Source organism: Rhinoderma darwinii, chromosome 1 (genome assembly GCF_050947455.1).
Source record: "Rhinoderma darwinii isolate aRhiDar2 chromosome 1, aRhiDar2.hap1, whole genome shotgun sequence".
NCBI classification, from domain to species: Eukaryota; Metazoa; Chordata; class Amphibia; order Anura; family Rhinodermatidae; genus Rhinoderma; species Rhinoderma darwinii.
In genome coordinates, this window is record NC_134687.1 from 386,763,776 (window position 1) to 387,052,133 (window position 288,358).

General features: G+C 44.5%; 3 protein-coding genes across 6 annotated transcripts in view; 1 reads left to right on the plus strand and 2 right to left on the minus strand.

Moving 5' to 3' along the window:
• Positions 1-1,146: 1,146 nt before the first annotated feature.
• Positions 1,147-161,132, minus strand: LOC142652779 (uncharacterized). Of its 3 annotated transcripts, none has more exons than XM_075828466.1 (14): positions 160,869-161,132; positions 156,446-158,750; positions 155,943-156,057; positions 122,472-122,551; positions 98,345-98,406; positions 86,220-86,367; positions 79,830-79,999; positions 56,007-56,161; positions 52,467-52,544; positions 34,748-34,937; positions 29,499-29,626; positions 20,388-20,504; positions 3,535-3,645; positions 1,147-2,550 (listed from the first exon to the last, which is right to left on the minus strand). In XM_075828466.1, exons 2-14 carry the CDS (start codon positions 158,748-158,750, stop codon positions 2,424-2,426), a joined length of 3,786 nt encoding a protein of 1,261 aa, XP_075684581.1. In that variant the 5' UTR covers positions 160,869-161,132; the 3' UTR covers positions 1,147-2,423. The 3 variants fall into 3 exon arrangements, 2 of the variants coding, with proteins under 2 accessions (XP_075684581.1, XP_075684574.1); XM_075828459.1 differs by lacking the exon at positions 160,869-161,132 and adding an exon at positions 160,501-160,688; XR_012847929.1 differs by lacking the exons at positions 1,147-2,550; positions 160,869-161,132 and adding exons at positions 19,278-19,376; positions 160,501-160,688 and having other exon boundaries at positions 3,561-3,645.
• Positions 161,133-223,993: 62,861 nt separating this feature from the next.
• Positions 223,994-288,358, minus strand: part of FRMD3 (FERM domain containing 3) — a 335,672-nt gene continuing 271,307 nt past the window's right edge. Inside the window, exon 14 of the mRNA XM_075828480.1 lies at positions 223,994-225,879. Within this exon, the coding sequence (XP_075684595.1) occupies positions 225,281-225,879 (599 nt within the window). The 3' untranslated portion in view covers positions 223,994-225,280. The remainder of the gene's footprint in view (positions 225,880-288,358) is intronic.
• Positions 278,772-288,358, plus strand: part of IDNK (IDNK gluconokinase) — a 358,457-nt gene continuing 348,870 nt past the window's right edge. Inside the window, exons 1-2 of one of the 2 annotated variants that reach the window (XM_075828489.1) lie at positions 278,772-279,169; positions 281,569-282,197. The gene's annotated coding sequence lies outside the window, so the exon portion shown is untranslated. Of the gene's footprint in view, positions 279,170-281,473; positions 282,198-288,358 lie in introns of those variants that run through there. The other variant, XM_075828496.1, reaches the window with a different exon arrangement.

Genomic DNA, 288,358 nt, shown 5'->3' on the forward strand with positions numbered 1-288,358 from the left:
AATCAGCACCAAAAAACTTCCAAAACCGCCTCCCATTGATTTAATCGGAAATCAATGGGAGCCAGTCGCGGGAAAAAGAAAAAGCAGCACGTCCTTTCTTGCCGCTGTTCCGCCTCTGACCTCCCATCAAAATCAATGGGAGGCAGAAAATGCATTTTTCGGTGCATTTTTTGTCTGCTGTCCTCAATCGCCGCGGGCAAAAAACGCAGCAAAAAAACGCGGCAAGATAGTGTGGGCAGGTCAAAATCTGCCTCAAAATTCGGTGCGCGGGCAGCCGCTGGTGCGCGCGGTCGCGGGTGCGCGCTCGCGGGAGTTTGCGGGTGCGCGCGATCGGTCGCGCGGGCGGTGTTTGACGGCCCCCATGTTGACCCCCATGCTACCCAGGGCCGCCATCAGGGGGGGTATTAGGGGTACTGATGTGAGAGGCCCGGCCAAACCTAATTGAAAGGGGGGCCCGCAACTCACGACATTCTTTTGGTGAAAAAAACGGGCCCCATTGCAGGGGCCTGTTTTTTTTTCTACCAAAGGCAAGTCGCGGCAGTTGCCGGTCCCCCCTTTCAATTAGGTTTGGCCGGGCCTCTCACATCAGTACCCCTAATACCCTCCTGATGGTGGTCCTGGGTACCATGATATAGTGCTGGACGGAGTACCGTTAACTGGCGGTGCCACGGTAGGGGGGCCCAGAAAATGTAGCTGTATGGGGCCCTGAAATTCCTGATGGCGGCCCTGGGCAGCGCCAAGCAATCACAAAGGGTGGGTACCTGAATTCCAGGCACTTTCTGCCAGGACCTTAACTTTTCTTTTACATCCTCTTTGACGTTTGAGTGCGTATTACAATTCCTGGGTTTTCTTACCCGTTATTTATAATTATAAATACTGCATTTTAATGTACACGATTATAGTGCCAATCTGGTGCCAATGATATATATAGTATTGCCACTATTCATCTGCCTACAGTATAATCCTCTTGTGTCCACAAATAGAAGGACATACATTGTACAATACAATTACTGTGGCCTCCTATGCTCTGAAATTCGTTTTGGAGGGATGAGAAGCAGAGATAAATAATTACAAAACAATGTATAGTATTTATGAACTTCTTTATTTTATAAATATGTAGATATATATATATATATATACCCTCAGTTGAATCGCATTATTATGACCACCTCCTACTTTTTACTTCGGCAGCGCGTAGCCCATGAAGGAAGTGATGTGTTGTGGGCTGGCTTGGTGGGTATATAAGGTGTGTGTTAGGCTGTCTGAATACATATCACTCGTTGTTGCCATGGGTAAAACGGGCAATTTATTAGAGATGCACAAAAGAATGATTATTGGCTTTCAGGCCAAGGGTGGCAGTATTTCTCAAACAGCTCAGTTTATGAACTGTTCGCATGCTGCTGTGGTGAAAGTGTATAGTAAGTGGACAAATGGCACCATTGGGAATAACCGACGTGGAGACTGCGGAGCACCACATGCCATTAATGTGAGAGGTGAACGTTGGCTACGAAGGTGCGCGAGGGCCGAACGACACGGTACAGTGGAGCAGCTCTCCATGAAAAATAAACAGGGGGCTACGAGACGTGTGTCTAAAACAGCAGTTCAACGAACCCTACTGCGTATGGGGCTCCGAAGCAGACGGATGGTCACTGCTCCTATGCTAGCAAAGGTGCATCGGAAAAAAATACTTTCATTTCCATGGCAGTATCGGAATGGGACCACCAATGATTGGCAAAGGATTGCCTTCCCCGATGAGTCACATTTTCTGCTTCATTGAACGGATGGACGTTAGCGTGTCAGGCGAGAAACATCAGAGAAGAAACACCCTTCAACCATTGCTAGAATAACACAAGCTTGTGGTGGCAGCGTTATGCTCTGGGTAATTTTTTCATGGCATTCTCTGGGTCCACTCATCCATGTTTAAGGCACTCTGAACTGATTTGGGTATGAATTCATTGTTGCAGATCACATCCACCCATACATGCTGTTTGTCTTCCCTGGGACAAATGGAATCATCCAGCAAGACAATGCGACATGTCAACCGGCTAGAAATGTCCGGCAGTGGTTGGAAGAGCACGACCAAGACTTCCAAGTACTTTCCTGGCTCCGTAATTTGCCAGACTTGAACCCAATTGAGCATCTGTGGGACCACCTCTATCGTCTTGTTCGCTCTATGGACCCTCCCCCACGCACCCTACAGCAAATGTGGGATGCACTGCAGTCAGCAAGGCTCCCGATACCTGAGACAACCTACCAGCACCTTATTGAGTCACTCCCAGCCTGTCTAGCTGCTGTCTGTGCTGCAAACGGCGGTTACTCTGGATATTAGCTGCTGGTCATAATAATGTGACTCAACTGTATCAGTATATAAATATATATACATATATATTATACAATACAATATTCAAAGTGTTAAGTGCCATTTATTCCCCTAGTATGTTCGCAGTTGGTATAGACAAATCATGAAGAATTTGAAACGATTTGCTGAATTTTTTAATGTACCCAATGTCAGGAGACACATGGCAGCCATAGAGGTGAAGTACTTTCAGCCTGAAAAACAAAACACAAAACTTTAACCAAAGAACAGGAGGTAATAGTCATTTCAATCAATTCAGATATTGCAGCTCATTGCCTCGGTATATGTGTGGAAGAAATATGATCATCTATTCTCAATGGTGGTTTACTTGCTTGTAGTTTATAATAATTCTGTTCTTGCTCTAATAGAAATCAGCTTTCTATGCACTGGCTTCATGGTGAGCTTGTGGTGGGTTTGTGTTTATGCACAGCAGTCAAGTAAACATAGATGCAGTATAAAACATGGGGGACAAAGCAGAATCCCAAGCCACTGAGTAGAGAGGAGATACATTTTAGACTGTACTGTACATTTAGAGCGTATCTCCACTTTCAGTGAAAAACTATTATAGTGCAAGAGTGTGCACTATAATTGTTTTTCTAAATACCTTGTATTACCGATTTTGCTTTGAGCAGCAGCCCAGACTGTGTAAAGTCTGCTTTGTCTGATGCTCATAAGTTTGCAGTTAGAGACAGAGCGTCCTGCTCGCCTCCATGACTCCCGTATGCAGAACAGCCGACGAGCGCTATAAAGTCCTAAAACGCTAACAGCCGTTCTGCATTTGGGCCATGGAGAAGAGCAGGACACTTTGTCTTCTCCTGCAGAATTATTTTCTTAATCTGATTAACGTTGCTGCCACTGTAAATGCTGCGGAATTTCCGCACAGAATTCCGTAGCGGAAATTCCGCACGATATGTGGGAACCCAGCCTTAAGGTGAGCATTGTTCCTATTTTGATATTATTATTGTAAGTAAGTCACGCTATATGCAATTCGTGTTTTTCATTACCTGATGGTCACATGCAGATTATTTTGGTAACTTAAAATCTTGGTTATATGGAAACAGAAATATCTGCTACTTAAAATATGTCCCATGTATCTGAAAGGGCCTATTTCTGCAGCGTGCATGGATTTTTGCAAACCAGAAATGTTCCCACTGAAGATATGTTTTATATGACATTACCTTGTACAATTTTTGCAAAGCTTTTCAATGGCATCAGCTGTAACTTCTTTGCAGAAACTGAGTTTTAAGCATTCCAGGGTGGCATAGCAGTAGCTGGCTAGCAAGCATACCCTGCAACAAAAAAAAAACAACATAGTAACTTGCGATGAACTGCTTTATAAGTTTCATACAATTCTTTCCAATATGTTTTTATTCGTTTTTTCTCTCCACAACAACGTACACAATAAAGGTACAATCATTAGTAGCAAAAACTGCAAAACAATAGCATATTTCAGTGAATATACATTTACAGAGGAAAAAAAACACATTTTCAACAATTACAGAATAAACTTTAGAGAAATATCTCTAATCAGCAAACCGCGATGCCAGTACATGCATACCTCTAAGGAATTTCAGTAATAAGTAAGTGATAAGTCTGAAGGCAAATATGTGTAAAAGGTGGGCTAAATTCCCCATCATGAAGAGAGTCTACCATATTGTTGAGGATCTTGAAGAAAGGAATGCCATGCAGACCATATTCGGTTATATTTCCCCACATTTCTATGAGCTACATGACATAACTCCTCCAGTCTAGAGTACTGGGTTATTTTATTTAACCATTGAGAGATTGGAGGTGTATCCTCCTTCCTCCAGTAAAGTGGGATCATGGCTTTAGCAGTTGATAGCATATGTAACCACAACACCTTATTAAAGGAATTTGGAAAAATCGGGTGTAAATTTAAAAACACACGTTTCGGAGACAACAGAGGAGCTTGTGGACAAATGGATAACAATATGTCCTCTACTTTAGGTTTAATAAGGTGACACTCCCACCAAAGATGAGTGTAGGTACCTGTATGTGTTAAACATCTCCAACAAGTCTGGGGGATATTGCTGTCGTATTTGTGAAGCAGAGCCAGGGTTTTCTACCACCTACTCACCAATTTGTAACTCATCTCTTGTATACCTAGATGGGCCAAAGCAATTTTTAAATATATGAGAAATTTCAGTACGGCTAAATGTAATATCTAACTCTTTTTTCCCAGGCCCGAATATAAGGCAACTGAGGAAGGTTGGCCTTCAAAATGAGATTTTTATATATTTTGGAGGTAAGTTTAGGAACAGGTTGTGTCACAGACATCAATTGTTCAAACCATGTGAGATCTCTTAAGAAAGAACCTTGTTTTGAAAGAGTCCTAAAATTTAATAGTAATTGAGAATAATGTAAGTGATTAATAGGAGTGGTAGGAAATGTAAGTCGAAACAGTTCGAACGGAGGAAAAGTTCCATCTAGCATTATGTCACCAATCACTTTCCCCTTTAAAGAGTTTTGTAACGAGTACCATAATTTCGGGGCTGAGTCTGCCAAACCTAATAAGTCGACTACTTTCATCAATGGAGAAGGAGAAGGACTTATTGCCATTGTGGCAGACAACATTTTCCATACACATATTGTAAGGAATCGGGGTAGGGAGACGGACAGGTGAGCCCTAATCTACCCGCAACTCAGTCCCTGCCTACTTGCACGGCCCGTCCTAAGTGACGGCGTACAACTGGGCGATAGTCCCTACGCTCAATAAGCGCAAGACAGACAACACAAGACAAGGGCACACAGAAGAAAAGGGGGAAGTAAGGGCAGTTGCCCACGGAAACACCATGAGCAACAGGCAGTGGTGAACGAGCCGAGTCAAATCAGGAGAGTACGTAGTAGCAAAATCAGAGCAGGAGAATGGTCAGACAAGCCAGGGTCAATAGGTAACAGCGGTCAATCAGGTAAATAGCAGGAAGCGCAGAGCCAGGAAGCCAGACAATCATAGGCAAGGAACATGCTGCAAGTGAGGGTATAAATAGACCAAGGGAAGGAGCTAGAACAGTCAGGCCAGGCTGTGATAGGTTCTCCCTCTCCTCAGCCTACCAGCCTGAGTGGTAACAGATCGCATCACTCTAGCCGACCTTGGAGCTGATGAAGGCTGATTAATCCCGGGCGTCGACACAGAACCTGTGTCTGGCAAACCCTTTACACATATGGTTGCTTTTGTCAATAAATTTACTCCGAGGACAGTGCCCCCTAAGTAATCAAAACGAAGTAGTGCTTGCGTCAATGAAGATTCATATATATCCTTCTACACCGGTACATACATCTTAGGTGTATAATGATTATGCTATTCAATAACTCTACCCAACTGGATTGCTTGATAATACACCTGGAAATCTGTGAAATTGATCCCTCCCAGATGCTTCGGTCGAGTCAAGGTATTTAAGGATAAGCGATGACCCTTCCCATTCCATATATAATTCATTAGAAGCCTATGGAGTTTGCGGAAAAAGCTCTGAGGTAAATAAATAGGCATAGATTACATTAAATATATGTCAGTTTAGGAATAACGAGCATCTTAAATAAATTACTCCGTCCAATCCAAGAAACATATGGGAGATTCCAAGATTTAATAATCATTGAGATTCTGTCTAACAATCGGGTATAGTTGAGTGCAAACCAGGAGTCCGGAAATGCAGAAATCTGCAGGCCTAGATATTTTATACAGGGGGAAGACCAGGGAAACTGAGATACGGTCTGGGCTGCAAGTATCATCTGAGGGGGACATGTGATATTAAGTGCATTAGATTTAACTGGGTTAATTTTACGGTTTGATAGGTCATGAAAATGGTCGAATATATTTGATAGGATAGGGAAAGATCTATCAGGATTTGATGTGATGATGAGGAGATCATCAGCAAAGGCAGCTGTGCAATGAGTATGATCCTTTATCTGTAGGCCCTTTATAAGTTTGTTCTGCCTAATATGTTGGATTAGTGTCTCAATAGTGAGTACAAATAATATGGGGGACAAAGGGCACCCCTGTCTGGTGAAATAGTAAAATAGGGCAATAGAGTGCCACTAACCCGTTTATGTGCGGACGGACGCGTGTATAAAGCCATAATTTGCGTGATAGCTGTTATTGGTAACCCACATTTTTGTAGAGCCAACTTCATAAATAACCAATCCACTCGGTCAAATGCCTTTTCAGCATCTCTGGATAGCAGGGCCATCAGTAGATGTTTTTTCTTAGCATAGTGTATCAAATTAAGAATTCTCTTTGCCTTTCCTACGGGAAACAAATCCTACTTGCTCTGGGTGGATTAAGTCCGGCAATAAAGGCTTATGTCTATTGGCTAATAATTTAGCATAAAACTTAATGTCGACATTCAATAGAGAGATCGGTCTATAGCTGTGAAGTGAAGAAGGGAATTAAATGTATTTAACATCTGAGGTAAAAGGATATCTGGGAAGGATTCGTAATATACAGAAGGCAAACCATCTGGTCCAGGACTTTTCCCCAAGGGAGTATCTTTCAGGGCTTTTTCTAATTCTAAGAGAGTAAAGGGTTTAGAGAGGAGTTCTTGTTGGGTAGGAGTAAGAGAAGGCAATTGTAAATCTCGTAAAAAGGCATACATTTTTTATTTCCTCCCATGCAGTTCTGTTTCGGACTCATTGTTTCTAAGGTTATAAAGTAGATCATAATAAGACTGAAATTTTTTCGCAATGTCAGCTGTTTCTGTAAGTAAATTCCCTCCCTCAGTATGTATACCTTTCATGTATGTTTGTTCTTGTCTCTTCTCAGCCATGGTAGCCATAATTTTAGACCCCCTGTTGCTGTGAACATACATTTTGTTGTGATTATAGAAGTATGCTTTGGCCGCCTTGAGGTTCAACAATTGTCTCAAATGTTCCCTCTGCACAGTAAGCTCTTCTTGAACCTCAGTCGCCAGTAATTTTTTTTATGTCGTCCCTCCAGATGTAATATCTTGTACATAACATCATCAATTTATTTTCTGTGTAATTTTTTGACATAGGAACCCAGAGATATGACCTCACCCCTTACCACGGCCTTATGAGATTCCCAAACTATGGACAACGGGGTTTGGTCTTGTCCATTTTCCTGAAAGTAGTTAGAGAGAACAGTTGCTACATGTTGATTATGTTTGTCATTATTAAGAAGGAGTTCATTGAATCTCCAAGTATATGGCTTTTGGGGTAGTGATAGAATGTTCATGTTCATGAAAACTGGTGTGTGATCAGAGATCGTGATAGGACCAATAGTAGAAGAATTTACTAAGGGAATGTGTAAAGGATCTGCCAGACACAACTTTTGTGTCGACGCCCATAGGTAATCAGTCTGCACCTGCTTCTATGTCTGTGAGACTGACTCCATCTTCCACCACCCAGGATGGCAGGCTTAGGAGTGGGAGAGCCTATCACAGCCTGGCCAGACGGAGCTAGCTCCCGCCCTCTGTCTATTTATACCTGCCTTTCCTGTTCCTCCTTTGCTTGTGATTCTTCTCTGCTGGTTTCCTGGCCCTGCTGCAGCTTCTTGAACTACTGATCCTCTGCTTGTGTTTGACCTTGGCTTTACTGACCACTCTTCTGCTCTGCGTTTTTGTACCTCGCTCATCTCCTGGTTTCACTTGGCTCGTTCACTTCGCTTGTTGCTCACGGTGTCCCCGTGGGCAACTTCCCCATTTCCCTGGCTTCTTTGTACCCTTGTCTGTTTATCTGTCGTGCACCTATTGAGTGTAGGGACCGTCGCCCAGTTGTACCCCGTCTTCTAGGGCGGCTCGTTGCAAGTAGGCAGGGACTGAGTGGCGGGTAGATTAGGGCTCACTTGTCTGTCTCCCTACCCCGACATTACATAATCACAAGCCCATATACCTAGTCTACCCTGGTCCCTGACACTACTATGGACCCCCTTGAGACCCTGGCTCAGCAAATGCAGGGCCTCTCCCTACAGGTCCAGGCCCTGGCTCAGAGGGACAACCAGCCTGATGCTACCCTGGTAGTGCCCCTCACCTCACCTCTTGAACCCCACCTCAAGTTGCCTGACCGGTTCTCAGGGGACCGGAAGACTTTTTTCTCCTTTTGGGAGAGTTGTAGGTTCTATTTTCGCTTAAAGCCCCACTCCTCTGGTTCTGAGAGCCAGCGGGTGGGTATAATTATGTCCCGGCTCCAGGACGGGCCCCAAGAATGGGCCTTCTCCTTGGCTCCTGACGCCCCTGAACTTTCCTCCGTTGATCTTTTCTTTTCTGCTCTCGGGCTCATTTATGACGATACTGACAAGACTGCCTTTGCCGAGAGTCAGCTGGTGACCTTACGTCAGGGTAAGAGACCCGTTGAGGAGTATTGTCCTGACTTTAGGAAGTGGTGCGTAGCTTCTCGGTGGAATGACCCTGCCTTAAGGTGCCAGTTTAGATTGGGTCTGTCGAACGCCCTGAAAGACCTGCTAGTTAGCTATCCCTCTTCTGACTCCCTAGATCAGGTTATGGCTTTAGCGGTACGTCTTGACAGACGTCTCAGGGAACGACGACTCGAACGTGTTTGTGTTTTCTCCTCTGACTCCCCCATGATGCCTCCCGAGGTTCCGTTGCTTCGTTCTTCCACGGAAGACTCGGAGGTACCTATGCAACTCGGGGCCTCCGTGTCCCCCCAACAACGTAGAGAATTCCGCAGGAAGAATGGTCTCTGCTTCTACTGTGGGGATGACAAGCATCAAGTGAACAACTGTCCTAGGCGTAAGAATAAGCAGCCGGAAGAACTTCCGCGCCTAAGTGACCATCGGGGAGGTCACTTGGGCACACAGGTATTTCCCGTAAATATGAAACGTAATAAAACCTTGCTTCCCTTTCAGGTCTCTTTTGGTGGTAGGTCTGCTACCGACAGTGCCTTCGTGGATTCAGGGTCTTCTGCTAATATTATGTCTGTGGAATTTGCTATGTCTCTAGCTATGCCATTGATTGATATGCCTAAACCTGTCCCGGTAGTGGGTATTGACTCCACTCCTCTTGCTAATGGTTATTTTACACAGCATATCCCTGTTTTTGAACTCCTTGTTGGCTCCATGCATTTGGAGCAGTGCTCTGTACTGGTGATGCAGGGATTATCGTCCAATTTGGTTTTAGGCCTTCCCTGGTTGCAGTTGCATAATCCCACGTTTGACTAGAATACTCGGGATCTTACCAAATGGGGCAATGAATGCATGACGTCATGTTTTTCTGTTAATTCTATTTCTCTCCCTGAGGAGGTGAACACTCTACCTGAGTTTGTTCAGGACTTCGCTGATGTTTTCTCTAAAGAGGCCTCCGAAGTGTTACCACCTCATAGAGAATACGATTGCGCAATTGATTTGGTACCAGGAGATAAGCTCCCTAATGGTAGGATATTTAATCTCTCTTGTCCCGAACGTGAAGCCATGAGAGAGTATATCCAGGAATGCCTGGCCAAGGGTTACATTCGCCCCTCTACTTCTCCGGTAGGTGCTGGCTTCTTCTTCGTAGGGAAGAAGGATGGTGGTCTTTGGCCGTGCATCGACTACCGGAACTTGAATAAGGTCACTGTAAGGAACCAGTATCCCCTTCCTTTGGTTCCTGATCTCTTCAATCAGGTTCAGGGGGCCCAATGGTTCTCTAAGTTTGATCTACGGGGGGCTTATAACCTTATCCGCATCAAAGAGGGGGATGAGTGGAAGACTGCGTTTAACATGCCCGAAGGTCATTTTTAATACTTCGTCATGCCCTTTGGGTTGTGTAATGCTCCCGCAGTCTTCCAGAATTTCATAAATGAGGTTATAAGAGACTACCTGGGGGTATTTCTTGTAGTGTACCTTGATGACATACTTGTGTTTTCCAAGGACTGGTCCTCCCACATTGAGCATGTCAGGAAGGTGCTCCAGGCCCTTCGGGAAAACAAACTGTTTGCTAAGACTGAAAAATGTGTGTTTGGGGTGCAGGAGATAACGTTTTTGGGTCAAATCCTCACTCCTCATGAATTCCGCATGGACCCCGCCAAAGTCCAGGCTGTGGCGGAATGGGTCCAACCTGCCTCCCTGAAGGTGTTACAGTGCTTCCTGGGGTTCGCTAATTATTACAGGAGATTTATTGCTAACTTCTCGGTCATCGCCAAGCCTCTTACGGATCTCACTCGCAAAGGTGCTGATCTCCTCCACTGGCCTTCTGAGGCTGTCCAGGCTTTTGAGGTCATTAAGAAGTGTTTTATCTCGGCCCCAGTGCTGGTTCAGCCCAACCAAATGGAGCCATTTATCGTGGAGGTTGACGCGTCCGAGGTGGGAGTGGGGGCTGTCTTGTCCCAGGGTTACAGTGCTTCCTGGGGTTCGCTAATTATTACAGGAGATTTATTGCTAACTTCTCGGTCATCGCCAAGCCTCTTACGGATCTCACTCGCAAAGATGCTGATCTTCTCCACTGGCCTTCTGAGGCTGTCCAGGCTTTTGAGGTCCTTAAGAAGTGTTTTATCTCGGCCCCAGTGCTGGTTCAGCCCAACCAAATGGAGCCATTTATCGTGGAGGTTGACGCGTCCGAGGTGGGAGTGGGGGCTGTCTTGTCCCAGGGTACCAGGTCCCTCACCCATCTCCGCCCCTGTGCCTACTTCTCCAGGAAGTTTTCGCCCACTGAGAGTAACTATGATATTGGCAACCGCGAACTCTTAGCCATTAAATGGGCATTTGAAAAGTGGCGCCACTTCCTGGAGGTGGCTAGGCACCAGGTAACGGTCCTTACCGACCACAAGAATCTGGTTTTCCTAGAATCTGCCCGGAGGCTAAACCCGAGACAAGCTCAATGGGCGTTATTTTTTACCAGATTCAACTTTTTGGTCACCTATAGGGCTGGGTCTAAAAATATTAAGGCTGATGCACTGTCGCGTAGCTTCATGGCCAGCCTTCCTTCGGAGGAAGATCCTGCTTGTGTTTTGCCTCCAGGTATAATCATTTCCTCTATTGATTCTGATTTAGTCTCTGAAATTGCGGCTGATCAAGGTTCAACTCCCGGGAACCTTCCTGAGAACAAGCTGTTTATTCCCCTGCAATTCCGGCTAAGGGTACTTAGGGAAAATCATGACTCTGCACTATCTGGCCATCCAGGCATCCTGGGTACCAAGCACCTCATTGCCAGAAACTATTGGTGGCCTGGGTTGCTCAAAGACGTTAAGGCCTACGTCGCTGCTTGTGAAGTTTGTGCTAGGTCCAAGACTCCCAGGTCCCGACCAGCAGGCTTACTATGTTCTTTGCCCGTTCCCCAGAGACCTTGGACCCATATCTCCATGGATTTCATCACCGATTTGCCTCCATCTCAAGGCAAGTCGGTGGTGTGGGTTGTAGTAGACCGCTTCAGTAAGATGTGCCACTTTGTGCCCCTCAACAAACTACCCAATGCTAAGACGTTAGCTACCTTGTTTGTCAAACACATCCTGCGTCTCCATGGGGTCCCTGTCAATATTGTTTCTGACAGAGGGGGTACAATTTGTTTCATTGTTTTGGAGAGCCTTCTGTAAAAAGTTGGAGATTGATCTGTCCTTCTCCTCGGCCTTCCATCCTGAAACTAATGGCCAAACTGAAAGGACTAATCAGTCTCTAGAACAATATTTAAGGTGTTTTATCTCTGACTGTCAATATGATTGGGTCTCATTCATTCCCCTCGCCGAATTTTCCCTTAATAACCGGGTCAGTAACTCATCGAGGGTCTCCCCCTTTTTCTGTAATTTTGGGTTTAATCCACGGTTCCCCTCCGTTTCACCTGGTAGTTCCAACAATCCCGAGGTAGATGTCGTTCATCGGGAACTGTGCACAGTCTGGGCCCAGGTTCAGAAGAACCTAGAGGCGTCCCAGAGCATACAAAAGACTCAGGCAGATAGAAGACGTTCTGCTAACCCCTTGTTTGTGGTCGGGGATCTGGTGTGGCTATCGTCAAAAAATTTGCGCCTTAAAGTCCCGTCCAAGAAGTTTGCTCCCCGGTTTATAGGGCCATACAAGGTCATTGAAGTCCTTAACCCTGTCTCCTTCCGACTGGAGTTGCCCCCGTCTTTTTGAGTACACGACGTGTTTCATGCCTCCCTCCTTAAACGCTGCTCCCAGTCCTTGGCTCCCTCGAGGAAACCTCCGGTCCCTGTTCTCACCCCTGAGGGGGTAGAATTCGAGGTGGCCAAGATTGTGGACAGCAGGATGGTCCAAGGCTCCATCCAGTACCTGGTCCATTGGAGGGGATATGGGCCTGAGGAGAGAACTTGGGTACCCGCCCGGGATGTTCACGCTGGGGTATTGCTCAGGAGGTTCCACCTTCGTTTCCCCAATAGACCAGGTCCACCTAGAAAGGGTCCAGTGGCCCCTCATAAAAGGGGGGGTACTGTAAAGGATCTGCCAGACACAACTTTTGTGTCGACGCCCATAGGTAATCAGTCTGCACCTGCTTTTATGTCTGTGAGACTGACTCCAACTTCCACCACCCAGGATGGCAGGCTTAGGAGTGGGAGAGCCTATCACAGCCTGGCCAGACGGAGCTAGCTCCCGCCCTCTGTCTATTTATACCTGCCTTTCCTGTTCCTCCTTTGCTTGTGATTCTTCTCTGCAGGTTTCCTGGCCCTGCTGCAGCTTCTTGAACTACTGATCCTCTGCTTGTGTTTGACCTTGGCTTTACTGACCACTCTTCTGCTCTGCATTTTTGTACCTCGCTCATCTCCTGGTTTGACTCGGCTCGTTCACTTCGCTTGTTGCTCACGGTGTCCCCTTGGGCAACTTCCCCATTTCCCTGGCTTCTTTGTACCTTTGTCTGTTTGTCTGTCATGCACCTATTGAGTGTAGGGACCGTCGCCCAGTTGTACCCCGTCGACTAGGGCGGGTCGTTGCAAGTAGGCAGGGACAGAGTGGCGGGTAGATTAGGGCTCACTTGTCTGTCTCCCTACCCCGACATTACAGAATGTGTTTGGACCTAACAAAGAAATAAACAATTCTTCGGTAGGAATGATGTGGAGCAGAATAATATGTGTAATCTTTGGTTGATGGAAAAAAGGGTCTCCAAACATCTCTCAAATGTAAGTCAGACAGTTTTCTATTGAGCAGCTTCAAACTCCTAAATGACTGTTGTAAATGTCCATTATAGGAATTTACTAGAGGTTCTAGAGTGAGATGAAGATCACCTCCTATAATACATATGCCTGATTGAAAGGTTTGCAATTGTGTCAGAGTGTCAACTATCCATGGAATCTGTTGTGTATTAGGAGCATATAGGCCAGCTATGGTAACCAGTATGTTCGCAATCATCCCTTTCAAGAATAGGAACCTGCCTTCCGGGTCGCTTAATTGTGAGATTAAAGAAAAAGGGATAGATTTTTTAAATGCAATCGTAACCCCCCTTTTCTTAGAGGACTGATGATGAGAATGATACTATATAGAGAAATATGTACATGGTAAAGTCAGGATTTTACCCCGAGCAAAATGCGTTTCTTGCAAAATCGCTATGTCCGTGTGGTGAGATCTAAGAGTTTGGAAAATTCTAGACCGATTTGTGGGCGAGTTCAATCCCTTTACAGTACAGGAAGCAACATGTACTGCTGACATAATACGATAATAAAGTACTTATAAGGTTAACAGAGAGCGAGTTGACAAGTTGAAACAACTATTAAACAAAAAGAACACGAGTCAAGTATTAAAATGAATTGACTCCAAGTTGGTCATTGGCAAAATAACAAGTGCCCAGATATCGGGCGATATCAGGGGAAAGAAATAACTACATGCACAATATACACAAGTTAATAAGTAAACAGCAAAGATAGTATAGATTGTATGAGTCGATACAAGCACTTTTCTCCCAGGAATCAGCTCTACAGACCTATTTATATAACATAGCTTTGGTTGAAAGAATTAACACAAACAACGTTCAAGTGGTGTTCAAGGACTACTTGCCAATCACTTTTATGAAGAAGGAAGAAAAGCTCTGCAAGTGGTCACTCCATCTGGTTGGTAAGTCTTTGCGTGAGGAGCAATCTTTAGCAGGAATCCATTGCATCGCCTCCGGAAGATCCGGGAGTCTTGCAACATCTGTGATCATTAGCCAGGACAAGGGTTTATTCAGATCAAGTCCCAGATCTTCATATATGGGAATAAGATCCTCGATGAGCCTGAGTGTGCCATTGAGCACAAACAATAAGCCGAAAGGAAAGAGCCAACGATAGGAGATTGCTCTATCCCTAAGAATGTCTGTTACAGGTTTAAGTTGTCTCCGTTTGTTGAGAGTTAACTGGCGAGATATCTTGGAAGATAGAAATCTTATGGCCATTATGAGTCAGATCCTGGAGTTCTCTCGACTTTCTAAGGACAGCATCTCGATGTGTAGAGTTGAGAACTTTGCAAATTATATTGTGAGGCGGTCCTCCATCTTTAGGCTTTGGTTTCAACGCCCTATGGGATCTTTCAATCGCCAGAGATGAGGCTAATTCAGCATTTAATAGCGTTTTCAGAATGGCATATGTAGTATCCATTAGCTCTGTAACCGAGACAGTTTCCGGCACTCCTCTCAAGCAGAGATTATTCCTCCTACTCCTATTGTCCTGATCTTGGACATAAGTAAGAAGGCTATTCAGGTGAGTTTGGCAGGTTTGTAAAGCGTCGGACGTGGCTTTGCCATGATGGAGGAGCGAACTCTGCGTTTCGTCTAGATGCTCGACCATGCCATTGAGTTGTCTCATTTCGTATTTGTTGTCTTTCAATTCTTTCACAACTGATTTAAGAGTAGTTTCAATTATTTTCTGCATAGTTTGCTGTGATAGGTGAATAGACGAGGAGGCTCCCCGCGTGTCTTCCTCACCCGAGCTGTCCCTTGAGGATTCCATATTCTCCAACACCGGAGTCGGAATGGGTGCAGGTTTAGGTGGTACTCTCTTGGTAGATGGGGATCTCTGTTTCAGGAATTTATCCATATCGGATTGCGATTTCCTGTGTTGTTTTGGAGTACTACACCCCTCTTTTTTGCCAATTTTCACCATGTTGGACAATCTACGTATCTCTTGCTGTCATATGAGAGCTCAATCACTGTGACATTGTAAATAGTATTTGCTAGTAAAGCATAATTCCCCTGTATCTTTCCCAAGGGTAGATCAAACACTGGCCATCACAAATATTAACATGAAGTGCCAAGAGAAATTTGGGCCGCAAACCCTAATGGTAGTGCATCCAGCAGCAAATATTAAACTGTATCTTCCCAAGTCAATAGGATGTGCAGGTCAAGTCGTAAAATGCACCACAGATGCAAGTGAGAAAAATTGGAGCAGTGCCCCTTTTCAAAAATACTGATGCTTGTAACGCTGTCAGTCACTATCAGTGTCCGTTGCTCCTGTGACTGATATAGAAAGATGGGGTCGGACAGGCGTCAAAACAGAATGGAGCAGGACATATTCAGCAGATAGGGTATTGTCAGGGCACAACAGATATCCAGCAGGAGCAATGTGAGGACAGTGGGAGTGTGGTGAAGACTGCAAGATACAGTCCTTAGGCGAGTCTAAAATGGAGGCCGTGTCTCTGAATTGTTCTCCAAGGGGAGCCTGTACAGTTCCCAGTGATCCCACTAACCTTGGTGGATACAGTCATCAATCCAGTGCCCTGTGTTATTGCGTGCTCTGCGCTTTTCGGCTCGAGAACAGGACATCCGGTCCAGCGGGAGCGCGGCCTGCGCACTTCTGGTCCAAAATGAGGCCGAGGATCTCCACTAGGCCCAAACTTGAAAGTGGTCCAAACCGGTCAGAACCGGTGTTAAAATGTGCCCCAAAGCAACAGAGATCTGATGGAGGTGATGGCAGGACCACTCCAGTATCCAGGAGACCAGATGAAGGCAGACTGTGGATGATCTGGCAGAGCTCTGCAGGAACACGTCTGCTCTCCACAACGTTCAGGCCACGCCCAAGTTTCATACAATTTTAAAGGATATTGAAACATATATGGTTTAAGGGTTTTCCGGAGAGAGAATATGCTCAGGATAGGCCATCAATATCTGATGAGTGGGGGTACATCTCCCCAGTCGACCAGCTGCTTCCCCTTTATGGCTCATGCTGATCAATATTGTGAAACGCTGGCACAATTGTAGCGGTGGTTCACAGTATTACAGCCTTCTCCCATTCACTTGATAACATCATTCTGCCATTTAGTATTATTGCCTTGTCACATTCACTATCTCTGTCTAGGGTTACTATTAGGTTTGCTATTGTACATTTATCATAGTATACTATCACACTGTATCAGAGCCAGGGAGCAACTGCAACCTCTGCACCCCAAATAGCTATGCCACTGTTTATTGCAAAATATAATTGAAAGTGTCAAAGATATTTTTAAATTTGCTTCATTGTGTGTAAACATAAATTGCTGTCAGGAAGATGGCTTGCAGAGAAGAATGGATATTCTATTTAAAGGGAAACTAAACGTTCAACAAACTTCTGACATGTTATAGTGACAGACGTTTTGATTGGTGGGGGTCCGAGCACGGAGACCCCGACCAATCACTAAAATGAAGCGGCAGAAGCACTCGTGTGAGCGCTGAGCCGCTTAGTTTCTGTTCAATTTTTTCCGGAATGCCGATGTAGCGATGTAGGGGCTCATAGACTTTCTATTGAGTCCGTACACCGCTACATTGATTTCCGGAAAAAGCCAAACAGACACAAAGCAGTTGAGCGCTCACATGAGCACTTCAGCTGCTTCATTCTAGCGATTGGTGGGGGTCTCAGTGCTCGGACCCCCACCAATACAAACTTCTTACATGTCACTATGACATATCAGAAGTTTGTTGAACGTTTAGTTACCCTTTACGTTGTTTTTATTTTTCAAGACTTATGGTATTTGACCCAATGACCTTTGTATTCTGCTACTAGACTACAAAGTCTGACGATTAAAACCCTAATGACATTTGTATTCCGTAAAAATGTAAGGCTAAAGATACATGCTAAGACGAGATTGGACGATTCTGTATTATACCATATGTGGAATGTATATGTGTGAGTATGAGGGTAATGCCTAGTCTCGTATTGTCTTAAATAAAGATTCGTCTGTATGAACACCAACTCTGCGTGTCATGGTCTCTCCAGCCGGCCTCTCTCAAAACTTCCAGAGAGAGAATATTCGTTGATTTGGAACTCATAGACAATTGCAGATAAAAGTCCTATGTTTTTAAAGGGACAAAGTAAATTCTGCAGCAACAAAAGTATATTGTATCACATGCTCAGCGTCTGTCCTGCACGCTTGGCATAAACTATGAGAATCTTCACAGAGCTATGCACGCTGTAACCTGTACACAGTCCTGAAAATCTTGGTAGCAAAATGTCTAGCTCTGTAAAGATTCTCACAGTTTATGCTTAGCATGAAGTATGGACCCTTGACGTTCAGATGCATTTTCTTCAAAACTAAGAAGAATCGAATGACTTTTACTGTACTAAACACTGAACTTCGTTTGTAAAAAAGAACAACGAAAGCGATTTACTAAGCAATATCTGCGCCTTCCTTAAAAGGCTTTGAAAAGTGTCTAGAAAAATGGACGGAGGTTTTTTTGTGTAAAATATTGGTGTCAAGTACGCCAGTCATGAGGTAGGATAAGAAAAAGTGTCTAACATGTCTAGCGAGCTGCATTAAATTTATCATACAGCATGTGCCATTGTGATAAATTTTGCGCAGTTTCGGCCTGTCTGGTCTTCTTTTATCCGGTCTAGGATAGTATTAATAAATCTGCCCTATTGTATTTCATTTACAAATTGTGTTGTGTTAATGGTCTATTCTGGAACTTTCACCGTCTGAAGACCTGTTTGCTCTGGGTAATTATCAGTATGATCATATTTAATCCCAATTGATCGTAAAAAGGTCAAAACATTTTTATTTGCGGCTGCATGTGTAAATGGAAAAATCATTTTTCCAATCTCTGATCATTCGTTGGCGATTTGAAAAATATTTTGCATCAGATGCGTAAATTCAGCTAGTGTTTGACTAACATAAGACAACTTGTAATCTGATATATGCAAGCAATTTGCATAGTATTATTTAGAACAACGAAAGTATCGTAAGTGGTGGATTCCGTTGTACAATGGACACCACCGGCAGCTGAAAAAACGCATTTACGTTAATAGGTTCCGTCAGGTTTCGTTCGGGGTGTCCGTGCTTTTACCGGAAACAATAGCACAGCATGCTGTGCTGTTGTTTCCAGTATTTTCGGTTAGATATGCAACGGAGACCCCTAACCTAGCCTCTAACGCATATGTGAATGTGGCCTTAGCTGTGCAATGGGTTTCGAGAGCTGAACTGGTTGGATGTTAATACCAAAGTAACCGGTTTCCACAGTGTCACAGCCGACAGTAATCACAGAAGACATAATGTAAAACTGCCCTAATTTGAATGTATATAGTACAACATACATATACAATTTAAGAGAGAGACAATAGACATTTATTGCCATAGTAGCTCTTCTTTACAGCCCAGAATCTTAATATTCTGCAATTCAGGATTGAAAATTGAAAAGATTCTGAACAGCAGTCCTTTTCTTATTTCTGTATTTTAAAGGGGTTTTCCCATCAGAGACATTTATGACATAGCCACAAGATATGTCATAAATGTCAGATAGATGCAGGTCCCATAGTAGTTCCGTAAGTCCCATAGTAGTGAATGGCAGTAAGGGAAGCAGCGTAGCATGCGAGTTTACCTGTTTCCGTAACTACCATTCAGTTCTATGGGAATTACGGAAACAGTTTCCGTAATTCATGGTCGAAAATCACACGCTTCAACCACAACACAGAGCAGTAGAACGGGGTTTAAGGGGCCCCGTTCTAGAGATAGGTGCAGGTCCCAGAGGTGGTACCCGCATCTATCTGACATTTATGACATATCTTGTGGATATGTCATAAATGTCTCTGATAGGAAAACCCCTTTAATTAGTCCTCTCTAAGGATATAAAGAGCGCACCCTCATTATGCTGTCCTGTTATCCTAGAATCTAGTGATGTACACGGCGTCAAGTGCTCTTCCTGATTAAGTTCGGCGCTAATGAGAGGCAAACATATTCCTGCCGTTAAAAAAAAAAGAAAACATTTCATTGTCAATGATTTTACTATTCAATATTAGTATGAGTGGTCGCTGATGAGATTTCATACAAGCACATTGATGAACAGCCCAAGCCCTGTTTTTACAGTTTTATAGGTGGACATACGCAGCAGATAGCCCGTGGGCAAGATCAGTAAGAGATTCATATACTCAAAAGGAAGATAAGCTCTCTTGGTGCCCAAACCAGGTTTTTCAGAATGTACCCCACCCCGTCTCGGTCTGTAAACTACAGTGTTTAACTGTTGGATGGACAATCATTCATTAAATTGCCATTGGCACATTGAAGGGAAGTGCTCATCGTACCACAGCACCTACAGCATTATCAGCAGCTTGGTCACCATGTCAATTGGTTGTACAAAGAAATTTAAAGGCAGAGCTTTATCTTTTAATCAATAAATTGCGCCCCCTACTCCAGTGGCGCCCTAGACGGAAACCTACTCAGCCTACCCATCATCCTGGCCCTGGTTCATCACAGAACAACTCTCATGGTTCTCTTCAAAATCCCTCACTCGTGGGCCAATTTCCTTAGTGAACCATGGGGATATTTAGTGCAATCTCTTACAGACAGCTACATGCAGAAGGCAGTAGTAAGCACTGTTATTTTTCTTCTAAGGTGGCAGTGTCCCCTTGCTTACAGGGCAGAGGCTACACACGTGTTACTTCTGCACCTCTGCAGTTTATAAGCTGTCATGTTTTATACAGCTGGCTGCAATATTAATGATGGTACTTTCTTTTCCAAATTTTCTTGACAGCCAGGAATATGATTTTCTAATTCTGAAGATCCCCAGTGATTTAATACAGAAAATCAAAAATAATGATGACTTCAGGCAGAATAAAAAGAGCTATGTATTTGCGGTAGAACTTCTGGACAGAAATGCTACGATTACATTTGATGGATGTTTGAGTCCCTGTATTGCATATAAACCCATTCGCTGACAATGCTAATAAACAGTTAAACGTATAATGAACTCACCCTCTTTTTCCTGTACCCGTTGAGCTGAGATCCAGATATTGGAGCTGTTGGCAGCTTCTTGCTAATGCTTGAATTCCGATATCTGACACTTTTTTACATCCACTTAAATCAAGATACCTAAATACAAAAATGGAAAATGAACAAATGTTGATTCACATACATTTAGAGTGGAAAGTGGGAGCTAGATGAAATCCAGTATTTAGGATAAATGAATGCACCCAGTGTTGGACTGGCCCAACAGAGTACCAGAGGGTCCTCGGGTGGGCCCAAATTCTAAAACTTGAATGGGACCCTACACTAACAAGGTCTCTTTTGTCCAGCAGAAGACAAACCTATTTGAAGCTGTTTTGGACACAATAACTTGCTGCTAAGGACAATTTTTATGGGTTTATTCACAAATCATCTATTAAACGTTATTAATTATATGACCTCTGTGTACACAATGATTTTATATTTCTCTAAAAAGTGTACATGCACATGTTTTGTATACATTGATAGTGGGCCCTCAGAAAAATGTCCTCAAGAGAGCCCAAAGTACCTGAGTCCTATGCTGAGCGTCATTTATAACTGTGTGCTATTGTGCTGATATCACAATATTATGTGTTTAATTCTTGGATGATGTCACAACAGCCTGCGTCTCTTTAATTATAAACTGTGTTGAAATGTGATTATGTTATAATAGTGTTTGTCTTTATTTCTATGTTGTAGTTTATTGTGATAATATCACAATAGTATTGCCTTTATTTTAGTGTGTGTTCTATAATTGCATTTTGACAATAGTGAATGCCTTTATTCCTAGACTGTTGTCGATTGTGATGTCACAATAGTCTGTGTTCATTTATAAGGCTTCGTTCACATCTGCGTTGGGGTCCCGTTCTGACGTTCTGTCTCAGGTCTCCGTCAGAACGGGACCCTGAACAGAGACAAACTGACAGGAACGGAAACCAGAGGTTTCCGTTTCCATCACCATTGATTTCAATGGTGACGAATCCGGCGTCTGTGGTTTCCGTTTGTCTCTGTTGTGCACCGGGCCCGTTGTTTTGCTGGAAGCAATAGTGTGGTCGACTACGCTATTGCTTCCGGCAAAACGACGGGTCTGGGCACAAGAGACACAAACGGAAACCACGGGCACCGGATCCGTCACCATTGAAATCAATGGTGATGGAAAAGAAAGCCTCTGGCTTCCGTCTGTGTCAGTTTGTGTCTGTTCAGGGTCCCGTTCTTACGGTAAGCTCCGATGGAACGTCAGAACGGGACCCCAATGCAGATGTGAACGAGGCCTGTTAGTACGGTTGAAAAAAGACACGTGTCCATCAAGTTCAACCAAGAGATGGGAAAAAGGGAAGGTAGAAACAAAAATTCTACACATTAACATAGGAGCTGATATTTTTTAGTTCTAGGAAATTATCTAAGCCTTTTTTAAAGCCATCTACTGTCCCTGCTGTGACCAGCTCCTGCGGTAGACTTTTCCTAAGGGCATGGCCAGACGTGGCGTATTTCTTCCGCAACTGTCCGTATCAATGCCGCACAGAATCTGCGTTGCAGATTCTGTTGCGGATCTGCCCAAAATGTGCAGTAAATTGATGCGGACTGGCCGTTGCGTATTGAGGTGAAAGTACTTCCCTTCTCTCTATCAGTGCAGGATAGAGAGAAGGGACAGCACTTTCCCTAGTGAAAGTAAAAGAATTTCATACTTACCGGCCGTTGTCTTGGTGACGCGTCCCTCTTTCGGCATCCAGCCCGACCTCCCTAGATGACGCGGCAGTCCATGTGACCGCTGCAGCCTGTGATTGGCTGCAGCCGTCACTTAGACTGAAACGTCATCCTGGGAAGCCAGACTGGAGGAAGAAGCAGGGAGTTCTCGGTAAGTATGAACTTCTATTTTTTTACAGGTTGATGTATATTGTGATCGGTAGTCACTGTCCAGGGTGCTGAAACAGTTACTGCCGATCGCTTAACTCTTTCAGCACCCTGGACAGTGACTATTTACTGACGTCGCCTAGCAACGCTCCCGTAATTACGGGTGCACACACGTAGTCACCCGTAATTACAGGTGCACACACGTAGTCACCCGTAATTACGGGAGCCCCATTGACTTCCTCAGTCTGGCTGTAGACCTAGAAATACATAGGTCCAGCCAGAATGAAGAAATGTCATGTTAAAAAACCAATACGCTCCGCAGCACACATAACATGTACATGACATCTGCGGACTTCATTGCGGAATTTAGAATCTCCATTGAAGTCAATGGAGAACTTCCGCAATGAGTCCGCAACCAGTCCGCCACACGTCCGCAACATCCATTGTATGCTGCGGACACCAAATTCCGCACCGCAGCCTATGCTCCGCAGCTGAATTTTCTGCATCGTCTAAACGAACCCTACTAAAAAGCAGTGGAAGGCAATGGAGAAACGGGTCCGCTGCGGATTAACGCTGCGGAGTGTCCGCAGCGGAATTCCAGAGCAATTCCGCCACGTGGGGCTTTGCCCTTAGGGTATGTGCACACACACTAATTACGTCCGTAATTGACGGACGTATTTCAGCCGCAAGTACCGGACCGAACACAGTGCAGGGAGCCGGGCTCCTAGCATCATACTTATGTACGATGCTAGGAGTTCCTGCCTCTCCGTGGAACTGCTGTCCCGTACTGAAAACATGATTACAGTACGGGACAGTTGTCCTGCAGCGAGGCAGGGACTCCTAGCATCGTACATAAGTATGATGCTAGGAGCCCAGCTCCCTGCACTGTGTTTGGTCCGGGACTTGCGGCCGAAATACGTCCGTCAATTACGGATGTAATTAGTGTGTGTGCACATACCCTTAGATTCACAGCTCTCACAGTAAAGAAGGCTTGTCGCCTCTGCAGGTTGAACCTTTCTTTTTCCAGACGGAGGGAGTGTCCCCTTGTTTTTTGAGGGAGTTTTACATTGAACAGGTTTTCACTATATTTTTTGTATGTGTCATTAATATATTTATATAAGTTAATCATGTCCCCCCTTAGTCGTCTCTTTTCAAGGCTAAATAGGATTATTTTTTTTAATCTTTCCTCATAACTTAGATTCTCCATGCCCCTTATTAGCTTCGTTGCTCTTCTTTGTATTTTTTCCAACTTCAGGGCATCCTTTCTATGAACTGGAGCCCAGAACTGAACTGCATATTCTAGAAGAGTCAGCACTAATCCCAATTAAAAAAAAATGAAAAACCCACTTTTTCCTTATAAAATACGTTAATATTGAAAAAAATAAAATAAAATTACACATAGTTGGTATCGTTGCGTCCGTAACGACCCCACCTATAAAGCTATTACATTATTTAACCCGCACGGTGAACGCCATAAAAAAATTAAATAAAAAACAATGACAGAATTGCTTTTTTGTGAGTTCATCCTGCCTTCAAAAAATTTGATAAAAAGTGATCAAAAAGTCTAATGTACTTCAAAATGGTACCAATAAAAAACTAGAAGTCGTCCCGCAGGAAACAAGCCCTCATACAGCTGTATCTGCGCAAAAATAAAAAAAATATGGCTCTTAAAATATGGTGACACCAAAACAAATAATTTTGGGAAAAAAGTGTTTTTACTGTGTAAAAGTAGTAAAACATACAAAATCTATATAAATTTTGTATCGTGACAATCGTAATGATCCACTGAATAAGGTTATTATGTTATTTATACCACATAGTAAACGTCGTAAATCTATGATGCAAAAAAGCGTGGCGAAATGTATGGTTTTTTTTCCCATACCCCCGCAAAAAAGTTAATAAAAGTTATTGAATAAATAATATGTACCCCAAAATGGTGCTATTAAAAAATACAACTAGTCCCGCAAAAAAAATGGCCTTAAACAGCTATGTCGGCGCAAAAATAAAAAACGTATAGACGGCAACCCTTTTTAATCTTTGCTATGAACCCCCTATCATCTATATATGATCCTGAAAGTAAGCCAGAATCTATATTTAGAGGTAAATGGATCAGTTACAAATTACATATCCATTGCATATTGTCTGCCTGCTGTCAACCAACAAACCAGACATACAGTAACCTGGTATTGTGGGTATGCCAAGAGATGCACCCTAGGGCTTAGCTAATTGGTAATAAAATGAACCAGGAATAGGAAAGTTATTGAGCAGTAGTTACAACGAATATAGACTTTTCTGAATTAGGGCTCGTCCACACGCTGCGGATTTGCCGCGTTTTTTCCGGCCAGAATTTCGGACGGGTAAAACGCAGAAGAATACAGTAGCAGCATAGTGAATGAGATTTAACAAATCTCATCCACATGCTGCGTAAAAATTCAGAGCAGAAATTGACTGCAGCATTTTACGGACCGCAGCATTTCAATTACTGACTGCAGTTTGATTCTTCACTGTGTCATTTAAAAAAAATTCCCTCGAAGGGCATGGCCAGATGTGGCGGAATTGCTGTGGAATTCCGCTGCGGACAATCTGCAGTGGAATTCTCCTGCGGCCGTTTTTTACATTTGTTTCAATACATTTTTAGGTAAGCTAGTTCAGACGTTGCGGAAAACTACGCTGCGGACCATATGCTGCGGTGCAGAATTATCCCTTCGCAGCATGCACTGTCTGTTGCGGAGAAGAAGCGGAATTTCACTGCGGATTTCAGCCTTTGCAATGCAAAAACTGAAATCTGTGGCACGCCCGCTGTCTTTTCTGCAATGTCTGAATTACCTGTCAAATATGCAAATGTTGGTGGAGATTCGTGGTGTAATTGCAACAAATCTGCACCAACATTTGCAGCAGAAAAACGCAGCCACGTCTGGCCGTGCCCTAAGGGCTTGTTCACACACAACGGAATTGCTGCAGAAAATTTCTGCAGCAATTCTGTTGAAAAACGCAGACATTCCGCTGCGGCAAAAATGCACAATTTCCTGCAGTTTTTGCGGCAGAAAATGCTGCTTATTTTGCTGCGCTTTTCCCAATGTTAGGAGATGGAGACATGTCCTCTGAAAAACGCAACAATTCCGGCGACTTTCTGCAGCAGGAATTGACCTGCTGCGGTCCGAAAAATACACATCGCAGGTCAATTTCTGCTCGGAATTTTTACGCAGCATGTGGATGAGATTTGTTAAATCTCATCCCCTTTGCTGCTACTGTATTCTGCTCTGTTTTTTCTGTCCAAAACTCCGGCCGGAAAAAACGTGGCAATTCCGCAGCGTGTGGACAAGCCCAAGGGTCTAAGAGTACTTTATCTCCAAGACAAAGGTCAGCCATAAACACTTATCATTTGCGAGGGTGTTATGTATCTGTGCATGTTGACCCTAAGGGCCCTTTTACATCGGACAATTATCGGGCAAATGAGCATACACAAAACGCTCATTCCTGATAATTTGCCTGTGTAAACCGGGCAACGATCAGCCGATGAACGAGCAAACGTTCGTTCATCGGCTGATTGTATAGCTTACGCAGCCTAAAATATTATCGTTGTCGGCAGGGAATGCACTGCCGACATGATAGATATGTACAGTGAAGGAAATAAGTATTTGATCCCTTGCTGATTTTGTAAGTTTGCCCACTGTCAAAGTCATGAACAGTCTAGAATTTTTAGGCTAGGTTAATTTTACCAGTGAGAGATAGATTATATTTTTTTAAAAAAACAGAAAATCACATAGTCAAAATTATATATATTTATTTGCATTGTGCACAGAGAAATAAGTATTTGATCCCCTACCAACCATTAAGAGTTTAGCCTCCTCCAGACCAGTTACACGCTCCAAATCAACTTGGTGCCTGCATTAAAGACAGCTGTCTTAAATGGTCACCTGTATAAAAGACTCCTGTCCACAGACTCAATTAATCAGTCTGACTCTAACCTCTACAACATGGGCAAGACCAAAGAGCTTTCTAAGGATGTCAGGCACAAGATCATAGACCTGCACAAGTCTGGAATGGGCTACAAAACCATAAGTAAGACGCTGGGTGAGAAGGAGACAACTGTTGGTGCAATAGTAAGAAAATGGAAGACATACAAAATGACTGTCAATCGACATCGATCTGGGGCTTCATGCAAAATCTCACCTCGTGGGGTATCCTCGATCCTGAGGAAGGTGAGAGCTCAGCCGAAAACTACACGGGGGGAACTTGTTAATGATCTCAAGGCAGCTGGGACCACAGTCACCAAGAAAACCATTGGTAACACATTACGCCGTAATGGATTAAAATCCTGCAGTGCCCGCAAGGTCCCCCTGCTCAAGAAGGCACATGTACAGGCCAGTCTGAAGTTTGCAAATGAACATCTGGATGATTCTGAGAGTGATTGGGAGAAGGTGCTGTGGTCAGACGAGACTAAAATTTAGCTCTTTAGCATTAACTCAACTCGCCGTGTTTGGAGGAAGAGAAATGCTGCCTATGACCCAAAGAACACTGTCCCCACTGTCAAGCATGGAGGTGGAAACATTATGTTTTGGGGGTGTTTCTCTGCTAAGGGCACAGGACTACTTCACCGCATCAATGGGAGAATGGATGGAGCCATGTACCGTTAAATCCTGAGTGACAACCTCCTTCCCTCCACCAGGACATTAAAAATGGCTCGTGGCTGGGTCTTCCAGCACGACAATGACCCGAAACATACAGCCAAGGCAACAAAGGAGTGGCTCAAAAAGAAGCACATTAAGGTCATGGAGTGGCCTAGCCAGTCTCCATACCTTAATCCCATCGAGAACTTATGGAAGGAGCTGAAGATCTGAGTTGCCAAGCGACAGCCTCTAAATCTTAAGGATTTACAGATGATCTGCAAAGAGGAGTGGGCCAAAATTCCATGTAACATGTGTGCAAACCTCATCATCAACTACAAAAAAAGTCTGACTGCTGTGCTTGCCAACAAGGGTTTTGCCACCAAGTATTAAGTCTTGTTTGCCAAAGGGATCAAATACTTATTCCTCTGTGCACAATGCAAATAAATATATATAATTTTGACTATGTGATTTTCTGCTTTTTTTTTTTATATAATCTATCTCTCACTGGTAAAATTAACCTAGCCTAAAAATTCTAGACTGTTCATGTCTTTGACAGTGGGCAAACTTACAAAATCAGCAAGAGATCAAATACTTATTTACTTCACTGTATGGGGACGAGCGATCCTAGTAACGAGCGCTCGACCCCATACATTACTGATAATAGCTTGTGAAAGGAGCAAACGAGCGCCGATCAGCGAGCTGTCTGATTGATCAGCGCTCGTTTACACGGCCCTCATCAGAGGATTATTTTTACTTGCACTGTTATATAGTTTGCACCAATTTTCCTTGATGCATTTCACCTCACAGAAAAAAAAATGTCAGTGCACTTATTTAAACACAAATACTATACATTGTGCTTCCGTTGGAAAAAGGAATGACAATTAACGACTATTGTTAGATGAGGTTATGGCAATATGATCAAATGATTATCAGTTAAATACTTATTGTAAATCACAGATATTTGCAATTGTATTTGATCCTATAAGGTATAAATGTTTCACTGCTCCTAAATATTCCAGTGGTCCTATTTTATGTATTGTTTATTATACAAAATCTGAGAGTTATTCTATACCACCTACAATAACACCAATTATTTATATTATTAGACTAGCATTAACATTAAAGGGATTGTATAGTTTTAACACCCTTTTCATATTATGTCCTCTAAGGCTTTGTTTTCATCTGTGTCGGAGGCTCCATTAGGAGCCTCCATCACAGATCCGGAAGGGTTTACCGGAGACAATAGCGTGGCATGCTGCGCTATTGTGTCCAGTAAAATCACGGACACCCCGACGGAAAGCCGACAGAATCTATTAAAGTCAATGGGTTCTGTCGACAACTGGTGGGTTCTGTTGTGCAACAGGACCATTGGTTCCATTATTCCCTTGTTCTGCTCCTCTGATGGAGCAGAACAACGGAACAGCACGATGCAGGTGTGAACCCAGCCTAAGGCGGGATTCACACGAACGGGTCGTTCCCGAGCCCGAGTGCCGGCCGGTAAAATCGGCCATTCTGCCCGGCCGGTTTGCATAAAGTTTTGCATCCGTGCCGGGCCGGGCAGATCCGGACAGTGACATCAGCGGCAACTCCTGAAGTGGAATCCCCATGTGTTCGGGGATTCCGCTTCAGGAGTTTCCCCTGATGTCACTGCCCAGATATGGACAGAGACATCAAGCGCTCTGTCCAGGAGCGGAATCCCCGAAAACATGGGGATTCCGCTCCTTCAAGGAGCTAAAGTGCGGCTAGCACATAGCAGAGCGGGGAGATACCTCCCCGCTCTGCTATAGTGGAGTCGCTACAGTAGTAGCAGCCGCAGCAGCAGCAGCTGCAGCTGCTAGCGGCGCCATCGAAGGTGTCGCCGGGCCAGGGTGATTTTAACAAGCAGGGGAAGGGAGCCAGCGCAGCGCTCCCTCCACCTGCTGTACACCCCGGCCCTGCCACACAGTGTGCAGCGATGCCATTCGTCAGAATGGCATCAACTCCTCCTCCTCACATGCACTCTGCGCTGTGAGGAGGAGGAGATAGAGCGCAAGCGCCGGGAAAAGCGGCCATCACTCGGAACACATTCCGGTGATGGCCGTGTAATACCCGGCCCCATAGACTTCTATGGGAGCCGGGCGGCCGGGTACCCGGGCGAAGATAGAGCATGTCCTATTTTTTGACGGCCGGATTTCCCGGCCGTCAAAAAATCGGTCGTGTGAATAGCCCCATTAGGGGTCTATTATTCCTAATGCAGCCGGGTGCCGGCCGATTTATGAACGGCCGGCACCCGGCCGGGAAACCCTGCCGTGTGAATGAGGCCTAAGAAGAAGAAGCTTATCACAGTGATCACACTGAAACCAACCATAATGTAAATTATTATAATATAAAGTATTGTAGGTTGTTGTCTTCTAGTTCACCTCATTAAATTCCAAGCAGGAGTCTCCTTCCACACTACTAAAGTCTTCTAGCAAGGTTCTTAAACACTATACAAGCAATTCAAAAAAGCAGATATGTCATGTGCATATACTATGTCTTCCTAGTAGTAAACATTATCTGGAACAAACATTCTGTTGACATAGATCCAGTTATCTTCTCAGTAAAATAATAAGACCTAAACGAAATATTTATCATGCATAGTAAATAAATACATTGTTCTTACTTAATTGTAGTGCGGTAAGTGCTAATTTCCACTAGACTGACATCTGTCACTTGTAAGCAGGAACTAAGAGACAGATTCTTCAGATTCGAGCATTGTTTTACAATATGGTGTACGGCACGATCCCTTACCTACAAAGCAAATCAGAGTAAGGGGAAGGTGATCAATATTTTAAAGCAAATATTTTATTGACTTACATGGATCAGTAATTTAACTAAAGGGTCTGTGGATCAGAAATAACATTCCATTTAACAATAAATTCCTACAACCCCACACATGGCAATGTTATTTTTTTTCATTGGTAATATAATAAAATCAATCCCATGTTGGTAATCTGACATTTCCCAATGGAGCCGTGAGTAGTAATTGTATATTTGTCAGTCAGCCTACCACTACTAGCTTTAGTAATGCCTCGTGGCTTGGAGATTCAGTGGTGAAAGTATTCACAGTTCTGAGACTGATGTTGAGGAAACACAAGGGGGAATTTATTACATTTTCTACGTCAATTTAGTAGTGTGGAGCCGTTTAAGCTAGAGCCTATTAGAAGGGGCATGGCCACCCACGCTCCAACACATTTACTATCATTTAGACCAGAAACTAGCATAACTTATAGCATAAATATACGCAATATCCTAGCTGGCGTAGATTTCACTATGCGGCACACAGACAGCCAGAGATACTCTTCATTTATCTAAAAGGCGTGCGCCTCTTACTAAATTAGGCACATCTTTTCTCCATATTCAGACTGCCATATGAAGCGCAAGTCCTAATAAATTCCTCCTAGGGGAATTTACCACAATGGATAATAATTAAAATGAGCAAAAGCAAACTAGAAATACAAAATGACCTCTAATGACATTAAAACCATAAAATGCATGTTCCTCACGTAGTGTCCCAATAAGATGTAAATAAAAATACAGTGAATGTTCCAAGTACATAAATACATAATTGAATCCATTTCTCAAAATATGAGCCTACTTCATAATATTTGGCAGATGTGCTTTTACATAGAAACATTATAAATGTCCACTATTAAACCCAATCAGAACTAAACGTATCTTCAGACACCAAATGTCATTGAAGGGGCAACCTGTCATGTTGAACCTGCTGCTCTATGTGCATGTGGAGGAGGAGCAGTGCAGACTGATATATCGTTCTATATAGACTTTAATAATAAAAATCCATGCTCCTTCCTGGTTTGTGACTCCAATGGGGGGGGGGGGGTCTCACTCAATGATTGACAGCCTTCCCTGTATAAGCATACAGACATAGCTGTCCATCGCTAAGTAAGACCACCCACTGAACTCGAAATCCCATAAAGAGCAGATAATAAATCAATAAATTCCAAGATCTACTGAATCTTTTCCTACAAAACTATGTATCAGTCTGATCTGCTTTATGACATACTGACTGCAGATAGGATGGGGCAAAAAAGAAACAAGGTCTTCATACCCTGAATGGATCACTTTGTGAGTAAATGTTGATAATAAAGTAAATTCTTGCGTGCAATGCCAGTCTGCTGCATCTAAAGCTAACACGATATTGTCTTGTATTAGGAAAGGCATGGCTTCTAGAAAATAAAGTATTTTTTACCCCTTTATAAAGCACTGGTGCGGCTGGATCTTAAATATCTAAATTTTGGGGACCAGTCCATAAAAAAAGATATCAGAGAGCTGCAGAGAGTTCAAAGAAGGGCAACCAAATTACTGTAATACGAGGTATAAATGATCAGAGTTGTCAAAATTAAATTTATTTGCCCTAGAGAAGAGAATGCTGAAGGGAGATATATCTTTATACAAATATGTAAATGGACCCCATAAAAACCAATATAATAAGTTATTCTTTTTGCAGACCCCATAGAGAACAGGGGGTCACTACTCGCAGTTAAATCAAGTGTAATTTTATCACAAAGTTCTAAAAAAAAATGCTTTAGGGCATGGCCAGACGTGGCGTATTTCTGCCGACACTGTCCGTATCAATGCCGCACATAATCTGCGTTGCAGATTCTGTTGCGGCTTTGCCTAAAATGTGCAGGAAATTGATACGGATTAGCCGTTGCGTATTCAGGTGAAGAGTACTTCCCTTCTCTCTATCAGTGCAGGATAAAGAGAAGGGGCAGCCCTTTCCCTAGTAAAAGTAAAAGAAATTCTTACTTACCCGGCTGTTGTCTTGGTGACGCGTCCCTTTTTCGACATCCAGCCCGACCTCCCTGGATGACGCGGCAGTCCATGTGACCACTGCAGCCTGTGATTGGCCTGTGATTGGCTGCAGCCGTCACATAGACTGAAACGTCATCCCGGGAGGCCGGACTGGAGGAAGAAGCAGGGATTTCTGGGTAAGTATGAACTTCTATTTTTTTTACACGTTGATCTATATTGTGATCGGTAGTCACTGTCCAGGGTGCTGAAACAGTTACTGCCGATCGTTTAACTCTTTTAGCACCCTGGACAGTGACTATCTCCTGACGTCACCTAGCAACGCTCCCGTAATTACGGGTGCACACACGTAGTCACCCGTAATTACGGGAGCCCCATAGACTTCTATGGGCCTGCCCGTGCCATAATAACGGCCCGTGATTACGGGCGTTTTTATGTTCGTGTGCATGGGGCCTCAGTCTGGCTATAGACCTAGAAACACATAGGTCCAGCCAGAATGAAGAAATATGATGTTCGTAAAACCAATACGCAACGCAACACACATAACATCTGCGGATTTCATTGCAGAATTTAGAATCTCCATTGAAGTCAATGGAGAAATTCGGCAATGAGTCCGCAATAAGTCCGCTACACGTCCGCAACAGCCAGTGTATGCTGCGGACACTAAATTCCGCACCGCAGTCTATGGTCCGCAGCGGAGTATTAATGTAGAATGTTTATCCAGGGATATGTCCGAGGGAATTTTTTCCACTTTATGGCAAATTTGCTTGCCTCTAGATCAACTAGGGTTTAAGTATAAAAGGTTGAATTTGATGGACAGATCTTTTTTTCAACCCGCTAACTATGAAATGAATGTGATAAGATTGCTTTAAATTCATACTTCAGATGGTCGTTAAAAATGGCATAAGATTACAACCGGAGATGGCAGTAGAACCAACAGTGGCCTCTAGTCTCGTGACTACTTCTAAGCACTTCAATATCCAAGTTGACTGCTACCTAATAATGTGTGCAGTTCCTGACCAATATAAGGGCTTGTCCACACACAACGGAATTGTTGCAGAAAATTTCTGCAGCAATTCCGTTGCAAGTCAGAGACTTTCCGCTGCAGCAAAAACACACCATTTCCTGCAGTTTTTACAGCAGAAAATAGTGCGTAAATTGCTGCGTTTTTCACAATGTTAGGAGATGGAGACATCTCCTATGAAAATACAGCAGTTCTGCACACTTTCCGCAACTGGAATTGACATGCTGCGGTCCGAAAAATACGCACCGTAGGTCAATTTCTGCTTGTAATTTTTACGCAGTATGTGGATGAGATTTGTTAAATCTCATCCACTATGCTGCTACTGTATTCTGTTGCAATTTTTCTGTCCGAAAATCCGGCTGAAAAAAAAACGCGGCAATTCCGCAGCGTGTGGACGAGCCCTAACACCGGCCTCTTACATACTATGTTTTTTTCTAGGAATGTATCCATGAAGTAGCCCAATCTTTTCTATGTGTTTTGTGAAATGTGTTTTTATGCAATACATCAAGGATATACAGTATTTTATTTAGTGCATGCAATAGCTTAGGACTTTATACCACATATACGGGTTTTATAAAGGAAGTCAATAGTGTAATCTATGCAAGCCTATGCCATACTTACCATATTTTTGCCATTTATTTTTTTTTTTAAGATATCTAAAACCCAAATTGTGATCACTTATCCATTAATTATTGATGAAAACGAAAAATGGTATACTTTTTTTTTAGTATCAAACTATGCCAATTTAGCCCATATGTTTGCAACGTATAATTTTCTAGACACATTTCTGGCGTGCTTCTGAACACTTTGGCAACCTACAGTATATGTTTTTCACATAATAAAATGTATAGTTTGCCAAACATGTTGTTACAGAGGCCTCACTAAAGCATCACCTAGAATGCAGTAATCTGATCAATCTTACAACCGCTAGTAAGGCAGGCAGTCAGTATAGATTATTTACACTAGCAATAGATGTAGTTCTAGCTATAGAAATAGTCGCATGTTATCCATCAATCAATCCATCAAGAAGTTTGAAGCTAAAATGAACCATTGTACTGAGTAACATTTTACTATTTTATTAGTGAAAGGGGGAAGGGAGGAAGGATTGGGAAAAGCTGGTATAACATTAAAGTCTGATTTGATACTACCTGGCATTTTGATTACTTATTGAAATTCACTCTAATGTAATCCGCCAGTGTATATTATAGTGCCCTTACTGACAGCACTCAAATGAAAATTTGCTGTCTGAATACCTGAGTCCATAACTCAGACCTGTTTATTCTACTATCCCTCTTTATTTCCACTTGGCAAGCTTTTAATAAAAGTTTCCAAACATCGTTAAAATATAACATCCAATAATCAAGTGGGATTTGCCAATTTATATATGTAGGGTGTTCTAAAGGGACCGTTCACCCTATCCCTGCATGGTAAACTATACCCACCACCGCCGGTTTGCTATCAGATCTATCGATCCAATACACCTTGCCCTCATGTTCCCCTTTCCATTTAAAGATACTCAAACTGGTGTTTCTAATACAGGTTAGTCTATTAATTGGGGATATCCAACCTATTGATTCCGAAGGGTAAAAAATATTACCCAAACTCTGTCTATATTTTATTTTATGTACTCTGTAATATCTTAGATATACATAATAAAAGTAAATTTTTTGTGTTATACCAGCTTTTCCCAATCCTTCCTCCCTTCCCCCTTTCACTTCATATTATTCTATCGGTGGTGTACACCTGGTATAACAGCTTATACTCATAATAATTCAAGTATTACGATTACATTTACTATTTTATTAGCCAACGGACAGTATCACTTCAACTATGAACTTTGAAATTTACACAAATAACAAACCAACGTCTCACTAACGCATCCATAGTAAGGAACGAAATACAAAATTGGGACATTAGCAGTAAGAGCATGAGAGCTCCATGGCTATAACAGAGGCCCTCTGTAAATATGGCCTTCTAAATTGATTATCATCACCTAAGATGCAGCTCTCTGAATATTACCTGTGCAAATATGGAAATAAACAAACACTTCATGGAATGAAAGAAAATCTTACCGCGTTAAGGCCTGTCAAATTCAGTGTGGTAATTTTGTGTAAATTAGAAGCTATTTTTGTCAGGCACACATCAGTTGCTTTTGGAATTCTACCAATATTCAGGTTCTCTAGATGTACACATTCAGTAGCCACAGAAATCAAGCATTTTGCTGTGAGGGAATGGCAGCCAAATATTTCTAATTTAATAAGACTGCAAAATACAAAACATGTATTAATACTCAGCTACAAAATGTTTCAGGAATGTCAGAGTGCTCTGTAAAAAATTTCGTTTTTCACGTCTTTTTGATTTTGATTATAGCTGATCTGCACGTTATTCACATGGTCGCAGGCTGCAATTAAAATTTCACTGTTTATGAATACATTAGTTACATAGTTACATACAGTAGTTAATAAGGTTGAAAAAAACACAGGTCCATCAAGTCCAACCTATAATCCTACCGTGTTGATCCAGAGGAAGGCCCATTAGGTGGCAAGCAGAATAAATCCCTGGTTCAACATCCCATCTCCAGAATCTAGTACTCATACGTTGTCATATTATATTTTTCAAGAAATACATCAAGGTCCTTCTTGAACTTGCTACATGAATCAAACTTCACAACATCCTGTGGCGGGGTTCCACAGTCTCACCGCTCTTACAGTCAGTGGCGTAGCTATAGGGGTCACAAATGTCGCAGTTGCGACTGGGCCCCTAAGCCTCGGGGGCCCTCATGGGGGGCATTATACTGTATGTAGCAGCTATGGAGAGCATTATACTGTATGGGATAGCTATGGGGGGGGAGCTTTATACTGTATGGGGGCAATATACTGTGTGTAGCAGCTATGGAGGGCATTATACTGTATGGGGCAGTTAAGGTAGGCATTATACTGTATGGGACAGCTATGGGGGGGCACTATACTGTATGGGGTCATTATACTATGTGTAGCAGCTATGGAGGGCATTATACTGTATGGGGCAGTTAAGGTGGGCATTATACTGTATGGGGCTACACTCGGGATAACATACAGACCCGTGAACAGTAGTAAGTCACATATGCAGTTGAAGTAAGTATCAAGGTTTATTGTAGATGACAAGGCTACGCGTTTCAATGCCTCACCGGCCTTGTCATCTACAATAAAGCTTGATACTTACTTCAACTGCATATGTGACTTACTACTGTTCACGGGTCTGTATGTTATCCAGAGTGTAGCAGTGCCCCTTGAAGACTCCCTTTTCTCCTGTACCTATAGCATCAATATTTGCGGTCTCCTGAAGGATTACCGGCATCGAGTCTCGGCAGCAGCACACACACGATTCAGAGCTTGTTATCATCCTTTACCAGGTTAGTAGTATTTTTATCCATCTTTACTACAATTTACCTGGGTAACCTGCACTATGTGGCGCCGTGGTTTTTATTCCATTCCCTATGATGATGATGAAACATTCTTTCTTTTAGATGTAAAGGATACCCCCTTCTCATCGCTTCTATATTATTTTCTTTTTAGCGCTTGTATACTACTACTACATTTGAATCTATATTAAGCCTCAACCAGTATAGTGCAAGCAACTACTGTTACTTTGACCGCAGCGAATATAGACAGAGAGAAAAAGCTACTGTATTTAGGGACCAGTGACCACCCTAGTATATGTTCCATGGTTGAATTCTGCGCCTGATAGGTCATAGAACACAATGTGTTGTGTAAGGGTATGTTCACACGCTGAGCCAAAAACGTCTGAAAATACAGAGCTGTTTTCAAGGGAAAACAGCACCTGATTTTCAGACGTTTTTTGAGCAACTCACGTTTTTCGCGCCGTTTTTTCGGCCGTTTTTGGAGCTGTTTTCAATAGAGTCTATGAGAAAACAGCTCCAAAAACGTCCCAAGAAGTGTCCTGCACTTCTTTTGACTAGGCTGTAATTTTACGCGTCGTCTTTTGACAGCTGTAAAACGACGACGCGTAAATTACAGGTCGTCGGCACAGTACGTCGGCAAACCCATTCAAATGAATGGGCAGATGTTTGCCGACGTATTGGAGCCGTATTTTCAGACGTAAATCGAGGCATAATACGCCTCGTTTACGTCTGAAAATAGGTCGTGTGAACCCAGCCTGAGGGTATGTTCACACGAGGGCGTCCGTAACGGCTGAAATTACGGGGATGTTTCAGCCTGAAAACATCCCCGTAATTTCAGCCGTAACGGCATGTGCAGGCGCTTGAACGCCGCGTCCAATACGGGCGTATTTGGCGCTGCTATTCATTGGAGTCAATGAATAACGGCTCCAATTACGGCCAAAGAAGTGACAAGTCACTTCTTTGACGCGGGCGTCTATTTACGCGCCGTCTTTTGACAGGGGCGCGTAAATTACGTCTCGTGTGAACAGACAAACGTCTGCCCATTGCTTTCAATGAGCAGATGTTTCTCATCGCTATTGAGGCGCTATTTTCAGACGTAATTCGGGGCAAAAACGCCCGAATTACGTCCGTAAATAGGCCGTGTGAACATACCCTAACTCTTTGACTAGCTTACTCAGCCTTCTTTTATATGCCACCCAGTATAGTCCACCTATTACATTTGTAACTATGTTAATACAAGGCAACCAGATGTATTAGCACGGGAAGTTGGTGTCGGAGGGGGAAGATTATAAATGAGCTGCAACATGCTTGCTTAACTTTTCTGTTTGAAGTGATTAATATCAATGTACCAAAGCAGAGTCTCATATAGTAAGAGAGCCTTAAGACCCATTTACACTGGGCAATTATCGTTACAATTCGTATGTTTCTGACTAATTGTAAAGCAATAATTGCTCATAGTAAAAGCACAAAAAAGATCAATGCCAAACAATAAAACTAGCAGCGATACCTACATTTATAATGAGCGATTATGCCTTTAATGGAATATAACCATCAGACAAACCACAGATCATATGTTGGTATTTTGGAAAATTCTTCTGTGTAATTACTATATGATCTGATATTTGTTTAGTCAGTGGGTAACATAGCATGGATATAATTTCATTTGCCTACCAAATGCATTGTACAAGTTACTGAGAGAAGCTGACTGGGTCTGGCAGGGCCTGGAGAGATTATTAACTTACTTTCTCTGGTGAGAAAAGAATCTACTACTATTTAAAATCGATCAGACATTCCATCATGTAGCAATTAATAAAAGAAATCGCTAGCGACTGGAGCGATTTTGGAAAGATTTTTAAGCTACTCAATACATTTTAATGGACATCAATTTCATAGCGACTATTTTGTAGTGAACAAAAAAGGTGAAGTTGCAGCCCTAGCTTTAAAATGAACACCCAAGGCCACCAGGATGTTATAATTGAGGGTATGTTCAGACGCAGTGTTTTCAGGCGTATTTCGGAGCGTAAACGCCTCGAAATATGCCTTGAAAAATGCCAGTCAAACGCTGATAAACAGCTTCATATTGTAATCAATAGGAAAAACAGCATTTTGTTCAGACAGGGCGTTTTTCTACGCCGCTCTTTTAAAAAACGGCGCGTGAACAGACACCGCATAAAAAAGAAGGAGCATGTCACTTCTTGAGCCATTTTTTTAGCTATTTTTCATAGGGTCAATTAAAAAACGGCTCCAAAAATGTATAAAAAAAAAAAGCCTCAAAAAACTTTTTCTGCTTCGTTTTTACTCTTGCGTGTGAACATACCCTAACTCTTTCAGTATCCTAGACAACTAAAGATATTACTATTAACCCCTTTACTACCTTACAAGACCATATACCACCCTAGAGCACCATGGAAATTAAATGAACCCTTAAAAACCCTGGGCCAAAAGGCATAATGTATTTTCCACTTAAAAACCACAAACCACCAATGATAATTGATACATGTAAACGGCCTTGACAGTTTTAAAGGAAATAGAGTTGACCTAACTGCAATAGGAGGACAGATGAAACAGAAGATTTGAGGACCCTTTAAGTTTAACATTCTTATAATATGTAGTGTTCTTTAATTTCTTTAAACATTTTTTTTAGTCCTATTTATAATGTTACAACCATCTCTTTTATTCTTAGTGATTATACTTTTCCTCGCTACGATTTCACAAGCTATTCCCATCTATGTTTTTCATCTATACTATGACAAGTTCACCAGGACCATAGCAATGGAGTTGTTTCAAGAGACAACTCATGTCCATGTGTCCTATTAGGTCGTATAAAGGGGGTTTTACACTGGGCGATTATCGGACAGACAAGTGTTCATATAACGCTCGTTGACGATAATTACCCTGTTTAAACAGGTGAACGATCATTGATGAAGGAGCAAACGCTCGATCATGTGCTGGTCGTATTGTTTTAAAAAAGTAAAATATTATCGTTGTCGGCAGCTCAACTCCCTGTGTAAACAGGAAGACGTGCTGCCAACATAATAATAACGTATGGGGACGAGCGATTGGAGTAACGACCGCTCGTCCCTATCCATAGCGATGTGTGACAGGAGCAAACGAGCGCCGATCAACTATGTCTCGTTGATCGGTGCTCGCTACACTGGCCGATTATCGGCCGGTGTAAAAGGCCCTTAAGTGTTACAGCGGGGGTTACCTGCTCGGCCTCCATTCTATAAACCAAAGTGAAGAGCCACTAACAAGCAGCTTTCACTACTGCGGACTTAACCCATCCGTGTAATATAACATTTAATTTCTGGCAGGACATAACTTCCCCAGGAAAAGCCAGTGGCCCCCATATAAAAGTGGTTGTCTGTGGTGAGACAACTCCTTTAACAGACTTGTAGATTTGTAATCTAGTACTATGTACGTAGCAAAAACACAAAAGAACTGTGGAATTACATATATTTTACATTCCCACCTTATCGACAATTGGTGGACATTGCCTTTTCATTTCTCCATTCATATGAAATATACCATCAATAACATTTACAAAAAAGAAAAGGAACCGAGAAATTTTGAAAAACAGTTCAACCTACAATGTAATTAATTTAATTTGAGTCATTCAGTTAAGTATAAAACCATATATTTCTTTTATGGACGATATCTGTAATAAAGGTATTGTAAATGCACAATAAATTATTTTGCAAAGAAAAAAAATCTGTTGATTACCCATCATGTTAGCTACTGCATGCAGTAAAATCTTTATTATACTCTAAATACCTAATAGGATAAGGAAAATTATATGAATCTGGAGGAACAACATGTCTAAGGGTATGTGCACACGATAGCTGTCATTTACGTCTGAAAAGACAGACTGTTTTCAGGAGAAAACAGCTGCCTCGTTTCAGACGTAAATGCTCCTCCTCGCATTTTGCGAGGCTTCTCTGACAGCTGTAAATTTTGAGCTGTGCTTCATTGAGTTCAATGAAGAACGGCTCAAATTACGTCTGAAAGAAGTGTCCTGCACTTCTTTTGACGAGGCTGTATTTTTACGCGTCATCATTTGACAGCTGTCAAACGACGACGCGTAAATGACAGGTTATTTTACGCGTCGTCGTTTGACAGCTTGTCTGCACAGTACGTCGGCAAACCCATTCAAATGAATGGGCAGATGTTTGCCGACGTATTGTAGCCCTATTTTCAGACGTAAAACGAGGCATAATACGCCTCGTTTACGTCTGAAAATAGGTCGTGTGAACCCAGCCTAACTCGTAAGCTATCTACTAAAAGAACAGAAAGAATTGAGTAGAAAGACACCGAGTGAAGAGCAATGAGTCAGGCAGAGTGGTACAAGTATGTTGATGCAGAAATGGAAAAACACATCAAGTAATTATTGTGTCCTTTATGGGAAGAGGCCATCTGAATCATCTCTTATGTACTAGTGTACTAAAGCCAACCATTAATATAAATGCCCTACATTCCTATGTAAATTGGTATAATTAATAAATAAAGAATAAATAATTAAATTGTTAGTGCTTTCAGCTCATATAGTTGACATTTAGCTGCATAGAAATATGAAACAGGAATATATAGGGCCGACTGGGGATGAAATTCAGCCAGGGCATTTGAAAGCACACGCAGGCCCACTTGTCGCATTGTTCACTCAGAAATATTGGCTGGGTGAATAAGGAGTTTGGCTTTGGGGATGCGGCTTTGATTTGCCACTTATATCTGGTATATAATTGTTGTCAAGACGAGTGTCCTCTCAGTTAATTTACATATGATGTCAGGGATAAATGGTTATATTCAGTCCTGGCATTCTATCTTCAAAGAAGTATTCCCATCTTTGACTCTTATGGCCTATCCATAGGATAGGCCATAAATGTCTGATAGATGCAGGTACCACCTCTGGGACACGCAACTATCTCCTGAACGGGGGTCTCCCGACCCTGTCCCATCTGGTGAAGAGGTTGCTGACTGCTGCATCCCGGCAGAGAATCAGTGAAGAGGTGGCCAGTAATTCCGAGAACAGCCAAACTCGCTGAGCTATGCTGTTTCTATAACTTCCATAGAAGTAAATGGGAATTCTGTAAACAGTATTTATAAATAATGACATACTGGAATACTGAGGTACTATAAGTCCCAGCATAACCTACTAATGAATAAATACGCAGTGGAGAACTGAAGCACTATAATTCACAGAATAACCTAGTAATACAGTGGAGCAAAGAGTAACTACAAGTCCCAGCATAACCAATAAATAAATACACAGCAGGGCTCGCCTATCCTAGGGCTGACGTATGGTCACACGGGAAGGCTGTGCAGGAGGGCAGACTTCAGAATTCATCAGTAGCTTGGCAGCACTAGGGACAGATTACAGGCTGCAGAATATGACCATCTCTAGTAAGGGCCGGGCACAGGCTGCAGGCCATAGGGGTAGGCCCAGTGGCGTAGTTATAGGGGTCGCATCGGTCGCAGTTGCGACCGGGCCCCCAAGCTTGGGAGGCATGCAGGCCCCCCGTTGCCACGCAGCACGCTGATACAAACTTTGTATGTGCCATGATGCCAGCACTTCCTGATTACGGGCATGGTTTGTTTAGACGTGACATCACGTGAGGGGGCGTTCCAGCCACTGTGGAAGAGCCACTGCGGGAGAGCATGGAAGACTGCAGGTGAGCTGCAGAGCTGGTAATGTATGTGTGTTATATTGTACTGTCTGTTGTATTGTATCTGTCTGTGTTTGCGGTCGAGAGAGGAGAGGGGGGCTTTAAATTACAGGCCCCCCTCCTCTCTCCATCGCAAACACAAACTGCACGACACAATACATTACAAACTGTGGGTCGCACTCCCCCTGGGGGGTCGTGTGAAGACCTCCGGGGGGGTCGCGAACCGCTCACCGAGGTCCTGCTTCCAAATGTATTTGCGTCCTCAGGACGCAGATCCAGTTGAATTTAATCCTGTAGCAAGGAGCTGACGGCTCATTCCTCTAGCATTCACTGTGCCATGAGCTATTAGCGTCTCGGCGCATACAGGCGCGATTTAGTGACGTCATCGCGCCTGTCTGCGCCGTCACTCAACACAGGGCAAAGAAGGAGAAGGATCTCCTCCACCCGTCGTGGGAACGGGAATAGGTAAGTAACTTTATTATTTTTCTATTATGCACATATGGAGGAATTATACTGTATAAGGAGGGGGGCTAATATGGTGGTAGCTATGAGGGGCATTATACTGTATGGGGGGCTGATATGGTGGCAGCTATGAGGAGTATTATACTGTCTGGGGGGCTGATAAGTTGGCAGCTATGAGGGGCATTATACTGTATGAGGCTGCTATGGGGGCATTATACTGTGTTGGGCAGCTATGAGGGACATTATACCATATGGAGTCTGCTATGGGGGCATTATACTGTCTGGGGGGCTGATATGGTGGCAACTATGGGGGCATTACACTGTAGGGAGACAGCTATGGGGGCTTTATACTGTGTGGGGGCAGCTAAAGGGGGCATTATACTGTATGGGGCAGCTATGGGGGCATTATACTGTATGGGGGCATTATACTGTATGGGGCTGCTATGGAGGGCATTTTACTGTATGGAGGCATTTTACTGTATGTGGCAGCTATGGAGGCATTATACTGTATGGGGCTGCTATGGGGGCATTATACTTTATGGGGGGCATTATACTGTGTGGGGGCAGCTATGAGGGGCATTATACTGTATGGGGCTGCTATGGGGGCCTTATCCTGTATGGGGGAATTTATGAGGGGCATTATACTGTATGGGGTCTTCTATGGGGGGCATTATACTGTATGGGGGCATTATACTGTGGGGGGGTACCTATGGGAGCATTATACTGTGGGGGGGGGTTGCTATGGGAGCATTATACTGTATGGGGGCAGCTATGGGGAGCATTATACTGTATGGGCCAGCTACAGGGAGTATTATACTGTATGGGGGCAGCTAATGGGGGGCATTATACTGTGAGGGTGGCTGGCTATGGGGGGAATTATACTGGGGGGGCTGTTGGGCAAGGCAGCTGGCCATATGCGCGGCAGGGGTCTTGTGGTGTTGGGGAGGGGTAGGGGGGCCCAAGCTGAATTCTTGCACCAGGGCCCATGAGCCCATGAATTCTTGCACCAGGGCATGACCAGGGGGACAGGAAGATAAAGGGGTTAACATTTAAAATAGGAGGAGTTGTAGAGGAGTTAGAACAAAGAGTAGGGGTGGCTTCAAGAGGCGAAGTCAGGGGCTATATAAGGACGAGCAAGGGGTGCTGAGGGCCAGTAACGGGCAGTCAGCACAGGACTCGTTTTGACTTACCTTATGGAGGCGCTTATGGAGTAACTTCGTGCTGCGATAGCAGAGAGAGGAATGGCCTGGCTGGAGGAGGAACTGGGACGGACCGGTCCTGGGGTGCTGCCCCCCGAAGTGTCGCCAGCTGCAGAATCTGACACACTGCTGGGGCCTTCTGCTCCTGCGATGCCCACGTGCTCTGAGCTGCAGTCCTCCGGGGAACTGCCGGTGACGTCATCACCCATCTGGCGGCGCTCTCGTCGGGTTCGGCCACCGGAGTGTCTGAGTCCCGATGTACAGCCAAGGGCCAAGCGCAGGGTAAGGAGCCCCTCTCAGGACCCTCCAGGCCGGGCCCCCGGCACCAACGCTCAGGGTCGCAGGGTCCAATCTGAGGGGAATCAATGGAACCGGCCTGGCCAAGCGGAGCTGGGGGGGCAGGCTCCCTTGCCTCTGGGACCGCCCCTTGTCTCCCACCACACAAGTCGTGGAGCTCCGTCGGGCCGATCTGGCGATGCTCCAGATGGACGGCCCGTCTGCCACCTGGACGACGCCCATGGAGGTACGTGTGGCCCGCAGTTGGCAGTGACGCAGCGTCAAAGAGAGGGAAGGTGTGTTGCGGTGGATTTGGCGGTGAGAGGTCCGTGATGTCGCTGCGTTTGATCACGGTGGTCGTGCCGAGAACGCTTATCCAGGCCGGGCCGGATGAATCAGATGCATTGGTCGGTGATGATCGTCCTCAGGAGGGATCCTTCGCCCCGGCTGGTAGGAACACAGCACCTGCGCAGCCCGGTGAGTCTATATTATCTTCATATACTTTTCCTGCTATATTTAGGTCCCTAGGGGTAGGGGGTGGTTCACAGGGTGGGACTGCAGAGGATGTAAGTGTTAGTGGGGTGTCGCAGGGGCGTGGTGTGGCGGTGAGGTACAGGAATTGTTGGGATGTGTGAGAGAACTTATTGCGTCCTGTGCGGGCGGTTTGTTGCAGGCTTCTTTACCGGTTCTAGCATGGGTGCCGCCGGCGGTTCGGACGGTTGAAGGGGAGGTTAACTCTCGGGGAAGGGGTCATTGGCCAGGGACGCAGGGGTAACCGTCGTGATTCAGACGGACAAGGATAAAGATGTAGACAGGGTGCGGTTGGATGACAAAGCTAAGGGAGCGGTATATGCTTGTTTTGAGGGTCCTTTGGGCACTCATTTAAAGCAGGATGTTAGAGATAAGATTTGGAGGGATGAGTATGTGGAGATATTTTCCCTTCTCCCCCTTGACAAATTCTATTTAGATAAGAGTAAACGCTTAGAGAGAAAAAAAGAGGAGGAGGAAAACCGTCAATATCGGTTGATCCCACAAACTTTTGCCAATTGGTTGCAGGCGTTCGCCATTTTGGCGAGCGTCATAGGGGAAAAGGCGCCTGAAAATTGTTCCACCCTCTTCTTTTATATGGACGCTATAGGGGAAGCTCATAGGTTTTATGGAGGACAGAATTGGCTCAGATACGACAAGCAGTTCAGGCAAAGGAAGGCGATTCGTCCTCATATCAAGTGGGACAATAAAGACATTGGGCTATGGTTGCGGGTTATGGCCCCAGTTTGGTACGGTCAGTCCTTTCCAGGGGGGCCGGAGGGATCGGCACCTCTGGGCAATCCAGTCAGAGTAACGGAGCGTTGGGAGGGAAGTTGGGCTTTAGTTGGCAGTTCAACGATGGCCAGTGCAAGTTCGGGATAGGATGCAAATTCAAACATTCCTGTTGGTCATGTGAAGGAACGTCGCACGGCTCCTCAAAATGTTTTAGAAAAGGAAAAGAGCGGGGAGCAGGTGGTGCTAGCCAGGGGGCGGACGCCAGTGAGCTGGGAAAGGATGGAGCGTTATCTAAGAAGATACCCAGACAAAAAAGGGGCAGAGTTGTTATTGGAGGGTTTTCGTTTTGGTTTTAAGATCCCTTCCACATCACATGTAGTCCCTTCTTCTCGGCGCAATTTATGTTCAGTTATGCCGTATCCCGGGGTGGTGACTGAAAAATTTAATAAGGAAGTGTTGTTGGGTAGGATGGTGGGCCCGTTTTTGACCCTTTCCTTACCCGATCTGATTGTGTCACCTTTGGGGGTAGTGCCAAAAAAGGAGCCAAATAAATTTCGGCTCATTCACCCCCTATCTCATCCCAAGGGGTTGTTAGTAAACGACGGCAATGCCCCGGAGCTTTGCTCCGTGGTATATACCTCCTTCAATGCGGCGGTTAAGTTGGTGCTGCGGTGCGGGCGTTGATGGCAAAAACTGATATTGAGTCAGCCTTTCGCCTCCTCCCAGCGCACCCGGACAGCTTACGACTGTTGGGGTGTTATTGGGACGGGGCTTATTTCGTGGATCGGTGTCTGCCGATGGGCTGTTCAATTTCCTGTGCTTACTTTGAGGCCTACAGCTCCTTCCTAGAATGGGTGGTTTGTGATGTGGCGGGGGTACGGACGGTTATACATTACTTAGACGACTTCCTGTGTGTCATCGGTGTGTTCGCCGCTACTAGGCACTGTAGAGTGGTTAAGAGCTCATTTTGGGGTTCCACTGGCCCCTGATAACACCGAGGGCCCTCGGAATAGTTTAATTTTTCTGGGAATTACCATACATTCTGTTAAGATGGAGAGTCGTCTTCCTGTTCATAAGTTGGAGTCCCTGCAGGTGGATATTGGGAGAGCGAGACATTTACGTAAAATGGTACTTAAGGACTTACAATTCCTGCTAGGCAAACTTAATTTTGCGTGCCGAATTAGGCCTATGGGTAGGGTGTTCTGTAGGAGGTTGGCGGGGGCAACGGCAGGCGTTAGGGCCCACCATCATTATGTTAGGTTGACCAGGGAGCATAGGGAGGATTTGGCAGTTTGGTTGGAGTTCTTGCAATCTTGTAATGGTAGGTCACTTCTTATGTCTCCGGTGGTGGATAATTTTGATTGGGAGCTGTTTACTGATGCTTCTGGGGGGGGGGGGGTTGGTTTTGGAGCCTAATGTAGAGGACAATAGTGCGCGTCGCGCTGGCCTGCGGACTGGTTCGAACTGGGATCGGTGAAGAACCTTGCTCTCCTGGAACTTTTCCCGATCTTGGTGACCATAGAGATTTGGGGCGAGCGGTTCCGGGATAGCAAGGTTCGTTTCCACTGTGATAATATGGGGGTGGTGATGGCCATTAATAATGTCACGGCATCTTCTCCTCCGGTGGTGCGATTGTTGCGTCAGTTAGTGTTGCGCTGCTTATCTTTGAACGCTTGGATCATTGCAGTGCATGTGCCCGGGGTACAGAATAACATAGCGGATGCTCTTTCTCGCCTACAGTGGGAGCAGTTCCGTCGGGAGGCACCAGAAGCGGAAGGGATGGCATGCCCGGAGCATCTTTGGTGGCTGGTTTACGAGCAGCGGGAGGATTAGTATGGTCTTCTCTAGCGCCTGGAACATGGGCAGCATACGACGTGGCGTGGAGGGATTTGGAGGCATGGTTAGTGGGACAGACAGGGGTGGAAGGGGATAGCGATCGTATGGTAGCGTTGCTGGGGTTCGTAGGCCGGGTCTCAGTGGTGGGCTGGTCAGTGTCCAAGGTAAATTGTTTTGTGTCAGCTCTGGCTTTCGGGTTTAAGATCCGAGGTTTGCGGGATGTAACAAAAGATTTCTTGGTGGTCCAGGCCCTGAGGGGGTACCGTAGGGGCAGGGTTTGTCCTGATGGGCGCTGCCCAGTTTCTTTCTTATTGTTGGAACGGATAGGGGAGGTACTGACGGAGGTGTAAAGGATCTGCCAGGCACAGCTTCTTTATCAACGCCCATAGGTAATCAGTCTGCACCTGCTTCTAGGTCTGTGAGACTGACTCCATCTTCCACCACTCAGGATGGCAGGCTTAGGAGTGGAAGAGCCTATCGCAGCCTGGCCAGACGGAGCTAGCTCCCGCCCTCTGTCTATTTATACCTGCCTTTCCTGTTCCTCCTTGCTTGTGAATCTTCTCTGTTGGTTTCCTGGCCCTTCTGCAGCTTCTTGTACTATTTGTCCCTGCTTCGTATTGACCCTGTCTTGCTTTCTACTCTCCTGCTCTGCGTTTCGTACCTCGTGCTCTCCTGGTTTGACTCGGCTTGTTCACTACTCTCCTACTCTGCGTTTGGCACCTCGTACTCTCCTGGTTTGACTCGGCTCGTTTACTACTCTTGTTACTCACGGTGTTGCCGTGGGCAACTGCCCCGTTTCCCTTAGGTTCTGTGTTCCCTTGTCTGTTTGTCTGTCGTGCACTTATTGAGTGTAGGGACCATCGCCCAGTTGTACCCCGTCGCCTAGGGCGGGTCGTTGCAAGTAGGCAGGGACTGAGTGGCGGGTAGATTAGGGCTCACTTGTCTGTTTCCCTACCCCCTTCATTACAGGAGGTTTGTTTTTCTGAGTTCGAGGTCAGTTTGCATAAATTGGCATTTTTGTGGGCGTTTTTTGGGGCTCTGCAGGTGGGGGAACTGGTGGCGCCAAGTGCCAAGAGGACTGGAGGGTTGCAGGTGTGGGATGTGATGTTATTTGAAGACAGAGTGGAGTTTTGGATTAGACGATCAAAAACAGATCAAGAGGGTTGGGGAAAGCGTGTGGAGCTGGGGGCGGTGCCTACGGCGCGTATGTGCCCAGTGACCTGTTGTTCTCACTATAGGGCGGTTAGGAGGGGGGCAGGGGGCAGTTTTTCTGTCACGCTGATGGGACCATTTTGTCTCGGTATCTATTCACGTGGGTTTTCCGTAGATGTATAGTGGCTATGGGGTTGGATGGATCGATTTTTTCTCCCCATTCGTTTCGTATTGGGGCCGCTACCGAGGCGGTGGCTTGGGGTTTAGGACCGGAGATAGTTAAACGGATAGGTCATTGGGAGTCTAATCGTTTTAAGTCTTATGTTCATCCTCAGTTGGCATGACTACATTTGTTCTTGTTGAATTTATGTTGTCGGTATGTTGTGTTACAGTGATTAGAGTTGGGCTTCCTCTCCCCCCCCCCCCCTTTTTCTGCTTCTCTCGATCCTTCTAATTGATTTTGCTTACTTTTATTGTAGATCGGAGTCCTCGGTTGGTGTGGATATTAGGACACTCATACGTGCACTTGGGGGCTGTGCGGGCGGATTTTCCCCCTAATGGGTGACAATTGGGTTTTTCAAGGTCCGAGGCCATAATTCATTGGCTCGGCTCGAGAGGTATGGTGTGGAATAGTGCCCTCCCGGATGTCCATCTGTATGCCCAGTTAGGCAGAGCACCGGACATGTTGGTGCTACATGTAGGGGGTAATGACCTTGGGGAACGCCCCTTTCGGGAATTGATTAGGGACATCAAATACGATCTACTCCGTCTCTGGTCATGCTTTCCTGGGATGGTAGTGGTTTGGTCCAAGATAGTCCCTCATAAGGTTTGGAGACATGCTCGGTCCATGGCGCGCCTTAACAAAGCACGGGGTAAGGTTAATCGGGCGGTTTACAGTTTTGTGGTTAGAAAGGGTGGCGTTTTTGTCCGCCATTACGGTTTCGAAGATGGCTTGGGAAATTTCTGGTTGGATGGGATGGGGTTCATCTGAACGCTGTTGATATTGACCTTTGGGCCTTGCGGATACAGGAGGGGATAGAGTGGGCCTTGTTGATTGGTGGGGGCTCACATATTTGAAGGTGTTCTAAGTATGCTCGTGTGGCGGATTGGGGGGTCCTTGAAGTGGTGGTAAATTGGTGTAGGGGGATTCATCGTGGGTATGGTCCCTCCCAAATTATACAATTGGTCAGTAGTCTGGCTTATTTTGGGCTCCTGCTGGGTGTTATCCCGGGGAGTGGTTTACACTCATGGCAAGCCAACTGCGGTTATAACGGTGCTCCTGAGCCTGTGGGGAAATGGCTGGGGGTAAACATATATATGGTGGGCCGTTTGGCACCAGAGTTTTGTAGCTCCAAGGACTGCCCTTTTTTCATTGTGTTTTTATTGATGAAAATAATGGTTGTTTTATGTATGTTTGTTAATAAACTGGCTGCTGTGGCCAATTTTATCCAACCCAATGTCTCAGAGTGTTTACTGGAAGGGGTGCGTTGAGTTGGGATAATAAAGGGGTTGGGCCATAGTAACAGGGATAGGATATCAACATACAGACTGGACGAGCTATGGAATCCCATGGTCATGTCTATGGAGGCACAGCACACTCCTCCCGTGTGCGGACGATGCAGAATGCAGAGCAGGGGCAAACACAGACAGTACCGCCCTGTGCAAGAAATTGATCCCCCCCTTTAATGCCAACATAACCGCAATAAGATGTTATTATTCTTTATATATAAAATATATGCATATAATTAAAGTATGCACATGTGCCACCCACAACCAGGACACATGCCGCATATGCACCACTAACACATAGAACGCACAAGCATCATTTACACATCAATTACGCAATGTACACAAGCCACACACAGGACTCATGCAGCACGTGTGCCACTCATACAGCACACATAATGCATAAGCGCCATGCACACACCACACACATACTGGACACACTGACCACTTGCATTACACATCAATCAATCAAACTTACCAGATCTCTGTTTTCCAATTGGTAAGCCCTGCTAGAAGCTGCAACAAAACCTTGCCATCGAGTCAGGTTAGCTATGTCCACTTTGTGATTAAGCCACGCCCCTTCGGACATCGCAACTTTCTAAAAAATCAAGACTTCAGACCCTTGCCAACTTAGCTTCTGCTCTTTAATCTAACTATGGCAGAGAGGCACCACCCACCCTTTCGGGCCCCTGTGCACCTGTTGCATTGGCGGTATGTCTGGCGCTGGTGTAGAGAGAAAGATCAGAGGATGAGGAGACTGCAGTGGCTGAGTGACTGACCCTGTAGCATGCAGAGACAGGTCAGAATGGAGAGGTAGAAGCTACAGAATCCTGTCGTGGAGGAAGAAGAGGCAGCACTCCAAATAAAAAGAAAAATGTGGGATCCTTGATCCACCCCAAATGAAACGTTTTAGCCCTACTCCATGGGGCTTTTCTAGGCTTGAAACGTTGCACTTGGGTAAAAAAAGCATCCTACATTTTTCACTTTATCTGGAGTGCTGCCTTATACTTGGATATTACTGGATACTGAAGGACACGTTTGGTACCCTGCAACTATTTTTTTTGTTGAAGCCTTCTTGATATCTATACTGCATGGGGCGTTGTTAGCACCAGGCACTCAGATTTTTTGCCTAGTGCCCCGGATCTCCAGCCAGGGCATTGGGGGGGGGGGGCTGAGCAATTTGCCAGGGCCGCTATCCTCTCAGGGCCGCCCAGCACACAACATTAATGGGCCCCAGTGCTAGCGACAGCCGCATTCAATTGTATCTGCATCCTCAGGACGCATATACAATTGAATACTATGGGACGTCTATTGAATACTTGAATAATTGAATACTATAGGACGCCTACAAGACGCAGGGACGGAGTCATGGCTGGAATAAGTCGTCACAGTGGTATGGGCCGGATGGAGAAAAAAAAGGAAAGGTAACAACTCTAATCAGAGAAGACATCACCTGTGAGTCACTGGATATAAATGTGCTGTAATCACTTATATGGTCTGCGAAGCCCCTGTGTATAACTGGCATCTACCACTATATGGTCACTACATGATGGTAATATTGGTCTTTATATAGTGGTTTTTATTCAGTAACAGTATGGGGTATTATTCAGTCACCATGTGCTTATGGTGTGGCAGTATTATTTGGACCTTATATAGTGTTATTCTTGGTAATATTGGTCTTATAATAGTGAGTTGTGTTCAGTAACAGTATGCAGGTAATATTTTATTTGGTATAGTGGTATGATTTAATAACTGTATATGTATACATATGGTTTCTGCATACCGTCTTCTGAATTTACTTAATTATTGATACAGTAATTCAGAATTTGGGGCTCCACCTTTAACTTTGCCCAGGGCCACACTTTTTCTAAAGCCAGTCCTGGCTGTACGTCATGTACAGAGGTCACTCTGCAGAGGTGAAGGAGGAGCTGTGCTATGACCATCACCTATTGTCAATTATGTGATCCTGTGTTATCTGCCTCCAGTTTTAAATAGAGGTTTTAGCTTTTCATTGTTATCCTGCTTGTGATGATAATGAGATGACTGCTGAGAAGATATTTCTAAAGGAACATGTAGTGTAAGGGCCTTCACAGGCTACCGAGACAGATTGTTGATTGGCGCTCGTTTCCTCCTTTCACAAGGAGCTATGATCGGTTATGTATGATTGCTTGTTACTACGATCAGTTGTCCCCATACATATCTATCGTGTCGGCAGCACGTCTCCCTGTTTACACAGGGAGATGCGCTGCCGACAATGATAATATTTTCTGCTGCAGAAACGATATGATTAGCCGATAAACGAGCGTTCATCGGCTGGTCGTTGCCCTGTTTACACAGGGAAATGATCGGGAACGAGTGCTCTGTGAACGCTCGTTTCCCTGATAAATGACCCATGTAAAAGGGCCCTTAGTCTATTGTGAGTGCTCAGTAGTGAGTACGAAAACTGCTAAATATTTTTTTTGTATAGATTGTGACATAGAATATTAAAAGGCAAAAACAGCATCCAAAATTTTTTCAATCTTGATTTAAAACATTACGTCATATTCTGACAAAAGTTTGCCTATGAATGTTAAAGTGGCTCTAAAATTGGAGCTTAAAGGGGTTGTCTCATCATAGACAACCTCTTTAATATGGGAGCCGACCTCCAGACAACCCTCAGCAAACAGCTGATTTTCTTGGGGGAATGTAGTATTACACGGCAGTTATTCAAATAAATTGCCATCCATGTCATACATGGAGATCTCGAGTCCGCCAGAGCGATAGCCGCTCTTACAGAGCAGTTCTCCGTTCTGACTAATAGAGTCAGGTCTTTGAGCTGACGTTCAAAGGCCCAAATAGGGCATATGGGCAGGGGTTGTCTTCATTAGACAACTTCTTTAACTTTAAATCTACCTTTCATTAGCTAAAGTTCATCCTGATTCACCTGTAGTCCAAAACACTTTATAGCAAGCTGAAACCCTTTTAGGACCAGAAACAGTTGTGTACTTTATATGCCCAAAAATGTAAAGAGAGAAGTTGAATTTTAGTTTATTCCTACCTTTTACGATGCTTTTCCAAAAGAGCAGTGATGGCATTATCTGTGATATTACAGCCATTCATTGATAGACTTTGTAAGCTAAGTGAACAAAATACAGTAAAACAAAATAAAAGTTTCTTTGTGCAGCAGTAAAAAAATATAATAATAATAAAATAGAAATAAAATAATAATGATTTACTTAATCCGTGTCTAAGTTTTGCACAGCAAAATTAAGGCTATGTTCACACGGGGTATTTTGCCGAGTTTTTTGACGCGGAAACCGCGTCGCAAAACTCGGCAGAAACGGCCCGAGAACGCCTCCCATTGATTTCAATGGGAGGCGTCGGCGTCTTTTTCCCGCGAGCAGTAAAACTGCCTCGCGGGAAAAAGAAGCGACATGCCCTATCTTCGGGCGCTTCCGCCTCCGACCTCCCATTGACTTCAATGGGAGGCAGAAGAAAGCGTATTTCTCGCTGTTTTATGCCCGCGGCGCTCAATGGCCGCGGGCGAAAAACGGCGCGATAATTGCCGCGAAAATCGGCGTGCAGGGAGAGGAATATCTGCCTCAAAGTTCCAAACAGAATTTTGGGGCAGATATTCCTCCCCCAAAATACTCCGTGTGAACATAGCCTAATACAGTTTAATAAGTAATCAAAACTGAAAAGAATACTAAATATGATGGTTCATTTACAAGATGTTTAGAGAAACTCTAGTAAATAGTGGAGGTTCCCAATTATGAATATTTTTTAGATGTACTGCATAGGTGCTTAAAATACATAATGATTTTAAATAAAGACTATTTTTAATGTTGCTTTTTAAAAAACATTTGAGGTATTGGAACTTTATAAGTTCCCTATCTTCTACATAATGTGATTGGCGCTGTAATGTAGATTACAGCAGTGGTTTTTATTTAGAAAAACGATCATTTTTGACAAAGTTATGAACGATTTTAGCTTTATGCTAATGACTTTCTTAATAGACAACTGGGCGTGTTTTACTTTTTGACCAAGTGGGCATTGTGGAGAGAAGTGTATGACGCTGACCAAATGGCCTTCCATGTCATACATGGAGATCTTGATCTTACTAGATCACTATGTGCAGCCACATACACCCACATTAACGTTACTGAAGTGTCCTGACAGTAAATATACATTACCTCCAGCCAGGACGTGATGTCTATTCAGAATCCTGACACCTCGGTAACGTTTGTGTGGGATTTACAGCACAGCAAGCGTAATCTCGCGAGATTACGCCGTAAATGACAGTTTGCAGCGAGATTACGCTTGCTGTGCTGTAAATCACTCACAAACATTTCCGAAGTGTCGGGGATTGTGAATAGACATCCCGTCCTGGCTGGAGGTGATGTCTATTAACTCTCAAGACACTTCAGTAACGTTAGTGTGTGTATATGTGGCTGCACATAGTGATCTAGTAAGATTACTATGTGCAGAGTCAATGAATGGAGAGAAGTGTATGATGCTGATTGGTCAGCGTCATACACTTCTCTCCACAACGCCCACTTGGTCAAAAAGTAAAACACGCCCAGTTGTCTATTAAGAAAGTCATTAGCATAAAGCTAAAATAGGTCATAACTTCGTCAATAATGATCGTTTTTCTAAATAAAAAACACTGCTGTCATCTACATTACAGCACCGATCACATTATGTAGAAGATAGGGCACTTATAATGTGGTGACAGAGCCTCTTTAAGTACCATATAACAAAATTGTACGTGCAAATACACACACAGTCATTCAAACAAAAGGAAAATCCTACAATTGTCATTAAGTTACAATGTGCAGATACTTTCGTAATTTGTTCCATTAAGTGCAACCAAATTCCCTGTGCTTAAAGGGTACAAAAATTATTAGAAATGTACTCACTGCAGTATGTGAGTACACTCGCTAATATACATTTCGGTCCCTCGTCTCACTGATTCTGAGATTTTCATAGATTTTATAGCTCTGCCGGGGGACCGGAAGTCTAGATGCACAGTATTTTTTAAAGACGATACGACTCTTCGTCACGTGATCGACCCCGCTGTACTCTATGTAATTTATGTACTACTGCTACTGCTACTGCTGGTACATAGAGTACAGTGGGGACTGTCACATGACGAAAAGTCGTATTGTCATCAAAGAAGGCTGTGCAACTAGACTGCAGCACTATAAGAATCTATGAAAATCTCAGAATCAGCGTGACGGTGGACCGAAATGTATATTAACGAGTGTACTCACATACTCCAGTGAGTACACTGCTAATAATTTTTGGTCCCCATATAACCCCTTTAAAGAGGCTCTGTCACCAGATTTTGCAGCCCCTATCTGCTATTGCAGCAGATCGGCGCTGCAATGTAGATTACAGTAACGTTTTTATTTTTAAAAAACGAGCATTTTTGGCCAAGTTATGACCATTTTCGTATTTATGCAAATGAGGCTTGCAAAAGTACAACTGGGCGTGTTGAAAAGTAAAAGTACAACTGGGAGTGTATTATGTGCGTACATCGGGGCGTGTTTACTACTTTTACTAGCTGGGCGTTGTGTATAGAAGTATCATCCACTTCTCTTCAGAACGCCCAGCTTCTGGCAGTGCACACACAGCCGTGTTCTCCAGAGATCACGCTGTGACGTCACTTCCCCAGGTCCTGCATCGTGTCAGACGAGCGAGGACACATCGGCACCAAAGGCTACAGATGATTCTGCAGCAGCATCGGCGTTTGCAGGTAAGTCGATGTAGCTACTTACCTGCAAATGCTGATGCTGCTGCAGAATCAACTGTAGCCTCTGGTGCCGACACGATGCAGGACCTGTGAGTGACGTCACAGATCTGCACTGCCAGAAGCTGGGCGTTCTGAAGAGAAGTGGATGATACTTCTCGTCAGAACGCCCAGCTAGTAAAAGTAGTAAACACGCCCCGATGTACGCACATAATACACGCCCACTTGTACTTTTACTTTTCAACACGCCCAGTTGTACTTTTGCAAGCCTCATTTGCATAAATACGAAAATGGTCATAACTTGGCCAAAAATGCTCGTTTTTTAAAAATAAAAACGTTACTGTAATCTACATTGCAGCGCCTATCTGCTGCAATAGCAGATAGGGGTTGCAAAATCTGGTGACAGAGCCTCTTTAAGGTATATTTTCTGTTCACTGGAGTCGTATAGATGTTAATTTATAGATGTATTATGCAAAATATGCTTTAAATCATAAAAAGTAGAAAAAAAAATTGTTTTCAATGAAAAACTGTAAAGAAGCATATTTATTTCTGTATTTTTTTTAGCTTGGGGATACTTTTGGATACACTGTTTACGTATTCTTGTCCAAATGTATAGAATGTAAAGACAAATTTTTATGGATGTGTTGTATGTTTGTTTTAGCATTTTGCAGTTATTTTGTAATATAGTAAAATAAAAAAAATAAAAAAGAACAGATAAATGTTATCTTATCAAATATGCTGGATTATCAAACTGTCCTAGAAAATTATATATCATTTAAAATATAGGAATTCTACTGCCCTTCATATCTCATTCTAAATATACTTTTATTCTATAGCTTTACTTACCATGCAGAGGCCTGTACAAGAGAAATGATGCCTCTATCAGTGGCCCCGGTCCAGCTTATATTCACCGATATTAGTCGGGTGAGGTAATGACTGACATAGAACAAAACTGTGTCTCCTTTAAATATCTCACCACTACAGTTTGTTATATTCAGTTCCTGGGTGAACAGAATTTAGAGAATGACCCACATGTACTTATTTTCATGACATGATGCAATGAGAACAAATGTAGGGTAATTAATAGCTACCAATAAGATATTAGGCTTTATTTGTGTATGGCAGTATAAAGAAGTAAATTTATAAGCTGGTATCTTATACACTATGAAATACTGTATTATATAGGTCTTATTCACACTTTGACGTTTTGGTGAAATTTTTCATGAGTTTTGTAACCAAAAGTAAGAGTAGATCCTAAAGGGAAGAAAAGTGTAACTGAAAGTTTAAAAAACATCTGCCACCACCTTTTTGTTGCCCTCACTGAGGGAAGCATAAGGTAGTGAGAGAGACGCTGATTTCAGCGTTATGAGTGTTATGTCTCTGTGTGCTGTAGCTTTTGTAAAACGTACAGTTTAATTGTTGCAGCACTCGCATCACGCTATGGAGGAAGAGTCTGATGTATTTATGAGGTGCCAATAACCCTGCCCACCTGCCGCTGATTGACAGTTTTGTCCTTATGCACAGTCAGGGGCGTAGCTAAAGGCTTATGGGCCCTGGTGCAAGAATTCAGCTTGGGCCTCCCCAACACCACCAGACCCCTGTGCACGCCGTTGCCTAGCCGCCTTGCCCAACAGCCCCAATGGATGCCCCCCATAGCTGCTTCCACATTATAATGCTCCCCATAGCTGCCCCACAGAGTATAACTCTCCCCATAGCTGCTCCCTCCACAGTATAATGCCCCCATAGTAGCCCCACACAGTATAATGCCCCCATAGCTGCCCCCACAGTATAATGCCCCCCATAGCTGCCCCCACACTATAATGCCCCCCATAGCTGCCCCCACCTTATAATGCCTCTCATCGCTGCCCCCACAGATAATGCCCCATAGCTGCCCCATACACAGTATAATGCCCCCCATACCTGCCCCCACACAGTATTATGCCACCATAGCTGTCCTCACCATATAATGCTCCTCGTAGCTTCCCCGACACAGCATAATGTCCCCCATAACTGCCCTCCACACTGCATAATGCCCACCATAACTGCCCTCCACACAGTACAATGCCAACCACAGTATAATGACCCCTATATCTGCACCCATAGTAAAATGACCCCTATATCTGCCCCCACAGTATAATGACACCCATAGCTGCTTCATACATTATAATGCACCCCATACAGTATAATGCCCCCATACAGTATAATGCTCCCAAACAGTATAATGCCACCATAGCTGCTTCATACATTATAATGCACCCCATACAGTATAATGCCCCCATACAGTATAATGCTCCCAAACAGTATAATACCACCATAGCTGCCCCATACAGTATAAAGTCCCCCATATAATATAATGATCCTATAGTTGCCACCATATCAGCCCCCCTCCCATAACCAGTATAATGCCCCCCATATGTGCCTAATAGAAAAATAATAATATAATTACTTACCTATCCCCGTTCCTACGATGAGTGGAGCATCCTTCTCCTCCTTTGGCCTGTGCTATGAGTGACTCGGCATAGACAGGCGCAATGACATCACTACATCATGCCTGATGCGCCGAGCCGCTCATGGCTCACGGCACAGTGCATGCTGGAGGAAGGAGCTATCAGCTCCTTGCTCCAGCATTGAATTCAACTGCATCTGCGTCCTGAGAACACAGATACAGTTGGGACCGGGATCAACGCTGTCAGCGCTGTGTGGCAACGGGGGCCCTGAGGGCCCCCCAGGCTTAGGGGCCCGGTCACAACTGCGACCGTTGCGACCCCTATAGCTACGCCACTGTGCACAGTAATAGGGAGAAAACTGTCAATCAATGGCGGGAGGAAGGGCTAGCCGCAGCTCTTGAATAGATCAGACTTGTTCTCACTGCAACGATTAAACTGTAAGATGTACAAAAACGACAGAACAGGAAGACATAACGCACATTAGGGGTTAGTTCACACGTTGCGAGAATACTGCGGATTTTCCGCAATGGAATTAGTTGCAGAAAATCCGCAGCAAATACAGTAGCAGAAGAGTGGATGAGATAAAACAAATCTCATCCACACGCTGTATAAATACTCAGAGGAAAAAACGCTCAAAAATTGACCTGCGGTGCGGAGCTTTATTCCGCAGCATGTCAATTTTATTTGCGTAAACACTGCTTATTTGTTGCAGGGTTTCCCCATTGAGCTCAATGGGAGGTAAAACTCGCAACAAATAGCAGTTGTTGCCTTATTTTGAGGCGGGTTCGCAGCGATTCCGCTGCAAAAAACGCAACTCAGGAAAAAAAAAAAAATCTTATACTTACCCAGAAGTCTGTGCTCCTCCCACCAGCGCGGCCTCCTAGGATAACGTTTCATCCCATGTGACCTTTGCAGCCAATCACAGACTGTAGCGGCGGTCACATGGGATAAAAGTCATCCTAGGAGGCCAGCCTGAATGACGCCAGAGGGCCAGCCTCCTGGGATGACGTTTCAACCCATGTGACCACCACTGCAGCTAATCGCAGGCTGAAGCGGTCTTTTTCGGATGAAATATCATCCTAGGTGGCCGCAGTGGACATTCTGCGTGAAAAACTGCACCAGAGTTTGAGGCGTTTTTTCTTCCTTGCGTGCTTTTATGCAGCGTATCCGCCCTGTGTGAACTCAGCCTAGATTCGATTTAGGGAATTTTAGATGTAGGGAATGATTTTTGCAGAATAGCAGTAAAATAAAATTAGTTTTCGTTAAAAATAAAAATTAAATTGCGGCAAAAAAAAATTGATTTGACAGCGACCTCTGAACACAGCCTAAGAGCTTGTATAGGGGGATGGCAAAGCCTCAATTTAATTTTCATGCAAAAATTGGTTGGTGAATTCCTGTGGTCTTGGTGTTTCTTTAACGCACGCACTTGTGAACGTAGACATTTGTGGTATGTATAAACTCCTCACATCTTACAGTTCCTTACAGAGTACAATTTTTTTGCATAAGAGGTCTGCTTGAGTACCCATTTAAGTCTCAAAGTAGAATTTTCATTCAACTTTTGCTTATAATCACTGATGCAAAATGGTGTGAAGGTGGTCGTGTGTATAAATTATTAGGGTAGGTAATAGGTAAAGATCACCTATCGCACAGAAATAATGTAACAAAGAGACCACAAAGGTGTACACCACCAAAATAGACAGAAATTTAAATAAGGGGAGGGAAAGGGGAAAAGTGTGTGGTCTAATGGTTAATAAATAACTTTTATTGATTAGTTTAAAATGAACAAGTAGGATTAAAATGCCTTTAGTGCAAGGGTGGGTATGTGTGAGTGACCCCCAAACTCACATACCCCTAAGCCAATTGGGAGTAACCAATTGTGTCAGACTGCCAAGTAGATTGAGCTCCTATAAAATTGTAAGGGCAGAAAAGCCGTCTGCCGTGTGCTGTATCAGATGAAACTATGATTTATTGAAGCAACGCCCAAGTGTGTGGCTGGGACGTTGTTATGATATATTCATGCGTTGTAGACTTTGCGTTGTGGACTTTGTAGCAGGCAGACCCCAAAGTATCAGCAGGGTATGGATGCTGTAACCCCCACCCAGTCTGGGTAGAGAGTAAAGCAGAGAGATCCCTGGTTGTAAACCGGGAGGGACAAAGAAAGTGTCCCGTTCGAGAAAAGACAGCGTCTAAATAGTTAGCGCTGTAGTGATCGAGTATCTCTCAGCTGATGGAGTCAAGCCCCGCACATACCCCGGTGAGGATAAATCGTCCCACCGGGAAGAGACAGCAGTGCGCCCGTGAAGCGCCAGGTCTCGCTCTGCTGTCAGAGCGAGACAGCGTGAGTTCCAGCGCAAGTATCGCGGGATCTCGCTAGTCTTCGGCAGAGCGGCTGGCAACTTCTATCAGAGGCAGAATCAACTGCAGGTACGTATGAACTACAATTGAAAGTTAGGACAGGGAGGCTATTAGCTTGCACTCAGGTGGATTAAAAACGAGAACTATAACCCGATGCGCGTTTCGCCAGCATTCTGGCTTATTCTAGGGGTGGGAGGCCACCATTGAAACTCCCTATATATAGGGTCCTAGCTGACTGACAGCCTCATCGTCCAATCAGGGACTTTAGTCCAAATTAATGTAAAAACAGATGCAGTTCTCATTGAGAATTTAGAGAACTGTATAAGAGATTGAACAATGACTTGTAGAGCACCATATATAGATCTGAAATAAAATTGTTGACAAATTAGACATGTCAAAGATCCTACAGGTATTGGAAATACCGATAAGGAGAGAAAGGAGAACAAGAAGTCAAAGGGAAATAATTCTGACTGATTGTACCCATTGAACTTAAAGGAAACAGCGAAGTCCAAAATTTTCATTAAGTCCAGAGGGATTGACTGTCTTCATGTTGAAGATCCACTCGCTCTCTTTTTTGAGAAGTGCCTGATCTAAATTGCCCCTTCTTATGCCCAAGCATATTTGGCATAAGCCCAGCCTTTCAAGGAAGTCCAATTTGAATTATGTACATCCTTGAAATGTCTAGCTATTGGGGTCGGGCTGAATGGTCTGTTTTTTATTCAGCAGTCATTCATGTTTTTCTCAAAATTGACAATGGAGTTGATGTGTTTTCGGATGCGAATACGTAATTCCCTCTTTGTTTTGCCGATATACCTGAGGCCACAGGGACATTCAAGGCAGTAGACAACACCAGGGGTGGAGCATTTGATGTGGTCTGTGATCCGATGATGGATACCAAAAGCATCCACAATTTCTCTTTTCTCCACTAGGACTCGACAAGCCTTGCACATTTTGCAGGGATAAAAGCCAGGGTTAAGTACTACGTTGCTTCTGCTCTTTCTTGAAAAACGACTTTGGAGCAAAATGTTCGAAATGGTTTTACCCCTTCTATATCCTAGGGAAACTTTCTCACCCAAAAAATTGTTGAGGACTGGATTACTAAGTAGGATATTCAGAATGTGTTTCATTTCGTCCCAGTTTTCATTAAAGTCCGTAATAAATCGTGGTTGGGATCGTCCTGTGTGAACCTTTGCTTTTGGAGTCAGCAGAGTTTCACGGTCGGTCCTTAATGCCCAATTATAGGCTTTTTTAATATTTATTTTGCTGTAGTTCCTGGCTGATAACCTACTTTTCAGTTCTGCTGCCCGAGTTTTAAATAATTGAAAAGCAGAGCAATTCCGTCTGAGACGCAGATGCTGCCACAGTGATGTCAGGGTCTTCCCCAGAGCGGAGTCCCGGGCAGAGCGCTAGTACAGGCTCTGCTCCGGGACTCTGTGGAATTCCCTGACATAGCTGTCCATATTGTCCCAGTGATGTCAGGACCACAGCTGGAGTCCCAGGAAGAGCCTACTAGCGCTCTGCCCGGGACTCCAGCTCTGGGGTTGCCCGACATCTCTGTCCATATATGGACAGTGATGTCAGGAGCAGAGCTGGAATCCCAGGCAGAGTGCTATTAGCGGCTCTGCTCCGGGACTCCAGCTCTGGGCAAGCCCCTGACATCACTGTGGCAGCATCTGCGGAGGGCACTGTGGCAGCATCTGTGGAGGGCACTGTGGCAGCATCTACGGAGGGCACTGCGGCAGCATCTATGGAGGGCACTGCGGCATCCACAGAGGGCACTGCGGCAGCATCCACAGAGGGCACTGTGGCAGCATCCACAGAGGGCACAGTGGCACTATCTAAAAAGGGGCTGCCCAATCTTGACATGTGTGTCTGCCAAACACTGTCAACTGATCCGCCGGACTGCATTTAGCGACACTTAAACTGGAAAACTGGATTGTTGAAATAAGCACGTGGAGAAATATCTCAAATTTTAAACCTAGCGGTATTATTATAGTAATGTAGTATTCATTTTATAGTAATGTAGTATTATTATTATTATTATAGTAATATAGTGTTATAGTAGTTCAAATAAGTAATTTATTAACAATAATTTTGTGTTGTATCAAATTTGAAAGTAATGCGGTCCGTCAACTTCCCATTTTTTCTATATGCGGCCCACTTACCCTGCCGAGTTTGAAACCACTGTATTAGAACATCAATCAAACAGTTGGACCTTCAAGTCCCCTAGTGGGACTAAAGAAATGTGTAAAAAAACGTTTAAAAAAAGTAAAAATAAAAGTTGTAAAAAATAAAAGTTTCAAGTAATAACATAAAACACGATCGCCCTTTTTCCCTTATCAAGTCATTTATTATTGAAAAAAATATATAAAACCATACATATTTGGTATCACCGCATCTGTAATGACCTGAACTATAAAAATATTATGTTATTTGTCCCTTGCAGTAAACGCCGTAAAAAACAACCTAAAAAAATAATGCCAGAATTGCTTTTTTTTTGGTCAATTTGTCTTCCAAAAATTGAAATAAAAAGTGATCAATAAGTCGCATGTATCCAAAAATTGGTACCTATAAAAACTATAGCTCATGTTGCAAAAAACAAGCCCTCATACAGCTCCGTCGACGAAAAAATGTAAAAGTTATGGCTCTTACAACTTGGTGACAGAGAAAATATATTATTTTTACAAAAGTAATTTTATTGTGGAAAAAGTAGTAAAACATAAAAAAGTTCTATAAATTAGGTATCCCCGGAATCGTACTGACCCGCAGAATGAAGGTAACATGTAGTTTAAGATGCGTGGTGAACACTGTTTAAAAAAAACTATGGGGGGCGTGGCTTGACGATGGCGGTGTGAGGACGCGTGTGCTCAGAGCTCCGGACCAGCATCACTCTCTGCACACTACCACGGGCACCACTTACCTGCTCCAGGATGACCAAGGGGAGACACCGCAAGTCTCAGTCGGTCACCCCAGGTCCCTCCTCAATGGATCGCTACCTCCGATCCGGCCGCGACGGGTCTTCACCGCGGCCCTCCTCCATCCCAGCAGTAGGCCGCAGCCGATCCCCGACGTCGCGTGGGGACTCCCCGCCAACCGGCACAGTCGTTCCGGCGGGATCTCCCAGAGGACTGCAGGACCGCTGCTCTGAAGCTCCGTCCCCGGAGGTAGGTCCAGATGCAGGGATCGTGGCAGGGTCTGTGTCTCCGGGGAGAGCAGCCGCTCCCCTCCCCCCGCAGCATCCACCAGAGACCGGGCGGGAACATGGCCACAAGGGGAAAAATGGCGCAGTAGATAAGGCACCACTCTCCTCCGCTGTCCCCCGGCATTACCACACAAAGGACATGTCATCATGGAGCCAGGGCACACCAGCCATACTAAGGGGCCCGCTCACCCACTCTGCTGACCGGGGGGACCCCACCTAACGACTTCTACTGGCCCCCCTCCTTCCATGGAACGGACCCTGGCAGAGTTATGGGAGATGGTGAGAGCACTGCCCACGAAATCAGATTTGGATGCTCGTCTAGCCCGACTGGAAGAGAAACATGACCGGGCCATAGGGGTGGTGACCCAGGACTTACGATCTTTAACTGCACGGGTAGACGCATTGGAGCGCCAGAACTCTGTTCACACTACGGACATTTCGGTCCTCTCTCAGTCTATGGACACCCAATGGACTCAAATGAGGGACTTTTCCCTGCACCTGGACGACGTGGAGAACAGGGGGAGACGGAACAACTTAAAGCTGAGGGGCATTTCAGAATCTGTACCGCCTGAGGAGCTAAACGAGGTCGTCACCCATATCTTCAACAAGCTCATGGACAGACCACGTGATTTGGCCATTGAAATGGATAGGGTACTTCGCTTGGCAGGCCCACGGAACAGGGAAAGTAATCGTCCCCGAGATGTCATCTGCAGGGTTCACTTTTATAAACAAAAAGAGGATATTGCACGGCGAGCTTGGGAGCGTGGGGCCATTCCTTTCCAGGGTGCGGAGGTGACCATTTTGCCGGATGTCTCAAGGCTGACCCTACATATGCACAGGGTGATACGCCCTCTGCTGGAGGCAACCAAAGAAGCAGGCGCTTCCTACAGATGGGGCCACCCTTTCCACGTCATCCTCCGCCGACAGGGGCAATCCTTTGTTGTCCGCTCTCCGGACGACCTGGTAGCAGCCTTCCGTTTCCTCAACATCTCCCCAGTGCGCCTGCCAGCCTGGATGGAGCCGCCACCGTCGCTCTTCCCCAGGGGTGGACTGTACCCGGACTCTGTGCGCCCTTCTCAGCTTCCTACTAGAGACGGTCCTCGTGAACAACGGGCGCCTGGACGGCGCTCGCCCCGAAAAAATTGATCGGCCAGTGGCCAGAAGGCTATTGCATCACTGTATCCATGAGGATATAATTGGGGGGCTGTTATGAGTGTCTAACCTTCCTTTTCTCTTCAGGTCTCCTCTTAGGTTTCTGCGGGAGGGAGTGTTGCCAGGCCAAAGGGGAATTTAAGTGGGCCAGGGGGTCTAGTCGGTGAGATCTGGGGGATTGTCTCAGGGAACCTTTTTCCCCATCATACTGCACTGCGGTGGGAGGTCAGAAATCTACATACACCCGTTACAGTAATCCGGCCGAGTCCGGGGTTCCGGCCTGTACTTATTTGGGCTTATACAACCTTAGTCCCACCTAGTGACGAGTCTCAGGGAGATCACCTCTTCACGCCGCTGTCCTTCTACGTTCCCCACTAGGTTTCCGCGCTGTCGTGTCGTGTTCAGGGGGTGTTTTCTCCCGGGCCCGACATAACACGCGTAGTATTGTTTAGGGGTTTTGTACTCTGCTGTCAGTGGGACGCTAGTGTCCCTTTTCTTGGTCCCTCCCCCTCTCTTCGGGGGTAACTGTCTCTTTCCCCGCTTATCTCCCCCTTTCTGTTTTCCTACGGTGGCTCCACATGTCTAACATTACGGTTGTTTCCCTGAATGCACAGGGCCTGAACGTTCCAGTGAAGAGATCCTCCATCCTCCGTCTCCTATGGAAAAAGAAAGCACATGTGGCATTCCTCCAGGAAACTCACTTCCGGGCGGACCGCGTTCTATGGTTGACTGACTCTCACTACACTGAGGGGTATCACAGCACCTCACCGGACTCCAAGACCAAGGGGGTTTCTATCTTGATCTCTCGTTTTCTTCCGTGGGAGCACGTGGAGACTTGCACAGATGGAGCGGGACGGTACATCTTCGTGAAGGGTAGGTTGGCTAACACACTGTTCACACTGGCCACATGCTATCTCGCCAGGTTGCCTTTTTTGAAGGGGTCTTGACGGAGTTGGATGTTTTTTTGGAAGGCACTCTCATACTAGGGGGGGACCTGAACCTTACATTAGACCCAACTATAGACTTCTGAGTAGATGAGTAGATACTCGAAACTGAAGTCCAAGGCACTCAACATATCACTGCCGCAGTCCCTGGTGGAAGATCTGTCTGGGTCCTTCTCCTTTAAGTGGGCCAGAGACTCGCTTCAATACTTGGGGGTCCAACTCTCCAGGGATCTCTCTCGCCTTTATGCAGTAAACTATCCTGCTCTCCTTCAGCGCGTAAAAGGCGATTTGGATTCCTGGACGAAGGGTACCTTCACGTGGTTCGGCAGATGTGCAATCTTCAAAATGAACATTCTCCCACGGATACTGTACTTCTTCCAAGCCTTACCGATTCACATTCCCCACACTTTCTTCCGAGCTCTGTTGTCCTTACTCCACCGCTTCATTTGGGTGGGGAAACCGGCCCGTATAGCCCGCTCCACGCTTTTTCGCTCTAAGAGTGAAGGGGGCGTGGGGCTCCCTGACTTCGTTACTTATCATCAGGCCTCGCACATGGCGCGCATCCTTGATTGGTTCCGCCACACAGAGGTCAAACAATGGGTGTCGATGGAACAGTCTTCCGTAGCTGTCCCTCTGCAAGCCCTACCTTGGCTGGGTAGGGATACCCCTCTATCAGCAAGGACACACCTGACGATAGGGCCCTCTCTGGCAGTTGCGTCGAAGGTCTTCCCCCGGACAGAGATCTCCCCTTCCCAATCCCCCATTTTTCCAGTCCTGGGCAATCCGGCGTTCCCTCCAGGGCGGGAGGGGGGTCCATTTCAAAGCTGGTTGCGGGCAGGTAGGGGCCCCGCCTCTCATTACCTGCAAGGGGAGTCATGGATGACTGGCTCGCAACTGATGTCTTTGACAGACCCTCTCCCTCTCACTTCCTGGCAGGTCGCTCAGCTGAGACACTTCCTGCCTAACCCTGCGGAACATGCTCGGGTTAAAACTCCATTTGAACTCCTCTGTGTGGGCACTGGCTCGATGCGTCACACACTATCCAGACTATACTCCCTACTGATCTCCCCATCCACCCTCTCCACACCCACATATTTGTTACGGTGGGAAAGGGACCTGGAAATCACGCTCTCGGCGGAACAAATAGATAGGATATACACAATGACACATAAATCGTCCATGGCCAGCAGGTATCAGGAAGCGGGTTTTAAAATCTTAACGCGCTGGTATAGGGTGCCTTCCAGACTACACGTTATGATTCCGGCGGTCTCACCGCTGTGCTGGAGATGTGGTGAGCAGGTGGGAACGATACTACATGTCTTTTGGGAGTGCCCGCGGCTGACTGCCTTCTGGTCAGGAGTGTGGCCTATCACCTCCAAATTCACGGACTTCCCGCTCCCATGTACACCGGTCTTCTTCTTGCTCCATCTGTGCGAGATCCCGCTGTTCACATATCGTCGCTCTGTGGTCCCCCATCTAGTGAATGCTGCCAGGGCCTGCATACCAGCGCTGTGGAGACAATCGGCTGCACCGTCACTCAGCATGTGGTTCGATAAGATACAGGAGATCATGAGGATGGAGGATCTCACGGTTTCAATGAGAGGTACTCACGCCAAGTTCATCAAGACTTGGTATCACTAGGTCAGGTTTCAATCATCTTTGGAATTTAGGAATATCGTAGCCTCTTAATTTGCACTTCATACATGACACTTAACAACGGAACTCGTCCCTTCCTTTCCCTCCCCTGTCGTTTCTCTTTTCTCATTTCCTTTTCACATTTCCTTCTAAGTTATGTTTCGCTGTGGGCCTTAATGCATGTCTGCAGGTTCAGGATGCAGGGGATTAGCCCCATTTATTGCTTGACTATACTTTGTTTGTACATCTACCATACAGGATGTCCACATATGCCGGCCTGCGTGCCGAAGTACTATATGGTTGGATATTCTTTTGGCATTTAACGTGATATGTTTGTTTGTAAAATGGATAAATAAAAGAATTTATATTTAAAAAAAAAACTATGGCAGAATTTCTATTTTTTGATTACCTTGCCTCCTAAAAAAAAGGATAACAAGTGATCAAAAAAGTCGCATGTACCCCAAAATGGTACCAATAATAACTACAGCTGGTCCCGCAAAACAACAGCCCTCATACCACTATGTCTATGAAAAAATTAAATTAGTTAAGTAAAATATGCAGTTATGCGGCTCGAGGGTAACATTTCTTCTGTTTCAAGTGGCGATTTATCAAGGCCCTAAAATTAGGGAACCAGGAAGGGGAGGACTCAAATATATCTGCTGGAGCGAGGGTGCCCGTATTATACCAGGGCAACACTTCCCAGCAAAATTCCTCAAACTGCAAAGATGCGGAGTGTGGAACAAAAGGGGGTTAAGAAAGGACGCCATTTATCAGTGCGACACCGGCCTGTACAGAAAGGATTGCTTCACAGCGTAACAAATATTTATGGATTATTTTATTGTTTACCCCATTATTATACCACCTGACTATGCCCCTAATATACTCTGCCCAGCTTACATATGCCCCACATTATAAACTGAAATACCAGCAAAACTCCAAACAAAACTACCACCAAGCAAAATCTACGCTTCAAAAGCCAAATGGCGCTCCCTCCCTTCTGAGCCCTACAGCGTGCCCAAACAGCAGTTTACTTCCACATATATGGCATCGCCATACCTGGGAGAACCCTTTTAACAATTTTTGGGGTGTGTCTCTCCAGTGGCACAAGCTGGGCACGACATATTTCCCACTGAAATGTCACATCTAGGGAAAAATTTTAACTTTGCACCATCCGCAGCGCAATCATTTATGGAAAAGACCTGTGGGGTGAAAATGCTCACTACACCCCTTAATAAATGCCTTGAGGGGTGTAGTTTCCAAAATGGGGTCACTTCTCAGCGTTTTCTTTTATTATTGCACATCTGCAATTCTGAACCAATACAGTGTAAGTTGCCAAATTAGGCCTCAATTTCGCATGGTACTCTCTCACTCCTGAGCCCTGTCGATAGCCCAAGCAAAAGCTTAGGGCCCCATGTAGGGTGTTTCTAAAACCGGGAAACACAGCATAATAATTAGAGATCTGTCTTGTTATGGTGGCACAAGCTGGGCACCACATATTGGCATATCTATGGAAAAAATAAAATTTTCACTCTGCAACATCGAGTGCACACTAATTTCTGCGAAACACCTGCGGGGTTAAAATGCTCGCTACACCCCTAGGTGAATACCTTGAGGGGTGTAGTTTCCAAACTTGAGTCATTTGTAGGGGGTTTCTACTGTTTTGGTCCCACAGGGGCTTTTGAAATGCAACATAGTGCCCAGAAACCAATCCAGCAAAATCTGCACTCCAAAAGCCAAATGGAGATTCTTCCTTTCTGTGCCCTGCCGTGTGCCCGAACAGCAGTTTATGACCAGAAATCAGGTATTGCTGTACTCAGGAGAAATTGCTTTACAAACATTGCTGTTCTTCTTTTACATTTATTTATTGTGAAAATGAAAAAAAATTCGCTAAAGCTACATCTTATTGAAGAAAAAGGATTTTTTTTATTTTCACTGCCCAATCCTAATAAAATCTATGAAACATCTGTGGGGTAAAAATGCTCACTGCACCCCTAGGTGAATACCTTGAGGGGTGTAGTTTCCAAAATGGGGTCACTTGTGGGGTGTTTCCACTGTTTTAGTCCCATAGGGGCTTTGCAAATGCGACATAGCAACCAGAAACCAATCCAGCATTCCATTCTGAGCTCTACTGTGTGACCAAACAGCAGTTTATGACCAGATATCTGGTATTACCGTACTCAGGAAAAATTGTTTTACAAACGTTGCTGTTCTTTTTTTCTTTTATTTGTTGAGAAAATGAAAAATTTTGAGCTAAAGCTACGTCTTATTGAAGAAAAATGATTTATTTAATTTTCACTGCACAATTCTAATAAAATCTATAAAACCCCTGTGGGGTCAAAATGCTCACTAGACCCGTAGATGAATTCCTCAAGGGGTGTAGTTTACAAAATTGGGTAACTTGTGGTAGGTTTCCACTGTTTTGTCCCTTCGGGGGCTTTGTATATGTGACATGGCCTCCGCAAACCATTCCTGCTAAATTTGAGCTCCAAAAGCCAAATGGCACTCTTTCCCTGCTAAGCCCAGTCGTGTGTCCAAACAGCCATTTAGGACCACATGTGGGGTGTTGTTTTAATCGGGAGAAATTGCTTTACAAATGTTGTGGTGCTTTTTCTCCTTTAGTCCTTGTGGAAATGAGAAAAAATTTGTTAAACCTACATTTTCTTTGAAAGAATGTAGATTTTAATTTTCACGGGCCTACTTCCAATAATTTCTGCAATAAACCTGTGAGGTCAAAATGCTCACTATACCTCTAGATAATTTCCTTGAGGGGGTCTAGTTTCCCAAATAGGGTAACTTTTGGGGGATTTCCACAGTTTTGGCACCGCAAGAGCCCTTCATACCTGACATGGTGCCTAACATATTTTCTTATAAAAAGGAGGCCCCAAAATCTACTAGGTACTCCTTTGCTTCTGAGGCCCTGGCATTAGTCTATTAGCACACTAGGGCCACATGTGTGATATTTATAAAAACTGCAGACTCGGGGCAATAAATATTAAGTTGCATTTCTTGGGTAAAACGTTCTGTGGTACAAAAAAAATGGATTAAAAATCTCTGCAAAAAAAAAAGGAAATTAGTAAATTTCACCTTTAGGGTATGTGCACACGATAGCTGCCTTTTACGTCTGAAATTACAGACTGTTTTTAGGAGAAAACAGCTCCGTCGTTTCAGACGTAATTGTTCCTCCTCGCATTATGCGAGGCGTCTTTGACGGCCGTAAATTTAAGCTGTTCTTCATTAAATTCAATGAAAAACGGCTCAAATTACGTCCAAACAAGTGTCCTGCACTTCTTTGACGAGGTAGTAATTTTACGCGTCGTCGTTTGACAGCTGTCAAACGACGATGCGTAAAATACAGGTCGTCGGCACAGTACGTCGGCAAACACATTCAAATGAATGGGCAGATGTTTGCCGACGTATTGTAGCCGTATTTTCAGGAGTAAATCGAGGCATAATACGCCTCGCATACGCCTGAAAATAGGTCGTGTGAACTCAGCCTAACATTGCTTTAATTCCTTTGAAACGTCTAAAGGGTTAAGGAACTTTCTAAATGCTGTTTTGAATACTTTGAGGTGTGAAGTTTTTAAAATGGGGTGACTTATTCGGGGTTTCTAATATATAAAGCCCACAATGCCACTTCACAACTGAACTGCCCCCTGTAAAAATAAAGTAGACATATGGGGGATGTTAATTAGTGACTATTTTGTGTGGTATAACTGCCTGTCTTACAAGCAGATACATTTAAATTTAGAAAAATGCAAATTTTTGCAATTTTTCACTAAATTTTGGTGTTTTTCCCAATTAAATACTGAATGCATCGAGCAAATTTTGCCAGTAACAAAAAGTCCAATGTCACGAGAAAACAGTCTCAGAATTGCTTGGATAGGTAAAACCATTCTGAAGTTATTACCACATAAAGTGAAACATGTCAGATTTGAAAAATGAGGCTCTGTCAGGAAGGTCAAAAGTGGCCAAAGCGAGAAGGGGTTAAAAAACTGGTGACAGAGCCTCTTTAAGGAGCCCTGCAAGTACCATGGCCTCCTGGAGCAGGAACAAAACTAATGGCTGGGATCCGAGTGCCCTCCCATGCTACAATTCCATCTGCATAAAACAAGCTTCATATAGCTACCTGAATTTAAAAAATCAAAAAGTTATAGCTGCTAATACGCGGAGATGTAAAAACAAAAACAAAAAATGTACTGTGTCATTGGACGTACAGTACGTCATAATCGGCAGAGGAAAGTATGGAGTGGGCTCAAGAGCTTAAAGAGGCTCTGTCACCAGATTTTGCAACCCCTATCTGCTATTGCAGCAGATCGGCGCTGCAATGTAGATAACAGTAACGTTTTTATTTTTAAAAAACGAGCATTTTTGGCCAAGTTATGACCATTTTTGTATTTATGCAAATGAGGCTTACAAAAGTACAGTGTTTACAGTAAAAGTACAACTGGGCGTGTATTATGTGTGTTACATCTGGGCGTGTTTACTTCTTTTACTAGCTGGGCGTTCTGACGAGAAGTATCATCCACTTCTCTTCAGAACGCCCAGTTTCTGGCAGTGCAGACACAGCGTGTTCTCGAGAGATCACGCTGTGACGTCACTCACTTCCTGCCCCAGGTCCTGCATCGTGTCGGACGAGCGAGGACACATCGGCACCAGAGGCTACAGTTGATTCTGCAGCAGCATCGGCGTTTGCAGGTAAGTAGCTACATCGACTTACCTGCAAACGCCGATGCTGCTGCAGAATCAACTGTAGCCTCTGGTGCCGATGTGACCTCGCTCGTCCGACACGATGCAGGACCTGGGGCAGGAAGTGAGTGACGACACAGCGTGATCTCTCGAGAACACGCTGTGTCCGTGCACTGCCAGAAGCTGGGCGTTGTGTAGAGAAGTGGATGATAGTTCTCGTCAGAACGCCCAGCTAGTAAAAGAAGTAAACACGCCCAGATGTACGCACATAATACACGCCCAGTTGGACTTTTGCAAGCCTCATTTACATAAATACAAAAATGGTCATAACTTGGCCAAAAATGCTCGTTTTTAAAAAATAAAAGTGTTACTGTAATCTACATTGCAGCGCCGATCTGCTGCAATAGCAGATAGGGGTTGCAAAATCTGGTGACAGAGCCTCTTTAAACCACTCCATACGCAGCGAATGTCAGCAGCAAATTACAGCTGACACCCTGCTCTAATGACAGGGATTGGAGATAAACTCCAATCCTGGCCATTTAACCACTTAGATGCCTCATGGTCAATAACCAGTACAGCATCCAAACTGTTAAGACAGATGGGGGCCCCCTCTGTCATCCCATAAGCCACACCATGTCGTAGTGCTGTTGAGTTGTCATGGCCTAATGAAAGCCCCCAGGTCTGCCATCTTCGTACTCCAATTAAGCCCTGCCAGAGGATTGACGGTATACTGATTGACAAAATTAGTGCAGTGTATTGTACAAGCAATCCAACGTGTTTAAGTCCCCTAGTGGGACTAAAAAAAGGCAAAATTATGTTTAATAAAGTTTACAAATAAATTTAAAAAAAACATTAAAGTAAAAAAAAAAAACATTTTCCCATTTTTTGAATAAAATAATGTAATCAGGAAAAAAATATAATATAATATAATATTGCTGCGTTCGGAAAGGTCAAACAATTTAAATATAACATTATCTATCCCGCATGGTGAATGCCGTAAAAACAGTATTGCTGTTTATTGTTCACCTCGACTCCCAAGAAAATGGAGAGGTGAGGGAAAAACTAAAACACTGCGACGGGAAGGGGTTAGGGCCAAAACAGGCTTGGTCAGTAAATCGTTAGTAGCCTTTGTATACTTTTCTTATTGAGTGATAAGAGCTGCACCGGGCCCCCAAATCTCTTCATTGCTTAACCCCTCCCCGACCCATGACGTGTCGGCACTTCATGGAGTGGGGGGATGATGTATGGAGCGGGCTGTGTTTTACAGCTGACACTTTGCTCCAACGGCCAGGAACAGCAATTTCGCAGTGCCTGGCCGTTTAAAGGGGTTGTGCCATAAAACATATGTATCCCCTATTCTCAGGTCGGACTCCCAGCGAAAAGGAGCACGGGGACTGAAAGTCACCAATAGCGCTACTTGAGAAGCTTTCACTTCCGTGTTCTGTGTCCGGCAGCTCCATAGAAATGAATGGGATTCTTCTGCGCATGCGCGAACGGCTCTCCATTGATTTCTATGGAGCTGCCGAACAAATAAGCCGGACACAGAACCCAGAAGTCCAAGCTTCTCATGTAGCGCTCTGGGTGACTTTCATTCCCCTGTTCTCCTTATCGCTGGGGGTCCCTGCGGTCGGACCCCCAGCGATCCCACATGTAGCCCCTATCCTGTGGATAGGGGCTACATGTGTTTTATGGCAAACCCTGTTAACTAGTTAAATGCCGCGGTCAATAGCGACCGTGGCATTTATAGGGGTTTTTCCATGGAGGACATTTATGACATATCCACAGGATATCTTCACAAAAAGCGTGGTGAACAGCAGCACACGTCTCCCAAGTTTCAATCAATATGTTCTTTTATTGGTCAAACATCCAGTAAAAAAATGGCACCGTTTCGACCCATGACCTTTCACGGGTCGAAACGTTGCCATTTTCTTACTGGATGTTTGACCAATAAAAGAACATATTGATTGAAACTTGGGAGACGCGTGCTGCTGTTCACCACGCTTTTTCTGAAGATTACATTACGTCAGACTGGGTTTGTCTGATTTTGCAGCGTGACACCGCTCCGGATAACGAGATTTTTGCTGCTTCAAATATTGTATTTTTTGGACTATATCCACAGGATATGTTATAAATTTCAGATAGATGCGGGTCTGGGACCTGCACCTATCTCTAGAACGGGGCCGCCTAAACCCTGTTCTAGATTTCTGTGCTCTCCCGGCCACTTGATTTCATGTGGAGTTACTGAAATAGCGTAACTCGCTGAGCTACGCTGTTTCCGTAACTCCCATAGAACTGAATAGTAGTTATGGAAACAGCGTAGCTCACATGCTAAGCTGTTTCCGTAACTGTCATTCACTACTATGGGAGTTACGAAAACAGCGTAGCTCAGCAATTTACTCTACGTGTAACGAAGTGGCCGCTTATTCCTAGGAAAACTAACAAAATGTGTAAAAAGAAAATAAAAAACGTTAGATAAATATTGTATAAAAAAAAATATTACAAGTTAAAAAAAACACATTTTCCCAAAGCACAGTGTAAAAAATAAAATAGTTTGGCATAGCTGCATCCGTAAAAGTCCAACAATATACCATTATTTAACTCGCACGGTGAACGGCGTAAAAAAAAATTTAAGACATCAGAATAGTTTTTTGGTCACAGCGCTTAAAAAAATAAAATTAAAAAAGTGATCAAATAAATCTTATGTACCAAAAAATGGTGCCAATGAAACTACAGCTCGTCCTGCAAAAAATAAGTCCTCACACCGCTCAATCAATGAAAAAAATATTAAAAAGTTATGGCTCTCAGAATGTGGTAAAACAGAACAAATTATTTTTTCCCAAATTATTTCTTTCTGTTGTCTAAAAGCTGTGTGCGTCTTATGCTCAGGTGCGTCTTATAGTCCGAAAAATACGGTAAATATTTAATGACTATCGATGCTTTAATTTTGAAATGTTCCCAGCAGAGGTGTAATAGCAAATGTATATTAGAGACTCATTCGTATCATTATCCGTGTTATCCGTGTGATATTAATAAGGTTTAGAGTAAATGGCCATTTCCGTTTTCTCAGCTAACAAAAGACGAGGTTGTATGACAGAAAACTTAAAGGAACAGTGTCACGACCAACTTTTTTTTTAATATGTTATGTGTTTTAGTGTGATAGATCAATAAATTTTATTAATGTATGTTGCTGTGTTGTACTTTTTACGTTTTTACTTCATTTACTTCTCTATGGGGGCTGCCATTTTTGTTTCCATTACTGTGTGTGTCGATTAACGACACATACAGTGATGGAATACGGCACACACATCCCCATAGAGAATGGGAACGGGAGCCGTCCCATCCACTATAGCGTACGCGGTCTATGTGTGAGCGGCGCATGCAAACCAAGTAACAAAAGCTCAGTGCAGTTATTTAAGATAAATCTCCCGCATTTCAGCAAGTGAATAGTGACGTCTTCTGTTCCTCAATGCTAGCTACATAATCTCACACTTTTGCCTGCCAGGTATGGTTCCAGGATGTGGTTTTCTTTTGTAAACAAACACGTGAAAGCTCTTCAAACTTCACTGGATATGTCATGGGCGAGGCCACAATTAATGTTCTGCGCCTGAAACATTCCCTGACAGTCGAGTTCTGCACAGTGGTGACGTCTGTTCGGCACCTAACATCCTGACTGCACGGTAATGACACTAGGAATAAACAAGCACAAGTGCCAAAGCCCCTTTCAGGTGACAGCAGGTGCCCTGTTCACCTGCACGCTTTGCCGGACTTCTATAGAGCACATATAAGATTTTGCCGTTTTGTAGTTCACATCTTTTCTAGGGAATGAGTGAGATTTTGAATGTATTTAATGTGAAGCTGAGAACTTTCATTCAAAAATACAATAACAGTACAAACAGTAAAAGCAGAATCCTGTATTCCTGCTTATGTTGCCCCTGTTAAAGGATTTGCTGTAGCCTTCAAAATGTGTTGAATTATAAATGAAATACATATTTATGCCTCCATCGGTTGCCCCACATGTTACTGAAGAGTGGTTGCCCACAAAAGGGGGCTAATTGTTGCATCTATCTACCTATATTGTGTGAGTATATCCGCATGTCTTAGGCTCTGTTTACATTGGCGTTATTAACCCCTTAGTGACCACTAATACGCCTTTTCACGTGAGTCACTAAGGGGCCTTAGGCTAGGCTGACGCCTTTTCACGTCAGCCTAGTCTAAGTCCTGCACGGGAGATGACAGCTGAGCTCCTGCTCCAACGCCCGCGATCGAAGTTTACTTCGATCGCGGCCGTTTAACCCGTTAAATGCCGCCGTCAATAGCGACCGCGGTATTTAACTTTGTTTACAAAGGGAGTGCGCTCCCTCTGTCACCCATCGGCGGCCCGCGAATGCAATCGCGGGTCTCCGATGGGGTGTCATGGCAGCCGCGGGGGCCTGATAAAAACCCCCAGGTCTGCCCTGGACATATGCCTGTTAGGACGCGCCGGAGGCACGTCCCAACAGATTGCCTGTCAGATTTACACTGACAGGCAATAATGCTCTGGTATACGAAGTATACCAGAGCATTATAGCAGCGATCGGAACATCGCACAGTAAAGTCCCCTAGTGGGACTAATGAAAGAAGTCATCAAAGTGAAATAAAGATTATTAATAAAAATTACAGTAAAAAAATAAATAAAACCATTTTTTTCCATACAAAGTGGTTTTATTTAGTAAAAGTGTAAAAAAAAAAAAGTACACATATGTGGTATCGCCGCGACCGTAATGACTCCATTAATAAAGTTAATATGTAATTTAAACCGCAAAGTGAAAACCGTAAAAAAAAACGCAAAAAACCATGGCGAAATTGCAATTTTTTTCCATTGCCCCCCAAAAAAGTCATAATAAAAATGAATCAATAAGTCCCACGCACCCCAAAACAGTACCATTCAAAACTACGTCTTGTCCCGCAGAAAACAAGCCCAAAAAATCACTACATTGATGGAAAAATAAAAAAATTACAGCTCTTGGAAAGCGACGATGCAAAAACAAATAATTTTAGTTCAAAAGGGTTTTTATTGTGCAAAAGTCGTAAAACATAAAAAACCTCTACATATGTGGTATCGCCGTAATCGTACCGACCCATAGAATAAAGGTACCATGTTATTTACGTCGCATAGTGAACGGCGTCAATTTAAAAACGCATAAAACAATGGCGGAATTTCAGGTTTTTTTTATAATCCCCCCCAAAAAGGTTAATAAAAGTTAATATAAAAATTATATGTACCCAAAAATGGTGTCATTAAAAAGCACAACTAATCCCGCAAAAAACAAGTCCTCATACAGCTATGTAGACGAAAAAATAAAAAAGCTATAGCTCTTTGAATGCGACTATAGAAAAACGAATAAAATAGCTTGGTCATTAGGGCCTAAAATGGGCTGGTCACTAAGGGGTTAACCTCTGTCACGGGTTCTGTCACTATTGTCGGCAAAAATAGCAAAGCATGCCACGCTAGTCTTGCAGTCTAAACAATGGGAACCTCGACGGAATCCCAACAGACCCCATTTTAAGACAATAAAAAAGCCATGATGTCAGTGTGAACATAGCCTAATGGCCCTGCATCTATTATTAGACTCTGCGCTCTACTTTTTATATTTCCACTAGCTCTCCACTTTTTCATATTTTTTTCTAGTACAAACATTTTGGATTTGTTCTTTTAGGCCACGAACACACACAGCGTGTTCAGGGCAGATAACTTGGCCTGCTAAAATTTTTGGGATTGAAAGAGCTTTTGATTTCTGTAAATATGACCTCCTGATGCTGCAAATTCAACAAATTATCATTTTAGTTCTCTTTACAACCTTTAAAATGTTTTGATCTCTGTTGTGCATAATTTGAAACAGTGCATTTTGAGTTTTTTACTTCTAAAAAAAATCTGTTATCATTAGGAGATTTGTTCAATAAAATTTGCATTATACTCCAATGGTTGATGGCTTGAAGATTATACTGACTGTCATTTGCATCGACTATTTAGGAAAATCAGCGAAAAATAACATTTGCATAATAATTTGGAACGCGGTGTATAAGACTTCAAAACGGCCAGAAATAAAGCATGTACAAAATTACACTACTGTAAATAAAAATGACACTACTGTAAATAAAAATGACACTAAAAATGCCACTCTACGTTAGTTTTGCTCACGTAAAAAACTCAGTGTTTTTCTTGCATTGCAATTCCATGTGTTATCCGTGTACACTGCACGTCTGCGTTTTTGCTTGTGTGAATCAGGCCTTAGGCCACACGGAGCGGCAATGACCACACGGAGCGGCATTTGACAACCGCATCGGCACCATGCGCGGCTGTCAAATGCTGCAAGTTGTTGCAGGTAAAACGGCTCTCTACCTGCAAAATCGTGCGGCCATTAATTAAAACACCCTTTATGGCCACACGATTTTGCAGGTAAAGCACCGGGTTCCCACGGGTTGGATACACTGCGTAAAAATTACACAGCGCGTCCGACCTTGAACCCGCAGTACTTTCAGTCCGAAAAATCGCACCACATTGCGGTTCTTCGGATGGAATTTCCATTGCGGAAAGCAGCCCTTGAAAAATTTTTTAAAAACTTACATACTTAACACCTCCCTCTACTCTGAGCATAGTCTGGCCTCCTACAATGACGTTGCAGGCCATGTGGGATGAAACGTCATCCCAGAAGGCCGGACTGCAGGAAGAAGGAGAGCGTTCCAGGTAAGTATGATTTTTTTTCCCAAAGTTGCGATTTTTATCGCAACACTTGGCTTTCTGTTGCGGGTTTTACATATCCATTGAATTCAATGGGGAAAACCACCAACAGAAAATCAACAAAAACGCAGCATAACTTGACATGTTGCGGAATCAAATTTCCGCACATAATTCCGCTGCGGAAATTCTGCAGCGTTTAGGCTACGTGGGAACCTGGTCAAAGACTAGAATCACATGCGGTTTTTATTGCAGTTTTATATGTATTTTTTGTGCCTAAGCCAGGAGTGGATCCTAAAAGAAAAAAAAATATCAAGAAAAGACATATCTCTTTTGGATCCACTCCACTGTGTTTGACTCAAAAAAACTGCATGTATAATATCAGCCCAAACGCCATAAAAAATAATGTAATATTTTAACAATCGCTGGCATTTTAACATGCAGTTTAAAATGCCAGATAAAAATCTATGTGAAGGAGACATAAATACCCTTTTAACATGGGCCGATGATCGGGCAAACGAGCGTTCATATGAACGCTCGTTCCCGATCTTTGCCATGTGTAACGTTCATCGGCTGATTGAATAGTTTCTGCAGCACAAAAAATTATCATATTATCGTTGTCGGTAGCACATCTCCCTGTGTAAACAGAGAGATGAGCTGCTGACATGATGGAAATGTATGGGGACGAGCGATCGTAGTAACAATCACTCTTCCCCATACATTACTGATCATAGCTCCTTGTGAAAGGAGCAAACGAGCCACGATCAACGAGCTGTCTTGTTGATCAGAGCTCGTTTTCACGGCCATATCGGGCCGTGTAATAGGATCTTAAAGGTTATAGAAACCTTTGAACACTTTTTTTTTTTTTTTAAATAAAACAATGTATTATTGTTTTTAGTGCAACTTTGTTATTGTTTTTTATTAAAAAATAAAATTTTTGAGATACAGCTTCTCGGTAGCCTGGATACATAAAAGCTCTATCTTGCGTTCAAACAGCCTCCTTGTAGATCGTGCCATACACAGCTCCCCCTTGTAGATCGTGCCATACACAGCTCCCCCTTGTAGATAGAGCCACGCAGCCCCCCTTGTAGGTAGTGCCACACAGCCCTCCTTGTAGATAGTGCCACACAGCCCCCCTTGTAGATAGTGCCATACAGCTCCTCTTGTAGATAGTGCCATACAGCCCCCCTTGTAGATAGTGCCACACAGCCCCCCTTGTAGATAGTGCCATACAGCTCCCCTTGTAGATAGTGTCACACAGACCCTCCTTGTAGATAGTGTCGCACTGCCCTCTCACTGTGATTGACTGCCATGGAAAGTTTCAGAGCAGTAGGAGGAGGGCTCTCTTACTGTGATTGACTGCCAGGGAAAGTTTCAGAGCAGTAGGAGGAGGGCTCTCTCACTGTAATTGACTGCCAGGGAAAGTGTCAGAGCAGTAGGAATAGGGCTCTCTCACGGTGATTGACTGCCAGGTAGAGTTTCAGAGCAACAGAATAAAGTTCAATGAATCGAAAGCTAAATGTACCATTTTACCTTGAGAGAATCTTTGCAGTGCTGAAAAAGCTGTCTGAAGCCTACGTCTGTGATGCTCTGAGTGTTATCATGACAGCGATATAGCGATATTGACTCTGGGTGATGAAGTCCTATGCTGACCAGACAGGAGTCCTTTATGGAATGGTAGTTTATTATCGTTATCACTTTCCCTAAATGAAGACCGATAAAAATGTTTTTAGATATACATTTTCTGTAGAAACATAACTTTTATTAACCTTCCTTTTATTCATCATAATAAAAGAACAAATATAAAATCAACAGCAGATTACATCCTTTTCATACACGATAGGATATAGGGATTCATATAAGTGTCTGAAACGTCAGATGGATGGCGCAGATACTAGACATCTCCTATGGAAGTGTCCTAAATTGGTAAGGTACAATTGGCAGGTGTTAGAGGATATAGAAAAAGGCTTGATCCCAAAAACCCAGTGGTATGCATACTTTGGGACACTTTTAGTATTAACGGGAGTAGTTCCCTGCCCAGCGGGTGGCTGGGTTGCTCCTCTGCAGTGAGGGGGTCGCATAGCTAAATCAGCACTGCTGCCCCTTCATACTCAGGATCGGTGGGGATCTGAGAGTGCCTTCACTTGTTAAGATGTGAATACCTCTTTAATGGTAAGCAATGTATGAAAGGTATGAAAAATACAGTTTATGTATACTTTGTGTACTGTATATATGAAGGGATAGAGCAATAGTATATGAAAAGATGTAGAAACCTAACTTACCGAGTGTAAAAAAATACACCTTTAAAGGATTTTTCTGCTGTTTTGTTATATTTATTTCTTGCCTTGCTACTTTCCAGGAATGACAACAGGAGGTGGCTGCCTTTGTAGCTCCCCACGGATTGTCACTGAGCTTTCCTAGGCTCTTGAATGGTAAGTCAGGCTACTGTCATTATTGGAAAGCATACAGAATAGAACATTTTTTAAACAACCCGAGAATAACTCAAGGGCTGACATACTAGAGTTTGTTTTATTTATTTTTATTTTTAGTGGAAGTGATTTTCAAAAATGAAAAGGAATATAAGGAGGTCAAATTTGCCCCTCCCTAATACCTACCTCTTAAGGCTTGGTTCACATCTGCGTCAGGACTCCATTCATGGGTTCCGTCAGGAGTTTATGAAGAAATAGAATTAGAATTTTTGCGTTAAAAAAACTGAAAGTAAATAAATCAGCCAGGAAAAGAACGCTTAAAAGACAATTTTAATATTAAATCCTTAAAAAAGGTTAAGCTAGCCAATGTGTTCCTAAAGATACCAGGCTAGCCAGGTAGGTAGACAGATGCTAGATAAGGGTACCAATAATGAGTAGTAATCCACCTAACGTTCAATTATTGTAGCATTCCTACAAGATCCTAGCTGAAAATATATAACACCTGTCCCTACCTGGACTAAATAGCAAAGTGTGCATTCACAGTGAATAAAGATCTGATACCTAGCAGAGTGTGCATTCACACTGAAAAAAGATCTGATACCTAGCAGAGTGTGTATTCACACTGAATACAGATTTGATACCTGCTAGGTATAAGATATTTATTCACTGTGAATGCACACTCTGCTAGGTATCAGATCTTTATTCAGTGTGAATGCACAATCTGTTAGGTATCAGATCTGTATTCAGTGTGAATGCACACTCTGCTAGGTATCAGATCTTTATTCAGTGTGAATGCACACTCTGCTAGGTATCAGATCTTTATTCACTGTGAATGCACACTCTGCTAGGTATCAGATCTTTATTCAGTGTGAATGCACACTCTGCTCGGTGTCAGATCTTTATTCACTGTGAATGCACACTCTGCTAGGTATCAGATCTGTATTCAGTGTGAATGCACACTCTGCTCGGTATCAGATCTTTATTCAGTGTGAATGCACACTCTGCTCGGTATCAGATCTTTATTCAGTGTGAATGCACACTCTGCTAGGTATCAGATCTGTATTCAGTGTGAATGCACACTCTGCTAGGTATCAGATCTGTATTCAGTCTGAATGCACACTCTGTTAGGTATCAGATCTTTATTCAGTGTGAATGCACACTCTGCTAGGTATCAGATCTTTATTCAGTGCGAATGCACACTCTGTTCGGTATCAGATCTGTATTCAGTGTAAATACACACTCTGCTAGGTATCAGATCTTTATTCAGTGTGAATGCACACTCTGCTAGGTATCAGATCTTTATTCAGTGTGAATGCACACTCTGCTAGGTATCAGATCTTTATTCAGTGTGAATGCACACTCTGCTAGGTATCAGATCTTTATTCACTGTGAATGGACACTCTGCTAGGTATCAGATCTGTATTCACTGTGAATGCACACTCTGCTAGGTATCAGATCTTTATTCAGTGTGAATACACACTCTGATAGGTATCAGATATTTATTCACTGTGAATGCACACTCTGCTAGGTATCAGATATTTATTCAGTGTGAATGCACACTCTGATAGGTATCAGATCTTTATTCACTGTGAATGCACACTCTGCTAGGTATCAGATCTTTATTCAGTGTGAATACACACTCTGATAGGTATCAGATCTTTATTCACTGTGAATGCACACTCTGATAGGTATCAGATCTTTATTCACTGTGAATGCACACTCTGCTAGGTATCAGATCTTTATTCACTGTGAATGCACACTCTGCTAGGTATCAGATCTTTATTCAGTGTGAATGCACACTCTGATAGGTATCAGATATTTATTCACTGTGAATGCACACTCTGCTAGGTATCAGATATTTATTCAGTGTGAATGCACACTCTGATAGGTATCAGATCTTTATTCACTGTGAATGCACACTCTGATAGGTATCAGATCTTTATTCACTGTGAATGCACACTCTGCTAGGTATCAGATCTTTATTCAGTGTGAATGCACACTTTGCTATTTAGTCCAGGTAGGGACAGGTGTTATATATTTTTAGCTAGATATCTAGGGGAATGCTACAATAATTGAACTTTAGGTGGATTACTACTCACTATTGGTACTCTTATCTAACTTCTACCTACCTGGTTAGTCTGGTATCTTTAGGAATACATTGGCTAGTCTAGCCTATTTTGAGGATTTAATATTAAAATTTTCTTTTAAGTGTTCTTTTTCCAGCCAGATTTATTCACTTTCTGTCAGGGGAACCCGTGAACAGAATCCAAACTGAAACAAATGGAAACCATAGGTTTCTGTTTGCATCATCATTGTTTTCAATGGTGACAGTACCGGTGCAAATGGTTTCCGTTTATCCCCGTTGTGTGAGGGTTCCGTCGTTTTGACGGAATGAATAGCGCAGTCGACTACAGTATTGATTCTGTCAAAATGACGAAACCCTTACACAACGATGACAAACCAAAACCATTTGCACCGGATCTGTCACTATTGTAATCAACGGTAATGCAAACGGAAACCTATGGTTTGGATTTCGTTCATGGGTTCCCATGACGGAAAGCTCCGACGGAGCCCTTGAACGTATCCCGACGCAGATGTGAACGAAGCTTAAGTAGTAACATTTTCACAGTAGCTTCCTAATTATGGTAAACCTAATATAAAATAATGATAAATGGTACATGGCATAGAAATGGAAGGGGTTACACCAAGGATGTCAAGTACTGAATCCGGGTATTATTTTATGAATTATTGTATATATGGGAAAGATTCTATTTATTAATTTCATTAAATATTAAACGTTTTCCATCTGATATTAGGTCTGCTTTCTAAGGAAGTGTTATACCAGAGCTTGCCCAGACATCTCCTGCACTGCAGATTTATTGCACACTACTTGTCTTGCGGCACTTTGTTCTTTTGTCTACCTCTCATTTTAGGGAGAAATATTACTAGTTTTTTACTGCTGGCTGCACTGTCACTATGCAACCAGCCTAGACATTGTCATCTTATCTACCTCAGTAACAGGCACCATGAATTCTAGAACTAAGACTGCAAGTGTCAAACATTTTGTTCAGAAAACAAGTGATCAGTGATAGTGACGTTGTGCTTTGATCCTCCAAACTTCTGTGCACGGCTTGTTTGTCTAAGGTGTCAATACAACATTTGTACTGGAATTTACAATTGAAATAACACAGTGTACAGATAATATCTAGAAGAACATGGATTGAGCCTAACATAAACCTAATCTGGAACTGTGTTATGAAAGAGGAGTACAAATTTTATTAAAAATCCCTTTGAACAGCTTCTGTTAGCTATACTGTAGAACTGGCACGAAATAATAGTTATATGGAGCTCTATTAGTGAAATTGAACACATTGTGGTAATGGTGCAGCACAAAACTGTACCACTGCTGCAACCCAAAAACCGTGGCAAATGTTAATACATAGGATTTGTCGTGGTTTTTGCCACCATTGTGTGCCACAAAACTGTTCTAGGAAAGCTTTTGTACTGTACATAAAAACACAATTTTACATGTGGTTTTGATGGTCTGCCGATTTCCCCATTGAAATCAATCGAAGAAAAAAGAGAATTGACTAAAACGTGACCTATAGTACATAGAGTTTCTATGGGTTCCATAGACATAGTTTATACATAAATGACCTACTCTATGCCTGATAAAGGGAAAATACATTGTAAACTTGGCAGTCCCTGCACTATGGAATGCTGGGATACACATGTGAAAACAATTATTAACTATTATATGAAATAAAATAATAATAATACCCCTAAACAATGCCGTTTAATTGGAAAGTATCACAGAAAACAGATTGCTTACTTCATAGCAGATTGTGATTATAAATCGGTGAAGATCACTGTTTATTAATCTATTAGGTAGATTACAGCTTGTTTTCCAAATGAGAATACTAAATATAGCCGCAATAATATCAGTCAGGCTGAGAATTAGTCAGCTGCACACAGATGCCGACTGTTTTCATTCTCTAACCAAACACTTAAAAAGAAATAACACTTGTCATGATTCTTCATAGAAGAAATCAATGTTTTGCCACTAATTTAGAAGGAAATGCACATAAATATTAATGTTGTACAATTCTAGCACAAGAAGAAGGTATGTTCAGTAGAAAAGAAGACTTTCTATTTCTTCTCCATAAAATAGATTGTAAGGCTCTGTTCACAATTGCGTTTGAAGCCTCCATCAGGAGTTTTGTCCCGTTTGATGGTAAAAATATTGCAGCAATATTCTCGCCATCCAAATGACAGAAACCTCGACAGAACCCTGACTGATCCCATAATAAGTTAATGCCTTCTGTCAGTCGCTGTTTAGATAGTATAAAAGATCTGGTACAGTGCCATGGCTCCTGTTAAATGTGAACATAGCCTTAAGTAGCCCATACACATTAGATGAATGTTGGCTTAACTTTGGCGGGATCGGTAAACGATCTAACATTTATGGGGGTGTCGGGAAAATATCCAGACACCCTCACACATGTTAAAAGAGGACAGGCATGGCGGATTTATAAGCAGTGGGTTATTCCCTTCTCCCCATTATGTACACATGAAAGCACGGCCAAACCAGGCATGAATGTGTATGGCGGCGTTGGGAGGAATAGCTGTCTGACAAAGGGGCATTTAGCTGACAGCTATCTAAGGTGTATGACAACCTTTAAGCTGCCAAAGAAATAAGATATTTATCTGCAGATCATTGGCAGATCCAGAATTAGCAGATCCACTGATTTCTAATGTGTATGGGGTGTCTCAACTCTCCCTTTTACAGGAAATAAGTAGATTCCAGAGATGTCTGGCAGCAGCTGACTCCCTTCTTCCTATTGCGAACACATGCACACTTGACCGAGTGTAGATGTGGGCGTCGGGAGACATAGCTATCGGTTGGCCGAAAGTTGTCTAAGGTGTGTGACCACCACAGACATCAGAATATCAGCAGATCTCACCAAATTTAGCTGTATCTGCCAATGGTCTGCACATAAATATCTTATAATGATGGACAGCTTTAGACAGTGATCTTGTCACTTATCAGATGCCCAACTTTATTAAGGCTGGCCATACACTTTAAATAGCTGTCGCCGGACTGTCGTTCGGCCAAGAGCTATTCCTCCTGACTCCCCCATACACATTCACGTTCGGGTTTACTTTCAATAGGGAGAACGGAGAAAGTCGCTGCCAGACTCCTCTGGCAGGGGCTTATCTCCAAACTAACAAAAGAATCGAGCATGTAGAAATTCAACAGCCCTATTCTTCTCTCCCACCATCTGCCATCGGGGGAAGGTCGGGAAACCGCCTTACAAATTAGATGGTCAGCTGGTCCTGCCGAAATCGGTGAGATCGGCTGACATACATCTAATGTGTACGGCCAGCTTAAGGACATTAACAATATTTTTGCTTCTAACATTCTAACAGGAAAGCCTGCAAAATTAGCTTGTTTAAAATAATTAAGAGAGAACTATTTTTAATATGAACTTACATAAACTGTCATCATTGGCAATGTATCTAAATCTTCGGCATACTTGAGCAACTTTTGAGAGATCTCCATGGGATAATAAAGAAAAAATATAAATCCACAGCTCATCTGGCAAAAGAAGCCACAAAGAAGCATTTTCTCCTTCAGACATCTGGACAGAAAAATACAGATAAATGTATGTGACATTCTAATAGCATACAAGGCTAAAAATAACATGTAAGACTGACAGGTACATGAAAAAAGATATGTCGATTTTTGTAAACATTAGAAACATAAACAACTATAAGGAGGTAAAAGAACATCAAAAATCCATTAAAGGATTTGTTATGTACTATGTTATATTATTTATACAGCGCTAACATATTCTGCAATGCTGTAAGGAGATTGTCACCATTCACATCAGTCCATGTCCCTAATCGGGCTTATAATCTAATTTCCCTATTTTAGACACACACTAGGACTTATTTCATAGGAAGCCAATTAAACTATCAGTATGTTTTTATCATTTGGGATGAAAGAGTAGCACTCAGAGGAAAACCACACTGACACAGGGAGAGAATACAAACTCCATATATATATATATATATATATATATATATATATATATATATATACACTACCGTTCAAAAGTTTGGGGTCACCCAGACAATTTTGTGTTTTCCATGAAAACTCACACTTATATTTATCAAATGAGTTGCAAAATGACTAGAAAATATAGTCAGGACATTGACAAGGTTAGAAATAATGATTTTTATTTCAAATAATAATTTTCTCCTTCAAACTTTGCTTTCGTCAAAGAATGCTCCATTTGCAGCAATTACAGCATTCTAGCTGTTAATTTGCTGAGGTAATCGGGAGAAATTTCACCCCATGCTTCCAGAAGCCCCTCCCACAAGTTGGATTGGCTTGATGGGCACTTCTTGCGTACCATACGGTCAAGCTGCTCCCACAACAGCTCTATGGGGTTGAGATCTGGTGACTGCGCTGGCCACTCCATTACAGATAGAATACCAGCTGCCTGCTTCTTCCCTAAATAGTTCTTGCATAATTTGGAGGTGTGCTTTGGGTCATTGTCCTGTTGTAGGATGAAATTGGCTCCAATCAAGCGCTGTCCACAGGGTATGGCATGGCGTTGCAAAATGGAGTGATAGCCTTCCTTATTCAAAATCCCTTTTACCTTGTACAAATCTCAGACTTTACCAGCACCAAAGCAACCCCAGACCATCACATTACCTCCACCATGCTTGACAGATGGCGTCAGGCACTCTTCCAGCATCTTTTCAGTTGTTCTGCGTCTCACAAATGTTCTTCTGTGTGATCCAAACAACTCAAACTTCGATTCGTCTGTCCATAACACTTTTTTCCAATCTTCCTCTGTCCAATGTCTGTGTGCTTTTGCCCATATTAATCTTTTCCTTTTATTAGCCAGTCTCAGATATGGCTTTTTCTTTGCCACTCTGCCCTGAAGGCCAGCATCCTGGAATCGCCTCTTCACTGTAGACGTTGACACTGGCGTTTTGCGAGTACTATTTAATGAAGCTGCCAGTTGAGGACCTGTGAGGCGTCTATTCCTCAAACTAGAGACTCTAATGTACTTGTCTTGTTGCTCAGTTGTGAGGCGGGGCCTCCCACTTCTCTTTCTACTCTGGTTTGAGCCTGTTTGTGCTGTCCTCTGAAGGGAGTAGTACACACCGTTGTAGGAAATCTTCAGTTTCTTGGCAATTTCTCGCATGGAATAGCCTTCATTTCTAAGAACAAGAATAGATTGTCGAGTTTCACATGAAAGCTCTCTTTTTCTAGCCATTTTGGGAGTTTAATCGAACCCACAAATGTAATGCTCCAGATTCTCAACTAGCTCAAAGGAAGGTCAGTTTTATAGCTCCTCTAAACAGCAAAACTGTTTACAGCGGTGCTAACATAATTGCACAAGGGTTTTCTAATCATCCATTAGCCTTCTAACACAGGTAGCAAACACAATGTACCATTAGAACACTGGAGTGATGGTTGCTGGAAATGGGCCTCTATACACCGATGTAGATATTGCATTAAAAACCAGACGTTTGCAGCTAGAATAGTCATTTAGCACATTAACAATGTATAGAGTGTATTTCTGATTAATTTAATGTTATCTTCATTGAAAAAAACTGTGCTTTTCTTAAAAAAATCAGGACATTTCTAAGTGACCCTAAACTTTTGAACGGTAGTGTATATATATATATATATATATATATATATATATATATTGTCTTTAGCTGGATTTAAACTTGGCAGATCTGTAGAGCAGCACATAATAAATCGATCATACCACTATATTCTGAACTGAGGTTTTACCTTAGGTGAAACGCATATGTTGCATATAAAAAAGTCCTATTATTGTATCGCTCCGTTGCACACATGCTGGACATAAAAATTGTTATTCATTAATTATACTGGAGGCTCGAATCATTAGAAAAAAATTATGTCTCTACATTATGTAACACCCATGGCCGCGGGCCATCAGGTTTACTCACCTCCTGACGGCCGCAGCCATGGATCAGTGAGCGCTGTCCCGCATCTCCTCCTCGCCAGCACTTACTTCCGCTTTACTCTGCTGTGTCCCGCAGGGTGCGCGCGCACGCTTGTGCCTGGTCTTAAAGGGCCAGCACGAGCACCTGAATTAGATACCCAAATTAGCCCATGAGCACACTGAACTATAAGAAAGGCCCTGCCCCTTACTGCATTGCCTGAGCGTTGTTGTCATTTACCTATGTTCGTCTCTGCAAATGGTCCCTTTTGTGTTTTCCAGTTCCCAGTGTTCCCGTTCCTGATACCTGTCCGTGCTATCCTGGTCCAAGTTCTGTTTAGAGTTGGAGTCGTGTTGTGCTGAGTACTACAGCTGCCTTGTTAAACCACGCCTGGTGTCTGCCTGCTGCCGAGGTCCCATCCGAGCCTATCAGTAGTCTGAAGTTACCACAGGTACACCTATTCAAACTATTGACTTTGACTTGTATCCTGTTGACCAGCTGCCATACCGTCAAGGCGTTACGGCCCAGTTGGTCCACGCACCCTATGTGACAGTACGCTCAGGCCATGGACCCCGCTGGTCCGCCTAAGACTATGTCATTGCCTCAAGCAATGTAGGCAGATCTGCGAGACCTACGTTCATGACAGGACCAACTCCTCCTGGCAGTGAATTCCATTGCATAGCGGCTAGATGCACAAGATGCAGCCTCCTCAGCTCCTGTTCTGACTGATCCTCCTGCAACACCTCCTGTCAGCACCAGTGCTGATCCCCGATTCTCGCTACCACTACCGCCTCGTTACAAAGGAGACGCGAGTACCTGCAGATGATTCCTCAATCAGTGCCAGATCCACTTCTCTCTTCAAGCCAGAGCATTTCTGTCTGATGGTGCCAGGATTGCCTTCATTGTTTCTCTGCTCACTTGCAGGGCCCTAGCGTGGTCGAACCCGATCTGGGAACGACAGGGACCAGAGACCCGTGACTTCTAGGGGTTCCTCCGGACATTTCGTACCGTGTTTGCGGAGACTGGACGAGTCTCGTCGGCAGCGGCCTCCTTGTTGAACCTGCGCCAGGGAGACACCTCCGTGGGCGAGTACACCATTCGATTCCGTACCCTGGCAGGAGAGCTGTCCTGGAACGACGAGGCCCTAGTGGCTACATTCTGGCACGGATTGTCGTCCGAGATCAAGGATGAACTGGCTGCTCGTGATCTGCCATCCACCATGGACACCCTCATTTTGCTTGCCACCCGGATTGATATGAGGTTTCGGGAACGATCCTAGAAGATTCGTCGGGAGAAAAGACTCCCTAGGCTGGCTCCTACTTTCCAGCAGTCTCTGTTACCCTCACCAGGTGGCCCACCTGAGGAGCCTATGCAGGTAAAATTATCCGTTCAGGAGAAACAGCAAAGACGCACTTCGGGACTTTGTCTTTATTGCGTCTATGTTTAACATGTCGTGCGTCTGTGTCCTCAGAAGCCAAAAAAAAACAACGCCTAGGATTGGTTGGGGAGTAGGAGTGGTAATGGTGGTCACCCAGCTTTCCCAGACCCCTGAATGGTAAATCTCTCTAGTTGTGCTGAGACTGTTTGGGGATGTGATTAATGAACCTCTCAGTATCAGCACAACTAGAGAGATTTATGGTTCAGGGGTCTGGGAAAGCTGGGTGACTACCATTACCCCTCCTACTGGAGTGTGTTTGGGGATGTGACTAATGAACCTCTCACACTCCAGTAGGAGTGGTAATGGTGGTCACCCAGCTTTCCAAGAACCCTGAACGGTAAATCTCTCTAGTTGTACTGAGACTGTTTGGGGATGTGACTAATGAACCTCTCAGTCTCAGCACAACTAGAGAGATTGATCGTTCAGGGGTCTTGGAAAGCTGGGTACCACACTAACAGCAGGCATATTGTTTATCACCCAGCTTTCCCAGGACAGTTACATCATGTGTCCTTTATACAGAGACCTGCACGACTATAGGGGGCTCCGTCGGGTGGGGGGGCCCTTGGGGGGCCCGCCAGGGGGGGCCGTCGGGGGTCACGAGAGCGGCGGTCTGTGAGAGAAGAGGGACAGACAGAGATACACACCTTACCTGCAGTGCAGCTGGTCTTCATGATGGCGCCTGCTATCTCCCTGCAAACAGCTGCTCTGCTGTGTGACTCTGACCTGCGTCTGCGCAGTACAGAGACAGAGAGCAGAAGCAATGGACGGGAGCCGTTCATTGACTCCTATGCACTGTAGCTGCCGTATTCCATCTCTGTATGTGTCGTTAATCGACACATACAGAGATGAAAAAAAAATGGCAGCCCCCATAGAGAAGTAAAAGAAAGAAAAAAATAAAAAGTACAACACAAAAACACAAATAAATACAATTTATTTAAATGACATACTAAAAGCAATATTATATAAAAAAAAAAATTCGCGACACCTTGCCTTTATGGTCCATACAGCATTTTCTGAGATTCCCCAATTTTTACCGGCGGTTGATTCCAAACTTCTCCTCACTGACATCTCCCATCTCTACCCTCACCAAGAAAGGCATGAACGCCAAGGTGTGGACTCCAGAGGCGGAATCCACATTTAATAGCCTGAAGAGTGCCTTCATGTCAGCCTCTACCCTCCTGATGTATCTCGACTGTTTTCGTTGGAGGTGGACGCCTCCTGTGTTGGCTCTGGTGCACTCCTGTTCCAGAGAGGTTCCAAGGGCAAGACAATGGTATGTGGCTATTACTTTAAACTCTTCTCTTCCGCAGAAGGCAACTACTCGATTGGGGATCGGGAGTTACAGGCCATCAAATTGGCCCTGGAGGATTGGAGACATCTACTAGAGGGAGCAGTTCATCCCATCTTGATATTCACTGATCACAAGAATCTCACCTATCTCCAGACGGCCCAATGGCTAAACCCTCGTCAGGCCAGGCGGTCGCTGTTCTTTGCCCGGTTCCAGTTTGAGCTCCACTACCGTCCGGCCGACAAGAATGTGAGGACCGATGCCTTATCCAGGTAGTTCGAGATAGTGGACACCATGGAGTCTCCACAAAATATTTTTGATCCGTCTTGCATTGTCTCCGTCAACCCTCTGCAAGTTAGAGACATCCCTCCGGGAAGGACTTTTGTGCGTCTGGCAGACAGAGGGAGAATTCTCCGCTGGGGACACAGCTCCAGACTGGCAGGCCATGCGGGTACCCGTAAGGCCCGAGACCTGATTGCCCATCATTGCCCAAAGCCATCATGGACTTTGTTTCATCTTGCTCGGTGTGCGCAGCTAACAAGGTTGCTCACTCCAAACCTGCTGGCCTGCTCCAGCCACTGCCTGTGCCTGATGCTCCCTGGCAGCATATAGCAATGGACTTTATTACGGAGCTGCCTCCCTCTGCGGGATGAATTACGGTGGTGGATCGATTTTCCAAGATGGCTCACTTCGTTCCGCTGACCGGTCTACCTTCTGCTACTCGACTGTCCGACCTCTTCATCCAACACATCTTCCGCCTGCATGGCTTACCTCGGCGTATAATGTCTGATCGGGGGGTTCAGTTCACCTCAAGTTTCTGGAGAGCCCTCTGTAAACTCCTCAATGTAAAGTTGAACTTTTCCTCAGCCTACCATCCTCAGTCCAATGGTCAAGTCGTGAGGATCAATAAAATCATGGACAACTACCTACGACACTTCATCTCCAAGCAGCATGATGACTGGGTGCAGCTTCTTCCTTGGGCCGAGTTCTCATACAATAAACATACAAGCGAGTCCACAAGAACTACACTGTTCTTCATAGTCTACAGCCAATACCGACTAATGCCTCTCCCGGTATCCATTATGTCCGAAGTACCTGCAGCTGATTCTGCTTTTAGGGACATCCTGCAGATCTGGCAGTAGACCCGATCCGCCATTCTGCTGGCGGCGGACCGCATGAAACGTAAGGCAGACACAAGGAGAAGAGAACCTTCCCAGTTTCTTCCAGGTACGAAGGTCTGGCTGTCCTCCAGAAATATCCAGCTGAGGGTGCGATCCTACAAGTTTGCTCCCAGGTTCCTAGGACCCTTCGAGATCTTGCAACAGATCAACCTTGTCTCCTACAAGCTTCAGCTGCCCCCTACCCTCAAGATTCCCAACTCCTTCCATGTCTCCCTTCTGAAGCCTGTGGTCCTGAACCGCTAAACCAAGATTCCTAGTCCTGCAGTTGATCCCAGTGGTTCATCGGATACATTTGAGGTTAAGGAGATCCTGGACACAAAGAGAGTAGGAGGAAGAACTTTTTATTTGGCGGATTGGAGGGGTTTGGTCCTGAAGAAAGGTCCTGGGAGCCAGAGGAGAACCTCAATGCCCCTGCTCTCCTGAAGAAGTTTCTCTCTCGCTCTGGTCCCAAGAGGAGGGGGCGTAAGAGGGGGGATACTGTAACACCCATGGCTGCGGGCCGTCAGGATTACTCCCCTCCTGATGGCCACAGCCATTGATCTGTGAGCGCTGGCCCGCATCTCCCCCTCAGGAGACGCCAGCGCTCACTTCCGCTTCACTCTGCTGTATCCCGCAGGGTGCACACCTGAATTAGATACTCAAATTAGCCCATGAGCACACTGGACTATAAGAAAGGCCCTACCCCTTTCTTAATTGCCTGAGCGTTGTTGTCATTTACCTATGTTCGTCTCTGCAAATGGTCCCTTAAGTGTTTTCCAGTTCCCAGTGTAGCCGTTACTGATACCTGTATCCTGTATCCCGTGCTATCCTGGTCCAAGTGCCGTTTAGAATTGGAGTTGTGTTGTACTGAGTACTACAACTACCTTGTTACACCACGCCTGATGTCTGTCTGCTGCCGAGGTCCCATCCGAGCCTATCTTGCTACTGTCTGAAATTACCACAGTTACACCTATTCAAACTATTGACTTTGACTTGTATCCTGTTGGCCAGCTGTCATACTGTCAAGGCGGTATGGCCCAGTGGGTCCGCACACCCTACGTGACACTTTAGATGGTACAATGTTTCTAATCTTGATGTTTTTTAAGAAATGGTAGTGAACAAATTAATTTTTTGAGCCACCAATGACACCAGGCACATTCTCCAATAAATTTGCCAGTCACAAAAATAACGTTACATTTGGCATTTCTATTTGGATCTATAACAGTATTAATAGTAAGGCCCCATGCACACAAACGTGCTTTTGCGGCCGCAATTCCCCCAAAAATCGACGGGAGAATTGCGGCCCCATTCATTTCTATGGGCCCATGCACACGACCATGGTTTCCACGGTCCGTGCATGGCCCAGCAACCTGGACCGCAGAAAGAATGGACGTCTTATTATGGCCGCGTTCTGCGGACCAGGCTCATAGAAAACAATGGACGCGGCCATGTGCAAGGCCTGCGATTTGCAGGCTGCTCGCTGGTGACACTCTCCGGCTGGCCGATCCGAAAATCACGGCCGTGCACATGGCTACGTTCGTGTGCATGGGGCCTTAGTAGTGTGAAGGATGGAGTGGACAGAAGTTAATGTTTATAATAATTTTCTTTCTTTAATAAAATATAGACTATAGAGTTGTGTACATAATTGTGATGAAGCAATAGTAGGATTAGATAAGTATACGTGGCAAGATGGCCCCTGAACAGGGACTACGCACTAATAAAATAACAAGTCACTTCCTGGTATGAACGAACTATGAACTATGAAGACATATCTAAAGGACCAGATAAGGGTGAACCTATCCAAGGATGACACAAGTAACAAGAGACTTACAGTGATACGTGCTTTTATAAAAGTGTGATAACATGTACCCACCCCCAGGAGAAAGGAGATATAGAACAAATGTGTGTAATAAAGCAGGGACGCCTCTCCTGATGCTGAGTGAGGAGCTTTATACCAGACTTTGTGTGGTGTGATTCCTTTCGTACGAACTCAGCGTATTATCCCTGCCGGTTGAGACTGATTAGTACCCGAACAGTAGTATAAGTAGCTTGGACCTTTTTAAAAAAAAATCTTTTTATCAGCCTTTCCATTCATTTTTAGTAAGGCACACTAGAACAGAAGGGCACAGTTTACCTAATATAACAGAAAATCATTTGTACAACTCACAACAATCAATATGGATGGGAAAAAGTAATACTATGTTGCTTCTAATTGTTCAACAACTTATAGAAAAATAAAATCGACTTAGGCCTCATGCACACGACCGTAAAAACACCCGTTATTGCGGGTCGTATTTACGACCCGCAATAACGGGCCCATAGACTTCTGTTAGTCACGGGTACCTTCCCGTTTTCTCACGGGAAGGTGCCCGTGCCGTTAAAAAAATAGAACATGTTCTATTTTTTCATTTTACGGGCCGTGCTGCTATACTTTATAATGGCAGCACGGCTCGCAAAAGCGGCCGGCTGCCCGTGGCCGCCCGTGCCCGGCCGTGCTCGTAATTACGAGTCGTAATTACGAGCACGGTCGTGTGCATGAGGCCTTAAAATAATTATACACTAACCCTAAATGGTTACATGCCGCATGCTCACACGTCGCAATACATATATATGTTATGTTAAAGGGGTTTTCCCAGATTAACATCATATCAAGTTAAAAAAAAAAATCCCAGGTTCTATAAGACCAGCTGAATGTGTCAGGTCTCATTGCTCGGAGCCCAAGTTATTGGGAACCAATGTCTGAGCTCATTTGCAGTGGGGTCCGTTGAAGCATTGCAGGGTACCTGCTGAAATCAATGGATGACTCTCAACTACAAGTGACTCTCAGGGTATGTTCACACGCACTATTTACGGACGTAATTCAGGCGTTTTACGCCTGGAATTACGGCCGAAAATACTGCTTGAAAGCGTCGGCAAACATCTGCCCATTCATTTGAATGGGTTTTACGATGTACTGTGCAGACGGTCATTTTTTTTACGCGCCGCTGTCAAAAGACGGCATGTAAAAAAGATGCCCGCATCAAAGAAGTGCATGTCACTTCTTGGGACGTAATTGGAGCCGTTTTCCATTGACTCCATAGAAAAACAGCTCCAATTACGTCCGTAGTGGACGCTGCGAAAAACGCCTGCACATGCCATTACGTCTGAAATTCAGGAGCTGTTTTCGCCTGAAAACAGCTCCGTAATTTCAGCCATAGCGGACGTGCACGTGTGAACATACCCTAAGGCTGGGTTCACACAACCTATTTTCAGGCATAAACGAGGCGTTTTACGCCTCGAATTACGCCTGAAAACACGGCTCAAATACGTCGGCAAACATCTGTCCATTCATTTCAATGGGTTTGCCGACGTACTGTGCCGACGACCTGTAATTTTACGCGTCGCTGTCAAAAGACGGCGCGTAAAATAACAGCGTCGTCAAAGAAGTGCAGGGACGTTCTTGGGACGCAATTTGAGCCATTTTTCATTGACTTCAATGAAGAACAGCTCTAAATTACGGCCCTAATTGACGCCTCGCAAAACGCGAGTACAAGCAATTACGTCTGAAATGCAGGAGCTGTTTTCTCCTGAAAACAGCTCCACAATTTCAGCCGTAATTGTCGATATCGTGTGCACATACCCTTAGGGTATGTTCACACGGCCTATTTACGGACGTAATTCGGGCGTTTTTGCCCAGAATTACGTCTGAAAATAGCGCCTCAATAGCGTTGACAAACATCTGCCCATTGAAAGCAGTGTCTGTTCACACGAGGTGTAATTTACGCGCCGCTGTCAAATGACGGCGCGTAAATAGACGCCCGCGTCAAAGAAGTGACCTGTCACTTCTTTGGCCGTAATTGGAGCCGTTATTCATTGACTCCAATGAATAGCAGCGCCAATTACGTCCATAATTGACGCGGCGTTCAAGCGCCTGCACATGCCGTTACGGCTGAAATTACGGGGATGTTTTCAGGCTGAAACATCCCCGTAATTTCAGCCGTTACGGACGCCCTCGTGTGAACATACCCTTAGGGTATGTGCACACGATAACTGCAAATACGTCTGAAAATACGGAGCTGTTTTCAAGGGAAAATAGCCCCTGATTTTCAGACGTTTTTTTAGCAACTTTTCGCTGCGTTTTCGTGGCGTTTTTTACGTCTGTTTTTGGAGCTGTTTTCATTGGAGTCTATGAGAAAACGGCTCCAAAAACGTCCAAAGAAGTGTCCTGCACTTCTTTGACGAGGAAGTCATTTTACACGTCGTCGTTTGACAGCTGTCAAACGACGACGCGTAAATTACAGGTGGTCGGCACAGTACGTCGGCAAACCCATTCAAATGAATGGGCAGATGTTTGCCGACGTATTGGAGCCGTATTTTCAGGCGTAAATCGAGGCATAATACGCCTCGTTTACGCCTGAAAATAGGTCGTGTGAACCCAGCCTAAGGGTATGTTCACACGTAGTCAACAAAAACGTCTGAAAATCCAGAGCTGTTTTCAAGGGAAAACAGACCCTGCTTTTCAGACGTTTTTTTACCAACTCGCATTTTTCGCGGCTTTTTTCGCGCCGTTTTCGCGGCGTTTTTTACGTCCGTTTTTGGAGCTGTTTTCATTGGAGTCTATGAGAAAACAGCTCCAAAAACGTCCAAAGAAGTGTCCTGCACTTCTTTTGACGAGGCTGTCAAACGACGACGCGTAAATAACAGGTCGTCTGCACAGTACGTCGGCAAACCCATTCAAATGAATGGGCAGATGTTTGCCGACGTATTGGAGCCGTATTTTCAGACGTAAAACGAGGCATAATACGCCTCGTATACGTCTGAAATTTGGCCGTGTGAACATACCCTTAGGGTATGTTCACATGCTTAACAAAAAACGTCTGAAAATACGGAGCTGATTTCAGAGAAAACAGCCTCTGATTTTCAGGCGTTTTTGAAGCTGAAAATGAAATTTGGAGCTTCTTTTGAGGCTTCTTTTCAGGCGTTTTTGAGGCGTTTTTCGCAGCGTTTTTCGCCCGTGGCCATTGGGCACTGCGGGCATAAAACACAGCGAAATACGCTTTCTCTGCCTCCCATTGAAGTCAATGGGAGGTCAGAGGCGGAAACGCCCAAAGATAGGGCATGTCGCTTCTTTCTCCCGAGAGCCGGTTTTACTGCTCGCGGGAGAAAACCGCCCCCGCCTCCCATTGAAATCGACGGGAGGCATTTTCGGGCCGTTTTTGACGTGCCTTTTGGCGCGGTTTCCACGTCAAAAAACTCGTCAAAAAACTCAGTGTGAACTTAGCCTTCAATGGAAAATCAGCTCCAAAAAACGCCTCAAGAAGTGACATGCTACTTCTTTTTACGGAGCGTCTTTTTACGCTCCATTTTTTTACAGCAACGCGTAAAATAAAGGCTCGTGGGAACAGAACTTCGTAATTCCCATTGAAAGCAATGGGCAGATGTTTGTAGGCGTATTAGTGGCGTTTTTTCAGGCGTAATTCGAGGCGTAAAACGCCTGAATTACGTCCGTAAATAGGGTGTGTGAACAAACCCTTATAAGAAAGCAAAAGTGGCAAAGGTTCTGAAAAGTGACATTTCTATACTACCAATCAGTAATGAGTGTTAGTAATTATTAATATTATGATTAATAAGAAATTATAAATAAATTAGAGTAAAAAGTATATCACTTCTATTTATACTTATATATTTCACTTTTGAACATGATGTATACTGTATTTACAATAGAGTGTTAGTTACATTAATGTTGTCAGTAAGCTTACCCATTGATGATTTTGTGTGGACCTTTCCCATTTATCTTTGCAAAGGTGTTCACTGACTGCCCCTGAAAAAGTCAAATATATTACAACAGAATTATATCTGGTATATAAGTATATAATACAACATGTAATATATGCGGAATATGCAGTGGATTCACTTTGGAATGGTTCAAATATGTTGCTGCATCTGAACGCATCCTTATTTGTGTTTTAGATTTGTTTTTACTTTTCAGTTGAATCCTAATTCAATCGTCTGTATCTTAGGCCCAATGCACACGAACGTGCTTTTGCGCCCGCAATTCCCCCGAAAATCCACGGGAGAATTGTGGCCCCATTCATTTCTATGGGGCCATGCACACGACCGTAGTTTTTACGGTCCATACATGGCCCAGGAGCCCACACCGCAGAAAGAACGGACATGCCTTATTACGGCCGTCTTCTGCGGTCCGGGCTCATTGAAAATAATGGCCGCAGCCATATGCATGGCCCACGATTTGCGGGCGGCTCGCGGCTGGCAGTCCGCAGCCGGCCGACCCGAAATTCACGGCCGTGAACATGGCTACGGTCGTGTGCAATTAACCCCTTAGCGCACCAGGACGCACCGGTACGTCCTGCATTGAAGTGCTTTAAGGCACAGGGACGTACCGGCGCGTCCTGGCTAATTTCTGTCACCCTGTCAAAGGACAAGGTGACAGAACTGTGCCGTCAACTGTTTATGACAGTTGACCGGCACAGTAAGATGGCAGGGAACCATTCACAGCGGTCTCCTGTCGGCGATCGCTGTGATTGGTCAGTCAAGCCATGACGCCGGGAATTAGCTCTCCGACGCCCCTCTGCAACGGCCAGGACCGGAGCTAGGCTCCGATCCGGCCGATTAACCTCTTTGGTGCATCGATTAACGTGATCGATGCATCAAAGTGTCTTGTAGCCTGTCGGCAACCACGATGGTTGCCACGGGCGCGGGTGTCAGCTGCTTGTCACAGCTGACATCGTGCCCTAACAGCCAGGACCGGAGCAAGGCTCCGATCCGGCCGATTAACCCCTTAGATGCAGCTGTCGCTGCATCTAAGTGATTAGATCGTACCCTATGGTTGCTAATGACAACCATCGGCACCCGCGGGTGTTCCGATGGTTGCTATGGCAACCATAGCCTAACAATCGCTTCCTAGTACGGAAGCCTATTAGGCCCCGCCGGGAGGCGAAGCCTAATAGGCTTGCTGTCAGTGAATAGATGACAGCTCTAATACACTGCACTATGTAGGTAGTGCAGTGTATTAGAATAGCGATCAGGGCTTCATGCCTTCAAGTTCCCTAGTGGGACAAAAAAAAAAAGTTAAAACAAGTTAATAAAAATGTTGTAAAAAAGTTACAAAAAATAAGTTTCATGTTAAAAAACACTATAACAGCCTTTTTTCCTATAATAAGTCTTTTATTATAGGAAAAAAACAAAAAACATAAAAAAAAGTAGACATATGTGGTATCCCCGCGTCCGTAACGACCCCAACTATAAAGATATCACGCTATTTTACCTGTACGGTGAACACCGTAAAAAAAAAAAAAACTGTTCCAGAATCGCTGTTTGTTAGTCGCTACCCCTCGCAAAACAGAATAAAAAAAGGGATCTAAAAGTTGCATGTACCCCAAAATTATACCAGCCCGTCCCGCAAAAAACAAGCTCTCCCACCGCTTTTTTGACGGAAAAATAATAAGTTATGGCTCTCAGAATATGGTGACACCAAAAATAAATTATTTGAAACAAAAGTGATTTTATCGTGCAGACGCTTCAAAGCATAAGAAAAACTATATACATCTGGTATCACCGTAATCGTGCCGACCCGCAGAATAACGTAAAATTGTCATTCATAGCGCATGGCGAACGCCGTAAAAAAGAAATAATAAAAAACATCAGAATTGCAGGTTTTTGGTCACCTTGCTTGCCAAAAAAATGAAATACAAAGTGATCAAAACATTGCATGTACCCCAAAATGGTACCAATGAAATCTACAGATTGTCCCGCAACAAATAAGCCCTCACACGGCTCCGGTGGAGAAAAAATAAAGACGTTTTGGCTCTCAGAATATGGCGATGCAAAATGTGCAAAGTGTCCAAAAGCGGATAAGATCGGGCGCCATTTATCAGTGCGACACCGGCCACATATGTGTGGATAATTATTTATTTACCCCATTATTATACTCTCTTATTATACCCCTGATGTTCTCCGCACAGCTTACATATGCCCCCACATCATAACTGAAATACCAGCAAAACCCCAAACAAAACAACTAGCGAGCAAAATCCACGCTCCAAAAGCCAAATGGCGCGTCCTGCAGCGTGTCCCAGAAGCAGTGTACGTCCACATATATGGCATCGCCATACCCGGGAGAACCCGCTTAACAGTTTGAGGTATTTGTCTTCAGTGGCACGAACTGGGCACAAAATATTGTGCACTAAAATGGCACATACCTGTGGAAATTTTCACTTTGCACCATCCACTGAGCATTCATTTCTAATAGGAAAAAAAAAAACCTGTGTGGTCAAAATGCCTTGAGGGGTTCAGTTTCCAAAATGGGGGTCACTACTTGGGGGTTTGTTTTACTATTTGACCTCAGAGCCCTGCCGTTGTGGGCTAATGCTGCGAAAATCACCAAAATAGGTCTCACATGCGCCTTTCACTCCTAAGCCCTGTCATATGTCCAGGCAAATGATAAATGCCTTGAGGGATGTAGTTTACAAAATGGGGTCACTTCTCAGGGTTTTACACTCTACTCTGGTACCTAAGAACGCTCTGCAAATGCGACATGGCGCCCCTACACCAGTCCAGCAAAATCTGTGCTCTAAAAGCCACATGGCACTCCTTCCATTTTGAGCTCTGCCATGTGCCTAAACAGCAGTTTAGGGCCACACATGGGGTATTGCCGTACTCGGGAGAAATTGGGTAACAAATTATGTGTTGTTTTTTCTCCTATTACCCCTTATGGGAAAAAAAATTGGGTGCAAAACTACATATTTTTGGGGAAAAAAAAAATTTTTCATTTTCACTGCCTCATCCTAAAACAATCTATGAAACACCTGTGGGATCAAAATGCTGAGTACACCCCTAGATGATTACCCTGAGGGGTAAAGTTTCCAAAATGGAGTCACTTCTAAGGGGTTTCTACTGTACGGGTACTTCAGGGGCTCTGCAAATGCGACATGGTGCCCAAAAAACAATCAACCAAAATCTACATGCCAAGTAGCACTCCTGCCATTCTGAGCCCTGCGGTGTATCCAAGCAGCAGTTTATAACCACATATGGGGTATTGCCGAACTCGGGAGAAATTGCTTTACAATTGTTGGGGCGCTTTTTCTCCTTTATTCCTTGTGAAAATGAAAACAATTCAACATTTTAGTGGAAAGAATGTAGATTTTCATTTTCACTGCATAATCCCAATAATTCAGCAAAAAAACTGTGGGGTCAAAATGCTCACTATACCGCTAGATAAATTCCACGAGGGGTATAGCTTCCCAAATGGGGTCACTTTTGCCGGGTTTGCACTATTTTGGCCCCTCAGTGGCTTTGCAAATGTGACATGGTGCCGCAAACCATTCCAGCAAAACTTGAGCTCCAAAAGTCAAATGGTGCTCCGTCCTTTCTAACTTCCGCCATGTGTCCAAACAGCAGTTTATTACCACATATGGGGTATTGCTGTGCTCAGAAGAGTTTGCTTTACAAATATTGGGGTGTTTTTCTCCTTTATCTGTTGTAAAAATGAAAAAATCTGAGCTAAAACGACATTTTATTAGAAAAAAATTTAGATTTTCAATTTCACGGCATAATTCCCATAAATTCAGCAAAAACTGTGTAGGGTCAAAATGCACACTACACTCCTAGAAAAATTCCTTGAGGGGTGTAGTTTTCAAAATGGGGTCACTTTTGGGGAGTTTCCACTGTTATGGTCCCTCCAGGGCTTTGCAAACACGACATGGCACCGAAAACCATTCCAGCAAAATCTGCGCTCCAAAATCCAAATGGCCCTCGTTCCCTTCTGAGCCCTGCCGTGGGTCCAAACAGCAGTTTATTACAACATATGGGGTATTGCCGTAATCGGGAGACATTGCTTTACAAATGTTGGGGTGCTTTTTCTCCTTTATTCCTTGTAAAAACTAAAACATCGTATGTTTTTTCAGAAAAAAAGTAGATTTTCATTTTCACAGACCAGTTCCAATAAATTTAGCAAAAAACCTGTGGGCTAAAAATGCTAACTATACCTCTTGAAAAATTCCTTGAGGGGTGTAGTTTCCAAAATGGGGTCACTTTTGGGGGGTTTCCACTGTTTTGGCACCACAAGACCTCTTCAAACCTGACATGGTGCCTAAAATATATTCTAATAAAATAGAGGCCCCAAAATCCACCAGGTGCTCCTTTGATCTGAGGCCGGTATTTCAGTCCATTACCACACTAGGACCACATGTGGGATATTTCTAAAAATTGCAGAATCTGGGCAATAAATATTGAGTTGCATTTCTTGGGTAAAACCTTCTGTGGTACAGAAAAAACTGTATTACAAATGAATTTAGTAAAAAAAAATTGAAATTTGTACATTTCACCTCTACTTTGCTTTACTTCCTGTGAAATGCCTAAAGGGTTAAAAAAAAATCTGAATGTGGTTTTGAATACTTTGAGGGGTGCAGTTTTTAAAATGGGGTGTTTAATAGGGGGTTTCTAATATATAAGGCCCTCAAAGCCACTTCAGAATTGAACTGGTCCCTGAAAAAAATAGCCTTTTGAAATTTTCTTGAAATGTGAGGTCATAGAAAAATAAAAGTGCGTTCAAAAAACGATGCAAACATAAAGTAGACATATGGGAAATGTTAACTAGTAAATATTTTGTGTGGTATTACGATCTGTTTTACAAGCAGATACATTACAATTTAGAAAAATGCAGATTTTTGCAAATTTTCTCTAAATTTTGGTGTTTTTTACAAATAAATATTGAATTTAACGACAAAATTTTTTCAATATCATAAAGTACAACATGTCACGAGAAAACAATCTCAGAATCGCTTGGATAGGCAAAAGCATTCCAGAGTTATTACCACATAAAGTGACACATGTCAGATTTGCAAAAATAGGCTGTGCCACAAGGCCAAAATAGGCTGCGTCCTTAAGGGGTTAAATGTTCTTGTACAAAAAAACAAGAACATACTTTGTTTGTTTTCTTTTCTTCTGTGTTACATTGCTCTATACTGTTTAATACGGATGTCTACCTTCGATACGCTATTATATTGATATCATTATGCACAGATGGATATATCCTCTGTTGGTCTCCCCTGAGAGTAAGAGGAGTCCTCTGTTTAGAGACAATGCATTGTACCTGTTACATGTTACATGCATTTTACTGCAATTTCTGTATCGTTAAGCACAGCCATTGAACCACAAAAAACAAGAACAAATGAAAGGGTTGAATAAGTTTTCTTTATAACAACTGTATAACACAGAGCAGCAATTCTTCTGATTACAGTAACCTGTATCCGTTAGGGTTCGTCCACACGTGTCGGATTTGCTGTGGTAAAATCTGCAGCAAATGCGAACCAGAATCCGCAGGGAAATCCGCCAGAAAATCCACACCAAATCGTGTACATTTTGGTGCAGATTTTGTAGAAGATTTTCCACTCTGGAGAACAGCCGAGTGTAAAAAAACAAAACGCTATACTCCCTTACCCTGGCGCTCCTTGAGAAACGCGCCCCTGTCCCCAGGCTGGTCTCTGTACACACGGCCTCCTGAGATGATAATTAGCACTTGTGACTGCTGCAGCCTGTAATTAGCTGCAGCGGTCACGTGTCGACACCACACGTCAACAATCGAGCCGGGTGTACAGAGACCAGCTGGGGAACAGGGACGTGTAGCTTTGGAGGCGCCAGGGAAGGTGAGTATAGTGTTTTTTTTACTTTAAACTTTGAAAATAGTGTTTTCTTTATGGACTTGTAGATTCTGCTGCACCACTACTCAATTTCGATGCAGAAAATGTCAGCATTAAACTGCAGAAGTGTGAATGCAGTTCTGGGCCTTAATACAGGCTACAACTTATGATCAGATCAGATAAATAATCAAAATATTACTCAACATTTTAAGCAGACAATATTTATATAAATGGTGTTATAAGGCAATTCTATGGTTTAAACAATGGTGAACACTTACAAGCATTTGATGTCTTCATATAGGCCACAGCCACATTTTTGTATATTAGCCTTATCAACACAACTGTTTTCTCCTTGGAAAAATCGTTCCATTTTATTAGGCGCATCAATTTCTGGAAGAAATGTTATTTACATTTATTACTTTACCCGATTATTACTTTATAGCATGTCACAATGCATGTTACAAAATAAACAATGTAAGGGTATGTTCACACGCATAGTCAAAAAATGACTGAAAATTACAGAACTGTTTTCAGAGAGAACAGCCTCTGATTTTCAGCTGTTTTTGAAGCTGAAAATGCATTTTGAGGCGTTTTTTCTAGACATTTTGGGGGCTGATTTTCCATTGACACGATGAAAAACAGCTCCAAAGACAGCTCAACAAGTGACATGCTCCTTCTTCTTACGGGCCGTTTTTTAATGTGCTGTTTTTTAAAACAGTGGCTTAAAAAAACGCCCCGTCTGAACGAAACACAGTTTTTCCCATTGAATTCAATAATCAGATGTTTGTAGGCGTTTATTTACCGTTTTGTTGTTTTTTTAAACTCGTTTTCTTGAAAATAAAATATCAAGAGTCAATTGTACAAAGACATCAGAATAATAATATGCAGCAAACATTCCATAAGACATTAAGAAACGACGGCTACTATGCAGACGAAATAACACAATGCAGAGCAATTGTACACAAACTGTGTTTCATATATGATTTTATTCTTGTTTGAATAATTCTGCTACATTTGCCTAATTTTCCTTTAATCTTTATTTGTATTTTTCTGTACTGATCTGTGGTGATCAGTACAGAAAAATACAAATAAAGATTAAAGGAAAATTAGGCAAATGTAGCAGAATTATTCAAACAAGAATAAAATCATATATGAAACACATACCCCATACATTGAGCTATAAGCATGTGTCCATGGGAATATATTCCATCCCACCAATACACTTTATCTACATCCACAGCATGTCCCAAATAATCAGTCAAACCTTGAACCATACAGTGAGTGAGATTCGAGGAGCACCAACCACCCCAGATTAACCTCTTAAGGACACAGCCTGTTTTGGCCTTAAAGAGGCTCTGTCACCACATTATAAGTGCCCTATCTCCTCTATAAGGAGATGGGCGCTGTAATTTAGGTGACAGTAATGCTTTTTATTTAAAAAAAACGATCTTTTTTCACAACGTTAGGAGTGATTTTGGTTTATGCTAATGAGCTTTCTTAATGCCCAAGTGGGCGTACTTTTACTTTCGACCAAGTGGGCGTTGTACAGAGGAGTGCATGACGCTGACCAATCGGCATCATGCACTCCTCTCCATTCATTTACACTGCACTAGCGATATAGTGATATCACTATGTGCAGCCTCATACACAAACCCTAACATTACTACAGTGTCCTGATAATGAATACACATGACCATCCAGCCTGGACGTCATGTGTACTTAGAATCCTGACACTTCTGAATCTTTTTTGTGAGATTCCAGCAACGGATACGAAATCTCGCGAGATCTCGGAGCTAAACGAGATTTGGTTTCACTTGCCGGAATCTCACAAAAAAGAGTCAGAAGTGTCAGGATTCTGAGTACACATGACGTCCAGGCTGGATGGTCATGTGTATTCATTATCAGGACACTGTAGTAATGTTAGGGCTTGTGTATGAGGCTGCACATAGCGATATATCTATATCGCTAGTGCAGTGTAAATGAATGGAGAGGAGTGCATGATGCTGATTGGTTAGGGTCATGCACTCCTCTGTACAACGCCCACTTGGTCGAAAGTAAAAGTACGCCCACTTGGGCATTAAGAAAGCTCATTAGCATAAACTTAAATCGCTCCTAACGTTGTGAAAAAAGATCGTTTTTTTAAATAAAAAGCATTACTGTCACCTACATTACAGCGTCCATCTCCTTATATAGGAGATAGGGCACTTATAATGTGGTGACAGAGTCTCTTTAAGGACACAGCCAATTTTTTCAAATCTGAGGTGTCACTTTATGTGGTAATAACTCTGGAATGCTTTTATGTATCCAAGCGATTCTAAAACTGTTTTCTCGTGACACAATGTACTTTAGGTTAGTGGTGAAATTTGGTCGATATATTCAGTGTTTATTTGTGAAAAACCACAAAATTCTGAGAAAATGTGCAAAAATTAGCATTTTTCAAAAATTTAAATGAATTTGCTTGTAAGACAGATAGTAATATCACACAAAATAGTTACTAATTAATATTTCCCATATGTATCCATCGTTTCTTAAAAGTATTTTTATTTTCCTAGGACGTTACAAGGCTTAGAACTTTAGCAGCAATTTCTCACATTTTCAAGAAAATTTCAAAAGGCCATTTTTTCAGAGACTAGTTCAATTCTGTAGTAGCTTTGAGGGCCTTATATATTAGAAAGTCCCCATAAATCACCCCATTTTAAAAACTAGACCCCTCAAAGCATTCAAAACAGCATTCAGAAAGTGTTTTAACTCTTTAGACGTTTCACAGGAATTAAAGCAAAGTAGAGGGGAAATTTACCATTTTCATTTTTTTTTACAAAATTCATTGGTAATAAAAAAAAATCTTTAACACAGAAGGTTTTACCAGAGAAACACAACTTAATATTTATTGCCCAGATTCTGCAGTTTTTAGAAATATCCCACATGTGGCCCTAGTATGCTAATGGACTGAAACACCTGGCCTTAGACGCAAAGGAGTACCTAGAGGGTTTTGGGGCCGCCTTTTTTAGAATATATTTTAGGCACCATGTCAGGTTTGAAGAGGTCTTGTGGTGTCAAAACAGTGGAAACCCCCCAAAAGTGACCCCATTTTGGAAACTACACCCCTCAAGAAATTTATAGTTTATATGTATAGTTAGCAGTTTCTTTACTAAATGTATTGGAATTAGTCTGTAAAAATGAAAATCTACTTTTTTCTAAAAAAAAAACATATAAATGTTTAATTTTTACAAGGAATAAATGAAAAAAAGCACCCCAACATTTGTAAAGCAAACTCTTCTGAGTACAGCAATGCCCCATATGTGGTAATAAACTGCTGTTTGGACACACGGCGGGGCTTAGAAAGGACGGAGCGCCATTTGACTTTTGTAGCTCAAGTTTTGCTGGAATTATTTGCGGCCCCATGTCACATTTGCAAAGCCACTGAGGGGCCAAAATAGTGCAAACCCCGCAAAAGTGACCCCATTTGGGAAACTACACCCCTCGTGGAATTTATCTAGGGGTATAGTTAGCATTTTGACCCCACAGTTTCTTTACTAAACGTATTGGAATTAGTCTGTAAAAATGAAAATCTACTTTTTTGTAAAAAAAAACAGCGACATTTTTAATTTTTACAAGTAATAAATGAGAAAAAGCACCCCAACATTTGTAAAGCATCTTCTCCCTATTACGGCAATGCCCCATATGTGGTAATAAACTGCTGTTTGGACCCACGGCAGGGCTCACAAGGGAAGGAGCACCATTTCAACTTTGGAGAGCAGATTTTGCTGGAATAGTTTTCAGTGCCATGTCGTGTTTGCAACGCCCCGGAGGGACCAAAACAGCGGAAACCCCCCAAAAGTGACCCATTTTTTAAACTACACCCCTCAAGAAATATTTCTAGGGGTATAGTTAGCATTTTGACCCTACACGTTTTTTGCAGAATTTATCGGAATTATGCAGTGAAATTGAAAATCCAAAGTTTTCTAATAAAATGTAGTTTTAGCTCAGATTTTTTAATTTTTACAATATATAAAGGAGAAAAAGCACCCCAACATTTGTAAAGCAAACTCTTCTGAGCACAGGAGTACCCCATATGTGGTAATAAGCTGCTGTTTGGACACACGGCAGGGCTTAGAATGGACGGAGCACCATTTGACTTTTGGAGCTCAAGTTTTGCTGGAATGATTTGCGGCCCCATGTCACATTTGCAAAGCCACTGAGGGGCCAAAATAGTGCAAACCCCACAAAAGTGACCCCATTTGGGAAACTACACCCCTCGTGGAATTTACCTAGGGGTATAGTTAGCATTTTGACCCCACAGTTTCTTTACTAAACGTATTGGAATTAGTCTGTAAAAATGAAAATCTACTTTTTTGTAAAAAAAAACAGCGACATTTTTAATTTTTACAAGTAATAAATGAGAAAAAGCACCCCAACATTTGTAAAGCATCTTCTCCCTATTACGGCAATGCCCCATATGTGGTAATAAACTGCTGTTTGGACCCACGGCAGGGCTCACAAGGGAAGGAGCACCATTTCAACTTTGGAGAGCAGATTTTGCTGGAATAGTTTTCAGTGCCATGTCGTGTTTGCAACGCCCCGGAGGGACCAAAACAGCGGAAACCCCCCAAAAGTGACCCATTTTTGAAACTACACCCCTCAAGAAATATTTCTAGGGGTATAGTTAGCATTTTGACCCTACACGTTTTTTGCAGAATTTATCGGAATTATGCAGTGAAATTGAAAATCCAAAGTTTTCTAATAAAATGTAGTTTTAGCTCAGATTTTTTAATTTTTACAATATATAAAGGAGAAAAAGCACCCCAACATTTGTAAAGCAAACTCTTCTAAGCACAGCAGTACCCCATATGTGGTAATAAACTGCTGTTTGGACACACGGCGGGGCTTAGAAAGGACGGAGCGCCATTTGACTTTTGGAGCTCAAGTTTTGCTGGAATGATTTGCGGCCCCATGTCACATTTGCAAAGCCACTGAGGGGCCAAAATAGTGCAAACCCCGCAAAAGTTACCCCATTTGGGAAACTACACCCCTCGTAGAATTTATCTAGCGGTAAAGTGAGCATTTTGACCCCACTGTTTTTTTGCTGAATTTATTGGAATTCCACTAAAATTTTGAATTTTTTTATTTTCACAAGGAATAAAGGAGTAAAAGCGCCCCAACAATTGTAAACCAATTTTTCCCGAGTACGGCAATACCCCATATGTGGTAATAAACTGCTGCTTGGACACATGGCAGGGCTCAGAATGGCAGGAGTGCTACTTGGCATGTAGATTTTGGTTGATTGTTTTTTGGGCACCATGTCGCATTTGCAGAGCGCCTGCGGTACCAATACAGTAGAAACCCCTGAGAAGTCACTCCATTTTGGAAACTATACCCCTCAGGGTAATCAACTAGGGGTGTAGTGAGCATTTTGATCCCACAGGTGTTTCATAGACTGTATTAGAATGAGGCAGTGAAAATGAAAAAAAAATAATTCCCCAAAAATATGTAGTTTTGCACCCAATTTTTCTTTCTGCAAAGGGTAATAAGAGAAAAAACAACACACAATTTGTTACCCAATTTCTCCTGAGTACGGCAATACCCCATGTGTGGCCCCAAACTGCTGTTTGGGCACATGGCAGAACTCAAAATGGAAGGAGCGCCATTTGGCTTTTAGAGCACAGATTTTGCTGGACTGGTGTACGGGTGCCATGTCGCATTTGCAGAGCTCCCTTAGGTACCAGAGTAGAGTGTAAAACCCGGAGAAGTGACCCCATTTTGTAAACTACACCCCTCAAGGCATTTATCATTAACATATGACAGGACTTAGGCACATGTGAGGCCCATTTTTGTGATTTTCGCAGCATTAGCCCACTATGGCAGGGCTCTGGGGTCAAATAGTAAAACAAACCCCCAAGTAGTGACCCCCATTTTGGAAACTGCACCACTGAAGGCATTTTATTAAGGGGTGTAGTGAGAATTTTGACCACACAGGTTTGTTTTTTTTATATTAGAAATGAATGCTCAGTGGATGGTGCAAAGTGAAAATTGCAAATTTCCAAAGGTATATGCCATTTTAGTGCACAATATGTTGTGCCCAGTTCGTGCCACTGAAGACAAATACCTCAAACTGTTAAGCGGGTTCTCCCGGGTATGGCGATGCCATATATGTGGACGTAAACTGCTGTTTGGGCACGCTGTAGGACTCAGAAGGGAGGGACGCCATTTGGCTTCTGGAGCGCATATTTTGCTTGGTTGTTGTTTTGTTTGGGGTTTTGCTGGTATTTTAGTTTATAATATGGGGGCATATGTAATCTGTGCGGAGTACATCAGAGCAATTCTTTTACGGCTTTCGTCATGCGCTATGAATGACAATTTTACTTTATTCTGCGGGTCGGTACGATTACGGCGATACCAGATGTATATATTTTTTCTTATGTTTTGCAGCGTCTGCACAATAAAATCACTTTTGTTTCAAATTATTTATTTTTTGTATCACCATATTCTTTGAGCCATAACTTTTTTTATTTTTCCGTCAAAAAAGCTGTGGGAGGGCTTTTTTTTTTGCGGAACGGTCTGCAGTTTTTAATGGTATAATTTTGGGGTACATGCATTTTTTAGATCCCTTTTTATATTCTGTTTTTGGAGGGGTAGTGACTAACAAACAGACATTCTGGAATCGTTTTTTATTTTATTTTTTTAACGGAGTTCGCCGTGCGGGTAAAATAGCGTAATATTTTTATACTTCGGGTTGTTATGGACACGGGGATACCACATATGTGTACTTTTTTTAAAATATTTTCCGTTTTTTTCCTATAATAAAATACTTATTATGGGAAAAAAGGCTGTTAGTGTCTTTTACAACATTTTTATCCCACTAGAGGACTTGAAGGCATGAAGCCCTGATCGCTATTCTAATACACTGCACTACCTACATAGTGCAGTGTATTAGAGCTGTCAGCTATTGACTGGCTGCAAGCCTACTAGCGTTCGCCTCCCAGCAGGGGCCTAATAGGCTTCTGTACTAGGTTAGTCTATAGTTGCCATATCAACCATCTGAACCTCCGCAGGTGCTGATGGTTGCCATTAGCAACCATAGGGTGCAATCTAATCACTTAGTTGCAGCGATAGCTGCATCTAAGGGGTTAATCGGCCGGAACAGAGCCTAGCTCCGGTCCTGGCCGTTAGAGCACGATATCAGCTGTGACAAACAGCTGACACCCGCACCTGTGGCAACCATCATGGTTGCCGACAGGCTAGAAGACACTTCGATGCAGCGATTGCTCTGATCGCTGCATCTAAGGCGTTAATCGATCGGAGACTAGCTCCGGTCCTGGCCGTTACAGCGGGTTGTCGGACAGCCGATAACCGGCGGTGATGGCGCTGGCTCAGCTTCTGAGCCAGCGCCATCACATATACCTTCTCATGGAGCTGTGATTGGTCAGTCTGCTGTGACTGACCAATCACAGCAAACGCTGGCCGGGGACCGCTGTGATTGGTCCCCTGCCGTCTTACTGTGCCGATCAACTGTCATAAACAGTTGACGGCACAGTTCTGTCACCCTGACCTTTCACAGGTTGACAGTTTTTAGCCAGGGCGCACCGGTACGTCCCGGTGCCTTAAAACACTGCAATACAGGACGTACCGGTGAGTCCTGGTGCGGTAAGGGGTTAATGTCAATTTAGCCGGACTACCATGATGTTTATATACAATTTTCTCGAATGGAAGGATATCGTTTATCAGTTTACGCCATTGAGCTATCGTCGGCCTCCTATCAGCCATCCATCGTATAGCCACCGCTATCACAATCACAGCAATCGCCGGCCGGGGACCGCTGTGATTGGTCCCCTGCCGTCTTACTGTGCTGATCAACTGTCAAAAACAGTCGACGGCACAGTTCTGTCACCCTGTCCTTTCACAGGTTGACAGTTTTTAGCCAGCGCGCACCGGTACGTCCCGGTGCCTTAAAACACTGTAATACAGGACGTACCGGTGAGTCCTGGTGCGGTAAGGGGTTAATGTCGATTTAGCCGGCCGACCACAATGTTTATATACAATTTTCTCGAATGGAAGGATATCGTTTATCAGTTTACGCCATTGAGCTATCGTCGGCCTCCTATCAGCCATCCTTCGTATAGCCACTGACTTTCTTACCATAAAGAGTGACTCCCTAAGAAAAATTCTCTCATGCCACTGTTCCTCCGATAGCAACCCCAGTAAGCACACTTCAGGCTTGAGTGGAACCTCTTTCCCCAATACTTCGGTCAGTAAGGCCACGACATCTTCCCAAAAGCTAGAAATCCATCTACATTGCCACATTAAATGTATAAAGTCAGCTCTATCCTCCCCACATCTATGCCAATTAGAGGATGCCATCCTCCCCATGTGTCGTAGTCTTATCAGTGTTAAGTAACATTGATGTATTATATACAGTGCCCACCAAAAGTTCCGGAACACCCTCATAACTTTTGAACGGCTCGAGGTAGAGGGTTGAAATTTGGTGGGATTTAATGAGGGTTATAAAATCTACAAGTTAACGGGGGGAAAAAAAACACCTTCTTGGGGGCGGTGGGGTGGGCGGGGGCAGCAAAATCTTAAATGGAACGGGGGTTCGAGTGGGGGCTTATTTGAAAGCTCTTTTCAATACAAAAACGATGCTGCAAACGATTTTAAGATAGGATTTTTTTCCCTGACATATTTAACGTTAAAGTTATCATCTTCATTATCTGCTACCGCCGGTGTTAGCATTACCAAAAATGTACCGCACGGAGGTCGCACGGTCAGATTTACATCTCATCGGGGTGCTAGATTAATGTGATTCCCCTTGCCTCTCACTTTTGTGCGTGTGCGTGTGTGTGTGTGCGCGCGCGCGCGTTTGTGTGTGTGTGTGTGTACACAGCCCGAGATAAGGACGTCAAACCCTCTCTGCGTTGTGTGTGTGTGTGTGTTGTCTGGCCAACCAAAGCAAGACTGAAGACATGTATTATGTGTATTAGTACAAACATAACAATTACTGTATTAAATCAAATGTTCGAACTGATGTCCTTAAACAACTTGACAGTGTCCTAAGCGAACGCAAAACGTGTCGATAATGTTATTTATAACATCTGGTGTGATTGAATTCGAAATGTTCAGTATTCTTTCCCACAGCTTGTCTAAGTTTGCGATCCTAGTCTTATAGGCTTTACTTTTTAAATACCCCCAGTAAAAAAAAGTCTAATGGGGTCAGATCTGGTGATCTCGGTGGCCATTCTATCGGGCCTCTTCTACCAATCCATTGATCAGGAAAATTATCGCTCAGAAGATTTCGAGCTCGCAGAGAAAAATGAGCCGGAGCTCCTTCCTGCTGATACCAAACATTGTGGAAAGCTTCTCCAGCAATATTTTGAATAGCCGGTATCACTTGGTTTCTTAGCAAATTGCAGTAATTTTCTACATTTATGTTTCCTTCAATGAAAACGGTCCTACAATATGATTGAGCAATATTCCGGCCCAAACGTTAACCTTCTGAGGATACTGGGTATGACTGTCTCTCATCCAATGTTAGATTTTTCTCTGCCCAATACCACATGTTCTGTCGACTTACAAAACCGTTTAGTTCAAACGTAGCTTCATCCGAAAAACAGGTCCAGTTGAAAATCTGATGATTATCATAAAATCGAGTCATCATTGTATTGCAAAATTCCAATCTTCTGGCATAATCATCTTCGGATAGCTCCTGAACTAGACGTATATTATAAGGATGATAATGATGCCTCTTAAAAATTTGACGGACTGATGTGGCGCTAATATCATTTTGTTGTGCTCCACTCGAGACAGATGTATGAGGATTATCATGTACAGTGAGCAGAACATCTAAAGCTCGAAATGTGTACACGTTAAATCATGTTACAATCGTAGACAAGGTCTATTTTGTATCGCCGAGGCCGATTGTAATAATACAGAATTTAAAGTCACCTTGATGTGACATTCCCAAGCTCACACACACACGCACACGTGCCCACACACATTTAGGATTTTACCCGTGCGGTACATTTTGGGTAATGCTAACACCGGAGGTAGCCGATAATGAAGATGATAACTTTAAGATTTTGCATCCCCCGAACAACCCAACGCCCTCAAGGGGGTGGGGGTGTTTTTTTGGGGCGTTAACTGGTAGATTTTATGACCCCATTAAATCCCACCAAATTTCAACCCTCTACCTCGAGCCGTTCAAAGGTTATGAGGGTGTTCCGGAACTTTCGGTTGGCACTGTATAATTGCACCAGTTTATTATTTGTAGCAGGAGACACTAACAAATGGGATCTCCGGGCCTCCCTCCAATCCTCATCAGACATCAATGGGATTAATTCCCTCCATCTACCCTCTATCACCATGGGTTTAGTCGCAATTTAGCATCCAATAAATGAGAGTAAATCAGAAATACGTACCCCTTCGCTGCCTGGGTACCCAAAAGTGTCACCAGAGGACAGCGAAAAAATGTGGTGGGCGCCAGTGGAAACTGAGTAAACACTTCATGATGAAATTGCATACAATGTAATGTATCCCCAGGAGGTATATTAAAGGCCTCTCGAATCTCACTCACTGACATGACAGAATTATCTGCCTTAAATTTGTAACAAGGTATGTACAACCCTAGAAATCCAGTAACTCTTCCCCTGTAATCCCAGGAGGTGGGAAAAGCTTGGATTATCCCAAAGTGGGACGTCAGCTACCACCCCCGCAAATCCCATTATAGATTTAGCTTGTTGCCAAACACGTCTAGCCAACTTGTGCAAGGGCAACAAGTGTTGGTTGCGAAAGTCCTATGGCTCCAACACTGGCCACAAAGTTTTCAAGCCCAGTACATGAGCCAAATGAAATTCAGCATTAGAAGTCAAGGAGGGAGAGACCCAGGTCACCAGGTATCGAAGCTGACCCGCCAAATAATACATGAATACATCCGGCAACGCAGCTCCAGCTTCATCCTTAGTTCTCTGAAGAATAGAAAGTTTAAGTTTAGATCCCCCCCCCCCCCCATACAAATGGCGAAAACAGGGAGTTCACTATTCTGAAAAAAACGTTTAGGCACAATCACATCTAAATGTTCAAGGATGTACAATAACTTGGGCAAAACAATCATTTTCAATAAATTTATGCATCCCGCCACCGACAGAGGCAAAAGTTTCCATGCTTGGAATTTATCCCTAAGATACTTCAACAAGGGTGTGACGTTTAAATCATAAGATCGAGTGCTGTCCCTAGCAATATTAATCCCCAAATATTTGAAGTCAGGGGTAACCCTTAAACCACAGAATTCGGAACCCCAACCACAATCATCCCATCTCAGTGGCATCAAATACGATTTCTGCCAATTTATCAACAGACCTGAATATTTCCCAAATACATAAAAAATGGAGATTCTTCTTGGAAGAGTAGCATTAGAGTTAGCCATGTCGTCCACATAAAGACCTAAACGATCCTCTCTAGGATTTATTCTAATTCCCATATATGCGGAATCTTGTCTAATTCGAATAGCTAAGGGTTCTATAGCAAGTGCTAATAGGAGTGGCGACAGGGGAAACCCCTGCCTTGTGCCCCTATGGAGGCAAAAGGAAGGGGATAGCACCCCATTCACCAACACCTGAGCCCTAGGAGACCGGTACAACATAGAGACCCATTTAATAAAAGTATCCCCGAAACCAAATCTGCGTAATACTGCCAGTAAATAAGGCCATTCAACCGAATCAAATGCCTTTGCCGCATCTAGAGAAGCCAAGGCGCAGTCCTGCTGCTCCCCCCAATCGATCTGCGACGCAACCTGCACTCGTCGTATACTCGTTTTACATGGACAAGCATAATACACTGCAATACAGAAGTATTGCAGTGTATTATAAATGTGATCGTATGATCGCATATTGAAGTCCCCTAGTGGGACTAGTAAAAAAGTTAAAAAAAAGTTTAAGAAAAAGTGAAAAAATAAAAAGTGAGAAAAAGTGAAAAACCCACTTTTTCACATTACAAACGGCTTTATTATTAAAAAACAAAATAAAGTTAAAAAGTTACACATATTTGGTATCGCCGCATCCGTAACAACCCCAACTATAAACTTATTACATCATTTAACCTGCACGGTGAACGTCGTAAAAAAATAAAATAAAAAAACATGCAAAAATTGCTGTTTTCTTTGAATCCAGCCTAAAAAAAAATGTGATAAAAAGTGATCAAAAAGTTGCATCTACTCCAAAATGGTACCGATAAAAACTACAAGTAGTCCTGCAAAAAAAAGCCCTCATACATATAGCCCTGCACTCGTCGTATATTCTCAGAAGTGGATTTGCCAGGTATAAACCCGCACTGATCTGGGTAAATGACATCCCGTATCACCGTACATAAACGATTAGCTAACAACTTGGTCAATATCTTGTAATCCACCGTTAACAGCGAAATCGGTCTATAAGACACACAATCTTCTGAATTTTTCTCAGGTTTTAACCTGTTATTAACCGCCCCATAGTGTCTTTACGGCGGCCACTAACGGGCTTTATTCCGATGCAATAGCCTTTTTACGGCGCTGCATCGGAATAAGTAAACAGAGCAGGGAGCCGTTAAATCTCCCTGCTCTCAGCTACCAGAGGGATCCCTGCTCGAATGTGTGAGATCGATATTAGTATCGATCTCACCCGTTTAATCCCTCAGATGCGGCGCTCAATAACGAGCACCGCATCTGAGTTGTTATGGAGAGAGGGAGGGAGCTCCCTCTCATCCCACTGACACCCGGCGATAAGATCGCTGAGTGTCTGTGTCTCCGATGGCAGCCAGGGGCCTAATAAAGGCCCCCAGGCCTCCATGTAATGAATGCCTGCTAGATCATGCCTCTGGCATGACCTAGCAGATGCCTGTCCGTTTTACATGGACAAGCATAATACACTGCAATACAGAAGTATTGCAGTGTATTATAAATGTGATCGTATGATCGCATATTGAAGTCCCCTAGTGGGACTAGTAAAAAAGTTAAAAAAAAGTTTAAGAAAAAGTGAAAAAAAAAAAAGTGAGAAAAAATGAAAAACCCACTTTTTCACATTACAAACAGCTTTATTATTAAAAAACAAAATAAAGTTAAAAAGTTACACATATTTGGTATCGCCGCATCCGTAACAACCCCAACTATAAACTTATTACATCATTTAACCTGCACGGTGAACGTCGTAAAAAAATAAAATAAAAAACATGCAAAAATTGCTGTTTTCTTTGAATCCAGCCTAAAAAAAAATGTGATAAAAAGTGATCAAAAAGTTGCATCTACTCCAAAATGGTACCGATAAAAACTACAAGTAGTCCTGCAAAAAAAAGCCCTCATACAACTGCATCGGCAAAAAAATAAAAAAGTTATGGCTCTTCAAATATGGAGACGCAAATACAAATACTTTTGGAAAAAAAAAGTGTTTTTACTGTGTAAAAGTAGTAAAACATACAAAATCGATATAAATTTGGTATCGTTGCAATCGCAACAACCCGCTGAATAAAGTTATTGTGTTATTTATAACACACAGTAAACGGCGTAAATTTAGGATGCAAAAAAGTGTGGCAGTTTTTTTTGTATTCCCCCCCAAAAAAAAGTTAATAAAAGTTAATCAATAAAATTTATGTAATCCAAAATGGTGCTATTAAAAATTACAACTTGTCCCGCAAAAAACAAGACCTTATATAGCTATGTCAACGCAAAAATAAAAAAGTTATAGCTCTTTGAAAGAGACGATGGAAAAACGTAAAAAATGGCTTGGTCATTAAGGTCTAAAATAGGCTGGTCATTAAGGGGTTAATAACACTACTATGGTTGCATGACACATCGAGTCCGGGAGAGCAGATTCCCCAACGCTATAATCAAAAAGGGTCAACAGTTGAGGAGCTAGCTATTCCCCATATTGTAAATAGACCTCAAGAGGGATCCCGTCCGCCCCGAGGCTTTCCCCTTAGACATCGATGCCATCCCCCCCAATATTTCCTCCACAGTGAAAGGGGCATCCAACATCCGCACCTGCTCTGACATCAAGGTAGGAAAAGAGACCCCATCTAAATACGACTCCAACTCATTCAGCTCATCGTCGACCCGAGAGGAATATAATTGATCATAAAATAGTGCAAATTGATTAAAAATGTCTTCTGGGGATGTACATAGTCTACCATCTGGCCCGACAATGCTAAGTACAGATGGAGATATTGAGTTGTTTCTAACTACATGAGCAAGAATCTTACCCGACTGATTTTCCATCTCAAAGTGGGATTGCTTGCTAAAAAACAAATTAAGTGAGGATTTACCTTTTAGAACCTGAAGGTACTGTCCTCCCAAACCTAACCATTCATGTCTATTAGATGGGGATGGATCTTGCACAAATTCCCCCTCTGCTTGCGAACACCTGTGAGCCAAGTCCTCCTCCTGAAGGGCTGAAGAACGTTTAAAGGGAATGTGTCACAAATTAAACTTTTTTTTTTAAGTGTCGTTACTTATTTCTATTATATTTTTTACGTTTTTTGCTGTATTTTTTTATTTCTTCCATATGGTGGGAAGTATTAAAAATTAAATAATAATTTGACATGTTTTCCTATGTTGGCGACCAGGGGGAGCACTTCCCAGAATTACAGCAAGGTGAATAAGGCAAAGCAACCTGACTCACAGCTGCTGTAAATGTGGGAGGGAATCTCACCCCCCCCCTTCTACAAGCCAGGAAAAGGTGTCTTCAAATTGCTAAGCAGTGTCCGGCAGCCATTTTGGGTGTGATTCTGCAGCTGGCAGAAGTTATAGAACACCAAAAGGCTATGGGTATGTTCACACGTTTACTAAACAAAGGGAAACCAGCTGATTTTCAGCAATTTTTTAATCAAACTCACGTTTTTTAACGGCCGTTTTTGGAGCTGTTTTTCTATAAAGTCAATGAAAAACGGCTCCAAAAACGTCCCAAGAAGTGATGTGCACTTCATTTTGGTGGGCATCTTTTTACGTGCCGGTTTTGGAAAACGACCACGTAAAAAACGCCCTGTCGGAATAGAACGCTGTATTTCCCATTGAAACCAATGGGCAGATGCTTGTAGGCGTTCTGCTTTCGATTTTTCAGCTGAAAACATTGTGTGTGAACATACCCTTAGAATGATGAAAGTGAAGTGAATGACTTTTCAGTTGACCAGTTCACACGCCGTGTATTTGACACTTTTTTTTTTTGCACATTTTACGTGCAAAAAAACACATTAAAAAAACGTTTGATTACACTTGATGTTGCGTGTTTGGGGGGGATTTGTGTGTGTGTGTGTGGGGGGGGGGTGCTCGCCACTGATTCTTCAAAACAGCTGATAAGCGGCTATGAAGTATCAGCGGCGACCGTGCACACTCCGCTCTGCCACACACACGGGAAAAGTCTTAAAGGGGTCGTCCAGGAAAACATGGCGCCGCACCTGTCCTCAGGTCGTGTGTGGTATTACAGCTCTGTCCTATTCACTTCAATGGAGGTGAACTGCAATACCAGACACAACCTGAGGACAGCTGGGTGACCACCATTACCCCTCCTACTGGAGTGTTTGGGGATGTGACTAATGAACCTCTCACACTCCAGTAGGAGTGGTAATGGTGGTCACCCAGCTTTCCCAGACCCCTGAACGGTAAATCTCTCTAGTTGTGCTGAGACTGTTTGGGGATGTGACTAATGAACCTCTCAGTCTCAGCATAACTAGAGAGATTTATCGTTCAGGGGTCTAGGAAAGCTGGGTGACCACCATTACCCCTCCTACTGGAGTGTGTTTGGGGATGTGACTAATGAACCTCTCAGTCTCAGCACAACAAGAGAGATTTATCATTCAGGGGTCTGGGAAAACTGGGTGACCACACTAACAGCGGGCATATTGTTTACACCCAGCTTTCCCAGCACAGTTACATCATGTGTCCTTTATACAGAGTCTCCTGCACGACTACAGGGGGGCCCGTCAGGTGGGGGGGCCCGTCGGGGGGGGGGGCATCAGGGGGGGCCGTCCGGGGGGGTCCGTCGGGGGTCACGAGAGCGGCGGTCTGTAAGAGAGAAAGAGAGGGACAGACAGAAACACACCCCTAACCTGCAGTGCAGCTGGTCTTCAGTATGGCGCCTGCTATCTCCCTGCAAACAGCTGCTCTGCTGTGTGACTCAGACCTGCGTCTGCGCAGTACAGAGCCAGAGAGCAGATACAATGGACGGGAGCCGTTCATTGACTCCTATGCATTGTAGCTGCCGTATTCCATCTCTGTATGTGTCGTTAATCGACACATACAGAGATGAAAAAAAGATGGCAGCCCCCATAGTGAAGTAAAAGTAAGAAAAATGAAAAAAGTAAAACACAAACACACAAATAAATAAAATGTATTTTAATAACACACTAAAATCAAATTGATATAAAAAAATTTTTTTTTGCGACACCCGTCCTTTAACATACGATATGGAAGACCGGAGACACCTCCTCAAATAGGACTTAAGTGTATCCCACACAAGTATGCGATTCTCCATTCGAGAGTGGGCATCTATAAATATCGACAATTGATCCGGTCATTCTGCTGGATGAGTTGGAGCCAAAAAGGATGAATTTTACACACCCCCCTTCGACCAACCTGCGTCTGTTTAAATTTCACCAGTACCGGACTATGGTCCGAAATCCCTCACGGTAAATCCAATATAGAGTCTACTTCACAAAGAATGGCAGGAGATCCAAAAATATAGTCTATTCTAGATAACGCATTGTGCTGTGGAGTATGACACGTAAACTCTCTAATACCAATATGGGTAGCTCTCCATAAATCTATCCACCCCATTTTTCGCATAAGTAGGCTCAGCTGGGACGATCCAGTGGAACTATGTCCCATGGGCCTATGAAGACGGTCCATAAAGGGATCCATAAGAAGATTGAAATCCCCCATTAATATAATACGGGAGCCCGGATATGATGACGCAAATCTCATTGCATCCTGAATAATCTCCAGTGTGGCCGGTGGGGGGTTGTAGATACCCATTATCACACGGGAACACTCATCAATGACTGCATGTAGAAAAATAAATCTCCCATTAGGATCAATGTTGGACTGGAGCAGTTTCCATCTGAGCCCAGAATGCACCAAAACGGCCACTACCCTAGAGTAAGATGTGTGGGAAGCATGTCCAAACCATTGTAACCAGGATTTTTTCAGAGTCTGAACTGTGTCAGCTGTCAAGTGCGTTTCTTGCAGACAAGTCAAATGAGGTTGGTGTCGTCTCAGAACATAAAAGATCATATGTCTCTTTTTAGGAGAACCCATACCACGCACATTCCAGGACATTAACAGTAATCCCGCAATTTCCCACGATTGTGACATACCGGAGAGCCACATCCCAAAGCCCTACTGACCAACACCTGAGCATCAAAATTTCTGATCCAGTATATGTGACCTAGTATCCTCAATACATGTAATGTGTATGCATATATGTCTGCAGCAATCTGAATTGACCCATAAACTCGCATAACGTATCTTTTTAAACACATTGCTCAACAGGAGCTAACTTTTCGCAGCCTAGAATCTAAGGGGGTAGTCTCTACAGGTAGCGGAATTCTTTTGGCAGGTTTAACAGTCTCAGGATGATAATAAGCAGGATGCTGGCCCAGAGCTACCGCCGCACACGTCCTCTCACATCAGCAGTTGGCCACGCCCCCCTTAGTTACCTGTTTTATATATATATTTTATATATTTTGGCCTTCAGAACCGCAGCAATTTGTTGTGGCATAGATTCCACTAGGTGTTGAAATTGTTTTGCAGGAATATTGGCCCAAGGCGGACCGGATAGCTTCTCGCAATTGGCACTAATGTGTTCTTCTGCCATAGGGTAAACAGCTGTCAAGAAGGCATGAACTTGGTCGGCCACAATGCTTAGGTAAGCCTTATTGTTTGAAAGTCCATCCACAAATCAGAGGACCCAGGGTGTGCCAAGAAAATATTCCCCACACTGTTACTCCACCGCCACCAGCCTGAACTGTTGACACCTGACAGGAAGGGTTCATCGATTCAGTGTATATGTATATATATTTATATATATATTGCAATATATATAAGTCCAAAAGAAATCACAGCACTCCAAATATCCAGTGAAAATTGTGGTTCATTCACCCATGTTAACGAAACATTTTAGCCGTTATCATAACCTTTTTCAAGCTGATAAGGGCTGAATAAGCCACAAAACACACACACACACACACACACGAATATAAAATGGAAATATATCATACAAACCTGTGACTTTATCCTCCTGTTGCTGGTGCTTATTCTTTTTGGAGTCAGCTGAGGTTGGTCTTTGAATACTATGCTGAGACCTGTATAGAAGAGTTACAAATATTTAGGATAGGATCTCACAGCTACTACTTTTCCATTGAAAGAGAACCCTCCTGGCTGCCTCCAAACATGTTTCTGAGCAAGAACAAATATATATCTAATTACCAAGAAAACTTCACTGCAGTTCTGGGGAGGCAGCAGCGACGCCACCATCAATAGTATCTGCATCCTTAGAAGGAGGGGGTGGGGGCTGTATGGCACTGTCTACAAGGAAGAGGTGGGGGGCTGCATGGCACTGTCTACATGGGGGAGGTACGGGGCTGTATGTCACTATCTACAAGGGGGAGGTGGGAGCCTGTATGGCCCTATCTACAAATGGGAGGTGGGTGGCACTATCTACAAGGGGGAGGTGGGGGCACTATCTACAAGGGCGGCTGTATGGCACTGTCTACAAGGGGGATGGGAAACTATCTACAGCGGGCTGTGTGGCACTATCTACAAGGGGTTGTGACACTATCCAAAAAGGAGAGGTGGGTGGCACTATCTACACGTGGGAGGTGGGGGCACTGTCTACAAGGGGACTGTATGGCACAATCTACAGGGGGGCTGTATGGCATAATCTATGGAGGGGCTGAATGGCACTATCTACGGGGGGCTACATGGCACTATTTACAGGGGGGCTGTAAGGAACTATCTACAAGGGGCTGTATGGCACTATCTACAGGGGGGTGTATGACACAATCTACAGGGGGGCTGTATGGCCCAATCTACAGGGGGGCTAGGGGGCACTATCTACAAGCAAGGGTGAACCTAGCCCCTCTGCTGCCTAAGGCGAACTATAAAAAGGTGCCCCCCCCCATCTATCCAAGTTTTCTCATTACTAGCTTTACACAACAAACACACAATATATCAATTTTTTAAATAGGAAAACATTTGATGTTTATTTGTAAAAGTGCTGTTTGAAGTATAGAAAATATTTAAATAATTATTCTTACTGCCAATCAGTACAGTGCAAATAGCACCTACATGTCAAAGTACATGCCACTCTGCAGACTGTCTCTTAGCCTGATCATCTGCTGCCACACTCACACTTCCCCACAGCCCACACCACAGTAATTTACATAGATTATAAGACCAACATTGCCATTAATACCCCCATACTGTTACTGAATAATACCTCCACACCATAACCACATAGTGACTGAATAATACCCCCATACTGTTACTGAATAATACCTCCACACCATAACCACCATAGTGACTGAATAACACCCCAATACTGTTACTGAATAATACCTCCACACCATAACCACATAGTGACTGAATAATACCCCCATACTGTTACTGAATAATACCTCCACACCATAACCACCATAGTGACTGAATAATACCCCATACTGTTACTGAATAATACCTCTACACCATAACCACCATAGTGACTGAATAACACCCCCATACTGTTACTGAATAATACCTCCACACCATAACCACATAGTGACTGAATAATACCCCCATACTGTTACTGAATAATACCTCCACACCATAACCACCATAGTGACTGAATAATACCCCCATACTGTTACTGAATAATACCTCCACACCATAACCACATAGTGACTTAATAATACTTCCACACCATGACAACATATTACCACCACATAATGTCTGAATAATACCACCATACTGTTGCTGAATAATACCTCCACACCATAACCACAGTGATAGAGGTAGATGCCAGTTATACACAGGAGATCTGCAGACCATATAAGTGATTACAGTATAGTTATATCTAGTGACTCACAGGTGACGTCTTCTCAGATTAGAATTGTTCACTTTTATCTTTTCTTCTTCATCCAGCCAAGACCGCAATGACAACTTCTCCCACCCACAATTTCCTAGACCCTTCAGAATATGACACAGATATCTTTGGGTCCTTTCTTTTCTAGCACACTCCATAACTATTAATTACCTCTACACAAATTCCCTTTACATCGTGCCCCAGACAGTAATAATGCCTCCCCTAGGTGCCCCACACAGTAATAGTACATACCCCCTTTTGTTCCCCTTAAAGGGCCCATAATGTAAGTGCTTCTTTTGTTCCCCTACACAGTAATAGTGTCCCATTTATAACTTACCCAGTGATAGAGCCACTTTTAGTGCCCCCACCCAGCAATAGTGTTCCCACTCAGTACTAATACCCAGTTTATGTCCACACAGTAATAATGTCTCCACTCACCAGTAATGCAGCTTTTTATATGCCCCCACTCAGTACTAATGCCCCTTTTTCTGCCACACTCAGAAATAATGCCCCCACAGTAACATTGCCTCTTTATACCCCCACTCAGTAAAAATTCCTGCTTTATGACCCCACAATGGATGCCCTCTTTTGTATGCCCCTTTATTATGCCAAATTTTTATTACCTAATAGACTTGTAACCCCAGCTGGACGTTCTGAATTTCAACTGAGTTCTGTGGCCGGGACAGCGGCGTTGACAGCATGATGCAGTGACGTCATCGTGCCGGGCCACTGACGTCATCAGCGTGCTCCCTATCTCTTGTAGGCAGCAGGCCTAAACCAGGCTGTGGCCTACAAGAGCAAACGGCGGAACAGGGACCCAATGGCCAGGGGTTGACTGGCAAATTGTAGCCTGGGGGCAAGCACACAGAACTGGCCGAAGAGTAGTGGCCCATTCTGAGGGCACTGGGCAATTGGCGAGTTTGCTCCCTAACTCCGCCCCGTAAGAACTCTGCTACCTGTCGACGGAAAAATAATCCGCCAGAAGGAAAAAAAAATCTTGATGGCGAAGTACAAGAAAGCCTCATCTGGGTATTAGACTTTCTTGTACTCTGCCATGGGGAAACATTTTTCCCTCTTGCCGAATGACTTTCCTTGGAGCTTTCCTTGGAGCAGTGTACGGGCTCAATAGAAAGTCTATGTGTCCGTACACTACTCACTCTGCCGAAAGTCGATCATAAATAAAGAGGAACAACGCTCACCCGAGCACTTCTGCTGCTTCATTTCAGCGATCGGAGGGAGTCTCACTGCTCGGTCCCCCACCAATGAAAACTTCTGACATGTCACAAGTTACACTTTAAAGGCTATGTACACCTTCAAAAACTTATATATATATATATATATATATATATATATATATATATATCAGTGTGACTGGTGCAACTTTTAATTACTTTTAATTACTTTTTATTGCAAATTATTTTTTCTTTGAGATACAGATGCTTTGTATCCTGTATACAGAGCAGTTGTATCTAGCGCTGAAACCTGAATCCATTAGGTCACCTGTAATCGATCACATCTAAGTTATGAACTTAGACGTGATCGGTAACAGTTCGATCCCACTGACCTGACGGATACAGGTTTCATACAACTGCTCTGTATACAGGAAACAAAGCAGCTGTATCTCAAAAAGTAAAAATAATTTTTAATAAAAAGTCATAAGAAAAAAGTCATAAGAAAAAATACCCCCCCTTGCAGTATAATACCTACTGAGTGCGCTATGGGGGGATTATACTGCAAGGGGGTACTGACTCTGACGGCTCTGTGGGGGGAGTTATACTGCACTCAGCTTCCTGCCCCGAATAATTTAAGTGATCGGTCGACACTAGGGGGGGAGGGGGTTATCTGAGCATCTTACTGACAGCCGAGGGCTCTAGGGGGCTGAATAATCCCCCACTAATTACTGCAAGGTGTGGGCCTGGGCGTCTAACTGACTGCTAAGGGGCCTAAGGGGGGGAATTCCCCTTAGAGTCAGTCAGACGCTCAGACCCCGCTAAATTTGCAGTATGGTAACTAGTGAGGGCTGTTATGGGGGAATTATTTAGCCCCATAGAGCCCTTGGCTTTCAGTAAGATAGTCAGACAACCCCTTGTAGAATACCCCCCCTTCAGCGTCGGCCGATCAGTTTTAAATTAGTGAGGTCAGGTTTATGGGGAAGGATTATACTGCGCTCAGCTTCCTGCTCCCACTAATATAAAAGGGGTCGGCTGGGGGGGTATTCCACAGTGGGCGGTCTGAGCATCTTACTGACAACCGAGGGCTCTATAGGGGGGAATAATCCCCCTCATAGAGCCCTCACTAGCTACTATACTGCAAGGTTAGGGTGGTCTGAGCGTCTGACTGACTGCTCTAAAGGGGGAGCCAAATCCCTCCTCCATAGAGCCCTCTGCAGTATGTCAGACGCTCAGACAGCCCCCACGCCCCTAACCTTGCATTATAGTGACTAATGAGGGCTCTATGGGAGGATTATTCCCCCACATAGAGCCCTTGGCTGTCAGTAAAATGCCCAGACCCCCCTTGCAGTATACTCCCGGCCACCCAGCGTTGGCCGACCCCTTTTAAATAAGTGAAGGCAGAAGCATGAGCGCTGTAAGTGGCACTCAATCTTTAATACAGGCCACAGCCCACCTCATGCATCACATCACTTCTCTTCTTAGTTGAGGGGAGAGCGCTCGACCGCTTCTCCTACATACCTGCTCCTCTCTGGCGGCACGTGCTGCGTACAGCGTCAGAGAAAAGGAGGAGTGTTGTAGCAGATGTGCCCATCGCGCGGCACGCCTGCTAAGTAAAATAAGGAATGCACGCCGCCATCCAGTCCATCCCTGGCTCAAAATGGCACCCCCCATTTTCGGCTAGGTGGCGCCGCCTGAGGCGGTAGACTCACCTCGCCTCATGGCAGGTGCGGCACTGTCTACAAGGGGAGGATGTCTGTTGCACCCATAGGAGGGGGCGTCTAGTCAAAAGTTTGCTATGGGGCCCAGTTTTTCCTAGTTACGTCCCTGCGAGGCAGACATATTTATTCCGCTTCCCAGTCGCTGAAAAAGAAGTGCTTGAAGCAGGCATCAACATGTGCCAGAAGTACTTGCTGTCGGTGTGGACATAGCTATATCTCCACAAACATATGGAGACATGGAAGTGTCCTACATAGCTCCGCAAAGGCTTGAACATATTCGGGATGCAGATAAGCAAAACAGAAGGGCCAAATAATTATTTATAAGGATACCTAAAGACTGCCTAATGTAAAATGACAATGCCAATTACAGTGCCACTCTTATGCATGGGTGCATTCTGGCATTACCGCTCAATTATTATCAATGAAGAGGCTGAACTACAATACAAGACACAGCTTTTCTGGGGAAAATAAGCAGATCCTTTTTATCTAAACGCATACAAACCCTTTAAGGCCTCATTAAGGCCTCATTTACACGAGCGTGTGCGTTTTGCGCGCGCAAAAAAACGCTGCGTTTTGCGTGCGCAAAAGGCAATTGACAGCTCCGTGTGTCATCCGTGTATGATGCGCGGCTGCGTGATTTTCGCGCAGCCGCCATCATAGAGATGAGGCTAGTCAACGCCCGTCACTGTCCAAGGTGCTGAAAGAGCTAACTGATCGGCAGGAACTCTTTCAGCACCCTCGACAGTGAATGCCGAACACAATATACACCAACCTGTGAATAAAAAAAGACTTTCATACTTACCAAGAACTTCCTGCTTCCCCCAGTCCGGGCTCCCGGCCGTTGCCTTGGTGACGCGTCCCTCTCTTGTCATCCGGCCCCACCTCCCAGGATGACGCCGCAGTCCATGAGACCGCTGCAGCCTGTGATTGGCTGCAGCCTGTGCTTGGCCTGTGATTGGCTGCAGCTGTCACTTGGACTGAACTGTCATCCCGGGAGGTCGGACCGGAGTTATCGGTAAGTCAGAACGTCTTTTTTTTTTTTACAGGTTCATGGATTTTCGGAGCGGAAGTCACTGTCCATGGTGCTGAACCAGTTTAACGCTTTCAGCACCGTGGACAGTGACTGTCTCCTGACGTCGCGTACCCGAACATTTTTTACCGGTTTCGTTCAAAACGAGTTTGGCCGAACCCGGTGAAGTTCGGTGCGCTCATCTCGAATTTGACACTCCGTTTGGATGTTTGTAAACAGAAAAGCACGTGGTGCTTTTCTGTTTACATTCAGGAGTTTGACAGCTCTTGCGCGAATCACGCAGTTCGCACGGAAGTGCTTCCGTGCGGCATGCGTGGTTTTCACGCACCCATTGACTTCAATGGGTGCGTGAGTGCGCGAAAAACGCACGATTATAGAACATGTCGTGAGTTTTTTTCTGCGCACACGCGCTGAGTGCAATTCACGCATCGTGTAAACTGCCCCATTGACTAATATAGGTGCGTACGACATGCGTGCAAAGCACGCGCGTCGCACGCGCGTATATTACGTTCGTGTAAATGAGGCCTAAGTCTAAGTTCTCAAATAGTTTGCTGCATGCTACCTTGTAGGCAGTGGAATTTTAAAAGATCCTTGTGATCACAATTTCTACTAATATTTTCATTGCATAGAGCCCTAGGGCATGTTAGGATGCAATCACACCTGAGTGGTTTTGTAGTATGTTTCCAGTACAAAAACAAAACAAACAACATTCTATAGAAGTGAAACTAAGTGCTCCTGCACATGGCCATGTAATGGTTTTGTGCATGAGCCATATATTACGAGCCAAGAAGAGGATCGGATCCTGGGAGATCAGAATAAACTTTCCCAACGAAGCCTTTCAGAGACTCTTCTGATCTCACAGGATCACATCCCTGGCTCTAAATATACAGCTCATGCCTGGAGCATAATACGCTCATGTGCATGCGCTCTAATTTGCATCAACCTTATCAGTTCTATCATGATCATTTTTAACAGGATCCATCATAATTTGGAAACATTTGTCTTTTTCAAAAATTCCAAGATATATTGTGAAAAAAAGACAGGAGGTTGAAATGACTGGTATACTGGTTGCGCAGGGATAAGGTGTTTACATGCTTGGTACGCCTAACCATTGAAGACTATGTGAATCACTATCACATTCTGATGAATTATTAACCTTTTAATTTGGAGCCATTGTATTTTAGGCATTAAAAGTAAAACACTTCATTTAAAGTACAAATGCGAAATAAGAGGTATCTCTCCTCTCATATTATCTCAAAATATGCATGGATGATGGCTATATAAGTAATTTGCTGCAATTTTTGCATACAGATGAAGGGATTATTTCATTCCAGCCTAACAGATAATACAATAAATACAATTTGCCTATAGTATATATAATAACATGTTTTTCTCTTTTGTCAACAGGCATTATCTCCCGGGCTCTGTTGATTGTAATCATTTAAAATATGACCAGGGATAGACCGTAATAATGGCAAGGGATAGATCATATGAATGGCCAGGGATAGGCCATACTCCCGGGCCAGGGATTTGCTTATGCCAATGAAAATTATATATTTTATTAAATTATTTGTTACAATAACTGCAAACAGAAGACCATCTGCTATAAGCCATTGAGGAACAAGCAACAATGTTACCACCGATACCAATATTGGTTTCAAATGATTTGACCCTTATTTGAAAGTTAGCTTTGCATTTCATGCTTTATTAGCACTTTTAATGGATGTTATTATAGGCAGGGGCGGAGCTAGGGGGGGCAGGCGGGGGAAGGGCCACAGGCGCAACTACGAAGTAGGGAAGTGGGGGCGCCGCAGAGCAGCCGTATCAAAACAGCTGATCACTGCTGATAGGCGCCCTGTATGCCGGGCGGCTGCAGCAGATGTACTTTGCTGCAGCCACCCGGCATACAGGGCGCCTGTCAGCAGCGATCAACTGTTTTGATACAGCTTTTCTGCCGCGGTCCCATCCTCTCAGGGCCCCCTGCTGCTGTGGTGGCCGCACCACCCGGCACATTAAATTTATGGGCCGGGCAGCACCTGCCCACTCATGCCCGGTGGCATCGCTAGCACCGGGGGGCTGTGTTGCAACGTCTACAAGGGAGGGCTGTGTGCCATCATCTAAAAAGGAAGGCTGTGTGGCATCTACAGGGGGGTTGTGTGGCACCATCTGCAGGGGGGCTGTGTGGCATTATCTACAAGGGGTGCTGTGTGGCACTGTACAAGGGGGCTGTTTGGCACCATCTACAAGGGGGGGCTGTGTGGCAGCATCTACAAGTGGGGCTGTGTGGCACTATATACAAGGGGTGCTGTGTGGCACTACACAAGGGGGGTTATGTGGCACTGTCTGCAAGCGAGATACGTGGCACAATCTACAAGGGAGGGCTGTGTGGCACCATCTACAAGGGAGGGCTGTGTGGCAACGTCTGCAAGAGAGGGCTGTGTGCCATCAACTACAAGGGGGGCTGTGTGGCACCATCTTAAAAGGAGGGCTGTGTGTCATCATCTACAGGGGGGCTGTGTGGCACCATCTGCAGGGGGGCTGTGTGGCACTATCTACATGGGGGGCTGTGTGGCACTATCTACAAGGGATGCTGTGTGGCACTATACAAGGGGGGCTTTGTGGTGCCATCTACAAGGTAGGGCTGTGTGTGGCACTATGTACAAGGGAGGGCTGTGTGTAGCACTATCTACAAGGGGGGCTGTGTGTGACCTCTTTCATTTATTTTCTTTTACTTTATTGTTATGTTAACTCTATTATATAACTATATTACTTGTAAAATGTACAAATGGTTTATGCTCAAGTTACATTAAAAAAAGTGAAAAAAATATATACCTCATCGATTGGTAGAGAAAGCAAAGATGTCGAGCCTGAAGGAAATGTCAGCAAAGAAGTTGGGGGGGGGGCGCCAGTTGGAATCTTTGCCCCGGGTGTATGATAACCTAGCTACATCTCTGTTATAGGTGTTCTGTGGTATAGGTAAATTCTTGAAATATACAGAGCAGTTCCAAAAGACCCAATGATTGCATATTTGTCACAATAAAGGGATTCTGATTTTCTAAATAAAATATTGCACAAAGGGAAACAGTTTTTAACCCCTTAGCGCACCAGGACGCACCGGTCCTGCATTGAAGTGCTTTAAAGAGGCTCTGTCACCAGATTTTGCAACCCCTATCTGCTATTGCAGCAGATAGGCGCTGCAATGTAGATTACAGTAACGTTTTTATTTTTAAAAAACGAGCATTTTTGGCCAAGTTATGACCATTTTTGTATTTATGCAAATGAGGCTTGCAAAAGTCCAAGTGGGCGTGTTTAAAGTAAAAGTCCAACTGGGCGTGTATTATGTGCGTACATCGGGGCGTTTTTACTACTTTTACTAGCTGGGCGTTCTGACGAGAAGTATCATCCACTTCTCTTCAGAACGCCCAGCTTCTGGCAGTGCAGACACACAGCGTGTTCTCGAGAGATCACGCTGTGACGTCACTCACTTCCTGCCCCAGGTCCTGCATCGTGTCGGCCACATCGGCACCAGAGGCTACAGTTGATTCTGCAGCAGCATCAGCGTTTGCAGGTAAGTAGCTACATCGACTTACCTGCAAACGCCGATGCTGCTGCAGAATCAACTGTAGCCTCTGGTGCCGATGTGTCCTCGCTCGTCCGACACGATGCAGGACCTGGGGCAGGAAGTGAGTGATGTCACAGCGTGATCTCTCGAGAACACGCTGTGTGTCTGCACTGCCAGAAGCTGGGCGTTCTGAAGAGAACGTGATCGATGCATCGAAGTGTCTTGTAGCCTGTCGGCAAGCACGATGGTTGCCACGGGCGCGGGTGTCAGCTGTTTGTCACAGCTGACATTGTGCCCTAACGGCCAGGACCGGAGCAAGGCTCCGATCCGGCCGATTAACCCCTTAGGCCTCATTTACACGAGCGTGTGCGTTTTGCGCGCGCAAAAAACGCAGCGTTTTGCGTGCGCAAAAGGCACTTGACAGCTCCGTGTGTCATCCGTGTATGATGCGCGGCTGCGTGATTTTCGCGCAGCCGCCATCATAGAGATGAGGCTAGTCGACGTCAGTCACTGTCCATGCTGCTGAAAGAGTTAACTGATCGGCAGTAACTCTTTCAGCACCCTCGACAGTGCATTCCGATCACCAGATCGAGAAACCTATTTAAAAAAAAAGAGGTTCGTACTTACCGAGAACTTCCCGGCCGTTGCCTTGGTGACGCGTCCTTGGTGACGCGTCCTTGGTGACGCGCTTCTCTTGACATCTGGCCCCACCTCCCTGGATGACGCGGCAGTCCATGTGACCGCTGCAGCCTGTGCTTGGCTTGTGATTGGCTGCAGCTGTCACTTGGACTGAATTGTCATCCCGGGAGGTCAGACTGGAGGAAGAAGCCGGGAGTTATCGGTAAGTCAGAACTTTTTATTTTTTTACACTTTCACGTATATTAGAATCGGAAGTCACTGTCCAGGGTGCTGAACTAGTTTAACTCTTTCAGCACCCTGCACAGTGACTGTCTCCTGCCGGGTTCGGTCAAAACGAGTTCGGCCGAACCCGGTAAAGTTCGGTTCGCTCATGTCTACGACACTCCGTTCGGATGTTTGTAAACAGAAAAGCACGTGGTGCTTTTCTGTTTACATTCAGTTTGACAGCTCTTGCGCGAATCACGCAGTTCGCACAGAAGTGCTTCCGTGCACATGCGTGGTTTTCACGCACCCATTGACTTTAATGGGTGCGTGATGCGCGAAAAACGCACGATTATAGAACATGTCGTGAGTTTTACGCAACGCACTCGCGCTGCGCAAAATTCACGCATCCTCTGCAATGCCCCATAGAGTAATATAGGTGCGTACGACACGCGTGAAAAGCATGCGCGTCGCACGCGCGTATATTATGCTCGTGTAAATGAGGCCTTAGATCGTACCCTATGGTTGCTAATGACAACCATCGGCACCCGTGGGTGTTCCGATGGTTGCTATGGCAACCATAGCCTAACAATCGCTTCCTAGTACGGAAGCCTATTAGGCCCCGCCGGGAGGCGAAGCCTAATAGCCTTGCTGTCAGTGAATAGCTGACAGCTCTAATACACTGCACTATGTAGGTAGTGCAGTGTATTAGAATAGCGATCAGGGCTTCATGCCTTCAAGTTCCCTAGTGGGACAAAAAAAAAAGTTAAAACAAGTTAATAAAAATGTTGTAAAAAAGTTAAAAAAAATAAGTTTCATGTTAAAAAACACTATAACAGCCTTTTTTCCTATAATAAGTCTTTTATTATAGGAAAAACCAAAAAACATAAAAAAAGTACACATATGTGGTATCCCCGCGTCCGTAACGACCCAAACTATAAAAATATCACGCTATTTTACCCGTAAGGTAAACACCGTAAAAAATTTTAATAAAAAACTATTCCAGAATTGCTGTTTGTTAGTCACTACCCCTCGCAAAACAGAATAAAAAAAGGGATCTAAAAGTTGCATGTACCCCAAAATTATACCATTAAAAAACGCAGCCCGTCCCGCAAAAAACAAGCCCTCCCGCAGCATTTTTGACGGAAAAATAAAAAAGTTATGGCTCTCAGAATATGGTGACACCAAAAATAAATTATTTGAAATAAAAGTGATTTTATCGTGCAGACGCTGCAAAGCATAAGAAAAACTATATACATCTGGTATCACCGTAATCGTATCGACCCGCAGAAGAACGTAAAATTGTCATTCATAGCGCATGGCGAACGCCTTAAAAAAATAAATAATAAAAAACATCAGAATTGCAGGTTTTTGGTCACCTTGCTTGCCAAAAAAATGAAAAACAAAGTGATCAAAAAATCGCATGTACCCCAAAATGGTACCAATGAAATCTACAGATTGTCCCGCAACAAATAAGCTCTCACACAGCTCCGGTGGAGAAAAAATAAAGACGTTTTGGCTCTCAGAATATGGCAATGCAAAATGTGCAGAGTGTCCAAAAGCGAATAAGATCGGGCGCCATTTATCAGTGCGACACCGGCCACATATCTGTGGATAATTATTTATTCACCCCATTATTATACTCTCTTATTATACCCCTCATGTTCTCCGCACAGATTACATATGCCCCCACATCATAACTGAAATACCAGTAATACCCCAAACAGAACAACTAGCGAGCAAAATCCACGCTCCAAAAGCCAAATGGTGCGCCCTGCAGCGTGCCCAAGCAGCAGTGTACGTCCACATATATGGCATCGCCATACCCGGGAGAACCCGCTTAACAGTTTGAGGTATTTGTCTTCAGTGGCACGAACTGGGCACAAAATATTGTGCACTAAAATGGCACATACCTGTGGAAATGTGCAATTTTCACTTTGCACCATCCACTGAGCATTCATTTGTAATAGAAAAAAAAAAACCTGTGTGGTCAAAATGCCTTGAGGGGTGCAGTTTACAAAATGGGGGTCACTACTTGGGGGTTTGTTTTACTATTTGATCTCAGAGCCCTGCCGTTGTGGGCTAATGCTGCGAAAATCACCAAAATAGGTCTCACATGCGCCTTTCACTCCTAAGCCCTGTCATATGTCCAGGCAAATGATAAATGCCTTGAGGGGTGTAGTTTACAAAATTGGGTCACTACTCATGGTTTTACACTCTATTCTGGTACCTAAGAACGCTCTGCAAATGCGACATGGCGCCCCTACACCAGTCCAGCAAAATCTGTGCTCTAAAAGCCCAATGGCACTCCTTCCATTTTGAGCTCTGCCATGTGCCCAAACAGCAGTTTAGGGCCACACATGGGGTATTGCCGTACTCGGGAGAAATTGGGTAACAAATTATGTGTTGTTTTTTCTCCTATTACCCCTTGTGGGAAAAAAAATTGGGTGCAAAACTACATATTTTTGGGGAAAAAAATAATTTTTCATTTTCACTGCCTCATTCTAATACAATCTATGAAACACCTGTGGGATCAAAATGCTCAGTACACCCCTAGATGATTACCAAGTTTCCAAAATGGAGTCACTTCTCAGGGGTTTCTACTGTACGGGTACCTCAGCGGCTCTGCAAATGCGACATGGCGCCCAAAAAACAATCAACCAAAATCTACATGCCAAGTAGCAGTCCTGCCATTCTGAGCCCTGCGGTGTATCCAAGCAGCAGTTTAGAACCACATATGGGGTATTGCCGAACTCGGGAGAAATTGCTTTACAATTGTTGGGGCGCTTTTTCTCCTTTATTCCTTGTGAAAATGAAAACAATTCAACATTTTTGTGGAAAGAATGTAGATTTTCATTTTCACTGCATAATCCCAATAATTCAGCAAAAAAACTGGGGTCAAAATGCTCACTATACCGCTAGATAAATTCTACGAGGGGTATAGTTTCCCAAATGGAGTCAATTTTGGCGGGTTTGCACTATTTTGGGCCCTCAGTGGCTTTGCAAATGTCACATGGGGCCGCAAACCATTCCAGCAAAACTTAAAGAGACTCTGTCACCACATTATAAGTGCCGTATCTCCTACATAAGGAGATCGGCGCTGTAATGTAGGTGACAGTAATGCTTTTTATTTAAAGAAACGATCTTTTTTCACAACGTTAGGAGCGATTTTGGTTTATGCTAATGAGCTTTCTTAATGCCCAAGTGGGCGTACTTTTACTTTCGACCAAGTGGGCGTGGTACAGAGGAGTGCATGACGCTGACCAATCAGCATCATGCACTCCTCTCCATTCATTTACACTGTACTAGCGATATAGTGATATCACTATGTGCAGCTACATACACAAGCCCTAACATTACTACAGTGTCCTGATAATGATTACACATGACCATCCAGTTTGGACGTCATGTGTACTCAGAATCCTGACACTTCTGACTCTTTTTTGTGAGATTCCGGCAAGTGAAACCAAATCTCGTTTAGCTCCGTAATCTCGCGAGATTTGGTTTCACTTGCCGGAATCTCACAAAAAAGTAGAAATAACAATAACTTTATTCAGCGGGTCATTACTATTGCGACAATACAAAATTTATATAGCTTTTCTTATGTTTTACTACTTTTACACAATAAAAACGCTTTTTTTTTCAAAATTATTTGTTTTTGTGTCTCCATATTTGAAGAGCCGTAACGTTTTTATTTTTTCGCCGATGCGGTTGTATGAGGGCTTTTTTTTTGCGGGAAGACTTGTAGTTTTTATTGGTACCATTTTGGAGTAGATGCGACTTTTTGATCACTTTTTATCACATTTTTTTAAAGTCAGTATTCACAGATAACAGCAATTTTTACATAGTTTTTTATTACATTTTTTACGGCGTTCACCGTGCGGGTTAAATAATGTCATAGATTTATAGGTTAAGAATTTGTACTCGGCACACCTTGCTTGTGTTACAAAAATATATATTTTTATTATGGATGCCAGAGGCTGCATGTGCGACGTCGACGTTTCGGTCAGACAGACCTTCGTCGGGCACTAGAGAAATGTACAATTGATTAGATCATGGCATGGGTATAGGAGAACTATCACTTAAGATTTACATGATAACATCATAAAATATGTCATATAGGTGAAAAAACAGAGCGTGTAACTGGGTCAATTCAAACAAAGTATACCTAACACATAGGACTATGAAATAAACGTGAAAATTAAAATCAAAAACGAAAACAAAAAGGAGGAAACAGAGACCTAGATCCCAGGTACATGCAACACATCAGGGAATGTACCATATGGCTATGGAGAGAAATCTTTTGTCTAGGAAACTCATAATTTGGACGATACGAATCGTTGTGCGAGCACAAGGTGCGGTGGAATCACATGATGATCTATGGTACTGATTTAAGGCATAAATATAGATACGGTCGTCATATTTTACGGACAATATGGAGGTACAACTCAGGTATACACAATGCAGGTATATACAATGCAGAAATGAACACAGAATGCATCACTGAAGAAAGCATGGACATAGACATGTCATATAGAAGCGACCAGAAGGTGGAGACAAATAGATGATACAGGTGAAATAGCGGGGGTGTAGTACCCTAAACATCTTCAGATGATGTGTATCTTACCTGAGCCGTGCTGGGGACTGGATCGGTACAAAATATGATGCGTATATAGCGCTGCTGTGGTCAGTAACCGGCGGCTTACCGCTCTGTGTTGGCGCTGGTATACCCTGGTCACTTCCTGGTTTATATGTGTGTGTAAGATGGTGGGTGTGTCTAGACGTGTGGAATGCATCTGCCAAGATGGCCGTGCGTTCCACTGACACGTCGGTGGAACACATGCGCATGCTCAGAGGGAATGGTTGTGTTGGGCAGAGGAATATCACTATAACTGTAGATAGTGCGCTTGGTTGGAAATAATAACAATATTCCAGACTAGATAGTCTATGGGTAGATGGTAGATAGTCGGGGTCGTTACGGATGCGGCGATACCAAATATGTGTAACTTTTTAACTTTATTTTGTTTTTTTAATAGTAAAGCATTTTGTAAGGGGAAAAGCTGGGTTTTTCATTTTTTTTAAATTTTTTTTTAATTAACTTTATTAAACTTTTTTTCACTTTTTTACTAGTCCCACTAGGGGACTATAATATGCGATTCTGCGATCGCATTTATAATACACTGCAATACTTTTGTATTGCAGTGTATTACTGCCTGTCCGTTTAACACGGACAGGCATCTGCTAGGTCATGCCTCCGGCATGATCTAGCAGGCATTCTCTCCAGGCAGACCTGGGGGCCTTTATTAGGCCCCTGGCTGCCATTGGAGACACAGACACTCCAAATATGTGTAACTTTTTAACTTTATTTTGTTTTTTAATAATAAAGCTGTTTGTAATGTGAAAAAGTGGGTTTTTCATTTTTTCTCACTTTTTTTTTTTTCACTTTTTCTTAAACTTTTTTTTAACTTTTTTACTAGTCCCACTAGGGGACTTCAATATGCGATCATACGATCACATTTATAATACACTGCAATACTTCTGTATTGCAGTGTATTATGCTTGTCCATGTAAAACGGACAGGCATCTGCTAGGTCATGCCAGAGGCATGATCTAGCAGGCATTCATTACATGGAGGCCTGGGGGCCTTTATTAGGCCCCTGGCTGCCATCGGAGACACAGACACTCAGCGATCTTATCGCCGGGTGTCAGTGGGATGAGAGGGAGCTCCCTCCCTCTCTCCAAAACCACTCAGATGCGGTGCTCGCTATTGTGCACCGCATCTGAGGGGTTAAACGGGTGAGATCGATACTAATATCGCTCTCAGACCTCAGCTGCCTCTGACAGCTGAGAGCAGGGAGATTTGACAGCTCCCTGCTCTGTTTACTTATTCCGATGCCGCGACGTAAAAAGTCTATGGCATCGGAATAAGGCCCGTTAGTGACCGACGTAAAAACACGATGGGCCGGTCACTAACGGGTTAATGACCAATCAATTTTTTTTTATTTTTCAATCAACATAGCTGTATAAGGACTTGTTTTTTTTGCAGGACAAGTTGTACTCTTTTAACAGCACCATTTTGTTGTGCATGTAATTTATTGATTAACTTTTATTAACTTTTGGGGGGGAATAGAAAAAAAACTGCAATTTCGCCACTCATTCTTTGCGTCTTAAATTTACACCATTTACCGCATGGTAGAAATAACAATAACTTTATTCAGCGGGTCATTACGATTGCGACAATACAAAATTTATATAGCTTTTCTTATGTTTTACTACTTTTACACAGTTAAAACACTTTTTTTTCAAAATTATTTGTTTTAGTATATTTTATTTTAAGAGCCATAACTTTATTATTTTTCCGCCGATGCGGCTGTATGAGGGCATTTTTTGTGGGACTACTTGTAGTTTTTATTGGTACCATTTTGGAGTACATGCGACTTTTTGATCACTTTTTATCACATTTTTTTGAAGGCAGGATGAACAGAAAACAGAAATTCTGGCATTGTTTATTTTATTTTTTACGGCATTGACCGTGCGGGTTAAATAATGTAATTGTTTTACAGTGGGGGTCGTTACGGACGCAGCGATACCAAATATGTGTAACTTTCTTACTTTTTTTCATTTTTTCATACTAAAGCAATTTGTAAAGGGAAAAAGTGGGTTTTAAATTTTGTTTTACTTAATATTAACTTTATTACTTTTTTAACTTTTTGTTAGTCCTATTTGGGGACTTTAATCTGCGATCATTTGATCGCTCTTATAATATACTGCGATACTTCTTTATTGCAATGTATTACTGCCTGTCAGTTTAAAACTGACAGGCCTCTAGAATGGCCTAGCAGGTCTTGACTAAAGGCAGATCTGGGGGCCTTTGGCACCCCGCGATCGCATCGAGGGTGCGCCGATGGGGTGAAAGAGGGATCCCCCTCCCCTAAAACCACTGAGATGCGGCAGTTACTATTGACCACCGCATCTGAGGGGTTAAACGGGCGATATCGATGTTGATTTAGATTCACTCGAGCAAGTCTGCTGCAAGCCCTCAGCTACCTCCGGTAGCTGAGAGCAGGGAGTTATTACTGCTTCCGGCGGCGCTGCCGTAACAAGGCATATGCATCAGAATAAAGCCCGTTAGTGACATGGTGCATATATGGACAGTGACGTTAGGGGCTTCCTCTAGGAGCAGAATCACCGGCCAGAGCGTCACCAATGCTCTGGTCGGAAATTCCGCTAAAGGAGGAGCCCCTGACTTCACTGTCCATATATGGACATTGACACCATGGGGTTCTCCAGCAGAAGAATCCCTGGCCAGAGCGTTGGCAATGCTCTGCCTGGGGATTCCACCCCTAGAGGGAACCCAAAGGCGCTACCTACAGGGAGGGGGCTGTGTGGCACTACCAGGAAGGGGGGCTGTGTGGCAGTACCAAAGAGGGGGGATTCCGCTCCTAGACAGGGGCTCCCTCTAGAAGCAGAATACCTGGCAAGAATGTTGGCAATTCTCTTGCCGGGGATTCCACTCTTGGAGGAGTAATGACTGCAGCATCAGCACCCGGCGGCTGAGTGGGCCCCCCCAAGGTTAGTGGGCCCCGGCACTTACCTGGGTTCGCCGGGTTCTGATGCCGGCCCTGCTCATAGGCTTTGGCTTCCTTGTATGGCAAACCTGGGGGCCATTCTTAGGCCCCCGGCTGCCATAGCAACCCATTGGCACACAACAATTGTGTTCTTGGGGCATTGATCCCTCTCTAATCACTTAGATAGCTCGGTCAGTGGCTGAGAGTTATCTCCGATTCTGGCCATTAGAGTGAGTTGTCAGCTGTATATTATAGCCCACACCCGCAAGTGATGGCCTTGGCTCAGCTCCTGAGACTGCGTCATCAGTGTTGTAGCAGTATGGTGGGTCACGTTAAAGGGGTCTTCCGAGTTAAAATGTGTATGTGTTAATGCTTGTAACTTATGAATGTAAATACATTTGTAATGTATTTTCCAAATTGGCCCCATTTCCAGATGCTGCCGTGGGGTACTTGACGGGTGACATCACTTTCTGGTCGCTGTGTTGATCTTTAATTCTCTTCCAGGTATACGACACGACACTTGTGACCTGCCGTGTATGGGCTGTTCTGTTGTACAGCCCATAACACGCATGCGCGTTCCCTGCTGTTCTCTCGAGTATGCATATACATTCATAAGTTACAAGCATTAACACATACACATTTTAACTCGGAAAAACCCTTTAACTAACCGCGAGCCGTTGGTATTAATATTCAAGTGTCGAACACCCATATTACCCATGTGGAAAAGTTACTGCTCTCTACAGTTGTTGTGGGAATCGAATGACACATATTTCCATGCCCGATATCAGGTCAGGCGGGAGATCATAAGTGGAGTTGCACTTTAAGATACACCATTTATTTCCAAGGCAGGGGCGTAGCTAGGGGGGGGCAAGCGGGGCGTGTGCCCCGGGCGCAGTTCAGAGGGGGGCGCCCCCTCCTCCTGCACTATAATTGTACCTTTGTCGCAAGGACACAGGTACAATTAGAAGCAATGAATGACCGGGCACGTTCCGTGCCCGGCCATTCAGCGCCTCTCCACGAATGAAGCGACTGGTACCTTTTGTACCAGTGACGCTTCCGTCGATGAAAAGCGCTGACTGACTGGCAGGGAAAGTCATCCTGCCCAGCCAATCAGCGCCTTTCATAGACGCCGCGTTCAACCCCCTGGAGACCTGCGCAGAAGAGAGCAGGTCTCCATGGCTGCCGGACGGCGTGGGAGCGGGAATAAGGTGAGTTTGAAATTTATTTATTTTTTAATTGTAATAGACGTGTGGCTGTATCTGCGGGGGGGGACGGGGACTTTGTCTACACGGGGGACTTTATCTACGGGGGGTGTCTATCTACAGGGGGACTATATCTACAGGGCTGGGCTATATACAGGGGGACTATATCTGCTGGGCTATATACAGGGGGACTATATCTACAGGGGGGCTATATACAGGGGGACTATATATACAGGGGGACTATATCTGCTGGGCTATATACAGGGGGACTATATCTACAGGGGGGCTATATACAGGGGGACTATATCTACAGGGGGGCTATATACAGGGGGACTATATCTACAGGGGGTCTATATACAGGGGAACTATATCTGCTGGGCTATATACAGGGGGACTATATCTGCTGGGCTATATACAGGGGGACTATATCTACAGGGGGGCTATATACAGGGGGACTATATCTACAGGGCTGGGCTATATACAGGGGGACTATATCTGCTGGGCTATATACAGGGGGACTATATCTGCTGGGCTATATACAGGGGGACTATATCTACAGGGGGGCTATATACAGGGGGACTATATCTACAGGGGGGCTATATACTGGAGTGGGCTGTCTATAGAGCACCATATACAGGGGTGGGCTATATAGTATATAGCCCCCTGTAGATATAGCCCACCCCTGTATATGGTGCTCCATAGATAGCCCACCCCAGTATATAGTCGCCCTGTAGATATAGCCCCCTATATATATATTCCCCCTGTATATAGCCCCCCTATGTATAGCCCACCCCTGTAGATATAGCCCCCCTGTGTATAGCCCACCCCTGTAGATATAGCCCCCCTGTGTATAGCCCAGCCCTGTAGATATGGTCCCCCTGTAGATATGGTCCCCCTGTAGATATGGTCCCCCTGTAGATATAGTCCCCCTGTAGATATAGCCCACCCCTGTAGATATAGCCCACCACTGTATATAGTATCCCACAAATAGCTCCCCCTATAGTGCTCCACAGAAAGCCCACCACTGTATATAGTATATACAGGGGTGGGCTATCTGTGGAGCACTATATACAGGGGTGGACTATCTAGTGGAGCACTATATACAGGGGTGGACTATCTAGTGGAGCACTATATACAGGGGTGGACTATATGTACAAGGGGGGGCTATATACAGGGGTGGGCTATCTGTGAAACACTATATGTGGAGCACTATATACAGGGGTGGGCTATATCTACAGGGGGGCTATATACAGGGGTGGGCTATCTGTAGAGCTCTATATACAGGGGTGGGCTATATCTACAGGGGGGCTATATACAGGGGTGGGCTATCTATAGAGCTCTATATACAGGGGTGGGCTATATCTACAGGGGGCTATATACAGGGGTGGGCTATCTGTAGAGCACTATAGGGGGAGTTATTTGTGGGACACTATATACAGGGGTGGTCTATATGGGGGCACTATCTACAGGGGCTCTATGGCAGGCACTATCTACAGGGGGCACAGTGTGTGTGTGTGTGTGTGTGTGTGTGTGTGTGTGTGTGTGTGTGTGTGTGTGTGTGTGTGTGTGTGTGTGTGTGTGTGTGTGTGTGTGTGTGTGTGTGTGGGACATGGTGTATGGTGCTATTATAATTAGAGGTGCAGTGTATGGCGCTATTATATTTAGGGGCGTAGTGTGTGGTATAATGATAACTTTATATTTATTTATAGGTGCAGAAATGTTGGTAAAGTGAGAAGCTGAAGACATGTGAGCGGCAAACTGCAGAAATGGACCGGGAGAATTCATCATAGAGGTCTGGACCAAATGGAGAAAAATTACTAGAATCTGAGACGTCACCGGTGAGTCACTTAATGTAAATGTTTATTCTGCCTCTAATCAGCACTGTAGTCACTGTATGATCTGCAGCGAGATGATGGGTGGTATGATTATGATAGGATTTATTTTTTGTGAAACGGCATCTCCCAGCATATGCTTACCATTGTTCGGGCCATGCTGGGAGCTGTAGTTTTACGCCGTACAAACCTATACGGCACGGGTTGTACTAAATTGAGCTGTATTTGTTCTGGTGCTGTGTATATATGTACTGAGCTTGGTTCTGGGGCTGTATATATGTACTGAGCTTGCTTCTGGGGCTGTATATATGTACCGAGCTTGGTTCTGGTGTTGTGTATAGAACCATATTGCTTGTGAAATGTACAAATAATTTTATGCTCGCGTTACATAAAAAGAAATGACACATCGATTGGTAGAGAAAACAAACACGGCGAGGGGGAAGGAGATGTCGGGAAAGAGGTTGGGGGGGGGGGCGCAAAACTGAATCTTTGCCCCGGGTGCTGGAGAACCTAGCTACGCCTCTGTCCAAGGAGCCAGGTGTAAATACGGAGTAATACTTTATGTCATTTCAGTGCTGCCTGACAACAATGCCACTTTGGAAAGTGACAGCTCGGTACATGAATATTTTGTCCAATTTAACAATGAATACGTAAAAACCTGGCAGGAATGTTTAGTGTTTGCATTGGAATACTTTGTTCTACTGGACTACTGAGCTGTGACTGCTCTGTGCTTACAAGGACTCGCAGATCTTAGGTTAATTGTGGCTAAAGGGATGGAGTTCAGATTCAATCGCATTGCTGTTGATTTATAAAAGCGTGCTTCTGCACTTACATATAATGCCAATTTCTTCTACAAACATCAATCTTATCCGCCAGTGAATATTACTGACATATGATATTTCTTAGCAGTTTAGTGTGTATGTTTATTTTTCATATGTAGTATCATGAAATAACGTTAGGAAATGGATCCAGTGTAGTGAGTATAAAGGGAGTGGAGCAATGATGCCAAACTGGTGACCTGTGGCCTACATGACTCAATAAGGAATACATGGCACTCAATATCAATGCTTAATCACACATTGGTGTTTATAATTAGATGGTTCGTCCACACAGCAGAAAATGCAACCATAAAGTATACAACTTCAATTAATATGTCCATTGATATGTTTCAGAATACCGTTATGTAAGTACCGGATGTTTCGGTTCTCCTGGGCCTTTATGAACGATCAACAGAATCTATGTAACAAAATATATAGTTAATGACAGTAATATGGACCAATAATAAATAATACAAAACAAATATACATGTTTCGTTCTAATTATTATTATAATTCTAATCAATATTATTGTTATTTACTATATATTTTGTTACATAGATACCATAGATAAAGGTCCGGGAGACCCGAAACGTACTTACATAACGGTATTCTAAAACATTTCAATTGACTGACCATATTAATTGAAGTTGTATTCCTTATGGATGAATTTTCTGCTGTGTGGACGAACCATCTAATAAAAAACACCAATGTGTGATTATCGATATTGATTGCCATGAATTCCTTATTGGGGCCTTACCTGGTCTTTCTACTGGCACCTAGTACTTTTACAAAGTGCATTTTATACTTGATATTTGTGGCCTACAGGAAGCATATGAGTAGAGGGCCGCCATCAAGGCAAATACCTGGTACTGCTCTTAGCGGCCTGGTTATTTAAGGAGTCCACTGTGCTGTCCCCCACCACCAGCCACAATTGAATTGAATAATACATTCTTCAGAGGGAACTTACTTTATCTGGAGTTGTACAGCAAATATCGAGTTCAATAAATGCTGTAAAATATCATATGCCGCAAGCTCCCTCTAGTGGTGGCTGCAGGCAGCCGAAATTTTATAGATTAAAGGTGTATTCCTGTCTCCAACATTTATCTCCCTTGGGTGACACAGACTTAGTGGGCAAAAGTGAAAAATGCTAGATCAGTGTGGGTCTGACATCTGGGACCCCCACCGATTGCCAGAAGAAGGGACTAGGTCCCCCGTTCCTACTAGCCGCAAGACAGTGACTAGGAGGCGTTTGAATGACGCAGAGGCCGGGCATGCGCAGTTCTGCTCCATTTAAAGTCTATGGGGCTGAAGGAAACTGCCGAGCAATGGCAGGCCGCGATTTTGGAGGTGGTTTTTAGCTGTATACCTTTCCTCCCTTTTGGATACACTTCTGGCTTTGTCTCAAAAACGGAGCCAAACAATGCACCAAAAACTGCATCAAAACTGTGTGTGTGAACCTGGCCTAAAGAGGACCTATCACATCTTTGGAAACCTCATGGAATAAAAGATCACCATGTAAAACGATTTCATTTAAATGAACAATTAGCTGTGCTGAACTTTGTTGTGTTGACTTTAAAAGTTGTTGTGACGGAGAAGTGTGAGCATATGTCAATATTGAAAGCTTTACAAGAGGCTCCTTCCTTGCGTGGAACTACGGGTCCCAAAATCCCCAGGACCATGAACCAACATCAACCGACTGATTGCAACACAGCACTTTTCGTCTATTACACAGTGTTAGTGGTAAAGTATTCCTCTGAAGATTTAGGCCTTATTGACATGAACGTGGAAATCGGCTGTGTAACGGCTGTTTTATTAACGGCCGTCACCCGGCTGCATAAAAATCAATGTACTTGTATGGGGCTATTCACTCGGCCATTGTTTTAACGGACTGCGTGAACGGCCTGAGAAAAAACACGACGTCCTATTTTTTGCCCGTTTTCATAGATCCCTCAATAGACTCAAGTCTATGATCGATCTGTAAAATCGGGTCCCGCACGGATGCACGGCCCAATTTATACACGTTCGTGGGAATAAGCCTTACGTGAACAGTACCTGTGACTATTTTCGAGACGTAAAATCATTATTTTTTGTATTTTAGAATTAAGGTACTGTAGTTGGACACCTCTTGGAAACCTTTGTATTTAGGGGGTGGGGTAAAAAGCTGGGACATCTGCAGTGCCGCTGCACAACTCGTCCTCCTTTTCACAGTGCATACATTATATTTATTCATATATTTGGAGTATTGCAATTGTTTTATTTGAGTATTAGTTTAGGGATAATTGTATATAGCGTGCTACACCACAAGCACCCCGCATGCATATTTTAGTCAGCCAAGTAGAGAACCGGGATTGTTGAAAATATTAAACATTTTGTTTATACAATTTGTAACATGTTTTCCACCTGCTTTATAACAATTTGTACTAAGATAATGCTTATACGTTAGACCTCCTATACTTGCGGGATCCCTACATAATGTAGTTGACCAGCAGATAAAGCTTTGAGGACACCAGACACGAGGAGACCTTTCAGACTCTGAAACCGTTTTAAACTAACCTTGAAAACTGGATACAGTTTTGTTAACCGGTTAACGCTGAGAGAATGTATCCTCACCTAACTTGCTACATATGTAAAACGACAGTTTATATTATTGCAAAGTAGAGAACTGACTCATTGGAGACATCTAGTGTTTTTTCTCTGACATTCATAAAAGGCACCGTAAATACAAAATGATAAACTAGTGTTACCTAACCAGTGGCAAGAAAGCCACATGTAGTTTTCATGGCCACTGTATGGGAGTGATTTCTTACCTATTGCTAGCTGATTACGGGCACGTCCGACGGCCAACAGCCAACAGCCACCCGCATTTACGGGCTGTGCTCCGATATAAAGTATGGAAGCACAGTCTTTTGCGTAGCCTCTCTACGGCACGGACACCTTCTCGTAAATATACAAGAAGGTGTCCGTGGGCAATAGAAATTAATTGGTCCGTAATTACACGGTCGTGTGCATGGGGCCTAAAGAGACGTCTTATCAATGGAACAATATTACTTATTGGCAATTGCTTCATGTAAATGAGACTGTACATGGCAGTATTACAGATCTATGTTGTATGAATCTATAATACGTAGCCCATATCCTGCTATCGGCCCATACTGTACCTCCATATGCTTCCAATTTCATATCAAACCTACAGGAAAAAATGCCTCATGCTCCATAGCATGATGTATTTTGGAGGTGTACAGAGAATACAGCGCCACACAGAGGCACAATGTGGCAGCACACAGAATGCCTATGGGTCAGTAATATGTTCTGTTTGCATACTTAGGGTATGTTCACACGCTTAACAAAAAACAGATGAAAATACAGAGCTGTTTTCAAGGGAAAACAGCTCCTGATTTTCAGCCGTTATTTAAAGAGACTCTGTCACCACATTATAAGTGCCCTATCTCCTACATAAGGAGATCGGCGCTATAATGTAGGTGACAGCAGTGCTTTTTATTTAGAAAAATTATCTATTTTTACCACTTTATGAGCGATTTTTAGCCTTATGCTAATTAGTTTCTTAATGCCCAAGTGGGCATGTTTTTACTTTAGACCAAGTGGGTGTTGTACAGAGGAGTGTATGACGTTGACTAGTGACCAATCAGCGTCAAACACTTCTCTCAATTCATTCAGTCAGCGCATAGTGACCCTGCGTTGTTCGCTATGTGCTGTCTTATACTGACACATTAACGTTACTGAAGTGTTTAGACAGTGAATAGACATTCCTTTCAGCCAGGATGAGATGTCTATTCACAATCCCTGCACTTCGTTAACGTTTGTTTGGTACTTACAGCAGAGGCAAGCGTAATCTTGCGAGATCTCGCTGTAAATGACAGGTTACCGTGAGATTACGCTTTGCTCTGCTGTAAGTACCAAACAAACTTTAACGAAGTGCAGGGATTGTGAATAGACATTCCGTGGAATGTCTATTCACTGTCTAAACACTTCAGTAACGTTAATGTGTCAGTATAAGACAGCACATAGTGAATAACGCAGTGTCACTATGCGCTGACTGGAGAGAAGTGTATGACACTGATTGGTCAGCGTCATACACTCCTCTGTACAACGCACACCTGGTCTAAAGTAAAAACACGCCCACTTGGGCATTAAGAAACTAATTAGCATAAAGCTAAAATCCCTCCTAATGTGGTGAAAATAGATAGTTTTTCTAAATAAAAAACACTGCTGTCACCTACATTACAGCGCCGATCACATTATGTAGGAGATAGGGCACTTATAATGTGGTGACAGAGTCTGTTTAAGCAACTTGCGATTTTTACAGCCGTTTTTGGAGCTGTTTTTCTATTGAGTCAATAAAAAACGGCTCAAGAATTGACATGCACTTCTTTTTACAAGGCGTTTTTTCACGCAGCCGTTTTTAAAAACGGCCGCGTAAAAAATGCCCCGTGCGAACGGAACACCGTTTTTGGGCAGATGTTTAGAGGCGTTCAGCCCCTGCATTTTTAGACATTTTTCGTGGCGTTTACGGGCCGAAAAATGGCTGAAAATAGCCTGTGTGTAAATACCCTTAAAGGTACTAATCACTTCTAGGTAAGGCTTTTTTCACATCTTTGCTAGCTTTCCCGTTTTTCTGTTCCATTACAGAAACAGAAAAATTTGAAAGACGGAAGCACAACGGCGAACCTGATAAAACCCATTGATTTTAATCTAGTTTTTGTCATGGTTTCCGTTATTTTACAGGACAAAATAGCGCTGCATGCTGCGCTATTCTGTCTGGCAAATGTAACAGAATCTGCAACAGAGGCTCCTGATGGAGCCACCGACGCAGATGGGAACACAGCCTAAGCTATGGTTTTGTGAAATATAGAGTAAAGCGTTATTCAAACGAGCGTGTGTCAAATCGGCCGTGAAAAACTGCAGTTTTTCATTGCCGATTGGCACCCGTGCGGGACCTGTATTCATGGATCCCTCATAGACTTGAGTCTGTTGAGGGATCCGTGAAAACGAACAAATATTGGACATGTCCTATTTTTTCACGCTGCCCTTCACATGGTCCGTTAAAACAAAGGCTGTGTGAATAGCCCCATAAAATTACATGCAGCCGTTTGACGGTCGTTAAAAAAATGTCCGTCACATGGCCGATTTATACGTTCGTTTGAATAAGGGTATATTCACACGACCTCGAATTACGCCTGAAAGGACGGCTCCATTACGCCTGCAAACATCTGCCCATTGCTTGCAATGGGAATTACGATGTTCTGTTCAGACGAGGTGTAATTTTACGCGTCGCTGTCAAAAGACGGCGCGTAAAAAGACGCCCGCGTCAAAGAAGTGCAGGACACTTCTTTGGATGTTTTTGGAGCCGTTTTTCATTGACTCCATTGAAAAACAGCTCTAATTACGTCCGTAATGGACGCCGCGAAAAACGTGAGTACATGCAAAAATGTCTGAAATTTAAGAGCTTTTTTCGCCTGAAAACAGCTCTGTAATTTCAGACGTAATTTGTTAAGACGTGTGAACATACCCTAAGGCTTAAATATAACATCCCTTACACACGCTCACGTTATTTATACGAAGTAAAATATTTGCGTTGCGGTTGTAATGAAACTAATAATCTACATCTCAGGTCTCTCTGAAAGCTTGTCAGCTGAAAATCACGGGGACTATTCTCTTTTAAATGATCTGTAATTACAGAGCAGACATCTCTGGGTGAATTGGATGCTGGAAACAAAGTAACGGCCACAGGGAGCCTCGTACTACTGAATCAAACATTGCTCTGCTGACCTTGCAGCAATGACAAGAGTTTAATAAAATATTAAAGTGTTTTTTATCATTATAATATCCACTGCAGAGCAAGGAAGCTTTGTGCTCCGCTCCAGCATGTAACATATTCCATCTCATTTAAAAAACAGGTATGAGGAATATACACCAGCTTGTTACTGCAGATAACCTACTTTCTGTGCACAATGTCAGCTAAGTGAAGGAGGATAAATTACACAGCTAATGTTGCAAAATAAAATGTAAAACAATAGTTGCTTAAAAGGGGTCGCATGTTCCTGGAATAAGAAGCTGGTAAGCCTTTAGGACTCACTCAGACGAGCGTGTATCACATCCGTGTGACGGTCGTTAAAACAACGGCCGTCACACTGTCTCATGTATTTCAATGGGGCCATTCACACGATCGTTCTTTCAAGGGAGCGTGTGAAGGGTCCATGAAAAAAATAGGACACGTCCTATCAGGGGCGTAGCAAAAGGCTCATGGGCCCCGATGCAAAGGTTCTTGGGCCCCCCACCCCAAAACTTCTCATGGCCGAGGGCCCGCAGCTTTCACCTGCATCGCTGGGTCTCCTAAGTGACCCAACGATGCAGCACTAGCAGCCGGGGGCGTCACTAAGGTCTTGAAATGGCAGGGGAAATAGTCCCAATACATATACCCCCCAAAAAATGTGCGTATATGTGTATATACGAGACAGCATATCTATACAGCATATCTCAGCAGACAGTATCACACATGATAGGATTAGATACAGTTGCTCAGCAGACAGTATCACACATGATAGGATTAGATATAAGGCCCAGCAGACAGTATCACACATGATTGGATTAGATACAGTGGCTCAGTAGTCAGTATTACACATGATAGGATTAGATACAGGGCTCAGCAGTCAGTATTACAATTGATAGGATTAGATATAAGGCCCAGCAGACAGTATCAAACATGATGAGATTAGATACAGTGGCTCAGCAGACAGAATCACACATCATAGGATTAGATACAGTGGCTCACCAGTCAGTATTACTCATGATAGGATTAGATATAAAGCCCATCAGACAGTATCACACATGATGGGATTAGATACAGTGGCTCAGCAGACAGTATCACACATGATATTGATTAGTTGAATGCTATTTAATTAGTTGAATGCTGGTTCCTACCATCCCCAGATATATATGTAGGCTGAGGCCCCATGCACACGAACGTAAAAACGCCCGTAATCACGGCCCGTAATTACGGGCCCATAGACTTCTATTGGCCACGGGTACCTCCCCGTATACTTACGGGAAGGTGCCCGGGCCGTTGAAAAATATAGAACATGTCCTATTTTAGGCCGTAAGTACGGCACGGGCAGGCCCATAGAGGTCTATGGGGCTCCCGTAATTACGGGTGACTACGTGTGTGCACCCGTAATTACGGGAGCGTTGCTAGGCGACGTCAGTGGATAGTCACTGTCCAGGGTGCTGAAAGAGTTAACTGATCGGCAGTAACTCTTTCAGCACCCTGGACAGTGACTTCCGATCACAATATAAATCAACGTGTAAAAAAAATAGAAGTTCATACTTACCCAGAACTCCCTGCTTCTTCCTCCAGTCCGGCCTCCCGGGATGACATTTCAGCCCATGTGACCGATGCAGACAATCCCAGGCCAATCACAGGCTGCAGCGGTCACATGGACTGCCGCGTCATCCAGGGAGGTCGGACTGGATGTCAAGAGAGGGACACGTCACCAAGGCAACGGGCGGGTAAGTATGAATTTCTTTTACTTTTACTGCGGAAAGGGCTGTCCCTTCTCTCTATCCTGCACTGATAGAGAAGGGCTGCCGATTACTGCAGTGCAATTTTGCAGCGAAAACGTGCCCGTAAATACGGGAGGAATACTGGTGACACCGGACCCGTATTTACGGGCATGGGTCCGTAAATACTGGTGCAATAAGGGTCGAATACGTGTAACCAAGAACCCGTATTTACACCATTATTTACGGAAGGACAAAAATAAGTTTGTGTGCATGAGGCCTGTGTCCCAGTTCTGGGTGTATGTGCAGAGTAGGTCCCCACCTATGGAGGTCGTCTTGTCGTGGCAGGAGGGCAAACACTTTTTGACCAAAATGTGCACAAAGAACCTCCCTATTGTAAGTAGATTGAGCAGTAATGCATATTTATTTATATTTAGTGGCTTAGGTGGCATTAGTGTCGCAGTGTGCTGTCGCCATTATTTGGCTACTGTATATTTGCAGTCACAGGCGTTCTTGCACCTGCATACACATTTTGTATCATCTTGTTGGAATGTGCTGTTCAAACTTTTGTGTTGTTTACATGATAGGATTAGATATAAGGCCCAGCTCGCTGACATTGCAGTTCCAGCGCTGGACCCAGGAAAGGTAAGAATTGTTTTGCCTTTTTACGTGTTACTAATTCTTATCGTGTTTGTGTTTTTTACAGATTTGGTTGTTGGACTACTGCGATGACAGTGTTTTTTTATTATCAATAAAATGGATAACGAGGATTGTGCAGGATTTTTATTTCAATAAAAAAAAAATTCTATGTCCTTGTAGCTTTTTAACTTTATTACTACCACCTTAGTAATGGCCGCTGGCTGATTAACAATGTCCATTACTAAGGCAGGGCTTAATATTAGACATGAAGAGGCTAACACTAACCCCCATTATTACCCCGGTACCAACCACCACAACGAAGAGCCGGGTACGATCCAGTACTCGACCATCTGTAGTGATGGTTGGGTACTGGCGCAGCCTGGTATTATTAGGCTGGGAAAGCCGAACAACAGTGCCCCTTCCCACCCTGGTAATGCTGCCGTGTTGTATCTGGCTGGTTATAAAAATGGGGGAACCCCTCATCGTTCTTTCCAATTATTTATTCATTTGTTAAAAAAAAGACGTGAGGATTCCCCCCCCCCCCCCCCCCCCACACACATTTTTCATAACCAGCCAGATACAACACAGCAGCAGCAGACTGGCATTACCAGGGGTGGGAAGGGCCACTGTGTTTGGCCTTTCCCAGCCTAGAAATGCCAGCCTGCGGCCGCCCCAGTGCCCGGCCCTCACTACAGAGGGTCGGGTACCGGATCGTACCTGGCTCTTCCCGGCACCCCTGGAGGCGGTGGATACTGGGGTAATAATGGGGTTAGTGTTAGCCTCTGCACCAGCTAACACTAAGCACTGCCTTAGTAATGGACACCGTCAATCAGCCAGCAGCTATTAATAAGGCAGAAGTAATAAAGTTTCAAAAAAATACAAAGACATAGAAAAAACTGGTTTATTGAAATAAAAAAAAAACACACAACCCTCATTAACCATTTTATTGATAATAAAAAAAATCAGTGATTGAAGTAGTCCTCGAATCAGATGACCGAACCTGTAAAAAAACACAAACACCAAAAAAACAAACATTAGTAAGGGCCTGTTCACATCACCACTGCCCTTCCGTCAGAGGTTTCCGTTAGGTAACCCCTCAACGGAAAGGCAAACTGAAATCTCAGCTTCCGTTTCCCTCACTATTGATTGGTTCCATTGTTTTGACAGAGTCAATAGCTCAGGTCAAGAACAACGGGACCCTGTCACAACGGTGACAAACGGGAACCTTTAGCGAGGGAAACGGAAGATGAGGCTTCAGTTTGCCGTTCCGTTGAGGGGTTACCTGACGGAAACCTCCAACGGAAAGGTAACGGTGATGTGAACACAGCCTAACACATATGGTAGGCTTAGATACAGGGCCCAAGTGCATGTGTGATACTGTTTGTTGGACCCTGTATCTAAGCCTAAAGTAAGCTTAGATACAGGGTCCAGCAGACAGTAATCTTATACAGTATAAAATGACTGTCTGCTGGGGCCCTGTGTCTAAGCCTACCACATGGTAGGCTTAAAAGGGGTTGTCCAGACACTAAACATGGATGGCCTATCTCAATATCTGATGGGTAGGGGTCTGACTCTCAGCTGTTTTGAAGTGGGTGCAGACGCTCGTACCAGCGATACTTCCCCTTCATTTTCATCACACTGTGAATCGCTGAGACATCGGTGTTGGCGTTTCAGTGTGAGAAAGTGACCGGAATGAAGGGGGAAGTAGGAGCGGCTGCCCCCCCTTCAAAACAGCTGACTGGCAGGGGTCCCGAGAGTCAGACCCGACCCATCAGCTCCAGCAGAATGGCATTGACCTTACCCTCCCCTTCGGTCGCAGCGGAGCGCCTGACTCCATCCAGGGTCGGGATGTTGTGCGCAGTGCAAAGCGTTGTGACGCCATGTGCTGCGCACAGAGCTGTGACGTGAGGACCTCCGCTGCGCTCCGGAACAAGGAATGTACGTGCTGTCAGTTACTATAGTAACGGGGGACCGTGTAGTTTATTACATAGGCCCCGTGACTATAGCAACTTTTCATTGATGTTGTGCGGGGGGCCGTGGGCTTCAGGACCCGGTCGCAATTGCGACCCCTGTATTTACGCCATGCGTCCTATTTTACTTTGTGTCACGCATCCCTCCATAGACTCTAGTCTATGTGGGATCCGCGATAACGCGTCCTGCACGGGTGCACCTCGGACGTGAAAAACTGCAGTTTTTCACGTCCAAGGTTGGCCACGTTCATGTGAATGTAGCCTAAGGGCTCATTCAGACTAGCGTGATTCTCGTCCGTGTGCTGTGTGTTGAAGCAACAGCACACAGACCCATTGATTTAATGGGGCTATTCACACATGCGCGAGTTTTCACGCAGAGAATTTTCGTTGCGTGAAACTCACTGCATGTCCTATATTGGTGCGTTTTCATGCACCTAGCCGCCCATTGATGTCGTGTTTTACGCATCAATTACATTGAAAGAAAAAAATAAAAATAAGTGCCGTCACACGAACCTATGAAATTTAATGGGGCCATTCAGACATGCAGTATTTTTTAAGTCAATGGGTGCGTGTAAATCACGGACAGCACACAGACGCACATCCGTGTGCTGTCCATGATTCACGCACAAGTTCATAAGAAATGAAGAGAAAAAGTAATAAATAAATAAACAAATGTGCACATAAAGACATCAACAACTGATGCCACACGGAACACACACGGATGCCAAACGGAACTGCAATGCATGACAAACATGTCAGTTGTTTGCGGACACAAAACGGATACGTACGTGTAAATGAGGCCTAAGACTACATTCAGACAAGCGTAGCTAACCTCGGACGTGAAAAACTGCAGTTTTTCACATCCGAGGTTCACCTGAGCGTCACGCGTTGTCATGGATCCTCCATAGACTAGAGTATATGGAGGAATGCGTGACACAAGGTAAAATAGAACATGTCCTATTTTTTCACGGACCCTTCACACGCTTCGTTGAAACAACGGTCGTATGAAAGACCCCATTGAAATACATGAGTCCGTGTGACGGCCGTTGCTTTAACGGCCGTCACACGGACGAAATACACGCTCATCTGATTGAGCCCTATGTGATACTCTTTTCACTCCAAAGTAATCATCTGTATTTACACTTACTGGTTAATTGCATTAAAGGTTTATCTTATGAAGACATGGTTTATCTTGTAAATAGAAGCCTAGTGATCAACTGATCTCAATGGGTCTGCCTTCCCTAATCCCTGGCGACCAATTGTTATTGACAAGGGAATCTGTATCTAGCCATACATACATTTCTAGCCATTCAACTGAAAGGCCCGACCATGTAATTCATGGACTGTTTGGATCCGCCAGAGCAAGATCCGCTGCTTGTGAATGGCTCTCTAATGTCCATATGCTTTAATAGGGTATATGAAAAAGGGTTGTTGTCATGAGACAATCCCTTTAATAGAGGGTTTCAGGTAAACTTCAAGAGCTTACATTTATAATTTTACAGTATGAACCAATTATGACAAGCCATCTAATACAAGGCCATAACTAAAGACAATGTACTGTGAGTTATTGGATGACAACTCTCAAATAGGATTTAGAAGATGGCTTTGGAAAGAGATAAGGATGATGGTGAGACAGGTGGTGATGTAATATTTCAGTTGCCTGTTATTCTGCAGATATTAGTAAAGTCTAGTAATGAAGGTTCCACATTTTCCAAAAATGACACTTCAAAACCCATAAATGAGCTAAAGAATGACAGGATAAGCAAACCTTGACTTCAGCTCTCCGTGTGTGTATGAGGACCAAGCAATACTGGACTTCTCCCAATACCTCTTAGGACCAGTCACTTTTGATGAAATATTTGGGGATTTCTGCAGCTTTCTATCTAAAATATGTAATAAGTATAGATCAAATTAAAGATTATTAACTACGTTTTGTATTCTAACATTTGCGGAGTTAAATATCTCAAGTATAGAATAGAACTGTATTTAGTGTCCAATATAATAAATATAAAAACACACCAACTAAATTATGAACTAACTGGAGCAATAATTCAAGAGATCACAAAGGGTTACTACAGTTTATTACATATAAAATATGCTGTACAATCTCAAATACAAAGACAACACTCTTGACTATATATCTCAACCAAATCATATGAAAATTTACAGAATGGGCATTACAAAAGTATCAGACAGAGTCAAATACCAGACACTTTCTAATAACATCGTAAATCTATGTTAAAAGGCATCAATCAACAGTGAACGATTTACCTAGGAGACCCTTGAGGTTGGACCCTTCGGTCACACTGATGTGCTCACTGGATCCTTTAAGATTCTTTTTTTTCATAGCGCGATCACCAAAATGATACGTCTCAGGTCCCAGTGTCTTAGTTTCACCCCAAGGTTTGGCTGGACCACATCCTACATGAGGCATTGAGTAATCGTCAGAAGACTCCTCGTCACTCGAAGCTTCACTAGTATGTTCGTCTTGAAAATGTTTTGTTTGCTTCCCTTTTTCTTGACTTCTTAGTATATCCAGCTGTTTTACATAAAAGAAATACTTCTCAAGCACACTGCCTTCACTATCCGAGGCTACATCCGAGTTGTCCTCCCAGCACACGGTTCTTTCTAGTTCTTTTGTATTCTGCTTTGACATCGGGTTGTTATCAAAACTTTTTGTTCGGTTGCTGAAACTAAAAAAGTCATCAGAGACATTTTCGGATAATATATGTGGATCTGGTAATTCAAAATGGTTGTTATTTTTAATAGATTGGCCCTTTGCACAGTCTAAAGCTGAACCACACTCGGCACACCAGTTAGAGCTCATGGTATTAGGAAAACTGCATGCAGGGCACATTGGATAGATTTTTCTTGTGTAACCCTTAGACAGACTCCGGTTAGAATCAACCTTGTATAAAGCTGGCTGCAATCGGTCCGGAATCTTCTCCGACGCTGATATATCATCAGATTTCTTTAGACTTTTTTTCACTAAAAATGTTCTGTCTGTTCTCGCACCATCATTTTCTCCCTTCTTTTCTAAACCTATCAATTTAAGGTCTTCCAGTAAAAAGTTAAGTCTTTCAGTATCAAGACAAGACTCCGGTGAACTTGAGTCATTTCGATTTATAGAAGTGTCCTCGAGGGCCATATCTAGATTAGTATCGATAAGGATATGTGTGTTATAATGCTGTTGTTTGGGCTCGGGCCTATTTGCAAACAGATCATCACTTTCAATACAACCTTGATTTGTGTAGTCAAAAAATTGTTCTCCCGAATCTGCATAGCCCTTAATGTTGAAAATATCCTTTCCATCACTATTCATCAATTGTGGATATACACTGCATGAAGGTTCAGAAAGATGGTCTTCCTGTTCTTGAAGGAAATCAGACATAGGTTTAGACTCACTTTTTGATTTTGGTTTATACATACTATGGGCACTTGCCAACAACCGGGACTGCCCTGGAGCATATTCTTTGGGGTCATCACCTGGATACTTGTCAAACTCCACACTATTTAATTTTAGGTATTCATCGGTGGCTCTAGAACTTTTAACAGATTCAAAAGTAGTATCCTGATCCATAGTATCAGACGACATTTCCCCTTTAGCAGATATTATTTCTCCTCCATTACATTTGTCAAGGAATTTTTTAGCCCAAGTCATTACATGGTGAAGTTTTTCTGTTTCTGGTACAGACAAATTTTCTAAAAGGTCTTGATCCAAATCAGTAACAAAACTACTCCTTAAAAGACTCCGGTGAGTAGAAAGTACATCTACTTCATGGGATTCTGGTTCCTTCAGAGTTAGAGGAACATACTCTTTATTCTTGACTTGTTTTGGGGTAGACAGTGGGTCATGGTATGTGAGAGATCTTTTAATCGCAGCTTCTTCATGAGATGATTGTAAAACGGGGACTGTGAACAAAACGTTACCCCCAGATTTCCTTAGAACTGCTTGAGGACTATGCTGTATATGTAGGTCCTTAGAATTTTCCTTCGTCACTGGTTGTAGGTTATGATGTATAGAGGGAACTGGTGGATTTGATATTTTGGGTTGCAGACTATTAATAATAGATTTGTCAGGCCCACAGGATGTTTCTGCTACTTTCTGTAAGTTACGGTACTTAGTTTGTTCCTTCATTTTCATTTCTGTTGTTGGTAAGTGCTGAATATCATGAGCAGAAATATCTGTAATGTCTTCCTTTTCTGGGTTTGCTTTCACCTCTTGAGGAGAAGCCGATACTGGAGGTTTTGCTTCTTCTGTAGCTTGTAAAGACGTTTCCCTCTTTAGAGTAATTGCTCTAGAATTATTTTTTTGGGCTACATCAGAATCTGCAGGAACATGTTTTGAGGTTGGTGCTGAGTGGCATCTCCGGGGTGTTGCACTCCTTATAGGTTTGCGGAGCCCTACGTTTTGTGTTTCTTCTGTCTTGGATAAAGAATTCTGGGAACTTTTCCCACAAAAATAGTTTAGCCTTTTAGACCTTAGAAATTTGAGATTACTGGTACGTGGGGTCTCTATTACATTATTATTAGGCTTTGGTGGTGATTGAGTTGAGTCATGAGGTGGCAGCGCCATCTGTAAGAAAACATAGGCATATAAATAACATACGGACAATATAAGAAATCGTTCTCTTTCTTAATAAATATTATTTTTAAATCTATGTTTGCCTTCAATGTGTTTTAGCTTGTTGTTATTTTCAAGATCTCTACTCTCTGTGAATATTATTATTTACATCCAGCGGGGGAACTTCATTCCCTCCTGCATTTGGACGTACCTGTACGTCCATGTAAGCGTTGTATTCCAACTAATGGAAGTACAGCTACGTTAAGTAGATGGCGTGGGCACAGGTGCCAGCTTTAATGCTCACAGCCGTTTAACCCCTTAGAAGCGCGGTCAAGCTAACACGTTGTTAAAATGAACACAAAGAACAACGGTGCAATTGCTTTTTTTTCTGTTTCCCCCTAAAATAATAAAAGTTAAATTAACAATTTAGAAGTACTCAAAAACGGTTCTAATAAAAAATATGATTTGTACCGCAAGACCACATAAGGCTACATCAATGAAGAAAAAAAAGTTATGGAACGCTGCAACATAAAAAATGTTTGTTTCATGAAATGGGCTATTAATGTGCAAAGTAGAAAAACATAAAAAAAATCATACACATTTGGTATCGCTGAAATTTTACTGACCCATAGATTAAAGGTAACGTGTTATTTATCCCTCATATAATGCAAAAGAAAAGGGGGGCCCACAGACTGTTCTTGCATGGGGGCCCTCTGCTGTCTATGTCCACCACTGTATGTAGCATATCTTGTGGCTATGCCATACATGCCTTTGGTCGGAGTACCCCTTTAAGTTTTATTTACAGATTGGCCTTAGAGCATCTTAGCCTAGAACCTTCTATAAATAAGACCATTGAAGTCTTAGGACAATCATGTGTAACCTTCCTCTTCTAGGACCCTAAGGTTAAGCGTATAATTGTTCAGGAACCCCTAGTGTGAGCGTTAACTTCTGACCAACCTCAAACATGGCGGCTCTCTTTACAATGTATTGAATTGCTGAACCCAGTCTGAGGCGGTGTTAGCTTACAATATAATAAGGTTTGCCAGATATTTGATATTTATCAGAAGAAAAAGAAAATATTCAAAATGCCTCACAAGTGGTTAGTGGGCATGGCTGAAAATGCGATACCATGCGTCAAAAATTTGCTGCAAAAATTTGCCGTACAAGGTGGTATAAGGAAGAGAAAATAGTCTAACATGTCTAGCAAGATGCGGCATGTTTATCACACAGTGTGTGCCACGGTGATCAATTTGGCGCATTTTCGGACTGTCTTGCTTAAGCTTTCGATGTCTAAATCTTAAACAGTATTAGTAAATGTGCCACTTTATGTTTTTATGTAATAAATTTACAATTAGCACCCGGCTTGGCATGATACATTAACTAGATATTTATTCAGCATTGAAAAAATAAAAAATTATCATTTAAAAAACTGCCTCTACTGTGATCTTATAGAAGGGGCATATGATATGGTATGAAGAACTTTATTCACCACTGAGGGGGCATCCAACCACCCACAATCCCACACTGGCACCGCGGTCCACAGCCATAGCCTACAAGTCTCTCATCTTGGTTACAATCTCCACACAAAACACCAACACATTTGGGGCCCTGGTTAAATTCTGTGCGCGCTGGGCAGACCCATCCCCCATTTAATGAAGGTTTCTAGATTTCATTGTTTATTTCCTACCCGGTTAGTATTATCCCTTCTTATGTACCTACTTGGCGCCTGAATTTTCAATAAAAAGATATTTAAAAAAGTAACCTTAGGGATGCCGAGAACTTTCCCATAAAACATAAATATCTAATGGAGGGAACAGTTGTCTAAAGCACAAATGCAGCGAATATTAAAGGATAATGCCTATCTTCCAAGTGTTTGGGCACTGTGGCTGGCGCTGGCATGATGTGGCATCTCACAAGGGGGCTTCTAGACAAGTTGCCATGCTGCAGGAGTCCTCCAAAATGTAGGGGTCTGATAACGCACACCGAGCAATCACTCATGTATTAGTATAATATGCAGGTCAGCCGTGTAATTGCGCGCTAGAGGGCGCTGTAGTTATTTTACACACACATTACACGTTATATAAGTCTATCTCTTACTAAATTCTAAACTATATGTTATATATCTGTTACCTGAACGTAATCCGTAATGTCAGTGCCCCGAGAGCTCCCTGTGTGGACTCCAATGACCGAGGCGCTCGGTGACCATAGCAACAGCGACGCCAAACATCCGGCAGATCCCGCCCCTAGAGGGGAGGGCAGTAAACAGCGGGGGCTCTGACAGTCCTTGTAGTCACGGAGTGAGGATGTGGGCGGAGTGTTGCCGTTGCTGTTGTTCCCGGGCTGGTTGTCATGGTCGGACTGCTACACTAAGCAGGAGGGGCGGACAATATGGGGAGTTATATAGCTGCACATAGAAGTATGTATTTCCACTGAGCTGCTCATTCATTTACCGGAAATCCATAGATCCCTTATGGACAGATTGCCGCAATATAAACCGCAACTCAAATCTCATACCTCTTGTTTTTTTGCCCAAATCCCTCCACCAGACTATCGTTTTTTTCCTTTCTGCATTTCAAGAGCCATAACTTATTTTTCCGTCGACAGAGCTTTATGTGGGCTGTTTTTTTTGCCGGACGACTTGTCGTTTTCATTGGTACCACATTGGGGTGCATAGAACTATTTGATCACTTTTTATTCAATTTCTTGTTAGGTGGATGAACAAAAAAAGCTATTCTGTCGTTTTCCTTTTTTTTTTTTTTCATAATGTTCGCCATGCAGGAAAAAATGCGTGATCATTTTATAGAATGGGTCTTTACGAACGCAGCAATACGGCTGAAAATAGCCCGTGTGAACGTACCCTTAGGCTGGATTCACACGAGCATGTTCGGTCCGTAAAGGACGGAACGTATTTCGGCCGCAAGTCCCGGACCGAACACACTGCAGGGAGCCGGGCTCCTAGCATCATACTTGGAACTACTGTCCCGTACTGAAAACATGATTACAGTACGGGACAGTTGTCCCTCAGTGAGGCAGGGACCCTAGCGTCGTACATAACTATGATGCTAGGAGCCAGCCTCGTGTGAATCCAGCCTTAATCGCGGACCGCCCGGACGTTTATAGTGTACACAAGTCACAAAGTAATGTGCTTCTCACTTCCAGGGCAAGACTCTTCCTTTGATTTGATGTCCTCTTAAGAAACTTCTTGGATTTTACAATACTGTTTGAGGAGATTTCATATCCTTAGGGTATGTTCCCACCGAGCATACACAATGTCAAATTTTCCACCGGTTTTTCTGCGCGGAAATTCTGCAGTGTTTTCGAAAGAGAAATTGACGTGCTGCAGATCCACACGGCAGGTCAGTTTCCCCACTTCTCTTCTGTGGATTTTTTCTGCAGGGTGTGGATGAGATTTGTTCAAATGTCATGCACGTTGCCGCTACTGTATTACGCTGCGGAATTTGCACACAGAAAATCTGGTCGGAAATTCGGGAGTGTTTACGCTATGTGTGATCATACCCTGAGGCTATGTTCACACGCACAAGTAAAAACGGATGGAAATGACGGAGCTGTTTACAAGGGAAAACACCCTCTGATTTTCAGACGTTTTTGAAGCAGAGTTTTTGAGTTGTTTATCAATTGACCCTATGAAAAACAGCTCCAAAAACGGCTCAAGAAGTGAAATGCTCCTTGTTTTTACGCAACGTTTTTAAAACAGCGGCATAAAAAAACTCCCCGTCTGAATTAAACACAGGTTTTCCCATTGATTTCAATGGGAAGCTGTTTGTCAACATTTCACTAGCGTTTTTCGAGTCGTTTACACCCCGAAATACGCCTGAAAACACTGTGTCTGAACATGCCCTTACATTTGTTCAAATAGGTTCTCCACCTAATGTATAAACAACACATGTAAAGAAAAAAAACTGCAGGCTTAGGCCCCATGCACACGAACGTAAAAACGGCCGTAATTACGGCCCGTAATTACAGGCCCATAGACTTCTATTGGCCACGGGTACCTCCCCGTATACTTACGGGAAGGTGCCCGTGCCATTGAAAAATATAGAACATGTCCTATTTCAAGCCGTAATAACGGCACGGGCAGGCCCATAGAAGTCTATGGGGCTCCCGTAATTACGGGTGACTACGTGTGTGCACCCGTAATTACGGGAGCGTTGCTAGGCGACGTCAGGGGATAGTCACTGTCCAGGGTGCTGAAAGAGTTAAACGATCGGCAGTAACTCTTTCAGCACCCGGGACAGTGACTACCGATCACAATATACATCAACCTGTAAAAAAAAATAGAAGTTCATACTTACCCAGAACTCCCTGCTTCTTCCTCTAGTCCGACCTGCCGGGATGACATTTCAGCCCATGTAACCGATGCAGACAATCCCAAGCCAATCACAGGCTCCAGCGGTCACATGGACTGCCGCGTCATCCAGGGAGGTCAGGCTGAATGTCGAAAGAGGGACGCGTCACAAAGACAACGGCCGGGTAAGTATGAATTTCTATTACTTTTACCTCGGAAAGGGCTGCCCCTTCTCTCTATCCTGCACTGATAGAGATAAGGGGCTGCCAATTTGTGCAGTGCAATTCCACCGAAAATCCACAGGAGAATTGCGGCCCCATTCATTTCTATGGGCCCATGCACACGACTGTGGTTTCCACGGTCCGTGCATGGCCCAGGAGCCCGGACCGCAGAAAGAGCGGACAAGCCTTATTACGTCCGTGTTCTGCGGTCCAGGCTCAAAGAAATTAATGCACGCGGCCATGTGCACGGCCCGCGATTTGCGTGCGGCCCACGGGTGACACGTCTGACCTGAAAATCACGGCCGTGCACTTGGCTACGGTCGTGGGCATGAGGCCTTAGCGTTTGAAGAGTGCTGTTGGAATGTTTTTTTCTTTACATGCAATGTTTGCAGTCACAGCGTACGTGCACCTGCACATTTTTCATTTTGTTAGGACCAACCTTTTTTGTGTGTCATAATGTATAAACAATGTATGGCAGTAAGGAAGTCTCTGTTCACAACATGTTTTAGCCCTACGTTTAGCGTGTACGCTGGTAAACCGCCCGACATACACGTTAAACGTGTCCATAGGATTCCATTAGCCCAATGGAGGCCCAAAGAGTGTTGCTTTGGCCTCTGTCTGGCTGGTATACGTCGCTATACCTTTTTTTGGAGGATGGAATAGACTACGCTTTTCTATCCAGAGGGATCCCGCAAAGAATGTTTTTTTTTAATATGGGAGCCTATGGGTGACGTATGTCACTGTTTGGCATACGTCACAGGTAAACCTGGGTATTCTCAATAGCCTTTGATGACATATACGTTAAACAGATACTATTAAAGTCTATGGGCGATGGATGAGTTAAACAGATGCCTAATAATGGCATCTGTCGCCCAAAGACTATAATGGTATCCATTTAACGTATACGTCATTATAAGGTTTATGAGAGTTTATGATATATATATTTAACGTACACCATTAAACTCTATGGTGATAGAAGTAGTTGGTGAAACATCCGTCACAGTCTACGTTTAATGTATACGTCTGGAGTTTTTCCAACGTATACGTTAAACAAAAAAACATGATGTGCAAAGACCCTAAAGAAAAGTATGGTTTAACCCCTTCAGGACTGAGCCTGTTTTGGCCTTGTCGCAGTCGATTTTTTCAAATCTGACATGTCACTTTATGTGGTAATAACTCTGGAATGCTTTTACCTATACAAGTGATTCTGAGATTGTTTTCTCGTGACATTTTGTACTTTATGTTAGGGAAAAATATGGTCGATAAATTCTATATTTATTAGTGAAAAACACAAAAATTTAGAGAAAATTTGCAAAAATGTGCATTTTTCTAAATGTAAATGGATCTGCTTGTAAAACAGATAGTAATACCACACAAAATAGTTACTAGTTAACATTTTCCATATGTCTACTTTATGTTTTTTGAACATCCTTTTATTTTTCTAGGACGTTACAGGGCTTAGAACTTTAGCAGCAATTTCTTACATTTTAAAGAAAATTTCAAAAGGCTATTTTTTCAGGAACCAGTTCAGTTCTGAAGTGATTTTGAGGGCCTTATATATTAGAATCCCCCAATAAATCAAACTTAAAATTTAAAAAAACTGCACCCCTCAAAATATTCAAAACAGCATTCAGAAAGTTTCTTAACCCTTTAGGCGTTTCACAGGAATTAAAGCAAAGTAGAGGTGAAATTTGCATATTTCATTAATTTTTTACAAAATTCATTTGTAATACATGTTTTTTTGTACCACAGAAGGTTTTACACGAGAAATGCAACTCAATATTTATTGCCCAGATTCTGCAGTTTTTAGAAATATCCCACATGTGGCCGTAGTGCGCTAATGGACTGAAACACAGGCCTCAGAAGCAAAGGAGCACCTAGAGGATTTTGGGGCCTCCTTTTTTTAGATGATATTTTAGGCACCATGTCAGGTTTGAAGAGGTCTTGTGGTGCCAAAACAGAGGAAACGCCCCAAAAGTGACTCCATTTTGGAAACTACACTGTAATGTCGGGGTAGGGAGACAGACAGGTGAGCCCTAATCTACCCACTACTCAGTCCCTGCCTACTTGCAACGACCCGCCCTAGGCGACGGGGTACAACTGGGGGACGGTCCCTACACTCAATAGGTGCACGACAGACAAACAGACAAGGGTACAAAGAAGCCGGGGAAATGGGGAAGTTGCCCACGGCAACACCGTGAGCAACAAGCGAGGTGAACGAGCCGAGTCAAACCAGGAGATCAGCGAGGTACAAAAACGCAGAGCAGAAGAGTAGTCAGTAAAGCCAAGGTCAAATACAAGCAGATGATCAGTAGTTCAAGAAGCTGCAGCAGGGCCAGGAAACTAGCAGAGAAGAATCACAAGCAAAGGAGGAACAGGAAAGGCAGGTATAAATAGACAGAGGGCGGGAGCTAGCTCCGTCTGGCCAGACTGTGATAGGCTCTCCCACTCCTAAGCCTGCCATCCTGGGTGGTGGAAGATGGAGTAAGTCTCACAGACACAGAAGCAGGTGCAGACTGATTACCTATGGGCGTTGACACAGAAGCTGTGTCTGACAGATCTTTTACAGTACCCCCCCTTTTATGAGGGGCCACCGGACCCTTTCTAGGTGGACCTGGTTTATTGGGGAAACGAAGGTGGAACCTCCTGACCAATACCCCAGCGTGAACATCCCGGGCGGGTACCCAAGTCCTTTCCTCAGGCCCGTATCCTCTCCAATGAAACAGGTACTGGAGGGAGCCTTGGACCATCCTGCTGTCACCAATTTTGGCCACCTCGAATTCTACCCCCTCAGGGGTGAGAACAGGGACCGGAGGTTTCCTTGAGGGAGCCAAGGACGGGGAGCAGCGTTTAAGGAGGGAGGCATGAAACACGTCGTGTACTCGAAAAGACGGGGGCAACTCCAGTCGGAAGGAGACAGGGTTGAGGACTTCAATGACCTTGTACGGCCCTATAAACCGGGGAGCAAACTTCTTGGACGGAACATTAAGGCGCAAATTTTTTGACGATAGCCACACCAGATCCCCGACCACAAACAAGGGGTTAGCAGAACGTCTTCTATCTGCCTGAGTCTTTTGTATGCTCTGGGACGCCTCTAGATTCTTCTGAACCTTGGCCCACACTGTGCACAGTTCCCGATGAACGACCTCTACCTCAGGATTGTTGGAACTACCAGGTGAAACGGAGGAGAACCGTGGGTTAAACCCAAAATTACAGAAAAAGGGGGAGACCCCTGATGAGTTACTGACACGGTTATTAAGGGAAAATTCGGTGACGGGAATGAATGAGACCCAATCATATTGACAGTCAGAGATAAAACAGCTTAAATATTGTTCTAGAGACTGATTAGTCCTCTCAGTTTGGCCATTAGTTTCAGGATGGAAGGCAGAGGAGAAGGACAGATCAATCTCCAACTTTTTACAGAAGGTTCTCCAAAACAATGAAACAAATTGTACCCCTCTGTCAGAAACAATATTGACAGGGACCCCATGGAGACGCAGGATGTGTTTGACAAACAAGGTAGCTAACGTCTTAGCATTGGGTAGTTTCTTGAGGAGCACAAAGTGGCACATCTTACTGAAGCGGTCTACTACAACCCACACCACCGACTTGCCTTGAGATGGAGGCAAATCGGTGATAAAATCCATGGAGATATGGGTCCAAGGTTTCTGGGGAATGGGCAAAGAACATAGTAAGCCCGCTGGTCGGGACCTGGGAGTCTTGGACCTAGCACAAACTTCACAAGCGGCGACGTAGGCCTTAACGTCTTTAGGCAACCCAGGCCACCAATAGTTTCTGGCAATGAGGTGCTTGGAACCCAGGATGCCTGGATGGCCAGATAGTGCGGAGTCATGATTTTCCCTAAGTACCCTTAGCCGGAATTGCACGGGAACAAACAGCTTGTTGTCAGGAAGGTTCCCGGGAGCTGAACCTTGATCAACCGCAATTTCAGAGACTAAATCAGAATCAATAGAGGAAATGATTATACCTGGAGGCAAAACACAAGCAGGATCTTCCTCCGAAGGAGGGCTGGCCATGAAGCTACGCGACAGTGCATCAGCCTTAATATTTTTAGACCCAGCCCTATAGTTGACCAAAAAGTTGAATCTGGTAAAAAATAACGCCTATCAAGCTTGTCTCGGGTTTAGCCTCCGGGCAGATTCTAGGAAAACCAGATTCTTGTGGTCGGTAAGGACCGTAACCTGGTGCCTAGCCCCCTTCAGGAAGTGGCGCCACTCTTCAAATGCCCATTTAATGGCTAAGAGTTTGCTGTTGCCAATATCATAGTTACTCTCAGTGGGCGAAAACTTCCTGGAGAAGTAGGCACAGGGACGGAGATGGGTGAGGGACCTTGTACCCTGGGACAAGACAGCCCCCACTCCCACCTCGGACGCGTCAACCTCCACGATAAATGGCTCCATTTGGTTGGGCTGAACCAGCACAGGGGCCGAGATAAAGCATTTCTCAAGGACCTCAAAAGCCTGGACAGCCTCAGGAGGCCAGTGGAGGAGATCAGCACCTTTGCGAGTGAGATCCGTAAGAGGCTTAGCGATGACCGAGAAGTTAGCAATAAATCTCCTGTAATAATTAGCGAACCCCAGGAAGCACTGTAATGCTGTAATGACGGGGGTAGAAAAACGGACAAGTGAGCCCTAATCTACCCGCCACTCTGTCCCTGCCTACTTGCAACGACCCGCCCTAGGCGACGGGGTACAACTGGGCGGCGGTCCCTACGCTCAGTAAGTGCAAGAGACAAACAGACAAGGGAACACAAAGCAAAGGGAAATGGGGCAGTTGCCCACGGCAACACCGTGAGCAACAAGAGTGGTGAACGAGCCGAGTCAAACCAGGAGTGCACGAGGTACCAAACGCAGAGCAGGAGAGTAGTCAGAAAGCCAGGGTCAGTATGGAGCAGGATCAAATAGTCAGAAGCTGTAGCTGGGCCAGGAAACCACACGAGAAGAATCACAAGCAAAGGAGGAACAGGAAAGGCAGGTATAAATAGACAGAGGGCGGGAGCTAGCTCCGTCTGGCCAGGCTGCGATAGGCTCTCCCACTCCTAAGCCTGCCATCCTGAGTGGTGGAAGCTGGAGTCAGTCTCAGAGACATAGACTCAGGTGCAGACTGATTACCTATGGGCGTATACACAGAAGTTGTGCCTGGCAGATACTTTACAGTACCCTCCCTTTTATGAGGGGCCACCGGACCCTTTCTAAGTGGACCTGGTTTATTGGGGAAACGGAGGTGGAACCTCCTGACTAATACCCCAGCGTGAACATCCCGGGCGGGTACCCAAGTCCTCTCCTCAGGCCCGTATCCTCTCCAATGGACCAGGTACTGGAGGGAGCCTTGGACCATCTTGCTGTCCACAATCTTGGCCACCTCGAATTCCACCGCCTCAGGGGTGAGAACGGGAACAGGAGGTTTCCTCGAGGGAGCCAAGGACGGGGAGCAGCGTTTAAGGAGGGAGGCATGAAACACGTCGTGTATTCGAAAAGATGGGGGCATCTCCAGTCGGAAGGAGACAGGATTGAGGACTTCAATGACCTTATACGGCCCAATAAACCGGGGAGCAAACTTCTTGGACGGGACCTTAAGGCGCAAGTTCCTAGACGATAACCACACCAGATCCCCGACCATAAACAAGGGGTTAGCAGAACGTCTTCTATCAGCCTGAGTTTTTTGTAGGCTCTGGGACGCCTCTAGGTTCTTCTGAACCTGGGCCCAGACTGTGCACAGTTCCCGATGAACGACCTCTACCTCGGGATTGTTGGAACTACCAGGTGAGACGGAGGAGAACCGTGGATTAAACCCAAAATTACAGAAAAAGGGGGAGACCCCTGTCGAGTTACTGACCCGGTTATTAAGGGAAAATTCGGCGAGGGGAATGAATGAGACCCAATCATATTGACAGTCAGAGATAAAACACCTTAAATATTGTTCTAGAGATTGATTAGTCCTCTCAGTTTGACCATTAGTTTCAGGATGGAAGGCAGAGGAGAAGGACAGATCAATCTCCAACTTTTTACAGAAGGCTCTCCAAAACAATGAAACAAATTGTACCCCTCTGTCCGAAACAATATTGACAGGGACCCCATGGAGAGGCAGGATGTTTTTGACAAACAAGGTAGCTAACGTCTTGGCATTAGGTAGTTTCTTGAGGGGCACAAAGTGGCACATCTTACTGAAGCGGTCTACTACCACCCACACCACCGACTTGCCTTGAGATGGAGGCAAATCGGTGATAAAATCCATGGAGATATGGGTCCAAGGTCTCTGGGGAATGGGCAAAGAACGTAGTAAGCCCGCTGGTCGGGACCTGGGAGTCTTGGACCTAGCACAAACCTCACAAGCGGCGACGTAGGCCTTAACGTCTTTAGGCAACCCAGGCCACCAATAGTTTCTGGCAATGAGGTGTTTGGTACCAAGGACGCCTGGATGACCAGATAGTGCGGAGTCATGATTTTCCCTAAGTACCCTTAGCCGGTATTGCAGGGGAACAAACAGCTTGTCCTCAGGAAGGTTCCCGGGAGCTGAACTTTGATCAGCCGCAATTTCAGAGACTAAATCATAATCAATAGAAGAAATTATTATACCAGGAGGCAAAATACAAGCAGGATTTTCCTCCGAAGGAGGGCTGGCCATGAAGCTACGCGACAGTGCATCGGCCTTAATATTTTTAGACCCAGCCCTATAGGTAACCAAAAAGTTTAATCTGGTAAAAAATAGCGCCCATCGAGCTTGTCTCGGGTTTAGCCTCCGGGCAGATTCTAGGAAAACCAGATTCTTGTGGTCGGTAAGGACCGTTACCTGGTGCCTAGCCCCCTCCAGGAAGTGGCGCCACTCTTCAAATGCCCATTTAATGGCTAAGAGTTCGCGGTTGCCAATATCATAGTTACTCTCAGTGGGCGAAAACTTCCTGGAGAAGTAGGCACAGGGACGGAGATGGGTGAGGGACCTGGTACCCTGGGACAAGACAGCCCCCACTCCCACATCAGATGCTTCAACTTCCACGATAAATGGCTCCATTTGGTTGGGCTGAACCAGCACCGGGGCCGAGATAAAGCACTTCTTAAGGACCTCAAAAGCCTGGACAGCCTCAGGGGGCCAGTGGAGGAGATCAGCACCTTTGCGAGTGAGGTCCGTAAGAGGCTTAGCGATGACCGAGAAGTTAGCAATAAATCTCCTGTAATAATTAGCGAACCCCAAGAAACACTGTAACGCCTTCAGGAAGGCAGGTTGGACCCATTCCGCCACAGCCTGGACCTTGGCGGGGTCCATGCGGAATTCATGAGGAGTGAGGATTTGACCCAAAAATGGTATCTCCTGTACCCCAAACACACATTTTTCGGTTTTCGCAAACAGTTTGTTTTCCAGAAGGACCTGGAGCACCTTCCTGACATGCTCAATGTGGGAGGACCAGTCCTTGGAAAACACCAGTATGTCATCAAGGTACACTACAAGAAATACCCCCAGGTAATCTCTTAAAATCTCATTTATGAAATTCTGGAAGACCGCAGGAGCATTACACAACCCAAAGGGCATGACGAGGTATTCGAAATGACCTTCGGGCGTGTTAAACAAAGTCTTCCACTGATCCCCCTCTTTGATGCGGATAAGGTTATACGCCCCCCGTAGATCAAACATAAAGAACCATTGGGCCCCCTGAACCTGATTAAAGAGATCAGGAATCAAAGGAAGGGGATACTGGTTCCTTACAGTGACCTTATTCAAGTTACGGTAGTCAATGCATGGCCTAAGACCACCATCCTTCTTCCCTACGAAGAAGAAGCCAGCACCTACTGGAGAAGTAGAGGGGCGAATGTAACCCTTGGCCAGGCATCCCTGGATATACTCTCTCATGGCTTCACGTTCGGGACAAGAAAGATTAAATATCCTACCCTTAGGGAGCTTAGCTCCTGGTACCAATTCGATAGCGCAATCGTATTCTCTATGAGGAGGTAACACTTCGGAGGCCTCTTTAGAGAAAACATCAGCGAAGTCCTGAACAAACTCAGGTAGAGTGTTCACCTCCTCAGGGGGAGAAATAGAATTAACAGAAAAACATGACGTCAAGCATTCATTACCCCACTTGGTAAGGTCCCCAGTATTCCAGTCAAACGTTGGATTATGCAACTGCAACCAGGGAAGGCCTAAAACCAAATCGGACGATAACCCCTGCATCACCAGTACAGAGCACTGCTCCAAATGCATGGAGCCAACAAGGAGTTCAAAAACAGGGGTATGCTGTGTAAAATAACCATTAGCAAGAGGAGTGGAGTCGATACCCACTACCGGGACAGGTTTAGGCAAATCAATCAATGGCATAGCTAGAGACATAGCAAATTCCACAGACATAATATTAGCAGAAGACCCTGAATCCACGAAGGCACTGCCGGTAGCAGAACTACCACCAAAAGAGACCTGAAAGGGAAGCAAGATTTTATTACGTTTCATATTTACAGGAAATACCTGTGCGCCCAAGTGACCTCCCCGATGGTCACTTAGGAGCGGAAGTCCCTCTGACTGCTTATTCTTACGCCTAGGACATTTGTTCACTTGATGCTTGTCATCCCCACATTAGAAGCAGAGACCATTCTTCCTGCGGAACTCTCTACGTTGTTGGGGGGACACGGAGGCCCCAAGTTGCATAGGTACCTCCGAGTCTTCCGTGGGAGAACGAAGCAACGGAAACTCGGGAGGCATCATGGGGGAGTCAGAGGAGAAAACACAAAAACGTTCAAGTCGTCGTTCCCTGAGACGTCGGTCAAGTCGTACCGCTAAAGCCATAACCTGATCTAGGGAGTCAGAAGAGGGATAGCTAACTAGCAGGTCTTTCAGGGCGTTCGACAGACCCAATCTAAACTGGCACCTTAAGGCAGGGTCATTCCACCGAGAAGCTACACACCACTTCCTAAAGTCAGAACAATACTCCTCAACAGGTCTCTTACCCTGACGTAAGGTCACCAGCTGACTCTCGGCAAAGGCAGTCTTGTCAGTCTCGTCATAAATGAGCCCGAGAGCAGAAAATAAAAGTTCAACGGAGGAAAGTTCAGGGGCGTCAGGAGCCAAGGAGAAGGCCCATTCTTGGGGCCCGTCCTGGAGCCGGGACATAATTATACCCACCCGCTGGCTCTCAGAAACAGAGGAGTGGGGCTTTCAGCGAAAATAGAGCCTACAACTCTCCCGAAAGGAGAAAAAAGTCTTCCGGTCCCCTGAGAACTGGTCAGGCAACTTGAGGTGAGGTGAGGGGCACTACCAGGGTAGCATCAGGCTGGTTGTCCCTCTGAGCCAGGGCCTGGATCTGTAGGGAGAGGCCTTGCATTTGCTGAGCCAGGGTCTCAAGGGGGTCCATAGTAGAGTCAGGGACCAGGGTAAACTAGGTATATGGGCTTGTGGTTATGTAATGTTGGGGTAGGGAGACAGACAGGTGAGCCCTAATCTACCCGCCACTCAGTCCCTGCCTACTTGCAACGACCCGCCCTAGGCGACGGGGTACAACTGGGCGACGGTCCCTACACTCAATAGGTGCACGACAGACAAACAGACAAGGGTACAAAGAAGCCGGGGAAATGGGGAAGTTGCCCACGGGAACACCGTGAGCAACAAGCGAGGTGAACGAGCCGAGTCAAACCAGGAGATCAGCGAGGTACAAAAACGCAGAGCAGAAGAGTAGTCAGTAAAGCCAAGGTCAAATACAAGCAGATGATCAGTAGTTCAAGAAGCTGCAGCAGGGCCAGGAAACCAGCAGAGAAGAATCACAAGCAAAGGAGGAACAGGAAAGGCAGGTATAAATAGACAGAGGGCGGGAGCTAGCTCCGTCTGGCCAGGCTGTGATAGGCTCTCCCACTCCTAAGCCTGCCATCCTGGGTGGTGGAAGATGGAGTCAGTCTCACAGACATAGAAGCAGGTGCAGACTGATTACCTATGGGCGTTGACACAGGAGCTGTGTCTGGCTGATCCTTTACATACACCCTCAAGGAATTTATCTAGGGGTATAGTTATAAAATATTTACAAGGAATAAAGAAGAAAATGCACCCCAACATTTGTAAAGCATCTTCTCCAGATTACGGAAATACCCCATATGTGGTAATAAACTGCTGTTTGGACCCACAGCAGGGCTCAGAAGGGAAGGAGCCCCTTTTGGATTTTGGAGCGCATATTTTGCTGGATTGGTTTTCGGGTGCCATGTCGCGTTTGCAACGTCCCGGAGGGACCAAAACAGTGGAATCCCCCCAAAAGTGACCCCATTTTGGAAACTACACCCCTCAAGGAATTTTTCCCCACAGGTTTTTTGCAGAATTTAGTGGAATTAGGCCGTGAAAATTAATATCAACATTTTTGTCCACTAAAATACTGAATTTTTTCATTTTCACAAGGATAAAGGAGAAAAAGCCGGCCAAAATTTGTAACGCAATCTCTCCCGAGTACGGCAATACCCCACATGTGGTCATAATTTTTTTTTTAAAAGAAATTAATTAACCTTTGCAGGACTGATCCTTTTCCATTTTAGTTTTTCACTCCCCTCCTTCCAAATGCCATAACTTTTTTATTTTTCTATGAATAGAATGGTGTGAGGGCTTATTTTTTGCTGGAGGAGTTGTCGTTTCTATTGACACCATTTAAAGTACCATTTAATGTACTGGGAAACTGAAATAAAATTCTTTGCGGGGTGAAATTGGAAAAAACGGATTCCTCCATTGATTTTTTTGGGTTTCGTTTTTACCGCTTTCACCGTGCGGTAAAAACGACAACTTAACTTTATTCTGCGGGTCAATACGATTACGGTGATACTAAATGTGTATAGTTTTTTTTATATTTTACTACTTAAATTGTGATTGCCATAACCTTTTTATTTTTTGGTCGATTGAGCGATGTGAGGGCTTATTTTTGGTGAGACGAGCTGTAGTTATAATTGCTAAAAAATTTTGGTACATACAACTTTTTGATCACTTTTTATTACATTTTATTTAGATCTAAGGTGACCAAAAAACAGTGATTTGGGCGTTTTAAATTCTTTATTTCTTACGGCGTTCATTATGTGCTATAAATGACAATTTTACTTTATTCTGCGGGTCGATACGATTACGGCGATGCCATATGTATATAGGTTTTTTTATGTTTTGCAGCGTTTGCACAATACAATCACTTGTTTATAAAATAATTCATTTTCTGTCACCATATTCTGAGAGACATAACTTTTTTATTTTTCTGTCAAAAAATTGTGTAAGGGTTTGTTTTTTGCGGGACGGGCTGTAGGTTTTATTGGTACTATTTTGGGGTACATTCGACTTTTTAATCACTTTTTATTCTATATTTTGGGAGGGGTGGTGACCAAAAAATAGTGATTCTGGAATTGTTTTTCGTTTATTTTTTTTGCGGCGTTCACCGTGCGGGAAAAATAACATTATAGTTTTATATAGTTTGGGTCGTTACGAACGCGGTGATACCAAATATGTGTACTGTTTTTTAACGTTTTAATTTTTTTCCTATAATAAGAGACTTATTATAGGAAAAATAAATCTTTTATTTTTACACTTTTGTAAAACATTTTTATTAACTTTTTTTAAAGGACGAGTGTCACGAAAAAAAAATGTTGATATCAATTTGCATTTAGTGTTTTATTATAAAATATTTTATTTATGTGTGTGTTTGTGTTTTACTTTATTATATTTTTTAACTTTTTCTTCTCTATGGGGGCTGCCATTTTTTTTGCCATCTCTGTATGTGTCGATTAACGACACATACAGTGATGGAATATGGCACACACATCCCCATAGAGAATGCGAACGGGAGCCGTTCCATCCACTATAGCGTACGGGGTCTGTTTGGGAGCGGCGCATGCGCCGCTTCCACACAGACCAAAAGTCAGGTCTTCGCTAGAGCGAAATCCGGCGCCATGTTTATGTCGACCGGAAGCCGCGGCAGGACTGTGAGATGACGACTTACGGTCGCGGCTTCCGGACTTGTGTTCTGAAGCAAGCACGAGGAGCGGAGGGAGCAGACCGGAGCGGACGGATCAGAGGGAGCGGCGGCGGCAGGAGCAGGTAAGTTAGGTCTGTGTATGTACGTGTTTTAGTGTGTGATTACTACTGTATGTAAACCTACTACACTGTGTGTTAGCTCAAAAAATGGCGACACACAGTGTAGGAGGTTTGACCGTTCAATCCCCTCCTTTCTCCTGGCACTAGCCAGGATAAAGGAGGGCGGATTCTGTGAGCTCACTAGAGCGAGTGAGTATTCCCAAATTTTGCAGCATAAAGCAATGTGGTTGCTTTACCACATGCAATGCTGCAATTTTGGGAATTGCTCCATCTAGTGACCAGCACTGGGAAATATTATAAATTAGAATCTAATTTATAATATTTCCTGACTCGTGAAAAAATGAAAAAAATTTGGACAGTGTTTAAGCATTCATACACTAACTGTTTAACTAAAAAAAAAAACTTTTACTTTTTACACTTTCTTTTTTTACCTGCAGCTCTGCTCGCTGCTAGAATACATTACACTACCTGGGTAGTGTAATGTATTCCAACTGTCAGTGTGACGTCAGTCACTCTGGCACTAAGGGTATGTTCACACGAGGGCGTCCGTAACGGCTGAAATTACGGGGATGTTTCAGCCTGAAAACATCCCCGTAATTTCAGCCGTAACGGCATGTGCAGGCGCTTGAACGGCGCGTCCATTACGGACGTAATTTGCGCTGCTATTCATTGAAGTCAATGAATAACGGCTCCAAATACGGCCAAAGAAGTGACAGGTCACTTCTTTGACGCGGGCGTCTATTTACGCGCCGTCATTTGACAGCGGCGCGTAAATTACGCCTCGTGTGAACAGACAAACGTCTGCCCATTGCTTTCAATGGGCAGATGTTTGTCAGCGCTATTGAGGCGCTATTTTCGGACGTAATTCGGGTCAAAAACGCCCGAATTACGTCCGTAATTAGTGCGTGTGAACATACCCTTAGTCTACGAGGACCAGCCAGAGGCTGGTCCTCGTAGGTTTCCATATATGGAAGACCCGGAGGCCGTTGTCTGGCCTCCGGATGCCATCACAAGCATCAGCAACCCCCACAATTGCATGGGGGCTGCTGATGTGCTACAAACCCCCTAAATGCAGCGATCGCAATCGAGCGCCACATTTAAGGGGTTACTTGCCGAAATTGCTGATCGGCAACAGTGGAATGTCAGCTGTCATGGACGGACAGTGTGCATCGGGAACGACACAGTGACTTCCTGTCACTCTGACAGGAAGCCTATCAGGAGGCTGGTCCTGATAGGCTTCCGTACATGGCAGACATGGAGGCCATTGTCATACCGGGCGGTCTGCTAAATGTCCCGCTGAGCGCAGCAGCTGTATCAAAACAGCTGATCGCTGCTGACAGGCGATCTGCATGCCAGACGACTGCAGCAGTGATCAAAAGAAGGCAGGAGTCTTACGGCGGTGTTCTCACTGGGATCGATGCCGGCACGGGAGTGGACCAGTCCAGTCACCTGACCTGTCATCTGACCTCACCCGTCAGGTGACAAGTCAGGTGACTGGACTGGTCCACTCCCTGCCGGCATCGACACCAGTGGGAACGCCGCTGCAAGACTCCTGCCTTCTTCTGACGGTGAGTGAAAGCAGAGCGGAGAGTGGCAGCAGTAGGGCCGGCTACCTCTTATACGGGAGTTGTGTTGCGCTACCTACAGGGGGGCTATGTGTGGAGCTATCTACAGGGGGCTGTGTGTGGCGCTATCTACATGGGGGCTGTGTGTGGCGCTATGTACAGGGGGGCTGTATCTGGAGCTATGTAGACGGGGGCTGTATCTGGAGCTATCTACAGGGGGGCTGTGTGTGGAGCTATCTACAGGGGGCTGTGTGTGGAGCTATCTACAGGGGGCTGTGTGTGGAGCTATCTAGAGGGGGGCTGTGTGTGGAGCTATCTAGAGGGGGGCTGTGTGTGGAACTATCTACAGGGGGGCTGTATCTGGAGCTATCTACAGGGGGGCTGTGTGAAGCAATCTACATGGGGGCTGTGTTTGGCGCTATCTACAGGGGGGCTGTGTGTGGAGTGATCTACAGGGGGGCTATGTGTGGAGCTATCTACAGGGGGGCTGTATCGAGCTATGTACAGGGGGGCTGTGTGGAGCAATCTACAGGGGGGCTGTATCTGGAGCTATCTACGGGGGGGCTATATGTAGAGCTATATATAGGGGGGCTGTATCTGGAGCTATCTACAGGGGGGCTGTGTCTGGCGCTATGTACAGGGATGCTGTGTGGAGCAATCTACAGGGGGGCTGTGTGTGGAGCTATATACAGGGAGAGCTGTGTGTTGTGCTATCTACAGGGGGGCTGAATCTGGAGCTATCTACAGGGGGTTGTGTGTTTGGCGCTATCTACAGGGGGGGCTGTGTGTGGAGCTATCTACAGGGGGGCTGTGTGTGGCGCTATCTACAGGGGGGCTGTGTGTGGCGCTATCTACAGTGGGGCTGTGTGTGGAGCTATCTACAGGGGGCTGTGTGTGGCGCTATCTACAGGGGGCTGTGTGTGGCGCTATCTACAGGGGGCTGTGTGTGGCGCTATACAGGGGGCTGTGTGTGGCGCTATCTACAGGGGGCTGTGTGTGGCGCTATCTACAGGGGGCTGTGTGTGGCGCTATCTACAGGCGGGCTGTGGGTGGCGCTATCTACAGGTGGGCTGTGTCTGGCGCTATGTACAGGGGGGCTGTATCTGGAGCTATCTACGGGGGGCTGTGTGTGGAGCTATCTACTAGGGGGCTGTGTGTGGCGCTATGTACAGGGGGGCTGTGTGTGGAGCTATCTACAGGGGGCTGTGTGTGGAGCTATCTACAGGGGGGCTGTGTCTGGCGCTATGTACAGGGGGGCTGTGTGTGGAGCAATCTACAGGGGGGCTGTGTGTGGAGCACTCTCCAGGGGGGCTGTGTGTGGAGCTATCTGCAGGGGGCTGTGGGTGGCGCTATCTACAGGTGGGCTGTGTCTGGCGCTATGTACAGGGGGGCTGTATCTGGAGCTATCTACAGGGGGGCTGTGTGTGGAGCTATCTACTAGGGGGCTGTGTGTGGCGCTATGTACAGGGGGGCTGTGTGTGGAGCTATCTACAGGGGGCTGTGTGTGGAGCTATCTACAGGGGGGCTGTGTCTGGTGCTATGTACAGGGGGGCTGTGTGTGGAGCAATCTACAGGGGGGCTGTGTGTGGAGCAATCTACAGGCGGGCTGTGGGTGGCGCTATCTACAGGTGGGCTGTGTCTGGCGCTATGTACAGGGGGGCTGTATCTGGAGCTATCTACAGGGGGGCTGTGTGTGGAGCTATCTGCAGGGGGCTGTGGGTGGCGCTATCTACAGGTGGGCTGTGTCTGGCGCTATGTACAGGGGGGCTGTATCTGGAGCTATCTACAGGGGGGCTGTGTGTGGAGCTATCTACTAGGGGGCTGTGTGTGGCGCTATGTACAGGGGGGCTGTGTGTGGAGCTATCTACAGGGGGCTGTGTGTGGAGCTATCTACAGGGGGGCTGTGTCTGGCGCTATGTACAGGGGGGCTGTGTGTGGAGCAATCTACAGGGGGGCTGTGTGTGGAGCTATCTGCAGGGGGCTGTGTGTGGAGCAATCTACAGGCGGGCTGTGGGTGGCGCTATCTACAGGTGGGCTGTGTGTGGAGTTATCTACAGGGGGCTTTGTGTGGCGCTATGTACAGGGGTGCTGTGTGTGGAGCAATCTACAGGGGGGCTGTATCTGGAGATTTCTACAGGGGGTTGTGTCTGGCGCTATGTACAGGGGGGCTGTGTGTGGAGCAATCTACAGGGGGCTGTGTGTGGAGCTATCTACAGGGGGGCTGTGTGTGGAGCTATCTACAGGGGGGCTGTTTCTGGCGCCATGTACAGGGGGGCTGTGTGTGGAGCAATCTACAGGGGGCTGTGTGTGGCTCTATCTACAGGGGGGCTGTATCTGGAGCTATCTACAAGGGGGCTATGTGTGGAGCTATCTACAAGGGAGCTGTGTGTGGCGCTATGTACAGGGGGGCTGTGTGTGGAGCTATCTACAGGGGGGCTGTGTCTGGCGCTATGTACAGGGGGGCTGCTTGTGGAGCAATCTACAGGGGGGCTGTGTGTGGAGCACTCTACAGAGGGGCTGTGTGTGGAGCTATCTACAGGGGGGCTGTGTCTGGCGCTATGTACAGGGGGGCTGTGTGTGGAGCAATCTACAGGGGGGCTGTGTGTGGCGCTATCTACAGGCGGGCTGTGGGTGGCACTATCTACAGGTGGGCTGTGTGTGGAGTTATCTACAGGGGGCTTTGTGTGGCGCTATGTACAGGGGTGCTGTGTGTGGAGCAATCTACAGGGGGGCTGTATCTGGAGGTTTCTACAGGGGGTTGTGTGTGGTGCTATGTACAGGGGGGCTGTGTGTGGAGCTATCTACAGGGGGCTGTGTGTGGAGCTATCTACAGGGGGGCTGTGTCTGGCGTTATGTACAGGGGGGCTGTGTGTGGAGCAATCTACAGGGGGGCTGTGTGTGGAGCACTCTACAGGGGGGCTGTGTGTGGAGCTATCTGCAGGGGGCTGTGTGTGGCGCTATCTACAGGCGGGCTGTGTGTGGCGCTATGTACAGGGGGGCTGTGTGTGGAGCTATCTACAGGCGGGCTGTGGGTGGCGCTATCTACAGGTGGGCTGTGTCTGGCGCTATGTACAGGGGGGCTGTATCTGGAGCTATCTACGGGGGGCTGTGTGTGGAGCTATCTACTAGGGGGCTGTGTGTGGCGCTATGTACAGGGGGGCTGTGTGTGGAGCTATCTACAGGGGGCTGTGTGTGGAGCTATCTACAGGGGGGCTGTGTCTGGCGCTATGTACAGGGGGGCTGTGTGTGGAGCAATCTACAGGGGGGCTGTGTGTGGAGCACTCTCCAGGGGGGCTGTGTGTGGAGCTATCTGCAGGGGGCTGTGGGTGGCGCTATCTACAGGTGGGCTGTGTCTGGCGCTATGTACAGGGGGGCTGTATCTGGAGCTATCTACAGGGGGGCTGTGTGTGGAGCTATCTACTAGGGGGCTGTGTGTGGCGCTATGTACAGGGGGGCTGTGTGTGGAGCTATCTACAGGGGGCTGTGTGTGGAGCTATCTACAGGGGGGCTGTGTCTGGCGCTATGTACAGGGGGGCTGTGTGTGGAGCAATCTACAGGGGGGCTGTGTGTGGAGCTATCTGCAGGGGGCTGTGTGTGGAGCAATCTACAGGCGGGCTGTGGGTGGCGCTATCTACAGGTGGGCTGTGTGTGGAGTTATCTACAGGGGGCTTTGTGTGGCGCTATGTACAGGGGTGCTGTGTGTGGAGCAATCTACAGGGGGGCTGTATCTGGAGGTTTCTACAGGGGGTTGTGTGTGGCGCTATGTACAGGGGGGCTGTGTGTGGAGCAATCTACAGGGGGGCTGTGTGTGGAGCACTCTACAGGGGGGCTGTGTGTGGAGCTATCTGCAGGGGGGCTGTGTCTGGCGTTATGTACAGGGGGCTGTGTGTGGAGCAATCTACACGGGGGCTGTGTGTGGAGCACTCTACAGGGGGGCTGTGTGTGGAGCTATCTGCAGGGGGCTGTGTGTGGCGCTATCTACAGGCGGGCTGTGGGTGGCGCTATCTACAGGTGGGCTGTGTGTGGAGTTATCTACAGGGAGCTTTGTGTGGCGCTATGTACAGGGGTGCTGTGTGTGGAGCAATCTACAGGGGGGCTGTATCTGGAGATTTCTACAGGGGGTTGTGTCTGGCGCTATGTACAGGGGGGCTGTGTGTGGAGCAATCTACAGGGGGCTGTGTGTGGAGCTATCTACAGGGGGGCTGTGTGTGGAGCTATCTACAGGGGGGCTGTTTCTGGCGCCATGTACAGGGGGGCTGTGTGTGGAGCAATCTACAGGGGGCTGTGTGTGGCTCTATCTACAGGGGGGCTGTATCTGGAGCTATCTACAAGGGGGCTATGTGTGGAGCTATCTACAAGGGAGCTGTGTGTGGCGCTATGTACAGGGGGGCTGTGTGTGGAGCTATCTACAGGGGGGCTGTGTCTGGCGCTATGTACAGGGGGGCTGCTTGTGGAGCAATCTACAGGGGGGCTGTGTGTGGAGCACTCTACAGAGGGGCTGTGTGTGGAGCTATCTACAGGGGGGCTGTGTCTGGCGCTATGTACAGGGGGGCTGTGTGTGGAGCAATCTACAGGGGGGCTGTGTGTGGCGCTATCTACAGGCGGGCTGTGGGTGGCACTATCTACAGGTGGGCTGTGTGTGGAGTTATCTACAGGGGGCTTTGTGTGGCGCTATGTACAGGGGTGCTGTGTGTGGAGCAATCTACAGGGGGGCTGTATCTGGAGGTTTCTACAGGGGGTTGTGTGTGGTGCTATGTACAGGGGGGCTGTGTGGGGAGCTATCTACAGGGGGCTGTGTGTGGAGCTATCTACAGGGGGGCTGTGTCTGGCGTTATGTACAGGGGGGCTGTGTGTGGAGCAATCTACAGGGGGGCTGTGTGTGGAGCACTCTACAGGGGGGCTGTGTGTGGAGCTATCTGCAGGGGGCTGTGTGTGGCGCTATCTACAGGCGGGCTGTGTGTGGCGCTATGTACAGGGGGGCTGTGTGTGGAGCTATCTACAGGCGGGCTGTGGGTGGCGCTATCTACAGGTGGGCTGTGTCTGGCGCTATGTACAGGGGGGCTGTATCTGGAGCTATCTACGGGGGGCTGTGTGTGGAGCTATCTACTAGGGGGCTGTGTGTGGCGCTATGTACAGGGGGGCTGTGTGTGGAGCTATCTACAGGGGGCTGTGTGTGGAGCTATCTACAGGGGGGCTGTGTCTGGCGCTATGTACAGGGGGGCTGTGTGTGGAGCAATCTACAGGGGGGCTGTGTGTGGAGCACTCTCCAGGGGGGCTGTGTGTGGAGCTATCTGCAGGGGGCTGTGGGTGGCGCTATCTACAGGTGGGCTGTGTCTGGCGCTATGTACAGGGGGGCTGTATCTGGAGCTATCTACAGGGGGGCTGTGTGTGGAGCTATCTACTAGGGGGCTGTGTGTGGCGCTATGTACAGGGGGGCTGTGTGTGGAGCTATCTACAGGGGGCTGTGTGTGGAGCTATCTACAGGGGGGCTGTGTCTGGCGCTATGTACAGGGGGGCTGTGTGTGGAGCAATCTACAGGGGGGCTGTGTGTGGAGCTATCTGCAGGGGGCTGTGTGTGGAGCAATCTACAGGCGGGCTGTGGGTGGCGCTATCTACAGGTGGGCTGTGTGTGGAGTTATCTACAGGGGGCTTTGTGTGGCGCTATGTACAGGGGTGCTGTGTGTGGAGCAATCTACAGGGGGGCTGTATCTGGAGGTTTCTACAGGGGGTTGTGTGTGGCGCTATGTACAGGGGGGCTGTGTGTGGAGCAATCTACAGGGGGGCTGTGTGTGGAGCACTCTACAGGGGGGCTGTGTGTGGAGCTATCTGCAGGGGGCTGTGTGTGGCGCTATCTACAGGCGGGCTGTGGGTGGCGCTATCTACAGGTGGGCTGTGTGTGGAGTTATCTACAGGGAGCTTTGTGTGGCGCTATGTACAGGGGTGCTGTGTGTGGAGCAATCTACAGGGGGGCTGTATCTGGAGATTTCTACAGGGGGTTGTGTCTGGCGCTATGTACAGGGGGGCTGTGTGTGGAGCAATCTACAGGGCTGTGTGTGGAGCTATCTACAGGGGGCTGTGTGTGGAGCTATCTACAGGGGGGCTGTTTCTGGCGCCATGTACAGGGGGGCTGTGTGTGGAGCAATCTACAGGGGGGTGTGTGTGGCTCTATCTACAGGGGGGCTGTATCTGGAGCTATCTACAAGGGGGCTATGTGTGGAGCTATCTACAAGGGGGCTGTGTGTGGCGCTATGTACAGGGGGGCTGTGTGTGGAGCTATCTACAGGGGGCTGTGTGTGGAGCTATCTACAGGGGGGCTGTGTCTGGCGCTATGTACAGGGGGGCTGCTTGTGGAGCAATCTACAGGGGGGCTGTGTGTGGAGCACTCTACAGAGGGGCTGTGTGTGGAGCTATCTACAGGGGGGCTGTGTCTGGCGCTATGTACAGGGGGGCTGTGTGTGGAGCAATCTACAGGGGGGCTGTGTGTGGCGCTATCTACAGGCGGGCTGTGGGTGGCACTATCTACAGGTGGGCTGTGTGTGGAGTTATCTACAGGGGGCTTTGTGTGGCGCTATGTACAGGGGTGCTGTGTGTGGAGCAATCTACAGGGGGGCTGTATCTGGAGGTTTCTACAGGGGGTTGTGTGTGGCGCTATGTACAGGGGGGCTGTGTGTGGAGCTATCTACAGGGGGCTGTGTGTGGAGCTATCTACAGGGGGGCTGTGTCTGGCGTTATGTACAGGGGGGCTGTGTGTGGAGCACTCTACAGGGGGGCTGTGTGTGGAGCTATCTGCAGGGGGCTGTGTGTGGCGCTATCTACAGGCGGGCTGTGGGTGGCGCTATCTACAGGTGGGCTGTGTGTGGAGTTATCTACAGGGAGCTTTGTGTGGCGCTATGTACAGGGGTGCTGTGTATGGAGCAATCTACATTGGGGCTGTATCTGGAGATTTCTACAGGGGGTTGTGTCTGGCGCTATGTACATTGGGGCTGTGTGTGGAGCAATCTACAGGGGGCTGTGTGTGGAGCTATCTACAGGGGGGCTGTGTGTGGAGCTATCTACAGGGGGGCTGTGTCTGGCGCTATGTACAGGGGGGCTGTGTGTGGAGCAATCTACAGGGGGCTGTGTGTGGCTCTATCTACAGGGGGGCTGTATCTGGAGCTATCTACAAGGGGGCTATGTGTGGAGCTATCTACAAGGGGGCTGTGTGTGGCGCTATGTACAGGGGGGCTGTGTGTGGAGCTATCTACAGGGGGCTGTGTGTGGAGCTATCTACAGGGGGGCTGTGTCTGGTGCTATGTACAGGGGGGCTGCTTGTGGAGCAATCTACAGGGGGGCTGTGTGTGGAGCACTCTACAGAGGGGCTGTGTGTGGAGCTATCTTCAGGGGGGCTGTGTCTGGTGCTATGTACAGGGGGGCTGTGTGTGGAGCAATCTACAGGGGGGTTCTGGTGGATGATTTTTCCATTGACCAGTAGCAGAGTTACACAACTGGAAAAAAAATCCCCATCATGTAACTCTGCTACCTGTCAATTGAAAAGTCATCAACCACAGGGTCTCCCTCTTGACTTTCATTGTTGTCAGCCTTTTGGTTTGTCCTGCAGCTGCTGCCACCATGATGAGCAAATGTTATACCCAAGTTAGGAAAAGTAACACAAAGACGACATAACCGGATCCATAATATCTGTGATATCCAGACAGTCTAGAGATCCGCAGTGAGAATGAGCGCGCGTTATTTGCAGAAGGATCTGGCCGTGATTTTATGTGTTTATGCTGGATATTGGGCGTGGTTAGGGGCGTGGCTTAAAAATGTCCCTCTTTTCCGAATTCAAAAGTTGGGCGGTATGGCCATTGTTTGGCCTCCGGTCGCCATGCTAGCCATCGGCAAACCTCACGATTTCATTGTGAGGTCTGCCGATGTGCTAGAAACCCCTAAAATGTGGCGATTGCAATCAATCACCACATTTAAGGGGTTAATTGCCAAAATGAGCGGCTGATCGGCAACAGTGGAGTGTCAGCTGTTGGGTACAGCTGGCCTCCCCGTGCACAATGTCGCCGACAGTGTGCACCAGGAACCGTGCAGTAACTATACGTCCTCGTGCGCTAAGACACTGGCCACCCGGGTGTACAGTTACGTCGCGGTGCGCCTAGGGGTTGAGTAGTGCAAACCCTTTTTACTTTCATCCATCCATTTATCTCATTTTGCTGTTAGGTTTGTTTGTTTGCCTGACTTGACCACTAGATGGTGCAATTGTTTAACTACTGAATCACTAGTTTTTTAATACAGCAGGTTGACGGACTGCATTACTTTCAAATTTGATACAATACAAAGTTATTGTTAATGAATTAGTTATTTGAAGTACTATAACAATACTACATTACTATAATAATAGCGCTAGGTTTAACCCCTTCCCGACATTTGACGTATCCATACGCCAAAGTATACCCGAGTAGGGGAAGTATGTAACGGGCTCACGGAGTGAACCCGCTCCATACGATACCGGTGTCGGCTGTATGTTACTACAGCCGACACTACAGAGTAACGAGCGGGATCGCACTCAAGCGCGATCCCGCTCGTTTAACTCGTTAAATGCCGCGGTCAATAGCGACCGCGGCATTTAAATAGTTAGAAAGAGGGGGGCGACCCCCTATAACAGCTCATCGCGCCCTCCGCAATGCAATTGCGGGGTGGGAATGGTTTATATGGCTGTCTGGGGGCCTAATGAAGACCCCCAGGTCCACCATCTTTGTGCTCCTATTAAGCCCTGCCTCCGGCTCACGGCTCAACTTAATAGAAGCCTGTCAGAATCACGATATACTGCAATACTTTAGTATTGCAGTATATCGTGCAAGCCATCTAACGATCGCTGGTTGAAGTCCCCTAGGGGGACTAATAAAAAAAAAGTAAAAATGGGTAAAATAAAGTTGTTTTTTTATGTGAAAAAAAAATGTAAAACTAAAAGTTCAAAAAAAAACCTTTTTCCCATTTCCCCCTAGAGCATAGTAAAAAAAATAAAAAAAATAAACATAATTGATATCACCGCGTCCGTAAAAGTCTGAACTATTACAATATATTATTATTTAACCCGGACGGTTAATGCCGTAAAAAAATAAAATTTGTAAACGCCAGAATCTCAAATCTTTGGTCACCTCATCTCCGACAAAAAATTAAATAAAAAGTGATCAAAACATCGCATGTACCCCAAAATGGTATCATTAATAGCTACAGCTTATCTCACAAAAAATAAGCCCTCATACCACTTAATTGACGGAAAAATAAAAAAGTTATGGCTCTCGGAATTTGTCGATACAAAATAAATAACATTTTTTACACTTAGTTTTTTACTTGTAAAAGTAGTAAAATATAGAAAAAACTATATATACATTTGGTATCGCCGTAATTGTATTGACCCACAGAATAAAGTTAACATGTTGTTTTAATTGCACAGTGAATTCCGTAAAAACAGTGCGCAAAAAACAATGGAGGAATCGCTTTTTTTTTTATTTTCTACCCCACAAATATTTTTTTCCCATTTCCTAGTGCATTATATTGCACAATAAATGGTGCTACGAAAAACTACAACTCATCCCGCATAATCAAGCCCTCATAGCACTATATAGACGGAAAAATAAAGACGTTATGGCTTTTGGAAAGTGGGGAGGAAAAAACTAAAATGAAAATCTGAAAAAGGGCTGCCGGCGGGAAGGGGTTAAACTTACCGGAAATTTGTGAGTTTACGCCACGTGCTTATTTTAACAATCCAATTTTCCAGTTTTAGGCCCTGTTCACACAGAGTTTTTTTTTAAACGCGGTTTTTGTTGTGGAAACCGCGTCGGAAACTGCGCCAAAAAACTTACGAAATCGCCACTGAGAAAAGAAAAGAACACTCGCGGGAAAAAACCCGTCATGCTCTTTCTTCAGGCGTTTCCATCTCTGACCTCCCATTGACATAAATGAAACTGCGTTTTTTGGCCGTGGCCGAAAAACGCTGCAAAAACGCCGGCAAAGAGAGTGCAGGCAGGTAAAAATCTGTCAGGAATTTTGAGGCAGATTTTTCTGCCTACAAAAAAACCTCTGTGTGAACAGGGCCTAAGTGTCGCTAAATGCAGTCTGGCTGCTCAGTTGGCAGCATTTGGCAGACACAAGAATGTATTGATTGGGCAGCCCCTTTTTAGATTGTTCCACGGTGCCCTCTGTAGATAATTCCAGTGCCCTCTGTAGATAATGCCACAGTGCCCGCTGTAGATAACGCCACAGTGCCCTTTTTAGATAGTGCCACACCCACCCCTGTAGGTAATGCCATGGTGCCCTCTGTAGATAGTGCCACAGTGCCCTCTATAGATAATGCCACACACCTCCTGGTAGATAGTGCCACACACCCCTTTATAGACAGTGCCAAACACACCCCTTTGTAGATAGTGCTACACACCCCTTTGTAGATAGTGCCACACACACACACGCACACACACACACACCACCCTATAATTAGTGCCACATCCCCCCCCCCCAAAGCTCTGGACAGTGACGTCAGGGGCTCTTCCTGGACCCGAATTCCCTGGCCAGAGCTTTGCCGACGCATTTGAGACCCCTGCTTTACATAGATCGGAAGTACAAGGCATGACAGACATAGGTGCCAAACCATAATCCAGAAAGAAGAGTTTAAAACAGTTGATCTTCACCAAACAGCCTGAGGAATTATCAAGTAGCATCGTAGGGTGTGCCCAGGGGTGAACCTAGCCCGTCTGCCGCCTCAGGCGAACTATAAAAAGGCGCACCCCCCCCCCCCCCCAAATCTATCGGAGTTTTCTCATTCCTAGCTTTACACATCAAACACGCAATATATAAATTTTTTAAATAGGAAAACATTTGATGTTTATTTGTTAGGCCCTGTTTACACGGAGTATTTTGACGAGTTTTTGGGCGCAGAAACCACTCCGCAAAACTCACCAAAACCAGCCGAAAATGCCTCGCGGGAAAGAAGGGACATGCCCTATCTTCGCACGTTTACGCCTCTGACCTCCTATTGACATCAATGGGAGGCAGAGAAAGGGTATTTCGCAGAGTTTTTTGCCCGTAGCACTCAATGGCCGTGAGCGAAAAACGTGGCAAACGACGTGCAGGAAGGACAAAATCTGCCTCAAAATCCCAAACAGAATTTTGAGGCAGAATTTTCCTCCAGCAAAAAACTCAGTGTGAATATAGCCTTAAAGTGCTGTTTGAAGTATGGAAAATATTTAAAGAATTATTCTTACTGCCAATCCGTGCAGTGCAAATAGTACGGTCTGCACTGCACTGCCCCACATCTTTCCTCGGCAGCCAGTCTCATTTGCGGCGTCACTCTCTGCAATTACATTCAGGCCAGTCCAGGACGGGTCGCACTTAGCGCTGTTTTGAAGCGTCACGTCCTGGGCTGGTTTCTTTGCTCTACCTGCTGTATTGTAGTGGTCTGCCTGTGCTGGCTCGATGCAAGTGGTGGATTAATATGATCTTTGGCCCTTTGGCCCTGGCCCACATGCCACACGTAAGTATCACCTACATGTCAAAGTACATCACATGCCACTCTGCAGACTGTCTATTAGCCTGATCATCTGCTGCCGCTCACACTTCCCAACAGCCCCCACCATAGTAATGTACATAGATTGTAAGACCAACATTACCAAGAATACCCCATACTGTTACTGAATAATACCCCATACTGTTACTGAATAATACCCCATACTGTTACTGAATAATACCCCCATACTGTTACTGAATAATGCCCCCATACTGTTACTGAATAATACCCCCATACTGTTACTGAATAATACCCCCATACTGTTACTGAATAATACCTCCATACTGTTACTGAATAATACCCCATACTGTTACTGAATAATACCCCATACTGTTACTGAATAATACCCCCATACTGTTACTGAATAATACCTCCATACTGTTACTGAATAATACCCCATACTGTTACTGAATAATACCCCATACTGTTACTGAATAATACTCCCATACTGTTACTGAATAATACCCCCATACTGTTACTGAATAATACATTTATACTGTTACTGAATAATACCTCCATACTGTTACTCAATAATACACCCATACTGTTACTGAATAATACCCCATACTGTTACTGAATAATACATTTATACTGGTACTGAATAATACCCCCATACTGTTACTGAATAATACCTCCATACTGTTACTGAATAATACCCCCATACAGTTACTGAATAATACCTCCATACTGTTACTGAATAATGCCCCCATACTGATACTGAATAATACCCCATACTGTTACTGAATAATACATTTATACTGTTACTGAATAATACCCCCATACTGTTACTGCATAATACATTTATACTGTTACTGAATAATACCTTTATACTATTACTGAATAATACCCCCATACTGTTACTGAATAATACATTTAGGCCTCATGCACACGACTGTAAAAACACCCGTTATTACGGGTCGTAATTACGACCCGTAATAACGGGCTCATAGACTTCTATTGGCCACGGGTACCTTCCCGTTTTCTTACGGGAAGGTGCCCGTGCTGTTGAAAAAGATAGAACATGTCCTATTTCAGGCCGTAATAATGGCACGGGCAGCCCATAGAAGTCTATGGAGCTCCCGTAATGACGGGTGGCTACATGTGTGCACCCGTCATTACGGGAGCGTTGCTAGGCGACGTTGGTAAATAGTCACTGTCCAGAGTGCTGAAAGAGTTAACTGATCGGCAGTAACTCTTTCAGCACCCTGGACAGTGAATTCCGATCAGAATATAGAGCAACCTGTAAAAAAAAAGACGTTCATACTTACCGAGAACTTCCTGCTTCCTCCAGTCCAGTCCTTGGTGACGCGTCCCTCTCGACATCCGACCCGACTTCCCTGGATGACGTTTCAGCCCATGTGACCGCTGCAGCCAATCACAGGCCAATCACAGGCTGCAGCGGTCACATGGACTGCCGCGTCATCCAGGGATGTCGGGCTGGATGTGAAGAGAGGGAAGCGTCACCAAGGCAACGGCCGGTAAGTATGAATTTCTTTAACTTTTATTACAGAAAGGGCTGTCCCTTCTCTCTATCCTGCACTGATAGAGAGAAGGGCTGCCGATTAGTGCAGTGTAATTTTGCAGCCAAAAACGTGCCCGTAAATACGGGTGGAATACGGGTGACACCGGGCCCGTATTTACAGGCACGGGCCCGTAAATACTGGTGCAAAACGGGTCGAATACGTGTGACACCGGACCCGTATTTACGCCAGTATTTACGGGTGGGAAAAAATACGGTCGTGTGCATGAGGCCTTATACTGTTACTGAATAATATCTCCATACTGTTACTGAATAATACCCCCATACTGTTACTGAATAATACCTTTATACTATTACTGAATAATATCTCCATACTGTTACTGAATAATACCTCCATACTGTTACTGAATAATACGCCCATACGGTTACTGAATAAAACTACCAAACCATGATCACATATTACTACAACATTGTGTCAGAAAAAACCCACCATACTGTTAGTGAATAAATCACACCATATATAGACCAATATTACCACCATATAGTGACCTTATAGAGGTAGATGCCAGTTATACACAAGATATCTGCAGACCATATAAGTGATTACAGTATAGTTATATCGAGTGACTATTGTGGCAAATTTAAGTTTTTAAAATTTTTATACTGCTTTTTTTTGGTAGGTTCCGCTGGAGCGTTTGGACTACGTCGTAGATTCATTGGACTACTCCGATGATCTACTTTTTAAAAAAAAAAAATGGTGAAAGAGGGTTGCATGGGGGAGTTTAGACTTCAATAAAAGTTTTTCTTGTCTGTTTATTTTAATACTTTATTATGGCCTTAGTAATGGCTGCTGTCTGATTGAGAGCGTCCATTACTAAGAAGGGGCTTAGTGTTAGCCAGTAAAAAGGCCATCTCTAACCCCTATTATTACCCCGGTTCTCACTGCCGCGAGGGGAGTACGATCCAGTACCCGACCATCTGAAGCGACGGCAAGGCAGCAGGGCGGTCACAGGCTGGTTTTACCAGGCTGGGAAGGGATAAAAAACGTGGCCCTTCCCACCCTGGGGATGCTAGGCTGCAGCTGCTTTATTGTATCTGGCTGGTTGTGAAAAATAGCGGGAACCCCACGTCTTTTTAAAAAAAAAATTATAATAGAAAAAAAATTACGTGAGATTCCCTCCATTTTTATAACCAGCCAGATACAATAAAGCAGCAGCAGTGTAATGACAGGGATAGGGAAACAGACAAGTGAGCCCTAATCTACCCGCCACTCAGTCCCTGCCTACTTGCAACAACCCGCCCTAGGCGACGGGGTACAACTGGGCGACGTTCCCTACACTCAATAAGTGCACGACAGACAACCAGACAAGGAAACACAGAACAAAGGGAAACGGGGCAGTTGCCCACGGCAACATCGTGAGCAACAAGAGTAGTAAACGAGCCGAGTCAAACCAGGAGAGTACGAGGTGCCAAACGCAGAGCAGGAGAGTAGTGAACAAGCCGAGTCAAACCAGGAGTGTACGAGGTACCAAAAGCAGAGCAGAAGAGTAGTCAGTAAGCCAGGGTCAATACGAAGCAGGGACAAGTAGTTCAAGAAGCTGCAGCAGGGCCAGGAAACCAACAGAGAAGAATAACAAGCAAGGAGGAACAGGAAAGGCAGGTATAAATAGACAGAGGGCGGGAGCTAGCTCCGTCTGGCCAGGCTGTGATAGGCTCTCCCACTCCTAAGCCTGCCATCCTGAGTGGTGGAAGATGGAGTCAGTCTCACAGACATAGAAGCAGGTGCAGACTGATTACCTATGGGCGTGGATACAGAAGCTGTGCCTGGCAGATCCTTAACAGTACCCCCCCTTTTATGAGGGGCCACCGGACCCTTTCTAGATGGACCTGGTTTATTGGGGAAACGAAGGTGGAACCTCCTGACCAATACCCCAGCGTGAACATCCCGGGCGGGTACCCAAGTCGTCTCCTCAGGCCCGTATCCTCTCCAATGGACCAGGTACTGGAGGGAGCCTTGGACCATCTTGCTGTCCACAATCTTGGCCACCTCGAATTCTACCCCCTCAGGGGTGAGAACGGGGACAGGAGGTTTCCTCGAGGGAGCCAAGGACGGGGAGCAGCGTTTAAGGAGGGAGGCATGAAACACGTCATGTACTCGAAAAGATGGGGGCAACTCCAGTCGGAAGGAGACAGGATTGAGGACTTCAATGACCTTGTACGGCCCTATAAACCGGGGAGCAAACTTCTTGGACGGGACTTTAAGGCGCAAGTTCTTTGACGATAGCCACACCAGATCCCCGACTATAAACAAGGGGTTAGCAGAACGTCTTCTATCTGCCTGAGTTTTTTGTATGCTCTAGGACGCCTCTAGGTTCTTCTGAACCTGGGCCCAGACTGTGCACAGTTCCAGATGAACGACCTCTACCTCGGGATTGTTGGAACTACCAGGTGAAACGGAGAACCGTGGATTAAACCCAAAATTACAGAAAAAGGGGGAGACCCCTGACGAGTTACTGACCCGGTTATTAAGGGAAAATTCGGCAAGGGGAATGAATGAGACCCAATCATATTGACAGTAAGAGATAAAACACCTTAAATATTGTTCTAGAGACTGATTAGTCCTCTCGGTTTGGCCATTAGTTTCAGGATGGAAAGCAGAGGAGAAGGACAGATCAATCTCCAACTTTTTACAGAAGGCTCTCCAAAACAAAGAAACAAATTGTACCCCTCTGTCAGAAACAATATTGACAGGGACCCCATGGAGACGCAGGATGTGTTTGACAAACAAGGTAGCTAACGTCTTAGCATTGGGTAGTTTTTTGAGGGGCACAAAGTGGCACATCTTACTGAAGCGGTCTACTACAACCCACATCACCGACTTGCCTTGAGATGGAGGCAAATCGGTGATAAAATCCATGGAGATATGGGTCCAAGGTCTCTGGGGAATGGGCAAAGAGCGTAGTAAGCCCGCTGGTCGGGACCTGGGAGTCTTGTACCTAGCACAAACCTCACAAGCGGCGACGTAGGCCTTAACGTCTTTAGGCAACCCAGGCCACCAATAGTTTCTGGCAATGAGGCGCTTGGTACCCAGGATGCCTGGATGACCAGATAGTGCGGAGTGATGATTTTCCCTAAGTACCCTTAGCCGGAATTGCAGGGGAACAAACAGCTTGTTCTCAGGAAGGTTCCCGGGAGCTGAACCTTGATCAGCCGCAATTTCGGAGACTAAATCAGAATCTAAAGAGGAAATTATTATACCTGGACGCAAAATACAAGTAGGATCTTCCTCCGAAGGAGGGCTGGCCATGAAGCTACGCGACAGTGCATCAGCCTTAATATTTTTAGACCCAGCCCTATAGGTAACCAAAAAATGTAATCTGGTAAAAAATAACGCCCATCGAGCTTGTCTCGGGTTTAGCCTCCGGGCCAATTCTAGGAAAAACAGATTCTTGTGGTCGGTAAGGACCGTTACCTGGTGCCTAGCCCCCTCCAGGAAGTGGCGCCACTCTTCAAATGCCCATTTAATGGCTAAGAGTTCGCGGTTGCCAATATCATAGTTACTCTCAGTGGGCGAAAACTTCCTGGAGAAGTAGGCACAGGGACGGAGATGGGTGAGGGACCTGGTACCCTGGGACAAGACAGCCCCCACTCCCACCTCGGACGCGTCAACCTCCACGATAAATGGCTCCATTTGGTTGGGCTGAACCAACACCTGGGCCGAGATAAAGCACTTCTTAAGGACCTCAAAAGCCTGGACAGCCTCAGGAGGCCAGTGGAGGAGATCAGCACCCTTGCGAGTGAGGTCCGTAAGAGGCTTAGCGATGACCAAGAAGTTAGCAATAAATCTCCTGTAATAATTTGCGAACCCCAAGAAGCACTGTAACGCCTTCAGGGAGGCAGGTTGGACCCATTCCGCCACAGCCTGGACCTTGGCGGGGTCCATGCGGAATTCATGAGGAGTGAGGATTTGACCCAAAAATGGTATCTCCTGCACCCCAAACACACATTTTTCGGTCTTCGCAAACAGTTTGTTTTCCCGAATGACCTGGAGCACCTTCCTGACATGCTCAATGTGGGAGGACCAGTCCTTGGAAAACACAAGTATGTCATCAAGGTACACTACAAGAAATACCCCCAGGTAATCTCTTAAAATCTCATTTATGAAATTCTAGAAGACCGCGGGAGCATTACACAACCCAAAGGGCATGACGAGGTATTCGAAATGACCTTCGGGCATGTTAAACGCAGTCTTCCACTCATCCCCCTCTTTGATCCGGATAAGGTTATACGCCCCCCGTAGATCAAACTTAGAGAACCATTGGGCCCCCTGAACCTGATTAAAGAGATCAGGAATCAAAGGAAGGGGATACTGGTTCCTTACAGTGACCTTATTCAAGTTACGGTAGTCAATGCATGGCCTGAGACCACCATCCTTCTTCCCTACGAAGAAGAAGCCAGCACCTACCGGAGAAGTAGAGGGGCGAATGTAACCCTTGGCCAGGCATTCCTGGATATACTCTCTCATGGCTTCACGTTCGGGACAAAAGAGATTAAATATCCTACCCTTAGGGAGCTTAGCTCCTGGTACCAAATTGATAGCGCAATCTTATTTTCTATGAGGAGGTAACACTTCGGAGGCCTCCTTAGAGAACACATCAGCGAAGTCCTAAACAAACTCAGGTAGCTTGTCTACCTCCTCAGGGGGAGAAATAGAATTAACAGAAAAACATGACGTCAAGCATTCATTACCCCATTTGGTAAGATCCCCAGTATTCCAATTCCAGTCAAACGTGGGATTATGCAACTGCAACGAGGGAAGGCCTAAAACCAAATCGGACGATAATCCCTGCGTCAACTGTACAGAGCACTGCTCCAAATGCATGGAGCCAACAAGGAGCTCAAAAACAGGGGTATGCTGTGTAAAATAACCATTAGCAAGAGGAGTGGAGTCGATACCCACTACCGGGACAGGTTTAGGCAAATCAATCAAAGGCATAGCTAGAGACATAGCAAATTCCACAGACATGATATTAGCAGACGACCCTGAATCCACGAAGGCACTGCCAGTAGCAGACCTACCACCAAAAGAGACCTGAAAGGGAAGCAAGATTTTATTACGTTTCATATTTACGGGAAATACCTGTGCGCCCAAGTGACCTCCCCGATGATCACTTAGGCGCGGAAGTTTTCCGGCTGCTTATTCTTACGCCTAGGACAGGTGTTCACTTGATGCTTGTCATCCCCACAATAGAAGCAGAGACCATTCTTCCTGCGGAACTCTCTACGTTGTTGGGGGGACACGGAGGCCCCGAGTTGCATAGTTACCTCCGAGTCTTCCGTGGAAGAACGAAGCAACGGAACCTCGGGAGGCATCATGGGGGAGTCAGAGGAGAAAACACAAAAACGTTCACGTTGTCGTTCCCTGAGACGTCGGTCAAGTTGTACCGCTAAAGCCATAACCTGGTCTAGGGAGTCAGAAGAGGGATAGCTAACTAGCAGGTCTTTCAGGGCGTTCGACAGACCCAACCTAAACTGGCAACTTAAGGCAGGGTCATTCCACCGAGAAGCTACGCACCACTTCCTAAAGTCAGAGCAATACTCCTCAACAGGTCTCTTACCCTGACGTAAGGTCACCAGCTGACTCTCGGCAAAGGCAGTCCTGTCAGTCTCGTCATAAATGAGTCAGAGAGCAGAAAAGATCAACGGAGGAAAGTTCAGGGGCGTCAGGAGCCAAGGAGAAGGCCCATTCTTGGGGCCCTTCCTGGAGCCGGGACATAATTATACCCACCCGCTGGCTCTCAGAACCTGAGGAGTGGGGCTTTAAACGAAAATAGAGCCTACAACTCTCCCGAAAGGAGAGAAAAGTCTTCCGGTCCCCTGAGAACCGGTCAGGCAACTTGAGGTGGGGTTCAAGAGGTGAGGTGAGGGGCACTACCATGGTAGCATCAGGCTGGTTGACCCTCTGAGCCAGGGCCTGGACCTGTAGGTAGAGACCCTGCAATTGCTGAACCAGGGTCTCAAGGGGGTCCATAGTGGTGTGAGGGACCAGGGTAGAGTAGGTATATGGGCTTGTGATTATGTAATGACAGGGATAGGGAAACAGACAAGTGAGCCCTAATCTACCCGCCACTCAGTCCCTGCCTACTTGCAACGACCCACCCTAGGCGACGGGGTACAACTGGGCGACGGTCCCTACACTCAATAAGTGCACGACAGACAACCAGACAAGGAAACACAGAACAAAGGGAAACGAGGCAGTTGCCCACGGCAACACCGTGAGCAACAAGAGTAGTAAACGAGCCGAGTCAAAGCAGAAGAGTACGAGGTGCCAAACGCAGAGCAGGAGAGTAGTGAACAAGCCGAGTCAAACCAGGAGTGTACGAGGTACCAAAGACAGAGCAGAAGAGCAGTCAGTAAGCCAGGGTCAATACGAAGCAGGGACAAGTAGTTCAAGAAGCTGCAGCAGGGCCAGGAAACCAACAGAGAAGAATCACAAGCAAGGAGGAACAGGAAAGGCAGGTATAAATATACAGAGGGCAGGAGCTAGCTCCGTCTGGCCAGGCTGTGATAGGCTCTCCCTAAGCCTGCCATCCTGAGTGGTGGAAGATGGAGTCAGTCTCACAGACATAGAAGCAGGTGCAGACTGATTACCTATGGGCATGGATACAGAAGCTGTGCCTGGCAGATCCTTAACAAGCAGCCTAGCATTACCAGGGTGGGAAGGGCCATGGTTTTTGGCCATTCCGAGCCTGATAGTACCAGCCTGCAGCTGATTTGCGGGTCCCGAGAGACACATCAGCTATTGATGGCCTATCCTGAGGATAGGCCATCAATGTTTAGGGACTGCACAACCCCTAAGCCTACGATGTACCAGGCTTAGGGGGCCCATTAGACAGGATCACAGATTGTGTGATCCTGTCTGCTGGGCCCTGTATCTAAGCCAATCACATGGTAGGCTTAGATACATGGCCCATGCGTGATCCTGTCTGCTGGGCCCTGTATCTAAGCCAATCACATGGTAGGCTTAGATACATGGCCCATGCGTGATCCTGTCTGCTGGGCCCTGTATCTAAGCCAATCACATGGTAGGCTTAGATACATGGCCCATGTGTGATCCTGTCTGATGGGCCCTGTATATAAGCCTACCATACTGTAGGTTTAGATACAGGGCCCCAGCACACAGTAATCTTATACTGTATAAGATTACGGTCTGCTGGACCCTGTATCTAAGCCTACGTTGTGGTAGGCTTTGATACAGGGTCCCACAGACAGTATCACACATGGGCCCTGTATCTAAGCCTAACACACGTGTTACTAATCATTTTTTGTGTGTTTTATTCCAGGTTCGGTCGTTGGACTACGTCGGATTCCAGGACTACTTCGATGACATCTTTTTTTTTATTATCAATAAAATGGTTAATGAGGGTTGTGTGGGTTTTTTTTTGGTTTTTTTTTCAATAAAATATTTTTTCTATGTCTTTGTGTTTTTTTTTAAACTATATTACTACCGCCTTAGTAATGGCCGCCGGCTGATTGACAGAAACCATTGCTAAGGCGGGGCTTAGTGTTAGCCGATGCAGAGGCCAACACTAACCCCCTTTATTACCCCGGTACCCACCGCCACCAGGTGTGCTGGGAAGAGCCGGGTACGATCCAGTACCTGACCATCTGTAGTGATGGTCGGCCACTGGGGCGGTCGCAGGCTGGTATTATCAGGAGGGATAAGGCCAAAAACAGTGGCCCTTCCTACCCTGGTGATGCTAGGCTGCTGCTGCTTTATTGTATCTGGCTGGTTATGAAAAATGGGGGGGATCCCACGTCATTTAAAAAAAAAAAGAAAATAAAATAATTGGAAAGAACGATGTGGGGTCCCCCCCAATTTTCAGAACCAGCCAGATACAACACAGCAGCAGCAGGCAGCATTACAAGGGTGGGAAGGGCCACTGTTTTTGACCTTCCCCAGCCTAATACTACCAGCCTGCAGCCGCCCCGGTGCCTGCCCGTCACTACAGATGGTCGGGTACTGGTTCGTACCCGGCTCTTCCCAGTACTCCTGGTGGCGGTGGGTACCGGGGTAATAATGGGGGTTAGTGTAGCCTCTGCACCGGCTAACATTAAGCCTCGCCTTAGTAATGGAGGTTGTCAATCAGCCAGCGGCCATTACTAAGGCGGTGATAATAAAGCTTAGAAAAGCACAAGCACCTACAAAAAATATTTTATTGAAATAAAAAAACACAACCCTCATTAACCATTTTATTGAGAATAAAAAAAACGGCGTCATTGAAGTCCTCGAATCCGAAGTCCAACAACCGAACCTGTAAAAAAACACAAACACACAAAAATAATCAGTAACACATAAAGAAGCAAAATTATTATTCTTACCTTTCCTGGGTCCAGCGCTGGAGACGCAATGTCAGCGAGCTGGGCCCTGTATCTAATCCAATCATGTGTGATACTGTCTGCTGAGCTGTGTATCTAATCCAATCATGTGTGATACTGTCTGCTGGGCCCTGTATCTAATCGTATCTTGTGTGATACTGTCTGCTGGGCCCTGTATCTAATCCTATCATGTGTGATACTGCCTTCTGAGCCACTGTATCTAATCCTATCATGTGTGGTACTGTCTGCTGAGCCACTGTATCTAATCCTATCATGTGTGGTACTGTCTGCTCAGCCACTGTATCTAATCCTATCATGTGTGATACTGTCTGCTGGGCCACTATCTAATCCTATCATGTGTGATACTGCCTTCTGAGCCACTGTATCTAATCCTATCATGTGTGATACTGTCTGCTGAGCCACTGTATCTAATCCTATCCATAGTTTATAGGGTCGTAGTGCTATAGATATGCTATGCTGTCTCCTATACACACATTTTTTTGGGCGGACACATATGTATTGGGGCTATTTCCCTGACATTTTAAGCCCTGAGGGTATGTTCACACGGCAGCGTCTGTTACGGCTGAAATTACGGAGCTGTTTTCAGGAGAAAACAGTACCGTAATTTCAGCCGTAATGGCATGTGCAGGCGTCTTTCGCTGCGTCCATTACGGACGTAATTGGAGCTGTTTTTCTATGGAGTCCATGGAAAACGGCTCCATTTACGTCTGAAGAAGTGACAGGCACTTCTTTGACGCGGGCATCTTTTTTAAAAAAATGACCGTCGGCACAGAACATCGTAAGACCCATTCAAATGAATGGGCAGATGTTTGCCAACGCTTTTGAGCCGCATTTTGGGACGTAATTCAATGCTAAAACGCCCGAATTACGTCCGTAAATAGGGTGTGTGAACCCAGCCTTAGTGACGCCCCCGGCTGCTAGTGCTGCATTGTTGGGTCACTTAGAAGACCCAGCGATGCAGCTTAAAGCTGCGGACCGTCGGCCATGAGAAGTTTGCGGGGGGGGGGGGCCCAGTAAGAATTTTTGCATCGGGGCCCATGAGCCTTTAGCTACGCCCCTGACAGTGACTATTTACTGACGTCGCCTAGCAACGCTGCCGTAATGACGGGTGCACACATGTAGCCACCCGTCATTACGGGGCCTCATGCACACGACCGTAAAAACACCCGTTATTACGGGTCGTAATTATGACCCGAAATAGCGGGCCCATAGACTTCTGTTAGCCACGGGTACCTTCCCGTTTTCTCACGGGATGGTGCCCGTGCCGTTAAAAAGATAGAACATGTTCTATTTTTTTTATTTTACGGGCCGTGCTCCTATACTTTATAATGGGCGCACGGCTCGGAAAAACGACCGGCTGCCCGTGGCCGGCCGTGCTCATCTCCTGAAATACTCTGTGCTGCCTTAAACTCTGTGGACAGGTCAGGATCCTGTTTCTTTTAAATGCTGCTGGGGAACCCGCTCGATCCACTATATAAGGCTGCGCTACAGTGCTTGGGAATAAGTGACTGGGGCAGAAGAGGATGGAGGCGCAGCCTTATATAGTGGATCGAGCGGGTTCCCCAGCAGCATTTAAAAGAAACAGGATCCTGACCTGTCCACAGAGTTTTTAAGGCAGCACAGAGTATTTCAGAAGATGAGCGTGCGGATCTTGTGCGGGGTGGTGACTTGCCAATCATGTGAAGGTGTTATTGAGGACAGGAGTGGAGGAGAGGTAACAGACTGAGAGCTACGTAATGGTAAGAGCAGTCTGTTACCTCTCCTCCACTCCTGTCCTCAATAACACCTTCACATGATTGGCAAGTCACCACCCCGCACAAGATCCGCACGCTCATCTCCTGAAATACTCTCTGCTGCCTTAAACTCTGTGGACAGGTCAGGATCCTGTTTCTTTTAAATGCTGCTGGGGAACCCGCTCGATCCACTATATAAGGCTGCGCCTCCATCCTCTTCTGCCCCAGTCACTTATTCCCAAGCACTGTAGCGCAGCCTTATATAGTGGATCGAGCGGGTTCCCCAGCAGCATTTAAAAGAAACAGGATCCTGACCTGTCCACAGAGTTTAAGGCAGCACAGAGTATTTCAGGAGATGAGCGTGCAGATCTTGTGCGGGGTGTTGACTTGCCAATCATGTGAAGGTGTTATTGAGGACAGGAGTGGAGGAGAGGTAACAGACTGAGAGCTACGTAATGGTAAGAGCAGAGTTCACAGCAGCACAGAATCTGCACGCTCCTCTCCTGAAATATTCTGTGCTGCTGTGAACTCTGCTCTTACCATTACGTAGCTCTCAGTCTGTTACCTCTCCTCCACTCCTGTCCTCAATAATACCTTCACATGATTGGCAAGTCACCACCCCGCACAAGATCCGCACGCTCATCTCCTGAAATACTCTGTGCTGCTGTGAACTCTGCTCTTACCATTACCTGGTGACTTGCCAATCATGTGAAGTTGTTATTGAGGACAGAAGTGGAGGAGAGGTAACAGACTGAGAGCTACGTAATGGTAAGAGCAGAGTTCACAGCAGCACAGAATATTTCAGGAGAGGAGCGTGCAGATGTTGAGGAGTGTATGACGCTGAGAGGCCACGGCAGCCTGTGATTGGCTGCAGAGGCCGCGGCAGCCTGTGATTGGCTGCAGAGGCGGTCACGTGACATGCGTGACCGCCACTACAGCCTGTGATTGGCTGCAGTGGCGACATGGATGAAATGTCATCGCTGGAGGCCGGACAGGAGGAATGTAAGTATGAACGTACTTATTATTATTTTTTATTACATTAAAATTGTATTTTCCGCGCGCCGAGCATGGTACTGTCAAGGTTGCTGAAAGTGTTAGTGCAGCCCATTAACTCTTTCAGCACCCTGGACAGTACCATGCTCGGCGCACGGAAATTACAGGTTCGGTCAGAACTAGTTCGGTCCGAATCGAACTTTTTCGTGAAATTCGGCGAACTAGCCGAACCGAACTTTTCATAAGTTCGCTCATCTCTACCCGCAACGGAAAGTCAAACTAAAACCACAGCATCCGTTTCAGTCACCATTGAAATCAATGGTTACGGAAACATTGCTAATGGTTTCCGTTCGTCACCATTCCGGCAGGTTTCCGTTTTTGTGATGGAATCAATAGCGCAGTCGACTGCGCTAATGGTGACAGAAATGGAAGCTGTGGTTTCAGTTTGACTTTCCGTTGCGGGGTTACCGCCGACGGAACCCCAGAACGGAAAGCCAACACTGATGTGAACAGGCCCTAAGGCTTCTTTCACACTAGCATTGATATACGTTTACCTCTCGTCCGTCAGAGGAAGAGAGGATCGATACGTTAAACGGAAAGCAACGGTTCCATTAGAATTACCATTGCTTTCAATGGTAATTCTTTTGTATCAGTTGCTTTCCGTTTGTCTCCGTTCGCTAAGTTTCCGTTTTTTTTAAAGGAAACAAAAGTGAAGTCTGTAGAACTTTTATTTCCGTCAAGCTTATGTACCAATTATTGTAACCATGAAGTTTGTGCCTCTGTTGGAGTAAAGTTCTGTTCAGCATTTTATACCTGTGTCGTCTGAAGTTCTTGCTGTGCAATTTCTTCTGTGTGGCAGTTACCATACTAAACCCTCATCCCACCTGTTAGGGTGCGTTAACATATATCAGGGCCTGTTCACATCACCGTTCGCTTTCCGTTCCGTCGGGTGAACCCCGCAACGGAAAGTGTAACTGAAACCACAGCTTCCGTTTCAGTTACCATTGATATCAATGGTGACAGAAACATCGCTAATGGTTTCCATTCGTCACCATTCCGGCAGGTTTCCGGTTTTCCGACGGAATCAATAGCGGAGTCGACTCGATGTTTCCGTCACCATTAAGATCAATTGTGACTGAAACGGAAGCTGTGCTTTCACTTTCCGTTGCGGGGTTCATCCGACGGAAACCTCCGACGGAACCCCGGAACGGAAATGAACGGTGATGTGAACAGGCCCTCAGTTGTATCAGTATCAGTTTTTGGTCTCTCAGTGATTACAACTGATGCAAAAATGTATCAGTTGCCATCAGGCTTTTTCATGATTATTACTACAAAACCATCAGTTGTCATCAGTTTTTACCATCCGTTTTTAACATCAGTTTTTACCACAATGGTCCACAAAATGGTAGTCTAGGCTCTGAATATGTCCCCCTGTATATGGTGCCACACACCCCCTGTAGATAATACCGCAGTACTCTCTATAGATAGTGCCGCACCCCCCATGTATACAGTGTCACACACCCCCTGTAGCTAATGCCTCAGTGCCATTTGCATATAGTGCCACACCCTGCCTGTAGATAATGCCATGGTTCCCTTTGTAGATAGTGCCACACCCCCTGTAAATACTGCAGTGCCCTCTGTTGATAGTGCCACCCCCCTGTATATAGTGCCACACCTCCCTATATATAGTGCCACACTCCCCAGTATATAGTGCCACACATGCCCCTGTAGATAATGCCGCAGTGCCCTCTGTATATAATGCCACAGTGCCCCTGTAGATAATGTCACGCAGCCCCCCTATAGATAGCGCCACACAACTCCCTTGTAGGTGGCGCCACACAGCCCCCTTGTAGGTAGCGCCACACAGCCCCCTTATAGGTAGCGCCACACAGCCCCCTTGTAGGTAGCGCCACACAGGCCCCTTGTAGGTAGCGCCACACAGGCACCTTTGTAGGCAGCGCCACACAGCCCTCTTGTAGGTAGCAGCACACAGGCCCCTTTGTAGGCAGCAACACACAGCCCACAGCCCCCTTGTAGGTAGTGCCACACAGCCCACAGCCTCCTTGTAGGTAGTGCCACACAGTCCCCTTGAAGGTAGTGCCACACAGCCCACAGTCTCCTTGAAGGTAGTGCCACACAGCCTCCATGTATATAGCACCCCTTCCCCTTCCTGTAGATAGCGCCACTGTAGCTCCCTGAAGGAGTGAAATCCCCTTTGGCCGGGGATTCCGCTCCCCTTCATGTCTCTGTCCATATATGGACAGTGACATCAGGGGCAACTCCTGAAGTGGAATCCCCGTACACAGCTTTGCCGACACTGTGACTGGGGATTCCACTCCAGGAGAAGCCCCTGTCGTGTGTCCATTTATGGACAGTGACGTCTCTGGCTAATCTTGGAGTGGAATCCCTGTGGCAACGCTGTGGACGGGGATTCCGCTTCAGGAGTTTTCCCTGATGTCACTGTGCATATATGGACAGAGACATGAAGGGGAGCACTCCAGGAGCGGAATCCCCGGCCTCACGGGGATTCGGCTCCTTCAGGGAGCTACAGTGGTGCTAGTAGATAGCAGAGAAGGGAGATACCTCCCTGCTCTGCTATAGTGGCATCTTAACCAATGTAGCAGCGGTTGCTAGCAGCGCTGCCGGCCACAGGGGTCCCGTCCTGATGGGCGCCCTCATGCCCCCTGTCGCCGCTAGCAGCCGGTATGTGAAGAAGCCACTGAGTGAAGAAGCAGCCGGGTGGAAAGGCGACTGCTGAGTCGCCGGGCCCGGATGCTTCTGAAACAAGCAGAAGGGAGCCAGCGCAGCGCCCCCTTCCACCTGCTAGGGTGATGCGCCATGTGCAATGGCACAGGTCGCACACCCCTAAGGCCGGCCCTGGTTGGGAGGGTAGTTGTCAGGGTCTCCGCCAGGAGCGGAATCCCTGGCAATGCTATGACCGGGGATTCCACTCCTAGCTCACATCCACCTTCCCGCTGGGTGCTGCCGGAAGGTGGATGCGGCAGCACCCGGCGTTCATCCGGCCACCATTAAAATAGATAGGATACGGAGCCGGACTTCCCTGGGAGCCGGAACCAAAAACGCTGCAGGTAACGTTTTTAGATCCGGCTCCCAGGGAGGTCCGGCGCCATACGGCACCACAACTGATGTCCTCCGTGCCAGAACAGATGGGAAAACTATGGGATCCGTTCTAGAATCAGTTTGCCTCCGGCTTTTCTTCAACACGCCGGAGGAAAACTGAAGCGGACGCCGGACATATGTGAACGGCCCCTTAGAGTATTAAAAATTACTTGCCGAGTATTGTAATATTTTTCAATATAGAGTCAGGAATTCATTGGAAAGTGTAGTAATTGTATGCAAAACAATGTCATTAATTTTACAACTTATATAAAAACCGACCTTGATGAATTCTTCCACTTTCACACGGCAGTATTTTGCTTCAGTATTTGTTGGTCAAAACCAGGACTGGATCCTACACAGATAGTTTAATGGAAAGATTTACACTACTTTCCTGCTTTGGACCCACTCCTGGTTTTGGCTTACAATTACTGACCTAAACACTGCCCTGTGAAAGTGGCCTTAATGCATACATATGTGTGTACATGGGGAATAAAACTATTTCTGCATTATATGACTTGTATTCTGCATTATTTAGCTGCGGCAAAACACGCATTTTTAGCAGGACGTGAGAATCCAGCATTAGTCCTTACATGCAGCTTTTTAGTATTCATAACTGCCCTATCTCCTACCTAATCTAATAGGCGCTATATTGTAGATAACAACAGGTTTTGTTTTTTTTTTGACCAAGTTATGAACATTTTTAGTTTTATGCTAATTTGTTCTAAATGCTCAAGTGGCGGTTTTTAAACTTTTTACCAAGTGGGTATTGTCAAGAGAAGTGTATGATGCTGACCAATCAGCGTCATACACTTCTCTTCATTCATGCCCAGCTTGTTTCACTGCACAGCGTGATCTCGCGAAATCCCGCTTTGATGGGACTTCCTCTCACAGGTCCATCACCGGAGCGACGGAAGAGTCAACAGACATCGCATCCAGCCGTGCCAGGACGTTTATCCGAATCTGCAGCGGCTGGAGGCGATGTCTGTCCCGTCTTCCATGGCTCAGGTGAAGGACCTGTGGAAGGAAGTCGTGTCACAGCATGATCTCACGAGATCACGCTGTGCAGTGAAACAAGCTGGGCATGAATGAAGAGAAGTGTATGACGCTGATTGGTCAGCGTCATACACTTCTCTTTACAACGCCCACTTGGTGAAAAGTTAAAAAAACTCCCAGTTCGGCATTTAGAACAAATTAGCAAAAAACTAAAAATTAACATAACTTGGTCAAAAACAAACGTTTAAAAAAACCAAAAACTGTTATCTACATTAAAGCGCCTCTTAGATTAGGTAGGAGATAGGGAAGTTATAATCTGGTGACAGAGCCTCTTTAACAGAAAATAGCTATAACAAAGCAGACAGAGAGACACTAGCAGCTACTGGAAGGCTTACAGTGAAGGAAATAAGTATTTGATCCCTTGCTGATTTTGTAAGTTTGCCCACTGTCGAAGACATGAACAGTCTAGAATTTTTAGGCTAGGTTAATTTTACCAGTGAGAGATAGATTATATTTTTAAAAAAAAACAGAAGATCACATAGTCAAAATTATATATATTTATTTGCATTGTGCACAGAGAAATAAGTATTTGATCCCCTACCAACCATTAAGACTTCAGCCTCCTCAAGACCAGTTACACGCTCCAAATCAACTTGGTGCCTGCATTAAAGACAGCTGTCTTAAATGGTCACCTGTATAAAAGACTCCTGTCCACAGACTCAATTAATCAGTCTGACTCTAACCTCTACAACATGGGCAAGACCAAAGAGCTTTCTAAGGATGTCAGGGACAAGATCATAGACCTGCACAAGGCTGGAATGGGCTACAAAACCATAAGTAAGACGCTGGGTGAGAAGGAGACAACTGTTGGTGCAATAATAAGAAAATGGAAGACATACAAAATGACTGTCAATCGACATCGATCTGGGGCTCCATGCAAAATCTCACCTCGTGGGGTATCCTTGATCCTGAGGAAGGTGAGAGCTACACGGGGGGATCTTGTTAATGATCTCAAGGCAGCTGGAACCACAGTCACCAAGAAAACCATTGGTAACACATTACGCCGTAATGGATTCAAATCCTGCAGTGCCCGCAAGGTCCCCCTGCTCAAGAAGGCACATGTACAGGCCCATCTTAAGTTTGCAAATGAACATCTGGATAATTCTGAGAGTGATTGGGAGAAGGTGCTGTGGTCAGATGAGACTAAAATTGAGCTCTTTGGCATTAACTCAACTCGCCGTGTTTGGAGGAAGAGAAATGCTGCCTATGACCCAAAGAACACCGTCCCCACTGTCAAGCATGGAGGTGGAAACATTATGTTTTGGGGGTGTTTCTCTGCTAAGGGCACAGGACTACTTCACCGCATCAATGGGAGAATGGATGGAGCCATGTACCGTCAAATCCTGAGTGACAACCTCCTTCCCTCCACCAGGACATTAAAAATGGCTCGTGGCTGGGTCTTCCAGCACGACAATGACCCGAAACATACAGCCAAGGCAACAAAGGAGTGGCTCAAAAAGAAGCACATTAAGGTCATAGAGTGGCCTAGCCAGTCTCCAGACCTAAATCCCATCGAAAACTTATGGAGTGAGCTGAAGATCCGAGTTGCCAAGCGACAGCCTCGAAATCGTAATGATTTACAGATGATCTGCAAAGAGGAGTGGGCCAAAATTCCATCTAACATGTGTGCAAACCTCATCATCAACTACAAAAAACGTCTGACTGCTGTGCTTGCCAACAAGGGTTTTGCCACCAAGTATTAAGTCTTTTTTGCCAAAGGGATCAAATACTTATTTCTCTGTGCACAATGCAAATAAATATATATAATTTTGACAATGTGATTTTCTGTTTTTTTTTTAAATATAATCTATCTCTCACTGGTAAAATTAACCTAGCCTAAAAATTCTAGACTGTTCATGTCTTTGACAGTGGGCAAACTTACAAAATTAGCAAGGGATCAAATACTTATTTCCTTCACTGTATATACACTACCGTTCAAAAGTTTAGGGTCACTTAGAAATTTCCTTATTTTTGAAAGAAAAGCACAGTTTTTTTCAATGAAGATAACATTAAATTAATCAAAAATACACTCTATACATTGTTAATGTGCTAAATGACTATTCTAGCTGCAAACGTCTGGTTTTTAATGCAATATCTACATAGGTGTATAGAGGCCCATTTCCAGCAACCATCACTCCAGTGTTCTAATGGTACATTGTGTTTTCTAACTGTGTCACAAGGCTAATGGATGATTAGAAAACACTTGAAACCCCTTGTGCAATTATGTTAGCACCGCTGTAAACAGTTTGGCTGTTTAGAGGAGCTATAAAACTGACCTTCCTTTGAGCTAGTTGAGAATCTGGAGCATTACATTTGTGGGTTCGATTAAACTCTCAAAATGGCTAGAAAAAGAGAGCTTTCATGTGAAACTCGACAGTCTATTCTTGTTCTTAGAAATGAAGGCTATTCCATGCGAGAAATTGCCAAGAAACTGACGATTTCCTACAACGGTGTGTACTACTCCCTTCAGAGGACAGCACAAACAGGCTCTAACCAGAGTAGAAAGAGAAGTGGGAGGCCCGCTTTACAACTGAGCAACAAGACAAGTACATTAGAGTCTCTAGTTTGAGAAATAGACGCCTCACAGGTCCTCAACTGGCAGCTTCATTAAATAGTACCCGCAAAACGCCAATGTCAACGTCTACAGTCAATAGGCGACTCCGGGATGCTGGCCTTCAGGGCAGAGTGGCAAAGAAAAAGCCATATCTGAGAATGGCTAATAAAATGAAAAGATTAATATGGGCAAAAGCACACAGACATTGGACAGAGGAAGATTGGAAAAAAGTGTTATGGACAGACGAATCGAAGTTTGAGGTGTTTAGATCACACAGAAGAACATTTGTGAGACGCAGAACAACTGAAAAGATGCTGGAAGAGTGCCTGATGCCATCTGTCAAGCATGGTGGAGGTAATGTAATGGTCTGGGGTTGCTTTGGTGCTGGTAAAGTGGGAGATTTGTACAAGGTAAAAGGGATTTTGAATAAGGAAGGCCATCACTCCATTTTGCAACGCCATACCATACACTGTGGACTTCACGTGATTGGAGCCAATTTCATCCTACAACAGGACAATGACCCAAAGCACACCTCCAAATTATGCAAGAACTATTTAGGGAAGAAGCAGGCAGCTGGTATTCTATCTGTAATGGAGTGGCCAGCTCAGTCACCAGATCTCAACCCCATAGAGCTGTTGTGGGAGCAGCTTGACCGTATGATACGCAAGAAGTGCCCATCAAGCCAATCCAACTTGTGGGAGGGCCTTCTGGAAGCATGGGGTGAAATTTCTCCCGATTACCTCAGCAAATGAACAGCTAGAATGCCAAAGGTCTGCAATGCTGTAATTGCTGCAAATGGAGCATTCTTTGACGAAAGCAAAGTTTGAAGGAGAAAATTATTATTTCAAATAAAAATCATTATTTCTAACCTTGTCAATGTCTTGACTATATTTTCTAGTCATTTTGCAACTCATTTGATAAATATAAGTGTGAGTTTTCATGGAAAACACAAAATTGTCTGGGTGACCCCAAACTTTTGAACGGTAGTGTATATATATATATATAAATCAAAAAATGAGCAGCAACTCCAGTGTTCAAGTGAAAAAATGGGTACTTTATTGCCCGTGCGATGTTTCAGCTCTGTCCATTGGAGCCTTTCTCAAGCAAATGACTAGTGTGAGTTCACACAATATAAGGCTAGATTCACACGAGCGTGTGCGTATTGCGCGCGCAAAAAACGCGGCGCTTTGCGCGCGCAAAAGGTCCATAACTGCTCTGTGTGTCAGGAGCATATGATGCGTGGCTGTGTGATTTTCGCGCAGCCGCCATCATTATGCAACTCTGTTTTTATGTGGTGCTTTTCTGTTTTCATTCATACTTTTTACTGCTGTTGCGCGAATCACGCACGTCACACGGAAGTGCGTCCGTGTGCTGCGCGTGATTTTCACGAACCCATTGATTTCAATGGGTGCGTGATGCGTGAAAAACGCACAACTATAGGACATGTCGTGAGTTTTACTCAGCGGACACACGCTGCGTGAAAATCACAGACTGTCTGAACGGCCCCATAGACTAACATAGGTCCGTGCAAGGCGCGTGAACATCACGCGCGTTGCACGGACGTATTTTACGTTCGTCTGAATAAGCCCTAACAGAGTCTCAATCACAAGTGCTGTTTAACAGTAATCAGTGAAAATGCCGAGGTTTGTACATAATAGACAGTATACAATGCAATGCATATATGTGGTTATTAATGCAGAGGCTAGATACATGCACGAAAGGTTGTATTTATACATACAGACAAGTAAAATATAAAAGTTATCACAACAAGGTGATTAGTGCAAAGGTGCAGTGAATTAAAATCTATCTCTCACCTCTTAGAGTACCGTGGGTGTTAGCCGAAAGCGGCGTCCGGGCAGCGCAACTGCGCATGTCCGGGAGTGAAATCCATCTGAGGGTAACAAGACACAAATGGCGAATGCGCCGTAAGGGAATGAGGACACAGAAGCCATTTTGGACTATGGAAGGCATGCCTAAGATGCTCGTACGCGAATGCGTGAAGTTGTAGCGCTCGGTCATCCTGATAACAATATCTAAGTCGATTTAAAGTTATAATATAATATGGAATATTATTTATTCGAGTAAAGGACATAGAATAAAGCACATATATGAACATTGAAGTCAGGGACTTCTCCTGGAGCGGTCCCCTACAGGAAAGTAGGGGGGTGCCATCTATGGGGGGAGTGGCTATGTACAAGGGTGCTGTGTAGCACTACCTCCAGGGGGCTGTGTGGAATTACATACTGGGGGCTGTGTGGCATTACCTACAGGAGGCTGTGTGGCATTACCTACAGGGGGGCTTTTTCGCACTACCTACAAGGGGATCTGTGTGGCACTACCTACAAGGCGGTCTGTGTGGCATTACCTACAGGGGGGCTGTGTGGCATTACCTACAGGGGCTGTGTGGCATTACCTACAGGGTGCTGTGTGACATTACCTACTGGGGGGCTGTGTGGCACTACCTACAGGGCGGGCTGTGTGGCACTACCTACAGGGGGGGTTGTGTGGCACTACCTACAAGGGGGTGTGTGTGGCACTACCTATAAGGGGGTCTTTGTGGCACTACCTACAATGGGGGCTGTGTGGCATTACCTACAAGGGGGCTGTGGCAGTATCTATAGAGGGCAGTGTGTGGCATTATCTACAGAGGGCAGTGTGGCATTATCTACAGAGGGAAGGGTGTGGCATTATCTAAGGAGTGAAGGGTGTGGTAGAAAATGTACAAATTAAATTCATCCATTTTTAAAACGGACACGGAAAAAAAGGATGCAAAACGGGTCAAAATCGGCCGTTAAACCGGAAACACGGCCCAGAACGGATGCAAAACGACCGAGAAAAACGGACCAAAACGGATGTTTTTATCGGCTGACACTTGGACCCTGTCGTGGGAATAGAGCCTTACATAGGACTGCAGGTAACATCTACATTATCTGTACTCAGAGACTTATTACTGTGTGTTATCTGTGGTGTTACATAGGACTGCAGGTAATGTCTACTACATTATCTGTACTCAGAGAGTTATCACTGTGTTATCTGTGGTGTTACATAGGACTGCAGGTAACATCTACTACATTATCTGTACTCAGAGAGTTATCACTGTGTGTTATCTGTGGTGTTACATAGGACTGCAGGTAACATCTACTACATTATCTGTACTCAGAGAATTATCACTGTGTGTTATCTGTGGTGTTACATAGGACTGCAGGTAACATCTACTACATTATACCTTTACCCTGGGTGAATAATCTATTAGGCCGGATTCACAAGAGCGTGTGCGTTTTGCTCACGCAAAAAACGTGGCGTTTTGCGTGCGCAAAATGCACTTAACAGCTCCGTGTGTCAGCCCCGTAGGATGCGCGGCTGCGTGATTTTCGCGCAGCCGCCATCATTATGACACTCCGTTTGGATGTTTGTAAACAGAAAAGCACGTGGTGCTTTTCTGTTTACATTCATAGTTTTACGCACAAAGAACGGACATGTCGTGAGTTTTACGCAGCGGACTCACGCTGCGTAAAAATCACGGACAGTCTGCACTGCCCCATAGACTAATATAGGTCCATGTGAGGCGCGTGAAAATCACGCGCGTTGCACGGACGTATATCACGTTCGTCTGAATAAGCCCTTATTCAGCAAACTCTTCAGCATTTTTCTTAGGGTATGTTCACACGGCCTATTTACGGACGTAATTCGGGCGTTTTTGCCCCGAATTACGTCTGAAAATAGCGCCTCAATAGCGCTGACAAACATCTGCCCATTGAAAGCAATGGGCAGACGTTTGTCTGTTCACACGAGGCGTATATTTACGCGCCGCTGTCAAATGACGGCGCGTAAATAGACGCCCGCGTCAAAGAAGTGACCTGTCACTTCTTTGGCCGTAATTGGAGCCGCTATTCATTGACTCCAATGAATAGCAGCGCTAATTACGGCCGTAATTGACGCGGCGTTCAAGCGCCTGCACATGCCGGTACGGCTGAAATTACGGGGATGTTTTCAGGCTGAAACATCCCCGTCATTTCAGCCGTTACGGACCCCCGCCGTGTGAACATACCCTTAGGTTTCAAATTTTGGTAATTAGGTTTTAAAATACATTTATATTTTTTTATAATATTTCTTACAAATACCTATCATTCCTTTTGCTAGCAAACCTATGTAACTGGTTTTCTATCCTAGTACATACAGTATATACATGTATGTATATATATATATAAACAAACAACAAACATACAACTGGATCCAATCAAATTGCTGTCGTATTTTTGTAGGATTTTATTAGGGATTGTCTGAAGAGTACCATACAAAACAATCTGGATGTTGACATAGAAATGTGAAATTTACTTCATACAAAGATCATAAGGCTCAAATTACAGGTAAAATTTCTCTTACTTTACAACAGAAAGTTATACATACAGATTTTAATATGAGCTCCCAGAGTTGTGTTTGTAAATAAGACGAACCACAGAAAGAAGTACATTGTAATTACATCCAGAAATACAGAGCACTGTTCCAACATTACCATCATAAACCAGCTAAACATAACCTCTACTGTACAGTCATAATACAAGAAATATCACAGATAACCAGAAGCTCATTTGTAGCGCTGGATCCTGCCCCATCTTTTCCTGTGCTTTCATAACATGCACCTACTTCCAGTTTGACAGGAGTCTACAAAATCTCTCGCAGCTGTCAAATGACAATTAACAACCAGTAATAATAGCTCAGCCAAGGTTTTTATTTGTCTCCTTTTTTAATATTTTAATCCCCAGGGTGAAAGGCAAATGCTATTTTAAAGCAGAGATCACAATTTCTATAAGTCAAGGGATAAATAGAAACAAACCTCTGTAAATGTCTGCTGCTTATAACATAACAGATGACGTATTTTATTCCAAGATCCAATTGTACTTCAGATTAGTAGGAAACAAATGCTAGCACTAGCCAACTGTGATAAAATAAATGGGAAATGTGACATGGTTTATATTATGCCATCTGGTAATAATATTCACTTTTAGGGTATGTTCACATGGGCCATTTTCAGCCATTTTTCGGGCCGTGAACGTCCCGAAAAACGGCTGAAGAATCGGAAGCAGAACGCCTACAAACATCTGCCCATTGATTTCAATGGGAAATACGGCATTCTGTTCCGACGGGGCGTTTTTTTTATGCCTCATTTTGAAATAACGGCGCATAAAAAGACGCCTCGTAAAAAGAAGTGCATGTCACTTCTTGAGCCGTTTTTGGAGGAGTTTTTCATTAACTCTATAGAAAAACAGCTCCAAAAACGTCCGTAAAAAACGGCTGAAATCAGGGGCTGTTTTCCCTTGAAAACAGCTCTGTATTTTCAGACATTTTTTGTTAACCGTGTGAACATACCCTAAGGCCAATTTCAGACAGCTGCATTTTAGGGTCCATACGATGACCGCAACACCATGGTTCCACTGCCTGAGTTGTAGTTGTAATATAAACCCCGTATTACGGCAGTCTGAAATAGGCGTTATGCTTGGTATATACCACTTTTTCTTAGACATGAAATATCCATTTGCATCAGTTTTTCATTCAGATCAGATTTTGAATCGTGTTGCATTTATAGGACACAAAGGCAAAGCATAGAATTCTGTAAAATAAACAAAAATAAAAAAAGATTCCTGACTGAGCTGATACAAACGGATTCACATATAAAGTGAATGGAATTATGTTTCACAAAAAAAGGCCTCATTTACACGAGCGTAATATACGCGCGTGCGACGCGCGTGCTTTTTACGCGTGTCGTACGCACCTATATTACTCTATGGGGCAGTTTAGACGATGCGTGAATTTTGCGCAGCGTGAGTGCGTTGCGTAAAACTCACGACATGTTCTATAATCGTGCGTTTTTCACGCATCACGCACCCATTGAAGTCAATGGGTGCGTGAAAACCACGCATGCCGCACGGAAGCACTTCCGTGCGAACTGCGTGATTCGCGCAAGAGCTGTCAAAAGGATGAATGTAAACAGAAAAGCACCACGTGCTTTTCTGTTTACAAACATCCAAACGGAGTGTCAAATTAGAGATGAGCGCACCGAACTTCACCGGGTTCGGCCGAACTCGTTTTGACCGAACCCGGCAAAAAATGTTCGGGTACGCGACGTCAGGAGACAGTCACTGCCCACGGTGCTGAAAGACTTAAACTGTTTCAGCACCATGGACAGTGACTTTCGATCACAATATACATATACGTGTAAAAAAAAACAGAAGTTCGGACTTACCGATAAGTCCCGGCTTTTTCCTCCAGTCCGACCTCCCGGGATGACAATTAAGTCCAAGTGACAGCTGCAGCCAATCACAGGCCAAGCACAGGCTGCAGCCAATCACAGGCTGCAGCGGTCTCATGGACTGCCGCGTCATCCTGGGAGGTGGGGCCGGATGACAAGAGAGGGACGCGTCACCAAGGCAACGGCCGGGAGACCGGACTGGAGGAAGCAGGCAGTTCATGGTAAGTTTGAAAGTCTTTTTTGATTCACAGGTTGGTGTATATTGTGATCGGCATTCACTGTCGAGGGTGCTGAAAGAGTTACTGCCGATCAGTTAGCTTTTTCAGCAACTTGGACAGTGACGGGCGTCGACTAGCCTCATCTCTATGATGGCGGCTGCGCGAAAATCACGCAGCCGCGCATCATACACGGATGACACACGGAGCTGTCAATTGCCGTTTGCGCACGAAAAACGCAGCGTTTTTTGCGCGCGCAAAACGCACACGCTCGTGTAAATCAGGCCTAAGTCTTACAAAATTGCAGTGACAATGCTATTATGAACTCAGTCGAAGACAGGTGATTTAAGGTGCTCATATACATTTGCGGAATGTCGGCCAAATCTGCTAATTTCAGCAGGATTGGCCAACTATCTAATGTGTATGGGGGTGTCCGGAATCTTCCCCAACGGACGATGTCGGTGGAAAGAAGGATCGGACATGTTGGATTTCAACATGACCGATCCTTTTTTCCACAGGAAATAAGCCACTGCCAGAGGAATATGGCAGCAGTTTATTCCCCTCTCTCTAATGTAAACACATGCCACTCAGCTAAGCAGAGAATGTATGTGTATGGGGGAGTCGGGAAGAACATCTGTCAGCCAAACAAGCTTTCAGCCAACAACTATTGAAGGTGCACCTTTAGTCTAGGGTTGCCAACTCTGAACTTTTTTTTATTTAACTATATTATCTGTGTTATTTCCATGTAATAAGCAGTTACTAGTTGAATTAAAGGGGTTTTCCAGGATTCTAAAAACAGTGCTAAACCTGTCCATAGGTTGCGTCTGGTGTTGTAGCTCTGCTCTCTTGAAGTGAGTGGGTCCAAGCTGCAATACCACACACAACCTGTGGACAGGTGTGGCACTGTTTTGGGAAAAAGCAGCCATGTTTTTCTAATTATGGACAACCCCATTAAGGGTCCTTCTTATTTTACAGCCATATTTATCAATGGGGATTGCAACTGTAAGCAAACAAACAAGAATAGTAGTAGAAATAAATACTTCTGAGACATAGCTATAACTGTACAGTTGTACATTACAAACATATGTGAAATGCCTTGCAATGAATAATGACCCTATGGTGCTTATATTGTATGTCCACTAGGGTGGGGATGATGTGAACAAATAAAGTGTATTAGTAAGGTTAGATAGATTAAGCCTAATGTAACCAAATATTAATATTTATGCCGCTATTCGGTGGTGTCACCAGCACATTAGCTACACCCAATAAATGAGGAATGAAACTTTACCTTCATAGACCATTAGGATTGTCTGTCTTTACACACCACATTCTGTAACATCATATTGACATCTTCACTCTACCACAACCTCCTCTTATACGAGTACGGCAAGGGTTGGTTAACAGCTGGGGGAGACATATATAAACTAATGGAAAGCAAAAGTGAAGCAACCGTCATGACAGCTTTCATCTTCCAGCTCACCGAAGAAAAAGGAGATCTAGAATGTGAATGGTAGCTAGATGCATTTATACTTTCTTTTTTTTATTAATCTCCCCCAAAATGTTTGTAAACTTATCCAGTTTATAATGTATGTCACTTGCAAGGAAGCCAACCACTTTCATCAATCGTGCTTTACACGTGCTTTAACCTGCTTCTCTTCTGTCATTCTACATGTCTTACGTCCAAAATACACAACTTGAAGGGTTAATGTTTATGACAGTCTGCTCAACAATTTATGAAGTGCAGGAACCAATACATACAGAGCATATGACAAGTCAGACACTATAAGGCTTCGTTCACATCTGCGCCATGGCTCCGTTCCGATGGAGCTTTCTGTCGGAACGAAGCCCTGACTGACACAAACTGAAACCATAGGTTTCCGTTTTCCATCACCAATGGTGACGGATCCGGTGCCTATGGTTTCAGTTTGTCTCCATTGTGCAAGGGTTCTGTCGTTTTGAGGGGATGAATAGCGCAGTCGACTACGGTATTCATCCCATCAAAACGACGGAACCCTTGCACAACGGAGCCAAAATGAAACCATTGGCACCGGATCCGTCACCATTGAAATCAATGGTGAGGGAAACGGAAACCTATGGTTTCGGTTTGTGTCAGTCAGGGCTCGATTCCGACGGAAAGCTCAGCCGGAACGTCAGAACGGAGCTCTGACGCAGATGTGAACATAGCCTAATGAATAAGTATGGGCCTCAACACATGGACTGTTTGGGAGGACAACTATCAAGATATCTCCTTCTGCATGTTATCTCATGGCATAAAATGTTCTATGTTAAAATGTTTTACAATTGATAATGTACTATTTGTAGTGGAGTTGCATATATAAGGGTATGTGCACACGATATCGACAATTACGGCTGAAATTACGGAGCTGTTTTCAGGAGAAAACAGCTCCTGCATTTCAGACGTAATTGCTCGTACTCGCGTTTTGCGAGGCGTCAATTACGGCCGTAATTTGGAGCATTTCTTCATTGAAGTCAATGAAAAAGGGCTCAAATTACGTCCCAAGAAGTGTCCTGCACTTCTTTGACGACGCTGTTATTTTACACGCTGTCATTTGACAGTGACGCGTAAAATTACAGGTCGTTCTGCACAGTGCGTTCGCAAACCCATTGAAATGAATGGGCACATGTTTGCCGACGTATTGGAGCCGTGTTTTCAGGCGTAATTCGAGGCGTAAAACGTCTCCATTACGTCTGAAAATAGGTCGTGTGAACCCAGCCTAAGTATAACATTTAACCACTTCATGGGCACTAGAAGCCATACTGACACCTGGAATCTCCCATGAAATCATATGGTAAATATTGGCATCAAACTATACAATGGGCAACTAGGCCATTATCGCCAAGATGGTTCTTATGCACAAAGCCAAATGTATCTTGTATTACACTGTATGTTGATGACAACTTTCCTTCACCCTAATATTGGAGAAAAAAGCGATTACATTTGCAAACTCTACAAATCATCACAGATAACCAGCAACAGCGAGACCTATGGGATGCCTGAATTTACAAAAATGAGCAGCTACACACAAAATGCTGTATAATCAGAATAAGGCTGAATTCACATGGGACAAAAATGCTGCAGATTTTCCGCAGCGTGTATGCATACATGTGGATTTAACCCCTTCTACATTGAAAATTGTGAAATCTGCAGTGAACATGTTCTGATTTACACCCGGAAAATGTTCAGCAGCATGTGGATGAAATGTGTTCCAATCTCATACACATGGCTGGGAATATAATCCGCTGCAGATTTTCCATATGGATATTTTGCATGGAAAATCCGCAGCATTTCCGTCCCGTGTGAATCCAGCCCAAGGGTACCTACACATATAGAGGATTTGTTGTGGATTTTCTGTAGCATTTCTATAGCACTTCTGCCACAAAATCCTCATGTGTTACATGTGGATTTTGCTGCAGTTTTCACTTCTACATTGAAAAGGGTGAAATCTGCAGTGAACTTCCGGAACGAGAATGTGCATGCTGTATGTTTGAAAATCTGCAGCAAGCTCTGATTTCCGTATGGAAAATGTCTAGCAGCATGTGGATGAGATTTTTTTTTTTTAACCTAAGGCTGGATTCACACGAGCACATTACGTTCGTAAAGGACGGAAGGTATTTCAGCCGCAAGTCCCGGACCGAATACACAGCAGGGAGCTTGGCTCCTAGCATCATAGTTATGTACTACGCTAGGAGTCCCTGCCTCGCTGCAGGACCACTGTCCCGTACTGTAATCATGTTTTCAGTACGGGACAGCAGTTCCACGGAGAGGCAGGGACTCCTAGCATCGTACATAACTATGATGCTAGGAGCCCGGCTCCCTGCAGTGTGTTCGGTCCGGGACTTGCGACCGAAATACGTTCCGTCCATTACGGACGTAATGTGCTCGTGTGAATCCAGCCTTACACACATGCCTGCAACAGTCTTCCAATGCAGATTTTATGCCTGCAAATCCGGATGGAAAATCTGCAACTAATCCGCTATATGTGCGGGTGCCCTAAACTAAGCCCTTCAGTTCTGAAAATGACATGCAATAGATTATCTCTTGGATGAATAACATTGCATGTACATTTCTGTTTGCTGGATCATTGTTTGCTTCCACTTTTTCAACAATATAAGTCTGAATTTCTTTAAAAAAAAGACCCCAATGTACAATTATATAGGGATCCAGACTATACCTACATATAAATATACTTAGTTTGGAATGGCAGGATCTCGTAACAGGATGGAAATGAAAAAGGATGGAAAAGCCAGCATAGAAGGTATTGCATCAGTAAGCTATTCCTTTTTTTAATAAAGGCTGTTATATAATATGTATTACATATAGTGTTATATGGGACACTGAAGTCAGTATAAAACAGTCATATTCAAAGCTCTGTGTTAAGAAATGCATTGAAATACCTCTTTTCTTTTCAGATCTGAACTAATACCTTCTGCATTCAAAAACAAAACATGAATTCACCCTTAGGCTGGGTTCACACGACCATGTTACGTCCGTAATGCACGGAACGTATTTCGGCCGGAAGACCCGGACCGAACACAGTGCAGGGAGCCGGGCTCCTAGCACCATAGTTATGTACGACGCTAGGGTACGGGACAGTAGTTCCACGCAGAGGCAGGGACTCTTAGCGTCGTACATCACTATGATGCTAGGAGCCCGGCTCCCTGCACTGTGTTCGGTGCGGGTCTTCCGGCCGAAATACGTTCCGTACATTACGGACGTAACATGGTCGTGTGAACCCAGCCTTAACATACATCTGTTGAGTGTGACTGTAAAATAAATAGCCACTGCAAGCCATTTCCATTTAACATGAAACTCTCTGTGCATAGAAACACCATGTGGATTAGCATGGGAAATGTATAATATGTGGGTTTCATGTGGCCATGATGGCGCATAAGTAGCGTAACCAGAGCGTACAAACTTCAGAGTAGGGTTCTCTGGTGATCTATGTCCGGTTCAGTACAACCCGGGAAGGACGGGGTGTTGCGGGCGTAATACAGATTCTAATATGTGCCTTCATTATGGCTACTCTATGTGAAACCGGCTTTCGACTTTGCCATGAAATTAGTGGCAGCGCACAGTACGAATATACATAGAGCACATATGTATATTGTTTTTTAATTAAATAAATTACACAATTCAATTATGTTACACAAAATATAATGAATCAAATAGCTCAAACTGACAACTCAATAATTCCTTCAAAGATAGTGCAAGTATATTTTATACTTAGGGTATGACTTTATGGGGGGGAATTTATCCACTTTTGAGCCGCTCTCACCACTTGAAAGAAAACTGGGCAGAGTTTAGTGACAGGGGGCATTAAATAGAAATATTTGACAGTCAAGTCGAGCGGGTTAAATGTCAATCTGTCAGGTGCTTTATGGGTTGATTCTCATGCAGCAGATTTGAAGAAATTTCCGCGACTGAAAATCAGTTCCATTCAATTTTCAGAAACCCATGTACTTGCTACAGAAACAAACCCATGAAATTTCTGCAACAACATCTGCCGCGTGTGATTCCACCCTATTTCTCCCAACAGTACCATCAGGGATCATCAGGCAGGCACCATAGGCATGAGATTGTCAGAGGATGCCACCAAAAGAAAACAAGCCATCCGTATATAGAATTATTTTATATTGAACATTTGTTGAGCTACTTTTCAAGCAGGTGAGAATTGCTTACAAGAACCGTACCATTAAAGTACAGATTAACGTTTTCATCAAATGTAATTGTTGTAATATATGGGGCACTATTGCAATAATATAATAGGGTTATCCTTATGTTAAAACGGTTTATTCTTATTTTAATCTGGCATCTAGTGGCCTGGAAATTCAGTAGATACAGACTGCGTAGGCTAGATATTAAATGTTTCCAATGGTTTAGGACATATGTGGTTGCTGGACTAAGGTTACCTTACAACGCCACTTGGGGATACTCTCTAGGGAATATCAGACAAACTTAAATATATTATTTTATCTATCAATACACATAACATGTCTGGTCCTGTAGAGCCAGCAAAATGTGTAATATAATGTGGAGTTGTGATTTAAACCTACCCAGAAATATCCTTATACTATCTATTCATTTCACAGACATAAAAGATGCAGTGATCAGCTTGGGAATGTGGTTGTAGAATGTACCCATTAGGGTATGTTCCCACGCACTGTTTTCAGACGTAATTCGGGCGTTTTACGCCTCGAATTACGCCTGAAAAAACGGCTCCATTACGCCTACAAACATCTGCCCATTGCTCTCAATGGGTTTTATGGTGTTCTGTTCCCACGAGGTGTCATTTTACGCGTCGCTGTCAAAATACGGCGCGTAAAAAGACGCCCGCGTCAAAGAAATGCAGGTCACTTCTTGGGAAGTTTTTGGAGCCGTTTTTCATTGACTCCATTGAAAAACAGCTCCAATAACGTCCGTTAAATACGCCACGAAAAACGCGAGTTGTTACAAAAACGTCTGAAAATCAGGAGCTGTTTTCGCCTGAAAACAGCTCCGTATTTTCAGACGTTTTTGGTCACTGCGTGTGAACATACCCTTAGTATATACTGTGGCTTTGTATGTTTTCAAGAACTTTTTCACCTTCAATTGTAAATAAGAATAGGGATAGTTTACATGTTTAATATTTGTTATTAATATTTACATTATAAGCCCCTCTTTTTAAAGCCTGCTAAGGCTGGGTTCATACAGAGTTTTTCGACTAGTTTTTTGACGCGGGAACCGCGTCAGAAAACGCGTCAAAAGACGGCCGAAAATGCCTCCCATTGATTTCAATGGGAGGCGGAGGCGTTTTTTTCCCACGAGTGGAAAAACCGGCTCGCGGGGAAAAGAAGGGACATGCCCTATCATCGGGCGTTTATGCCTCTGACCTCCCATTGACATCAATGGGAGGCAGAGAAAGTGTATTTCGCAGCGTATTATGCCCGCGGCGCTCAATGTCCGCGGGCGAATAACGCAACGAAAATCGGCGTGCAGGCAGAGGAAAATCTGCCTCAAAATTACAAATGGAATTTTGAGGCAGATTTTCCTCCTGCCAAAAACGCAGTGTGAACCCAGCCTAAGGCCCTGTTCACACAGAGTTTTTTGCAGGCAGAAAATTCTGGCTGGAAAAATCAGCTCCGGTTTTTTTGCTGTGTTTTTTTGAGGCTTTTTTTTTTAGTCTTTCAACAGAAAGATGGAATAACCGCGAGCGTTTTTTGACGAAAAAAATCGGCAAAAAAAGCGTAAAAAATAGCGACAAATAAAGTGTAAAAAAACACATTTATTTCCGTCTTCCAATGAGTTCAATGGGGCTTTTGAGGCGGCAAACCCCTCAAGATAGTGCATGTCGCTACTTTTTCCCGCGAGCGTTTTCTTTTGGTCGCAGTAAAAAAAACGCCTCTACCTATTGGAGCCAATTTCGGCCGTTTTTTGCCGCGGTTTTTTGCCGCAAAAAAACTCTGTGTGAGCAGGGCCTAACTGTCTAGGGAAGGCTCTGTTCACATCTGCGCTAGAATTTAGGCACCTGATAAAACCCATTGGTGAGAATATATCAAAAGGTCACCAGTTTCCTAGCGTAAAAGTCACAAATTTTGGCGCATGCCATAGTTGTGATAAAACTTGAGACTTTTTACTTTTTTCACCACTTTCAGAAAGTGGAGAAAAAGAGGGCAGGGCTTAGCCAAAGGGGAGGGGAATCCAGCGGAACAACAGTTTTACCATAATTTATGGCAAAAATTGGTGTAAATTATATTGCAAATCTACACCTGCTCTTATTTCTTTCGCAAAGACAGCCAAAGATGCGCCAAATATATCAAGAGGTGTGCACCTCTTAATATATTTGCTGCATTTTCCGCCAACACGCCCGTTTTAAAACATATTCCCCAATTAACTGTAATGAGTTCCGTTGGTTTTCCGTCATTTTGCCAGACAAAATAGTGCTGCATACTGCGCTATTATGTCTGGAAAATATGAGAATCTGCAGCAGAGGCTCGTAACGGAGATTCTAATGCAGATATGAACACAGCCTAAAGCCTTATTTATACGAACGTGTGCGTATTCAGCGTGAACGTTGCAATTGCGTGTGTCATCAGTATGTGATTTTCACGCATATGCCATGCTTATGACACGCGGTTTTGAAGTTTAGAAAAAGAAATGGAGGAAGTGCTTTTATTTTTCCCTTAATTTCTTGATCTACTGTTGTGCGAATCACGCGCGTCACACGGAAGTGCTTCTTTGTGCCGTGCGCGATTTTCACACACCCATTGACTTCAATGGGTGCGTGTTCCGCGAAAAACGGCCAAGTATAGGACATGTCGTGAGTTTTACGCAGCGGACACACGCTGCGTGTAAATCACGGACTGTCTGAACGGCCCCATTCACTAACATAGGTCCATGCGACGCGCGTGATTTTCACGCGCGTATCACGGACGTAATACACGTTCGTGTGAATAAGTCCTAAGACTAACAGAACCAAGCTGCTTGGTGCTGTTGGACCCCCATCCCCTTTCCTCACTTGTCATTGTTAGGTCATCTGTTCTCTAAGGGTATGTTCACACACTAGACTAAAAACTTCTGAAAATACGGAGCCATTTTCAAGGGAAAACGGCTCCTGATTTTCAGACGTTTTTTAAGCCACTCGCGATTTTCGTGGTGTTTTTTACGGCCGTGTTTGGAGCTTTTTTCAATCGAGTCAATGAAAAACGGCTCCAAAAACGTCCCAAGAAGTGTCCTGCACTTCTTTTGACGAGCCGTCATTTTACGCACCGTATTTTGACAGCGACGCGTAAAATAAAGGCTCGTGGGAACAGAACATCGTAAAACCCATTGCAAGCAATGGGCAAATGTTTGCAGGCGTATTAGCGGCGTTTTTTTCAGGCGTAATTCGAGGCGTAAAACGCCCGAATTACGTCTGAAAACAGTGCGTGTTAACATACCCTTACTATGCCTACGGGTTCTTTTACACAGATGCACTGGCCAAAACCTGCAGCACTATGTGTGTGTGGTTAACCCTAGAGGTCACCATGGATGTCAGCTTCTCTACATACAAGTAACTGCAGGTGGCAGAGAAGAAACGGGGAAGACCCATAAGAAATAAGCTTCGTGAACATGTCTGCCCGTATAAATAGTCTCATAACATGGCTAATTTAAGTAAATATTATCATGTAGAAAAAAGCATTTTTAGGATACTCTCCACATTTTTATATTCAATTGAATGTGAAATGTACAAATAATGAGCAATGACATTGAATTATTGTGAGCAGTAGTAAGCAAAAAATTCCTTTAAATAAAACTAACTGTACAAGTAACACAAAGGTTTGAACGTGTATGGACGTAGGTGACAACTGCAATTTGTTATAATGCAAACATGGATTTGTTTTTGGATGTTTTACTTTAAAAAAAAAAGTCTTCATCAGGATGTGCTGCTTTATTCTGCACGTGTCAAAAATCATAGTGCTATTTGTTAAAGTGTAGGTAAAAGTTGACAAATTTCTGACATGTCATAGTGACATGTCAGAAGTTTGGTTGGGGTCCGAGCACTGAGACCCCCAACAATCGCTAGAATTAAGCCGCTTCGTGTCTGTTTGGCTTTTTCCGGAAAGCCGATGTATCGGAGTACGGGCTCATAGACTTTCTATTGCGTCCGTACACCGATACATTTCCGGAAAAAGCCAAACAGACGCGAAGCGGCTTCATTCTAGCGATTGTTGGGGGTCTCAGTGCTCGGACCCCCACCAATCCAAACTTCTGACATGTCACTATGAAATGTCAGAAGTTTGTCAAATGTTTAGCTACACTTTAAGAACTGTGGTCAAATATAGTAATGTCAACGGGGCATGAAACTGTAATTCATGAAACTTAAAACAAGTATTTGATTTCTTTGCTTGAAAATAACCCCCATCATTTTAATTGCGTTGAGATTCCTCTTAATTGCGTGGAGATTCCTCTTAATTGAGTGGGGATTCCTCTTAATTGCGTGGAGATTCCTCTTAATTGCGTGGAGATTCCTCTTAATTGAGTGGGGATTCCTCTTTTCGTATAAATGAACAGGCTTGTGCAATTGGTGTAAATCCTATACCTTGACTAAGGAGGAACATACACACTTTACACATGTATTACAAATAAAATAGAGTCTGCAATGCTCCTGGCTGTATTCATAACCAATATACCAGCTGAACCTTTCAATGTGCTGTGCAAATATCATCTGTGTTTTAAATAAAGAAAAAAATATATATACATATATACGAGGCATAGACTAAAGCTGGTTTCACATCTGTGTTCGTTTTTCCATTGTTCTGTTCCATAATAGGAGCAGGGCAACAAAAAAAAAAATGGAAGCGCCGCATCGGTTGCATGATGGACACCATTGGCGGTTGACAGAATCCATTGACTTTGATGGGTTCCATTGGGTTTCCGCCATGGTGTCCGTCATTTTGTCCAGCATTTTTCACTAGGTCTGCTCAAACACGGATGTGAATCTTGTCTAAAAAAAGAAAACATTGGGAATAAACAATATTGCCAGACACGTAAAAAAAAAATTCTCAACATGCGCTTGTGCATTTAACTTTTAGGTCTGTACAATTAAATAAGTTAAGAAGACATATTTCTTTACTACAAATTTACCAAAATATTTCAACACATAAAAAGGTAAGAAAATAAAACCAGCAAAAAAATGTTGCTTGTATAGGCATCGGTTACCCCTTCCACTGCCAAGGATGACTGCACCTCACTCCTTTGTACAAGTCTTCTCTGACGGGAAGGGGTTAATGGAAATTATACTGAGGCTTATATTCAAAATGACTCTTGAGGAACAGGTGAAAGTGGACATCTTGAAACTTTTTCTATTTTATACACATCATTATGTCAGTTGCTAAAAATATAGATATTTCATAATTACCCCACTATACAGTAAAAAACAATGAAATCTACACCGTTTACAATGTAATTCCGTATTTTTGGTAATAGTATCAGTATCCCATTTGGGGATTGAAGATCGCTTTGAGATATGGTGGAGAAGAGAAACATCTGAATATAACCCTCAGTTATTAATATTGCAATAGTTTAAGAGCTGTTGGCAACATTAAGTGCCGAGGAGATTAAACATGCCAGCCACCTCCTAAGTGGACAGTAGTACTCATTGTGGAACTGCTCAAATTCTGGGGTCTGTCGAATGTCATGTAGAAAGGAAATGTCAATATCTGACTCCAGCAGGACAAGTAACAGTGGTAGAAGCACCAAGAGCAACCCCAACGCTACCAAAACAAGCCGGGAGAAACTCTTCAGAAAGGCATTCACCTGCATGTTCCCCATCAGGAAATTGTAGCTCACACTTAGTGCTTTCCTGGCCTCCTTCATTTCTTCTTCTTCTGCAATCAAAAAAGCATGTTCATCTGCATCAAATTCTTCAAAAGAATCAGCATTGCCTCTTTCACCCTCTGCTCTGAGCGGACTGTTAAAGAGCATCTCAACCCCCTCATCTACTGGTGTGGGCAGCAAGCTAGCACTGGGGTTGTACACCTGCTCTGAGATAGTTAAAGGCTCCTCATTCATGCTGTCCTCTCCATCGTGTTGGAGATCTGGCATCACTTCAATATCCCTAATAGGGGAGCTGCCAGGCACAGGGGAAGAATTAACATCATTCTGATGAGAAAGCAGGATACCTAAGGAAAAGAACAAAGAAAGATTAATTGCCAGTATTCCTACAAATGATATTAGTCACATCTTCTGACATAACTAGTAGTGCACAATGCAGGTTTTAATTGAGAAGGTAATGTTAGTCAATATTTATTTAGTTGACAGTTAAAGCTTGCTCAAAGGGTCACATTAAAGAAGCACTCCAACAAATTATTCCCCCCCCCTTGTTTGTAACCTGATACTGTGTTTAAAAATACTTATCGAGTGCTTTATCTTCTTTATTTAGCCTCTATTAGGTCCTTCCATCGGACTGCGTGACCCCCACTCGGACAAACCGGATCCTATAGTTTGCAATGTGGACCGTCGAGGCTGTCCTAGGAATGAATAGGGGGACTGACTTCCAATCCACACAGAAGACATTGTAGGATTCGGTTTGTCAGAATGGGGGTCACATTGCCTGATGTAAGGACCGAACGAAGGCTGAAAATAGAAGATAAAGGGCTTGGTAAGTCATTTTTAACTTCAGTAGCAGGTAAGCAATCACATTTACACACGGGGGAGGTGGCGGGCAAAATAACTGCTTGTGGGAGTGCTTCTATAATGAAGTATTGTGATGCTCATGTCAAAAATCGACTTCCAATGTAACCCTTCTCTGTCATTCCCTCCACTCACAGCCATTCGCTCAGCCAGTGATTCAACATCATTAGACCTGCACTTGTGTACATTTCATCATAAATCTCAGATACCAGCTTCAACACAACCTCCGTTCTAGGCGTCTTCTCCTCTATTCTTATATGTGCTGCTTCTAGACACTTGCCTTCAAGACTTCTGTTTATCTCCCTTCCTCTAAATGTTCACAAGACATTCGACAGTCTTCTTTTGCCCTAAATCTTCAAACAGCCATAAAACTCTTCAGACAAGTACATAATCTGTCATAAACTTTCTCAATCACTAAGCCAGCATTACCAAAATTATATACAGCATTATATATATTGTCACTCATGTTACACCTCTTGTCTTTACCCTTAGTACCTTAGATGATAATGTAATCCCCTGGGTGCCACACAACCCCACCCCCTTGTAGATAGTGCCTCCCTGTAGATTCTACCACACAGCGCCCCCTGTAGATAGCGCCATACAGCCGCCTGTAGATAGCGCCACACACAGCCCCCTGTAGGTAGCGCCATACAGCCCCCCGTATATAGCGCCATATAGCCCCCCCTGTAGATAGCATCATACAGCCCCCTGTAGATAGTGCCATACAGCCCCCTCCCTGTAGATAGTGCCATACAGCCCCCTCCCTGTAGATAGCGCCATACAGCCACCCTGTAGATAGCGCCATACAGCCCCCTTCCTGTATATAGCACTATACAGCCCCCTGTAGATAGCACCATACAGCCCCCCTGTAGATAGCGCCATACAGCCCCCTCCCTGTATATAGCACTATACAGCCCCCCTGTAGATAGCACCATACAGCCCCCTGTAGATAGCGCCATACAGCCCCCTTCCTGTATATAGCACTATACAGCCCCCCTGTAGATAGCACCATACAGCCACCCTGTAGATAGCGCCATACAGCCCCCTTCCTGTATATAGCACTATACAGCCCCCCTGTAGATAGCACCATACAGCCCCCCTGTAGATAGCGCCATACAGCCCCCTCCCTGTAGATACTGCTATACAGCCCCCCTTATAGATAGCGCCATGCAGCCCCCCTGTAGATAGCTCCATACAGCCCCCTGTAGATAGCGCCATACAGCCCCCTGTAGATAGCGCCATAGAGCCCCCCTGTAGATAGCGCTATACAACCCCATCCCTTTAGATAGCGCTATACAGCCCCATCCCTCTAGATAGCGCCATACAGGCCTCCTTGTAGATAGCGCCATACAGCCCCCATGTAGATGGCGCCATACAGCCCCCTTCCTGTAGATGGCGCCATACAGCCCCCTTCCTGTAGATAGAGCCATACAGCCCTCCTGTAGATAGTGCCATACAGACCCTCCCTGTAGATGGCGCCATACAGCCCCCCCTGTAGATGGCGCCATACAGCCCCCCTGTAGATAACGCCATACAGTCCCCTCCCTGTAGATAGCTCCATACAGCCCCCCCTGTAGATAACGCCATACAGCCCCCCATGTAGATAACGCCATACAGCGCCCCACTATAAATAACGCCATACAGCCCCCCACTGTAAATAACGCCATACAGCCCCAAACCCCCAAAAAAGAAACAAAAAAAAAATGTTTCCTGTGGGTTGTCCCACAAAACACATGTATCCCCTATCCACAGGATGGAGTATACATGTATGATAGCTGGGGGTCTGACCGCTGGGACCCCCAGCGATAAGGAGAACGGGGGACCGAAAGTCCCTCGAAGTGCTCCATGAGAAACCTTGGACTTCCAGGTCTGTGTCTGGCAGCTCAATAAAAATGAAAGGAGTGCCGGCCAAGCATATGCACAAGCGCGCACGGCGCTCCATTAATTTCTACGGATCTGCCGGACACAGACCCCGGGAGTCCAAGGTTTCTCATGGAGCACTTAGAGAGACTTTCGGTCCCCCGTTCTCCTTATCGCTGTGGGTCCCAGTGGTCGGACCCCCAGCGATCACACATGTATCCCCTATCCTGTGGATAGGGGATACATGTGTTTTGTGGGACAACCCCTTTAGTGGCAGAGCGGGGAGATACCTCCCTGCTCTGCCGTAGTGTTCAGTGGCGTCGCTAACGCTGTAGCAGCCATAGCGGCTGCTAGAGGAGCCTCTGGCCATGGGGGGGCATGTGCCGGCGGGCGGCACAGGCCCTCTCATGCCGCAGGCCCCGTAGCATCCGCTATGGCTGCTACAGCGGTAGTTACGCCACTATCTATATATCTAGATAACGGATTAAAAGGGTTGGACATGCCTGAATGCTTCTGCTAACTTACTGAAACTAAACAAACTGGTCTTCCTTTGATGCATTCAGCCCAGGATCATCTGTACCTTCACAGAAAATGTAAAGATGAAGTGTCTTTCACTGAAACTTGCTTATATAAAAATATGCAACACGTGCTATCGCACGTAAAATAGTGTCGGTCGCAAAAGGTGGATTATTTTCACAGACTGCTAGACACCTTGGTTTCCTATTATTTGTTTTATTAGAAATCCAATATTTTGTGACTTATAAATAGAATGATATTTCAAAAATATGTTGTCCTTCCCTCAGATGTATCACCCAATGAAGGGAAAAAGTTTGCTATCTTCCCCTCCGATAGACAGCACAAAAAGGAGAAATAGTAACTAATAAGACAGAGGCTAACATGCAGCTACTTTCATACTGTCGAAAGCCCTATGTGTTTCTTCACTATGTACTGTATGTACACTGCAGTGAATCATCAGGGGCATTACACTATGTGGATAATAGGTGTTACATTGATATTGCACGTGTACTTCTAGACAATACTACAGCACATGATAGTGCTGTGCGTGTAATATACTTGCAGGCCACTATTTGCAGGTACAGCATCCCGGTTATAACACGTATAGGCCCCTGCCTCTAACTGTGTCATAGCCCTAACCAGCCAATCACTAGGGAGGACAGCCGGGGCTCCGTAACACAAGCCCAGCTGACAGGGACTTTAGCGTTAAGGAGCCAATCGCCCACCAGACTGCTCCGGATAACCACAACCTCTCCCATCACAGTGAGCTGCCAGGGCCAACACAAGCCTCTCTCCGACCGGGTAGAAATTGCAGGCAGAGCCGGCCTCGGAATGTGCGACCTGTGCGAGTGCACAGGGCGCTGCACCCTTCCAGCATGTAGGGGGTGCCACTGGGCTCTGCCTCTGCTCTATCCTCTGCTCTTGGTTACACACATCGAGGAAACAGGAGCTGAGGAATGAAGGGAAGAGGATGAAGCTCCACCCACAGCCCGCCCCTGCAAGAAGCCTGTCAGCAAGGAGAGATGGTAATTGCCTATGTGTGTATATGTGTTTGTATGTGTATTTGTTCCAGTATGTGTGTGTGTATATGTGTGTCTGTGTGTGTTTATATGTGCCTGTGTGGGTATAGTTATCAGAGTGTGTTATCTGCGGTGGTCAATAGGACTGCAGATAACATCCACTACATTATCTGTAATCAGAGAGTTATCACTGTGTTATCTGTGGTGTTACGTAGGACTGCAGGTAACATCTACTGCATTATCTGCATTGTGAATATATGTAACTCTGTGGATATATATGGGTTTGTATGTGAATGTGTCTTTGTGCTTGTATATATGTGTCTGTGTATACATGTGCCTGTATGTTTATATATGTGGCGAAAGAAGGAACTGTTTAAACATGTAGTACAAACAATATCCAGATCATAGATGGCACCCATGCCAATGAAACAAGTATATGATTATCGATGGTGGCACGATACAGACAGTGCCCAAACCTCAGATGAAGCAGGTGTTTCACATATAATTGTTAATTCCATTTGGGTGCAGTGACCTTAAATGGCAAATCCACCTGCACTGCTTTTGTAACAATAATCTGTTCCTGTCGTCCCCTACACATTTCGGAGTGCGTACCACTTCTACCACCTGAAAATGTATTTCTTCTTGGTTCTGGCTATGCACTTCACACATTGTGCCTTGATAAGCATGTGTCCTCCTCTTTGTGGATGTTTCCTATATGATGAAGGATTTGTTGCCGGAATTCACAAATCGTTTTGCCCACATAATTCTTTGGGCACCAGCATCTGGCTATAAAAACAACTCCTTACATTTCACAAATTCCTGTTCTTGAAAGTCTGAACAGTAATGGCACTCACTTCTTAGCAATGTATGTGCATGCTTTGCATGAGCTGCATTTTAACATGCCAACCAGATTTTGTGGCAACCATGTTCTTTGGGGGGTAGGTTCAAGAAAATGACTGTGAACCAAATGTTTACAGACATTCCTGCATCTTCTAAAAGTAATGAGAAGTTAAGGGGCAAGAACATCTACAAGGTCTTTATTCAAGTTTTGGAGAGAACGTCTAATTTCTTGATGTTTTTCATCAAAATTCCCTGCAAGCATATTGATTGGAGCCCATCCATGCTATTTGTGGTTTTGGGGACCAGGAGATTGTTTCTATTTTGCAATTAATAGTGCATGATGGGATGCCCCCTTTAAAATTGGAGCAGGATACCGCTCTCATTAAAACACTGATGTAGTTGATTTGACTTATCATGAAAATCCCCAAGGTTAGAACAATTTCTCCTCAGTCTCAAATATTGTTATCTAGGGATACCTCTTTTCAGTGGGACAGGATGTTACATGACAGACTTGAGAAAGACCCTATATGCACAATGGGTCGAAATGTTGCTGTTTTATATATGATGTTTGACGAATAAATACCTTCCTTTGGATAGTATTGGAGATGTTTGCTGTTGTCCGAACACTGGTGGAAATACAGGAAGCTATTCGTAGCCGTAGTTCATAGGAACAAAGTCACAGGTAGGCTGCCATTCTGCGTCTTTTTGATCATAATATCCAGAAAATTAATTGATCTATTCTGGATTTTGGACGTAAAAAATAGGCTGATTTGATTAGAATTAAGGAGCTTAATAAACTCCTGAAAAACTGGCACTGTGGCTCCCCAAATTATTAAAATATCATCAATATACATAGTATATATAAAATTATGGAAAAGGTATAAAATTCCAAGTTGTTCATGAAGACCACCTGATGATTTCACCAGCCCATTTACAGATTTGCGTAACATGGCGCACAGCGACTGCCCATGGCTGTACCTCTGATTTGGTGGAAGAGGTGCCCCCAAAAAGGAAGACATTTTGGACAGATAAATTCCATAAATGGAAGGACATATTCAATATGGGCTTTAAATTTCCCCTAGACTCGAGGAAGCTGACACATCGAGACTGGCATGGAGGGCATCAGGCGGTATTTCTACCCCCTCAAGTCTCTTCAGGATATCAGTAGTATCTCTTATAAACGAGGGATGGCTTGAGACAAAATCCGTAAGATGTTATTAACATAAATTCTGATATTCCGGGAAGGGCTTCTCACACTCGTCAGGATTGGTCAACCCTTGATCGGCGATAGACCTTTTTGTACCTTAGGCAGACTATAAAATGTTGGAGTTTGTGGATGTTTTATACACTTCAACTCTTGCTTAGTGATCAGGCCATCGGAGGGAGCCTCCGACAAGATTCTATTGAGGTCTTCAATGTTAATCCTTAGGGGGTTCGAGGATAGTTTAGAAAATAGCTCTGTAAAGGATCTGCCAGGCACTACGTCTGGGTATACTCCCAGGATTAATCAGTCGACACCTGAGGCCAGACCTCTGAGACTGACACCTGCTCCCACCAATCAGGGTGGCAGGCTCAGGAGTGGGAGAGCCTATCGCGGCCTGGTCAGTCGGAGTTAGCTCCGCCCCCTGTCCATTTATACCTGCCGTGTTCTCTTCCTCAGTGCTTGTTATTCTTCTTGGATTCCTGGCCCCACTGCTGCCTTGCTCCAGCCTGCTTCTGCCGTGCTTCTGCCTTGCTTCAGTTCCGCTTATCCTGCTTCGCTTTGCCCCTGGCTTGCTTCCTGCTCCGTGCTCTCGTTGGTATACTCCACTACTTCCTGATCCTGACTGGCTCATTCACCGCTCCGTTTCCTCGCGGCGTTCCGTGGGCTACTGTATTCCCTTGCGTGTTCCCTGTTTGTACTCCCTTGCACTTAGACAGCGTAGGGACCGCCGCCAAGTTGTACCCCGTCGCCTAGGGCGGGTCGTTGCAAGTAGGCAGGGACAGGGCGGTGGGTAGATTAGGGCTCACTTGTTCCCTTCACCTCCTTCCTGCCATTACATAATAACAAGCCCTTACCTAGTCTACCATTTCTTCTATGCTGACGCTATCATGGACCCCCTTGAGACCCTGACCCAGCAGATGCAGGGCCTCTCCCTACAGGTCCAGGCCCTGGCTCAGAGGGTCAATCAGTCTGACGCTGCCTTTGTAGTACCCCTCTCCTCACCTTTAGAACCCAACCTCAAGTTACCTGACCGGTTCTCAGGGGACAGTAAGACTTTTCTCTCCTTCCGGGAGAGTTGCAGACTTTATTTCCGCCTAAGACCTCACTCCTCAGGTTCCGAGAACCAGCGGGTGGGTATCATTATATCCCCACTCCAGGAAGGGCCCCAAGAGTGGGCCTTCTTCTTGGCTCCTGACGCCCCTGAACTTTCCTCCGTTGATCGGTTTTTCTCTGCCCTCGGTCTCATTTACGACGAGACTGACAGGACTGCCTTAGCCGAGAGTCAGCTGGTGACCTTACGTCAGGGTAGGAGACCTGTTGAGGAATACTGTTCTGATTTTAGAAAGTGGTGCGTAGCTTCTCGGTGGAACGACCCGGCCCTAAAGTGCCAGTTTAGGTTAGGATTATCTGACGCCCTGAAGGATCTGCTGGTTAGCTACCCCTCTTCTGACTCCCTAGACCATGTTATGGCCCTAGCAGTACGACTTGACCGACGTCTCAGGGAACGTCAGCTTGAACGTTTCAATGTTTTCCCCTCTGACTGCCCTGCGATTCCCCCCGAGGTCCCGTCTCCTCGCTCTTCCACGGAGGACTCGGAGGTACCTATGCAACTCGGGGCCTCCATGTCCCCTCGACAACGTAGAGAGTTTCGCAGGAAGAATGGTCTCTGCTTCTATTGTGGGGACGACAAGCATCTACTGAACACCTGTCCCAGGCGCAAGAATAAGCAGCCGGAAAACTTCCGCGCCTAAGTGATCATCGGGGAGGTCACTTGGGCGCACAGGTATTTCCCGTTAATACTAAACGCAATAAGATTTTGCTTCCCTTTCAGGTCTCGTTTGCTGGCCGGTCTGCCACTGGCAGTGCCTTCGTGGATTCGGGCTCATCTGCTAATATCATGTTTGTGGAATTTGCTATGTCTCTAAAAATGCCTTTTATTGATTTACCTTATCCTATCCCGGTAGTGGGTATCGACTCCACTCCTCTTGCTAATGGTTATTTTACTCAGCATACTCCTGTTTTTGAACTCTGTGTTGGCTCCATGCATTTGGAGCAGTGCTCTGTACTGGTGATGCAGGGATTATCGTCCGATCTGGTATTAGGTCTTCCCTGGTTGCAGCTGCATAATCCCACGTTTGATTGGAATACTGGGGATCTCACCAAATGGGGTAGTGATTGCCTGATGTCATGTCTTTCGGTTAACTCTATTTCTCCCCGGGAGGAGGTAAACACGCTTCCTCAGTTTGTTCAGGACTTCGCTGATGTGTTTTCTAAGGAGGCCTCCGAGGTGTTGCCCCCTCATAGAGATTACGATTGCGCCATCGATTTGGTGCCTGGTGCCAAGCTTCCTAAGGGGAGGATATTTAATCTTTCATGTCCTGAACGTAAAGCTATGAGGGAGTATATCCAAGAATGCCTGGCCAAGGGTTTCATTCGCCCCTCGACTTCTCCTGTAGGTGCTGGCTTCTTCTTCGTGGGGAAGAAGGATGGTGGTCTTAGGCCGTGCATTGATTATCGGAACTTGAATAAGGTCACAGTAAGGAACCAGTATCCCCTTCCTTTGATTCCGGATCTTTTTAATCAGGTTCAGGGGGCCCAATGGTTCTCTAAGTTCGATCTACGGGGGGCATATAACCTTATCCGCATCAAAGAGGGGGATGAGTGGAAAACTGCGTTCAACACGCCCGAAGGTCATTTCGAATACCTAGTCATGCCCTTTGGGTTGTGTAATGCCCCTGCCGTCTTCCAGAATTTTATTAATGAAATTCTGAGAGATTACCTGGGTAATTTTCTTGTAGTGTACCTTGATGACATACTGGTGTTTTCCAAGGACTGGTCCTCGCACGTGGAGCATGTCAGGAAGGTCCTCCAGGTCCTTCGGGAAAATAATCTGTTTGCGAAGACCGAAAAATGTGTGTTTGGGGTACAGGAGATACCATTTTTAGGTCAAATCCTCACTCCTCATGAATTCCGCATGGACCCTGCCAAGGTTCAGGCTGTGGCGGAATGGGTCCAACCTGCCTCCCTGAAGGCGCTACAGTGTTTTTTGGGGTTCGCTAACTATTACAGGAGATTTATTGCCAACTTCTCGGTCGTCGCTAAGCCTCTTACGGACCTCACTCGCAAGGGTGCTGATGTCCTCCATTGGCCCCCTGAGGCCGTCCAGGCTTTTGAGACCCTCAAGAAGTGCTTTATCTCGGCCCCCGTGCTGGTTCAGCCCAACCAAAGGGAGCCATTTATTGTGGAGGTTGACGCGTCCGAGGTGGGAGTGGGGGCCGTCTTGTCCCAGGGTACCAGCTCCCTCACCCATCTCCGCCTCTGTGCTTACTTCTCTAGGAAGTTTTCGCCCACGGAGTGTAACTATGATATTGGCAACCGCGAACTTTTAGCCATTAAATGGGCTTTTGAAGAGTGGCGTCACTTCTTGGAGGGGGCCAGACACCAGGTAACGGTCCTTACTGACCACAAGAATCTGGTTTTCCTAGAATCTGCCCGGAGGCTTAATCCTAGACAAGCTCGTTGGGCACTATTCTTTACCAGATTTAATTTCTTGGTAACCTATAGGGCTGGGTCCAAAAATATTAAGGCTGATGCACTGTCACGTAGTTTCATGGCTAATCCTCCTTCTGAGAAGGATCCTGCTTGTATTTTACCCCCTGGTATAATTGTTTCTGCCACTGATTCTGACTTAGCCTCTGACATCGCGGCTGATCAAGGTTCAGCTCCCGGGAACCTCCCCGGGGACAAACTGTTTGTCCCCCTGCAATACCGGCTAAGGGTACTCAGGGAAAACCATGACTCCGCTCTATCTGGTCATCCTGGCATCTTGGGTACCAAACTCCTCATTACCAGAAACTATTGGTGGCCTGGGTTGCCTAAAGACGTTAGGGCTTACGTCGCCGCTTGTGAGGTCTGTGCTAGGTCCAAGACCCCTAGGTCCCGACCTGCGGGCTTACTACGTTCCTTGCCCATTCCCCAGAGACCTTGGACCCATATCTCCATGGATTTTATCACCGATTTGCCTCCATCTCAGGGCAAATCGGTGGTGTGGGTGGTAGTAGACCGCTTCAGCAAGATGTGCCACTTTGTGCCCCTTAAGAAACTACCTAACGCCAAGACGTTAGCTTCTTTGTTTGTGAAACACATTCTGCGTCTCCATGGGGCCCCAGTCAATATCGTTTCGGACAGAGGGGTACAATTTGTTTCCTTATTTTGGAGAGCTTTTTGTAAAAAGTTGGAAATTGATCTATCCTTCTCCTCCGCCTTCCATTCCTTCCAAACTAATGGCCAAACGGAAAGGACTAACCAATCCCTGGAACAATATTTAAGGTGTTTCATTTCTGACTGTCAATTTGATTGGGTCTCATTCCTTCCCCTCGCCGAATTTTCCCTGAATAACCGGGTCAGTAACTCGTCAGGGGTCTCCCCGTTTTTCTGTAATTTCGGGTTTAATCCTAGGTTCTCCTCCGTTTCCCCTGGTTGTTCCATTTATCCCGAGGTAGAGGACGTTCATCGGGAACTGTGCACAGTCTGGGCCCAGGTTCAGAAGAACCTAGAGGCGTCCCAGAGCGTGCAAAAGATTCAGGCTGATTGTAGACGTTCTGCTAACCCCCGGTTTGTCGTCGGGGATCTGGTGTGGTTGTCGTCGAGGAACTTGCGCCTTAAGGTCCCGTCCAGGAAGTTTGCTCCCCGATTTATTGGACCTTATAAGGTCATTGAAGTCCTCAACCCTGTATCCTTCCGTCTGGAGCTGCCCCCATCCTTTCACATACACGACGTCTTCCATGCCTCCCTCCTGAAACGCTGCTCCCCGTCCTGGTCCCCCTCGAGGAAACCTCCTGTTCCCGTTCTCACCCCTGAGGGGGTGGAATTCGTGGTGGCCAAGATTGTGGACAGTAGGATGATCCAGGGCTCCCTCCAGTACCTGGTCCATTGGAGAGGATACGGGCCGGAGGAGAGGACTTGGGTACCTGCTCGAGATGTTCACGCTGGGGTATTGATCAGGAGGTTCCACCTTCTCTTCCCCACTAAACCGGGTCCTCTTAGTAAGGGTCCGGTGGCCCCTCATAAAAGGGGGAGTACTGTAAAGGATCTGCCAGGCACTACGTCTGGGTATACTCCCAGGATTAATCAGTCGACACCTGAGGCCAGACCTCTGAGACTGACACCTGCTCCCACCAATCAGGGTGGCAGGCTCAGGAGTGGGAGAGCCTATCGCGGCCTGGTCAGTCAGAGTTAGCTCTGCCCCCTGTCCATTTATACCTGCCGTTTTCTCTTCCTCCTTGCTTGTTATTCTTCTTGGATTCCTGGCCCCACTGCTGCCTTGCTCCAGCCTGCTTCTGCCGTGCTTCTGCCTTGCTTCAGTTCCGTTTATCCTGCGTTGCTCTGCCCCTGGCTTGCTTCTGCTCCGTGCTCCCGTTTGTATACTCCACTACTTCCTGATCCTGACTGGCTCATTCGCCGCTCCGTTTCCTCGCGGCGTTCCGTGGGCTACTGTATTCCCTTGCGTGTTCCCTGTTTGTACTCCCTTGCACTTAGACAGCGTAGGGACCGCCGCCAAGTTGTACCCCGTCGCCTAGGGCGGGTCGTTGCAAGTAGGCAGGGACAGGGCGGTGGGTAGGGCTCACTTGTTCCCTTCACCTCCTTCCTGCCATTACAAGCTCAGATCACTTTGTATGCGAGTTATGTACTTATAAGCCCTTGCGTCCAAACTAACAAGGTGTTTTCCCCTTGTCTGCTGGTTCAATAGTAGATAGATATGCCTCAAGTGCCAATAGTAGCCTTATTTCCTCAATTGTTTGATTTTTCCTGCACTTATACAACTCCGTTTGGAGGCTTAGGTATTCAATATTCCTTTGCTACAAACTGTACAAATAAATTAATGTTCTGGGTATCATCCATTGGGGGAACCCTAGTGGTTTTATTTTTTAGTTTTGTGAATGGGCCCTTGCCTTCCATACATTCTCCCTCTTTCCAGAGTTCAATAAGATCTAGCAATTCTGGAAAATCTGCCTTACCAATACCTAATTTTCTAGATTGTCTTAAATTGTGATTTTTTTTTTTGGAACTTGGTCTATTTAAGCTTTCTCACAAAATAAATGCAGATCTTTTATTCACTCAAAAGTGTTAAAACGAGTGGTGGGAACAAATGATAAACCGTTGGACAGTAAAGAAATCTCATTATTAAGCACCTTATTAAAGAGAATTATTATCTTATTTATCTGCATCCAATCAATAATATTGTTGAAATGACCTGCTTCTGATCTCATATTGAGACGTGGGGTAATTCATATCTAAAAAAGTGCAGATGCAGCCTTAAAAATAATATGCAAAGAGGGCGTTCCCGGAAGCCGATGGAGTAAGACGCACAGTTCAGAGCTCCTCCATCCCTCAGCCTAAAATCAGCAGTTCATACTCGATTTAGCCTCCTAATACATACTCACGATGGTGAGACGTTCAGCCAAGAAGCCAGACAACAAATTGGCATCCTCTGGAGCACCGGTTGCTGGGACCCTGGACGTCTTCTTGCGCTCAGACTTAACGTCGGGACTCGCGCCATGGCCCACGCCTTCCCAAGATACTGCGTCACAGTCCTCCTGGTGTCCGTCGGAGCCTGAGGATAGGGATCACCCTTTAGAGACGGCTAGGTTGATGCCGCTGACAGCCACTACTGCAATGCCTCTTGGGCAGTCTCCCGAGTTGGTTTCTGTGGACCGAAAGGGGGTCGGCCTGCCGCCATCTTTTGTCACGGCCTCTAAACAACACTCTGAGGTGCCGGAATCGGAGGCACTTGATTTACAGGAGCCACTTACTTCTCCACAATGGGACTCACATGTCAGTGACTTACCGTCTAATCTTGTGGACTTTCCACTCTCAACCAAACCTCCGAGACCCCAAAAAGGTGACAACCTTTCTTCTAAACGCCCTAGAGACTCAGGGTGGGAACCTGAGCTAGAGAACCTCTCCATCTTTAGCCCCCCATGGCCATGCGGTCATACTTCGGACTCCCAACCATGGCTCTCTTCCTCAGACTCTGAGGGTCCCACTCCTAAACGACATGATTGGCAATCATACCTATGGAAGCTTCCTACCAGAGATGACTTTAAATCACTTAAAGCTGAGGTTAAATATACCTGCAATGCAGCCATAGCTGCAGTACGTCAAGCCATCCAAAAAATCTCACAGAGTGGAATCGTTGGAAGACGTTCATGACTCCACTCGCCAATATGTCTCCCAGCTACAATCTGGAGTTATGGCTCAGCATAATGCTATCTCCGACTATCACAAGCACTTGGAAGACCTAGACAATAGGGGTCGACGCCATAATATTAGAGTCCGTGGTGTGCCTGAAGCTGCACAGGATGAGAATCTGGAAGAAGTTCTGGTGACCATTTTTAACAATGTTATGGGTGTTTCTGCTGAACATACTATAAAGTTGGACAGAGCTCACAGAGCGATGAGACCGAAAGGCGCTTCTCCTCTACCACGAAACATCATTTGCTGCATCACTGACTATGAACTCAAAGAAACCATTATGGCTAAAGCCAGAACTCACCGTTATATTCAATACAAAGACTCCAACGTCCAACTGTTACCTGATCTATCCTGGATCACCTTGCATAAGCGTAGACAATTACGCCCTTTACTCTCTACCCTGCGAGACAACAATATCTTATACCGTTGGGGATTTCCGTTCAGTCTTACAGCCAGACGAGAGGGCCGTTCTGCTTTTCTCAGATCACCATCGGACATCCGAACCTACTGTGATATTCTGGACATTCCGGTCCCGAAACTGCCCAACTGGGAACTTACTCCACCACCACCCCCCCCCCCCCACCCCCTCCTGTCTGGCAAAACGTATCCCCAAAGAAGAACTCCACCACTCTGAGGGGTTCCACATTTGACCGGCTGACCAAACCGCCATCTCAACGATAAAGATCATGTTCTTATGGGCTAATAATCTTTTTGCCATTGATACTTGCTTAGACAGCATTAAAAGTTCTCTTTGTTTATATATTGAATGTACTTTCTGAACTGTTTTCTTTTTTATAGAGGCTGTGGGGGAGATCCACTATTGAGGACTGTATAAGATCTATACATCCCCGTTACAGGGGTGGGTAACGGTGTTGCTGACAGTTTTGGCTTCCAGTAGTTCTTCTCCCCTATGGAGACACTATATCCTCCTAGTGCACATGTTACATCTAGTGCTCTCATTGTTGCTTGATCACAAGAATTTCTCTATTTTCCTGGACTTCATATGGAATATCATTTCCATTCATAGTCACGTAACCTACTTGGTAACGCAAAGTTGCTTTATATGGTTTTCTTTATTGTTTTTGTTCGTTTGTCTATGTCTCCCCCATCCCTTTCCCTCTTCCCTCCAACTTTGTTTTTTCATTAGGAGATCTGGTCACTGGATTGGGATTCCAACGCTAATGATACGACACATCTTCACAACATTCCACTCTGGGTTCAAGTCGGTTTGCCCTCTGGGTTTTTTTATTGTTATTTGAGTCAATGCTTGCGGATTTGTCATGGCGCGCATAATATCCTTGAATTTTAAGGGACTAAATTCTAATGTTAAGAGGCGCCTTGGGCTCAGGGAGCTTAAACCTTTAAAGGCGGATATTGCATTCCTTCAGGAGATGCACCATGACAGATCCGAGTCTTTCAAATTTGCTTTGCCTCATTTCCCTGTTGTTTACACAGCTACTCAAAATAAGAAAAAGGAAGGTGTCGCAATTTTAATATCACGGGATTGTCCATTACAAATCACTAGATCCATTGCTAATCCGCAAGGACGGTATGTCATCCTCGCAGGGACTCTGAAGGGTGTTCCGTTCACTTTGTGTAATGTATACGCCTCAAATACGCTACAAATCCCCTTCTTTGAAAGAGTTTTGGCTAAGATCTCTCCTCTGCCGTCTACTACTTTATTTGTAGGTGGTGACTTTAACTTCCCTCTCTCTGATACTATGGGCAGACACTCCCTCAGTACACCTTCTCCGCCTTTAGAATTACGTAGGCATACTTTGGCATTTCGTCGATTAATCCGTAAATATAACCTATGATTTATGGAGAGTCTCTAACCCTTCGGCTAAGCAGTATACCTTTTATTCACACCCACATAGCACTCACACCCGGATAGATTTATTCCTAGGCCACTTACCGGGCCTTCGTTCATCCTCTTCTGTTGACATTGGCCCTATTACATGGTCAGATCACGCTCCGGTCATGCTAGACCTGCATTCTGACTTGCGGACTACCCGGAAGTGTCATTGGAGACTGAACGAACGCCTACTTAAATTCCCAGTCCATAGGGCATCCCTTAAAACTAATATTGATTCATATTTCACTCTTAATAAAGATTCAATCCCTACGCTATCCACAATATGGGATGGTATTTCCCTTTCCTCTCACCTTAAACGAGACACGGTTCAACAACGCTTAGATCTGATGACGACTCTAACTAAATTGGAAAATAAAATGTCCCTTTTCCCCTCCACATCTACTCTTCAACGTATTATTGAGACACGGGGCAAGTTTTATGGATCTCTCTGTTGCCAAAGTAGAAAAGTTACTAATGTATACTAAACAACGATATTATGAAAGGGGGAATAAGGCGCATTCGCTGCTTGCGGCTAAATTACGTTATAAAACGGCTCAGTGTGCCCCTTCTGCACTCAGAGATACAGAAGGTCAGATGATATTTGATCCTAATAAACAGGCCAATATATTACACCAATATTACACAGAGTTATACTCTCTCACATTACAACTCCCTAAAGATCCATCTGTTCGGGCCCAACGTCTCTCGGATTATTTAAAATTATGCCCTCTCCCCACTATTACATCTACCAACTCGCTTAGGCTCAATGCTCCTATTACTGTAGACGAACTACAGGATACTATAAAAGAACTTCCTAATGGTAAATCCCCGGGCCCTGATGGGTTTTCATACCACTATTATAAAGTTTTTCAAGATTCACTAACTCCGCACATGTTAGCTCTCTGTAACTCTTTTCTGTCAGGAGCCTTGATCCCCACTTCTATGCTTCATTCTTTTATTACGGTCATTCCTAAACCGGGGAAGGACCAATCTGACTGTTCCAGCTATCGGCCAATATCCTTGTTGAATGCTGATCTCAAAATATTTACCAAGATTTTGGCCAATAGACTTGGCTCACTTCTCCCTGGTTTGATACATAAAGATCAGGTTGATTTTGTCATGCATAATCAGGCTGGAGACAACACTAGATGTACAATTGATTTGGTTGATGTTCTCAATAAAACTGATTCTTCCGGCTTACTCCTTAGACGTTTACTAAGAACATTTGGAGCTGGCCTTTTTTATTTTGTTGACATCATAGACCCGTGCTCGAGGACCATTCTACCATTTCAAACGTTACAATCCAAATATAGTTTACCATCTAATGCATACTTCAGCTAACTGCAAATTACCCATCTTGCCAAATCCCTTTATACAGATAATAGTTTTTCTAAACCCATTGATATAATACTATCTCACTGATAACCAAGGTTTTCGTTCCGTTAAATTGTAAATATGACTGCCTGATTTGAACGATTAAAATAAATTTATTAAGATATTCTTAAAATGGGCCCTTAGAGCCAAAATAACAGGCTCAATCATTAGGTCAGCAGCAGAGACCCCACCAATGAGGCGAGCGATAATGACTACCCACAGACCAGTCTCTCCAATTATAATATATATGCTGAATCCTAATGATTGACTAGTAGTAGCGCCGTACCACGCTACACCTTGCGCTATGTTGCGCTCGTCCGGCTCGTCCGGCTCTGGGAATGAGCAGATACCCTACTCGGGTTAATTCAAGAGGTAGAGGGAGGGGCAAAGGCCCTAATAGGGGGGCTGGTTTTTTAGCCAAAAGCCACCCCATCTCAGAGTACCTCCTGAGGGACAGGAGAGAACTATAAGGTCTAGCTCGAGTGGGGTTGATGAGGAAACACAGGTTATTAACCTGTCCTCACGTATCTTATCAAAGGATGAGGTTGCCATACTCAAGAGGGGTCTATCATTTGTCCCAACAGGTAGATTTAACCTATTCACATGGGTGAAGGACCTAAATTTGTTTGGTAGAAAACTAAAATGGAAAAAATTTTTTAGGACACATGATAGACGCAAGTGTCTTGAGCTAGGTTTAACGGAGGATGATCTTCCTGATCTCAGACTGTTGGAGGGGTTATGGGAGGAAGGCCAAAGGGAGGAAGGAAAAGGTCCATTCACGGATCTAAGGGTTCCTTCTAGCAAATTCGCGCCTCTCAATGACAATACCCCGATCGATGTGTTCATTAAGGTTGTGGAGGATCAACTTCGGTCACTAGATAAATCTAAATGTGGCCGATTTAATACAACCAGAGAGGAAATGGCAGGACTTCGATCGCTGGAAAATGATGACAGTATTATTATCAAACCATCTGATAAGGGTGGGAATACTGTGGTCATGGACCGGATCAAATACAAGGCGATGTGTCATAAAATACTACAAGATAAACAGTGTTATAGGGTGCTACAATCAGATCCGACGATGATTTTCAAAAACCAATTGAAGGGGATTTTAGGTCCTGCAAAAACTTTGGATCTTATTAGTGAGAAGGAGATGAGCTTCATGCTGATTGATTTTCCCCAAATTGCTACCTTTTATAGTTTGCCAAAAATCCACAAAGGACTGGAGCCATTAAAGGGTAGACCAATTGTCTCGGGCATCGACAGTCTGTCGCAAAATGCCAGCCTGTACATTGACAGGATTTTAAGACCATTTGTGGTGTCACTCCCATCATACATCAGGGATACGATGGATGCTCTAAGGAAGTTGGATGGTATTAGATGTGAACAGGACGTTTTACTGGCCTCCCTAGATGTTGAGGCACTGTATAGCTCTATCCCACATGATCAGGGTTGTCTAGCCATTCAACATTTCCTTAGGGGGAAAGGAACCCAATTTGCAGCTCATAATGAATTTGTTATCTCGCTTCTTAAATTTGTCCTTGAGCACAATTTCTTTCTATTTGACCAGAAATATTACCACCAACTCAGGGGAGTCGCGATGGGGAGCCCCTGTGCACCCACGTATGCGAACTTATACCTGGGTTGGTGGGAGGAATTATGTGTTTTTTGTGAAAAAATGGAACAATGGGTATCGCATATCATACTATGGATAAGATTCATCGATGACATTTTAATATTATGGAAAGGGACCCAGGTGGATTTTGAGAAATTTGTGGCTATACTGAATGTAAATGATAAAGGTTTGTTTTTCACATCAGAAATTAGTGTGAATAAAATTACATTTTTGGATATAGTGATATCGAAATCCGCGGGTGGAAATATTCATACCAACATGTTTCGTAAAGAAACGGCCACAAATAGCTTACTTAGGTGGGAGAGCTGTCACCCTATGAATTTAAAACGGGGAATACCAAAGGGTCAATACTTGAGGGCACGACGAAACTGTTCCACTGTATCTGATTTCAAAATATCAGCATGTGAACTGGAAAACAGATTTATTAATAGAGGATACCCGAGACATATTCTAAGAGGGGCTTATCAGAACGCCCTAGGATGTAACCGTGATGATTTATTGAATCCCAGACCAAAGCAAAGTGATGACAATATTATCAGAGTCATTGGCACATTTGACTCAGCTAGTTCGGAGGTAAGAGAAATCCTCCAATGTTATTGGGGGATTCTAGAGGCTGATCCAGATATTGGAGATTTGGTGGGACATTCTCCCTTGATTACGTTCAGGAGGGGTAGGAATGTCAAGGATTATGTGGTACATAGCCATATGGGTAGACAGGACCCCTCCACTACGTGGCTCAATAGTAACCTCAAAGGGACGTATAGATGTGGATCGTGTAAGGCGTGTGCCTCTATTCAATGTGGCACGACTTTCAAGAGTATGAGTACGGGAAGGATTTTTGAGAACAGAACGTATATCAACTGTCGGACTAAGGGCATTGTCTATATGATTACCTGTATATGCGGAAAACAGTACGTTGGCAAAACTATTAGAGAGTTCAGGAGGAGGATACGGGATCATATAGGGGATTGCAGAAGGAAGGAGGATACCCCGATATCTCGTCACATATGGGAATTTCATAATGGGGATAGTTCCTCTCTGAGATTCCAAGGTGTTGAATATGTGAGACCCACTATGAGAGGAGGGAATATGAATAAAATTATCCTTCAAAAGGAAGCACAGTGGATTTTTCGACTGTGCACCATTGCTCCCCTGGGTATGAACGAACAAATTTCTTATGCTTGTTTTCTATGACATCGTTTTGTCATCCACAAACGTTAACGTCTAGGAACCCTTGTACCCTTGAATTATAAGCTGGTTGAGTATGTCCCCTTTAGTATACACGATAAGGGGTTAATCTAAATCCAGGGAGAGATAGAACACTGTAAGGATACATGGTTTTGTGAGTCATGGTAGCTGTCTTATTACTTCGTACTATGGTTATGTACCACCTTGATATAGTAATTAGTACACCCTAGAAGACGTTGGGTATTGATGTGAAGGTCTACATCCAATCCACAGTTACTAGATGTCTGTGGAAGTCTAAACATCTCGATATCGTTGAGGAGTGGTGTTACATGCTTGTAACCTACCCATTGATATGTATGCGTCCGGTGGTCGTCATAACAACGAGACGCAACTGTGGTGTCATTCAGACGATCTTATGCCGTGCACTGTGTTTACTCTGCAATCTGGTAGTATGCTTAGGGCATTGCATCCACTCACAGTTTAATATTCCCCATTGAAGTATTAGATCCGCTTTTGGATCTCCAGCGTTACTAAGGACGCTAGTCGTCCTATATATACCCTATTGGCTGCCGAAAATGGGAGGCGTGCCACAATCCTGACAGGTCCTGAGTGACGTGTCGGATGTGGATTGGTGGTACGCCGGGGGCATGTTAGTATGGGGGGCGGGCCCTAGCCGCTTAAAAGACCGGCACCTCGCCGGCTCGTGTGCGACCATTATATCTTGATCGTGCACGGGCCGGGAGGTTCATTAATGCACACAACCGTGCGCTCCGGCATTTAAATCAAAAATTATCGTTTAACACTAATAATCCCTGATGAGGTTCCACCAGTAACGGTGGTTCTGAAACGCGTAGGATTAACGATAGAGTATTACAACTAACAATTTAACTTTGAGAAGAATACTGGTCAGTGATCTTGTAATAGGGGGCTTGCTACCAAACCTTGGAGGTTTTGACCCTATTGCTGACCAGAGTATTGTACGTGGCTTTAAGAGCCGGACGAGCGCAACATAGCGCAAGGTGTAGCGTGGTACGGCGCTACTACTAGTCAATCATTAGGATTCAGCATATATATTATAATTGGAGAGACTGGTCTGTGGGTAGTCATTATCGCTCGCCTCATTGGTGGGGTCTCTGCTGCTGACCTAATGATTGAGCCTGTTATTTTGGCTCTAAGGGCCCATTTTAAGAATATCTTAATAAATTTATTTTAATCGTTCAAATCAGGCAGTCATATTTTTCTAAACCCACACCCTTTGAATTTCTCTGCAAAACTACCACCTCAACTAGTGGTTTAATCTCTGAGATCTATGATATTCTCTCCTCTTCACATATGCGTACAACTCCCAAAATTGGATATATGGTACCTATCTAGGTAGGGACCTCCCCCTGTCGCTGTGGAAAATAATTTGGTCTCATGCAGCGAAGTCATCTCTTTGTGATTCTTATAAAGAGAACCAATATAAGATTCTGATGTACCGGTATCATACCACGGAATTCCTTCATCGACTTTACCCTCTAGTCTCAGACAGGTGTTGGAGATGCGGCAGTGACAGGGGGACACTCCCTCATATCTTCTGGGATTGCCGATTGCTTCATCCCTTTTGGAGAGAGGTTGGTGATCTAGTCCATAGACTACTGGATGTCCGGCTCCCTCTGACAGCTATGACTTTTCTCCTTAATGTACCACCTAAAGGCTTGAATAAAGTGCATTCCCGATTTGTTATTACATGTTCTTACTGCTGCTAAATGTCTTATAGCGGCCCATTGGAAAAGAGCTAATCCTCCTACGCTGACAGATCTACATAATAGAATTAGGGAGGTTAGGAGAATGGAGTCTCTGACAGCCTCCATGAACAATCAACTAGATCGCTTCCATACTATTTGGTCACCATGGGATATGTACGACTCTTCTAGATCACCCTGAGCTTACGCAATACCTATACTAACCTTCTCTTCTCTACCCATGTACGACTAGGATATCTCTTTGCTCCCTTCCTTCCCCCCTCTTTTCCACTTTGTACCGGTCTATTGTCTTGTTATATGTGTTTTATGTATTCACTACTTTTTGTTGACAGAGTTTGTCTATACAATAGGGTAATATGTGGAGTTCATGTTCCTTCAGAACTTCTGCATCATTATCTGTTTGCTTCATAGATTCCTTGCAACAAATGCAATATATTGGATTTAAATATGTCATAACTTCCTGTCGTTGTTATCTTGAATTATACTCTGTATAATGTGATACAACTTCTGTTCCTTTTCTAATGGATCATTATGTTATGTACCTCCGTTTTTCTTTCAAAAATAAAAAAAATACACAATTGAAAAAAAATTATAATAATATGCAGGCCTAGCTGTGGGTACTACTTACCTGCTATCTATTTTGTAGCTCTGCTCCATTAGGGCTCAGCTATGACCGGTGACGGCAGCTTAGCTGTATACTAATCTAAGCTGCAAAGGAGGTTTGTAGTAGTCTGGAACACATATCTTATTACATTAATGGCATTGGCTGCTGCTCTGTTCATCCCCTTTGCTTTACTCTGCAGCTCAGTGTGCTCACACTGGCTATCGTGAATAAACAGAAGATCGCAAGGAAGTCAGTGCACAGAGGACTGATATTCATTACACTAAGGATATAATTCTTATAAACTCCAAGCAACTAAACCACCAAACGGCAAACACATAAGGGCCTATTTACTAATACTGTCTAAGATTTAGACAGTATAAACAGACAAGTCAGAAGATGCACCAAATTTATCATAGTGGTGCATGCTGTATGATAAATTTGGCATATCTTGCTAGACTACTTGCCTCGTAGTGAGCCAAATCAGGCTCAATAAGGGACCAAGTTTCCCCCCTTGTCATTGTGCCCTCAGGTAGAAATATTTACCAAATTGGTAGTAGATGATCTTAAACAGATACCCAAGTTTGGTCACAGGGACAATCTTTCAACCCCTCAGAGACAAGCTATTAGAGAACTACAATCCTATGAGGACGTAGTTATCAAAGCCGCTGACAAGGGGGGTAACATTGTGGTATGGCCGACAGATAAATATGAAAAAGAGGCATTCAGGCAATTAAGAGATAAGCAGACTTATGCCAAACTCATGTTTAACCCCATATCTAGATTCTCCTTGGAATTGAGGGAGATCCTGAATAGGGCCCTGGAAAAGGGAATTATCACTAAGAAGATCTGTGAGGGACTACTGACCGAGGACCCCAAAATACCTACAATCTATTTTTTACCCAAAATTCATAAAAACCTGATGGAACCCCCAGGACGTCCTATTGTGTCAGGTATGGGAGGCTTGTGTGAAGCCACATGTAAATTTATAGATCATTACTTAAAGCCGTTGGTAACAGAACTGCCGTCACATGTAAAGGACACAACTGATGTCCTGGGAAGAATTGATGGGATTCAGATTGAACCTGACATGTACCTTGTAACGGCAGATGTCGAGAGTCTATATACATGCATTAGACACGGGGATGGTCTGGAGGCGGTCCGCTTCTTCCTGGGGACTAGCAACTGGGATGATGAATTATGCGAACTCATTGTGGAGCTACTCCAGTATGTTCTGAGCCATAACATCTTTGTATTCAAGGACAACTTTTATTTACAGATTCAAGGCACTGCCATGGGCGCGGCGTGTGCGCCATCCTATGCAAACCTGTTTCTCGGTTTTTGGGAGAGGCAGGTTTTTCATGGGGATGGCGCTCGCGCCGCGGACCATGTGCAGTGCTGGCTCCGCTACATTGACGACATACTGTTTGTGTGGCAGGGTTCGGAGTGTGAGTTGAGGAATTTCATGCAGCAACTTAATATTAACCAGATGAATATTAAATTGACTTACTCATTTGATCCATCCAAGATTGAGTTCTTGGACCTCTCAATATTTACGGATGCAAGTGGCTTCCTACAGACGGATGTCTACCGCAAGTCAACATCCGTTAACTCATTGCTGCATGCATCCTCTTCTCACACTCCTTCCACTATTAAAGCCATCCCAGTTGGCCAATTCCTCAGGATGAGGCGGATCTGCTCTACTGACCATCTGTTCGAACATCAGTCTCAAGATCTGAGATATAGATTTGAAGACAGGGGGTACAGTAACAGGTCAATTAAAGCAGGGTACCGGAGAGCAAAAAAGACCCCTCGTGCCAATCTGTTGAGGAATAAGACACCTATAGTGGGAAAAACAGCCGTTAGGTTCATCTCCACTTATAACAGCAGATGGGATGAAGTGAGGACCATTTTAGGGCGACATTGGCCAATTTTAAGGTCTGAACCCACTCTGGCCCTATGTCTGAGCGACAAACCGACAATGACGGCTAGGCGGAGTAGGAATCTTCGAGATATCCTGGTCCAAAGTCACTATATCCCCAAACAAATTAACTTTTTCGGAACCCAGGGACAAAGAATGGGCTGCTATCCATGTGGCAATTGTGTTGCATGTCCCAACATCAGCAGAACCGATAAGTTTGAATCAGTGGACGGTACTAAGTCCTTTGAGATCAGAGACTATATATCGTGCAGTACCACACACATAGTGTATTACGCTGTGTGTGGGTGTCCCAAGGTCTACATAGGCCTGACATCGAGGGAATTACGCATATGCACAAGAGAACATGTGCGAGATATTATCGCAGCGGGAGTGACCGATGACCCAATCGAACTTAAGACCCTTCCTAGACATTTTAAAATGTATCATGGGTGTAACCCAAGGTCCCTTAAAATCCGGGGAATCGAACGTATCCGTTGTGGCATCAGGGGGGGTAATGTGAAGAAGGTCCTGGCACAGAAAGAATGTAGGTGGATTGTGCAACTAGGATCTATGGCACCGGCTGGACTTAACGAACAGCTGAGTTTTGCACCTTTCTTATGACGAAACTGTAACCGCCACACTACCAGCAGATCATTGTTTTATGACTTTTAAAATGTGAATTGTTTGTGTGTTTAGTTTTTAATGCATATACTCTTTTAGTAGGTATGAGATATATTGACCAGTATCCAGCAAAGGCATCCCTGTACCTTGACTAAAGCCCTGTATAATTGGACGACCCACTATGTTGCGAATCTCGAAGAGGATAACGAACACCCAGGACCTGATCTGTATAACTTGTGTATGATCCTGTTCTCACTTTTGCATAAGCACTCTTCTGCTGCCTGTTTGTTTACAGACAACCCTATATGACTGTCTATTATGGAACAGTCTCTTATATGAAAGCAATTCACTTGTAATCTGCTTACACATTTTTTTTTTTTATATTTTTCATTTTTATTTCTATAGTTGTATCAGCACTTTAGTTGCCTGTCTTATTTACAGACAACCCTACATGACTGTTGCTCTAGGCAACAGTCTCTAATTTATTTATTTTTTGCACTTTTAAGTCACTTATTTATCTTATAATTCTTTTCTACTATAAAAAATTATATCTTTTTCCATTTTTTTCTGTTTATGGTGTTTATTTGGTATATGTTGTTTGAAAATTAATGTATTTCTGATATGGAGGGTTTCTATGTTACTGAATGTGTGGCACAGTTGTGTCTTTAACTGACATATCATATCCACATATTAATTTATACATATAAACTCTCTCCATAGTACTCCTGTAGTCCAATATATACCATTGATCACTTATTTATCCAATCTAATAAGGTTATTTTTAGGCATCATCGTTTCAAGAAATAAATGTATCCCTTTTGTTCAATATTATGCAATATGAGCAGTGTTTCTGTTGAAATCGGCCCCTAATGGTACAAATAACACTTGTTGGTTTAAAATGAATCAGATGTATTCATCTGTATTTCCTGGGTATTCCCATTAAATTGTGAGGATACAGAGATCATGCAACATTAAAAGGGTTATGAAATGATCTAATTGACTTACCTGCATATAGTGTTCTGTTCTGTCCAATCGGGTGCGCGCCTCTGACGTGTGCGACCGGGACTGGGTGAGGCCACGCCCGTCTCTCCTAGAGTGCAGTGCGCATGTCCGGATCGTCTGGTACGCGACCAGAGGCCGGATGTGCGCCGCAGCACTGGAGGACGGAAGTGGGGCATGCCACACTTCCGGTTTCGCCGTCGGATGCGCGCCAAGTGCGCCTGGCCGGGACAGAATACTGATAGTTTACACCTGGTAGGTAGGGTATATAGGGTGCCCTCTGATCTAACACACTACATCCCCTTGAGGAAGCGGACATTCCGCGAAACGCGCGTCGGGGCGCACACAGTGACCACCAGGACTCAGCCTAAGGACTCTTTATGGGTAAGACTACCCCAGTAATCTTTCACATAGGGTCGTGTTCAGACCCACTACCTTTATTTCCTGATGTCTGCTTTTGGGACCATTAATGTCCTGTAAACAGCATCTAAGTATGCAAACATATCTAACTAGTCTTATGTTATGCTGGTGTTAGTCCTACCCTAAACCCATACTTTATAGGTTTATTATACTTACCTTGGCTTTCCTGACTTGTCTCTATGTCATTCTGTGATTGAGTTCTCCTACTCTTATACCGTTTTTTAAATGTTTGTTCATTGTGTATATTTAATAAAGTTTTGTATTGATACTTTTGGAATATATTGGCTATAGACTCTGTTCTTCTCATGTTTATATATGTATTATAGAGTTGCCTCGTTAATGGATATGGGGGGATGTTCCCTGGAACAATACCTAGCCCAATAATATTGTTTGCTTTTGGAGACCATTAGTTATAATCAATAAGGGAGGACCTGGTAGGTCTTCTTCCTTTCAGTCCCTCATGGTATGAAGTCTGCACTCCTGTGCTTTCTTGTTTTATTGAAGAGGTTTGGCTCCTAGATTTCACTTATATAAAGGTCAAGAAGGACTTTCTCCAATGAAAACGCAATGGATTTCCTATGATCAAGGCTGCCAGCCAAAACTTTTAAATGTTTAACCCCTTAAGGACGCAGCCTAGTTTGGGCCTTAAGGCTCAGAGCCCATTTTTCAAATCTGACATATTTCACTTTATATGGTAATAACGTCGGAATGCTTAAACCTATCCAAGCGATTCTGAGATTGTTTTCTCGTGACACTTTGGGCTTCATGTTTGTGGTAAAATTTGGTCGATATATTCAGTCTTTATTTGTGAAAAATTGCAAAATTTAGAGAAAATTTACAAAAAATAGCATTTTTCAGAATTTAAATGTATCTGCTTGAAAAACAGACGGTTATACCACCAAAAATAGTTACTAGTTCACATTTCCCATATGTCTACTTTAGATTGGCATCGTTTTTTGAACATTATTTTATTTTTCTTGGACGTTACAAGGCTTAGAACATAAACAGCAATTTCTCAAATTCTTAAGAAAATTTCAAAAGCCTTTTTTTGAAGGTGCCAGTTCAGTTCTGAAGTGGATTTGAGGGGCCTATGTATTAGAAACCCCCATAAAACACCCCATTTTAAAAACTAGACCCCTCAAAGTATTCAAAACAGCATATAGAAAGTTTTTTAACCCTTCAGGCATTTCACAGGAATTAAAGCAAAGTGGAAATGAAATTTGCAAATTTAATTTTTTCTGCTGACTTTCAATTTTATTCAATTTTTTTTTAGTAACAGAGAAGGTTTTACCAGAGAAATACTACTAAATATGTATTGTCCAGATTCTGCAGTTTTTAGAAATGTCCCACATGTGCCTCTAGTGCGCTCGTGGACTAAAACACAAGCCCCAGAATCAAAGAAGCACCTAGTGCATTTTGAGTCCTCTTTTTTGTTAGAATATATTTTAGGCAGCATGCCAGGTTTGAAGAGGTGTTGAGGTATCAAAACAATGGAAACCCACCAGAAGTGACCCCATTTTGGAAATTACACCCCTCAAGGAATTCATTTATGGTTTTTGTTATCATTTTGACCGCACAGTTTTTTCACAGCACCTATTTGAATTGGGCTGTGAAATGAAAAAAATGATATTTTTTCCAATAAGATGTCATTTTTGATCAAAATTTCTTATTTTCACAGGGAACAACATACCCCATTTTGTTGCCCAATTTGTCCTTAGTGCGGCAATACCCCATTTGTGGTGATAAACTGCCGTTTGGGCCCATGGGAGGGCTCAGACGGAAAGGAGCGCTATGTGTTTGTTGGAGTCCAGATTTTGCTGGATTGGTTTTCGGGTGCCATGTCGCATTTGCAGAGGCCCAGAGGTATCAAAGCAATGGAAACCAACCAGAAGTGACCCCATTTTGGAAACTACACCCCTCAAGGAATTCATTTATGGTTTTTGTTATCATTTTGACTGCACAGTTTTTTCACAGCATCTATTTGAATTGGGCTGTGAAATGAAAAAAATGATATTTTTTCCAATAAGATGTCATTTTTTATCAAAATTTCTTATTTTCACAGGGAACAACATACCCCATTTTGTTGCCCAATTTGTCCATAGTGCGGCAATACCCCATTTGTGGTGATAAACTGCCGTTTGGGCCCATGGGAGGGCTCAGAAGAAAAGGACCACCATTTGGCCTACTGGAGCTTTTCTGGTGCTAAGTCATGTATGCAGAAGCCCCTGAGGTACCAGTACAGTTGAAACCCCCGAGAAGTGACCCCATTTTAAAAACTACACCCCTTAAGACATTCATCTAGAGGTGTAGTAAGCATTTTGACCCCACAGGTACTGTGTAAAAGATAATGCGCAGCAGATGGTGCAGTGTGAGATTTGCAATTTTATATATATATATGCCATTTCAGTGTCCAATATAGTGTGCCCAGCATGCGCCACCGGAGATATACACCCCTTAAATTGTAATGTGGGTTCTCCTGGGTACGGCAATACCCTACATGTGGCTGTTATCAGCTGCCTGGGCATACGGCAGGGCTCAGAAGGGAAAGATGAGGGGGGTAAGCTGTGCGGAGTGCATCAGGGTAAATTAAAAATCAAGGGATGTATGATACATTTTAAAACAATCTTTTATACAGAGCTCTGGTTTTTCGAGACACGTGTCACATTGGTATATTGTGTTCTTCCTTATCCCCCTCTTATAGCAGACTCTGCACCTCTTTTGACTCTTTCCCTTTCCACCGGTTTGGGGAACCTCTCCTGGAAAGTGTTTCCCTGGTACGATGCGTGTGGCCTCGCTTCCAGAAGTACTGGGTGCCCCCCCTTCCTGGTCCCTAAAGATTAGATCTTGAAATTCCAGGAAAGTTCCCCTCTGGCCTGAACATCGACGTAGCACGTACACATTGTACAATGCCATCTGTATGATGTGCCCGGCCAGCTTCTTATACCACACCGCATGGCGCTGTAGGGCTTCAGGACTTGATTTGACAAATCCATCCCTCCCATGTACCTATTGTAGTCCAGGATGCAGTCTGGTTTGCGGGTGGCCTTTCCTTCATATATCCTAAATCTGTAGGTATACCCTGATGCCCTCTCGCAGCTTATACATCTTCACGCCATACCTTGCCCTCTTACCTGGCAGGTACTGGCGGAATTGAACCCTCCCTTTAAAATGTACCAGGGACTCATCAATAGAAAAACACTTCTCGGGGGTGTATGCTTGGGAAAACCGGGCACTGAAACGGTCTAATAGGGGTCTCCGTTTATCCAAACGGTCAAAACTGGGGTCATCTCGGGGTGGGCACGGCTCATTATCAGTATAATGTAAGAAGCGAAGTATTGCCTCATTTATTTATTTTTTTAGGTTCCAGTTCATTTCTGAAGTTGCTTTGAGGGGCCCATATATTAGAAACCCCTATCAAACACCCCATTTTAGAAACTAGACCCCTCAAAGTTTTCACAACAGCATTTAGAAAGTTTATGAACCCTTTAGGTGTTTCACAGAAATTTAGAGCAAAGTAGAGGTGAAATTTACTCTTTTTATACCATTTTTTTTATAACACAAAAGGATTTATCAGAGAAACACAACTCAATACTTATTGCCCAGATTCTGCAGTTTTGAGAAATATCCCACATGTGGCCCTCGGGCGGTAATGGACTGAAGCACCGGCCTCCGAAGCAAAGGAGCACCTAGTGGATTTTGAGCCCTCTTTTTTATTAGGCACCATGTCCGGTTTGAAGAGGTCTTGTGGTGCCAAAACATTGGAAACCCCCCAAAAGTGACCCCAATTTGGAAACTAGACCCCTTGAGGAATCCATTGTAGTTTTCTTGGGGTGCATGCGGCTTTTTGATCAGTTTTTATTCCATTTTTAGGTGGCGTGGTGACTAATAAACAGCAATTCTACTATTGTTTTTGTATACTTTTTTTTTTACAGCGTTCACCGTGCACTATAAATGACATATTCACTTTATTCTGCGGGGCGATACGATCACGTCGATACCAGATGTTTATAGTTTTTTTTGATGTCTTATGGCGTTTGCACAATAAAATACGTTTTGTAAACAATCATTCACTTTTTGTGTTGCCTTATTCTAAGAGCCAGAACGTTTTTATTTTTCAATCAATAAAGCCGTGCGAGGACTTATTTTTTGCGTAACGAACTGTAGTTTCGATCAGGACCATTTTTCGGTACATGCGACTTTTTGATCTCTTTTTATTCCATTTTTTGGGAGGTGAAGTGACCAAAGAATTGTGATTGTGGTACGGTTTATCAATATATTTTTTTACGGCGTTCACCGTGCGGGATAAATAACAAAATAATTTTGTAGTTCAGGCCGTTACGGACGCGGCGATACCAATTATGTATAGTTTATTTGTTTGTTTATATATTTTTATTAATAATAAAGGACTGATAAGGGAAAAAGTGGGACTTTTACTTTTATTACTTTTAAAACTTTTATTTTCTTATTTTTACACATCTTTTTTTTACTTTTTTTTTACTTTATTACTTTGTCCCACTAGGGGACATGAGGGCAGGAGGCCCTGATCGCTATTCTAATACACTGCACTACATGCGTAGTGCAGTGTATTAGAGCTGTCAGCTACTCACTGACAGCAAGCATAGTGGGTCCTGACGTTGTCAGGACCCACTAGGCTTCCGTCTATGGCATAGCCGGACGCCATTGTTTGGTGTCCGGTTGCCATAGTCACCATCGCCGGCCGCTATCGTGTAGCAGGCCGGCGATGGCGGATTAACCCCTAAGAAGCCGCGATCGCTATTGAACGCGGCTTCTGAGGGGTTAATCGGCGGGGGAGCTCCGCGATCGGTCCCGGCACATTGAGCAGTGATAGTCTGCTGTCGGAAACAGCAGCTATCACAGCTCATGAACGCGCCCCGCGCGAACGGCGCCGTGTTTACTCCATGACCTACTATTAGGTCACTGAGCGCGAACGCTACAGTTAGCATGACCTAATAGTAGGTCATGGAGCGTTAAGGGGTTAAACACGTGCTAAACACGAGACATGTTTTGTCTGTGTGAAGATATTCTGTCTGGATACTCAAAGCTCATCTTTCAGGTCAACGGCTAAACTTAAGTTAAAGGTGTTATCCCAGAATCGTGCGTTTTTTCACACACACAGATGTCCTTACTGCCCCTCCATGTGCAGTGAGGATGAGGAAACCGGGCATGCGCAGTTTACCAGAACAGGGCACAAGGAGGGCCAGCGTTGACAATAGGAGAAAAGGAGGAACTAATTGTGCATGCTCGACTGCCAGGAACAGAACTACTGGAGGATGTATCCGGTAGCAACCAGAGATCAACAACCACTTGCCATAGGTTATTTCAGGGGGTGAGTATGAGCAAAGGCTTTAATTAGGAAAATGCATTTTATTGGGAGACTTTTAATATTTTACATAGGGCACCCACTAAGCCAACAATGATATTGTGGGAAAACCCCTTTAAAGTTACAGGTACGAACAACCATGTTTTTGTATGTCAAGGATAAGATATAAAAATATTTGATTGCTGACATTGGCAGAATTTTGAAGAAAGAACAAGTACTTTAAACTCTATGGTGTTAGGAGATGTGGGGAAACCTTTATTTAATAACACTTATCTTGGACAATGTCATATTGATACCTCAGACACGGATCTGCTGCATAGAGAACGGGAGTTAAGAAGTACAATGCTTTAGGGAAAAGATTAATTCATGTAGAGACAAATTTAATTGGTTTTTCATTTAGGGAACTGTGGTACTTATGATGCTCTGACCTCTTTGTAATTGCATAATCTTATTTTCCATGGCAGTCTAACACAGATAATAATTACTCTGTCTTTATGAATCAAGACATTTTGACCGGTTAGTAGTACTTCAGGTTATAATTACTAAGATCTATTCGGTGCATTATACAGGTCCTTCTAAATGAATTAGAATATCATCAAAAAGTTCATTTATTTCAGTAATTCAATTTAAAAAGTGAAACTCATATATTCTATAGATTCATTACACAGAGTGATCTATTTCCAGCATTTTTTTTATTTTAATGTTGATGATTATGGCAAAAAGTTAATGAATACCCAAAATTTAGTGTCTCAGAAAATCAGAATATTATATAAGCCCAATTTAAAAAATGATTTGTCCCAACACCCCCCCCCCCCCCCCACGGCGAGATCAGGGGTTGCTGTTGGTTGGCATGACAGCCTGGGGGCCTGATGAAGTCCCCCAGGTCTGCCATCTTTGTACTCCTATGAAGCCCTGGGCTTCATAGGAGACTGTCAGAATCACGATATAATGCAATACATTAGTATCTAACGATCGCTGGTTAAAGTCCATTAGGGGGACAAGTAAAAAAAAGTAAAATAACGTTTCTTTAACAAATAATGAAAAATAAAAAAATTAAAAGCTCAAAAAAAAAAACTTTTTCCCATTTTCCCTCAAGCACAATGTAAAAAAAACAAAAAGCTAACATAACTGGTATTGACGCGTCCGTAAAAGTCTGAAACATATCATTATTTAGTCGGCACGGTGAACGCCGTAAAAAATAAAAAATTAAACCAATCAGAATTGCTGTTTTTTAGTCCCTTCATCTCCCACAAAAAAATGAAATAAAAAGTCTCACGTACCCCAATATAAACTACAGCTCGCCCTGCAAAAAATAAGCCCTTACACCATTAAATCGAGAGAAAAATAAAAAAGTTATGGCTCTCAGAATGTGGCGACAAAACGAAAATTTAATTTTTAACCTTTTTTTTCCTTGTAAAAGTAGTAAAACATAAAGAAAACTATATAAATTTGGTATCGCTCTAATCGTATTGACCCGCAGAGTAAAGTTAACATGCTGTTTTTACCGTACGGTGAACGCCGTAAAAACAAAACCACCCAAAATGTTGAGGAATCGCTGTTTTTTTCCTATTCCAACCCACTTATATATTTTTTTTTGTTTCCCACTACATAAAATGGTGCTGTGAAAATCTACAACTCTAGTCCCGCAAAAAATAAGCCCTCATACGGCAACATTGATGGAAAAAAGGTGGGGAGGAAAAAACAAAAGTGAAAATCCAAAAAATAGCTGAGCAGGGAAGGGGTTAATACTTTTTTTTTTTTTTTTTTTGGAACATAAAAAAAAACTTTATTTAACTGTTTTTTACTTTTTTTATTAGTCCCCCCAAGAGACTTGATTCCGACAGTCCTTTTTGAGGAGGCAGAGCTTCAAAGGAGTACAAAGATGGCGGACCTGGGGGCCTTTATTAGGCTGCCATAAATACTGTTGTAACTGGCCGATCGAGCCGCGCGGGGGGGGGGGGGGGGGCGCGCGATGGCTTGTTTGAGGGGACTCCGCCCTTATTCTAACACTTTAAATGCAGCGGTCGCGATTGACTGCAGCGTTTAAGGTGTTAAACGGGTGGAATCAAAGTCATCTTTGATTCCAGCCGTTGCTGTTAGCTGTCGGCTGTATTAGACAGCCGTCACCCGCTGTGTATGGAACGCGCTCAGCACTTGAGCGCACCCCATACTTTCCCATAACCCTTATTACTTACAGTTCCGTGATAATACATTAAGGGGTAAAACTAGGTATTGGTATATTTGGCAGTGTGGACAGGTGCCAAGTCCTGCTGGAAAATGAAATCAGCATCTCCATAAAGCTTGTCAGCAGAGGGAAGCATGAAGTGATTTAAAATTTCCTGGTAGACGGCTGCGTTGACTCTGGACTTGATATAACACAGTGGACCAACACCAGAAGATGACATGGCTCAACCAACCATCACTGACTGTGGAAACTTAAAGAGGCTCTGTCACCAGATTTTGCACCCCCTATCTCCTATTGCAGCAGATCGGCGCTGCAATGTAGATTACAGTAACGTTTTTATTTTTAAAACGAGCATTTTTGGCCAAGTTATGACCATTTTTGTATTTATGCAAATGAGGCTTGCAAAAGTACAACTGGGCGTGTTTACAGTAAAAGTACAACTGGGCGTGTATTATGTGCGTACATCGGGGCGTTTTTGACGAATCAGCATCATCCACTTCTGTTCGTTAACACCCAGCTTCTGGAAGTGCAGACACACAGCGTGTTCTCGAGAGATCACGCTGTGACGTCACTCACTTCCTGCCCCAGGTCCTGCATCGTGTCGGCCACATCGGCACCAGAGGCTACAGTTGATTCTGCAGCAGCATCAGCGTTTGCAGGTAAGTAGCTACATCGAAGCTGGGCGTTCTGAAGAGAAGTGGATGATACGTCTCGTCAGAACGCCCAGCTAGTAAAAGTAGTAAAAACTCCCCGATGCACGCACATAATACACGCCCAGTTGGACTTTTACTTTAAACACGCCCAGTTGGACTTTAGCAAGCCTCATTTACATAAATACAAAAATGGTCATAACTTGGCCAAAAATGCTAGTTTTTTAAAAATAAAAACGTTACTGTAATCTACATTGCAGCGCCTATTGCTGCAATAGCAGATAGGGGTTGCAAAATCTGGTGACAGAGCCTCTTTAACAATGGACCAAAAGCAACTTGGATTGTCGCCTCTCCACTCTTCCTCCAGACTCTGGGACCTTAATTTCCAAATGAAATGCAAAATTTACTTTTATATGAAAACAGGACCACTGAGCAAGTCCTTTTTCTCCTTAGCCCAGGTTAGACGCTTCTGACGTTGTCTCTGGGTCATGAGTGGCTTGACACAAGGAATGTGACAGTTGTAGCCCATGTCCTGGATACGTCAGTGTGTGGTGGCTCTTGAAGCACTGACTTCAGCCGCAGTCCACTCCTTGTGAGTCTCCCCCAGATTCTTGAATGGCCTTTTCTTGACAATCCTTTCAAGGCTGCGGTTATCCCGGTTGCTTGTGCACCTTTTTCTACCACACTTGTGCCCTCCTCTCAACCTTCCATTAATATGCTTGGATACAGCACTCTGTGAACAGCCAGCTTCTTTAGTAATGTCCTTTTGTGGTTTACACTCCTTGTGGAGAGTGTCAATGACTGTCTTCTGGACAACTGTGAAGTCAGCTGTCTTCCCCATGATTGTGTAGCCTACTGAACCAGACTCTTAGACCAATTAAAGGCTAGGGAAACCTTTGCAGGTGTTTTGTGTTGATTAGCTGATTAGAGTGTGACACCATGACTCTACAATTTTCAACTTTTACCCAATATTCTAATTTTCAGAGAGACAAAATTTTGGGTTTTCATTAATTGGTTCCCCACCGCTGGCTGTGTATTTACGGCCAGCGTTCTTAAAACCTGCGCCATAGACGTTTTACGGCGCGGGTTTTAACTTGCTGCCCGAGCTGAATATTTTTTTACTATTATTTTAAAACTTTATGAATAAAAATTCTAAAATAGCAAAAGGGATGTGTATAAAAATGATAAAAAAAGAAACCTGCATTGTCTACGGAAAAAACAGCGCAAAAAGCACGTCGCTAGCCCCACAAATAAAAAAGTTATAGCCATTTAACTAACGCGTGTTAAAAACTGCTAAACGGTGTCTGGTCCTGAAGGCTCAAAATAGCCTAGACTTAACTTAAAGCCATAATCTTCAACATTAAAATAAAAAATGCTGGAAATGGATCACTCTGTGTGTAATGAATCTATAAAATATGAGTTTCACTTTTTAAATTGAATTACTGAAAAAAAATTACTTTTTGATGATATTCGAACTCATTGAGAAGTACCTGTATGCATGTCTGTTGCTTTGTTGCAAAACTATATACAATATTCAATATACCGTACTATGTGCTTCTATTTTAATCTTAGTAATAGATAACCAGTTATCCTATCTCCTACTAAATCCAGCTTCCAACAATGTTTCAATACAATTTTTAAATGCAGCCTGTTCATTTACAAATTTAAAGTTGTTAAATGCTAAACTGAGGCAAATATATTAAATGTGTGCCTTTAAAAGTTAATTTATAAAATATCTTTCCATGTTAAAGCCTAATGCCAATATGTTGTGTTATGATAGGGTAGCCATAGTACATGGCCCTATTTGGTAGAACGTTGTGTTTTCTGGTTATAGTTGTTCATATTATGGCAATAATAGCTCAACTCAGCAAAGATAAACAAAAGTCCTTCATTATTTAAAAAACAAAACGTAGTCAATCAATTCAGAATATTGCAAACAATTTCTAAAATACAATGGCCCATATTTACTAAGACAAGCGCAAGGAAATTTGGCACATTTTCCCTAAAATTTATTAAATTTAATCTATGCTAACTGTGAGGACGCATTGAGCCATTTCCATTCATTCTACTTAAAGAGGCTCTGTCACCAGATTTTGCAACCCCTATCTGCTATTGCAGCAGATAGGCGCTGCAATGTAGATTACAGTAACTTTTTTATTTTTAAAAAACGAGCATTTTTGGCCAAGTTATGACCATTTTCGTATTTATGCAAATGAGGCTTGCAAAAGTACAACTGGGCGTGTTGAAAAGTAAAAGTACAACTGGGCGTGTATTATGTGCGTACATCGGGGCGTGTTTACTACTTTTACTAGCTGGGCGTTGTGTATAGAAGTATCATCCACTTCTCTTCACAATGCCCAGCTTCTGGCAGTGCAGACACAGCCGTGTTCTCCAGAGATCACGCTGTGACGTCACTCACAGGTCCTGCATCGTGTCAGACGAGCGAGGACACATCGACACCAGAGGCTACAGATGATTCTGCAGCAGCATCGGCGTTTGCAGGTAAGTCGATGTAGCTACTTACCTGCAAATGCTGATGCTGCTGCAGAATCAACTGTAGCCTCTGGTGCCGACACGATGCAGGACCTGTGAGTGACGTCACAGATCTGCACTGCCAGAAGCTGGGCGTTGTGAAGAGAAGTGGATGATACTTCTCATCAGAAAGCCCAGCTAGTAAAAGTAGTAAACACGCCCCGATGTACGCACATAATACACGCCCAGTTGTACTTTTACTTTTCAACACGCCCAGTTGTACTTTTGCAAGCCTCATTTGCATAAATACGAAAATGGTCATAACTTGGCCAAAAATGCTCGTTTTTTAAAAATAAAAACGTTACTGTAATCTACATTGCAATAGCAGATAGGGGTTGCAAAATCTGGTGACAGAGCCTCTTTAATAAATCTGGCCTAAACTAAGTCAAAATCGACTTTTCTAATTTGGCGAGGCACCAGTAAAGTCACAAACTTTTGCAGCTAAAATGTCACGTCATCATTTGCAACATGCCCAATCCTCGTTTTCCTTAGGAGCAGGGGACAGTACACATTATATTCTTTCACAGCAAGTGACTTTCAACATACTGAGAAGGTGGCCGCCACCAAATGTTAGGCAATGGGGCCTCTAGCAACCTTAAACCAGCCCAGAACATAGATTATATGGAAATATATTCTTTGTTCTGATAAATCATACTTAAAAGTGGACTTATAATTTAAAAAAAACTTTTGACATGGCATAGTTAAATGTTAGAATTTTTTATCGGTAGGGGTCATAACACTGATTGCTAAAATGAATAAGCAGAAGCGCTCGGGGAGCGATGTGCCACTTTATTTCTGATCAGCTTTCCACGGCGTTGGGTACAATCTTAATTAAAAGTCTATGATTTCGTACACCGCTTGCTTGTCTTTCTGAGGAAACCCAATCAGAAACTAAGTGTAATGTCCGTGGCTGCGGGCTGTCAGCTCCGTCCCCCCCTTGACAGCCACAGCCACGAGTCAGCAAGCGCTGGCCCCAGCCTCCTCCTCAGGAGACGCCAGCGCTCGCGTCCACTCACTTCAGCTGGATCTCATAGGGTGCACACGCACGCTCGTGCCAGCTCTTAAAGGGGCAGCGCTCGCACCGGACCTTGTTGATGAACTTTGATCCGTCAGTACCCTGGACTATAAGAGGGGTCCATCCACCTAGTCCTGCTGCCTAGACCTAGCCGAGCCTGCCCTGCTGCTGTCTGAGCTGCCACAGGTACCTATATGAACTATAGACTTTCACCTGCTCCCTGTTGGCCAGCTGCCTTCCCGCCAAGGCGGAACGGCCCAGTGGGTCCACAGACCCTTAGTGACAGTACGCTCAGGCCATGGACCCTGCTGGTTGATTCAAGACTATAACGACGTCTCAAGAGATGCGAGCAGATATGCTAGGACATTTTCGTCTGATGGCGCCAGGGTCGCTTTCATAATTTCTTTCCTCACCGGCAAGGCTCTTGCATGGGCGAACCCCATCTGGGAGAGACAAGGACCAGAGACCCGTGACTTCCAAGCCTTCCTCTGCACTTTTCGCATGGTGTTTGAGGAGCCTGGCTGGGTCTCATCTGCAGCGGCCTCTTTGATTAACTTGCGCCAAGGAGACACCTCCGTGAGTGAGCACGCCATCCTCTTCCGCACCCTGGCGGGAGAGCTGTTATGGAACAATGAGGCTCTGGTGGCTGCATTCTGGCATGGACTATCTTCTAGAATTAAGGACGAACTTACCGCCCGGGATCTGCCGTCTACCTTGGATGACCTCATCCTTCTGTCTGCCCGGATTGATATACGGATCCGAGAACGCCTCCAAGAGGTTCGACAGGAGGGAGCCCTTCCTAGTCTGGCTCCTACTTTGCAGCAATCCCTGCTGTCCTCAGATCTCGATCCTCCTAAGGAGTCGGTAATAACGGACCAGTATAAGTTATCTACCCAGGAGAGACAACGCAGACGCACATCTGTCTTTATTGCGGTCTCGATGGCCATCTTGTGCGCCTGTGTCCCCAAAGATCCCAAAACCTAGGGTTGTTAGGAATGACAACCTTGGGTAAAGATGGACTTCCATCTAAATTGTCCATGCCTGTGACCATAGTGTCCGGCGAGAAAACGCATCAGGTCTCTGCATATCTGGACTGGATCTGCTGCTAATTTCATCCACGGAGATCTGGTGGACCTTCTGCAATTGCCCACCACCCCTCTGGAGAGCCCGTTGACAGTTGCCTCAGTGAATGGGATACCTCTGCCAGATCCTGTTATAGCTGTGACCAAGCCGCTGAGACTCCAAGTGGGAGCCCTTCACTCCGAACTTCTGTCTTTCTATGTCCTGTCCAAAGCTATTAACCCTGTGTTGCTGGGCCTGCCTTGGCTCCGACTGCATGCCCCAGTCCTGGACTGGAATTCTGGAGAGGTTCTCCAGTGGGGTCCTGAGTGTCAAGGTCGTTGCCTGGTGCAGATTCGTTCGGCTCAGCCTTCGCTGCCTCGGTCATTGGCAGGATTGGCGAGTCATTATGCTGCATTTTTGGACGTCTTCAGCAAGAGGGAGGCGGAGACATTGCCTCCACATCGGGCGTATGATTGCTCTATTGAACTGATTCCTGGTGCATCCCTTCCCCGTGGTAGGGTATATCCTCTCTCCTTGCCAGAGACTGTCTATGTCCGCCCATGTGAAGGAGAACTTGGAGAGGGCTTCATACGGAAGTCTTCCTCCATGGCAGGAGCCGGGTTCTTCTTTGTCAAAAAGAAAGATGCCTCTCTTCGTCCTTGTATTCACTACAGAGCTCTCAACCATATCACGGTAAAGAATAAATATCCGTTGCCACTGATCTCTGAACTGTTTGAGCGTATACGTGGTGCCAGAATTTTTTCTAAACTCGACCTGTGTGGGGCTTATAACCTAGTCCGGATTCGCCAGGGTGATGAATGGAAGACTGCTTTTAACACCCGTGATGGACACTATGAGTATCTAGTAATGCCCTACGGCCTGTGTAATGCCCCGCGGTCTTCCAGGAGTTTGTGAATGACATTTTTCGTGACCTCCTCTATGTTTGTGTAGTAGTCTACCTTGATGACATCTTGATTTTTTTCTCCAGATCCTATAACGCACCAGAGACATGTCCGTCAAGTTCTGCTATGATTAAGGGGGAATCGCCTGTACGCCATGCTGGAGAAGTGTGTGTTTGACAGAGATGCTCTACCCTTCCTGGGCTATATCGTCTCAAATCGAGGTCTCGAGATGGATCCTCAGAAGGTAAAGTCTGTTCTGGAATGGCCAAGTCCTCAGGGCTTGAGGGCCATACAGCGCTTTCTGGGATTCGCTAATTTTTACAGGCAGTTTATTCCAAACTTCTCCTCACTGACTTCTCCCATCTCTAACCTTACTTAGAAGGGTACGAACGCCAAGGTGTGGACTGCTGAGGCATTCAGTCCGCATTCAATAGCATGAAGAGTGCCTTCACTTCAGCCTCTATCCTCCATCATCCGGATGTCTCTCTGCAGTTCTCGTTGGAGGTGGACGCATCCTCTGTCGGTGCTAATGCACTCTCCTTCCAGAGAGGTCCCAAGGGCAAGTCAAGGGTATGTGGATATCTAAGCTCTTCTCTTCCGCAGAACACAACTACTCGATTGGGGATCGGGAGTTACTGGCCATCAAATTGGCCCTGGAAAAATGGAGACATCTATTAGAGGGCGAGGCTCATACTATCCTGATTTTTACAGACCACAAGAATCTGATCTACCTCCAGACGGCCCAACAGCTGAACCCTCGTCAGGCCAGGTGGTCACTGTTCTTTACAAGGTTCCAGTTTGAGCTCCATTATCGCCCGGTCGACAAGAATGTGAGATGCGATGCCTTGTCCAGGTCTTTCATTATCTCTGTCAATCCCCTGCAAGTTGGGGACATTCCTGCAGGGAGGACTTTTGTGCTCCTGGCTGATCGTGGAAGAATCCTCCGCTGGGGGCACTCCTCTAGACTGGCAGGCCACGCGGGGGGACGTAAGACCCAGGATCTGATTGGTCATCACTTATGGTGGCCCACGCTGCCCAAGGACATTATTGACTTCGTTTCTGCCTGTTCTGTATGTGCAGCCAATAAGGTCGCTCACTCCAGATCTGCTCCAGCCACTGCCTGTGCCCATTGCTCCCTGGCAGCATAAAGCTATGGACTTTATTACGGACCTGCCTCTGTCTATCGGATGCAGTGCTGTCTGGGTGGTGGTGGATCGATTTTCGAAGATGGCCCACTTCGTTCCTCTGACCGGTCTTCCTTCTGCTCCTCAGTTGGCCAAGCTGTTCATCCAACACATCTTTTGCCTGCACGGCTTGCCGCAGCATATTGTGTCTGATCGGGGGGTTCAGTTTACCTCGAAGTTCTGGAGAGCCCTCTGCGGACTCCTCGGTGTGAAGTTGGACTTTTCATCAGCTTACCATCCTCAGTCCAATTGGTCAGGTCGAGAGGATTAATCAGATCTTGGAAAACTACCTACGCCAAAGCAACATGATGACTGGGTACAGTTGCTCCCATGGGCAGAATTCTCCTACAATAATCACACCAGCGAGTCTACAAGGAATACACCGTTCTTCATTGTTTACGGTCAGCACCCACGAATTCCTCTCCCGGTGTCTGATACTTCCGAGGTACCAGCGGCTGACTCCACATTTAGAGACTTTCTGCAGATCTGGCAGCAGACTCGATCCTCCATCCTAATGGCAGTCGACCGCATGAAACGGAAGGCTGACAAAAGGAGAAGAGAACCTCCTCAGTTTCCTCCTGGCACGAGGGTCTGGCTGTCTTCCAGGAATATCCGACTAAGGGTGCCATCATGCAAGTTTGCTCCCAGGTTCCTCGGTCCCTTTGAGATCCTACAGCAGATCAACCCTATCGCCTATAAGCTTCGGCTGCCTCCTACCCTCAAGATCTCCAACTCCTTCCATGTATCCCTCCTGAAGCCGGTGGTCCTGAACAGCTGCACCAAGACTTCTAGCCCTGTGGTCGCCTCCAGCGGCCCTTCAGACACCTTTGAGGTTCAAGAGATCCTGGACACCAAAAAAGTGAGAGGAAAGACCTTTTATTTGGTGGATTGGAGGGGGTTTGGTCCTGAAGAAAGGTCTTGGGAGCGAGAGGAGAACCTCAATGCTCCTGCTCTTCTGAAGAAGTTTCTTTCTCGTTCTGTTACCAAGAAGAGGGGGCGTAAGAGGGGGGATACTGTAATATCCGTGGCTGCGGGCTGTCAGTTCCGTTCCCCCCTGACAGCCGCAGCCACGAGTCGGCAAGCACTGGCTCCAGCCTCCTCCTCAGGAGACGCCAACGCTCGCGTCCACTCACCTCAGCCGGATCCCGTAGGGTGCGTGCTCGTGCCCGCTCTTAAAGGGGCAGCGCGTGGACTGGACCTTGTTGATGAACTTTGACCTGTGAGTACCCTGGACTATAAGAGGGGTCCAGCCCCCTAGTTCTATGCCTAAGCGTTGTTGTGTTCCCTAGTTTGTCTATGTGATGGCCTCCTAGTGTGTTCCTGTTTCCTGTTCCTGTTCCTTGCATTTCCATACCATCCTGTGGCAGCTCGGACAGTAGCAAGACAGGCTCGGCTGGGACTACAGAGCAGGCAGACGTCAGGCGTGGTGTAGCAGGACAGGCATGGTATACAGAACAGCACGACTACAGCTCAGCACGGACCTTGACCAGGTTAGCACGGGATACCGGTACAAGAACGGGGAACACTGGGAACTGGAAAACACTAGGAGACCATTTGCTTAGGAAGGGGCTGAGCCCTTCCTATAGTCCAGGGGACTCATGGGCTAATTTTAATATTAACATCAGGTGCACGTGCTGGCCCTTTAAGAGCGGGCACGAGCATGCGCGCGCACCCTACGGGACCAGGCCGAGGTAAGCGGAAGTGAGCACTGGCGTCTCCTGAGGAGGAGACTGGAGCCAGTGATCGCAGACCCATGGCTGCGGCCGTCAGGAGGTGAGTGAGCCTGATGACCCGTGGTCATGGACATGACACTTTATAAGATGGGAATACCTCATTAAGAATAGTAAATGGTGTCTGGATCTCAAGAGCACCTGATCAATGAATTTATCAATTTAACCCCTCATTAAGGGGCCTTAATCTAGGCCGCCGCCTTTTCACAGTGGCCTTATCAGAGTCCTGCACGGGTGCCCGTGCAGGCTGGAGCGGGTGCTCGGCTGTCTAATGACAGCTGGGCTCCTGTTCCAATAGTAATGATTAAAGTTTCCTTTGATCGCCACTGTTTAACCCCTCAGATGCCACGGTCATTAGCGACCGCTGCATCTGAGTAGTTTACAAATACTAAGTATACCAAAGTATTACCCGTATTTTTAATACTATAAGACCCAGTTTTTATCAAGACTATGGCCTCATGCACACGACCGTAGCCATGTGCACGGCCGTGATTTTCAGGTCGGCCAGGGGCGGAGTGTCACCCTCAAGCCGCCCGCAAATCGCGGGCCGTGCACATGGCCGCGGCCACTATTTGCTATGAGCATGGACCGCAGAACACGGCCGTAATAAGACTTGCCCGTTCTTTCTGCGGTCCGGGCTCCTGGGCCATGCATGGACCGTGGAAACCACGGTCGTGTGCATGGCCCTATAGGAATGAATGGGGCCGCAATTCTCCGCAAAAGCATGTTTGTGTGCATGGGGCCTAAAGCTTGCTAAATAGTCCCTGCGTCTTATAGTCCGCAGTCAAGGGACCCGGCGACGTGACGGCACATTATGGAGCGGGGGTGATGTATGAAGCGTGCTCAGGCGCTGAGCCCGCTACATACACTGCAGGTGTCTGCTGTGTTTTACAGCGGACACGCTGCTCTAACGGGCCAGGAACAGCAATTTCGCTGTTCCTGACCGTTTAAAAGTGTTGTGCCATAAAACATATGTATCCCCTATCCACAGGATAGGGGATACATGTGTGATCGATAAGGAGAACGGGGACCGAAAGTCACCAAGAACGCTGCATGAGAAGCTTTGACTTCCGCGTTCTGTGTCCGGCAGCTCCATAGAGATGAATGGGATTCTTATGCGCATGCGCGAGCAGCTCTCCATTGATCTCTATGGAGCTGCGGAACAGATAAGCCGGACACAGAACCCGGAAGTCCAGGATTCACATGTAGTGCTTTGGGTGACTGTCAGTCCCCTGTTCTCCTTAACGCTGGTGGTCCCAGCGGTCAGACCCCAGCGATCCCACATGTAGCACCTATCCTGTGGATAAGGGATACATGTGTTTTATGGCAAACCCCTTTAACTAGTTAAATGCCGCGGTCAATAACGACCGCGGCATTTATATGGGTTTTTCTATGAAGGACATTTATGACATATCCACAGGATATGTCATAAATGTCAGATAGATGTGGGTCCCACCTCTGGGATCCGCACCTATCTCTAGAACGGGGCCCCCTAAACCCCGTTCTAGCTTTTCGTGCTCTCCCAGCCACTTGATTACATGTACACTGAAACAGCGTAACCCGCGGAGCTACGCTGTTTCCGTAACTCCCATAGAACTGAATAGTAGTTACGGAAACAGTGTAGCTCGCATGCTACGCTGCTTCCGTAACTGCCATTCACTACTATGGGAGTTAGGGAAACCGCATAGCTCAGAAAGTTACACTGTTTCAGTAACTTCACATGCAACCAAGTGGCCGCTGGTTCAAGTTCCCTAGGGGAACTAATAAAATGTGTAAAAAAAAAAAAACGTTAGATACATTTTCAGGAGTGTAAAAAAAGAAAAATATTAAAAGTTAAAAAACAAACAAACTTGGTATTGCTGCGTCTGTCAAAGTCTGATCTATTACAATATACCATTATTTAACTCGCACAGTTAGTTTAATAATGTAAAACATCAAAATAGTTTTTTGGTCACCTTTGCGCTTAAAAAATGAAATAAAAAAAGTGATCAAAAAAATCGTATGTACCAGAAAATGGTGCAAATAAAACTATAGCTCGTCCCGCAAAAAGTAAGCCCTCACACCGCTCAATCGATGAAAAAGATATAGAAAAAAAAGTTAGGACTCTCAGAATGTGGTGAAACAGAATAAATTATTATTTAACAAATAATTTTTTTCCTATTTTCTGTTGTCTAAAACCTGGGTGCGTCTTATGGTCAGGTGCGTCTCATAGTCCGAAAAATACGGTATATAAGCGATCAAAAGGTCCCTAGTGGGACTGAAAAATTAATTAATGTAAAATAAAAATTATTAATAAAGGTACACAGAAAAAAAATAAAACCATTTTTTTTTCATAAAAAGTGGTTTTATTTTGCAAAAGTGTAAAAAATAAATAAATAAAAACCACATATGGTATCGCCGCGATCGTAATGACCCAAACAATAAAGTTAGCATATTAGTTAAACCGCAAGGTGAATTTCGTAAAAAATAAAACGCACAAAACAAAGGCAAAATTGCAATTTTTTCCCATTTCCCTCCAAAAAATAATAATAAAGGTTAATCAATAAGTCACATGTACCCCAAAATGGTAGAAATGATGTCCAGCAGATGGCGACATCGACGGAAAAATAAAAAAGTTATGGCTCTTGGAAAGCAGCGATGCAAATTAAAATTATTTTAGTTCAAAAGTTTTGTTATTCTGCAAAAGTAGTAAAATATATAAAAACGATACATATTTGGTATTTTCGTATTCGTACCGTCCCATAGAATAAAGATAGCATAATATTTACGCCGCATGGTGAACGGCGCAAATTTAAAAAGCACAGAACAATGGCTAAATTGCTGTTTTTTTTTATATCTCCCCCCCCCCCCAAAAAGTTAATAAAAGTTAATCAAAAATTTTTAGATACCCCAAAATAATGCCATTTGAAAAATACAACTCATCCCGCAAAAAAAAAGTCCTCATACAGCCATGTCGACGGGAAAATAAAAAAATTATAGCACTTGTGAATGTGAGATGGAAAAACTGAAAAAAATTGCCTGGTCGTTAAGGCCCAGAATGATTGCAGGGGGAACGGCTTAAAATAGGCTGCACAGGCAAACAGGACATAAAAGGAAAATTAGAACTACAGTATGCCCTTTGTAGAAGGTTACATATAAACATCTGTACGTACTTGTCAGCAATGCTCACAAAACTTAGTAATTTACAAATTAGGTCACAGTTATTACTTAGCCTAGCTTATTAGGAACTTCAGATAGGATTGAAAACCAGTTAACCTGTTAAGGATCACGCTCCGTAAATGTATGACGAATGGTCCTGGGCTTTAAACCCGCGCAATCATAAAGACATGGCGCAGGTTTAAAACGTGTAATAAATCTCCATTGAGCACTCACTCATGCTGCCTCTATTGGACCCAGCTCATCTGGCAGACCCAGATGAGCTCTGACAGTGACAGCTGTCACCACAGGGGACTGCTTTCTCCCTGTAAGGGTATGTTCACACGCAGTGACCAAAAACGTCTGAAAATATGGAGCTGTTTTCAAGGGAAAACAGCTCCTGATTTTCAGACGTTTTTGTAGTAACTCGCGTTTTTTGCGGCGTATTTTTCCGGCCGTTTTTGGAGCTGTTTTTCAATGGAGTCAATCAAAAACGCCTCCAAAAACGTCCCAAGAATTGACATGCACTTCCATTTCGTGAGCGTCTTTTTACGCACCGTATTTTGACAGCGACGCGTAAAATTAAGGCTCGTGGGAACAGAACACCGTAAAAACCCATTGAAAGCAATGGGCAGATGTTTGTAGGCGTATTAGGGGCGTTTTTTCATGCGTAATTCGAGGCGTAAAACGCCCGAATTACGTTTGAAAACACTGCGTGTGAACATACCCTAACTGTGTCTACAATGGATGCCCCAGTTACAGTGGAAAACTGTATAGTAAAAAGAAAGCCTTTATGATCTCTTTGGGAACATATTATGTATAAAAAAAAAATATAGTAATATAAGCAAAAAAATATTTCAAAGTATAGAATACAAATAAAAAAAAAATACACAGCCTGTGCAAACCCAAACCATCGCCATATTCGCACCCATTACCCTTCCATATTATTATATATCAAAATGACCAAAATAAAACACCGTCTAACACTTTATTTTAGTGAATTTCTGCATTCAATTAAAATGTATTCAGTTAATTTTGAATTGAACTTGCAAATCTAAAAGAAAACTATAAATTTAAAAAAAAAATCGATATTTTTTTACTTTTTGTACAATTTACCACTAATAGAAGAAAAAAAGTAAAAACATATTACTATAAAAAAAAAAGTACAATATGAAAAAAACAGCCCTATGTGTCACAAAATAAGCAACAAAAACTATATTGGTAGCCCCCCCCCCCCCCTTGTCAAAAAAGTTAGTGTTGTTAAACTACCACGTACGTAAAAATGGCTAAAAAGTGTGTAATCTATAGGACCAGCATCTGAAACTGTCTGCACATGGTAGATTATAGAATATAAGCAAGTTTTACCAGCACTTGTTGCTTTGATCCTAGATCCAAACTTCAGCAAGCGAATGCAAATGTCTTTGTTGGAGTGATTCACCATGCGCAAATAAACACTTTTTGTAGTCTTGATTTTAACCAAGCACTTCACCATCATGACTGATATTTTCTTAGCTGTACCATGCACTGGTCTGTATCAGCATTAAGAAGAATAGCATTGATGTGTCTGAGCCAGAAATCTTTATAGCGAGCAAGAGAATAGGAAGGTCACATAAACAAAGCCAAGGGATTTAAATGGGAGGATAAAGTGATCTGCCACTCTAATAATAAACACTGTGGAACCCAACACTTTATCCTTTCTCACTACATATATATGGATATACATAATTTAATCAATGGAGTTTAAAGTGAAGCACCTACTTTGAGTAAAATTGCCTAAATAAATAGTATTATTAACAGCAACTTTTAACTATATCTTCATTACCTCTTGTGGTTTTCACTTATGTTTCAGATTGGTTTTCCAGTGTAGATATACAAACAATAGTAGAAGTGTGGTTAAATAAATCTCCTGTATCTACCTGGAAACCGTCAACAAGCTGCTGTTGACAGATGTATCATTTTTCTATGTCTCCATTTATAAGTGCGTAATTGTGTACAATTGACGGTGAGTCTCAATAGCTCATTAAAATCTTAAAGGTCCTCTATGGTTCTGTGCTGGATGAGGTGGACTACTCTGTACATCTTCGATTTCTGGTTTGGTGGATGCTAAACAAAAAGTGTACAGTATTATAAGTAAGTACACACATATTAGATGACATCTAGGTTTGCTGAAAGGGCAACAATGCAGGATCAGAGCATTGCACACGCACAAGGCAGATGCCAGATAAAGTGGGGAAGGGAAGATTTTGCAAGCAGGAAATAGAAAGATCTAGTAGCTGAATATGAAGAATAGAGGGATAAGGTCCAGAAGGTAACAATAAAACACAGCTTGTTTTACAGCAGGTTTACAGCAGTAGTAAGTTCAAGGCACAGATAGGGTAGATAATAATACAAATAATAAAACCTAAACTCACTCAAATATTTTCTAGCGTGGGATGGAGGTCCTTTGCTCACGTGTAGGCTTTTTCTGGGAGGCTCGGAAAGAAAATTGAAAGGTCAGGCGCAGTTTTCTGCGTTCCTTTGGATTGACAGGTGTCTAGTACACTACTTGATACATATCTGGTATACAATGTACATTAGTTTAAAGAGAGCCTTTCAAACGTTTCTACATTGTGCTCACATTTATACATTGCATGGTGCTTTACTAGACGTATGTTTACATCACGTGAGTCAATCTTCAGCCAGTGTGGTCTCACGTGATGATGCTAGCTGAAGACAGTCTTTAGGAAACAGCCTCATGCTGATATGTCAGTGTCAGAGGCTCAGTAGTAGCTCCGCCCACTGAGAATCGATAGAGGCCAAACCCACTTGGCTAGCCAGCGAGTCATTTCCATATTTGTTGCTAATTAAGAGAGGGGTCCATAGCTCAGCGAAGGGGGGACACACAAGTACAGGACAAACACCGCTGGACTCAGAGACACAGCGGCTTTTAGGTAAGACTACTAACTCACTTTGTAGGACATAGTGACAGGTCCTCTTTGAATGGGGGAAAGGGAAATAAGCGACTGACAGATTTCCCTGGCAGCAGCTTAAGTCCCGCCGGAACACGGGATCAGGTATGTTGAAATCCAACATGCCCGATTATTCTTTTGCCCGATATCAACCATCAGGAGAGAAATGAGACACTACTATACACATTAGATAGTCGGCCAGTCGGGTTCAGATTTCTTTCCTTAAAGGGGTTTTCCAGTCCCTAAAAACTGATGGCCTATCCTCAGGATAGGCCATCAATAGCTGATTGGTCGGGGTCCAACTCTTGGGACCCCAGCCGATCAGCTGTTTTAAAGGGGGTGCAGCGAATGTACGAGCGCTGCTTCCCCTTCATTTCTACTTGCTCACTGTAATTCGTCAACACACATGCAGCGGCGATTCACAGTATTGCAGCCTCTCCCAATAAAGTGAATGGGAGAAGGCTGAAATATTGTAAATCGCTGATACATCTGTGTCAACAATTCACAGTGAGCAAGTAGAAATGAAGGGGAAGCAGCGTTCATACAAGCGCTGCACCCCCTTCAAAATAGCTGATCGGAGGGGGTCCCAGGAGTTGGACACAGAGCGATCAGCTATTGTGGCCTATCCTGAGGATATATCCAAAGCAGAAAATTACCACAGCACTGGACCACAAGTGGGTGCACGCCTCAATAGGACCGGATCCGTGGTCCCCAATATCAGATAGACAAAATAGACGAGGAGACAGCACTTCCAAAATATGTCAGCTTTTTAATCACCCGTGCGACGTTTCAGTCCAGCAGGACTTTTCTCAAGCATAGTGAACACAGCAGTACAGGAGTATTTAAGGACTCACAGAGTCAACAGTAATAAAAAATGTGATTAATACAAAAACAGTTTAAAAGGATCTGTGTATAATAAAGCAGTGTAATTTTAAATCACAATCAGACCACCTAGGTGCTTATGCATAGAACTATATAAGTTTTAAGGGACTGGTACATCAATAAGCAGTCCGAATAAACAAAAAATAATAATGAATAACAAACTCACCAAGTGTGTGTATAATCAAAAACGATTACAGGATATTGTATCAAGATGCCAGATGGAACTACTTCTAATGGATAACGGCGTCCTGGAAGTCCAGATATCCACGTGTATAGGTTGAATAACATTCTATACTTCCTGTATTCAAAATGTGCATACTCTCGCGAGACTATGCTAATTAGTTCCTGCACATGTGCAGTGCATCTAGTGACTGCACGGCGGCCATTTTGGAAAGTGGCAATGACGAACATTAGAGGAAAATAGGGAAAAATTGTCAGTATCATTTAAAAAGGGGGGGGGGGGGAGAGAATACTCTATAGGACAACTAGGAGTTAGGGACAATGATATACTGATCAGTATTAAATTGTAAAAAACAGCACACACATGCTAATGTATAAACATTCTGACAGGGTGTGTGTGTAAACCAATATCATTGAGTATATGTCCCACATAATCTCACAAAAAGTGTCTACTCCCACCAAAATGACAATATATATTTATATCCCTTGGCCTCATACGTATGGAAAAAATTATTATATCTAGCCACACATGTTTCACAAATATGGTCGCCACAGGAAGAAATGTATTCGCAGGATTCCGAAAACCAGAGAAAGCAGTCCATTCAACAAATCGAATCTGTAATAATAATAAAAAAATATGTATATGTATATATAGTAATAAGACATCATTAAGAATGTGTTCAATTCACATAAAAAGAGATGATGCATAAAAAAATCAAGCAAGGTACATAAGGGAAAAATACGTTACAATATATGACATACTTAAGTGACTACACCGACTTTAAAATCAATGTTCAAACCATGTGGGGCAAGGCAATTTAACTTGAAAATCCATTCAAGTTCTCTCCGTTTGAGTCTGGAGACCCTGTCCCCACCCCTACGGTGTAGGGGAATATGGTCAATGATCCAAAATTTAAGGTCGCTGACCACATGCCCCGCTGATACAAAATGTGCGGACACTGGGAGATCCAATTTTTTAGTTCTAATAGTCGATCTATGTTTATTAAGACGAGCCCGACATTCCTGGGTAGTCTCCCCCACATATAGCAACTTGCATGGACACTGTAAAACATAAATGACATGAGATGATGCACATGTCAGAAAATGTTTAATGGGGTAAGTCTTGCCATTAGTCGGATGAACCAACGTGTTCCCTTTAATCATATTATTGCAATTGACGCAATTAAGACACGGGAAACATCCCAATTTTTTGGGAGCCAGAGTCAACTGGCGGTTCATTTGAAAGGATCCGACATCAGCATGAACAAGACGATCCCTTAGATTTTTTTGTCGTCTAAATGCCATCCTAGGAGGACAACCAAATTCAGGACCAGATTTAGTAAGATTTGTAAAAATATGCCACTCCTGGCGAATAATACTAGAAACTCTATTACTAATATCTGAATATGTAGAGACAAAAGTTAATCTATCAGATGATTCTCGTCTATGTGGTATAAGCAATTCTTCCCTAGTGATGGTTTGAACTCTGTCCCTCTGTTTTTGTAAGAGGGACAAAGGATATTTACGTCTGGCAAATTTGTCACTCATTTCATCTAAACGTAGTGTAAGTTGTTGGGGTTCAGTCACTATACGTTTAACCCTTAACATCTGACTAAAAGGTAAGGACTGTACCATTCGGCGGGGATGTTGACTATCGTATCGCAATAAACTGTTGCGATCAGTCACTTTGTTGTAAAGATCAGTAATTAACTTGTCACCCTCCCTATAAACTAGGGTATCCAAAAAATGTAGGTGTGTAGTTGATGATTCCATCGTAAATTTTATGTCATCATCGATGGAATTAAGGAACCCAAAAAAGTCTTCCAATTGTGACGTATTACCGGTCCAAATCACGAACACATCGTCTATGTACCTCCACCACCTCAGAACATGGCTGAAGTGGTGGGATACATAGACGTGGCGCTCCTCGAGGGCCGCCATGAACATGTTGGCATATGTGGGAGCCACATTCGAGCCCATGGCGGTCCCCCTCCTCTGAACATAGAAGGAGTCAGCAAACAGAAAATAATTTTCCGTGAGAATCACCTCCAAGAGGTCCATCAAAAATTGTATGCCTTCAGCCGAGTGTTCTGACCTCCCCAGGGCGTCCTTCACTACACTAAGACCCCGGCTATGGTTAATGGATGTATATAAATTACAGACGTCAAAAGACACCAAAATGATCTCACTACTCAGGGAAATGTGTGTTAATTTCACTATAAAATCAGATGTATCCTGTATATATGATGACGCTGAAATGGCATACACTCTAAGTATCTTATCCAAGAATATTGCTATAGGGTTAAAGATAGAATCTCTCCCCGAAACTATAGGACGTCCTGGGGGTTTATTCAGACACTTATGGATCTTGGGAAGACAGTAGATGACAGGAGTAACTGGATGTGTAACGACAAGGAATTCTGACAACTCTTTATCAATAATCCCTACTGACAAAGCCTGTGAGAGAATATGTGTGATCCTATTTTGGATCCTGAACTTGGGGTCACCCGAGACCTTTGTGTATACATTAATGTCATGAACTTGGCCTCTGATTTCATCCAAGTATAGCGACGTATCCATGACGACCAAGGCCCCGCCTTTGTCGGCCGGTTTGATCGTCAGGGACACGTCACCAGACAGGTCCTTCAAAGCACTCAATTCGGCACTGGTTAAATTAGGGTGAAACAATGACGATTCACCCAACTCATCACGAAGTTTGTTTACTTTTTGTTTGACTATACTTGTAAATGCATCTATAATTGGTTCACAGACATATGGTTGCCAAACTGATTTTTTAAAAAGCCCTACTTTATTCAACGCAAATTCACATTGTGCCCCACTACCCTGAGGCATACTATGGGTGCCAAAAAAATGTTTCAATTTTATCCTGCGGAAAAAGGCATATAAATCTAGTTCTAACTGGAACCAGTCTATTTTAGACGCGGGGCAAAAAGACAGTCCCTTGTTCAACAACTTTAACTCAGTGTCGGATAGAGGACGTGAGGAGATATTTACCGCAAGTGATTCTAATTGGCTTTCTTCTCCTTGCCACGTGCCGACTGCCATTGACGTCTGGTTCTCTCCGGTCTTGGTTTTGTACCTCCTCCTATGTTTGCGCCCTCCTCTTCTTGTGCGTCCATGGTTCCCCCTAAAAAAGAATCTGGAACTTCCATGGGGTCACCAAATGTAGACTGTAGGCGTCTCCTGTTCTGAGGGGCTCCCTTGCCATATATTGCCCCTGTCGTATTTCTGGGCTCCTTCTGCCAGTTATAAATCCTCCCATCAGCATAATCTTCAACATCACGTATCCATTTCAATCTTTTAGTGTTCTCCAGATGCGATCTAAATTTGCCAAAGGATTCCCTAGCACCATCCTTGTATTTCTGCAACTCATCTGTTGATAACAAGGATGCCAATGATGTATCGAGGTCAAAAATCCGGGCATTGACACTCCGTAATTCTATTTGCAAAAATTCTATGTTAAGTAGATATTCCCGTGATATCATCCTACTTAACATAGAATTTTTGCAAATAGAATTACGGAGTGTCAATGCCCGGATTTTTGACCTCGATACATCATTGGCATCCTTGTTATCAACAGATGAGTTGCAGAAATACAAGGATGGTGCTAGGGAATCCTTTGGCAAATTTAGATCGCATCTGGAGAACACTAAAAGATTGAAATGGATACGTGATGTTGAAGATTATGCTGATGGGAGGATTTATAACTGGCAGAAGGAGCCCAGAAATACGACAGGGGCAATATATGGCAAGGGAGCCCCTCAGAACAGGAGACGCCTACAGTCTACATTTGGTGACCCCATGGAAGTTCCAGATTCTTTTTTAGGGGGAACCATGGACGCACAAGAAGAGGAGGGCGCAAACATAGGAGGAGGTACAAAACCAAGACCGGAGAGAACCAGACGTCAATGGCAGTCGGCACGTGGCAAGGAGAAGAAAGCCAATTAGAATCACTTGCGGTAAATATCTCCTCACGTCCTCTATCCGACACTGAGTTAAAGTTGTTGAACAAGGGACTGTCTTTTTGCCCCGCGTCTAAAATAGACTGGTTCCAGTTAGAACTAGATTTATATGCCTTTTTCCGCAGGATAAAATTGAAACATTTTTTTGGCACCCATAGTATGCCTCAGGGTAGTGGGGCACAATGTGAATTTGCGTTGAATAAAGTAGGGCTTTTTAAAAAATCAGTTTGGCAACCATATGTCTGTGAACCAATTATAGATGCATTTACAAGTATAGTCAAACAAAAAGTAAACAAACTTCGTGATGAGTTGGGTGAATCGTCATTGTTTCACCCTAATTTAACCAGTGCCGAATTGAGTGCTTTGAAGGACCTGTCTGGTGACGTGTCCCTGACGATCAAACCGGCCGACAAAGGCGGGGCCTTGGTCGTCATGGATACGTCGCTATACTTGGATGAAATCAGAGGCCAAGTTCATGACATTAATGTATACACAAAGGTCTCGGGTGACCCCAAGTTCAGGATCCAAAATAGGATCACACATATTCTCTCACAGGCTTTGTCAGTAGGGATTATTGATAAAGAGTTGTCAGAATTCCTTGTCGTTACACATCCAGTTACTCCTGTCATCTACTGTCTTCCCAAGATCCATAAGTGTCTGAATAAACCCCCAGGACGTCCTATAGTTTCGGGGAGAGATTCTATCTTTAACCCTATAGCAATATTCTTGGATAAGATACTTAGAGTGTATGCCATTTCAGCGTCATCATATATACAGGATACATCTGATTTTATAGTGAAATTAACACACATTTCCCTGAGTAGTGAGATCATTTTGGTGTCTTTTGACGTCTGTAATTTATATACATCCATTAACCATAGCCGGGGTCTTAGTGTAGTGAAGGACGCCCTGGGGAGGTCAGAACACTCGGCTGAAGGCATACAATTTTTGATGGACCTCTTGGAGGTGATTCTCACGGAAAATTATTTTCTGTTTGCTGACTCCTTCTATGTTCAGAGGAGGGGGACCGCCATGGGCTCGAATGTGGCTCCCACATATGCCAACATGTTCATGGCGGCCCTCGAGGAGCGCCACGTCTATGTATCCCACCACTTCAGCCATGTTCTGAGGTGGTGGAGGTACATAGACGATGTGTTCGTGATTTGGACCGGTAATACGTCACAATTGGAAGACTTTTTTGGGTTCCTTAATTCCATCGATGATGACATAAAATTTACGATGGAATCATCAACTACACACCTACATTTTTTGGATACCCTAGTTTATAGGGAGGGTGACAAGTTAATTACTGATCTTTACAACAAAGTGACTGATCGCAACAGTTTATTGCGATACGATAGTCAACATCCCCGCCGAATGGTACAGTCCTTACCTTTTAGTCAGATGTTAAGGGTTAAACGTATAGTGACTGAACCCCAACAACTTACACTACGTTTAGATGAAATGAGTGACAAATTTGCCAGACGTAAATATCCTTTGTCCCTCTTACAAAAACAGAGGGACAGAGTTCAAACCATCACTAGGGAAGAATTGCTTATACCACATAGACGAGAATCATCTGATAGATTAACTTTTGTCTCTACATATTCAGATATTAGTAATAGAGTTTCTAGTATTATTCGCCAGGAGTGGCATATTTTTACAAATCTTACTAAATCTGGTCCTGAATTTGGTTGTCCTCCTAGGATGGCATTTAGACGACAAAAAAATCTAAGGGATCGTCTTGTTCATGCTGATGTCGGATCCTTTCAAATGAACCGCCAGTTGACTCTGGCTCCCAAAAAATTGGGATGTTTCCCGTGTCTTAATTGCGTCAATTGCAATAATATGATTAAAGGGAACACGTTGGTTCATCCGACTAATGGCAAGACTTACCCCATTAAACATTTTCTGACATGTGCATCATCTCATGTCATTTATGTTTTACAGTGTCCATGCAAGTTGCTATATGTGGGGGAGACTACCCAGGAATGTCGGGCTCGTCTTAATAAACATAGATCGACTATTAGAACTAAAAAATTGGATCTCCCAGTGTCCGCACATTTTGTATCAGCGGGGCATGTGGTCAGCGACCTTAAATTTTGGATCATTGACCATATTCCCCTACACCGTAGGGGTGGGGACAGGGTCTCCAGACTCAAACGGAGAGAACTTGAATGGATTTTCAAGTTAAATTGCCTTGCCCCACATGGTTTGAACATTGATTTTAAAGTCGGTGTAGTCACTTAAGTATGTCATATATTGTAACGTATTTTTCCCTTATGTACCTTGCTTGATTTTTTTATGCATCATCTCTTTTTATGTGAATTGAACACATTCTTAATGATGTCTTATTACTATATATACATATACATATTTTTTTATTATTATTACAGATTCGATTTGTTGAATGGACTGCTTTCTCTGGTTTTCGGAATCCTGCGAATACATTTCTTCCTGTGGCGACCATATTTGTGAAACATGTGTGGCTAGATATAATAATTTTTTCCATACGTATGAGGCCAAGGGATATAAATATATATTGTCATTTTGGTGGGAGTAGACACTTTTTGTGAGATTATGTGGGACATATACTCAATGATATTGGTTTACACACACACCCTGTCAGAATGTTTATACATTAGCATGTGTGTGCTGTTTTTTACAATTTAATACTGATCAGTATATCATTGTCCCTAACTCCTAGTTGTCCTATAGAGTATTCTCTCCCCCCCCCCCCTTTTTAAATGATACTGACAATTTTTCCCTATTTTCCTCTAATGTTCGTCATTGCCACTTTCCAAAATGGCCGCCGTGCAGTCACTAGATGCACTGCACATGTGCAGGAACTAATTAGCATAGTCTCGCGAGAGTATGCACATTTTGAATACAGGAAGTATAGAATGTTATTCAACCTATACACGTGGATATCTGGACTTCCAGGACGCCGTTATCCATTAGAAGTAGTTCCATCTGGCATCTTGATACAATATCCTGTAATCGTTTTTGATTATACACACACTTGGTGAGTTTGTTATTCATTATTATTTTTTGTTTATTCGGACTGCTTATTGATGTACCAGTCCCTTAAAACTTATATAGTTCTATGCATAAGCACCTAGGTGGTCTGATTGTGATTTAAAATTACACTGCTTTATTATACACAGATCCTTTTAAACTGTTTTTGTATTAATCACATTTTTTATTACTGTTGACTCTGTGAGTCCTTAAATACTCCTGTACTGCTGTGTTCACTATGCTTGAGAAAAGTCCTGCTGGACTGAAACGTCGCACGGGTGATTAAAAAGCTGACATATTTTGGAAGTGCTGTCTCCTCGTCTATTTTGTCTATCCTGAGGATAGGCCATACATTTTTGGGACTGGAAAACCCCTTTAAGGGTCAAGAGATATACTGCATATGATATTCCAGTATCTCAAAACATATTATATATTATATTAGTACTCTCTCCTGGGCACACTTTCAAATAGTTACCCTGCCTTTTCTTGTATACGATAGCAATATAGGACACAGCATGAAACAACATACCATAAACACTCCTATACACTCCAAAACACAGAAACATACAGTAGTACTTTCTATACCACTTCAAGAGTATACATACATTCCCAAAAGCACAGACACATTATGCCACACCACTGCATGAGTATCCACAGCACACTTCAATGGACATATACTGATAATACTACACTACTGCATGAGTACATCAAGAACAATTCAAAATGGAGTCATAATCTTACACAACTCCATTAGCATAGAGGGCACACACACCCACAATGCAACACCACTGCATGGGTATAAACAACAAACTTCTGGGCATATGTAGGGAGTTTTTTTTAAATTAGTGCAAAGAAAAAGTGGAGCAACGGTCCATAGCAGCCAATCAGGTTGACAACCTGGTTGGTTGCTATAAGCACCAGCTCCAATTTGTCTCTGCACTAGTTTTGATAATCTCCCCCATGGAAAGCAAAATCCCAAACACATAAAACCATAAAGCATGCTCCTAGGCACACAGAGGCATAATACTATATAGCCTAGCTTCCTATAAAATTACCCCTAGTGTGTGTGTTTTAGATTGTGAGAAAATTTTATTGTAAGTCCATGGGGACTGGGACTGATGACTGGTGACCATCTCTGTACAGTGCTGCAGAATGTGTTAGCGCTATATAAACAACGGGAAATAAATAATAAATATTACAGCAAGCGTTTACAAGATACACTCCCACACATAAGGCCATAATACTACATACCTGTATGAATAACGCATTGAATTGGTATACAAAACATGTTTCCAGGAACACAAATGCATAATACTATATCACAGCAATCCCAGACACATAAGACCATAAGGCCTCATGCACACTAACTTTTTTTTTCCTCCCGTAAATACGGGTACGTGTCACCAGTATTCCACCCGTATTTACGGACCTGTTTTCTCTGCACTAATCGGCAGCCCCTTCTCTCTATCAGTTCTGGAAAGAGAGAAAGGGCAGCCATTTAGGGCAGCGTTTCCGCAGCGGAAGAAGTTCATACATACCCCGGCCGTTCTCTTGGTGACACGTCCCTCTTTTGACATCCAGTCCGACCTCCCTGGATGACGCGGCAGTCCATGTGACTGCTGCAGCCTGTGATTGGCCTGTGATTGGCTGTTGCGGTCACATGGGATGAAACGTCATCCCGTGAGGCCGGACTGGAGGGAGAAGCAGGTAAGTTAACTTTTAATACTATTAACTCCAGCGGTAGTCACTGTCCTGGGTGCTGAAAGAGTTAATGCCGATCAGTTAACTCTTTCAGCACTCTGGACAGTGACTATCCCCTGACGTCGCCTAGCAACACTCCCGTAATTACACGCAGCCACCCGTAATTACGGGAGCCCCATAGACTTCTATGGGCCTGCCCGTGCCGTTATTACGGCCTGAAATAGGACATGTTCTATATTTTTCAACGGCACGGTCACCTTCCCGTAAGCATATGGGAAGGTCCCCGTGGCCAATAGAAGTCTGGCGAAAACAGCTCCTGATTTTCAGACTTTTTGTAGCAACTCGCGTTTGTCGTGGCGTATTTTACGGATGTTATTCGAGCTGTTTTTCAATGGAGTCAATGAAAAACGCCTCCAAAAACGTCCCAAGAAGTGTCCTGCACTTCTTTTGATGAGCCGTCATTTTACGCACCGTATTTTGACAGCGACACGTAAAATAATGGATCGTGGGAAAAGAACATCATAAAACCCATTGCAAGCAATGGGCAGATGTTTGTAGGCATATTAGGGGCATTTTTTTAGGCGTAATTCGAGCCGTAAAACGCCTGAATTATGTCTGAAACCACTGCATGTGAACATACCCTTAGGCCTTATTTACACGAACGTGTTAAACGTCCGTGGGATGGCCGTTGAAACAGCGGCCGTCCCACGGACCTATGTAATTCAATGTGGCCGTTCACACAGCCGTTGTTCAATGGACCGTGTGAAGGGTCCGTGCGAAAATAGGACATGTCCGTTCTTTTCACGCATCACGCATCCCTCCATAGACTCTCAACTATGAGGGATGCGTGACATCGTGTCCCGCAGCGCTGAGCACTGATGAATCTCGGACGTGAAAAACTGCAGTTTTTCACGTCCGAGATGCGCAGCGTTCGTGTAAATAAGGCCTAAGGGTCAGTTCACACATTGCGTAAATACTGCAGATTTTCCGCAACAGAATTCGTTGTGGAAAAATCTGCAGTATAATACAGTAGCAGCAAAGTGGGTGAGATAGAACAAATCCTATCCAAACGCTCAGGAATTTTAATCCGCAGCATGTCAATTGTATTTGCGTAAACACTGCTTATTTGTTGCGTGTTTTCCCCTTTGAATTCAATGGGGAGATAAAACCAACAACAAATAGCAGTTCTTGCATTTTTTTGCGGCAGAATTGCAGCGATTCAGCTGCAAAAAACGCAACTCAGAAATAAATAAAAACTTATACTTACCCAGAAGTCTATGTTTCTTCCTCTAGGCCAGCCTCCTGGGATGACGTTTCATCCCATGTGACCGCTGCAGCTAATCACATGCTGTAGCGGCAGTCACATGGGATGAAACGTCATCCCAGGAGGCTGGCCTGAATGACGTCAGAGGGCCGGCCCCCTGGGATGACGTTTCATCCCATGTGACCGCTCCTGCAGCCAATCACAGGTTGCAGCGGTCTCCTGGGATGAAAGCTAAGTGCTGCAGTTTTCCGCAGAGGACATTAAGGGTATGTTCACACGCTAGCTGTCATTTACGTGTGAAAAGACAGCCTGTTTTCAAGAGAAAACAGCTGCCTTGTTTCACACGTAAATGCTCCTCCTCGCATTTTGCGAGCCGTCTGAGACGCTCGTAAATCTTGAGCTGTGCTTCATTGAGTTCAATGAAGAACGGCTCAAATTACGTGGCAAAAAAGTGCCCTGCACTTCTTTGCCGAGGCAGTCCATTTACGCGTCGTCGTTTGACAGCTGTCAAACGACGACGTGTAAATTACAGGTCGTCTGCACAATACGTCGGCAAACCCATTCAAATGAATGGGCAGATGTTTGCCGACGTATTGGAGCCCTATTTTCAGACGTAAAACGAGGCATAATACGCCTCGTTTACGTCTGAAAATAGGTAGTGTGAACCCAGCCTTAGGCGAAAAACTGCACCAGTTTGGTGCGGTTTTCCGTCGGAATTCCCTGCGACCACTGGGCTGGATACACTGTTAACCTTACACAGCGTATCCGCCCCTTGTGAACTCAGCCTAACACTACACTACCGTATGAGTACGCAAGACAAAATAAAAAAATGGCCATCAAACAAATGAGCGGGGTTTAAAACCTTTGCTTTGGCATTTTATGTACTTTACATAGAATCGCTTGTATTCAGTTGCTATTATTATAGATCTCTGACTGAAATAAATATAAGTCCAATCAAAACATAAGAAAACAATAAGGTCTAATTCACACAGAGTTTTTGCAGGCAGAAAAATGTGCCTCAAAATTCCTTCCGGAATTTTGACTTGCCTGCGCTTTTTCGCTGTGTTTTCTGCTGTGTTTTTTGCCCACGGCCATTGAAGCTAATGCAAGGACCATGTCCAAAAAAAACCAGCGAAAAGCGCTTGGAAACGAGCTCCGCAGTTTTTCTGCCTCCTATTGATTTCAACGGGAAGAGGCGTAACCGCTTTTAAAGGACATGCCGCTTGTTTTCCTGAAAGCCGCCCGGGAAAAAAAAATGCCCTTCCATTGAAATCAACGGGGAGCGATTTCGGCTGTTTTTTGGCGCTGATTCCGACAAGGTTTCTGTGGCAAAATGAACTGGGCCTAAATGTTTTACATTCATATAAAGGGTATTTTCTAACGGTTGAACCAGTGCACTGTGTATAGACAATGCGTTGCATTAAATCCTCTACTAAGCTTATATTTAATTACTTGTCATCCATGTAATACTCTTATCTCTCCTTAACATTAACAAAACACTGCAAGCACTGGGCTTAAGGGTAAGGCCACACGGAGCGGCCCTGACACGGTCGCAACGCGGCCAACAACCACGCTGGCACTATGTAGGCGCAGCTGTCAAATACCTTGTTAAGGGGTATTCTGGTTACATGCTCATGCGCACTGCCGCTCCATTCATTCTCGATGGGAGCGTCGGAGATAGCCGAGTACAGTGTTCGACTTTTTCCGGCGCAGCCATAGAGAATGAATAGGGGGTAACTTGTTGTAACCTGCAAAATCGTGTGGCCATAAAGGGTGTATTAATTCATGGCCACACGATTTTGAAGATAAAGGGACGGTTTACCCGCATTAACGTACGGCCACTAACAGGCTGTTTGACAGCCGCACTGAACATGGTGCTGGCGCGGTTGTTAGACGCGTTGCGACCGTTTCAGGGCCACTCCGTGTGGCCTTACCCTAAAGGGAACCTGTCACCTGCATTTCACCTATTAAACCAGCAATCCCTGGTGGGAGTGGGTGAAAAATAATTTCTATATAACCTATAATTATCTTCTAAGTAGGCTCTGTACCTTTAGTATTCAGTTTTTTTAATGTTCCTGTGCTGTATGCTAATAAGTATAAAAGAGTCAAATCTTCATTCCTCAAGCCTTTTCGAATTAACCCTGCCTCCTTACTTTTGATTGACAGCTCCTTGACATTCCCCCAGCATACACGAAATCCCGCGCTTGTGCATCACTGTCCTACTTTGGTGCCTTCGCCCAACGGGACACCATCGCTGCGCATGCACATGTAACTAGATTTGAGGCCCATACGAAGCAGGGAAGGGTTTCTGGCCATACATGATGAGCACACACACGCTATCTCAGATGAGATTTTGGCATTTAGGGCGGGCCAGTTTTAGGCAGTGGGCGGGCATAAGAAGGGGAAAGAAAGAGACTTCCAGATTATTACCATTCGCACAATGTTTGCAGACCCTTATTTCGTCTGAGAAATTTAGAAGAGAGGATAAATGCAATGAACTTTTGACAGCAGTGGCCAGCGAGGGGTGAGTAGAGTTCAATAGCTGACATGCTGGTGACAAGTTCCCTTTAATGTTAATTTCGTTTTATTTTATGATATTGTTTTGTTTCTATGACAAAGACAAATAAAATAACATATAAATAAAATAGAAATAGTAAATAGCATAAGAATTGTCTGTAGTCATCTATTAGGTTGCCCTAAAAAAACTGGATTCAATCTGGCCCAGTGGCGTAACTACCGCGGTAGCAGCAGTAGCGGCTGCTACGGGGCCCGGGGCTTGAGGGGGCCCGGTGGCGCCGCTAGCAGCCGTTATGGCTACTACAGCGGTAGCGTCGCTACTGTGGGGCCCGCGACGCCGAGCCTTACACAGGCCCTCTCATGCCTGTAGGTGTCGCTAGCACCGGAGGAGGCCCCAGTGCTAGCGGCAGCCAAATACATGTATTAGCACTGAATGGCCGGGCATGTTCCGTGCCTGACCATCCAGTGCCTTACAATGATACTGATTGGCTAGCGGCGCGATGACATCATCGCGCCGCTTCCATGCTTAGAAGGTGCTGATTGGCGGGGCAAGTCATTCTGCCCCGCCAATCAGCGTCATTGGAGGACGCTCGTTCAGCTCCTGCAGACATGCTCAGAAGAGAGCATGTCTGCATCGCCAGTGAACAGCGTGGGAACCGGAGAATGTGAGTATGTCAAGTTTTTGT

Bases quoted from the DNA above. Each gene is read 5' to 3' on its own strand.
- LOC142652779 (XM_075828459.1), bottom strand. From the start codon at position 160,533: ATGTTTTATGGGAAAGTTCTCGGCATCCCTAAG. The intron at 80,000-86,219 runs GTAAGTTCATAT...GTCTTCATTTAG, and splicing joins TGCCAATGATGACAGTTTAT to GGAAAGTGATAACGATAATA. The intron at 2,551-3,534 runs GTAATGTCATAT...TTTGTTTTTCAG, and splicing joins CTTTGCAAAAATTGTACAAG to GCTGAAAGTACTTCACCTCT.